The sequence below is a fragment of the Vidua chalybeata genome, chromosome 4 (assembly GCF_026979565.1).
Source record: "Vidua chalybeata isolate OUT-0048 chromosome 4, bVidCha1 merged haplotype, whole genome shotgun sequence".
Taxonomy (NCBI): domain Eukaryota; kingdom Metazoa; phylum Chordata; class Aves; order Passeriformes; family Viduidae; genus Vidua; species Vidua chalybeata.
The window spans coordinates 64,376,344-64,664,701 of NC_071533.1; the positions used below are offsets into that span (position 1 = coordinate 64,376,344).

The 288,358-nt window shown below is 41.5% G+C and overlaps 3 protein-coding genes and 1 long non-coding RNA gene across 16 annotated transcripts; 2 read left to right on the forward strand and 2 right to left on the reverse strand.

The window, feature by feature from the left end:
* Positions 1-6,592: 6,592 nt before the first annotated feature.
* MXD4 (MAX dimerization protein 4) lies at positions 6,593-47,475 on the forward strand. Of its 3 annotated transcripts, none has more exons than XM_053940375.1 (6): positions 6,593-6,734; positions 7,277-7,445; positions 16,702-16,731; positions 37,804-37,918; positions 40,948-41,107; positions 42,083-47,475. In XM_053940375.1, exons 1-6 carry the CDS (start codon positions 6,671-6,673, stop codon positions 42,229-42,231), a joined length of 687 nt encoding a protein of 228 aa, XP_053796350.1. In that variant the 5' UTR covers positions 6,593-6,670; the 3' UTR covers positions 42,232-47,475. The 3 variants fall into 3 exon arrangements, with proteins under 3 accessions (XP_053796350.1, XP_053796351.1, XP_053796352.1); XM_053940376.1 differs by having other exon boundaries at positions 7,346-7,445; XM_053940377.1 differs by having other exon boundaries at positions 7,349-7,445.
* Positions 47,476-47,887: 412 nt separating this feature from the next.
* Positions 47,888-52,534, reverse strand: LOC128786773 (uncharacterized). The gene is made up of 2 exons (XR_008430468.1): positions 52,235-52,534; positions 47,888-48,104 (listed from the first exon to the last, which is right to left on the reverse strand). It is a non-coding gene; the product is annotated as an uncharacterized LOC128786773 (long non-coding RNA).
* A 130-nt stretch (positions 52,535-52,664) lies between these two features.
* On the forward strand, positions 52,665-164,281 carry LOC128787103 (DNA polymerase nu-like). Of its 11 annotated transcripts, XR_008430573.1 has the most exons (31): positions 52,665-52,910; positions 54,021-54,071; positions 54,514-55,546; positions 56,593-57,029; positions 58,640-58,868; positions 60,161-60,297; positions 63,017-63,150; positions 66,176-66,237; positions 68,941-69,423; positions 69,778-69,965; positions 71,745-71,857; positions 73,728-73,885; positions 76,416-76,484; positions 77,838-77,898; positions 78,102-78,166; positions 78,954-79,037; positions 79,437-79,526; positions 81,536-81,592; positions 82,418-82,471; positions 82,699-82,764; positions 97,809-97,866; positions 99,351-99,428; positions 99,855-99,969; positions 116,882-116,964; positions 121,106-121,237; positions 123,732-123,842; positions 127,542-127,620; positions 138,032-138,099; positions 146,876-146,937; positions 160,310-160,419; positions 164,183-164,281. XR_008430573.1 is itself a non-coding variant. In XM_053941001.1 (30 exons), the coding sequence occupies exons 3-30, from the start codon at positions 54,632-54,634 to the stop codon at positions 160,328-160,330; spliced, it is 4,209 nt and encodes a 1,402-aa protein (XP_053796976.1). In that variant the 5' UTR covers positions 52,665-52,910; positions 54,021-54,071; positions 54,514-54,631; the 3' UTR covers positions 160,331-160,775. The 11 variants fall into 11 exon arrangements, 10 of the variants coding, with proteins under 10 accessions (XP_053796976.1, XP_053796975.1, XP_053796977.1 ...); XM_053941001.1 differs by lacking the exon at positions 164,183-164,281 and having other exon boundaries at positions 160,310-160,775; XM_053941000.1 differs by lacking the exons at positions 160,310-160,419; positions 164,183-164,281 and adding an exon at positions 149,858-151,025.
* Positions 164,282-166,853: 2,572 nt separating this feature from the next.
* Positions 166,854-199,611, reverse strand: NAT8L (N-acetyltransferase 8 like). The gene is made up of 3 exons (XM_053941619.1): positions 199,187-199,611; positions 197,784-197,948; positions 166,854-174,184 (listed from the first exon to the last, which is right to left on the reverse strand). Exons 1-3 carry the CDS (start codon positions 199,518-199,520, stop codon positions 173,817-173,819), a joined length of 867 nt encoding a protein of 288 aa, XP_053797594.1. The 5' UTR covers positions 199,521-199,611; the 3' UTR covers positions 166,854-173,816.
* Positions 199,612-288,358: the final 88,747 nt, after the last annotated feature.

Sequence of the window (288,358 nt, forward strand, 5' to 3'; positions counted from 1 at the left end):
TAATTTTAGGTCCTGCAGGCAAGTGTCCAGGTTATTTACCACCTGGGCTGTTTTGATCTTCTCTCAAACGTGTGTATTGATGGACGAGCTCTCTTATCTCCACCACAATAATACTGGCCCAACTATACCAGCAGCATGAGGCCCAGGATCAATACTGATTCCTCCCTCATTCAGCTGAACAGCATTTTATTTGCCTAATTATTAATATCTATTAAATGCCTGAACTGGAAAAATCTTGACTAAGCAGTCTAAAATGAGTGAGTTGGACAGGTTATAGAAATGCAGAGTGTTGCCATTACTGTACAATACGGGATGTGCCTGCGATCTTCCCATCACAGATTCACTTGGTTCCATCACAGCTGATACAAATGATAGGATCCTATGGCTGGCAGCAGATTTGCATCAGCCACATTAGCTATTATTTTTTCCCTACTGGGAACAGAACTCAATAATTTGCATATATAATTTCTGCAGCCCTATTAATATGTTACAGATATCTGTCCTCTGATAAAACCTGTTCTCCCATATGCACGCACTTGGTTCCTGGAGAATGGGTTTATGGAAAGACATCTCAGGTAGAGCTCTAATTGCCTTCTCATTTCATTAACTGATTCACCCAGATTAAAACTCAGTAGATTTTGCATGTCCAAGCACCCAGGTGAGAAATCTCCATGCTTAAATTTATAAATATAACTTTTTCTTTCTTGGTTCCTCCCCTGTAATTAATATACTATAAATTAATGGCTGCTAACTACTTTGTTGGTCTCCACAGGATGCATGAACTCATTCTTCCATATCTGGATGGATTTTCACACCAAAAACCAATACAAATTCATTGGGGCTTCTTCCTATAACTCAGAAGTCACGACTGACAGATACACAGGACACAGGTACCTTGGGTAAGAAAATACTATGTTTTACATTCAGAGGATAGATGTAATTTAGACTGTGTTACCACTGCCTGATTTTATTCATAAAGCTCACAGCTTCCTCCCTCCTTTAGTGAACAACCTATTTGCTACAGGCAGGCTGGTTTCAGCTACGTTTGGTAGCACAAATGCACAACCCTGCTCTGTTTCTCTGTCTGTCCTGGACTGCAGCAGGGTGCTAAGCATCAAGGCAGCTTAGAAGATGATCACAGTGAGGTAGAATATTCTTTTACTTCTATATGATGCGCTTGTGTCAAAGTCACCCAACAAGAAGGCCTGATTTTATCAAAGGAGAAATATTTAATTTGCAAGCTCATTCAAGCAGTGACCTCAGGCAGATGCCCATGCCCCAAAAAGCACTCTAACAAAGTGGGTCTGAGCCATGATTTCTTCAAAGCCTCTTTGCACTGCACCAGTCTCTATATTTTGTGGAAGCTTAATGCAATACAAGTGTACACAAGGCCCCTTGTGGAAGATTAATGCAATACAAAGCCTGTTTCCTACACCAAGGGAATGTAATAAGGCCATGACATCTCTGAGATTCAGATCTGAAATAACATAACAAATCCTTACTCTGCAATATATCATAATGCCATACAAGCCAGACTGGGCACTGGGATGCCCAGCCATCCTTCCAGCCCTTGCCCTGCCTTTGCTCAGTGGTACTGGCCAGTTGTTTTGCCCCATCTCATTTCTTTTTTGTCTTTTAAAATGAAAGCAGCAATACCACTGCCTCCTGTGAAGCACTTCCAGTACAGCAGTGTCAGAGAGAATTTTTGGGATGATGGTATTTAAAATTGCCAGGCATGGTTTAGACGGAGCAGGATGATGGAGTAAACAGTGTCTCTCAAGCTTTTCAATCCATGCTTCACTTAAATCAGTTAAGAATAATTTCATGCCTGCTCACAGGAATGGCTGCAGGGCCTGGCGTCAGGGCACTGCACATCTCACTGGTCGGGGAGCACTGGTGGAGAGGGGCAGCCAAACTCTCAAGGACACTAAGATACAAATGTTGTCTTTCAAAATAACAGCAATTAACATGAAAAGAACGCTACAAGGGACTGGCATTCAGTGTGAAGTGCTTTTTCTGTTGAAATTTGGCTTTCAAGTATGTGTGTACCACAGCAGTACATAAGCCTGTGCTAAATCCCAAGCAAAATCAGGAAAAGTTCAATTATTTTGGGAAAGCTGGTGATTCAAACACTGCAGCAAACAACTGGTCAAGGCCAGGCAGCAAGCTGGACTAGTAAGCTTCACACAGAGGGCCCACCAAATGCATGGAAGCCACTCAGGTCGCCAGGAATCCACAGTATCCATACTATTTGTTGTTGTGATCCTTGGACCAAGGATCCTCTCCAAGTCAATGCCTGGGTGCAGCTGAAGGGGTATGACAGGTCAAGGACCAACCCAGAAAGCTCATGGGGTGAGGTTGCACAGACACGACTCCTTCACAGGACACAGTTCCTCAACACTGCAGCAGCAACTCATTAACACCGACACCCCACATATCTTCATGTCATGTAACCTCAGCTTCAAGGTGTGAAAGTAGCTCTCTGATGGGCTGCCCCCATCTTCAGGCACTTTGAACTTAGAGAAACCACCCCAAACTTAAAGTAAACCACACATAAAATAAAGTGATGACTAAAAGCCATATGTGCACCAGTAGCAGTCTAGATACAGGGCCAAGCAGATGCAGTGCAGTGCACCTGCCATTTGAGATCAGGGTTGGAGAACTGCTTTACTTGGCAGAGTAAATAGAATCAAAGTGTCTCAAACTGGGCTTGGGCACTGACAAAATTGTTACTTTTGAAACTTCCTCCAAAAGTTCCACCTTCAACTTTCAGGTGTTTTTGTTTCTGTATCTAGGAAACAGAGTTCATTATCTGAATCACAGGTAAGATGAGGAATAAATGGAATTTGAGATACTGAGTCAGGGAGATGAAACTTGTCAGTGCCAGCCCTGAGTGCAGATCCCCTCCTATGTGGGCAGACGAGTTAGTCTTTGCTAATTACTTAAACCTTGCAACATCCAAGAAAACAGAGGGATGGAGTCCAAGACAAAGTGAAGGGCTTATCTCTGGACACAGGGATATGTTGTATGGAATTTTAAAAGATAAAAGAAAGAAACATGCAGTAGATACAATGAGCCAAATCTGAAAAGCAGAGTAGGTCTAATTATTTCTTTATGGCCATGTGTGGGAAATAGTGAATGAAGTTTCTTGAATCATTGATCATCAGCTTCAGATCTCTGCCCTCACCACAGCTTGGGGCAGTCAACAACTCTGATGTCACTGATCTTACATGCCAAGTCATGCCACAGGACAGATTTTGGAAAAGAAAGACACTGTAACATTTAAAATTGTAAATATTACCATTCCAATCACCAAGTGCAGGTGGCAAAGAAACTGCAAAACAGCTCAGGTTTTTGGGTGTGGCTGCTGATGGCTCTCCCGTCTGCTTCTAAATACAAAGTTTTTCAAACTTCACCATGAAGTGACAGCTACCCCTTATCACTGAAGGCCAGCTGTTTCTTTAGCACTCAGCTGTTCCTGCTGCTCGCTCGTAGAAATGGAAGAAAGCTATTTAGAGACACAAATCTGCAAAGCCTTCGAGCACACATCTATGTTAGAGCCTGTCCTTCAGTTCTTAAAGTAATTTGGTTGATCTTCTTTCACACCCATTCTACACCTCTGCACCCACGCTGACACCACCAAAACTAGTCCTGGTTCCCTGGCACAAATAAAACCAGATCCAGAACGATTCCTTCTCAGTATTTTAAAAGCTTTTGTGGTGCCTCCTGAGAAGGACTCAGTTGAGTTCACCCCTACGAGAAATAATCTTGATAAAACTTCTCAGCACTAGCATGTTGTTGCTGTGTTGCTTCTTCAATGCAGCTACGGGTAAATGTGTGTCAGTGGTTGTCAGGTATGAGCCAGCCCTGTCCTTCCCAAATGTGTGTGGATTTGCCCTGGATTTCATCAGCAGGGGCTCTGTGAGTATGTGGGGTTACATACACGCTTACAGTTCCAGCAGACTAATACAGTTTATGACTCCTGAGGCTGAGAGACACCATGATCAGAGATCGGGTGCCTTTTGTGATGGCACTGGCCCCTATTTCACACAACACTTTCTCCTGCACATAGTCCAGCTGGTTTCAGTGGTTCCTCACTTACCAAAGCAGCCCTTCCATGCAGGGAAGTGTGGAGGCACAAGGCCCTGGAAAGTGCCAATATCAATGTGAAGTTGTGCTCTATCTCCTTAAAACAACTGTCTTCAAAATACTTCTGTCCACATTTGAAAGCAGAGAGAGCAATGGTTTTTACCTCAGGAGTGGTTAGGGGTGCTGAGTTTGGGGAGTGCAGGGGAGGCTGAGGGTGGCTTCAGCTCAGCAGTCGGATCACTCCAAGCTCCAAGGAGCGTCTGGTGAGGGCAGTGCTTGGCAGGGTGTTCACTCGGGCTGTGTACCCTCCTGAAGCACAGTCTTATGCAGTGTTTGTTATATCCCTGTGTTTCCAGAGGTTTTTTTCCAGGTGAAATTGTGTGCTTACAGTGTGGTGGGGCAGAGCTTTCAGAGCCTCAGTAAATCTGTACCTGAATCCTGGGCTTTCCCACAAGCACCTACATACCTAGCACACTCATCTGCCTTTCTGGATGTATGACTGATTCCACAGCATGTGTACAAGGCACTCGAAGATCATTTAGACCTGTATACTAACACACAAATAAAGGTGTTCTGAAGATCTGAGCTACTAGTGTGGATGCAATAGAGAACAATGATGCCTTATCTGCACATCTTTGCATCTTCCACATGAAGTGCCCATCGCATGTGTCAGGCAAAGGGAACTTTCTTTCCTGTGTGGACAAAGCAGACCTGTGCATACATGGTTTCATGCTGTTTCGTAACAGAAGGCAATGTCAAGTAGTGTCTAAACCTACTTCCAGTTAACAGCAAAACTGCCACAAGGTTCAATGGCTTTACAGTAAAAGCTGTACTGTCTCACCCACTTGCAGCAGGATTTCAACAGTTCAAGCAGCAAGTGGAAAATGTTACAGCAATTTTTTTTTTACCTTTGCAATCTATGCACCAAATTCCGTTCTGCCTTGTAATTCATAGTCACTCAGAATTTTCCTAAACAAATACAAAATTCTCTTAAACTACAATCACAACGCTGCTTTCTTCACTGCCTTGTATTTTCTCTTATCCCTGGTGCCTGGACCAAATGGCAGTAAAATGTGATCTGTGTTTCAGCAATGTTCAAGAGCCACATTACACTTGTGCATCTGGGGCAACAAGATACAGACTAATACAAGATCAGGTGTAATGTATATGTGGCTTTACCACAATGCTGTAGAAACAGTAAACCATAATGTTTGTTTTAATGTGAATTGCTATTATCCTCTTAAAAGGAAATTCTGGCTGACATCTTTTGCCAAGGAACAAACACACAGGACAACACTCCGAATCCACCCTATATGCTGGATAGCTCTTACCTAAACAGTTCAGTTAAAACCGATGGGACCAGTTGTGTGCCCAAGTGCAATCCTGCAGGAGGACTGATTACAGGCTTCAGCACTTTTGGCCTGAAGATGTACCAATGTGTGATCACAGCACAGCTTAAAATATGCCTATTTTAAAACTACACTTGCTCGTGTTAAAACCAACCAGTTTTAGGCAACAGCTGTGCAGCAGCTATCTGAGATAAGGATGCAGAGTTAGCAGCGCAAATAGGATGGTGTGGACAGGAAAGGTGCTGAGCTCTTCCTGCTCAGCCTGAGCGCCGGGAGCCAGGCTATTCTGGTACACGGCTTCTGTGTATCCAGATGACGAAAGGCAGCTGAATATGCTGGCAAGGGCTGGAGGGCTGGCAGGAATTCTGGCTGCATTTCTGAGAGCTTCCCACTGTTTCTCTTTTTCAGCAGGTTAGGCCATTGTGCAGAGTTTAGTAATTCTCTTACTAAACTCTGTGCGTGTGTTTACAGCGCGGCCGTCTTCCTCTCTCGCCTGAGCACCGCAAGGAGTCAAGGATGCGCGTGCCAGGCACATTTTCACAGCCTCTCCGGCGTCCCGTTTGTATCGTCTTTTTCGTTCCCGTTCATTTCCTGCCATACTGTCCCTGACGGGCAGCTCCGCCGCCTCCCTGTCCCTTTTTCCCTTTTTTTTTCCCATTTTCCCTCACGCTTGCCCCGTGCCCGCCCGGCGCGTGCGAGGGGGCGGGGCCTACTGTGGCCCCGCCCTCCGCCTACCTCTTCCTCACGGCAACGCCACGCCCCCTCTCGCCCATTGGCTGCCCGCTCCTCTGTCCCCGCCTCCCGCCGCGCGGCACGCGCCTCCCGCCCCATTGGCCCCCTTCTCCGCCCTCATTTGCATGATGCCCCACGCACCAATGGGCGGCTTCGGCCTTCTTAACATGCAAGGAAGCAGCCAATGAACGGCCGAGGGGGCTGGGCCACCACGTGCTGTTGCTAGGCTTCGGCTTCTAAATTGTTACTACACGGGCAGCCAATGAGCGCGGGCGGCGGGGATCTGTCAACATCCCCTGCCCCGACGGGGGGGGCTCTGGCCTCCGATTGGCCCGGCCGCCTCCTTACGTCCCGCCCCGCGCCCGTGCGCCGCTCGCCATTGGCTGCGCGGGCTGCCCGTCCGCTGTGTGTCAAATGTAGGTTGAGCGAGGTGCCTTAAAACCGGGGGCTCGGGAGTCCCCGCGCGTGAACTCGGCGCGGGGGGCTCGGGACGGGCAGCCATGGAATTGAACTCCCTGTTAATCCTCCTGGAAGCGGCCGAGTACTTGGAGCGAAGAGACCGAGGTACAGGGCGCAGGCGGGCAGTCGGTCAGGCACCCGCAGGCGCTTCCCAGCCGCTCTCGGCCTTTGTTGTGCGGCGGCCGGGCCGGGGCAGCGGCCCCGAGCCCGCACCTGCCCGGGGGGGACCCGGGCTGCGCCAGCGGCACCGCGCTGGGGGAGCATCGCTGCTCGGATCTTGGCTTTTTTTTTTTTAATATAACCCCCCAAGCAAGCCAGAAGGGGGTTGTTTGTGCCGCCCTGGATGGGGACGGTGCGTGTGGCAGCGCTCAGGATCCCTCTCGCCGCTCCGTGTGTGGCAGTCGGTGATTGTATGGCAGCTCCCCTCCCCCAGCGCAGCGTGACAAGGGTTTGCATGATCCGCCTCATTTTTAATGTGCACTCCAATAATCCTCCTAATTTCGACACTTCGGTGTTGTTTTTTTTTTTTCTTTGGTTTACCGAGTTATGTTTTTGTTTGTTTTTTTTTTTTTTGTCTCGCTTCTTTAAGAGATGCCAGAATAAAATCCAAACAAATCAACCGGAAAAAAATCTGTTCTTTACCCTAGCGTTCCTGCAAAGGAGGAAAAAATTGCATGGAAAAAATATATTGCCACTAATGCTGACTTTGTCCCTAGAAGCAGAACATGGCTATGCATCAGTGTTACCCTTCGATAGTGACTATTCCAGAAAGAAAACAAAGGCAGGCACCATGGCCAGAAAATCCCAGAATAACAGGTAATAGACGCACCGCTTTTTCAGAATGAATCGTCAGCTTTTCCAATGTGTCTAGCTTATGTGCAGTGCATACATTTATGAAAAATAATAACTAATCCAGTGTCTCAGTTTTCCCCATCCCGGTAGTCGCCATTTTTCCCCTGGATGGGCTTGGCTCTGTTTTGATCTCTCATATAAACACTGCCACGCGTACACCATCTCCTTAGTACTCACTGCACTTCAGACCCATCCGCCCTCATCGCTCCTTCTGCTCCGCGCTCGCCAACAGCGGCTTTTGCTGCAGACCTAAACACCATAATCGCCACCCAGATTTCTCTTTGCATGGCACCTAATTTCCCCCCCGGCATTCATTTATAAACCACAGGCAGCGAGCCGGCCGCCTCCCCCATGGCAGCCGGAGCAGATGCAGCCTCCGCTTGCGGCGGCGCTGGGCTCCGGGGCGGGAGCGTGTGCGGGGCGGCGGGGGGGGGCACTCCGCCCGCCCTCCGGCCTCTCCGGGACGTACGGGGTGAGAAGGTGCCGGAGCGAGCTTGACCTCCCCGCGGGCCGTGCTGCAGCGCCGGCTCGCCGGCCCTTCCGCCCGGCCGCCGCACGCAGATCCGCCGGGGTGCGCGGCTCGGTCGTTGTTTTTCCCGGTTATCGCCCGTCCGCGCCTCGGTTCTGTTGTTGCCCCGCAGCCGCTACCTGCGCTGCGATGGCACGAGCCGAGCGCAGCTGTGCGCAGGCTCTGCAGCTTTGTTTGCTGCTCGGGCAGCGGCTGTGTACGTGCGGGAGGCTGTCTGTCTTACGGGGACACTGCCGGCCCCTGCCCAGGAGCGAGCCCAGCCCTGGGCTCTGCCTGCTCTGCCTGCTCTGCTCTTCCAGGGCTGCCCCGGAGAGGACCGAGGACCGTGCCCTGCTGGGCCTGCTTCGTCCCGGGGCAGCGATGCTCTCCCCAGCGCAGGCTCCGCTCTGCATGGTCATGCTGGATGGTGGCTCCTGTAGAATAGCCTAAAATGAACTTGCTTTGCACGTGACTTGTTTTCCAAAGGAGCAGTGAGTCTCGGCGGGCCCGCTCTCGCTGCTCCAGCGGGCATCCTGCGGCTGGGTCGGATGGTGCTGGGGAGGTGCCCGGCAGACGGCCAGGAGCTGCTCGTGGGCCACCGGAGGTGCAAACCGAAATCAAAAGCTGACGAACTCCCTCCTTGAGCAGAAACACGAGCTGCTGAGCGCCCTGGTGGTGCCTGCTGCGGCCGAGCAGTGTGTCTCGAAGATTACTGAGGGGGAGCAGATTGTGTCCCCATGCCTCTGCTCCGAGCAAGGCAACCATTTTGGGGGCTGTTAATTGCAGTACTACTTTGGTTTTAGTTTTAGTTGAATTCTTTGTCTCATCATGGAGTATGAGAAGACAGTCAGTTCATTTTAAAAGAGAAAGTCATCAGGAGTGGGAGGAGTGTGTTTTGTCCTGAGACACTTTGCTCCTTAAGATTTTTAATTATTTTCATGTAAAGTATGCTCACTGCCTTTAAAAAAATTCAAAACACATTTCATAAGTTTTCCAGCTGTAAATTGCTCCTTGAGTTGTACAGATTTCTTGTCTGTCTCTTGCATTCAAGAAATCAGTGTTACTTACAGAGCTATTATTCCATCGTTTCCGTTCTTAGGGCTCTTGTCATCCGCTGCAAAATAGTTATTTGTCTGAATTGTAAGCTGCTTTCAGGAGTTTTTAGGAGAGGATTTGTAATCTATCAAATACAGCAGAATTAAAAGATTTCTAGTTACAGATTTGCTAGTGTTACTGAAGTTGAGGCACACACATCCACTTGCAGTACCTTCCTGCTTTGCTTTCTGCCTGCAGATTTGTATTTATTTACCTGTTTAGTGTGTTGTTGTTCTGATTCTCACTCTGTAGTAGTGGCAACCTTCAAAAATGCCATCCTGCAATGTGTACATTTACTCGCACTTTCTTTTCTCCTAGCTGCAGTGATGAGATGAGGGGATGGGTCATGTGTGTTACAGGACAGGACAGTGCTTATCAGAGAATGGTTTCCAGTGCAGACACCGCTGGGACGGTGGCTGGTTTGGTTCAGCACGGGTACCAGGCTTGCTGGCTGGTGTGGGAAGCAGAGGGACATTGCTTTAATGCAGCTCCCTGTTCCTTCAGGGACAGAGGGCCAGCAGCAGGGCCCTGTGGGTACCTCTGCATTGCCCTTATGGGCTTTGTACCCATGTCCAGCCGTCGTTGTTCACGTTTGCCTGTACACTTAGATTTGCAGGGGAGAAAATATCCCCGAATTTAAATATGCAGGGCAAAATACATGATGTACAGCAGCATCACTGTTTTATTATTATTTGGAGCCTAGAGGCTATAGGGGCCGAGCCCCAGACTAGAGTGGATTTTTGGAAACGCAGTTAATTCTTCCTAAGCAACTCAAAGATTAACAGAGGGAGACGACTGGCCAAAGTTCAGAGGATCTGGAGTGGTCGTGGATGATGTGAACCACCGAGCAAAGTGTTTGTCCATATTGTTCCACTTTAACCATTTTCCAGACTCATTGGGTTTGGAGCATTAGATGCAGGGAGGCATCTGATTGCATACAGGGGATTGCATACATGTCTGAAATTCGTGCCTTATTATTTCATTGTTTTTCTGGATTAAAAATACATACTTAAGGTTGGAGGAGTAGGAAAGGACCAGCTAACTGCACATTTCAGATCTGCAGGGGCATTGTTGTTTTCATTATCTATTTTTGTATCCTGCTGCTTGCAGCATCTGATCAAATTAAAAAGTGAGAGATGTATATATGCACATACATTGGCTTTTTTCATGCCTTATGAGGTATACATATAGAAAAGCATGAAAAACATCTCCTTATTCTTGGAAAATCAGAAAAGAAGGAGGAGGAGAAAAACTGTCAGATGTGAGGAAGCCTGGCATGCTGTACTCTTCTTTGTTCTGTGTTTTCCTCCCCGTGTGCCTGCCTTTGGGGGGAAGAGCGTACCCCATGTAGCACAGGTGTGCTGGCCAGGCACCGCAGGCTGGGCGATGAGCAGGGATGGATTCCAGCTGCCCTGGGCTTCAGCAGGGGTGCTGATGGACCCCTCCTTCCTCTGCTGAGGTGCTGGTGATGTTCATGGAAGAAACTGTAGGATGAGACTTCCATCCCTTGTGGATGGCTGGTGAGGCCCAGACCTGCAGGAGAAGGGGCAGGAGGCTGCTGGCCCTTCGGACAGGATGCTCTGCTCTGGGCTAAAAGCTTGCTGGCCTCTTGACTGCAATTGAGTGAGAAGTAATTCTGGCAGGTTTCGATTCGTGCAGGGAAAAATACCAGCAGAATTAAATTTAATTAACTAAAATCTATAAGCTTTCTCTCCACTGTAGGAATTTAACAGTTTTGCTTTGTCCACTGTTAGCTTTGAATCAAAATTGAAAGTGGTTGTTAGCAGTTTGTTGATAAACAATGTTCTCGGTGTTATTGGTAGCAATCAGACACAGTTTTTAGCCATGTCTGTTTCACTTGCACATTAAAATGTCTTGATCTTACATGTTTTCTTCTCAGTTTCCTGTGATGAGCCCTTTCCCATGTCACACAAACCGAACTGCTTTGTTTTCTTTCTGGTTTGCTGTTCGTACCATGTCCTCAGCTGAGATTCAGACTTGTTTCCCCTCAGTAATTTTGACCAAAATCCTCTGGCAAATGAAACTGGATTCTTGTTTTGTGAAGAGGACATAGATTAGAGAAAGCCACAATATTATCTTTTGCAGGGAGGTAAACCTAGGTCACATCTTGTTACAATAATACTTATCAGGTACTTGACTACAGTATAATAAATGTCTCCGCAGAGCAGTGGCTGTATGTAGTTCCTAAAGCAGTGCCATGCAGTCTAATAATTCTTGTTAAGGTGTACTTAGAATTAAAAAAAGGCATAAAACAAAGAGCTGGATTTATTGCTGTTGTACCTTGGAAATGTTAATAGCAAATATTCAAAAGTCAAGCTTGGTTTTTGCTCCAAAGAAACAGATAGGTGACACGTATGCGATGTGCCGAGGAGGAATGCGACACAAATCTGAAATTTGGTGACGTTTGCTCACAAGGCAAAGCACTCTTACAGAGGAACATACAATCCTGCAGATAACTGGGCTTTCTTCTGCCCTGGCTGCAGTGACACTCACCAGGTGTTGGGTACCTTGAGCTGTGTGTGGGTTTGAGGTGTGTGTCTGCCCATGCACCAGGGACCTCAGGCAGCTGCTTCACTGTGAAAGGGTCAGAAATAAGGTAAAATGAAAAGCAAAATCTTAGTGTTAGATGCCAGTCTACTGAGGTCACAGTTAAATTTACTTTCAGAGAAAGGAATTGAATGTTGGTGATGCAGTGTGTTTGGCCTGTTAATTTAGGAGCTGGTTTACTGAAGGAGAGGGAGCAAAATAAATGCCGGTTTATAAATATGTCTTCTGTGTCTATTAATTAATTAATATTTTTGCTCATATGTTATATAAATAGACATGTACTTCGTGCTGTGTTCTGGCAAAGGGTTATATGCAGAAAAAGATGAAAGCGACATTTGGATTTTCAAATAAAAACAGAGCCTAATGTCCAAATTCCTCTGTTGATGTTGGCTCATGGTGAGGGTGAACCTGTGGCCCGCAAAGCGAGCCCCTTGCTCTCTGCAGATGTTTTTCTGTGCCCACACTAAGCAGCTTAGGGATCGGGGCCTGATTTTTGTTTTATTTTTCCTTTTTTTTTTTTTTTTTTTTTTTGTGAGAGGCCAAGAATGAAACACTGCAAAGCAGACTGTGCAGACACAGCTCCTCTGAATTTTCACCTGGATTTTTGAATTCAATAGATCTTTCTCAGTTTGCCTTCCTGAAGCTAGGACAGCAATTGATATTGCCACATTTGGTTTCAAAATAATGCATTTTAGTCCCAATATAACAGATTTCACCCATGGACCTGTCACCCTAAGGAACTGCAGTAGGTCTGCAATGTTTGGGAACTGCACTGCTTGTGCAGTTGAGGAAAACAAATTGCCACCGTATTAGAAGCACGTTCAGACCTGGCCACTGCAAACATGTGGCAGCACCAACTTGAATGTGATCCTGGAGCCAGAATTCTGCATCAGGGCTGTGCCAGTGTGCCTGGTTCCCAGATCCCAGCTGAATCTGCAGAACCGGTTAAATTTTGCTATGAGGAGAATGCAAAATTAATTTTTAGTGGATTAATTTGGTACAGGCTGTTTCTTTGACAGGCTGTAAGCAATGTGTCCAGTTTGAAACAAATGGAAAAAAACCAACAACCCAGAAGCAGTGAATAATAGGCAGAATGCATGCTTATGTTCAGATTTATCTGTGCTTTGTGGAGTGAACTGTAGTATTTTCAGGTGCATTCCACGGCAGGTTAGGTATGTGGACAGGGAATTTCCTGGAAGTGAATCTGGATCCTTTCAATGAAAAGCTGCGCAGCAGTCACATTCACACAAGACTGCAGGTGTAAGCTTTGTACTTTTACACACCTGTACTTCTGGGAGTGGGAACTGGATGCAGACACTTAAGGTCTAGCACCTTGTAAAGCTTCCTGTTCTGTTTGTTCTTACTTTTTTGGCCTGGACAAAAGGTGAAGTGCTGGCAGTGTAGTTCATGTGGCTGCATGACCTGAGGTGAGTTGTACATGGGCTGTATCACACCCTGGCAGTCCTGCCTGCACCAGAAAGTCCTGGCACTGGTAAGGTGCTGCCACTGTTTCAAGCATTTGGTTACCTACCCTGCTTTGCTTCCTATAGTGCTTTAAAGTGCATTGGCAACTGTAAGTGCATTGGTGAGTCATGGTCTAGACCTGCTCCCATTAACACAGGGCAGTAAACGTCAGCAGCATTGCCATACATCCCTGCTTTTATCAGGAGTTGCTGGCTTCCTGCTGAGCAGATGCCCCGTCTGGTGGGGTAGATGGATGGAGGAGTAGGGAAGCTGTCTGAATACTGAAACAGGCAGTGCATCCCGCATATAGAGAAATCTCAATCTAGAGTGCCTGTGACCAGATCCTGCTGGCTCACCCATAAACTGGCAGCAGGTGAGGTGGAGGGGCCCTTGCCTTTTCTGTGTTAGCCTTGCCCTCTCAGTTAGCACCTGTCCAAATTTCTTAGGTGTGTCTGCTGAATGTTGAATCAACCAAAAGCTGAAATCCGATACCTAGAATTCTTGTTTGGGGAAAGGAAGGTGGTGGATGGGGATGGCTCTGGGGGTGTGCTGTGTGAAGTAGCAGACCAATGGCTGCATTTGCTTGGTTCCTCCTTGTTCTTTCAAATCTTCTTTCGACAATTTCGTCACAAATAAAATTTATAGTCAGTGAACTGCTTGGCATTTGCTAAAGGGATATTAGAGCTCTCTCAAATCAACAGTGTAGTCTAAGCATCAGTGTTCGTTATCCCTTCCTTCTGAATATATGATTTTGTAGATTTTTTTGTTGTTGGCTTTTTCCCTTTATTTTTATCTGAACCTTTTAACCTTTTTTTCCCTCACTGCTACCCCCAACTTCCCCAAGCTTTTTGTGGAGATACAAACTCAGTGGAGTGAACCTAAGTTAAACACCAGAAATGTTCCTTCTCTTGAAGCCATTTTTGAAAGGCTCTACAGACCATTCGCCTGTAAACCACAGTCATATAGCTGACTCTCTCTTATAAATACATATATACATATATCTTATTAATTGTGACCTACATCTTATATTTACTGAAGTAATAAAAGACTCCATTTTGAAACAGGGTACTGGGTTGTATGGAGACCAGTTCTTACATTTTTTTCCCTCACTTTAGGTTGCATAAACAGCAGGAGATGGATATTCTTGCAATATACTGTGCTGTAGTCAGTGAAGGAAATAAAAACCAGTATTTCAAGAGAGGTTCATCTATTCTGAAAACAAACCCAATCAAAGAAATCCCTGTCATGCTTTGTAATAGGGTATTTAACGTGCTCTATAGATGGAGCAATTCTCAGGTAAATGGACTCTTGGTTTTGGTTCCTGCCTAGGGTCTGATAGTTGGGGTGTTGGTTGGCCCCTGACACCTCCCAAAATCTGTGGCTGGTGCCCACGTTTGCACACTGCACGCGTCGCTGAGGCTTTTGTGTCCCCAAGAGCTCTGCCAAGAGGCACATGGTCACTGCTGCTCCCTTTGGCAGCTGGCACACCCACGGCTGTGTGCCCCAGAGCTGCTCTGGCAGGACATACCTCAGGAGAACGCCAGGGTCACCCTTCCTGTGCCACAGGTGCCCTGTAGGTGTGCTGTGTGCAGGACTGTCAGCTGCTCGTGGCACCTTCTCTCTGCCCAGCAGAATACTCTGTGCAGGCTGAATTTCTTGGCTGGTGGTTCCTGTGCTGTCCCTGTGTGTGCTCGCCAGAGCTGCTGGGAGCTGGCAGCTCAGAAAGGGCCAGTTGGAGTGATTGCATTCACCTTTGTGTCTAATTGCCAGAAATGTCAAGGAGTTCATGTCATAGGGATGAATCCAGGCTGGCCTGTATTTCCTTTCTGGTTCCAAAGTTCCCTACAAACAGTGCCTGTGACGGGCCTGTTGAGGGTGTTTGGGGACAATGTTTCCCTACTGAACTTCTGTTTTCCATGTATTTTCATAAACACTGGTGGATTTAGCATGGTCTTTGTCAATTTTTGTGAACATTGGTGTGGAGAAATGATCGTGGAGAAAGTCTGATCTCTGTGTGGAGAGTAGAAGTAGAATATAAAACCAAAATTGTCTTAAGATAGTTAAATGACCAAGCCTACCTTGCCCTATTAATGTAGCACAAAAAATGTGTTTAACACTTGTAGTGTTGCTGCATTGGTCAGGAGCACTTAAACGGCATTGTAGAAATACACACATTACTTGACCATGGCTCACTTCATGCAACAAAAATACATAAGAATTCTTAGGCTTTTGAGAAAAAGATGCCAGGTAATGGTTGACATAACTGATGTCTTGATACCAACACTGAGATGCTTTCTGGTGAGAGTGGATTAGCATCAGTGCTGAACCTTGTATGCATTTCAGTTTTACCTGCAGAGGGGCAGTTCACTTGGTTCCTTGCAGGATCAGCAGCTGCACTGGCCTGAGATCAGTTGCTCGTGGGTTTGTTCACTGGATGTTTCTTTTGTGAGCTTTGCTTTCCTTTTCCCTCTCTATGGCCAGAGTGATGTTCTGCCATCAGTCACACCCAGGTACAGCATCCAGCAGCTCGGTGTGTGCAGGGAAAGCAGGACAGCTCAGCATGGTCAGCATTTGTGCAGGAAGGCTCCCTAACCCCCTGGGATGGCTCTGCTCCCTGCAGGGACCGTGCACTTGGCCTGCACAAAGGCACCTCACTCTGCACCCCGTGCCCAGCTGCAGACTGGGGTTGCAGCAGGCTCCAGCAGAGCTGCTCTGACATAATCTGCCAGCCCTAAAAGCTGCCACCGCCTCTGCATCTTTTGATCCTGATGTGCTGGGCATGTTTTCAGTGGGACAAAACTGAAAGTACGGAAAATTGCTGGTTCTGAAGCGGCGAGAGTAGCTTCGTTTTAGGAATGTTTTTAATCTGAGCTGTGTAAATAAATAAAATGAATATTTTTAGCTGAATCGGTTAAAAAAAAATCCTCCAAGAATTTAGGGCTGTCTTCTAATGGCAAAGAAACAGAGGCATCAGTTGGAGAAAAAAAAAATCTTTAATCCAAGTAGATTGGAAAAGGATAACATGCTGCTGTGGTCAGTACAGGGACTATGATTTTTTTGGGTTTTATTTTCTCTTTGTAGACTGAGAAGAATTAAGAGGATTCCTCTTTTGTTGCCATTAAGATATCAACAACAGCAGTGATTAGCTGCTGATTTTTCTTTCTGCTTTTCCATGGGCTTGAAAGCTGGCTTTTTGGGTGCTTTTTGCTCTTACCTGTTACCATTTAGATCTTCGAACACTTTCTGCATCCTCATAATTTTTCTTCACCAATAAAAACCTCGTGGGCTGTTTTTATTACTAACCTGCTCAGTTTTTAATGTTCATTTCTGTCTGTGAATGTATAGAACACTAATAAATGCAAATATATTATAATTCCCCCCAAACCTACAGTTTACTCATGGAAATTAAGTTGATACCCTGAAGAATCTAAAAGTGAACCAATTTAAAAGAAAAGCTGTTTCGTAATCCATGTTAAATACGTATTTTAGAGAACTCTTTTGCAACTTATGCAGGTATTGGCTTTTAAATATTATAAATCTTGATTTTTTATCATTTCTCTAATATTTCTTTTCTCTTTTTAATAGGTCATCACACAACGAACTAGAAAAACATAGGTAAGTCTTGAAAAAAAAGCTAATTAAAAGATACATGACTGACCTTTGAATTACTGTGTTTATTGAAGAACATTTTGTTGAAATTGTTTTGATTCTGCACTGAATAATTTATTTAGTTGGTTTTGGTTTTTTTATCAACTAAAATCTAATAGTTATAGTATTATTTGGCTTTTTTTCCCCCCCATATGGTTTGGCATGCTCTTTTTAAAACATCCCTAATAGTTAGCTTTTGATTAATGCTGTAACTGGTTAACCGAATTGTTACTAACAAAGAATCTGATTGCAGCAACTGTTTGCTAGAGGTGTTAAATGCTGTAAGTACAAAGTATTTTTGCGATTAAGGTGAATGATTTTCGGGAACAATGTGTCACACAGGGTTATTTTATGTTTCTTTTAAAGTATGCCTAAAGTGCAGTTAATTTTCATCTTGCATGTAAGTACCTACAGATCCGCTTTTCCCCTCCGTCCGTTTCCTTGCTGGTGCGTGTCCTGTCCGGAGAGCTGAGTGCGAGCTGGGAGCAGGAACGGGCAGCTCCTGAGCCTCAGCCTGCCCCGGCCGATCCAGCGCCGGGAAAAGCCGGACTTAGCCAGGACAGAGCTTCTTAGAGCCTGCAGCCGCGCGTGGTGCAGAGCTCTGGTTTGCCCCGTTCTGGAGGCACGTTCAGCGTGTGTTGTGCCGTGTCACAGCGTGTGTGCCGCTGGGCCCCCGGGCTGCGCGAGGGCTCCGGGAGCGCTGCTCCGAGGGAGCGCAGAGACACAACGGGGCCGTCTCGGCTCTGCCTTTCGCTTCCCGCTGTGGCACCTCACTGCGGGCCGCCGCCTTTCGCTCACCGTTCAGGCAGCAGGATAAACGCCCGTTCGGGTGGTTTTTGTTCTTTTTTTGTGTAGCTTGTGGTCTTTCGGGTTTCATCCGTCCAGAGAAAGCGAGGGGGGTGTGTGAGGATATGATTTAAACCTGTTTGCGTGTTTCTAAATACGTGAAACGTGGTTGATGGCACAACAAGATTGAACTCGTGGGGTTTTTTTGTGTGTTGCTCTGTGGCTGCAGTTACGTAGCAGCTAGACCATCACTTCCCTTGCATGCTTACATGCTTTCCTGTAGTTTAATTGTAATATGAGTAAACTATAGCTCTGCCTAATAGCCACGTGGTCATCCTAGAGATGAGAGGAACTGGAGAAGGCTCACGCTCACAAACACAGGCCTGGGCTGTAGAATGCAGTGCACTGGCACAGTGACATCGACAGGGCAGAAGTGCTGCTGACAGTCTTCAGGGAAATAACCGCATGTAAAATTCTGTCCTTCAGTCACACTTCTTTAAAAGAAAAATAAAAAAAATTGGCCCCAACTATGATTCTTTCTCATTCTGTTCAGTTTTTTCCTCTCCTCCTCCTTCATAATTAAGAATTTACTTTCATCTGCATATTCCTTTTCTTTTTCTTTCAGTTATTTTCTTCTTCTTCCTTTTGTTCTGCCTTAACATGTTTAAGCAGCACAGTAAATGAGGCACAGCAGCATTTGCAGCAGATGCAGGGCCAGAAGGAGAATCTATTAATTGTTCAATCGCTGATCTCACTTTCAGTTCTGTGTTGTACCTTTGTAGTAGATGGACCATATAGTACTTGCCTTGCTACCTTTTATTTCTTTGCCATCTCAAGGTCAAAGTAGGTAAACTGCACAGTATGTCTTGTGATTATACAACTAATGTTTCTAACTGCTGCTGCTTGCTGTGCCTCCTGCAGTTAAACTATACTTGAAGCCAGATTTTTATTATTCCTGGTGAGAACCTGCAAATGAGTGCAAGATCTTTGTATGTGCAAATGGGTGTTCACAAAAGCAGATGAGGTGTGTACAGTTCTAGCTGCCTGATGTATTGGTGTGAAGGACTCCTGCAATTTCTATTTTCTTCTTTTTAACAGCCCCCTCCTCCAGCACTGTGGGTGTATGAGCAGATAATACAGATCATAGTGTTTTTCACTGTGTTTAACTAAAATTACATTAAGATCTATGAAGTGTCTTGCACGGTTTAATGGAAGATTCACAGCCGTGGTGTGTCCCTGTAGCAGCTGGTCTCTGCAGCAGAGCCTGTCTTCCCCCTCCAGTGCAGCCCTGCCCTGCCAGCTGGGGAGCACTGGATGTTGATTTTGGAGGTGTCTCCTTTCCAGGACCAGCGCCTTTGACTCAGCACTGCCATGATGCTGCTCTGGCAAGGCACACCCGGTTATCTCACAGGAGGAGAGGAATGGCTGCGCGTGTCCTCCTCCGTGCCCAGTCCCTCACGTGGTGTCTGAGGGCTGCACTGCGTGCTGGAGGGCAGGGAAATGGCTTCCTCATTTACACAGCCCTCGTGTCCTGCGTGAGGGTGGCCAGAGATGCCAGTAACTGGAAAGCCGTGGTAGCCATGCGCTGTACATGGTGCTGTTTTGGGTTCTGCACTGCTGTTGCACATCAGAGGTCTTATCTCCGGTTTCAGTGTCGGTGGGACCGGCAGTGGTTGACTTCTGTGTGTGCTGGCTTGGCCATTTGGCACTGTCACTTTGTGTTTTGTACTGCTGGGTCTCTTTTCTGTGTGCTCCTGAGGGGGTGCTCAGAGGAAGATGAAAGCAGAAATGTAATTCCAAGAAAAAAATTCTCATTATATGATAGAATTTAGATTGCATTTATGGTAAAGTGTTTCTCAGTGATTCATACATGAAATTCCTTTTTCTCTGCTTTAAGTCTTCCTAGAATACTCTGCTCAGAACTTTAGTGTGGGTTTGTTACAGGGAAGCTCTGTAAGGACTCATCCCTCTAATGGCAGTCTCATTTTGGTTGTGTGCATTTAAGGTATGCATCTTGGAGCCATGAAACAGGAAAACCCCTAAATAAAAAGCAGGAAGGCAAGAAATCTTCTATCCCAGGGACAGCTGAGGTCCTAGAAGATATTTTAATAATTACAGACAGATTAGTCACAGTGCCACATGGATGTAACTAGTTCCTAATGACAAACGTGTATATTCATGTAGGATATTTTTGTTGTTTCCAGACAGACCATTAGGTCTGTAGGCTTTCACAGAGCAATATAAATAATAAGTAAATTAGTAATCATGACTTTTGGCAAGGAAATTTTTAAATTGACCTGCCAGCTGTATAGAGGAAAGCTTTCATAGTGTAAAAAAACACCCAAGAATTCATGAGAGACATAAGCTTCTTTAAAAAACACAGCATAATCTCATTGATTTGCATCAATTTCTACTAGTTCTACACTAGAAGGTAAAAGCCAAGGTGTATCCCACTGAAGACTGTGCTGAGATCTCGTGACTGCTCTGTGAAGGCAGGGAGAACCTGCCCTTGGCTGTTCACCTGTGGTCTTCTCCCCCAGCTTGTGCAGGGCTGTGCAAGGAAGAGACACCTCCTGTCAAAGCACAGAGCCCTGACAGAGGATACTGGGATCAACCCATCAGGACTTCTTTGGTGTCATTCAGTCCTGCCTGGCCACGAGGAGCTCTGCTGCAGGAGGGGTTCAAGGTCTTGCCCTTTCCCTGGCAAAGTCTTGGAAAACAGCTTGTGAAACTTGATTATTTTAAAGAAGAGCTTTTAAGAATTAATGAGGAAATGAATAAGTGTACCTCAGAATCAGCAAGCCACGTGCTGCTGTCTCCAGGCTGGCACCATGTGAGCTGAAGAAGTGCTGTGTGGCCAAGGGACCCTTGATCTAGGTCCCAGGTCCTCAGGCTTAGATTTGACAAAAGCTGGTGAGCTGAGCCAGATGGAGGTAAAAACCAGGCATTGCTGTTCAAGCTGAGCCTGATGCAGAGTTGGCCTGGATCAATTGAGTGAGACAGCCCTGAACTTTTAGAAGTGCAAGAACAGAATGGGTAGTACATGAGACACAGTGATTTGCAAAACCTTAAAGATGGAAAAAACCCCAAACCTTTCTTTCTTCCCAAAGGAACTTAATGTATGTGTTGTGTAGAGTGCTGACTGGGGGAGACTGAAAGTGTTCCCTTGTGCACAGAAGGTAATACTGATGCAAGTTTTGTGCAGTCCTTAAAGCTAAAATCTTGCCAGAACGAAGTTTCTATATTGCATCATCATGTGCATGAATGGGTGTCTCTACAGAAACACAGACTTTGATGAGCAATATATATTTTCAAGGGAGCATTATTGTGTACAACATTAGCTGATACAAAAAACAGAGCAGGTGCCTCTGAAGTTAAGTCCTGATGGTGGTTTTCTCATGGAGGAATTGCACATTGAAGAGCACAGTTACATTCATTGGTACATCAGTTTCAAACCAGAGTTGCTTGGTGTTTGAAGTTTATATAAGCTGAGAGAATGCCTAGATGGATGTCCTGAAATCTTCTCTGTGGCTCTTCATGTTAGTAAACTGCAGGGTTAATGAAAAGCATGTAATTGCCAGTTGGTGATACACTTGGAAGTTTTGAAACAGAACTGAAAGGTCATTGAAATAATAGCATACCAAAACAATGCTTAATATTTATTTTTATTATGGGCTGCCTTTTCAAAATCACAAATTACCATTGTGGTTAGCAGTGTTATGCAGCATAAAGCTGCAACTGCATTGATCCACGGCGCTGAGTGGCTGTGGTGCCACCACTAACTGAGGAAACCCCTGAACTGGTGCTGGAGGTAAAGTCCTTCCAGGGAAGGATCACCCAGTGTCTCACTGCTGTGCTTCCCTCAGGAATTTAACCCAGCCCTTGCTCACTGGTGCTCCTGGGTCCCGCTTCCTGCCTGCACAGCAGCAGGGGAGAAGCTTCCTCCTTTGGCCAGGTCACCTTCCTGAGCCAGCTCACTGTCACAGGCACACCCTGATGTGTCACAGGGAGAGGGTGGGATGGCTTCTTTGAGTGACAGTGTTAATTTACAGTACAGAGGAGTTCCAGTTCACTTCTCTGTCAGTTTAATGTTTTTCCTAAGCATCCAGTTTTGGCTGCTGTTTCCTGGAAAGTGCTGTGCTGGATGGGTCTTACTGACCTGGGAAAGATCTCATTGTTATAATGGGTCTATAAAAATTGCTGCCATTTCTAGGATCTGTCCAGATTATACATAAGCCATGCAGATCATGTGGCTGTTGGGTTAGTGGTGGGAACCACGTCGTCTTGCTAGCAGAATCTAACCTCTGTACTTGGTCTTTCTTTTGGTTTTTTTGTCAAGAAAATAACTTTTTTTACACCATCTGGTTGGTATGAAGTGGTTTATTACAATCCCAGTGAATTGCAATAAACATACCTTTGCACTCCTTAAGCAAGGTAATGTCTTAGGAGTGTGATTTGACTTTTCTGAGCTGAAAGCCACCATGGTTTGGGCATCTGCTCCCCCTCCCCAGCTATGACTGCTTCTCTGAGGATTCCAGCTGTAGTGAGCAGGTGACCGGTGTTGCCTCAGCCAGTGCAAGTCTGAATGTCAGCTCAAAGCCCCTCTCAGCAGGTGTTAAAAATCTCTGTAATTTTTTTTTTGCACAACTTGTTTAGCAAAGTCTATAAAGAATTGGACCTGCAGAACTGAGATTTAATCCTGTGCTTTTGCTGAGGCGACCCGTGTTTCTGAGTCTGACAGATCTGTGCAATTAAAGAGATTGGAAGATTTTAAATGTTGTACTGACATGCTGTTCTTTCCTCACTGTTGCCCCATCTCTGGGCAGTCAGCAGGTGGCTGGACCTGTGACTTGTCCTGCAGTACCTGCTGCAATAGCTGCTGTGGATACTTATGCACTGAACTGTTGTCTTTTCAGTGCACAGAGCAGCTCACCTGATGATGTACTCCCAACAAATGTGTCTTCCTACCTACACTGCTGGTTTGGAAAGGAGGAGTGTATTAAGCAGATGAAGCTTGAAAACTGATCTGCTCAGGAAGTTATATTACAGGTATCAGAGATGTGCACATACTCATGCTTTGGACAAAGCTGCTATTTTGCAATGAAAGATGGGAGTAAAATACAGTTTGGACTCGATTATTATGTCCTTTTTCCTGCTGAAGTCAGCTTTGGGCTGTGGAGTGTGAGTGGAGTCCTGGGTCTGGGCTCCAGAAAGCTCTGTGCTTCCTGGCCAGCCAAGCAGCTGGCAGGGAGCAGATGGGTGAGAAACTGAGTGCATGCATTTTTCTTCCACTTGAATTTGTTCATCCCTCTCTTCAAACATAAGTCCATTGTGTGTCAGCCTCTAATGGACTATGTAGAAGGTGGTTTATGTTTTCAGCATCTGCTAATTGACCTGGCTAGTTCTCATCCAGCATGGTAGAGAGAGTGGCCTGGACTTGTATAAAGTAGAGATGGATGGGCCAGACTTTCTGGTACTTTCAGGACAGTTAGGTGCTGATGCCCTGCATATAGGGGAAGAGAGGCCTGATGGTGACTGCTCTCCTGATTGGAGGAGAAAAAAAAAAGTTGAATTAGGTATTTTGAAAAAGAGGGTTTTTTTTAAATCTTGCTTAGCTACATCTGGACTAGTGAGCTGGAATTTGATTTTTGTTTTTTTTAAAGGTATTTAGGCAGCTAATGGACTTTAAGAAGCTGGCCTCTGAAATGAGTCTTACATAATGCAATGGGAATCCTTGGCTGAATCCCAGCCAGTCATGTCTGTGGAAGCCCACAGACCAATATACAGAAGTGGTACCTGCTGTGGTTTGAAGAAGTAGCAAATGTGTCTGAAAGTCAGCAGTGCAGCTCCAGCTCTTTAAGGCAAGGTTGGCTCTGCACTCGGGATTCACACCAGATCTGCAGGAGGCTGTCTTACTTTCTCCCAAGTATGTCACCAGCATTCATGTCCCAGTGTCCCTGCTTGGAGTAGACAAAAAGGAATCAACCTCAGCTGGAGGAGGTAGCTGTGTTCTGTGAATTGCTTGTCCTGTCCCTTCCTCTCCCTGCCTCCATGCTGGATTGGCATCTGTAGCTCTATTTTTAGCACTCCTTTCCCTGGAGTGACTACCCCACTTGGGTATTGGATATACCATGGCCTGGTCCCAAATTTAAAATGTCTCTTTCTGAATGGAACGGTGTGTACTTCCCTGGTGTAGCTCATGCTCTTTTTCCCTCGTGGTCTCTGTCAGCAGACACTTGTGCTTAGATTTACTGCACAGAATTCCTTTGCAGGTCAAGTAGTTTTTAATCTGTATTTTTTCCCCTTGGTACAGTTGCATACTGTGGGCCCAACTCTGCCTCATGCCCAGGGAATTTCAGTAGGAGCTGTGCCTGCCTGCAGGCTGAACCCTGCATCGCATCTGGGCAGCTGCAGAGGATGCAGAAGAGGTACAGAAACTGTACTGAGCATGAGCATTTAAACAGCAGGTCATAAATGTGAAAAAGCAGAATGCTGTTCCTTCACAGAAGTCTAATTTGGGCCCTTTTTGGAAAACCAAAACCAACTCCCATCCATCCCCTTCCTTGTGCATGGGATCCGCTTAAAAAAGGACTCCTCTTGTCCTAAAGAACTGTGCAATCCACAAGAATGGATAAGATATTCCTTCTACCCAACCCTCCCTATGTTTGGAAGGAGAGAGTTGTTTTGGGACTTCATAGAGTGCTGTCTTTTGAGAGGGAAATACATAGGCTGAGCAAGTACACATCCTTCTAGGCTAGAGCTGAGTGACAGGACTTGTCAAAGGATGTCAATTGACTAATATTATTGTTTAAAGCTAGTTTATGTTACACAAGTTTTTTTTTCTACACAAATTAGTGTGACTAATTTTGTAGTGCGTGGAGATGGCACAGCCGACACAGAAGAGGTGTGGGCTTGGATGTATGTACATGAGCTCATGTTGCAATGCTTCTAACTTGAAAAACTAATAACTCTGGTTACAGGCTACATGCCCTACATGAAGAAAGCCTTTATTAGGTTCTACCTTATTGCAACAAAGCAGATTTGTGTAACAGTCAGACTACATCTGAAGGTGGTAAAATGCCTGTAAAAGGCTGGAGAAGTAGTGGTGAGTCCTCTTCTCCCAGCTGCCACCTTGGGATTGATGCCTAACAGATTTATCTGCTTTTCTTTCCTTGATGGTTCAATTTGGGTAACTAAATGAAGATACAAGGTGCTAAATAAGGGGCCTGCCTGGCATGTAATTGCTGCCAGGGCTCAGCAGCTCCTATTGAAGTTAGGAATACCATCAGTGTTTGCAAATACCAGCTGCACAGACACTCTGTGTCTTACATAGCACATTAGCTGTATTTACAAAACATAAAGGTAGCAAACCCTGTAATTCCCCAAGAAAGCTGACTTAATCCCGATTGGTAAGTGCTGTTGTGTTGACTGCTGCAATGAACAACATGGGTGGAGCAAATAATTTCTGCTAGGGAAATTTGGGAGCTTGTTGTGTATGTTTGCTAGAAGCAGTTATTGGGTGTAGGTGCTAAGAGGTGTTTTAAATAGACTGTTGGGTGTCTTGGTTCCCACTGCCTGACTTTACATACTCACATGGCAAGTGAGTCCAAACTTCTGGTGCTTCCTCCCATTGCCAGACAACCTCAGGACACTGCACTTAAGAAGTCTGAGCTGAGTTTTGCAGGGAAGTAAGAAGGAGGGAGAGGAGGAGAGTTTTGAAAGATGTTCCATACCTGATCATCCCCAGATGGATTATTTTCAGATTCTGCTCATCTGGCTCAGAGACAACTAGTTTTGTATTGTTCAATGGAAAGGGAAATAGGTTGGAAATTAAATTATAAACAAGGCAGTATTGGTGTTGTGGCAAGCTATATCTAAACTTGGAGGCAGGACTGTCAGATATCTTAAAGTCTCCACTGTCCCACGATGCCAGTTTTTTTTTCCTTTTTTGTTTTGAGGGGGGCATAAATAAATGTTACTCAGCTTTTAATTCACCTAAAAGTAAAAGTACCCATTGCAGCCTTGGAAGTGACCATATTTAATTACAGTCAGTGCATTTAATCCTTCCCCTAAATTTGTTTATTCATACACCTCACTGTCTTCCATTCACCTCTAATTACAAGGTTTAAATGAGGGAGTTGGAGACATACAGCAAGACATTTGGGGACATGTATTCTTAATTACTTCAGTGTGATTTCTTTTCTTCTCTCCTTTGTTGTTCTCACTTGGGGTCTGAACCAGCCTTCAGCTGGCTGGAACAGGCACCCTGCTGTTATCCCAGGGTACCTCAGCTGTCTCACTGGAGCACATCTCAAGTATCTGCACTTGTTGGTAAAAGCAACACCCACGACTTCCTTCCCCAGTAAAGTCAATTCATTTGTGCATGCTCAAGCTGCCATCATTAGCTGCTCCCTCTAAGATGGCCACGAGGCTTTGGTAGGTGCATGTGCCAAGGAAGTAGTAGCAGAAACAAAAATGAAAGTAACACATAGCGCTAAATATCTCTTTCTGATTGTTTCCTGATCAGAGCTTCAAACTTCCTACCACTGTGAAGGAGCAAGTAATTGTTTAGGTGCTGAAATGGAGACAGAGTTGCCTTTACTCTGATGAGGTTTTAAAACTGTGGTGTAAATTGCTGTTGTTTTTTTCGGTGCCTTGTGAACGTGGGAGTGTGGAGTCCCTACAGCATTTGTCAGGCTACTTAAACTGGATACTTGGTATTTGGATATCGAGGTACAGTAGACAATAAAACCACAGTCACAGGTATCCAGTATTGCAGATATTAATACTTCACACTCATTTAAGTTGATGCAGGAAAAGGCTGCTTAATTCTGGCTGTCTGCTATCCCTAGGCCTTGTGCTCAGTGTGTGAAAGCAATGCATGTTTTTAATTTAGCTACAATAATTCAACTTGACTTGCCTCTCTTTTAATTTGGCATGATATGGTGGTATTTAAAAAAAAAAAATCTTGAACACATTTCTCCTCTCATTTGACATATGTACAAAATAACTAGGTCTATAGGGAGGTTTAAAATTAGGCAGAAAAAGCTCACTAGGCCCAGTAGTGTACTCTCTTGGCTTAGTGCTGTGCTGCAGCTCAACTTCTCTAGGCTTATTTAAGCATTGTAGTCTCCCCCACACTTTTTTTTTTTTAAGATCCTTCCTGTTGGCAGCTGTCCTGAGACACGATGTTCTTGCTTAGCATTTTGATGTGGGGAAACAGTCTGATAATTAAAGCCGGTTTCAAGCCATGAGCTGATTTGTAAGCAGTGACTTGCTCTGGGGTGTTGTCAGTCGATAAACGTGTAGCTCGTGTGCACAGAGCTGAGCTCCACCTTGGTCCTGAAGCCCCATGTGAGAGGGACATGCAGCTCCCAGGAGCCACTTCTGGGGGAGACAGACTGCATCCTCTCCGGCCACCTGGTGGTGAATGGTTAATTTCTGAAAAGTTATCACTCATCCTGTTCCCCTCTGTGTGTAAACCCAGTGCAAACCTGTTGTTGTTACACAGTTTTTCCTTGTTTAAATGAGTATAATTCTCTTTAACCCACTCTCTGCAGTCCTTGACAAATTCCTTATAAGAGCACTGTGAAAAGTGGTGAAAGCCAACACACCTGTTGCAGGTCTGCAGACTCACACTGTGGCTTTGGATGTGCTGTGCAAATTTGCTTTGTGGTGCTCCACTGCCAGCAAGGGCCAAAGTTTTACTGCTGCATGTCCTAACCCCCTGCTGGGGTTTCCATGGGCAGCGTGTGAGTACGTGTGTGCCTCCATGTCACGTCAAGTGGGAATTACAACTGCTTGATCCTGTAATGGCACGATCTCGTGGCAGCACTTTCCTTATCTAATTGGGTCTGACACTTTTCTGAGGTAGCAGACAAACTTGAGTCTCCCTGCAGTGTAATCTAAGAAATTTGAGTGCCAGTAAGACAGATGGGTTTGAGAGGTCTAATTTAGGAGGACTACTAAATTGTAATGTGTGCATTTTAATGTGCAAAACTAATGGGTGGCTGGCTGAACAAAGTATTAAATAAGTTTATTAAAAGCATGGCTGACTAGTTTTTTGTGAACTCTGTTTTCAGTATGTATGATGGTATTTCTATCATTCATGTATTTGTCTACAAGGCACCGTTGTTCATCTGCCTGGATTAGGTAGGTACTGGGTGATGCTGAGCTCGTGGTACCAGGTGACACCTCCCTCACTATTGCCTAAAAGTGTTTGAGAGATAAATGTTAAAGACAATCAGTAGATAACGGGGCTAAAAATAGAAGACACCTGAAAAAGAAATTCCTTTTCTATAGCTCTAAGAATTGTTCCTATTTGTCTGACATTGACTTCGAAGGTTTAAAATACAGAAAACTGTTCTTTATAGATGAGCACAACCTAAAGGCTGAAATGCTAAAATATAGGTTGGAATCTCCTTTTTTTCCCCCTCTTTGCAGAAGAAAAGAAATCCATACAAGGGCAAAAACATGCTGCAATGGGTTTCAGCTGTTCGTATAATGTTTGATTTCTGTTGCCTCAGATTCTTGCAAGGTCAGAGATTTATTGCCTATGGTCAAAGGATGTAGAATCTCATACATGTAAATTTATGATGGATACCATCCAGGAAAGACAAATGATATCCAGCTGCCATTACTTTTGCTTGCGATGCTTTTGAGAATCCCTGTATAGCTTGTAAATTCCTGTTGACATTTCACATGAAGTACATCTCAGATTTCTGTGTGTTGCTGTTAGTTGTTGCTGAGACCCAAGAACAATGAAGGGCTTTTAAACCTTTCATGGCTGATCTTCAAATAAGAGCAGCTTAAGACAGTGGGAAGGCTGAAGCATGGGGAAAGCTGTGAGGAAAAGCTTGCCTGCAGGGAGAAGTCTAGAAAAAAACAAGGAGAGGAGATGAAAGTGGTCAGATGATGGTCCTGCAGCTCTTAGTGCTGCAGAGGCTAAGGCTATGGTTCCCCAGCAGGTAAAACAGACACCAGCCAGAGCTGCTGGTGTTCCATCTGCACTAGAGTCCTTGCTGAGGTGGTCCTGCCTGTGCCTTGCCTTGCCCAAGTGCTCCTCTGAGCGCCTCCTGCACTGCTGGCTTGGTCTGCGGGCGGTGTAGGTACGTGGGTGAGCGTGCACCATCGTGTGACACATCTCTGTCACACCTCGCACGCTTCTGACAGCTCGTGCTCACTTTGCAGGCAGGAGAGCTCGAGTGGGAGAAGGTTGAGGAGCAGTACAGCAACAGGCACTAACTGTGCCACAGGGCTTTTGTTTCTTCTGGTGGCCAAAGTCAGATGTCACTCTGGGATGCTGATCAGTCTGTCTGCTTCTGCTGCTGGCTACGTTCCTGAAGGGACAGCACATGGGCAGTCTGGCAAGCCACCAGCTGCTGAGGCTCTGGTCAGGTCTCTTGTGCTGTTGTTGTCCACGTTGCTTTGCAGGGTCATTCCAGCCCAAAGCAATCCTTGGGTGCTGCTGTCATTTGCCCATCTTAGCTGATGTCCCAGGCTTATGGCAGCACATGGGTAACCACAGCTCACCTTCTGGTGGGAGCCAGAGCATAAAGTGCATCAAAGTCTCCTTGTGGGAATTTTGAGAGATGAAGAAATGTTGATGTAGCCCAATGCTTGTAACTTAGGACAGGCAACTCTCACTGCATTCAGCAAGGAGCTACTGGAGGGATGGGTTATGGCAGGAGAGACAAAGGAGGCAACATGGGCAGCAAGGTCTGCCAGGTATTCCCTCTTTTAGGAGTCAGCAGCTTCCCTCTCACAGACCAGCTACAGTCACCTGTTCCCAGTTTGCATCCCAGCTTGCTTTCTGTGCACTGCTGCCAAGAGGCTTAACTGGCCAAAAACATTTGTGGCACTGCAGATGCTTCCGTTAACTTATGTGTACTGAAAGATGTAGGAGTAAGTTCTGGTTCCATGTATATGTTCTAAAATGTGAACAAGTGGCATCTTTTGGAAGGTGAACAGGTAAAGGTCAAGTGTGGAGTCTGGACTCAGCTAGTGGGATGAAGTGGCACTAAGGGAAAGTAAATAAAATGCACTGTAACTGCTGTAGTGTGCATTTAGATATAGTGTAAAAGAACTAAAATATTTTTCAGAGTGATAAAATGCACAAAACATGGAAATCATAGGCTGTGTTAACAGGCAGCAGAGGTTTTCTATTTCCTTAGCATTAGGAACAGCAGCAGACATTGTTGAGCAGTATTCATGTGAAAACTTGCAGAGAAGTCCAGATCAGCACTGACTCTCTGAAAGCTTGTGATGGTAAGAGGCACTTGCAGGAGTTGTTATCCCATGTTTGGACACTTCCAAGGTGGCTGCTTTCAATTCAGCAGAGCAGCTGCACACAAGTATTCAGCATGCTGGAAATGCATATTGAGGATGAAACTCCCAGTTAATACCACAGTAAATAAAGCGGGTGGTTGCACAGATTGCAGGGCTGTTGCATTTAATTCACTAACAATCACTGCAATTAGGCACTCGCCGCTCTTCCTGTTAGTTTCCATGTGGGCTTTATTGCTGAATTTAGTTGCAAAAGCCCTATGAGGTGTTAGACACAGACAAAAAAAGGCCTTGAATGAATCTTCACCAGTGGGCAAATTCAGACATTTGTTTCTAACATGAAAAAGACCCCCAGCTTCCTGGTGTTTGGTTTATCTTTCTTTGGATAATAAAAAGCCAGGAGGTTTGCTGTAAGAGCAAGACTGCATTTTCTGGGTTTGACTCCAAGGCACTCAGCTGTAAGCAAGCTTTTCACACATCTCGGAGCAATCTGCACACTGGGTGCCTTGCTATGGTACAGTGCTTTAATACTAAGAGGTTTTCTTTCCTTTTCACTAAAGCATATTTGTTGTGTAGTTGAAATAGATTGTGCAGCTCAAGTGTGAGCTAGAGCATCCTTCAGAAAAAAAAGAAGTATTTGAGGTATCCTTTGTAGAGGAGAAAGTATTAAAAGTGTTTCTGAGTGAAATAAACCTGAAAGAAACAGGATTTTTTATTGCAGTGAAGGATTGTTATCTTCCATTATGTTTAATATTTTGCTAGAGATATGCTAAATACTGTGTGAATCATTAATAAATAGGTTTCTTTAGAACCATTTATCTGATTGAATTTCTGTGATTTCTTAAGCTGGAAATTTATAAATAATCTCTTTAAATGCCTTTGTAAACAAATGTGTTTTAATTAGTACAGAGTCATCTTTGGTAGCTTACAAAAAGTCTTGTAGAGCTGTAAATACATAATTCCTGACACTTTAATAAAGGTGTTAGCTTAAAGAGGAGTGAGGCAAGTATGCCAACATTGCATATGTAGCCATGATAACCAAAATAAGCAAAATAATATGAACATATTAAATTTTCAGTACCATTAAAACAATTTGCAGCAAAATTCTGTCACCACTTTAGAGTGTGACTGTGGACAGAATAAAAAGAGCTGCGGCCCTTAAAAGATGTTGCCTTGTTGTGTCAAGTTCCAGTAAGAAGGGATTGAAGCTGGTATCAGAAGGCAGGCAGGCAGATTTTCTCACCCTTGTTTTTACCTTGGTGGCAGGTGAACCCTGAAGTCACACTGGGGAAATTTTTGCTGCTTACATTTCTGCATTTTTTAGAAACTTTGAAATAATGACGTTTATGAGTAATGATGCTGTCAGTGTTCATCCTGACCCAGTGCATGTCACAAATTATCCTGAGCTTCTCTTTGCTGATTCTGTGTAAAACTCGAGTGTTCCCTGTACTAAGGTATTTGCATTTCATAAATAAATCTGTGAAGAGTCTTCCTGTAAAACCACGACTGTCTTACATTTGCAGTTAGCTCACTTCTGTATTTTATGCTGAATTTCATGTCTGGCAGGGAGATAAAATCACCTTGCTTTAAGGAGGAAACGCAACCATTAGTTCACTGCTGGTGTCTCTGACCCAAAGTTGTGGGCTTGGGCCAGACTATTTTGGTTCATAGTGTATCTGGATAACATTTGACTCCAGAAGTGAATTTTTGGTGCAGAGATTCTTCTCTGACTTTACCCTATGCACATTATTAAGCCAGATTACACAGTTCTTATGCAACAATGAAAAAATTAGTAACTGCTCTATATTTAAACCTTTGTGTATTAACTTCGTTGCACAGTACCAGGATAGGTTTGAATGTGGAAAAAAAATTTGAAACATTAGCGAAGGAATCTGAAATGCTTAGGTAACTCTGTCCAGTTTGTAATAATATGTCTTCTAGATTAATTTCAAATATGTTTCTATTCTTTGAAGTCGGGGTTTAGTTTTATTAAGTTTGTACTGAATTTGCCTTGTGATAAGGTGTGATGCTGTCTGGTTTTTGGACCAAAATGGTTAATGTACAGAAATTACAAATTTTTGATTTTTACATCTATTTCATATCTATTGGTTATTCTCACAGTAGTGAGAATAGTGTGGCTTGTAGTGATTGCATTGCTTGAGTTTGATCTATAGTGTCCTTTCCAGAAGAGCACCAAACAAATATATCTAGCAGTTGATTCGAGAATATGTCAACCTCCTGTACACAGAGCTAGTTTAGTGGAGTAAAACTGGGACATCTGAAACACAGACACATGTTCAGTCACACAAGTGTTTTTAGCACTAAGGTACCCTACAGAAAGTACAGTTAGGGCCTGCTTGTGAGGCCAGCATTGTTTCATGCCTGCTTCAGTGGTGCACTGTGGTGAGAGGTACGATGGGCTGTGCATGTGGAAGCAACAACATCATGTCTAACCTTGCCAACTGCTGGAGCAGCATGAAGGGAGAGTCAAGGCATGCAGTGTGGGAATACAGACATTTAGTGGCTTTTTGGCCATTTCCTAACCTTCCAGATCCTTCCTCCTTCAGCTGGAGATGCTGCATGTCTAAGATGCCAGTATGGCCAGGACAGCTCCATTGCCAGACTGGGCAGTCTGCTAATAGCAGGGAGCAGGTGTGGACCAGACAGAGCTGTTCTGGATTCCCACAGGATGACAGACTGCTGATAGAGTTGCTCCTTCCTTTCTGCAGCCAGCTCTGGGTCAGCAGAGAATGGGTACATGTGAGAGTCATTCTTGTGCTCCGTGGGGGCACTGGAGTGAGACCTGAAGGATGTGCAAGGTGAGCACTTGTCATGAATTTGACTTCTCTGTAGTGAGATTTAGGCTCTTGCTCACAATGGTTCAGAAACAGATGAGCATGGCCCTTCTGACACTTTCAGCAAGTGACCTCTGGCAGTCAGGAACATGATGCCAGCAGTGGGAACTGTTTGTCTTTGGATGCAGCTTCCAGGAAATGCCCACCCCGTGCTACCTACTATAAACACATGAAGGGCTGTTGGAAGCTTGTCTGCAGGGAGTGCCCAGCTGGGGTGGCAGGATGGACAGGCACACATTTCACAGGAACTCAGTAATGTCACCCTGTATCATGAGTGTCTGTGGCCATTTAATGTCACCAGGGCCTGGCTGAGGCATGCTATGCTGAGGACTGAGCAGCTTATTTGGGATATGCACCTCGCCTTTGCAGCTGGCTTTGTGCAGCCTCTAAATAAAGCTTGTAGATTTATACTTGAATGCTTTAGGAAACACACCTTTGCTGCTGTCAAAAAACTGTGCAACTGCTGCTTGAACAGCTATCTGCTGTCTGACTGGCTGCAGGCCATTTCTCTCTGCTGTGCTGGACCTGACAGAGCCCTGGAGAGCCCCTGTGGAAAGGCTGCAGTGGATCAGGTCACTCCACTGACTACCAGCAGTCTGTCAATCTGAGTGGCACAGGTTTAAGCCACACAGCTGTGGATGTTTTGCTGGTACATGAATGGGAGCAATCTTGTGAGTCAAATGCTGAAGGGTTACAGACAATCTTGGATTTACATGTTCATAGACATGGATGTGTGTCTGTGAATGTTTATGGCTCTGTCTGGGTAGATCTTTAAGAACCTCCAAGGACTGCCTTTCTGGGCAACCTATTCTGGTTGTTCACCACTGCCCCAGTAAAACATTTGTTTCCCAGTGTCCACCCTGAACCTCTGAATTCACAGCCATTGCCTTTTGTTGTATTATTTAGCCCTACAGAGAAGTATTTTGTTCTCATTGCAACCGCTTGTCAAGTAGTTGTAGGAATTTCTTGGAGTTGTTGCAGTTTCCTTGGAATGAAGATTATCCAGGGTGAACAATGGACTTTCTTGTTTCTTTTTTTTTTTTTTTCCCCTGCATCTTAGTATTCCATTTCTTGGTGTGCTGTTTGGATTTCCATCTGGGATTTCATATATGCAGCAAATCTTATTGACTATTATTTAATAGACTTATTTAATACAATTATGAAATTGATTAGGGTCAAAGATCTTAATATACCTTTGTATGGCAACCCTTTCTTTGAGAAGTGGTGAACCTGTCTTTTCATAGCCAAACACTTGAGCAAACTGGAGTCTCCAAGGACTACAGTCAGTGAGTGGTCTTCCTGTGATGGTCTTCTGGTGGATGTCCTTGTTCTATTGGAAAATTCTTAATACCCCCTTTTTGCTGCTTTGTCCCTCCGTGTCGTGGGGCTCCAGGGTTCATTCTGCTATGGGCTCTGAAACCCCTGCCTCTACTGCCCATCATGGCTTACGTGGATTCAGAACCAGTTCAAGGCAGTTTCTGCTGGTAGCCTTTGGGTCAGTTGTCAGCAGGTGGCTTTTTCCTTTATGTGAATGTGAGGAACCACCAGACAGCTGCTAGACAAGGCCCCTGCCCTGGAATGCTGACCAGCCTGGGCTTATCAAGCACTAGAAGAGCTGTAAAGCAGACTCAGAGGGCCGTGCTGTGAACTTGCTTATGGAGAAACACTGGAGTCTTGAACATCTGAAACCCCTTTATCATCTGGCACAAAGGACAATGTGATAAATCAGACTGGACACCCATGCACCTCTCCATATGTGGGGCTACACCCAAAACAGAGAGCTGTAGGCTTGATTTGGATTTTGGATGGCATTTTTTAGATCCCTGCCTTCCCAGATGAAATCAGTATCAGTGATGAGGAGGATATTTCTGTGCATCCACCTGAGGTGAGGAAATTGCCCTTTTCTGTCAGCTCTGATGTCCAGGCCTGATACCACACTGGGGTTGGGAGCCGGAGCAGAGCATAATTACCCAACTTCAACCATGTTTCATGCACAGAGACTGTTACCCCGTTGCTCTGACACCAGGCTGGTTTTTTTTTTTTTTCCCTTTCTTTTTGTTATTTTTTTAGGTGGAATTTAAGGCGTGAGCTGCAAAACACAAAGCAGCTCTGGCTGTGATTACCTCTGTGAGTGCCTTTCCCTCCTCCTGTGGTCACAGGCAGCTGAGGAAAAGCAAAAGCTGTCAGGTCCCTGCAGAAAAAGAGAGAAATTAGTGCTGGCAGAGTCTGTACGAGACAACTTATCTGCTGTGAAGTTTGAGTCCCTTGTTCCTGCTGGTGTGATCTGTTAACGTAACATGCCTGAAATGTTTTCTTACATTCTTACAGTTTTTTCTAAGACATGCAAGATGAAAAATGTGGGGATATTTACTCCAGTACTAGAGGAATTGTGGTGGGCTGGTTTTCTTTTTGTGCATTTACAATCTATGCTGTTGATTAGTCACATAAACATGTCTGCATTTATGTGAAGATCTATGTAAAGCTTCTGCTTTAAAATCTGTAATGGATTCACAGGTGTTGAGTAAATAGATGAAAGAAAAAGTCCTTTTAAGAAAAAAAAGGTGACATTAGAGGAGGTCTTTCAGCAAGTGTGTTTAGTACATTTACTGCTATCAGTGTCAGCTGGTAGTACTGAAAAATTAATATTCAGCTCTTTTAATTCTTCTCACTAGTCATTTAAAAATACTCTTCTTAGATTCAGTCCCATGTTCTTCATGGCACTTCTGTAAAGTCCTGCTCTACTGGGCTGGCAGGTAACATAAAAGAGTTTGTGCTTTAAAAAGGCACACAGCCATGCCCCTGAACCTTGGTGATATTTCTGTGAACTCCCCAGTTGATGGCAAGGAAGTGCACTAAAGCCTTCCTTTCTTCTCCCTGTGGTAAGCAGACTTTCCTCAAATAGCAAGAGGCTGATAAGTTTAGTATGTAGTCTGGTTTCATTAATGTTTTCCAGAATTAATACTAAGTAAATCTCAGATCAACAGTTCTGTATATTCCCTGCCAGACTTCTAATTGCTCCAAGTATATTGCTTATTCCATTTCTAGGTGTTTACCTCTCTATTTACTATCTGGTACCATTCTTCTCTTCTTCCTTCCCTTCATCTTCAGTCCCCACTTTCTTGTCATCAGTCTAAGTGCAGTTGCATCCAGGTTGGGCTGAGTGATGCAGACTCGTGTGTGTGTGTGTGTATGTTCAGAGGTCATTTAGAAAACAAAATTATTATTTGAATTTAGTCCTTGACACAAGGTTTTGTATTTAAAATGCAGCTACCCCAGGTAGTTGTTAGAGATTACAGACACAGAAATAAAAATTTGCCTCATTAAGATTTTCTCTATAAATACCAGTATTCCCTACTTTGGGTATTTCACTATTTTAAAGATTGATATTCCAGTTTAAGGTAGCAGCCTCAGGGGACCCGATGGGCAATTTTTGTGAATACTTCAGCCAGTCTTTGTTGGTGTTGTTTAAATAAAAGCACTTAGATGCTTAAGTTTTAGAGCCTTGTATTTAAAAACAAACCCCACACCGAAAAAAAAGTCTGTCGTCAGTTTTCTCTTGTGAATCACATTTTTACTAAAAGTAAAAACGATTTCACTTTTTTCCCTAAGTGGCTTGAAGAAAAAAATTTAAATTTTATGGAAATGCTTTGTGGTTTCTTAGCTAGTACACTGCTGATTTATAGGCAGACAGAACTAAATGTGTATGTAGTCATTACTGTTCTGTATTAGTTCTGTTTTGCTTTGGGTTTTTTTTCACTATTAATTCTCAGGTTGTTTTCACATTGCACTAATCATTCCAATTACAAACATTTAATTTGTCATTTGCTGCATATTAAATCCTCTTCAGCTGCATTTCAAACACTGATGCTGGACTGTGGTTCTGAACTCATTGTTCAAAAGCAAGTTTGTTCTCGACCAGAAGTGTTGAATTCCCTGCAGTGTTTGTTTCCTTCATGCAGCATCGAGCAAATTTGAAAAAGATCATTATTTATCTCACACTTGGGATCTGCTTCAGTTCCTCCTATGGCTGCGAGGGCGATGTCGGCTCCAGGTCATGGCTTTGCTCAGCCTGTAACAGGCTGGCAGAAAGGAGCATAGTAGTTACTCATGGAAGCACTTCCACATCCATTTCTATCTCATTGCAGAACCGTGTGGATTCCTGTTCCAGGGCTGTCAATTAAAACCAGGAAAGATTTTCTTTAGGATGTAACTGCAGAAACACACTCCCATGCAGTTCCTTGGTTGGCCACTGCCTTGTTTTGGATAGGTCAAGCAACTCTTTCATGGACTGTTGTATTGCCAGCTGCTTTCTAGTTTGGAAAACATTTGTAGAAGTAGTACTTTTTTCATCCTCTTTTTACTGGTAGATATGGCAGTAGTACAGGAGAGATTGTTGAGAGCAGCAGTAGTGATACTTGCAAGGGTGTAAGAGAGAAAGCAGGACCTTGTTGTTGAGGAATATGGCTGGAAGTGTTTCTTCTTGTGTGTTTACAATAAACACAGTGCAGTGTGAGGAAGAATGTCTCCTCCTGGGGGGACTGTGGGAGAGTAGAAGGGAGGAGAAGGGGCATCAGGACCTCCTTGTTAAAATACATTGATAAACCATGGCTGGAAACAGTTCTGAGCTGTGAAGAGCTGCATGGATGCCCTTGGCTTGCATAGCTGGAGTGTGTCCCATTGCAGCAGGCAGGGATAGGAATGGGGAGAAGGGGATCAGAGTCTGCAGCTGCCCACAACTCTGTCTGTGCCTGCAGAAATCACTGCATTGGGAAAAATTCCACGTTTTTTTCCTTACCCAGCCACAGGTTGATTGTGCAGCCTTGCCTGGATGTCTCAGATCTCTGAGCATACTCCTCTTTGGTTAAGATGGGACTGACCAGGCTGAGCAAACTGCTCTGAAATACAGGTATGAGCCTCCTGTCTGAGCGTGCCAAGCAGCGTTACTGCATTTCAAGTGACCTTTCAGTCTGAAACTTTGCCAAAGGGAGGGGAAAGGAAGCCATGGTTGACTCGAGTTCTGCACAGAGATCCTGCAAACAGATGGTGTTTGCATATAGGAGATTCTGCTCGGGTGCAGCTCCACTACAACGCTCTTCGTTTTTAATGATTGCAGGCGGGCTAAACTCCGGCTATATTTGGAACAGCTAAAACAGCTTGTGCCTCTCGGGCCGGACAGCACCAGACACACCACTCTAAGTCTGTTGAAAAGAGCTAAGATGCATATCAAGGTAAAAACATTCATCCATGTTTTTATTTCTTTTAAGGGAGAATCTTCCAGAATGTGTATCCATAGAGAGGAAACAAATTTTCACACAAAATCCATATCCATATGTCCAATCTTCTGGATTTATTGGCCTTTATTACTTGCAGGGATTTCAGTCACAGTGTCAAAGTTTAGTGTTTTGCAATTTAGCATCTCAGATATATAAAACAGTGGTTTTGTGAATTCTGCTTAGTTACTAACTAGTGTATTTAATGATTTACACTATAATTTAAAAATAATCTATCAAAGCTGTTCTTTGATTAATATATTTATTTTTTAAGAACTGAGCAAAGTAGCATTGTACTGCATTTACTAAAATGTTAAAAGCCAGGTCCATTAATGATGAAAAAAATAGAATCAAAAAGATCATATCTATTAGTGAGCCTTACCCCATCAACATTTTGTTGACCAGATTCTCATTTAAATGAAACAAAAAATGAAATGCAATCTCCTGTTAGTTGCTGCTCCCCTTGCTACAAGTTTAAAACAAAAAAAACATCCTCAGATTTCATCTATGATCCAGCAGCAGTGCAGGTTCTACAATTGCACAGGTAATTGAAAGGAAATTATTCCTCAGGCCTTCTCTCTCCAGACACCTTCACTCCCATTTTCACTGTCATTATTTTCAGGGAACAGGGTTCTATGCAGAAATAAGACAAGGAGGTATTCAAATGTAAAAGTTAAAGAACAGGTTTCTGCTGCTGTGTCCAGGACTGTAATTACTCATCTGGCATTTTTTCAGTGTTACAGAGAAACAGGTCAAGAAGAGTGTCAGGCAAACTTGAACACTGCCAGTAATCTTGGAATGTTTTGGAGAACAGCCTGCTGATGCACAGCTTTAAGATTCACTGCTGTTAAAGAAGTGGGTGTGATTCATATGAAGAAATAAAGATTAATTTAAGCAAAACCATTCTTGTGAACAAGTTTACAGAGCTACTTTTTCAGCACTTCTAAGCACATTTACTCCAGCTGGGCAACCCCTGTTTCTACCATTTGAGATTTTGGCCTCTTGTTTATAATTCAGGCTAACATGCATGAAAGGCACTGCATGTGGTTTTTGTCTTGGGCTGCCCCCCTATGATGGGCTTATGCATACAAATTGAAAAAGTGTTTTTACAAGTGGCGAGTGTGTGAGATTAGCCCTGTAGTTACCATTTCAGCTGCTGATAAAAAAGGCTGGGAACAGATTCTTTCCAGATCTGTCTTGCACAGCACCAAGTACTCGTCTTCTGAAAACTAAGACTGAAGTTTAACTTTCTTTTTAAGATTTTAACTGAACCTGCCCTAAGTGGGTTAGCATTTAATTGCTCCCCTTTGTCAGGTCAGCTCCCTCCCCTGCCCTACCAGAGCTTGCCCGTGCCCAGCTGGCATTTTGAACAGAGTCATTAGTTCTCAACTTTTCACACACTCATGTCCCCCATATATTGAGATCTGCTCTGAAAGACTGGACGGTTTTGAGTCTCCTGGATATGAATCACTGAGTTCTTTCCTAAAATAGTTGTTAGAGTTTGGGATTGCAGCCAGGAAAATACAGGAAAAGGAAATCTGATCAATTGGGCACATTTGGTTTGTTGTGTACATGGATGTACCAACCCCTTTCCCTATTATAACATTGTGTATCCACCTATGATGATTATTTACAGAGTGTATTGCCTGGGAGGGGACTTAAAATGTGACGGGAGAAGGTAGATTTCATTGAGCCAGAAACTGCCCCATTCACAGGTGTCAGTTATTTTTTCAAACACTTTTATTTCATGCTTGCATGGGAACAGCAAAGTCTCTGAAAGGGTTTTGCTTGTGATTTGCTGTGCACTGTCCCAGTGTCCTCTCCTCAGAAAACCAAGACTAGCTTCATTCAGACAGCAGGGAGGAAACTTCAGCAGCTGTATTCACTCCCTGCACATCTCCTAAATCTCAGTGATCATGTAAACACAGCTCACAGACAAATCTGCTAACTCTTATGAGTTCTTTTACTCCTACAACCTGTAATTTACTGCATCAGATAGATATTTTTTAATAATAAAAGGTGTTTTGATTTGTGTATCCTTCATGCTTTTAATCCCATCATACTCTTACAAATTTTTCCCTAATTATGCAGTCAATTTTTTCAAATGGCTAGCAGTCATTTGGAGAAGGGCTCAGTTCAAATACAAAAAGGTACTTTATTCCTGTTACTGCATTTGGACCAACAGTGCAGCACATTTCACCGAGTGTGAAGTATTCTTTTTATTTGCAAAATTAATACCTGCTTTTATTCTGTCAGAGGAGAGATTTTAGGTAGATATGTGAAGGATCCTTTCACAGGCTGTTTGCTGAGAAATTCTGAATTAATACCACCGACTTTGTAGGTGATATCACAGAATTATCATACTTGCTCTGCAGAAGTTCAAGGACAAAAAAAGCAAGAATAAAGAGAGTTGTTAGTAAATTCCTCCTTCTATATATAATTAATGCTGCTTATTGTTAACAAAGCTTTTTAAATGCTAAAATTTTCCATGGACTGCAGTAGGAGGGAGAACATTCAGAGGCTCACGATGGTTCCTTTATGGTGATAGGTGTGGTAAGAGACTCATCTAAAGATGCATTATGTTCTCACTGAAACCTGAGCTGTGCTCAAGTTATCAAAGATGACGCTGGTTTTGCCTGATAAAATGATTTAAATATTCCCCACAACCAAGGCAACAATAATTTGATCTTAGCCAAGGAACGTCTGCTAGTGGCAAGAGAGTCTCTGAGGGTTTTTTTTTTTTCAATTATTATTTTTCCCCTGTAACCATATATCTTACTGTGAAACAAATTCAGCCTGCTAAAATTGTACTGACCTCCACAGAATGCTAACTAAACAACTGAAATTTTAAATTTAATTTTATCTTTATATTAATTAATTAAAATACTTAAATTGTTTTCAAATTACTGTTTACGAGAAGACCTTAAGTTACTTATGCTTTGACATGGGTACAAACTGTCAGCTTACTGTGTTTCTCTCCCTTTAAGAAATTGGAAGAACAGGACCGAAAAGCTCTAAATATTAAAGAACAATTACAGCGGGAGCACCGCTACCTCAAGCGCAGATTGGAGCAGCTATCCGTGCAGGGCATGGAGCGAATCCGCACTGACAGCATGGGATCAACAATATCCACTGACTCTGAACAAGGTAACTGAGCCAGGGCTTCCCGAAGGGGCCTGCAGGAGCAGGAAGGAAAAGGGAAGTAGGGAAACAAGGAAATGCCATTTAGAACTAAAATCAAGCTTTCAACAAAACCCAGACAAAATTATAACATAATGCGATTTGAAGAGTGAAAAATTAAGGCATCTTTTTCACATTCTTTGAAAAATGGTCTTCTTCCTAATCTCTTTTGAAGCACTTCATAATGTGTGTATTTTAAAGCTTTTTATCCTGCATGTGTTTTTTGCCAGTTTTTTTTAACAATTACCATTTAGTGTTTTGAATTTTTAGTGTAATTATTGGTAAGGCTGACATAATATTTTCTTGTGGGAAAAAAAATATCTTATTTAGCTTAATTCATTTGTGTGAATAAATTATTTCTACATCATTTATTGTGAAATTTTAAACATTTCACAAACATTTTCTGTGCAATGATCACCAAGAGTTCTCTGCACTTGGTTCTCATTTAAGACAGCTTGTCAAGCTGGCTGTTGCCATTTCTTATTTTCCCATTTGGAAGTTTTTGTGGGTGGAACAGTCGCCCAGGCTGGCTGTTTCAGGGCCCAGGGGGGTTGAGTGGTCGGTCTTGGGCAGTTACCTGGGGACAGGTGGTCACACCATGGGCTGCCAACACCTGCATGGTTGGAATTACCATGGATAGTGCTGCAGTATGGCAGCCTCTGAGGGCCAGCTTTTTTCTAAATCAGTGTCTATGTGCAGGTTGGAACAGTTCTGGGAAAGCATTTGGTATTGATGTCATACAGTATATTTATGTGGCTGAGGACAGAAGGGATTTTAATTCTTAGGTGGACAAGATGATCCTTCCCTCCGGAATTACTGTGCCAGTTCTTATTTTTTTTTTTAAATTATTGCAACTGAAGTGTGATTCAGGTGTTGATTGACACTGGCCCATGACTAGTTGCTACAACTTTCTGAAAATATGCCTTCTTATGTTTTCTCTAGAAGTAGACATTGAAGGAATGGAGTTTACTCCAGGTGAAATGGACAGTATTGGAAGTGCCAGTGATGCTGAAGACCACTACAGTTTGCAGAGCGGTTCGAGTGACGGAGGTTACACACATTCCCGCAGACTGAATGCCAGGCTCTCATAGTGCCTGAGTTACCCGCTCAACTCAGGACCATCTGACTGAAGCACTTATATACGAATATTCCAGAGGTGTCAACTGCCACTCTTCCGGGAAACCCCAACCACAATACTCTGACATGGAGGTTTCTTACCCACGGTTCCCTGCACTGTAACCACAATATTAGATATTGTAAATCATGGGTTTGCTGCAGAGAACTGTGGTTAGGTACAGTTGTGACTTAAAGCTAGCTTGATGTAGCCATCCTGCAAATTAAAGGAAATAAATTATGTCATTCCATTCAAGAAGTATTAAATTCAAACTGTTGGAAGCATGGCGTAAGGGAGTTTGACAGTTTATTTTTGATTTTGCAGAAACCATTTTCAAACATGGAAGAATAAATGAAATCTACAATGTGTTAGTGATTCAGAGATACAAAAACCTAAAACTACTTTTTGTGGTATTTTTTAATGAAAAAAAAAAACCCAAACCCAAAACATTTTGAATGCTGTATAGTGGGCTCCATAGAGTAAATTCTTTCAGCAGTTGTTGTTTGGGTGAAGCAGGCAGAGAAATCTTCAAATCTCAAATGATCTTTAGAAAAGGTCGTATTTACAAGTCACTACTGTACTTCAAAACGGGGGAAAAGCCAGCTCTAATAATGACTTCATGTGGGATGATCTCAACTTTCTTTTGCTTTTTGTATTCAATATCCAACCAGCAGCAAATCATTCTATCCATGTTAACGGGAGCAGTAGAAAGAAACATGGCAGTTTTAACCTGTTACTGTGGAATGGATGACATTTGAAGCATTTCAGTGGTTTTATAGGTTGTTGTTTTCATTTCTTTCTCTGAAGAATACAGAACTCAAGTGATCCAGTTTGTGACAATTAATCTTTCCTTGCAAGGAAATGAAATCTCTGTTTGCTTGTATTTTTTTTTCTTTTCTTCTATTTACACATGTCAATACATTTTTATGGAAGGCATGGCTTAAAATTACAGTATTCAGCTAGAAGATAATTAATTTTTTTTCTTTTGCACACTATAATTGCATTTTCTATTCTTTAAAAAGTGCAAAAAATTTAAAGTGTATGCTGTAAAACAGCAAAGTTTATTTAGTACTCATCAAGCTGTTCAGAACATATTTACCCAAATTGTAGCAATACTATGAAGATGTATTTTAATACAACTTCTGCTTAGTGAAGTCATTAGAGCTTGGCTTGCCGGGTAAGAAAAAAATGGACCAGTCTTTGCATTACCTGTTTAAAGAAGGTCTTTTAAAAAAATAAAAAAAAGAAGAAAAAAAAAGAAAAAAATTGAAAAAAAGAAAGAAAAAAGCTATAAACACTTTTAGGGAAGTGATTTTAGCAAGTGTAGTCTATATTTCCTGTAAGAGATTTTGTATTATATTTTCCTAAATGTTCTCATTTACTTGTATAAGGAGGGGAATGGTACAGACCCAGACCAGAGTCTCAGGGACTCTTCACCTTTGTCATATTGTGCCTTGGTGACCATTTATGTATGCCTCTCCTTCTCATTGTTTAAAGGACAACTAAGCTTTGTTTCAAGACCCTCTGTTCAAATGGTCAGTTGTCCATCTTCTTACGGATGAAGCAGAGAGGTGTATTTATATCTTCACCCTCTCACAACTGATTCAGTGTGGCTTTAAGTAAAATCATGAAATTAGGTTTTGGTGCGAGGGTTAATTGTCTTTGTATGAGCCCTCCCTTGGATTCTTCAGCACCCAAATCTATTTTTTGTTAGCTTATAAAGTCAGGGTCTCTGTGAGACCAGCGCTCAGTGGCTTGGGAAATACAAACATACTGTGTAAGGCTATGGGATGTCCAAGTGTGGTGCCATTTTTAGCATTCAGATACAAGACCTCATGACAGACTGACCATAATGATCAAAAGCAAAGGTTCAGTTGTTCTTTCAACATCTGACATTCGTGTCCTCCCTTTGGCTTTTACAACACGGAGTAGAAATATGAATACATTTTGTGGCAGCTTACAGATCCTTGTTTGCACTCTCGCTTACTGCTTGGAACTTGCCAACAAGGAAACGTATACATTTAATTTACATAACCTAATGGATGGCCACCCCTACTTTGGCTCTGGGGAGGGGCCTAAGGTTATCAACTCTGGCAGCTGAATAAGAAAACAATTAACCTTTTCTGTGATGCAGGTTTTGGTATTACATTCTATACACCTTGCATATTACTAAAATCCTCATTGTTGGGGAAAGCACACAGCAATATACTCATTGTGTGTAGCTGACAAGCAGCAGAAATTACTAGCTCCTTTGGTGCATATGTAACTAATTTCCAAATCATGGAAAAAAAAAAAAAGAGTTTACTTTAACACACGACTGTTAACAGGAAAAAAAAAAAAGAGGCTAGTATATTGTTGCTGTTCATTTATTATATAATGAACACATTCATGGATTGTAAAGTGTTTCCTTTCATGACAAGCAGCTCTTGCACAGAACCTCCTAATGAAAAGAGATTTGAAACTTACAGAAGGAAAAACGAGACTTTAAATTGAACATTATTGTACCTTAGGTCAACCTGAAATTTTCCTTTTAAAGATGAATGTGCTAACTTAATGAGTTCTTCCACGCTGGGTATCCATGGCTTTGTAGATCTTATATTTTCAATAAAAATTACTCGAATAATCTTGAGTGGAAATAAAAAGGGTTTATTTGTTTTTACTTTTTCAGTTGTTACAGCTGGGAGCTATTAACGCTGGTAAAGAAAAATGACACCATACTGCCTGTGTCATTCTCCCTCGAGTACAGCCCAATTTAAGGTGGAATTTTCAGGCACAGCCCCTGGACAGCAGCAGCCCCGTTAGAGGTAATGGCACAGCAGTTCCTAGGGTCAGGTTTGGGGGCTGGCCTGTCCCCCCAGCAGAGCTGCAGTCGGGGAACAGTCAGGGCTCTGATCTTCTTTCAGGTTCTGCTGCTGGGCAGCCAGTGCAGCACTGCCTGTGGCCACAGCACATTGGGATGCAAACAGCGTTATTTTTATTATTTTTTCTCAGCTGGACACTTGTGTGTGTGCCCCATGCGTGTGCACAAGTGTACCTGTGCCCACAGTGGGACTGCAAAAAGCAAACTGTTTGCTGCAAGATAAAATCCTGCCACCACCTTGGCAGCTCTGCCGTGTTGTCATGACCGCGCTTTTAGCAGGCGAGGAGGTGCTGCTGCTCAGTTCATCCATTTCCTCTGCAGTTACCACATCGGAAAAGGAGTAGGGACAAGATTACAGGGCTCCTAGGTCTTTTTTTTCTGTGGAAGGGGCTCTGGAGAGATGAAGTCATCGCAAAATTCTTTTTCTGGAGACATAGAGGTTTGGCCTGTTTCCTGGGGGAGAAGAAAGGAAGGGCCTTCCCTTGCAGCATGCAGGTGTCGGAGGATACACGCCTCTGCATTGCTCCTGGATTATTGCTTCCTCCAGCTCCGTGCCTGCACTCTGGCATCACCGGAGGGAGGCACAAAAAACCCAGCCTAAAATTGTTAGTTCTTTTTGCATATTCTCCACTGCAATTCAGAGGATGAATCCTCCTTCGCATCCATCCTCTCTCTGCTCAGCTTGCACCCTGCCAGGCCCATTGCAGCTGATTTATTTATCTTCTGAAAAGAGCAGGTTTGGCACTAGAAGCTCTGCAACACATTATTAACCAGAGACTGGATCCTGTATTGTCTTCTGCAAAGAACAAACTTGGTTCAGAGTGAGTTTTAGCAGGTTAAAACAGAAATAAAAAAGCGTCCCAAAAATCCATGAGGACAGTTTTCCATGTGGTGTTTATAGATGAGTTTCAATCCTAATTTATTAGTATAAGATTTGGAGTTGAAAAAAACTACTTAAAATCTAACACATCTAACTTGTTCTAACTTTCAGAATTAAGACTGAATTCAATGGAGTTAATTTTTTGACATGGATGAGTATGGGTTCAACTATACCACATGCATATAATTACAGAAGTAAAAAAAAAGTTACTCGTTGATCTACAAATAAATTACAGTGATAAATAGCAGTATTCTGAGCATCTGACTGTACACTTTGCATAACCCATTCCAGTGGATGAACTTGAAATGCCAAAAGAGGAGAACTGGGCAACAGAAAGAGGTGAAGTTACAAGTGTGGGCTCTGCCGGCAGACCTGCTCTGGGCTGGTACTTCTGCTTTTCCTGGAGGCACTTACAGCAGTCTCTGCTCCTGGACAAGTGAATATTTCACCATTTTACTAACTTTTTGGCAGACTGGTAACTAGTGGTGAAATTTTTCATCCTTGCAGATTAGCCATGTGGAAAGAAAGACATTTTTTAAAAGAACCACTTCATCACAGCTTTTAATTAAGTAATATTAATTTTATACATTTTATTTTAGGATGCTGCTGATAAAGGAATGTCTTCAAAACAAATTACTCTTTCATAAATCTGTCAAATTTGTTTTTAAATGGTAGAGGTCATTGGTTGCATGTGGTATGAGCCAGTAACAGTGCTGATACTTAATCCATTAACTTACACTTTCCAAAATTGATGGAAGAATAATTGAGACCCTTTAGGAACCATTTAAGGTAGAGCTGTACTCCCTACAAATACTAATGGGGCAAACACATCAGAAATTAATTTCGCCAGCAATGAAATGAGCCAATTTGCTTAAGTGACTGTCTAAATGCACTGTTTTTAATTGGCAGCTGTAAAGAAAACATCCAAGTGTGTTCTGTAGCTACCCAGAATTAAAATGCAGGGGATATATGAAACAGAAAAGACCATTTGGTCACCTTGGCTGTTCTCTCTGCCTGAAGTATTGCAAATAAGCCCAGGAAAGGATTCCTGGGGAGGCATGCCCAACAAGAGGCTTGCCTGTTGGCGAAGCAGAGTGAAGGTGCCCCAAGTTCAGGATTCCTTTCTTTCATTTTGCACGAGAGGCATAAACTGTGGTTACACAGGATTTATGGCATTGGAAGGGTCTGTGCAGGATGGATGTTTAAGATGAAATTTTGGTGCAGATGAAGCACTGACTGAGAGCCTTCTGCTGCTTACTGGTAAAATTGTTGCCTAAAGGTGTTAGCAAGTGGGTTCTGTGCCAGAGCCTCTGGGTCCCAGAGCCAAAGGAATGGTTCATAGTCTGTGAGATGCATTTTACTGTATTATACAGATTCATTTGTACACACGTACATGGCGCTTGCTACGTTCTGTAGCACACGGAGTATTGTGTTGTATCATTATCTTGTCATAATATAAATACAAATTTTTATACCTTTTTGTTGTGTTACTCAGGTTTTTTTTTAAACTTTCATCACTTGTTTTTTTGTGCGTAGTGTTTCTTCTCTTCGCAGTTCTTTACATATAAATCTTTACATGTCAGCTTATTTCATGTCAGCTAATTCATAAGGAGCTCACTGTGTTTTAGCAATTCAAATTAATAGCATGGTATGAAGACTGGGGTGCTACTTAGAGTTCTTTTACACACAATGGCCCATTGAAACCCCAACAGTCATTAATCTTATTTGTCTCTAACCATGGGTGCTGTATAAATTTCCACTTTACATTTCTGAAGACTAACTAACCTGTTTGCAAAGTGCAAACTGAAATGCATTAATGTCTGTTCTAAGTAATTATACCTGAAATAATTTCAGCTCAGTACAAGACAGGGAAAAAAGCATTAAAAGGCAGCCTACAAGTTCTGCATGTTTATTTTGTCAAATATGAAAGTCACATCACAAATGATGTGTAGCCAGACAAAAACAAGCATTTTAGCTGATGAGAGGTGAGAGGAAGGACGGAGCTGAAATCCTTTTGTAAATTACATTGTTTTCTCTCAGCTGCAGTGTGTGACATCCCCTGGTTTGTGTTTCAGTTTGTCACACATGTTGGTCCTAAATACAGTGATACCTTAAAAATACAGAAATAGTAGTTTTATGTTGAAATCATGACCAGTAGCTAGTTGATGCATTTATATTTGATTTGAATATGCTGAGCTGCTTAATCAGTAAGACACTCATGTGCAAAGCATAGTAAACTAATTTTTTCTATCACAGTTTTCTTTGAAATTAATATTATCACAAAATAAACATAAAATACAATCTAGGACTTAATAACTTTTAATAAATTAATCTACAACAGAAAAAAAAAAACCTGTAATTTTAGCAGTGCTGTACTTTGTGACAGCACCAGTTTTCTCAGCACAAGATCTGCACTGGGTAAAAAAAATTATTATAAATGTGGTGGCACTATTTTTGTAAATCCTGTACAGTTTATGATCTGTACAGCTCTATTTATGACATTTGTCATATCCTACCATTTGTTTAAAAGAAAAATAAGTTTCCTCATTTCACTAATGATGGATGTTTCAAGTTTAATACTAAACATCCAGAAGCTTGCCCTGACTATCAGGATGAAAATTGGAGTTTTCATTCAAAACAGGGTCAGGAGAGTAAACGAACAATTTTTTCTAGGAAAAAGAACATATCCCTTTGTGCATTATATGTTTAAATACATTAGGAGTGGTAGCCTGAACACGTAGGAGCTTGTATATTTACAGTACTGAATCCCACAAAGCTGAAGGAAACTAATCACTCTGACCTGTTCTTCTGGGAATACAAGGTCTCAGAATGAAATCTACCATTCCTCTGGAAAGAAGATCCATGCACTTGGCAAAGAAAGCAAGTTGGTGCCAAATTCTTGTCTTCTGACTTTGTTATAATAAAAGTTCACATGGCACTTTAAAAGTTGTGCTTAATCCAGAACACAATTTTGCTTAAAGCAATGAATTGCTTCTAGGACAGGGTGTTTCCAAAGAATAATTGTTTCTCCAATGATCTGTCCCAGGCACCTTTGCAATCCTGCTGCTGTGAGCAGATGTGCCCTATGATTCAAAATCAAAAAGCTTCTGTACAGTTACAGTTCACCAGCTAAAAGCCTATTTCCTTGCCTCCTCTGTGTTGATTTTCCCCCCCCCCAAAACCAAACCATAACCTAAACAAAACCCTAAAGCCAAAACAAGCAGATGACGTTGAGTTTTTCATCTGACAGATGTATCCCAATGGGAGGATTTAGACGGGGCAGCTGCAATGCCTGTGTGGTGGCACTGCACTCCTTGGCTGTTTGTTACAGCCTCAGACGATGGGCAACCGAGAGCTCCTCTCTGAGGTGTCAGGCACAATGATGTCATATTTTGCAGTGGAACAAACAGAACATGGTATGGATGGAATACTGCAGAGCTTGCAGACATCCCTCCAGAAATGTTTATGCCTTAATCTGCTGGAATTCACCATAAAATATCTTGTAAAGGCAATATGCCATCTAAGCAGCCTCTCCAGTTCTAGGAAACAGATGCAAAACAACTGCTCCTAGAATGGAAAAAAAGGGTAAGGTAAGCCTTAATTATGTTTTGACTGAACACAACCAAAAAAAAAAAAAAAAAAAAAAAAATTTACCCCAAAAAAACAGAGGAAAACAATCTTGACCCAAAAGGAGCTGCAAAAGCAAAAGAAGTTAAAGCACGTGGGTCTGAGGTTGGGTGGGGAAAGGGGCTGTTAGAAATTGTGACGATATGTTTGTAGAAGGCTGTTGTTTAATCTCTGCCCTAAGAGCTGATGGATGGTCTAACAGATGAAAATTTGTTTCTCTTCAGAGGCTTGTTCTTTTGAAATGACAATTTTAAGTGCACAGTGTTCTGACCTAAAATATTTCAATTCTAGCCTGAATTCCTATGCCAGCGGGGATTATGAGATCATGCTGTCTGTCAACTCCTCTTTCGTCCATCTGTTCCTCTCCTTTTCTTGATAACTTCTGAACCTCCTGGCTAATTTTCACCAAATTTGACAAAGCAGAGATAGAATGGAGCCTGCAATTAATAACCCATGATGAAAACTTTCATGGAAATTCCATGTCTGGGTAGAAAGAAAAATAAATTATTTCCTGCATTGAACATGGCGAAATGGAGCTCTTCCCTGTTTTCAAGAGGTGGCCACTGGCCAGCACGGACGTAGCTCCAAACCTGCTACAGAATGAGCATGTAGTGCTGCTTTCCCAGGTGAACAGATGGGGACATAGGTTTTGGGAAAGGCCACAAGGGAGGTGGGACATCATAGCTGTGTGAGTCTGGAAAGAGGGAGAGGAAGCAGTCACACAGGGAACTGAAGGCATGAGTTGCAGCAATCCAGTCAGACAATTTGATAGACAAAAGACAGGCAAACTTTTATCAGATGTATTTGTGGACTTCATTGGCAGAGCTGCCTTTGGACAGCAGAATTTTAGGAATTTTTCTAGGTGTTTAAAATTTGCTTTTACGCAGGCATTTTTTACATAAGTTACGCTGATATTTATAAAAAAAAGCCCCAAAACTCCAAACCTCAACATTGTGAAGCACAAGTCTGCAAAATACCACTGTAGGAGAAGTTCATTTTGGTGCAAGTAACTGACTGAACTGAAACAGCAGGGCATTATGAAATGAGCTGGTGGATGCTTTTGTTCCTTCCCTGTCGGACAGACACAATGCACTCTATCTGCAAGATGATTTGAAAACTTCAGCCAGCCTAAATTGCAGCTGCAGATCAGACTGTAATCTGATGGGGAGGAATTCAACACTACAGCTCTTTTTGCCCATGAGAACTCACTGTCAGGCCAGGGTTTAGTCTAAAAATGTCTTGCACAGACCACATTATACCAGAAACCAATGTTCTGCACTTTGCAAGTGATACAGGGGCTGATTTTGATAATAAAAGCCTAATGTGAGCTTGCCTTAGCTGTGCTAAGCTGCAAGGTTGCTCATTTCCCTGTGTTGGTTCATTTCAACAATTGCATTAAGTGAGATTAGAGAAGCTGCACATTTAGGACAAGTAGTGGGAGGGCTCAACCACCCACATATGGACTGGGTCAATGCTTCATCAGGGTGAAATGTAGAGATAACTTTTCTGGATACAATAAATTATTTCTTTTTAGAATAACTGGCTCTATGAGCCAGAACAAAAAGAAATGCCATTCTGAATTTAGTCTTCAGCAGTGCAGAGGATCTAATTCAAGAGCTATTAGTGGGTGAGCTGCTCAATAGTAGCAAACACAATACAATTAAACTTAACACTAAGATGAATGCAAGACAAATAAAGCAAACAGATACTAAATTTTAAGAAAATGACTTATGCAAAAATGGGCAAAAATGCCAAAAAACCCCTAAATGAGCAGTTCGAAACCAAGAAGCCTGCAAACATCCATAAGGCTTAAAAATACAGCTCTAGAAGCCAAGGTAAAATGTCTGACATAAATAGAAAAACATGGCATAACCCTCCCCACCTTGTATGAGTCAATGAGAAATTTAAGGAGGCTGTTGCAAGGCACACGGGGAAGCCCAGGAAAATGTGGCATGTGAAATGTAAAGAGGAAGTGAAGACAGCTAAACTCGAGAAGTGGCTGATAAGGGTTGCTCAGAGGGTTAGTGACAAGTTTACATGACACTTGTTTGAGAACCAGCCTTTGCAATGCAGAGGTCCCACAATCTGTGGCGAGAGCTTTTTGGTAACTTCACAGGCAGCAGCAGCCAAAAAGCCAAGAAAATGGGGAACATTGTAAGGAAGGCACTGGAAAGGAGGATTCCACAGAAAACCTTGGTACGCCCATGCCCTGAGGACTCTGCAGTCTCGTCTCTGCACCCTGAGCAAGGCACAGCGATGCTGTAAAAGGCTCAGAGGAAGATGTTGGGAACAATGTGGGGAATGGAGCACCAGCTCTACAGAGGCCAAATTTTGGGACTCTCCAAACTGGAGAGGACTAAGCTGAAGGAAAATGCTCTGGGGGTTTGTAAATTGCCATGAATACCACGGGTAAGGTACATGCAGAGGCGGCAGTGACCAAATCCTGAAATGCTAGTACCACGAATCATTTGATGGGTTTTAGAGCAAGCTACAAAACAATTAGGAAAGTGACTTTTCAAGCAGCACTTAATAATTTTCTGGGAATGTTGCCTTGTGAAATTACGTGTCAGCATGTTCAAAAAGGCCACAAAGAACATAAAGCCCATGAATTACCGAAAGGACTAAGCAGGGGTGAAAACCAGCAACACAGCAACAACATTGGGTACGGATGGCGAAGTGCCCGCCGCTAGCCACGTCTGGGCTTCAAGGAAGCTGAAGGGCACAGCGGTCAAAGCTGGACGACATCAATTGCGCTCAGGTCTGTCCCATTCTCCCCTTCCCCTGTGCTGGGCAGGGGGAACGGCGAGCAAGGGCCGCGGAGAGCTGCAGGGACGGGCCTGAGGGGGGCTCAGGGACCGGACCAAGCGGGGCCGGCCCAGGCGCAGCGCCCTGAGGGAAGCGCGGCCCGGCAGCGGCAGCCCCGCCCACATGACGTCACCGGCGAGCGGGCCGGGCGCGAGGCGGAACGCTGCGCGCGTGCGCGGGAGGCCCCGTGGGCGGAGAGGGCGCGCGCGCAAGCGCGGTGGGGGGAGCAGGGCGGGGACACCGCGCGCGCGGCGGGCGGTTCGAGCTGCGGGCGCTTCCCTGAACCTCCCCTCAGCCTTCCCCGAGTCTTCTCTCACCCCTCCCTCGGCCTTCCCGCCGCCGCCCCGTACCCTCCCTCAGCCTCCCCTCCGCCTTCCCTCTCCTTTCCCTCAGCCCTCCTCTGTGGCTCCCTTCAGCCTTCCCGCCATTTCCCGCCTCGCTCCCCTCCCCTCGAGCCGCCGCTGCGGCAGAGCAGAGCGCTGGGGTGAGTATGGAGCTGTGCTGCGGGCTCGGGACTCGCTCCCGGCGGAACGGGATCAGCTGCCGCCACCGCGTCCCCGCTCCCCTCCGACCTCTCGTCCCGGCCGGGGTCCCCGTGTGGCTGGCGGCCGCGGCTGTCCCGAGGGCGGGACGTGGCCCTTGAGGGCCCCGCTTGTGCGGCCCGCGCGGGGACGGACATCGCGAGGGCTCCCTCAGGGCTCCAGAGCTGCTGTTTGTGGTGTTTGAAGGCAGTGGCAGTGCCGTGGTGGCCCGGCGTGCCCGCACACAGGACTGTGTGGGGGCCCATTATTTCACAGAATCACAGAATCAGTAAGGTTGGAAGGGACCTTCGGAGACCATCCAGTCCAACCCTCCTGCAGGGTCACCTGGAGCAGGTTACCCGGGAGCGCGTCCACGTTGTTATGGAATGTCTCCAGAGAGGGAGATTTCACGACCTCTCCGGGCAGCCTGTTCCAGTGCCCTGCCACCCTCAACGTAAAGCTCGAACTCATGTTAAAGTCAAAGTTCCTGTGTTATATTTTATGGCCGTTACTCCTTGTCACTGGGCACCACTGAAAAGAGCATGGCAGCATCCTCTTGGCACCCATATTTATGTATTTTGAGGACAGCCCTTTTAAGCACGGAGGGCTGAGGACGCTTGGAGCGCTGCCCTGTGACACGAAACTCGAGCAGCATTCTGTGTCATCTGCGGTCTCTGAGCTAAGTCAGACACATGGGGAGCCTTAGAGGAATGGCTTTACTTGTTCAGTGCTCCAGGCTGCCACAGTGGGGTTCTCAGGTGAAATGTATGTTTTCGAAACAAAGTGTTAAGTAATATCAAACTAAAAAAGTCTTTTACCAGAGAATTGCAGACTGTTGATAACTTATCCTATATCCTTTGCTATCTGTTACATGTGCTATAGGATCCCAAAGCTGATTATTTGTCTGCTAGGAAACAGAAAAGCAGCAAACTCCCTTTTCTTGTAAATTGTGACCGTTTTCACAAGAGTATTTTTACACTGATTTTAATTTTATTTTTTTATAATCGATCAAAAAATCTGCAGTTATATGTTGAGTTATTTATATGTTAAAGTATTTCTTGTTCCATTTTCAGAGGAAACTTTAAAACAAAGGTTTAGAAGACAAGATTCTCCTTGCTGTTGAGGTAAAAAAACCCTTATAGTCAAGATCTTGAAGTGCAGTGTAACACCACTGTAGATTTGTTTTTAGAACAAACTGAAAACTAATAGTTTTGGAAGATTTAAAATAGTTGTGGGTGTTTTTTTAAATGAATATGCAGAAAACCGTGTAAATAGAATCACCTTTGCAGGCCAATGAATTGCTCAATATTGATGCCTGTTACTTTTAAATGAATGATACTATACTGTTTCCATAATAAGTTTATGTGAATTAAGGAAAAACATAAGTGCTTGCAATGATCTGGGATGTAATTGATACAAAAATATGTCTTGATTTGATCAACAAAATATGTTAAGATATCTGAAATTAAAATTGGTTTCTAGTCTTTGAATAGCCACTTTAATCCAAAACAGCATTCAGGGTTTTTGGGGTTTTTTGTGATCTGACACTTCCTTTTTCCTGTGCAGACTCTTTTTATTAAAATACTGAATATTCATTTTAAATGGCAAAAAAAATAAAGCTGGAATAATACCGTAGACTTTTTCATGTATTTGGATCTTGTCTGCTTACAAAAATATTTTCATCATGAGCTGTGGAAAGGATTTTGTGGAAACTCTTAAAAAAATTGGATATCCAAAGGCTGATGAGCTTAATGGAGAAGATTTTGACTGGATGTTTGAGTCTTCAGAAGACAAATCATTTTTGGAGTGGTTTTGTGGAAACATAAATGGGCAGCATGTGGTATCTGAAGAAGAACTGCAAGACTTTGATAATCTTCTCCAGTGTGGTAAGCCTGTTTTGGAAGGAAACGCACTGGATGAAGTCCTTGAAACCTTGGAGCCCATGGGTTCAACAAACAGTAGCCAAGAGGAAGACAGGGAAGAAGTGGAGAAATTAGAGGATGAGCTTCAAGCTCTTCAAAAGTTAAAAAGCCTTCAAATTCATCGGCATAATAAGCTTCAGCTGTTGGTTACTACAAACAGCCAGTTGTTACAAACATTCCAAAGCAGAGAGGAAGAAGCACGGAAGGATTGGAAAGAAGGACTGGAAGTTTTTACTGCAGCAAATAATAAGCTTGACAATGAACTGCAGTCTCTTATAGCTGCAGTGAAGGAATTTGCCTCTTTCTTCACTGCTTCAGATTCAGCACAGGGGTCAGATGCACATCCAATGTTTTTTTCCCAACTTTCTTTGGACAGATACTTGTCTGTGGAAGAACAAAACACTGCAGCACTTACATCACACATAAAAAAGCTTTTTTATGACGCTGTGTCTAAATGCGCTGAAAATTCACATGAAGGCAGCTTTCAACTTGAAGATTTAATCAAGCAAGTCCCTTTTGATGAGGCTAATGAAGTTTGTGAAGAGAGGCAAGAGATAGCCAGGCTCCAGGCAGCGTATATTTGTGGTCAGAACCAGCTAATTCAGCTGCAAGCTGAAGAGGAGGGCATGAATTCAGCTATCCAGTGTGCAGAGAGCCTGCTGCAGTCCTTGGACAAGGTAAGGCACAAAAAGTGATAGAAGGTACTGGAGTTTTAAACAGACAGGCAAATTCCACTGGATCTAGTGAAAAGAATTGCTGAGTTACTGTTATTTCAATGGTTTCATGTAGTGAAATTTTTATGAAGTTTTAGTCTTGTTCACAAAACTGCTCTTGTGAAATATGTTCAGTTTCCATAGTTAGAAGTTCTTCAGTGCAGTAGAGTACCTTTAATTCTGCTTTCCAGCATTACTACCTTTAAAATCTTAGAATTTATAGCATCTTTCTAGTTTAGTTTAACTTTGAATTTTCAAATTAGAACTGGCTCTTTGTATAGTAAACAGTATCTTAGCTTTGGTTGCAATTTTGTGGTCTCAGGAAGCCAATATGATAAATGTATTCCTGTTTGTATTGCATAGCATAAGCTTAAAAAGTTTTAGTTCACTCACTTGGAAACTCAAGTATTTGTACCAAAGAAATCAATCTGATAGTCATGAAGCCCCAGACAGGGCCCCCAGCCCTGTCTCTCAACAAGTGAGTGACAGGCAGATGTGGTTAGTGGAATTTGTGAAGAAATCATAATGAAAGGAAAGGTATTTGCTTATGCCAGTCGTGGAATAACTTGAGGCATCATGTCAGTTTGTATATTTTCATTTATGGATTACTAGTATACAGGACTTGAGTGATTAGAGTAATTTGAAAAAGATTGATTCTGCCAGCAGTGTTGATATCTTACTGAGTACAAAAAAATATGTTTGCTTGTGAGATTTCAGTTAGGCCTGCTTGAAATAGGTGCTAGGCAAAATGCAGCTCTTTTATTTTTAACCCAATAAAGTGTTTCCTGACCCTGTGATACAAAGAAATTACTTTGTACTGAAATATATTTATTATCTACTTTGTTCATCTGTATTTGCATTATTTTGTGAAATTCTGTAAAACTACTTGTAGAGTTTTCATTTAATTTTGTAGCTAAATGTAACATGAGTCTTACATGAACTGAAGAAATGTTTGGGAGGTGGCTTGGCAGGAACCGTGAAGAAATTCACAAATATTTTGTTTTATGCAGGATATTGGACAACAGGAAAACATTGATGCTAAAATATCTAGTTTAAGTGCTGAAATTTCAGCAATTAAACAAGATATAGCTCAGATAAATAATGAAGAGCTGCTTCCCCTTCTTAAGAAGAAAGCACAACTTTTGACCGCACCAGTGGTGAAAGAATACTTAGATCACCAAATTGCTCGGCAGGACTGTTATGCTGCAATTCAAGATAAAATAGGCAGGCATTTGATAAGACAGAAAACATCATTTGAACTTATTCAGCTGGCCTGTGAAATGGAGATGAAGAAACACCAGGAGATCAGCTGCCAACTTGAGAATTTGGTAGAATCTCTGAAACAAAGCACTGATGAGTTACAGCAGAGACTACAGGTGATAGCTGAACGAACTGAGCAGGCAAAGCCAAGGAGCACTATTGGTTCAGAGGATGGTTTATCTTGCAGGTAAGTATTATAGTCACTATTGGACTTGTACTTTCTTTGAAATAATACTGGGGAGATGAAGCTCAGGCAAGGTAAGCATTGCCTGCTGCCAAGTTCTTACTTACTTGCTGTAGCTAATTAGAATTTTGAATTTTCAAGAACTGAAGCTTTCAAGATGTGAAACTTGTTTCTTCTATGTCCTTTGAACTTCTTTTCAGGTTTGCCTGAGGAAAAACTGTTCAATTATCAGTCTTTTTTAATATTGCTGAAGCATTCCTAATTAATATCCATAATATGAAGAATGTTTAAACCCAAGCCTGTCTTATCTAGCACCTCCTGATACTCTAGAGGTAGAGATGTTAATAGCGGTGAATTACCCAGGCTGTGTGCACGGCCTCACCTGCTGAGCCCACAAAAACCCCCCGTGTGGTAGGAGAGAGGAATGACTCCTTTGGACTATGAAATGTGTTTAGCTCCTTTTTACTGCCTGATTTGCCATCTGGTTTGAGTGTCCTGGCACCCATGTAGGAGTCTGGTTTTTCACCATTAAATAATTAAGTCTCCTTAAAGTTCAGTGATACAGTTAAGGATGTGTGCTGTGCTGCTCTTCCATCAAGACAACCTTTTGAGATAAATTGTATAATTATAGGTGTGTTACCATAAGACTTTTCCTCCTTCTTTAGAATGGTGCTTTAAGTGTTTATTTTTTTTAATAATTGATAAGTGATAGCTGAGTATGGTTAGGCACAGTGAATAACTGGAAGAATTAGGCAGCATTAATTTTACTCCTATTGTGTGTTTGTGTCAGCTTGTTACATTTTTGTTCAGGTTTATTATAAAGTCTCCAAATCACTAAATTTTTCTGGCTACTTTTTTTTTTTTTTTTTTTGGATAAAGGGAAGGCAAGTTGAAAGAATTAAAAACTTTATAGGGTTTGTAAACAGAAGACACTTGAAAGACATTCAGTTACTTCTGAAATATAGCTCCTTCTCTTAATAAAGCCAGTCTGATTTTTTATTAGCTCCTGAAGATTTTTTTAATGCAGAGGTGGTAGTAACATTTGGACTATGTAATGTTGTCTGTAATCATATTAGGCCCATTCCTGATGCAGTGCAAGGGTACACTTTGCTATAGTGTGTAATGCTATCTTTTGCATGATTGTAACTGATTGGAGAACTTCTTAGCAGTCTCTTCATAGAGAGATAGAAAACAGGAAATACTTCAGTAAGCTTGAAAATGTTACAAAGATTGTTCTTATTTCTTATTGGCCATTGAAGTCTGCTTTCATTCAGCAATTAAAAAAAAATCCATCTTACTTTGCAGCTCTTGAAGTATCAGGAAATAGTTGGCAAAACCATACTGTCAACTTCTATTTGCATTCATGATGTACTTACTAACTGTTACTTCAATATTTGATATAAAAATATTTTGGATTCCTGTTAATTACTACTATATATAGATGGAATCCTGCAATCAGTGGGAGATACAGCAGTTTTGTAAAAGTGCCCTCAGCAGAACTTAGCTTACTCATCCTCTGACTTCTCAACACAGACATGTTCTCTTAACTAATGATGATAGAGTGCTTAGGAAAGTTAAAATATTTGTTGTGTGTCTAACTTCACTTGTTACAGGCTGTATCAGCTCCTGGAAGGAGGAAGTAAAAAACAACAATTGTTTAAAACATACAAAAGCCTGGAGCAGATGGCTCAGAAGTTGAAGCAGGACTGTGCTAGAGTAGAAGATCAGCTGGCAGCATCTGCTCAAGAGCAGTCTCTCCTTTTGTCCAGCCTAGAAGGGGATGTGGATGCCCTTCATGATGCTCTCTACTGTGGAACAAATCAGATACAGCTCCGGAGTCCGGTAAGCCCTTCGTGGTCTTTTTCAAATGACTGCATTGCGTGTCATGTTCTTTTACTGATAAAAGTATAGTGTGAAGGCTCTAGACATGCAAACTGTCCCCACTAATTAGCAACAAATTTATTAGCATAATGATGATGGATGCTGAACATGTACATTGTTCTTGGCTAATGCTGGATTTTTTGTAAAAGCTGGCAGGTAATAATTTTTTGGTTTCTGAGCAAACTGTTGCATCTAAATGAATTTCTTTCAAAGGCATGTGCAGTCCTGCATTCCTGTAAGCTTGTGGTGTGGGAGATCCTTTGTCTGGGTAGGGTGTCACTGGAAAATTCTTTTAAGCTGCTTTTCATTTCATCTGGGCTTTCTCCCCTGTTACCTCTAAGACTCCAATAGTATGGTTTGGCCCCTTAAAAGCCTGACCATGGATGGGTCATTTGGACAAAATAAAAATACCACAGTTTTGAAGGACAATCCTGCTACACAGCTCTCAGGTATTATGTTTAGAACATCTTTTAAATGGGAACAGGGTTTGTTAAATGCACCTTGTTATGGTTTTTAAATCTTTGTAGGTACCTCAAAAATGCATCAAGGGAAATCTTCTGTTACATAATACTTTCTTGGTTAATTACATAAAAATATATTTAACAGTCATCTGTCAAATGAATTTACAGCATATAGCACAGTTTTTATTTAAAAATGAAACTGTAATTGGAACAGTATATTTAGAGATTGCATTTTTAAAATCAAATACCTTCCTATTGATTTAAGTTACTTCTTAAAATATATCTCATTCTACTGCTACTGTTTCTTAAGAAAAGTAATTCCTTTAATAATGTGCAAGTAGATGATTAGTCTGCTTATACTGAACTATCACAAGAATGCCAGCTGGGAAAGTTGCAGCTGGTATTTAATGATTTAATTGTAAAACTGATTCGGCTTTTTGTTGTGCTTTTTTTCTGTTTGTTCCCTTTTAAGATTTGACTAGCAATGAAGATTTGTAATCGATAGAAAATGTAATTCACTTATGTCTCTAGGTCAGGTTCAGATTCTTATGGTCTTAACTCATCTGGTCAACAAGTAAATGAAATTACATTTGCATAATACGATATGAGTTCTGTTACATGGAGCTCAAAAATTACATATATTGAATGGAATCCCTTATCTTTGTTTCTGTTTTTTTTGTGATTATTTTTTGATTACAAACAAATGGCTTCCCAAAGCAAAAAAAACCTGTAGTTCGGCTAGTATATTAACAATAGAAAAGTAATAATTTTTTGTCTTTTATTTTTTGTTAGGAACTTAATGAGCAGTTTCACCAACTGAAAGTGGATTTAGATGAGCTAAATCGTCTCCTTAAGGATCTGGTTGCTGATTTGAAGTCGAAGAGAAGCTTTTTAGAGTCCAATAGGCTGCTTCAGATGGAAAGAGACTTGTATGTGTATTTTTTCAAAGATGAAGAGCAGTTGAAAGAGATGGTAGAAAAGCTTGAGCAGCAGTCTCAGGCTAAAGCCAGTGGTCTGGAAGATGAGAATTTCACAACCAGTGCAGTTCTTAATGTCTAAACAGCAATGTACTCTTAAGAAAAGAAAATGTTAATGTAAACTGTTGATGAGTTTATGGAATAATAAGCATTAGCTTGTCAAGGCTGACACTTACCTGTCACTGCAGTGAATCTTAACTGCCACTGTTACCAGCTGAGATTGTGTGCTGCTTTATGGCTTCTTCTGCCTGCTGAATTCAATCCCAGTTTTGTCAGAACTCTTGGATATGAAGTAATTGTTGGTTATTTGAAAGAAGTATGTTCAGGCTGCTCTTCTGCTGGCCTGTGTGTTCATTTCTGCTGCACACAGCATAGCATCAATAGGAATGTGAACCCTTGAGTTAAGTCTTTTTGCATGCTAAGAACTTTTTGGACTGCAAAATGAATGTGGAGAAGGCTTTCCAGATTTTGGAACAAGGATGTAATGTGCTCATAGTGAAGAGGAGAGTTCTCAAAGGCAGCAGATATTCCATGCTTGTTTCCCTTACAGTTCTTCTAAGAAGACTTGGTTTTGTTAGAAATGTGCTGGAATATGTACCAGAATCTGTTTTAACTACCAAGACCATCTGTTTTAAGACCATTTTAATATCTCTTAATTTAACTTATGGCCTGTCTTCTCCATTGAAAACAGTCTATACTTATTGTGGCTTGTCAATGAACAAGAATTTTAAATTTATCTTTTGTACTTCTGAGTTTGCCTTATAATTTATAATGATAGGCATTTCAATTCAGAGTGCTGATGCTTTCATACTTGTGCTTTCATGTGCATTGTTAGCCCATTTATCAAATTTTTATATAGCTTCCTAATATACCAATGGAACTAAATAGGCTTTTATAGTATGATAACTTCCAGTCTTTTATATTTTGATGGGATCAGCTGTGCTTGCTTTCAAGCACTGTACATATTGATAGTGGTTAGTATATTTGTTTAAATTCAGTAACAGTAGTCTTAAAACTATTTTGATGGCACACTTTTAACTTCTATGTGATTATAACTTATTTTTAAATGTGTAATTTTTTTAGCTTACTGGTTGGATGTCTTTGTCTGGATTTCAAGCTGCTCAACTTTATACTTTGTGTATATTATTAAATGCCAATTCTGTCAATTCAGTTCAGTGTGGTTAATATTTATGGTGAATCTGTGTGGGTTTTTCTAGACCTGTTCTCAGGCATGGTGTCTTTATATTTTATATTTTGTATTTTGATCTACCCCTGGGGCTGTGACTGCTGCTTCTCAGCCTGAGAAGTCAGGGAGCTGTTTAACCCTGTGTAGGAAAGAAGTGTTGCTCTTAGGCATAGAAGTGAGGAGGAGTTGAGTGCAGGGAAGGATTGTACTTCTTATTCCTGGAATGTCAGGGAAAAGAAAGCCATTCCACCTCTCACCCTTTCCTTCACATGCTTACTAATTAGAACTAGAGGGATATAGCCAGTGCTAATGCAGCATGATGGATGTTCCTCTTTGAATTGGATGCAAATATTTGGACTTGTAATTATTAAAAGGTGCAATGTACCTGTGGTCTTGAGCCAAGAAAAATATTTCTGTGTAGGCAGAGGAACTGTTTGCTGATGGTTAAGTTTTGACAGTGTGCTCATGCACTGGATCTAGTGGGAGAAGACCAGAGTAACAGGACTCTAGCTACCCACTTGTATAGGAATAGTTGAGTGAACAGCAGGTTTTGGTAGAGTGATTAATTTGTACACCTTGGATCCTTGAAGTATTTTTTAAAATGTTGGATGTTTCTCTTGTGTTTGTGTCAAGTTTTACACATTCTTCTGGTCTAACTGTCGAACAACAAGTCATCAGTGTGGACACCGTTACTTGTGCTTCTCCAGAGCGTGTTGTACCTAAGGATTCTCCAAAGTATTTTGTAGATATTACAAAATATGGACAGGTCAGCTGGAAAACCAGCTCCTTTTCAGAAAAGGATAACATTTACAACAACAGTAGGTTTGGTCAAAGCTTGTAGAAACTATAAATGTTGCTGTGCAGTTTCTTAAATTGACAAGCTATAGTAGCTATTTTAAAGTTACCAATATATAGCAGTGTTTGAATGCATCAATTATACAAAATTTAAGGATGTAGAGGTCTTTTATTATAAATATTTTCTGAAACAGCACATAACTAATGGCTGTATATTGTGATAGTATTGCTTGTTTCTTTAATCTTGTGTTGGCTTAATTTTGGCAATTACTTGAAAGTTAATTATGTCTTTCCTGATAAAATCCAGACACTAGTAACAGTAACTGTAAGCACATGCTAGATACATCCTCGTTTAAAGATGGAGGGAGGGGGAATGTATCTCAGACATAGATACTTCTTGTTTTATTTGTCAGATTTTATTTTCTTTTAGTACAAGTTAGCTGTACTTAGGACTGCTGATTTTTTAATTGGTGTATTAAACCACTGATTCAAAGAGATTTGTTTTTGTAAATTAGTATATTTTTATTTCCAATACAGTACTGATAGGCATGTCTGGGAGCAAATGTAGTTTTCCATTGAGAACGAATGGCTAAACAGGCTCACTATATTTTGTCTTTAATTTCAACAGAATAAAAATGAGAATTACTCATGGCCCTGATAAATTCCTAATTTGTGTGTTCTGTGTTTCAGTTTAACCTTAGAAATGGAGCGGTACATAGGATGTGAGATTTCTAAAGTGCCTTTATCTAATATTGCTCAGAGGATTATGACAGCTTTGCAGTCTATTCCTGTAGAAGCTCAGACTAACAGAGAAAATAACCAGAGTGAGTAAAATTTAGCCTGTGTTTTTCTGTTGAAAAATTGAAACTCAACAGTATCAAACCTCTAGTCCTTGTTTTTAAATAGAGAAAAAGAAAAGGTGAGACTCTAGGTTTACAGGTTTAGAAGAGGAATTAAGCTGTAACTGACATTTGCTGGGACTTTGCTGATTCAATAATGTTATGTGAGTGCAAAGAATGGTACCACAAATTTAATTTTTTTCTCCTTTTCCTGTTGTCTGGTACATAATTATATGGAATTTCAAACTGTTCCTTAAGTACTACAATGTTGTAAATTAGATGCATACATTAACTTGACTCTGGACTGGATATTTAACGATCACTGGAGATAGTAGGAACTTAACAAGAAACCTGTGAGCTCTCCAGACTCCTGTCTGTCCTTAAAATACATATTCATTAGCAGTGTGCTCCTTGTGAAATTGTTGGGGGAAGAGTGAACAAAAGTCCCAGTGAAAGAACAAATGAGGTAATGTTAAAAGTGCCTCAGCAGATGTAGAACATTGTGGACACTAGGGAGGTTTAGCAAGGTGCAGGTTTTATTCTCAGTTCTGTGCAAGTCACAGTCAGTCAAACTGGCTCTGGAAAGAAGTAGAAAGTTAAAGAGTTTTGCTTACTTTCAGTTGTCTGTTTTCTCCTGATCAATAAGCTTTAAATCTAACATTTATTCCTGTGTACACCATGGTTTTTGCAGCTGCTGTTGTATATAATGTTGTATATAATGGTTCAGTAAAGTATTGGATCAGTGGAGCCTGGTGGTGTAGCAGTGACAAACATAGTAGTTCATCACTGTGTAAATCAGTAATACACATTTAAAGAAATGTGGGATGAGTTAATTTAAAAATGTTACATTGTATATGGTACATCTGATTTTATTGTATATGGCACATTGTATACATTGTATATGGTACATCATGATTTTAAAGAACATTCTATTTCTTTTTAGCCCCAGTTTGATATTTTACTTCTCTTGCTACCTTGTCAATGCCTATACACACACGTACATACATACATACACACATATATACATACATATATACATATATACATGTATATCTTTAGTGTGGGTCTGTAAAAAGTTTGCCTCTTAAAAAACCAAAAATGACTGCAAACCTCCGATGTTAGTTGGTCTGTTTCAGACTGCCTTGAACTGTATTTTATAGATTTTAAAATTTTTATTTCTACTTAATGGAAAAAATGTTTGTCTTTAGAAGGTAAATATTGGGCTCAACAAATATCTGCCATGTTGACCTAGTTGGTGAAATTCTGTGGTTATCCTGGCAGTGGAGCTCTAATCTTTCCATCAAGCCTTGAGGAGCTAGAAGGCAGGGACGGGTTTCTGCTGCCATCTGGTGATACTTTGTCATAATTCTGAAACTGGAAGTTGGAGATCTCTTCAATGCCTGTCATACTGATTATTATGTGCTGGAGGAGAGAAATGTAATCCTCATCACCTTCTCTGGGGATTGGATTTGTCAAGGAAAAGTATCTAGCTGTAAAACAATTAAAAGCACTGAAGGTAAACTCTGATACTATCATTCTTAATTTAAAAGTGTTAAAAGTTGTAGAAAGTGTTGAAAAAACAAAGGTAAAAGGTTTGAAGCTACAAACACAGCTGTGCCATATTGCCTGTTCTAACAGCTTAGGTTAGAAATTTGAGCTGGAGCTCAGTGTCTGATTATATACTTACACCAACATGCATAAATAAGCTTATTTTCTTATGTAGACAAAGGTCTTGATTTGCCCAGACAAGTGTTTTTAAAAACAGTTCTAGTAAATTGAAATAGATCACCTTATGCTTTGTTTGACTTTGGTCAACACCATTGTTTTGTTTCAGAAAGTGTCTTGCTGCTGGTAATGCCAATTCATAGCTGACAGCAGCAGTTCACTGTTGTACTCAGTATGGGGAGACAAAATACATACTTCACCTGTGAGGTGCCTTTTGGCTGGGCAATAAGATAATTGAGACATAAAGGAATCCCAACTAGTTACAAACTCTGGAGACACGTGCACTTCAGGGGAGTTCTCTTTTTCCCTGTTCCTCTTTCTGTACCCACTGAGGTAATTACTGCTAGCCTGTTACCCCTGGCTCTTTCACTTGCTTCTCCTCTTCTTGGGACTTGTGGACAGTGTTAAGGCAGAAAAGAAACACATGTCCTCGTGGTTTCACTTGCCATGGTGTGAGTCTGAGGTGCATTTGCAAAATCTTCTCGGAACTGCAGAATCTGTGCTTTCAGAGCCATGGGCTAAAGGTCTCTGGCAGTTCAGTGGGGGCCCAGGCTCCCAGCTGTGCTGTGCTCTGTGTCAGACCCAGCACTGGTGGCGGGCCTGCTTCTCATGGGACTGTCACCTTATCTTCCTGTCAGTTTGTCATGTCTGAGATCTCCTTGCTCTCTCTTACCTGGTCTTAAAATGCCTGTTCTGTTGCAAGATAAGCAATGTGAAAAAATTATCCCCTACAAGTGAAACATGGTCAGTTTGTAAAACATGATATGCTAAACTCAAAATACAAATAATGCTTTATAGAACAAAGGTTTTGTGGAATTCTGCTGCCAAATTCCAAGAAAACAGTTAAGCTATGTAAAGTTTCTAGAGTTTGGATTTTTGTTTTTTTTTTCCTTCGTGCTCATACCCTCAGCTTTACTGTGACCAAAATGAGTTGTATTTTCTTGAAAGAGGCACATAATTACAGAATTATTGTAATGCTTCCTCTGAATTAGATGGAAAATATTTTTCTGCTTTGTAGTGAATTTTAAGTAATTTTTTTCTTAATGGTGACAGAGCAGTCTTTTGCATATGCATATTTTGGAACGTGCAGGGCCCTTTTAAGCATGAATACTAACTTGATAAATGGTTGTTGAGGGAAATTTTTTTACAATTCTTTCAGGTTTGGTAAAAGTGTGAGTAATATAACCCTATATGAAGCCTAAGTTATGGTTGCAGATTTATTTGTATTGTAAATGGGCTGTTTGCAGATTCATTTGTATTATAAATTGTTTCTTCTTTTTTAAAGCTGTAGAGAAGACAAAGGAAAATAAACTAGGTGATAAGGATGCACATCTGAGAAATGAAAAGGCAAGCATTTTTTTAAGATTAAAAACTACTAAAAGCAATCTTCTTGTAGCAGGTTTGAAGTTACAGATTGGTTCTTTCATAAGAAGCTTTATCATGATACATTTTATACAACCATAGTTCAGGTAACTTCCTCTGTCCTATTTTACACTTGACCTATATTTACCTATGAGAGTCTGGGCCCAACTTCTGTTCACTTTTAACAGGAAGTTGGTCTTTTATGATAGATTGATCAGAAATGAGGTTGCCACATTCGGACTGTCACCAGAGTTTAGAAATGTTCTCAGACTCCTGTTACTGAACGATCATAAGTGAGATGATTCATATGAAAAATTACTTTGTATTAGGAAGCTTAATTTTGGGTTTAATAATTTCTCTGAATTTGGTTTGGTGTGTGAGTGCCAGTGCAGTGTGGGAACAGGTAACTGTGGCAGCCCCAGCTCAGGCTTTGCTTGTAAAATCCATTGAGTTGATGGATGAGTTGCAGATGCTGCAACTAATCCCAGCTGTAAATGTCACAGCCTTCTGTACTCTCACTCTGGTGCATGTTGCACACTTCAATTCCATTCAGGTTGCTCAAGATGCAGAAAACTGATGCCTTGTGTGGAATGAGAAAGTTTCCTACAAATTACACTGGCTCACAGGCGCTTCTGCAGCTGTGGGTGCACATAGAAAGGAGTGAACCCCTTTTTGTAATGGTGACACTCTAATTTTGACTTGCTGCATCTAATGAGATCTTCCTACATTGACATAAATTATGAAACTACATCCTGGGAGTAATTTTCTCTACTTCCAGCCATGTCATTATTTCTAATAGAAGGTCAGTTCTTCATGGAAGCTGCTGTTTCTCTCTGTGGTTAATTGTAGTTCCAGCTGTATTATTCTGACTTGATAATTAAATTTCTTTGTTCATATTTTTTGAACCTTTAAAAAAGAATTGCTTATTCCTGGTTCTATAATTACTAGAGTGTCCTAATTTAAATTTTGCTGTGTTAAATGACAAAACTATTTGCAGTTTGTCTGGAGAATACACTTGAGTGAATTAGTTGTCTTTCTATGGCTCTTAAACATTTGGCCCTTGATTTTTTTCCCCTTTTGGTAACTCTATAGTGCCCACCTTTTGATTAGCATTGCAAAAGTCCAATAATTTGTCTTCATTCAGAACAGCCACTATTCATTTTGGTAGTAGCAGAAGCTGAATTAGCTTCCTTTTCCTATTTACTTAGAACCTTGTAATTGTACTTTTGCTGTAGAGTTGATCCTGTAAAGTATCTAAAGCAGTCTTTGTTCTTTTTCATCACTTAACTCTATAGTTCTAAGGTCTGGGAATATGGGAACTGGTTTAAGGAAGCATTGAAAGATAGGCAAGACATTAATGCTTAATTTTCAAAAAGAAAACTATATAAAATCAAAGAAGCTTTTAAAAGAAATTATATGGAATTGTCCTCCAAACCCAGAACATTTGTAGGTAGTATAGGGATTTTTTCAAAGCAGAATATTGATGATTTGAAATGAATACTAAATTGTATCTGGAAAAAGTAGTATGGCTAAGAGACAGTATGAAGGAGACTACTAAAAAATGTCATCATGCAAAAATGTGAGCTTAGCAGAATTTGTATTATTCTATACTGTCCTCATTTGACTAAGTTAAATGAAATATACAATGGTATAGTTCAAAATAACTTTGAGGAAAAGCTTGCAAATGCATCACTAATACATAATTTTTTCAAATGCTTCAGGAGTGGAAAGCTTGCCAGCTCCTCTAAGGCCTATTGGTGATTGAGGCATAAAAAGTATTGAGGGAAGATGTAAATCTGTCTATCTGTAAATAGTTAAACACACATTTACCTTGGGAATCTTGGAAGGGTCACTGATTGCCATTGCAGAGTCATTGTTCATGAAATCAAGGCAGAGGATCTATTTCTGCTGAGGAGTTTGTAGAAGGAACTGGCAAAATAAGTAGTAAGAAAGCACTAGGGCCAGTAGCATAGCAAGGAAATTTCTGGAGGAAATAAGGATGGAGGAGTAGAGTTCAAGCATTACATGCAGCATCTTGCTTAATGCTATTCAGTAGCATTCTGCTGTAGAGGGATCCAGGGACTATCTGGAGTAGGAAAAACTGTTCTGGATATATTGAATTAAACAGAATAGAATGTAATACTTATTCATACAGCTCATAATACCTCAGTGCAACTTTTTAATGTATTTTTTATGTCTTGCAATCCTGTAAGTTGCTTGAAGGGATCCAGTTGATTCACATACTTGAGATTCCAAAGCAGTCATTAAAGTCCCTTGCCAAAAGTTCTGTAACAAACGAAGCTGTCATGAAAAGAGTTCTGAATATTGAAGCTAAAGATGAAGGGTCTCTGCCCTCTTCGGACAATAATAACCGTGTCACTGTGGAAGACAGGCTACTGGACTAGATACCTCTTACAGTTTGCAATTTTTAGTGTTGGATTAATATTACATTAAAAAAGAAGTGGTTGTGGATGTAAATGGTATATGTCAACAAAATCTCTACTGATACATATTTGAATTTTGGTTTATGTAATGTGGTTCCCCTAAACTGGCTCTGTTTTGTTAGTATCAACAGTTTTTCATAGAATTTTGCTTTCTTGAAAGCTTATCTAAATTAACTTAGTGCAATTTTTAGTTTCTCCTTATAAGTCAAATAGTTGGTTTGCTAAAAATTTCTGATTTTCCCAGGAGGATTGTGATTCCAGAATTGCCATATTAAAAACAACTGTCAGCCCTGAAAAAAGAACAGCTGGTCAGATAGTCAGGACAGTGCATATGGATAAAATATTTGGCTGTCAAGATACCAAAATATTGAGCTGTTACCAGGATTCAGGCTTCCCAAAATGGAGATGTCAAGAAAAAAGTCTTTCAGTAGAAGAAAAAAACCTGAAGGATGAGGAAAACAAAATAGCTATTCCTCTTAAAAGAAAGCAAGATGTGTCTATATCTTGTTCAGAGAAAACAAGAAGATTGCATGTAAATACCTACATGTTCTTACATGAAAGAAGCTGTACTCCTGGGCAAAAAAAGTCTTCTGGGAAGTATCCTTGTGATATCAGCAGTTTAGGATGTGAAGAAAAAAGCAAACTCCTTGCAACTATACAACAGGCAGCAGCTTTTATCACTACTATGATATTTCAAGATGGTTCTTCACAACTCAACTCTGAGCAGGTTAGTGAAGGATGGGGTTTCTTTAGAGTCACTTCTGTAGAACCATTTGAATGTGCATGTGACTGATAATCACAAACCCATGTTCATTGGCAGCACTCTTGTGTATGACATACCAAAATGTACAGTTAGATTACATTTTATTTTCAACTACCAAGTAAAACTTAGAGAAAATGAAACCACTAGGATTTTTGTTTCAAGGCTGAAACACTTGCATGCTTCTCTACTGTGTCAATGGTGAATGCAGTGACTGTAGTGTACATAATAGGTTTCATATTGTAAAATTCTTGGGGATTTTTCTTTGTAGGATTGCACAAAATCTGTCAGAGAAAACACTATTGTAATTATGCTTAACAGGCCTCTACCTCATCAGTAAAAGGAGTTGTTGTGCTGGTGAAGAATCAGACTGATCAGCCTTGTCCTCCAGGTCACACTTCAACTGGCTATACTTGGAATGCTGCAAATGAAAATTATAAATTAATTTATTTAAAAACTGAACAGTCGTCTCTCTGGAGCCAAGAACAAGTTCACAAGAAATTTTCTTGGTGAGAGCATGTAGGAAAAATACTCTTTTGGTTTACATATGCTTTCAGCTGTAATGATGTTGGTTACTTAGCCCAGGTCCAATCTCCTTACATGTCAGGCTCATTGAATTTCATTTTGGCTGTGTTAGTTCTGTATCAAGTCTGGGCTAATAAAAGCCAAATAAGAACAGACTTTTCCTTTGGACTCAGCATATCACTGACTGCAGCCCTTGCAGAATTAGGTTGGGATTCTTGTAGGAGCTGTTTACATTCACCTGCAAATCCTTTATGAGCTGTTAAAGCTGGACAGCACCAAAGAATATGTTTTGTCCAGGTTTATCTTTCTTGTATTTTATCTTCCATTTCCTGAACTGCATTTCTTACCTAGTACATTTTTGATGGACATTATTGTGATAAACACCGTTTCTGAGCTTTGTTAATACTTTAAATCTTTTTACCACAGGTTTTTTTTTTAATGACTTGACATTCCAGATGAAGTTTTACTAATATTCAGTAATAATACAATATAATTTTGGAAGTAAAGGCTTTATGTATCTGCTTAATACTTTTATTAAATTTTAATAAAAAGTTTGATTATGTTTTAAATTTCCAGTTATTATAACCAAAGTCCATTTTTATTCCTATTAACTTGAAAATCATATCCCAAAAAGGGGAAATGAGAACTGAATCCAATTCCTAGATGTAATACTCCTGCATGTTAAAACTCCAGAATATTTTATGACTTTCAGTAATTGCTGTCTTACTGTAAACTGCTGAATTTGGATTATTAAATTACAAAACATCAATTTCAAGATGTGAGACTTGGTTCTTAGTTGCATCTCTTCCTCTGCTTGAAATCATGGCTTGAAACAAGTCATGGCTTTGCTTCTCCACTGTAATATTTGGGTTACATGAAAAGCAATTTAATAACATGTCAGCTTGAATATAGGTTGTTGTGAACTGAGAATAACATCAGTAAAGCATGTACATATGAACAGTAAAAATTTGATAAGAGTATTAGCATTTAAGTGAAATCTATGGGTAATTACTTATTGTAAGAATAGTGCAATTGTTTAAGAATGGATCTATAATGCATACCGCAATACCTTGTGATATATGTGATTTCTAATATGTCCAAACCCTGGACGTATTAGGTCTTATACCATTAAAAATGCTTTATAAAAACTATTATTTTTCTATATTGCCCAAATTATAACTTACTAAAAAAAAAGACACACATAGTTGGTAAATCTATATACTAATATATATGTAGTTGTTTATATCTATTTAAAATATCATGAATGAGGGAATTATAGACATTTTCAAGAGGTATGGAAATACATGACAAACATGAAGCATTTTGGATTTAAACAGCATATTAACCCAGGGCAGTTATGGTAATTTAAATTGTCTAGTAACTTTAAAATCAGTGAATCAGTGTTTTATTATGCTACATCAATTTAGCCTCTGTGATCTTATTTGGGTATATTGGAGTATTACAGGGATGCTAGTTGGTGTTTTGGATTAAGGTTGAACTTAAGAGTTAAACAAGGATTTGTTTTCTTTATGTATGTGTGATAAAGCATATCTGCTAGGATGTTTTAATTTCTTATAGAACATCACTTTGAGGATTACTGAATTGAGAATTTAATATTCAAATGCAGTATTCTGTTCTTATAGGAATAAGGAAGTGTCTTGGGTTAACTGTTTAGTATTAGGTGCTAATTAAAAGAACAAAGTAAATAGATTGACTTAATCTAGGAGCAGTATAGTGTGTATTAATGAACTACTTCTGTGCAGGCAAGTGTTGTTTCAAATGCTGCAGTGCAAAGTTCCAATAATTTGCTTCAATGCAAAAGATTTCCTGAGGACTCTACTTCAAATTTATGGTAATGAAATCAGCTGGAAACAAGGCAAGTATTGAATCTGTGATCTCATCCTGTAATCTCTGTGCTATTGGTGTTTCTGTTAAAATCACAGAGTGTAGAAATAACTAAATTGGTGGTTAAGTAATATATTGAAAAACAGAGTTTAGTACCATACAAAAGAACACCTTTCTTGGGGGAGGTTGTGACCAGAGGCTTGGCAGGTCAAGATAATATGTTCTTCTCAGAGTAGGAATTAAATCATTGAGTAATTTAAGGATAGCTTCTAGTGGAAACAAAAGCTCTCAACACAGTCCTGACTATAGCTGAAAAGGCCAAACTACTTCATTTTTCATATTCCCTAGGAAAAAATTTCCTCTGCTTAAAGGAAGGGCTAAAATAAATCCCAGAGATACTCATAGTTGTCAGAATTAAGAATCACTTGAATGGGCCCATGTTCTTTTGATAGAAACAAGTAAAACTCTTCTCTGTGGATTTAAAAGCAATTATTAGCAACGAGCATAAGATGTAAATATAATGTCTTTTTTGTTTTGGGTTTTTTTGGTTCCATATATCAAATTGTTGAGGTGTTGTTTAGGGCATGGATTGGACTCAGTGATCTTTAAGATCTCTTCCAACCTAGTCATTCTGTGAAATAGCTGCTGAGTGAGTTGCAAAAGTGCATGTGACCTTGCAGGAAGGGCTCTCTCTATGAAGATATATCAGCTTGTGTTCAGCATCTGAAAAGTTTCAGTAAATCACAGTGAGGATCTGTACAAAAACCAGCACTGGGAATGGGAAAAGTGGGAAAAGAAATATCATAATGGGACTGGCAATAGTGACAGTTTTATAACTTGTACAAACAGGAAGTACTTGATAGTACCTGATCCATGGGATTTGAATCTGAAGTTTCTAGTAACAAACACAATTCTTGTTTAGGCTTTTAAACTTCGAAATTTAATGCTTTCTCACACATTATTTCTGCTATTAAAAAAACAAGCAAACAAAGGTCCAGCAAAACAAACAAAATCCCTTAAATTCTCTTTAGAGTAGTCCTGTAGCTTTAACTTGCATGATGGACATTAAAATTTGCTTCCAGGTAACTGAGTCTGCAAGGTTGTATAGCATGGAGTTCTCTAGAAATGTACCTGTAAGTCAAACAAATGGTTTGAACTTACTTAGGGGTTACTGAAGAGGATACTTAAGTTTATCTTTGAATCTATCACAAAGCAGTCTAGTTATTAATTTCCCCTGTTCTTTGTAGAACTGCAGGATACATGTTGAGATTGTAGTTCAAAGGAAAGTGAAACAGCACTGGGCTTGGCCCATCCTATCCATCTCTGTGAACATGAGGCTGCAGTGTAAGCACATATGATGCTGAAGGACAAAAGGTTCTGAGTTTTGGCAACAATGCCTTGTGCACCCATATGTGAATTTTTATATACATTAACAATCTTGGTCTGATTGCTAGGAAGTAAATCTCTCCCTGATCCCAAATAGCAATTTTGTGGATATCAGTCAAGTTAGTAACAACATTAAGAAACTGTACCAGAGGGAGACTCTCATCAATAAACCTTCAGCTTGAAGTTTTTCAATTCTAAGAAAGGAAGGTTTTTACAGTAAACCTAAGGAGCCAATAGTTTACTTATATTTGAAAACTTGAAAAAAACAACCAACCAAAAAAATCCACCCCAGCTTCACAAAACAGCACTCTTCGAAACTGTGCAATACTCCACTTCCTCCTGTGTATTCATGATATTGACCATTTGTTACAGCTGCGAATTCAATGTTTGATATTTTTGTAGAGTAAATACTTGTCCTTTTATGATGTGTGTGTGCAGGAAAGATGGGCAAAACTTTAGAGCTATTTTTCAGTATAGGAGGTAATTTAAGTATTTTGAATAACTTGTTTTTGTAGTTGCCAATAGTGTCGTGTTAGATCCAAGGATTGCAGCATGGCTGATAAACCCCAGTGACACAGTTCCTTCCTTTGAGTGTTTAATACAGAAGTATTTTGAAAAGCCTTTTTCAAAGGGAGCAGAAAATACAGATACAGGCACTTTGAGAAATATATCTGTAAGTAGTTTGTTTTCAATTGTTTGTATTAAAAAGGTAAGGAAATGATAATAGAATTGCTTTTGCTTAGAAAATTTTGCAAAAGAAGATAGATAATGGATAGATTTTATAATGGAAAAATTTATTCTATTAATGCGACATGTTGGAAATCGAAAGAAAGGGGAGAAGGGGAGTTTTACTTCCTTTACCAAGATGGGAGCTCATTCTCCAGGAACAGCTGTAAAATTTTCCTTTAAAACTGTAAAGTTCAGTAACAAAAATAATTAATATAGAGCTTTATATTTTTTCTCTTCACCTTCCTGCGAAATGATTTCCAACTCTTCTTTCCAAAATATCTAATGCTATGTTTGTTCTCCAGTTCCTGTGCACTTGTAGCCTGTATTTAGTTGATTGTTATTAACAATTTTGCTAAATTTCACAGCTGGTACACACCACATCATAGGCTGAGAAACAGCAGGTAGTCAAATGTGAACCTTCAAGCATTTGTATGAAAAAAATCTGTGAATTTTAACTCTCAGCGTGAGAGAACTCATGATGAACTTTTTTCCCTGCACTATGGAAAGTTCTTCCTGTATTGTATCAAATATCCTCTGTATTTCTATTGAAACGTATTTCCTGAGTGTTATAAAATATTTGTATCTGTTTTGGGCCATGGGGATCTACTGTGGGCACTTTAGCTTTCAGAGGTTGTTTGAAGAATAAGATGATGTGGTTTTTTCTGCCTTCACTTTTCAGAGGCCTTGCTCATTGAGACCAAGTATTGTACCATGAATATAGGACTTGTAGGATACAAGAGAGCTTGGAGCATAGACAGAGTTTGGTTGTACTGGCACTTACCCATCAGTGTAGACATTTCTGAGAAAAGCAGAGGCAGTTTACTTGAAAGCATTGGCTGTAAACTGCAGTTGTTCAGAAGCTACTTCATGAATTAAGTTATTAGGGTAGGAATAGACAAGCAAACAGACAGAAGTTACCTATGATTCTTTTATGTGCACTGGCCTTGCTGTGAGTCAGCATCCTTAATCTTGTCTCTTCCCTTAGCTTGACTCAGTCTTTTGTTCTTCAGATATCACATCTGTTGTTAGTTATTTTTCAACTTTGTTATCCTGATTCCCAGCTCTGAGTTAAATATTGAAATTTTATTTCCTTCCTGTCTTACTTCAGGTCTAGTTTGTTTCCTTGCCACAGCCATCTCCAGTGTCTTTATGCTGACTTGATCACTCAATTCCCAGTTAATGTCTCCTTGTAATATCCTGTGACTATTCCCTCCCATTCCTTATTCCTTAATTTGTCACCTGTACTCTCACACTTCCTTTTTGGCTTTTCTCTTTGCTCAAAGAATTCCACTTCTTCCTGTGTCTCCTGGTTCTTTGTCAGGTTTATCTCTTCAATCTTCTTGTTCTGTTTTTACTGGTAGATTCCTAACAGTTGTCTATACTGCCAGAGGGATCTGTGGTAAGTGGTAAATCATCTTGTGCCTCACTACTTCAGTGAAGCTCCCTGTCTTGTGCTAGTCTTGTCCACCCACCACAGTACTTGGAATGACTGCTGGTTTATTCTGTAGCCCACAGCTCACCCACACACCTCTAGCACAAGGATGTGCTGCTTGCTGCTTGTCTGTATATTTGGTGCTGTGCCAAAGTGGTCGTGGTCCACACTCCCTGAAACATTTGCTGGAACAGGTGCTAAACATTATGCTGGTCTTGTCATCACTGCATTTACTGATGAGGAATTTTGGTGTCAGTTGAAGCCTGTCACTGGGCTCTCTTCCACCTCCAGAAAGGGATCAAGCAAGCTGTCTGTATTTCAGAGACAGCTCGTTTGTTCCAGAACAAGTTGGTATGGACAAGGTTTCTTGGAGACAAGTTGGTGAGTTTTCACTGCAGTATGGACTAGACTGTTTTAGAACAAGGATCATCACCATGCATCATCATATGCAGTGGATCTGCATATTTCAGCTTTGAAGAGAGCCCTCTGCATCTTACCTTCCAGGCCTGCTGTCTCTCAGTCTTTATTAAGTTTATAATTAATGGTCATGTTATTGGAGCTAGCAATCTTTCTCAATATTTGTATACATTTCAAAATGATACTCTAGCCAATTGAAAGAGGTGACCTGGTGTTGTGTGGAGCACCTCGGAAAAGAAGGGAAGGAAATGAACAGTTCTGGCACAAAAGTGGCAGTACTTATATGAGAAAAAGAATGCAAGGAATTTTTCCTCATTTTACAAGTAGTGAGGGAACTCTGACTTCAGTGTCAAAGACAGTTTATCGATAAACTCTGTACTTGATACAAAAAGTAAATACAGGAACAGGCAAAATCTGAATGTTCGTAATCTAGTGCTGTGTTCATAGTCTAGTGCTGTGATTTGGGTTTGACAGAGATCTAACAATGTTTCTAAAATATTAATAGAAGGTATACAGAAAAGCACATTTTTACAATTTATACCTTTTAAAAAGATATATTGCTAAAAATATTTAGAGTATTGTTAGCAATAAAGTTATTGATTTATTTTTGATTTATTTATATCAGTATCAAAACTTAGGTGTGAACTTGGAGAAGCTTTATAATGTAATGATGGACCTTGCTCGTGGCTTAAAGGTAAGACAAAAAGAATTTGCTCAGGAATGACTATATAAGTATTGAATTAAAGAGAGTTAATGATGTATTTGTCATTCAAATTAGAATAATAGAATGCTTTGGTCCTTAGTTGTTTACATTGGCAGTCAACATTTAAAATAAATTGCCCATTAAATTTGCCATTTTTTCTAGAAGGAGATGGTATCAAGGTTAATCTTTAGGAGAAACTTTTCCTCTGCTACATTTAACTAAATGAAGATTCTGAGAACAGGAAAGGTTCAAAATATTGACTTTTTTTTTAGTTTTTTAAATCTATATATTACTGTCTAAAAAGTGTTAAAAGAGGTAGAACACAGTATAGCTATTTTTTTCTATGTATCCCTTGCTTATGAAAACTCTCAGCATATCTTTTGTTCTAGATCGTGTTAACCAAGCACTGTTCACATGCTGGGACAGGCTGCCCAGAGAGGTGATTGATGGCCCAGGCCTGTCAGTGTTTAGGAGGCAGTTGGACAGTGCCCTTAATCATATACTTTAAATTTTAGTCAGCCCTGAGTTGACCAGGCAGTGGGACTAGATAGTCATTGTAGGTCCCTTCCAAGTGAACTCTTTTATTCTATTTTACCCCTTATTGCACTTCAGAATGCATCTCTTAGAAATCTGTTGGGGTGTGTGTGTTTTCTGCCTGTGATCATGTGCCTGGAAAAGTGCCAGAATTTAGGGATACACCCAGATTCTGGTGGAAGGGGCATCATAGCTTCCCAGGGATTATCTTTGAAGTTGCTGGTAGCAGGTGTAGGGCTTAGACCATGAAGGTGTTGGAGCCATGTTCATGTGGATATCAGCAGTATGGTGAACAATCCATGAAGGGAGGCAGCGGGGAAACACCAAAGGCACAGGAACGCTGAGATTGAGCTTCCAAGGGTTTTTAGACAAGTCAGGTTGCTTCAGTGGTTAGAAAAACAGACTTTCTGTTCTCTGTAAGTAATTTGTAATAAGCCTTTCAACTCTTATTTTCTCCCTAATGAAAACAAAGTTATGAATTATGAATGGTTGCCTAATTGTTCAAGTGAACAAAGGAAAAAGGATAACTGTGTCCTATTATAATGAAGCTTGCTTTAAAAATAAACTGTTTAGAAAAAAGGAGATGTATGTATATTTCTTTATTAGCATTCTTGTACAAAATGGTTACTATTGCAAAATTCCTATTGCCCACAAAAAGAAGCGATAGCATTTAGATACTATAATTTACACTAAGTAGTATTTCATGCCACAAACATGTGTTGTCATGTAAAAAGGGAATATACAGAAAGTGAAATACTGCTCACTGGGAAATACTGGTACTGAAGAATGTATTTATATCTTACTTTACAGGCTCAAGGTTTGTGGAACTTATTTTGCACATTAGAGCTTCCACTTATCAAAATTCTGGCAGGTATGAAAGTTCAGTTCAAAATATGAATCTTCACTATTTTCACACAGCTGCTGACTATGCTCAAGTGGAATGTAATTCCTCTGAATATGAAATGTTGTCTTAGCCTCATAACAGCTCTTTGAGTTTCCATTCTACAGTCTAAGAAAAATGTAAGATTGAAATTGTGAATTATGAATGTTCTTAACCTAAAATTTTATTTACAGTGATGGAAACACACAAAATATACGTGAACAAACAAGAACTGAAAAAAACATCAGAGATTCTAGGGGTAAATTTTGTATTAATTTTTTTTCTTGAAAATTATATAGCATCATCTTCGTGCTTTTACTGAGGATAACTGATTAAAAAGAGAAGGCACTTTTGTCACATTTTATGTAATAGTGTGGTGTTTTTAGTATGTTGTTATAAATAGAAATAATTATATTTACATTTTAGAATATTTCTCTATTTAATTTACACAAGTAAAAAGACACATTTGAGTCATCAGCCTTGCCTCAGAACTGAAATTGCATTGCAAAATGCACAAGTCCTTTTGGGTTATGTGTTGTAGAGTAAAAATGGTAATGACTGTTTCTGAACCTACAGTTTTCAGTAACCATCTTCCTGAGAAGTGATAGACTTCTCTCCCTCTTTTTTGAACAATGCACTCTTTAAACGAGTGTTCTTTGATAAAAATAGCTACAAGAGAATCTCATTTTGTTACATAAAATTTGACTAGATAATCATATTGGTCTGACAGATTACAATTTATCAGAATAATTTGCATAGCTGTGTTTCTCTCAAATCTCTGTAGGCTTCAGTAACCTAAATTCTTTAACCACAAATGTTGGTACTCCTTACTACAATAAATCCTCTTCCCAGATCATAAAGCAGTATAAATTAAGGAGTATATATAAGCAATCTACTCAACCAAATGTTGATAGCCAGCAATGATTACACAATTTCAAGTACTCCATTTTTAAAAAAAGGTCTAATATTCTCATTAACCTTGGAAGTAGCAGATGTTGAAGAAAATAATAGTGTGAGCAGAATAATTTTGATGTTGTAATTTATAGTTGCGGCTCAAAGAGCTTGAACAGGAGGCTCATGAGGTTGCTGGAGAACGATTCCTTTTGACCAGCAGTTGTCAGCTCCGAGAGGTATCATTTGTTCTACTATTTCTACTTAAGGTGTATGTTCTATAGATTTATTGATGCAGAATAACTGTAAAGCATATGTATCCTTACCACTTCTGACTTATTCTTTATTAATTATTTTCTGATTTTAATGAAGGATGTATCAGTTTTTTCATAAATAGGACAATGTTGAATAATCCGTATTTGACTGTATGTACATTAATTATGCATTTTTTTTAGTAAATGTCACTGCTTCAATAGCTCAAAAATAAAGATTTTCAATTCTGTGTTAGTTCTCTTTGCTACAGTAAGCTCTATTTACCTTGTAACCTGTTTTCTGTTTAAGTTCAAGCACCCAGTAATTTTCCTTTCTATTTCAACACTTGAAACACTGAAAGGTTTATTGTCTTTTTCTTACTTTAGGTACTATTTGATAAGTTAAAGCTCCATACGCTGTGTGAGAAACTTCACAGAACTGAAATACAGCAGCTCGTATCCACCTCAGAAGTTGTGGTGAGACAGGGAAGGGTTTTAAAACCAGCTGCATGATTTAGCAAAACTTCTAAGTTATTCCAGTGAAATAGTGATTTTTAAAATTTTTTTCTAATGATTGTACTTTATTTTTGTGTTGTACTATTTGTGCTACGGTTACTTATGCCAGAAAAGAAAATTGCTCTCCATGGTGGGGAAAAACAAACCAGCTACTGAAGTTCTGCCCTGAACCTCTTTTTCTCCAGGCTAAACATCCCCAGCTCCTTCAGTTGTTCCTTATCAGACTTGTGCTCCAGACCCTTTTCCAGCTCTGTTGTCCTTCTCTGGACTTGCTCCAGCACCTCAATGTCCTTTTTGAAATGAAAGGTCCAATACAGAACACGTTAGTCATTGTTGAGTAAAGGGTGACAGTCACTGTCCTGGTCCTGCTGGCCACACCACTGCTGATCCAGGCCAGGTGCCATTGGCCTTCTTGGCCACCTGGGCACACCTGGCTCGTGTTCAGCCACTGTCAACCAGCACGCCCAGGTCCTTTTCCACGGGGCCCTTCCCAGCCACTCTGCCCCAGCCTGTGGCACTGCAGGGGTTATTGTGACCCAGGGGCAGGACCTGGCACTTGGCCTTGTTGAACCTCAGACCCTTGGGCCCACTGATCCAGCCTGTCCAGATTCCTCTATGGAGGCTTCCTGCCCTCCAGCAGCTCAACTCTTCCATCCAATTTGATGTCATCTGCAAACTGACTGAGGGTGCTCTTGATCCCCTTCTGAGATCATTAAAAAATCATTTTGTCAAGATAATAATAGCAATGGAGATTCTTTTTAGAAGAGAAAAAGCCTCTGTGCAGCTGCACCTGATTTGGTGCCATGATTGAATTGCTCTAGTTTATATAGGAGTTAAAGTGCACAACTCATTGCTGAACATGAACATCTTTGGGGAAAGTAGAAGGGTAATATTTATTTCTTAAGAAGGAAATTCTACTTTTCAGTCAAGTGTCTGAGCTACCAAATATGATCTCCAGTAACCTCAACAGTATAAACATAAAACCCACACAGTACTCAAGGAGAAGGAGTTTCATATATCAGACATGTAATCCTGGAGAGTGACAGAGAGGCTTGGGAAATGGGAGGTAACAGTGAAATAGAATTTATGTTTTTGTGGGAACATAAGATTTGTAGCTATAATCAAAGCAATGCTTTTATATAGTCCAGTATTCTCTTTCCAACAACTGCTGGGACTTGGTTATTTAGAGAAAGGTAGGATGAAACCCTCCAGGACATAAATAGTAGGTAATTAATATGAAGATGTTAATTTCTCCCTGGTAGCAAGAAAAAAACCTTATATTTTAAATATAAATTTTAGTACAATTGCATCTGCTTTTCATCCTGGACTATTGTAGTTCCAGGTATTTTTTGTTGTACTTATAAATATCCAATCTCTATTGTAATAATTTAATTGTTTTTCTCAACAGATTTTTGGCAGTTTCCAATCAAAGTAATCAGAAATATGCTTTATTTCATTGGTTTTTAATTTGACAATTTGAATTTCTCTTGAAGTTTTCCTGGAACCTTTATTAAGGCATGAACAGGAGAAATTCTCCTCTTGGATTGTGTGTGTATAAATATATATGTGTGTATATATATGTATTATTTTGTCTACTTCCATAGTGTTCTCTCTTACATTGATGCTATAGAGCACAAAAAACAAACAGAAGGCCATAAATAACACACACACATATCACACCCCAGTGTTATCAAAGTTGCTGTGGAAAAGTTTTTATGTCTATGTGTATTTTTGTCCCTGTCTGGGACAGGAGTGGAAATGAAATGGGAAGGAGTAATCACCAGCCTTCCTAATGAAGGCTTCCTTGGTCCTGGGCTGGGATTGCTTGAAGGACATCATCCTTCAGCCAGTATTTTGTCTATTCAGATTGTCAAGTAAATTTCTTCCTCCAAAATATATTCTGTTAAAGTTTGTTTAATAATATAATTTCAAGAAAAGTATGCCAGTAATTCACATTCTTGATTTTGCAGCTAAATAAATTGCAAGATCTTCATCCTTTGCCTAAGATAATTTTAGAATACCGCCAGGTGAGCTGATATTTTTTCACAGAATGTAGTTACATTGAAGCAAAATTTAGGAAGACAGATAACATATTCATAGATAAATAAATAAGCTGGCTCTAGTGAAAGTTCATTCAAATACCAATTTGAAGTCAGTATTCTTAAGACTTTTTAAATGTTAATGTTTATAGTTGTTTTGGTCTGTGTTAGATTTTAGCTAGCAAACAACTTGTACAACATTGCAAAGACAATTGGAAAACTGCAGTGTTAAAGTTGTGTAGTGTTATAAAGCATACTTAGGGCAAAACATCTATTTTTTGAGTTCTGAAGAAATGCTTTGCATAAAGTGAAGGAGATAACTGTTTATGGAGAATTTTGGGGTGACAAGCCTCCTGAAAATCCTAAACAGTCTAGTTAGTCTGCTCCCACACTTAATCATTAGGTTGTCAGGGAATGAGCTTCTAAGAATTAAAAAAAAAAAAAAAAATTAAATGTTTAAAAGTGTGGGTTTCTGTTTGGTTTTGATTTTTTAAAAATTTGTTTGTGGTTTTTTGTGTGTGTGGTTTTCATGAAATTTATTGACCTGGGGACAGAAGATGTAAAACAATAAATTCCAATAATTCATTTAATAGTATCTGCAAAGCTCTGTCTTTAGGTTATAACCAAGCACTTACCTAACTTACATGAATAGGTTAAACTGTCAGTGAGTATAAATCCATTATTTACTCAGCTAAAACTGTCTTTGAAAAAGAAAAGTCTACAAGCAGGATAGATTTGGAAATTAGGATCTTTAATTTGAAAAATCCCTTATTTTTATAAGTAAGCATTTATCTCCAATTTTATGTATTTTAGGTTCATAAGATGAAATCAACCTATGTGGATGGACTACGAACGTGCATGAAAAAGGTAAAAATATATAAAGTAGCTTGTAAAATTCTAAAAAGATGTGAAATGATTGCAGTGTTTACAGTTTAGGAACTTTTATACATGGAAAATTAAAAGTGTTTCTTTTATATTTTTTTGTTTTGATTACAGTGAATTTTTACTACTGATACTTATATTAAATAAAATATAGCTGTGTGTCTTCATTCTTTTTTTTTTTTTTTTTTGTTTTTTACTTTACTTGATTACAGGGATTCATTTCCTCCACTTGGAATCAAACAGGAACTGTGACTGGCAGACTTTCAGCCAAACATCCTGTAAGTGAGCTTATTGGAAGATTTGCATTTTAATTGAAATGAAAAATTAATATTAGTTGTACAAAACATGTAATATTTTTAACACAGGAAATGTTTGTTTTCATGCAAGTCTAGCAGTTGCTCTATTGTATCTAAATGGTGGACAGAAAAAGCTTATTAAATGGGTATTTTACTGTAGGACATCTCTTCTTAGGCATATTTTGTGGCATATGTGATTAGAATTAACATTGTTACCTGAAGTAGAGGAGTACAATGTAAGCCATGCATGTACCTTGAATACTTGCCATGAATTCTGGTGTTTATGAAGCACTCCTTGTAAAGCATCAGTGAGCCCTGGAAAGTGGGTATTACAGGAAAAAAAAAGGAAGTTCTCCTGGAATTTGGCTTCAGGCCTCATAGCAGTAAAGGGCTCAGCTGGCAGTGCTGGTGCTCTGGAAGTCTTGCTTATATGGCCATGACACTTGGGCTCTTTGTGCTTCCTCTATAGTCTATAATGATCTCCATGTACATGCTTGTGCCTGAAACATGTTTTATTTGACTTTCTGGACTGCTACAGGCTTGGGTTATCTTTTTTTTTCCTTTCCACAAAGTGGCCTTTCTAGGGCTTACTAGAATGTATTCTATGATCCCATTTCTCTTGGTGTTTATGACTCCCACTGACCTTTGGCTGTACAGGCTGGCAAGGCCTTTGTGCTCCCCTGTCACAGCCCATGGCTGTGTGGATGAGAGTGCAGGAGCTGGTGTGGGATGAGGTGGGGCTGCAGAGCTCCAGGGGTTCAAGGCATAGGTGAGAGAATGGCAGAAGAAAAGTAATGACAGTCTGTCTGGGGAAAGTTTCTGTTTAGTTTAACCATGGCCTTTTCTACCAAAGACCTGGCTGCTGGCCCTGTGGGTAACTGGGAACAGATGCAGAGGTGGGACTTGTCTCATAAAGGCTAGAGGGAATCTGTGAGGCCGTTGTCCTTTTAACTTGTGCCCAAAAGTGTTGTCAGTTCCTATCCATGCAGGTTTGGGTACTGCTTATCTCTGTGCAGGACCTAACCTTAAGCTTCAAATGGCATTAAGGTACAAATGGCATTAGGAGCTTTCTGCAGTCTTGGAGAAAGACCATGGTCTTCCACAGCTCTTTGTGGGAACAGAGATTTAACCTTAACAGTTGTGAGCACTTTGCATGGATGGGCTCGTGTGGTTCCTGGCAAGTCCTGCCTGGAATGATAACTTTGGGTTTCTGACAGAAACCTGTTCTGGAGACTTCTTACCCTCACCACACTTGGTGATTCCTTCACTTTTCTTTCACCTGTCTTCACAGTTCATGTTTCATTTGTATCTTCCTACCCTCATGGTACATATGAGGTACAATTTGTCATCAAACAATTTATAGGAAGTGCTTATGCTTTTTGCTGAGTAAAAATCAGTGTTGAGGATTCTGAATTAACAACAGAATGAGGAAGTGTTACTGCTGCTCTTGTTTCTCATGCACCCAGATGGGAAAAAGTGAGAGGAAAAGATGATCATGAAGGTCACAGTTTGCTGAATTCTCTGATGTGATGCACAGGCATTTCCAAGTCAGAGCTGAACAGACAGCTGTCTTGAAAAACCACATAGAACATAAAGTGACCTTTGGCCCATCATAGTAAAAAGGACATGAAATCAATTTTTCTTAAAAGTTGTTTTTCTTCAAAATAATGCTGCTAAAGTTAGCATACAGGGTTGCCCAAGGCTGACTTTTCCTTCTAAGGAAAAACATTGGCAGGGCTTTTTGTGTTTGAAATGTTTATGGAACTTATACCATCTGTTTCTGAATCATTTATTGATATAGAAGATATACTGCAGTGCCCAGTCACTTTGCTAAGTGTTAAAGGATTGGGAAGATTCTTGCCAGAAATCATAAATATTGGAGATATTTTTGTGGTTACTATGATATTATGTCAAATTTTAGCTGAATTTTTTGCTGAGGCAGTTTATTTTAAACTGTTTTAAAATTCTTTAACAAGTGATTAAAGCAAAAGATAAGTGTGGATCAGATTCTGTGACAATACAAATAGAAAAACATCCCATATTCTGCCATGCTTCTGAGAGATGGGATTCCAAACAAAGGTTTCTTTATCTTTCTTTTGTTTTGTAAAGGTAATGGATCCATCTGTCCTCTGTCCTTTAAGGCATTTAATGGAGTCCAGGAGGGATTTACTTATAGGTTTGAGGGGAAATGACTAGACATTGGATACAGAGCAGAATTTCTTTTTCAGATAAACTCTGTCATTTTCTTTCAGACAGTTCCACATTTGATATATGGATGATGTATATTTTTGTCTTTATGTGGGTTTTTCTCAATAGATAAGTTTATTCACATATATTTTTATGACTTTTGTGTTGTAACAGCTTAGAGGGGGTTTCTTAGCAGCACTTCACTGGCTCTCCATGTGCTCATCTATTTTAGTTTAACTGTACACTTCATTTCTTCTCATTTGGTTTCTTCCTCTACAAAATGTGTGCTGTATAAATCATGTGTTTTTCACAAATAACTGTTAATGTATTATTGCTAAACAGGGACACATTTGATCTTGCAATTTCCTGTTACTGCATTGTAGATGTCTATTTGCTACTTTTGGAAAACTTGAGTATCGGAAACCTAAAAGAAAATGTAAACCCTACAAATTATTTTGTAATGTATCCATGTGCTAGTTTTGTTTTTTTTTTCTCTATGATTGCTTATGATTATTAGGGGAATTTAATTAGGTTTATTATTTGAATGTGTTATTTTCAAGTAGTTTTTGTATAAATGTATTAGTCTTGTCTACATCAGGCTGTTTTTTGATTATATTACTTATATATAACTTTTCTATTGTATATATTTATGACATTCATAAAAGCTTGTTTATGTTCTCCAAATCCACCTGGAAGTATCTCTTTTCAGTCTCTCATGTTTTAAAGCGGAAATAAGTCAAGACACAAGTGGAAAAACATAAAACCAATTAAGATCAAGCCCCTTTCAGAATGAAAAGAGAGAAATCCTAACTTGACATATAAAGATTGCATAAAATTAAATGTTTTAATTTGGTTTAAGATGCAAATTTCAGTGCTAGAATCAGATATTCTGTATTAAGGTTTCTTTCCTCCAGGCTTCTGCAGCAGAGAGAACTGCAATGCTGCTAATCAGTTTATGCTTCTCTACTTCAGAAGATGTTCGTATCATTAAATTGAAAATCATAAAGTGGTGGGCTGCAGGGAGCATTTCCTTCCTTTTAGTAACAAAAAGCTATGCTGAAGATAAATAAAACATTTTCACCTTCTTGGAGCAAGTGCAAAAAAAAAGCATTCCTGTTTTTCCTCAGGAAAAGTGCTTTTACAGCTTGTCCAAAAAGGCAAAGAAATAAAATAATATAACCTATCAGTCAAAGAAACATGTTAGCCTATAATTTGGAAATCAGGAATGTAATTTGAAAGGGTAACTAATTAGGGCATACTGAATCCTTCATAAGGATCATGAAGAACCTCAAATATTGCATATATCTTAATCTCTTCAACAGATATAAGATTTTCTGGTGGTGAATGCACAATAGAGAATTGCATGCTTGTTTATTATAAAATGAGTGTTGCAAGTAGTGTTTGGAATATGAATAATGAATTTACCCATCTGGTTTTCATTCTAAGGGGAGAGATAATCCCTTGAAGTAGAGAGCCCTGTGAGCAATTGCCATCCAAAATGAGTCTGTTCTCTCAATTAACTTAGCAAACCAGTATTTCTGATTAGCCATACTCTATCTGTGTTATTTCCCCTCTGGGCTGTTTTTTTTGAGTAAAACATTTTCTAATTTTCCCTGATATAAAATGGAAGTATGGTTTTGGCATAGTTTTGGGATTGTTTCTGGACAGTGTGGATGGGATGCTGCTTGTTTGTCTCCCTTTCAGTGCAGAATCCCAATAGGTTTTGCACCTTGGCATCCCCACATGTGCGCTCCTAGCAGGGTGGTCTGACAGAATTGTGCTACCAAAGCTGTTGTGACAGCTCCAGGTTTCAGGATATTTGTCCAGCCTTATTAAGGCTGCAGGCTGATGTGTGCTACTACAAATATTCTTTCTGGAATTTTGAAGTCTGTGGTCACAATTGGATTCCAGCAGAAACAGGATGTTCTGCAAGGTGTTCCAATAGTGATGAGATTCTGCACTGACTTGTTTTATCCCTGCCCTTTTCTTTCACAGCTTTTAGAAGGTTTGGCAGAGGCTGGTGCAATGTAAGGCATCAGACACCAAGTCTGGGAGCAGGGATATGCTTGCATTTTGCTTTTTTTTTAACCCCCTCCCCAGAAATGAGCCAAGGCCTTGGCAGCTTTTGAAACTGCACTGGTAGGAATAAGATTTTTGTAAACTTGTTTTCATACACTGACAACGGAGAGGATTATTTACTTAAAATGAACAAATTATATGGGCCTTACCTTTTCATTGATCTTGGAGTGTGGGTTTTTTTTGTTGTTTTTTTTTTTTTTTTTTTTTAAAGTATGTTTATTGGAAAGCACTGAGGATAGAGACATGTCAGACACATTACAGGTTCATATAAAGCATCTTGTCTAAAGCTTCTATAATGTCATCTAGGCTAACAAAATAATTTTGGGTAAGGATTCCCTAATGTATGCTTTGCTTATAACAAGGGTAGGTAGCCTTAACAGATATGAGAATGTGCCTGTGCTTTCTTGGGCCTTTGAATTAAAGCAATTTAATGTTGTATTTTCTAGTCAGAACAAACTCCTGTCACTCAGATGAGCTGATGTGCTGTTAGAAAAAGCCAGAGTGTGCTTGCTGATTGTTGTACTTGATTGGTGTTCTCTGAGCATCTTTTGCATTCAGAACATATTTTCATGCCATATTTCTTTTCAGTATGTTTATTCCAATACTCTTGAGTCATATGGTGGTTATTACTGCACTAATAGCACTAAAATAGCATTTCATTTTATGAGTAGAGTTATGATTTTTTATAGTCTCTTTTGTTGTTGCTTCGTTTTTGTTTTGGTTTTTTTTTTTTTTTTGTTTTGTTTTTTTGTTTTTTTTTTAAAGTTATCTTAATGAAGGCTTCAAGAAACTATTATTTACAGTGTTGGAGACAGAAGTTCTCCATTTCTTCTTCCTTCATCACAGCTGAAGTTCTATGACAGGCAAATTGTACTTAAAAATGAGTGAATGGGCATGTTGACAAGACTTTGGTCCAATTACATTTTCAGGATGAAATTTTACACTACCTTAACATTTCAATAGGAAGTTCTTAGCTATTAGTGTGACAACTGTAGTGTGGAAAGTCACTGTTGGTCATATTGTAACACTCATATCTGATGATCCAGAACATCATTGTGTTGGTTTATTATCCAAATGCAGAAACAATTGTTTGTTCTCTCAGCATCTGGACTACAGTGTCCTTTTCTATGATATATGCACATCTTTGGCATTCTCTGTTGCAATGCTCCTGATTTGTGTATATTCATTTATCTCATGGTGAGTGTGTGTATCCAATACATGGACAACATTTTATAGCATGATTTGGCTCAGTAAAGCTTGTAGCATCATCTGGGCTGTAATTCTTTATAACAAACAGTTCAATCTTCTCTTCTGTTTGGGGATATCTTTGCATGTATAATTGTCCTGTGTATTATTTAAAGAAAGGTAATATGCAGCCCATATAAATCTGCTTCCTTGCAGTAGTAGCGTGAAAGATACTTGCTTTTTGCTTATGCAGGATAATGTAGTCTGTCATTATTTCTTCTACAAGCTAAACGTAAGCACAGAAATAAAAAGAGCAATTAAAATTAGCTGCTCAAAAATGAAAGATTCTACACAACTTGGAAAAATATCAGCCAGAGTATTTTTAGCACATTATGAAATATTGACTATGGAGGCTGAAATCTTTCTTCACTGTCCTTTAGTTTCTGGCAAAAGAAATTCTCAGAGAAGCTTAGATTTGTAGAAATGGGGGGAAAAAAGTTCCTCTAAAATCTTTCTATGCTTGAGAGATGACAGCACTGCATACTTCCTCTTGTTTCTTTAAAATTAGAAGATAATACATTTCAATCCAGTATGTATAAATTAAATTGTCAACACTTGAGCATTTACTGCTGTTGAGTGGACATTGTTAAGGTTGTTGATTATATGCTGATTCATTTTAACCTTTAAATGGCATTTGCTGGTGATCTTTTGGGAATGCTCCAGGTAAAAGCCAAAGCTATGATCATGTTTTAGAAATTTATATTGGAATACAACTACTGTCAGGTTATTTTTCTCTATAATATGAATGTGATTGGAGCACAGAGCTAACAAGAATCAAAATTATAATCATCCTTGCTAAAAACCTTGTTTTGATTAATGTAGCTTTCAATACCTTAGAATTTCAAAGGTGTTTCAAAGTAAAGAAATTATAGTAATATCTATTACGGGAAGTATTCTGTTACATGAGTTAATCGATGCACTTTGGGGTGTTTCTTGGAATTTTATTAAGTCTGATTCCATGTAATCTGAGAATAGTTTAAGAGCAATATTAGCATGGAGTTCAGCTTGCAAGAAACAATTAATGTCATTCACTCATAATCTCATAGTTGTTGTTCTGCTGCTGTTTATCGATTCACATTTCAACTCCTGTCTGGGCACTTTTCTTATGCCTGAGGTTGGCATGTGCAGCATCCCCTGATGTCCCCACTGGTCACAGTCACTGTACCTCTGTAAGTTCTGAGGAGTTTCATGGAGCCCATGTCCTGCTGAGGTAATTTTTACTGTCATCATCCATAAGACTGAATATTCAGCAATGTGCACAAATACATATGTGTATTTGTGCACAAATACATATGTGGTCCTGATGTTAAATATCTCTGTGTCTATTTGTTATTATTAAGTTTTCTGTTAGAATCTCTTGTGAATTGATTAAGATTTTAGAAATTCTGCCTGATGTTTTTTTTTTAGTTTTCATATGAAGCACTCCTTTAGAGGGAGTTTTAGATATACACTGTAGGAACTACTCAGAGCTTGGAGACTTACATTCTGACAGGACATTTAAAATAAAAACTTCAGACACACAAATTATGTCTTGTCTTACAAGCTCTCAAAAGGGGGAAGTGTTACTATATTTTTTCTGACAGCTGAATTCCTGTTTGCAAGGACAAAATACAGTTTTAACTCAGTCTCAGCATAGATTTTATTATGTTTTAACATAGGAAAAGTTTTTAAATAGCTTATTTTGCTATGTAGTGTTCTTCTAATATAGAATCATCTTCCACTTTGTGTCTAAGAAAAAATTAAAATATCTGAGAGGTCTAAGAAGAGCAGAAATGAAGAATGATAAAAAAATGGTTTATAGGGGAAGATCAAAAGTTAGGTAGATTGAAAGAGACTTCTTGTCTTGGATGGACCAGTTTTCACACAGTAATGATTTTCCAAAGCTTTGTCATTGACATTCCAAAGAAATTCAGGAAAATTATCTCAGCAGGTCTACATTCCTATTATATTCATCTTTCTCTGCTGACAATTATTTTTATAATAATTGTATCAATTACAATTGGAATTGTATCAATACAATTCTGTATCAATAAGTGAATTTGCCAATTCTTTATTTCCTCAGCAACCTTTCATAAAGCCTTAGGAAACTTTGTGCAGAGTTTTGAATATGGATGTGCCCTCCCAAGCTGGGAACAGCAGTGGGAAAAAACCAGTGGTTTGTATAAGGGTTGCTGAAGATGGACAGAATAGGACAGGGGTCATCTTGCTGTCACCCATGTGGCCTTGCTGTCCATAGTTCTCCTGTCCCAGCATGATCATCCACTGACTCTGACTCTTGGGAACTTACAGTTAAGGACCACTTCTAGAAAGTCAGGAACTGTCCTTTCCTCGTTGGGAACAAAGAAACATTACTTATTTAGGTTTCCTTTAACTCCTTCAACCAGCCTCCTGTTCACAGCCTTTTAAGAGGAATTCCCTGCTAACATATGCTCAGTAAATTCCTCAGTGTGTGGAACAATCTTGTTTGAGATGCTAAATTTTACCCTTTTCATAAAACAACCATTACATCTTTTCTTTTAACACTAAATTCTCCAGACTAGAAATCTTGTAATTTTTTATGCAGTTAGAGGTCTGGTATTTGTACCTTTGGACAATATCCCTTGACACTGTTTGCTTTAAAGCTATAATATGCATCCAATCTAAAACTATCCAATATTTGCTATCTCCAGCTGCCACTCAAGGAGTTATCTCTATGCCTTAGCATTGTTTTTTTTCACCAGAACCAAGTTGTATCTCCTTGGGGTTCATCCCAGAATTTGAGCTTCCCATATTAATGAATATTACTGTAACAGAGCTACTATTCTGTGTATAATTTTCTTTCAGGAAAATGAAATTAAATAAGTAATAAAACGTAGTCAGTTTGTATATGGGAAACAAAAGCAGTCTTTTTCTTTTGGAAGATACAAAGAGCTGTGAATATACAAACTTCCTTGCTTGCTGTGCAAAGGTGAACATTTTTTACAGAACACAGATTTTAATCAGTGAGTAAATTTTTTTTTTCATTTTAAAAATAACTCATCAAAACCTTTTTCATGTGCTGCTAAATCTTTATTACCTGAGATCATTGCCAGGTCTAAATTTCAAGGAATTTGGCAGAAAGATAATTAGTTGTAGGAAATCAAACACACTATTCTTAGAGCCTACTCTCTGAAGTAAGAAGTCACGAATTTTAGTTGCCCTTTTTTCCTTCCTTGTGTTCACATCTTTCAAAGCTGATTAAGCTTGTGGGAATGGGAGGAATAACTTCTAAGTTTCCCACTTGTCTGATGTCTAAAAAACCTTGATAATTCTTTGCTGCTGGTAAGGCAAGAGGATAGTGCCTTATCTTTGATTTATTGTTCTCTGCTGAAAAGTGCAAACTAGTACCAAAAATTAAGGAATTCTTTTCCAGAAGTCTGTATGATTTGGTGGTTTTTGACAAGGGATGTCCTTAATTTTCCACAAGCCACTAGATGGCGATTGCAGACTAGTCAAGATTTGCTAAGGAATGCATGCACACATCCATACCAGGCTGGCATTGCTACGGTGACTTTGTTCATTTTCCTATTTTCTGTGTTTATTGAGATGCATGCCATATTTTAAAAATTAGATTTTCAGACTGTCTTGAAATTGTGTTTCATATAGAAGTCACAGAAAATAGCTGTTTATTCCTTTAGAACTATAAATTAATGCTAGTGTGGGCAATAATTTAATGTGGGAATTTTCCAAAAGGTTTTTTTAAATTATTTTTGCTGTGTAATTTCTTAGGAGTGAGTTGCCTCCAACTTTGGAGTTGCCAGATAAATTGAGTGAGTTTGCAATGCAGAATGAAAAGACTGAGTCCTGAGGGCACTCACAACATCAAAGATGCTCTTCTAGGCAGGGTGCAATTTTCCTTGCTAGTTCTCAAATACCTTTGGCCTTTAACAATGGAGCAAGTGAAGCGTTGATGGTTAAGGAAGCAGCTCACTGAACCTGTGCTTACATTTCTTCTCAAACTGATTGAGATGTGAGAGCACAATTTGTCACCAGGTGTGGTCCCATGTAGAACAGCAAAAGACAAAGAAAAAGGAGTGAGAAATTTTTGAAGAAGCAAATAAACTGGAGGGAACAGTAAAGAATAACAAGAATTTTTTAAAATAACAATTAGAAGTTAAAAAAAATGCAATTAGAAATTTGGAATGTAAAGCTCAAAGGAGCTGTCATCCACCTATCTATTAGCATTGTAATGAAGTCTGGTCTTACAGACCAAAGTCTTACTTCTGCTCTAAAAGTATTACAGTGCTAGTCATCAAACAGATGCCATGGATTTAAAAGCTTACTTTGTGTTTCATTGTGTAGAGCTGAGTTGGTGTTCAAAGAGAATAGTTGTGGCCTAATTATTCTAATAAACTTTCTGGAGAAGAAGTTGGTAAGAGAAACTGCAGAAACTTTTGATTTATAGTGCTTCAGTTTTTGCTGGAGTGCTACACGTCAAGAGAGAAACTAGAATTTTGCTGCTCTGAACTTTTTTCAAATGGAAAAGAAATTCTCTGTATTTCTCAAGTATGAAGAAATAATTGGTTTCCTGAAGCAACATCTATTAGAGTTGTTAAATCTAACAAGATCACAGTCCCAGTAAATTTTGTTGTTTACAAGAAATGCAACTAGCTTTTGCTATTTGTTGGCACTGGTAGCCACTGTAAAACAATAATTAATTTGTTTATTTTGCTCTGGTGTTTGGCACTGTGCCTCACTAACAGCAGGTGGATTGGTCACCACATCAAGGATATGTACACGATAACTTTACCTGGTCTAACTCCTTCTTATCTGTTTGGTCTAACTCCTTGGCTATTTTTTAACTTCCCTCATGACACATCTGTCCTGTATACATTTATGAATGGATACTCTTATTGTCGTAGTAAGTTTTGTCTCTGTTCTTATTTTTAAGTAAGGTCTTAGAACAGGGGGGAATTGGTCAGAATCAAATGCCCACAGAATAGTGAGCAGCCACCTCTGTGCATTCCCATTTATTTCAGTAACTACCTCTTACATTGCTTTGTTCCCCTCCCTGCAGTTTGTAGGCCTTCAGAATGGCATATTCCATAAAGGTTTAGAAATGGAGATATGGGTAGTTATAGATTAACGAGTCATTTTCCTGTAGGGAAAAAAAACCCACTTATAACTTTATAACTATTGATGCCTTTATATACAGACAAAATATGTGTATTCTGAGAGTCACTGGGGTTGACTGAGGTTACTTGTTCAAAATAACAATTTATGCTTGTAATCATGTAAATGGGCAGGAAGAGAGATGTAGGGGTTAGCTGAATTCATATTAAAAAAAACTGAAAAGGGAATCAGAATATAGGAAATATGAACAAAAACCCTACTTGATTTAGAGTAAGAAATAACTGAAATGCACCACCAGCCTCTGTGATTAGGTGAAATCTAACTACACTGACCTCAAAAGTAATTTATCCAATATATGTTTGTATACTCTAATCCTTGGAAAGAACAGAAATAGTATACTGGTTTTAATCTAGGAAGGAATAAAAAGATCAGTGGCAAATGAAGATGTAGAATTTTGGATACCAGAAATAGAAAGCTCAACAGAGTTTGACTGAGAAGAAACTCATAAAACTGGGAAACTGCTTGTTTGATTTTGATTAGGTATTGTTACATTGATAACTCTACTGTCCTTGCATATAGTAACTTTCCTTCTGGATTAGAGCGTCGTTTATCAAGGCTTGAAGCTGTGTTTGTGAGGCTTTAAGAGACACACCTAGAGTCCATCAGTTCTGAGCCTCCTTGCCAGGAGTGCTGGAGATTGACTATTGAGGATTTGAATATCTCTAAGGGTAGAGGTTTCAGAACTTCTCTGGGCAGCCTGTTCCAGTGTTTGACCACTGACACAGCAGAAAAGTTTCTCTTACATTCAAGTGGAATTTCCTGTAATGGTTTCTGATTGTCACCACTTGGCCTGTCATTGGGCATCAGTGAGAAGAGCCGGGCTTCATCTTCTTTATGTGCTCCCATCAGTCATCCTGAGTAGAGGACAAGGATCAGTCTCTTGGCCTGCTGGTGATGTTCTTCCTGATGCAGCCCAGGATGCTGTTGGCCTTCCTGAGTACAAAGGCTCATTGCTGGCTCATGTTCAGCTTGTTCTTCACCATGATCCACAGGTCATGCTCTGCAGAGCTGCTTTCCAGACTGTGAACCCTGGGGGACCCTGACAGCCCATTTCTCCAGATGCCTGAGGCCCCCCTGAATCACTCATCTGACATGTCAAGCACTGCTCAGGGTTTTGGATTGGATTGCCTGCCATCTTGCTGAGGTTGCATCAGTCCTGTTATCCAGGTCACAGATGGGGCTGTTGGGCCTTAGCTGCCCCTGGGCTGCTCCAGTAGTGACTGACCTTGAGCTGGGCTTTGTGCTGCTCACCAAAGCCCTTTGGACCCGCAGTTCAGCTGGGTTTCAGTCCACCTCTCTGTCCACTTATCTAACTTGTACTTCAGCAGCTTCTCTGAGGCTTTTATGAGTGAGTGTTTTGAAAGCCTTACTGGAGTCAAGGTAAACAACATCTGCTGCTTTCCCTGCATCACAGAGCTGGTTACTGCATTGCACAAGGCTGTCATTGGTTAAACGTGATTTTCCCATTCTAAATCCATGGTGACTACCCCAGGTCATCTACTTGACTTTAATGTGTTTGCAGATGTTTTCTAGCTTCTCTGAGGAGAAGCTCATTGGCCTGTAGTTTTCTGCATCTTCCTTCTTGTCCTTGTGGAAGATAAGAGTGACAGCTGCTTTCTTCAGAAACCTCCCCTGACCATGACAGCCTTTCAGACATATTGAAGCTGGGATTTTGGCTTTATCTGTCCTTCTATCAGCTGGAACCCCTGGAAGCTAATTTTGGATTACAGTGTTGTTTTTATATGTTTTTAATTTTTTTAAAAAATAATGCTAGGATTTTCTTGTTAATTATCTACTAGAATAGCTCAACCTTTTTTTTTACCCTCACTCAAACAAAGAGAGGTATTATAATAGTTAATTTCCACAACCAGCTTTTCCATCACACTGTTTCAAGCACTCCTTCTTGTCTGTTGGAACATGATTTTTCAGAGAGGGCAATTTTGTTTCCCTGTAAGTTCTAATAAGATGTGGATACCCTTTTCTAACAATAAGGGTAACATTCACGTCTCAGATTGGATCTCTGAAGGTTTTGCAGAAAGACTTGAAATGTACACATAAAAACAAAAGTACAGGCTATATTATGTAGCCCAAAGTGGTGGTGATCATGTGCCCAAGCCACATTAATTTTTCACTTTTGATACAGTAGAACAGTCACTTGACTCAAGCAGAGGAAAACTTGATCTTTGGAAGACTCTTGTGAGGTTGTCTCCTTATTTCTCTATTCCTTTAAATATCTGGAGTAAATTTATCTCATAAAATTTGATGTAAATCTTAGGATATATCACCTCCAGGGGAGCCTTAGGATAACTTGTCAGTATGTGTCTTATACAGATAGGTTGAACTATCCATTGGAGATTCCTGTCTTTACTGGCTGTAGAGGGATTCTACACAGCTTGTTTAAACCAGCAACTTGCCTAAAATTAATCTAAAATGAGATGAGAGGGATGTGCTAAACTATTCCAATAGCATAAAGATGAACATTACTACTCTCATGTTTCCTGAGTTACCTCTTTTCTGAAGATCTAGTCAAATTATGAGTTGCTAACTAATTTACAAGTGAAAAGATATTTTGCACTTGTAATTACTTACTGGTGTTTTCCAGAATTATTAATAACACTTTTAAAATTGAGTTGAAAGTAGACTTTGTTCATGTACTTTCAATGAAAACAAGATAGCAATGTAGTGATTGATTTTTACATTGCTGATAGATTTTGAAATACTTTTTTTTAAAATTCACTTTGTTCAGGATTTTGAAGCTAATGAGACAAGGAAAAATATCAGTGAGAGTAACGATAAACAATTTCAACCTGTGCTGCAAATTACCTGATTAAGTACATGTCACAATACCAGTGTAGAGTTGAATGAAAAGCCCCTCTCCATCCTCTTTTAGAATGGTTCCATAAGTCAGAATTAAAATGCACTTTTAATGTGTGTAAAATTAGGCTGCCACATTCATTCATGTCCAGGTACCTAATAAAGGACTAAATTTTCTGAATTTCTGAGGATTTACTAGATCCCATGGCCACTTAGATTGCATATTATTCATATTTATGAGCACTAGTTCTCCCCAGATTATTAGTGGAAATCTGTAGTTGCCAATGGGAGCACTAGTTTTGTGTACAGATTAAATAACCACTTCAAAAAATGATTTTAAAATATGCATTACCATAAGCATTGCCGCAACTGTGTTTTTTAAATGTTTCTAGAAGCTAAAGAATAAAATATTCCAGTTGGCAAGTGTTTCTTCTGGGTATTGATGGACTGAGAGCAGTGTAGCTAGTTTTTACCCATGCTGTGAAAATATTCTGTATGTTATGTGGTAGTTTCCTATCTCTCTCTGTAGGGTGCTGTGGCAGGTGTTCAACTTGAAAACATTTAATTGTACATCTTTAAGGGTGGTACTAATACTAGGAATGGTACTGTTGTGGTTTGAGGGTTTTGTTCTTTTGCTTCTGCTTTAGATTTCAATAGCTTTTGCCATCTGATTACATCCCTCTTAAGTTTAAAATAACAATTTTGAGTTGAAAATTGCATAGAAAATGATCCTTCTGATTTGGAAATTATATAGCACTATTCCCACTCTGTGAACTTTCAGTATTGCATAATATTAGTATGTTCCTCTAATTCCTGAACCACTTGCAAATTAATTACATGGAATGACAAAATCAGAGCTTGATACATATTCTCTTGTCGTATGTTGCTTTTCTAGATAAAGAGGCATAATGACACAAAACAACAGAAAGGAGTTGTCATGTGCATCTTTGATGCTTTACTGGAGGTGTATGAACCCAGATCTTGAAAAAAAAATCTGCTGCTGATCCTAGTCCTGCATGTTGGTTGATAAAATTAGCTCTAGTTTTTAACCTGGACTGATGTGCTGTAGACTATAAAAGCTTCCTTATTTATTTTATCATACATTCAAAAAAGTAGGAATAGATACTACAAAAAAATCCAAGAGGCTGAAGAATATTCAGTTTCTTTAGCCTGCAGGTAAGATTCACATGTACTCTTTTCTCAGAAGTAATGCAATATAACTAAAAGACAAAGGTTAAAAAAAAAAGAAAATTATGTTTTATTGGATTACTAATTACCTTCTATGGTGCATCCAGAGATTAGGCTTTAAAATGGCCACAAGTGAGTAATTGTTCTTAAAATTTTCCACTTTTCATTTAAGAGCAAATATTCAAAAGTGTATGCAGATACAGAGTGTGAAGATTCCTTTGGAAAGCAAAGTGGTTAATCTTTCTTATTCTATGGGAAAAACTTGTTGGCACTAGTATCACTAATGCTGGTAATAAACTGTTCCTAAACATATTTTCATGAACTTGCACTTACTAAGCATTTTTTATTCTTCCTGTTTGTAGAACATTCAAGGTATCTCTAAACATCCAGTTACAATTACAAAGAAACAGTACATAAAAGGTAAACTGTGTTTTTATTAAGATGAAAAGGCAGTTTTATCTAATTATTTTAATGTGTGGGATTATATTTTGAAGCAAACTGATAGGTCCAGCATTAAATATCAGATGATCAATGCTTTGTTACACATTAGCATTTAAATCAATTACTTTTTCTGGTTGTTCCTGAAAAAATATTTGGTGTTTCAGCACTGATTTAAATAGTTACAAGCTTTTAGATTGTTTTTGTTTCCCTCACTTTTTCCAAATGAAATTATGCATCTTAAATACCTTAAATATCCTAGGGATGATTTTGTATGCATTCAACTCATAAGGCTTTGCCCGAGTCAATGTTTTAGCTGGGCCATTTTAATCATACTCACAACTAAACACCAGTAGTTAGTCAGATGTGTTATTTTTGATAACAGATGTGTATTTAAAGGCAGATGGTTCAGAGAGAATCAAAGTGAAGTCTAGAAAAGCATGAGCCAAATGATAAAGAGAGAAACCCACAGTAGCAGACTCAAATATTAGAGAGATTTTGGAACACACATTCTCCTCCTCTAATGCCTGCAGCCACAGCTGGGCAGTGCTGCTCAATGTTTCTCTGCTAAGGGCAAGCTTTGCCTTTCCAACTCCCTGTGCTGGAAATAATACAGGTCATTAAACAGGAGGCTAGGGAAGATAATGTGAAATTTTGACAGCAGTTTTATTTTATCTACATGAGTCATTTTTATAAGTATTTTTTGAAAGCTGCTATAAAGAACTGTGTTAGTAGGGGCAGCATAACCGTGAGGTGCTGGGCATAACTGTAGCACATGAAACTCTCTGGAGATTTTCTTAATCATCTTATATGCTTCTCAAAAATGTATTTCTAAGTTTTTCCCATATCAAGACACATTTTTTTCTATTTTCTTCACTTTTATGCTGACCAGATTCTGTTGCATTTCAAACCACCATCCCTCCCTACACTATGTCAAGTGATGTTCCCTGGATGCATTCAGTTTCTAGTACCTTGTGTTAGTGTTTCATTATCTTATTGGGGATTTCTGTCATTAAAATTTGGATGCCTATGACAGCTCTATGTTCTCAATATTATATTCCCCTACCACAAATAACTCAGAATTTGGTTATTAACACATTGCTGCAGCATGTTCAAAGATACAAAAATACCTATTTTTACTTATTTTTATAGACCCTTCTTTATGAATGTACCCTTTATTAAGTGATCTGTGAATAATATTAGTTATTATATTTATTTGATAGCTTGTGTTTAGGAAAGGGTTTGGATTTGAGAAAGGAAGTGAGCAGTACTGCAGAGATGGTGGGGGTAAAGTTGTACATGACTGATATAGTGAAATAATTGTGATGCTGGCAGTTGGTGCTCTACTAGTTTCCTTACACTGCCATTTCTGTGGTAGCTGTGTATTTGGTATAAAACCTTCTATGGTTTGCAGCACAGTATTTTTGAACCTGTGTTTGGGATTTAAATGAGTATCTCCTCTCTAGGAAAAGAAGAGGACATAATAACTATTTCCCCAAGAACATTGTTTGTTTCAAAAAAAGGATGCACATTTTTAGCAGCAGGTAAGAAAGAGAGTGAATTATTATTCTCATGCATATTAATATTCACAGTTCTGTCATGTCTTTTTCCCCTCTCCTTTGGATGACATATTTTACAAGGCTGTCAAATCCCTTAGTAGCAATTAATATTGTTCTATGGTGTGTGTTCCTTATTATGCTTTGGAAGTGAATGATGTTTAAGCCCTGTGAGGAGAAACAGAGTTAATAAGATTAATTGACACATGAAGATAATGAAGGATTGAGACACTTTGTGATCCAGAGCTGGAATATGGCATCTTCAGGATGAGCTTCTTACAGGCATCTGCCTTTTTTGAGCATGAAAAAATGATTGACTACTCCAGGCTTACATTTTAGTTTGTGATAATCTGGTTAAAATGTAGGTGTGTTTTTATTTTAGAGCAATAGATGCATTTTAACACTGTTTTCTAGACTTTTCCCATATTGAGTTAAGGATCCTTGCTGACTTATCATCTGAGCCAGAACTTCTGAAACTGTTTCAAGAACCTGAAATCACTGATATCTTTGCTACACTGGCTTCTCAGTGGTAAGATTGAATGTTGCATATTTTAATAGTAATTAGACAAAATAGTAAGAATCACCTAAGCCATTGTATTACTGCATAATGATAACAAAGGCAGTATTTTGTTTCAATATCTATTGTTCATACTATTTTTACGCTATGAATTCCCTTCTGTCTTTCTGAGCCTTATCTTCTCCACATATCAAAATGCTGCAATCCAACTGGCTAGTATGAGCCTTGTGGCAATGATATATTGTGAACAGTGGTTGCTGATAACTTTCTCCTTGAATTATTTTTAACCAATTCTTTCTAAAAATCCAGAGCAGCAGTTAGAGAAGTTATCCATCTGAAAAAATATAGAACAGATTTTCTCAGTAAAAGTACAAGCATTGTTGAAATTTATTTAGATATCCAATAGAAGTATTGTACTCAAATTACATATAATTAAGAAACAGAGACGAGAGTTGATGGGATTTCTTTTGAACTAATGGGGTTTAATGCTTCCATATTCTGGAATGATTTGGAAAAAGTCCTACCCCAATCATTTAAAAAAAGATAGATTTTTAAATCTCCATATCTATATAATTATTTACTGATCTCTTCAGTATGCCAATTAAAAGACGAACTATCAAAAAAAGAATATTAGTCACTTAGCTGTTGAAGGTATTTTATATTGTTGTTTATATCATGGTGATGCCTAAAAAAGGCACTTGAGACTAGGACTCCATTGTACTCAAAAGTGCACGAGCACTCAATAAGTGACAGGATAGATGTCAAGAAACTTGTGGCTTCAACAGATAGGTCAGAAATAGATTGAATGAAATGCTGTAGCATAAAGCTCTTTGAACAGACTGAGGGTCATGTAAATATTATGCAATTTGCTTATTTTCTCTTTTTCTCCCCCTCTCTTTTATGTTTTCATCTCCATTTTTAGTTGGAAGATTGTTAGCTGAAAATGAAAGCAAAAATACCTATGATTGATTGAGCTCAGTTCTCATCCTACAGTTTCTAAATTTTTGCAGGCATAGTCTTCCCAAATGTGGTATTTCCTACACACTTCCGTAGTTCACACAATCTTAGAATCCTAGAATGGTTTGGGTGGGAAGGGACCTTAAAGACCATCAGGTTCCAGTCCCAAATCTACAGGCAGGGACACCTTCCTCTATCCCAAGTTGCTCCAAGCCGAATCCAACGTGGCCTTGAACACATTCAGGGCTGGGGCATATTTGTTAATATGCTCTGAATTTGTACAAAGAAGCAAAATGGAGCTCACATGATATTTATTCTGCTGCCAACAACTGAATCAGTGCTTGAGACGTGCATTCTGGGAGAACAAAACTCCAGACCACAAACATTCCATCCAATGTATCTATGGAAAGATCACCTTAGAAGCTTCTCTTGATACTGTAATCAATTCTTAGCCCTAACATGATATTGCTAGAACCTCATGATGGAGTTAAATCCTTATTTTAGTTTGATGATTTATTGGAAATGTATGCATGAAGATGAGTCAAATTTTGTCTCAGCTCTGGGCACGGCTCCAGAAATACCATTCTATTCAGCAATCTCACGGCTCTTGGCAGCCATCAACCTCTTGCAGTTGCTACACGGTAACTTTAAATTTAATGAAATATTACAGGCAAATATTTTTATCAGACAGAATTGTCATGGTGTGTCTACAAAATCATTACATAATGATTCTGCTGACTCCACTCTCAAGCTTCAGTAAAGCTAATGCTTGGAAGAAACATTCTATTGAATCTATTAGATGACTTATGAATCACAGAAACACAAAGGGCGTGTTTAATCTCATCTAACCTTGGACATCTGTCACATACTTGGAGAGATTCATTTGGCTGACTGCTGATATGCCCTGTGTAATAAGATCAGTCACACAATAAAAGTGTTGACTTCTCACCATTGAGAACAAAGTAGGTCTGGGGTGGCCAGCTTAAATGTAGACATCTGTATTTGTTCTAAAAAATTGAATTCCTCCTGTTGGGTCAGTTCCTACTGAACTCATCTTGGATTTTTGAATATTGTCCTTAATTTCTTTGGCACCAAAGAGAAGATATAAAATTACAGGCTTCACAAATGCTTTCTGATTCCAGATATTTATTCATCTTTCATATTCTGCTATTGATAAATAAAATTTTAAGGGCCAAAAATTAATCAATTGACTTCATTGTAGTTGATTCTACTGACTGGTATTAGAATCAGTTATGAGAAAAAATAAACAACAAATCTTTTATCTCTTCTTGGTCGTCTGGTTTTCTCTGGATCTTAATCCTTTAAAATCTGTGCAACTGATACATCAATGGGCATAGCAAAAGTTTTGTTCTGTTTGAAGGAATTGCATGTTGTTACTATTTGTAAATCTTTCCTAACATATTTTGTACAATTGGAAAAATCTTTACAAAAAAAAAGTTTTTTTCTCTACAAGATCTATTAAGAATGGATTAGTTTCTGAAGCTCCCTCTCCAAGGACAAAAAATTAAGTTAGTGTTAGTATCTAGTAGCATATCAGCTTCTGAATGCATGTCAGGTGGTATCTTTTAGCAGATTTTCTGTATCTAAAAATTCTTAGACTGATAAATATTAAATCATAAATAGAAAGGAATATATTATTGGATAGAAATCTGAGCCACACTCCAGAGTCCAGCCAAGTTTTGTATCAGTTTATTAACTTATTTTTTCTAAACTCATTGCTTCTTCACTGAAACATAACTCCATTCCTTAGCTGCCCTTCAGACTAAAGCCTTCAATCTGAAATCCAACCTTTTTAAAAACTTTCACGGGCTTTTTATAGCATTTGGCAGGAAAAAAACAGGGGTGGGCAGTTTCTGAGTTCCTGATTAAATTAAGGTCTCATGTATAAAAGCTTGCCTTTCACAATTTGGTTAGGTATTCTGTGCTGTGACTCAGCCTATCTCTGGTGCCTTAGAGAGGCATCTCTCTTGGAGCCCTGGTGGATCCATGTTTCTGCTAAACATAGTTCATATGGAATCTTTACCCTGGTCAGCAGAGCAGGTAGAGGTGTGTAAGTGTGTGTCAGCCCAGACTGTGTCTGTACATGGTAGTAAAGGGCTGAGTGGAGATATTAAAATCCAAGATAAAATTCAGTCATGTGCAACACACTACCCAAACCACCAACCCCAGTGAGAGGCAAGGCTCCTGCCAGGCTGGGCTGGGATCTTGTGCTGCTCTGGTGAGCTTGCAGAGACAACTCATTTCAGGAGTAACTCAGCTCCAGCACTCTGTGCTTCCCTGCACTGTGCTCAGCTGTTTGCTGGAGACACTGCTTGCTATAGAGTGTTTTTGAGGTATTGTGTATTCTCTTTGGCAGAACTGTCTTGAAGTGGCTATTCACCTGAAACTATCAGAAGCTGCAGTTAACTTCCACAGAACCACAGAACGGTTTGTGTTGGATGAGGCCTTTAAAGATTATCTAGTCCATCCCCTTGCTATGGGCGAGGACATCTTCCACTAGACCAGCTTGCTCATCTCTGCCTTGTACAGCCAGTATATTTTCTGGTCATCTAACATAGTTACCCCAGCTAAAACTAAGATGATAGTTAGTGATCTTCCTCCTGTTGTGCTCTGATGATGAACGTACAGTATTACCAAAATTATCTTACAGTGAGTCCTCTGTTATGTCCTACATAGCAGAGCCTTAAATACGGGTCAACACCTGCTATTACAACAACACCAAGAGTGCATTACATTAATGACGCACTGAACACATGACAAACTTTCAAGGCTTGCCTAAACTTTTAAAAATTCATGATATAATGGGTTCTAGCTACCTGCAAGTTCACCTTGTGTTATGTTGCCTTGATGCCCTATGACAGTCATAATCCTTTTAAATCCAAATCATCATCCCAGTGCTGAAGGTGACGAGAACTGTCCTGGCAGCTGTCTGACCAGCCAAGAGACCTAACTGCCATTAGACATCCCAATGACAGCAAACCTCAGTGTGAACTTTCTCTCACTTCTTTAGCTTTTACAAAATAAATGAAAAATAAGTAATTGTGTTTAAAACGCTGTTGATGTGCATATCTTAAAATCACTTTCAAAAATAGATGCTGAAAAATAAGTTTAGACTTTTAGGTAATTGCACTTTGCAAAATTTAGTAATTTGGGCTGTAATGATTACCTGTCTCTTTCAAACTGTTCTTTTGTCACCCTTCTCAGTAGGTTGTTGTTCCTCCATCATAGTGTATATACTCATATTGACAACATTGAGTCAAAAACCAGGAAAAGTATCTTGATTTAGCTAAGCACTTAAACACATCATTGTATGATGTGTTTCATATAGGGGTTTCATCCTGTCTGACTCCTGCCTACTTTCCTGCTTGAGTACATTTTTGAATTGGGATAGTACTGCTTCAGAGTTCCTATGACTGGAGCATTTATCCATACTTAAAATATTTGGGTAAGTCCTTTCCTTTGTTTCTTCTTGTTTTCTCCTTGTCTGTCTCAGGCAACTGGAGATCTCCAGTAGTGACAAGTTCAGCTGCATCCAGCAGAGCACAGTGCTGCCCTCTATTAAGGGTCCTGAGGGCAGCCTGGCCATACAAATGCAACCCTGTTATTTATGGCTCTGAATAAGCTTAGACAATTTGAGCTTGAAGATGTTGTCACTGTGATCCAGTATTTGCTACAGATATTCCTAATATCTGCCAAGTATATTTATATTTATGTTTTATGTTCTCAAGCCTGAAATAGAACACTGATGTGCCTGTCATAAATGGCCTAGGAGATTTATGAGACAATTTTGCTCTTTCTAAATTATAACTAGGAACTAAGATGGTAAAACATGTAGACTCCATATCCTCATAAACCAAGAAGTTCAGAGGAAAAGACCCTGTAAGTAGATTTGTTGCAAATGGATTGAAGTGAAAGTCCAATACTCCAGAAATTTAGGAAAAGGAATACCCAGGTGATTTATAGTCTCTAGGGATAATACTAGCATATGAAACAAAGAACATTCTCTTGACCACATTACTTCTCTGAGATTTAATAAAATTTTTAGATTGTTTGTATTGATTTACAGTTATCTTCTCATGGTAAATATACCTTTTCTTTAGATGGTATTTGCTATTTGAGAATGGGAGAAATTAACAAAGATATTTAATAAGTTGCTTACAGTATGATCTACTTGAAAGCATGAATTTATTACTGCTATGAACAGTGAATTTTTAATTGTGTGAGAGCAGAAAGATAATTGTCCCTGTGCACAAACTTTGCCATGCAGTGATAAATTACCTGGGTATTTTCTGTCATATATTCCGTGCTATAGATTGTCTGTAGATCCAGTGTAATGACACCCAAGTTGGTCTATGCCTCAGAAAAATGCCTTTAATAGATAATATTGTTAAACAGTTGTACTCTAATTCTTTTTCAGTATGGAAATCAGAGAACACACAAAAAGTTTGCCTGTATGCAGTGAGTTTTCCTTAAATTCTAAAAGCTAAAACAATAGGAGAGTAGAGAAATTTAAATAATCTCTATTAAAAATACTTACATCTTACTGTATGGTAGAGGAATAGGTCTCTATACTGTTCAGTATACAGATGTGTTGTGTATTAAAAGGTGTAATAATCTGATAACTGCTGCCATTCCAGTATGAAAATGGGCATCCTCTTTAAAGTATCAATTTCTAGCTCTGAACTGTAATTTAACCTCTACACATTAAGGTACTGATGGTGAATTAAAGTAATAAGGTAGTTAGTGCATACTCTTTAAGGGTGATATTTGCTCTGATTATATCAATGAAAGAATGATTTATGGCAGTTGTGTGCAATGCTTACACTCATGGTAGTGTTTGAAAGAAGCCTGGAGAATTTGATAGTGGTCTAGTTGCTCCTGTTTCACATTGAGATCTGAGTTTTGTAAGATCCAAACCACAAAATATTCCCTTCTATCTCATCTGTCATCTGTTCCCTCATATTCATGCTATTAGTGCTTTCTTTTGTGTGGTGATGGAGAGCAGCATGAATACCTGTGCTTCTTCCAGGTATTGAATTTACTTTCTAGCAAGTACTGAACATAATAATTGTTCACCTGAGACTCTGTGGCTTTCAGAGAGTTTAAAAAAATGGCTCCAGAGAAGAGGACACATCTCGTTATGTCTTTGTAGCCATGGCAGCTTATATCTAAAATAAAGAAGTGTGTAATTATCCTGGAATTCCAAGGGATTTATAAATTCTTTATCACCAATCATTTTGAAAAACATTTCTTTCCATTTTTATAGCGTAGGCTTGGTTGGCTGATGCTTTTGAGATATGGAAGGGTCTTTAGCTTGTACTATCCATGCCACAATCAGAGGAACTTGAACATTCATTCCAAATAAGCTTGGGAGCTGCAGACTGTTTGTAAAATGTTCTGAACATGAAAGTCTATCTCTCCTCAGCTGATATTGCTGTGGTATCATGGTGATATCTGTTCTGAACTGTTTTGTTAGAGACTGACATGCTGGTTTTGGAAATTACTTAAGAAAAAGCCTAGAGAGAAGCAAAGCACAGAACTACTTGGAATTAGCATGTTGAAAGGAGAAAAGGCTTTTTGTTATGTTTTTAGGTTGTCTTTTTTTGTTTTTAAATAAGTTCAGCCATCCTTGAATAAAAAGATCACAGTGCAGAAAGGTTTGGTTTGTTCTTTGCGGAATGTCTTCCTGCAAGAAGTGTGGAATTTTTTTCTTTACCCCCTGTGCACCAGGGGGCTCACAGAGCTGATTATGTCCAGTGATGGCCAGGTGAGCCAAACTGTTGCATATTGGCAGTTGGTCTGGTAGGAACTGTGACAAAATAGGGATTCTTGTTTTTCCAGCCTCTTGGCAATTCAGGATATTTCCTGACAATAGCTTTATCTGCTGATACCCTGCTGAGATCTGAAGAACACAGGAAATAAGCAGAGGTATTTTGGATATTCCTGAAATTAATCAAAATAAGTCCTCATGGGCTGAATCATACGAAAAGATAACTGGGTCTGTTTGAAAAAGATAAGGTCAAGTATGCACAAATGCTTGGTGGTAGGCTGACTAAATATATATACACCTGCCCATATCCATTTCATATGACTTTGTTTTAAATACATTCTTTGTATTAAATAGATTAAAGATTAATCCTCCACAAAATAGTATTTTTTCAGGTTAATTCATATAACTGTATGGTATAGCAGATATGGAATTCAGTTAGGCTGCCTAGTCAAATAGCAAGAGCAAAGGCCAGTTAATCAGGGATAATTTAAATAGATTTCTGGGAAGTGAACACCACATTTGCAGCTGAATGGTTTTTAAACAGATATGAATATTTGTCCTTCTATATTAAATTTATGAAAATATTATCAACAAGCTTGAACAGAGTCATTGTTAATCAAGAGATGTCACCTGTATGTTTGTTAGGTGATTAAGGAATAATTAAATTATCGTGCTTGTCCAGGTGGATTTTTACTAAGGAAACAGGGAGAGCTTTAGCTCTCCTCCTGTCCCCATTAGCAGACACAGAGTTACAAGATGCAGCCACAGGGTTACACAGCTCCCTTTACTCCAAGCAGAGCTCTTTTAGTTTTGTTCTTTATCTAAATAATGAGCTATACCAGTTTAGGGTTCTTAGAGCCCCATATTTGTCTAACGATTTTCTTTATAATCCAGGCTATTTCATACATTTCTAATCTTCTAGGACATGAGGTCTCTTGGGTTCATTCATTTCTCCCCTTTTATGAACTTAATATCAAGTCTGAAATGAATTTGATTTAATTAATTTCACTTCATCCATTTGCAAAATGGCAAAATCTTTGTTTTTGGAGTTGCAATGAAGGGACATTCCATGCCACTGAACACATATAAATATACTGCAAAAAATGCTTCCATTCTGATCAACAGCTAAAATATCTCTCATCTTGTATCTTTATTTAGAGTGACACTGATAAAAAGTGTGGAATCATTAATTTGTTTCTTATATGCTGTTAAGAGAGACACAATTTCAGTTTAAATGGAAAGGCATGCCCTTTCAAATGAAGTGACATATTCAGATACAGGTACTATGTACAGGTACTTCTCATTATGAATCTGGTATTTAATAACTTGTTTGGCAAAAAAGTTGTGAGTGAGGCTGTACCACTTGCAGCTCCTGCAGCTGCTGTATGTGGTAAAAGGGAAAGATGTTCAATTTGCCTTCTCAGAATCAGAGTTTTAAAACGTTTTAAGCTCCGAGTTCAACACCTCATGGGTGTTGGTGTGGAATATTTTAGCAGCATTACTTTTGCAGCAAACAGATTTCTACATGTTTTGAAAGCTCATTTGCAATAGTTGATATTAATTAAATTTAACACTTGTCTTACTTTGCACTCTGACAGTCTATATGACAACCTGTGGAAATTTCACCTTGTACTTTACACTGCCTTGTAGAAGACTGGTAGATAAAGCAGATGGAATAAAATCTTCAGGAAGCATAATGGCTTTTGTTTTTAAAAGCTTTAAATAAATCAGGCAGTTAACTAGAAGTTTAAGCAGACAGCTTAATTTTAGGTCACATTGAGAGCTTATTGTTATTGCACATTAAATGCTTTCTTAGAAAATAAAGTTTTACAATTGCCACCACCACAACTAACACAGAGACTAGAGAGAAAGCAAGGTCTGAGGGGGCTGGATAGTCATGGTTGTTTTGTGGTGTCTGATAACTTTTGGCTTTGCTAATTTCATAGAAAGGTTTTGTTGTGTATGAAACTCTTATCTCCAAACTGTCATGTCCTTCTAGAGTGACTTTGATAAAATGCTCTGTTTTATGAGCACACTCCAGAGCTCAGTAAAATATTTCCGTTTATTTCATTTCACTCAACTTCAACTCTAGTGTCAAGCGAAATTTTGATGAAATCAAGAATGTCATGGCAATTCATTCTTCACTTTTACTTTTGCCTTTAGTTCAGTGTTGACCCAAGGCATAGCAGAAATTTAAGCTGAAAGAAGTGTTTATAGAGAAGATTGAAAAATATAGGATGGGAAGTTTCTTATCCTTCTCTGCAGAATTTGTTCAAGACCCTTATATGTAGCATGACTGATTTCTTCCTTTTTTGATTGCCTGGCCAAGATATTTCAAAGTCTGTCTCTTATATTTTTCTGTTTTGTGTGGATGCAGTTTGATGTAATGTGACATCTCCTCTCTTCCCCTGCCTATTTTTCCTGAGCAAACTGTACATTGTTGGAACAATATGATAGCTCTATGTTTTGTTCTGTGTAATATCTGAGATGGCATTACATCATCTTTTGATTATATGTTAAGAACTCTGTTCTTTCTGTTTTACTTTTCTGGTATTTATCTAAAGGCTGCTCTGAAGGTCTTTCTATTTCTTTATGAGACTTTTGACAGGTCCAAGATGTGTAATTATTTGATGCTCTGCTGCAGCTGCCTCTGTCATCTCCCAAAATGGCTGCTGTTCTGTCTTAACTATTTGAAGCCACTTGAAGAAGAGCTTGAAAAGTGATTTGTGATAAGTAAAGAAATAACTCCAAGGGCATTAATTTGCATTTGTTCCCTGTTGTTTTATACAAATGGCCTCTGAGAAATTTTATGCCATCCCAGTTTGCATAGACTTCTTAATCCATTAACATTTATTTGCTCTTTCAATGATGCCCATCACTGTCAAAGCTCACACCAGCACCTGACGTGGGGAGTTCGCTACCCTGACTTCCTTTTCTTCTGTACTCAAGGACTCAGAAACCCTAAAATAAGACTGCCCTCGTGGCTCAGAAATAAAAAAAATACTAGGGGTATGTTTGGTGAAAGCCCTTTTTCTTTTTTTCCTATCAGGGTGAAAGAGAAGCAAGGTGAAGGTTGCAGGGTAAGGTGTGCTCTTTCAAGTACATCTGTCAGTGTCAGGGACTTTCTGTTCCAGCTGCCATATGTCCAGAATTGTGCATTTTTGCAGAAAAATCTTGTAAGTGGCCTTTTTCTAATGAAGAGCACTGAAAATAAGTGCTATCTAATTTATCTCTTCAGTATCTGATACCTGAAACAGCAACATGCCAGTAAATATCTTAATAAAGATAATGGATCACTTCAGTCCCAAATTAATCTCTCAGCAAGTTGTTACTGATGATCGCTATAATTTATGACATAATCTTGTTGCAACTGCTTTATCTGGTTCCCTGCTACTTTAAAATATAACAACAGAAGACTTTTGACCCTCATAGTAAACTGCAAAGTCATGTCTTTATCTTCTTTAAAATACATGAAAGTTAGATACCATGCTCTTTAAAAGGAGGTCTAATGAAATAAATCTTCATGCAGTGGATTATAGAGGTTACTCAGAAAAAATAAATTATTTTATGATTAAAATACTAACGTGCTTCTGGATTCTTGCAAAAGTTTTTTATAAGGGTTATAAAGATTTTCCTGGTGCTAATAGATATAAAACAAATTTAACCACAGTTTGGTAGGGTGGCATACCCAAAGGGAAAAGAGACAAAATGACCAAAATGTTTTAGACTAGGCTGTAGTCTGGGAAGGATGACTTCAAGCTGACAGTAGTCTTTCATTCAAAGAAGTTGAGCACAAATAAAAAGTTTTAAAAAAAACCTCTTAACTAAATAAAACACAGTGTTAACTCCTGAACTGTGTGTTGTGGCTCTCTCCCCTCTGACCCATGACTACATGACCCCTATATTTACATGAAAGATCCATGCCAGAGGTCCTCCAGCATGCGCAGTGGCTGCTGGAAGACAGCTCTGCCTCTCCTGATGCCAGGGTGGGGATAAATATACATGTATATATATGTAATACATGTATTGCCCTTCAGGTAAGAAGAGATGTGAGGGATCTGGTGTCTATGCTGTGAGGAGTTTGTGTTATTCTGTAACCTTTTATCTCATTTATGCAAACCAGGTAATGATAAAATTGCAAATACAGGCATTTGACATAACCTTTGAATCAGACATGAGAAGTGTTTAGAAGTGACATAGATTAAAAAATCCAACAAAAAAACTGATATATACTTAGGTTACATCAGAAAGTTTAATCTTTCTGTTACTCTTGACCTGCTGTTTCCCTTCTGGCAAGATGTTAGTCTGCATTTTAGTCTTTATATATGCTTTTTTCCATGGAATCCTAGAATCCTACAATGGTTTGTGTTGGGAGGGACCTGGAAGACTGCGTAGTTCCAACCCCCTGGGGACAGGGGACACCTTCACTAGGCAAGGATACTCAGAGCCCATCCAGCCTGGCTGTGAACACCTGCAGAAATAGGGAGACCACAGCTTTCTGTGGAAGGATTTCTTTCCTATTTTTTGAAAAGTATCTTAGCTGTATTTCCACTGTTCTGGGCAGTCTAGAAAAATTTCATTTTTCATCCTACTGTCTCCATGCTCTTATGCCAAGAAAGATAATCTCATTACTTTTTGTTTTGAGCATAGTTGTGTAAATGCCTCATAGTTATACAAAGCATAGAAACCATACATTTTACATTTCTGTATGAAAAAAGATGGGCTAATTGTATGTATCTTATGTCTAGCTCTTGATTGAAGCAAGACAAAAGTAGTGATATATTTTGATATGATGATGTCTTCAGGGAAACTGTTTCCCAACCTCTTCCTTTTCTGTATTTTGTAACAGAGATTAGCCAGGCAAAAGTAATTCCAAGTTCTCTTCTGTATATTACCTTACAAACGTCTGAGACAAAGTATGCCTGAGCCTTGTCAGCATTTTCCATGAGTCATGGAACAGTAGCTTTCAAAAAAATTGTTTATTCTTGCTCATTGCATTAGCAGTGGGTGAACTGGGTTACAGGTAGCAATTTTTTTTCCATATATCTTGGATACTCATATACATTGTTGTATGTATTCTGATTGCCTCAAGTATTAGGTCTGCTAAACTGAAAAAGTGAACTTTCAGAATTTACCTCCTACATCATCTACCCAATGGTGATGCTGCTGTAAAACTGGGCTTTTCTAATTTTACTGATTACATAAAATGTCTGTACCTGTTTCATATCCCAACACAAAGTTCCAGGCACAAACTTACAGAATATAAAACTCTCATCTGCTATTAAACAGCAACAGGTGATGGAAAATGAGACTTATATAGTTCACTGATGAAAACATAAAAAGCGTAAGAGCCATCAGATGAACAAATGTGTACCACTCATACATTGACTCATTTATTGGACATTAATGACCGCATATAGAATGAATTTAATGCCACTCCATCTCATTTCCCACATCAACAATTCACAGCTTGGACTTGGATTAATTGGCAGATGCAAGAGAGCAGCCAAGGGTTTGTGGCTATTATGAGTGAGCGTTGCTTGGCTGGAGTGTAATGCAGATCAAGGCAACACATGCCTGCCAGATATTGTGTTTGAGGAGTTTGTTCTGCCTTTTCCTGTGCATAAACAGTTGGCTTCCGTCACCACACAACGTTTCCCAGAAATTCTGGAAATTCTTATCGCATTCTTTTAAGACTGATTTCCTCCCATTTCTACCTGTTCTCAAGGTTTTATTTTGCCATTGCTCATACATTATGGCCTGTGGCCTCTTTAATGTTTTTTTTATGTGTTTATGTTGTGTGAGCTCATTTCTGAATACTAAAATTCATGTTGGTTTTTTAGTATTCTGTACAGGTAAAAATTAATCCATTGAGATGTCTACTCTGTATTAAATGTGTTATCCCAGTTTACAGTTAAACTTTTTTAAAATTACAGATATGATTGCTGTATTTTTTTTGAGATATAAAGAAACTTGGTGTTCATATGTATTAGAGACTTAAGAGTTAATTCAGTAGAAACCCTTTGAGATGTCCATTAGACCCCATTAATAAATGAAAATGTATAGTGAATTTTAGAGAAATTATGATAATGTTCAAAATATTTTCTTTGAAAAAGTAATAGATTATATATTCCTCCTTTTGTTTCGTATCTTCACTTTGTTTTGTAATCATAATTTCATGTTAGTCTTCACTATTTGCTAGAAAATTGTTTCTCCATGTTTTTTACTGTCAGAATTAGGCAGCTATTCACTTCTAGACAGACATTCCAGTGGATCTTCTTACTAGATCCACCTTTTTAAAGACTTTGTGTATCTCTACTTTCACTGTGTTTGTTAGATATTCTACAAGTTTTGGCTGCAAGTTGTTTGCTGCCCTCACAGACCTTCCCAGATTGTTTAGCTCTGCTAGCTCCTTCCCAGGATACTGAGATTCGCCAACCTGAAGATGTCTTCCAGCACTGAGGGCTGTTCTTTATTCTGCCTAAGAGATGTCAATCAAATAAAGTACTATAAGGCAAAGTACTTGCAAATCAGTGTTAAACAAAGTAAAGGACAAACAAATCAGAGATGTGGAAATAGCCTGAGACAAGTGTGCAGGCAAGGTATGCATGCAGGAATATTGAAGGTGAAATACTGCACATTTGGAGATTTGAGGATGGTGAAAATACTAATTATGAATTTGAATTTTTCCCAGCATATTTGAGAGAGAGTAATGAGAAGGATGTAATAAAATGGAAAAATACATTTCATGCTAGAACTAGTAACTGCATATTTATTTCCTGCAGGCCTTCAGGAATTTTGCTGTTTCTACAACAAAATCTGCAGCAAATTCTTTCTCCTACTAAGCTTTTTTTTTCTGTATCAATTTCTATAACATTGAATTAACAGTCTTCTTCTTACTCCAGCTGTACAGACAGTGCTGGGTGAGCTGGAGTCACAGCCTCAGTGTCACTGCCCAGCAGCTAAGACTACTTTATGTCCATTCACCTCCCTTTATCAGATTCAAATTTATTCAAAAAAACGCATTTCCACTAAAGATCTATGTTACATATACCGCACTTCAGCACTGAGTATTTTCATGCCCTAGATGGCTTGCTAAAAACTTCTTATGCAAGTATGCAGATAACAATGTCTTTTTATCAATATCATGGCTGTTCCATGATGAGTCCAAAGGCAAAATAAAGGTTTTATCTTGAAATAGATTCTCACAGTACCCATTAAAACAAATCAATTATCACAAACCTAAATTAGTTTGTAAAGGAAACAGGATAAAGCAGAAAGCCCACTGGGGATTTCTAACATGGCTGCTGCAGTTCTGAGAAACTGCACACCTCCCCTTTAATTTTATTGTTCAACAGAATAAACAGCCTTCGCCTCAAACTGCAGGAATGCCTCTCTGAATTACAGAAGGAATCAAACACTCTAGTAGAAGCTAATCATTGTCAATACAAACAGAAAAAAAACCCATTTATTAGAAAAAAAATAGTTATGATTAATGACTTCTGTTTGCTCAAGCAGTTTTGATTTATATGGCAATTTCATATCTTATAATTATGTATTCTTTTATGTGGTACATAAATTTGCAAATACTCAGAGTGGTAGATGTATTGCCTCTGTGTCCAGTGCTCACATTTCTCATTGACACGCTCTGAGATGTTGACTGACCGTTTTGGTTGTAACATTATATTGAAGGAGATATTTGAGATAAAACCCTGAATTTTTAATTTTTTCCATTAAAAGTCATGTGTTTCATGACTAACTACAGACGAGGAAATGCTAAGTGACTGTTGGATTGCCATGATTACATGGTGCATGTACATCTGCCCCAATAACTGTGTTAGGCAAGATTTTATTTTGATTGCAGACACTGCCAGTCATCATTACAGCAATAAGACTATTTCTTGTTTTTTTCAGTCAGCCCTCCAAGCTGAAGCTTGGATAATGCAAAATCATAATCAAAGTTCTAGCAGCAGTTCTAATTGTGCACACAATCCAGTTCTAGTGTCTTCTTTCACTGCTAAAACTTCTCTAGAACCACCTGTCCTTCCCAGCAGGTCTCACCTTGTGTCTCCCTCAGTAGCATGGTCTGATGAATATCTGTGTTCCTCTACAAGTCTCCATGGTTCTCACCCACTGTGTCCTTTCTGTTTTAGCCCTTCTTTTCCAGAGAAGTGAGCAGCTGATGTACCCACTGCCTCTCAGTTGTCTCTAGTCTCTGACTTCAGTAAATCTGCAAGTAAATTCTGCTGCTGTCCTCCCATTCCTTGCCTTGTCCAATCCTCTAGTTCAAATTATGAAGTATTAGGAAAGCAGTACTACATTTTCTAGGGTTTCCCCAGTTTCAGCATTCCCCAGCCTTAGTGTTGCACGTCAGAAAGGTCCTCAGGTGATATTTGCTCTCTTACCAGATTCTATTTTCCCTTGGGATCAACACTTTCTCAAGTGTCTGTGTAGTTCTCTGCCAGGTTCTTCAGGAAATTCCTGCAGTCTTTCTGCTGGAGATTTTTTCAGGAAATCCTTTATGATGTCTAGTTTCCTAATTCTCCACTTATTAGCTCCTATTGCCACTTTGTCCTTGTATTCAGGTACAACTGGGAATCTCAACCTACTGTATTCAAAAGATCCATGAACTTTTGACCTGCCACAGCTAAGAAAGTAAATTTTAAGAGTCTCAAACTTGCAGAATGATTAAGTGGGAACAGTCTTCATTACAGGTGGAAACACTATTAAATTACTCTTGTTTCTCAACTAAATGGAACAGTGAAAAGTTTTGTTTCATCTTTAAGCTGTTAGTGCCATTCAAAGGAACAATGTGAGCTCTGCAAAACCAAAGACTTTTTGTGCAATGAAGGCTGGAAATTATATTCAGTTTTATTTTTCCTCTTCAAAAATCTGTACTACTGTAAAGACCTTCTTAAATCTGATTTCATCCAATGTCTGCCTGTTTGTCATTCAGAATGCCTAATTATACCAGCACTGAACATAGGCTTGGCTAAAATCAGTGTATGAGGTATGCAAGCAAAAATCTGTGGCTCTGCTGATTTTCTATAAGTTTGATTATCTTAGTAGTGGTGAAAGACTTACCTTGAAGAAGATTCAGAGAAATACACCATTTTCTTAAAGCTCCTCAGCTAAAACCTTCACAAAAAAAGCATTTTTCATGACAAAAAAGCTTTCATAACAAATCATAGAAAACTTTGGTTTTAAAAATGCAACCAGACTCATGAAAAAAATTGACAGTCTTATGGGGAGGCTTTTTCACAAATGGTGCAGATATCATCAAGTATCTCTGATAGCAATTAATCTCCATATTTCAAATATAATTTTTATAGGTAGTTGTTTTCAGAGAGTGAGTATATGATTTCCCCCAACACCCTTCCATTTAAACCAAATGATCAATATTATTCAGTGCTTTCAGTTGTTAATAATTTCAGTATTCTTTCTGAAGCTGTATTTTGATAAGGAAAACTATAGGTGGCACATACTTGATGCCAAAGTCATAGCTTTTCATTTTTCACATTGCTAAATCTATTAGCATTTTTGTAGGACTGTTTTATGTCAGTTGTGAGAGAAGGGGAACTGGGAAGGAGGACACTTGGCTCTGAGTGATCTGGATGTGCTCTTGAGTCCAGAATCAGCCACTGCTGCTGTTTTATGGAGCCTTGCTATTGTGGAGCTCTGTAAGGCATATGGAGCAGGCAGTGCTTGCTTCTATCAGTCATCTGTTGAAAAAAGGTTGCATATTTCTGTTTTTGAAGCCCTGATAATAGTCTTATTTAAACAAGCTTTAGATCAGACTTATGCTTTGAGTCTCTAGACCCTCACATCTTGAAGAAATGCTGCTGCTAGAAATAATTAATTTTTCTCATGAGCCACTATTAAATTCTCCTTAATCTGAAAAACTAGTAATATAATAGGATTTTTCCCAACCAAGAATTTAATTGAAAAGGAAAGGAGATTAAAATTAAAATAAATAATTTAATTTACTATGGACTATCAGTATGAAAATTTGTAAAGAAGTTGTGCATTCCTTGCTGATAATGAAAGCCCTTAAGTACATCTATTCATATCTTACAATTTTGTAGTTATCAAATGATTATTGACTTTAAATAAGTTTACTGTGGGGATAACAACTTAGTTTAACTGAAAAGGTGTGATTTTTGTTTGTTTGTTTAGGAAAGGGATTCCAAGTGAACAAGTGAAACATGCTGATAGAGAGCAAGCAAAGCGTATCGTTTACTCTGTGGTTTATGGAGCAGGTAGGCATTTTTAGAAAAAACCCAGCTACTGTAAATTTGTACTTTATTCATAATTTATATAAGTAGATTGAATTTCTAAAGGTGAGTAAAAGTTTGTCAGAGTATTGCATTTATATTTTTATCCAGGATTATTAAATTATCTACTCAGTATAAAAATGATGAAATTAATGTTGTTACATTGCCACATACAAAGATTATCTGATTTTGTATTTATTTACTGCTGATATAACTGAAGCATATATCTAATTTTGGGTGGACTTTGGATTCTCTCAGTATATAGACAGAGATGAGAATAACTGCAATGAAATTTTAAAAAACTCCAATATTGTTTTAAATCACATTTATAGAATCAGAGAATGGCAGGGATTGGAAGGGATCTCTGGAGGTCATCAGATCCAGCCCCCTGTTCAAGCAGGGTTGTTTGCCCAGGACTGTGTCCGGATTTTCAATGTGCTCAAGGCTGGAGAAAGAGCTCTTCAAGGCTCCACAGCCTCCCTGGGCAACCTGTGCCAGTGCTTGCTCACCTTCAGTGTAAAAGTGTTCCCTTACTTTGAGTCTTAATGTTTGCTGCCATTTCTTCACAACTGCAGAAAACTTGCAAAAATACATTGTTACCCATTCTGCCTAAGTCCTGACCAGGTCCTAGATAAGTCAAGATGTTCACACTTTCCAAAACTACCTTCTATTTCTAAATGATGCCCAACTCTCCTTATGCTTCATACATGCCTAGAGTTACCTTTTCTGGGGAGATAGATGCATGTATGTCAACAATCTAGAAGCTCTTGTGAATTGGTTTCATTGAGCAGCTGACTAACTTTCTCTGCAGAGCATGAGTTCTTGAAAAAGTCATTTAGGAAATGAGAGCCCTGGGCTACAAGCTTTATGTAACTTGGAAACACTTAATGCTACATCTTGAGTTCCTGGTTGTGAATGCTTTCTAAGCCGTCTTTTGCACTGAGTCCTGGAACCAAAGGCAGAATCAGCCAGGGTATTCCATTTATCATTTATGGTATTCAGCTGGGAAGAAATGCATCAAATTCAGCTCTCTTGAATATCTATTTTATGTTTAGGGGGGTGTGTGTGTGTGTATATATATGCATACACACCTGTGTTTTTATGTTAAGCTGTATTGCATTTGCAACCTCTGTGTTTAAAATCTATATTAAAAAAGCCCAGCACTGGTACCCTACACTGTAAATTTAGATGTGTCTGTGCTGAGACTGGAATCAAATCTTCCATTTCCCACCTGAATGGTTTCATCACTGGGCTATTTTACAAAATGCCAGCATTATGACCCCTGCCCCTTGGTCCATACAAATGCTACACATTTCCAGTCTCTTCCACTGTGGGTGGGACAGGCAGATACCAGATGTAGCCAGATGGATCACCACCACTTGAATGCCCTGTGGTTCTGTATATAGTTAGAAATGCCTCAGTTCCTGGGGCTCAGTGGAGCCTGTGTCTGTCTACTAATCTATAGAGAGCTTGAATGTTTACATTTAAGCACAGTATTGGCACTCCCTCACTTGCTCTGAACCAGGCACTAAAGATTTCAGTGCAGCAGTACTTGATAAATGTCTCCATTTACTTGTTTGCTTTCTGTCCCTCTCTCTCAAACAAGGACAGTTGAAGCGCCTCAAAGATATTAAGAAGTTTCCAGTTCATTAGAAGTGTGATCAGATCCTAATTAAGACATGAAATTATATCATTAAACCACTTAGATGGAAACTGGGCTGACAAAAAGTAATTGTTAGATACCTGAAATTGATGGACTGAATTCCACCCACAGTGTGTCTCCCTTCAAAAGACAGCTCACTTTTCATAAATGAGACATTTTTATACAACTGAAGAGTGTGAATAATACTCCTTTTAGGATTGAAAACTACAAAAATACACCCTGAGGAGCTTGCCTGTATTATGCTTACAGGAGCTAATAAAAACCTTTCATGTAGAAAATAGTAATATTTTTATTTTCCTTTTATTTTCTTAGGTTGTATGTTCTGTTTTCTTAGGTTGCACTTGGTTCATGCTTTCAAGGTCTTTTCTTTAATTCTGAAGGATAATAAAGGAAAAAGAAGATTGGTTATTAGGAAAAGTTTTCACCCAGAGGGGGATGATTTGGCCCTGGAACAGGCTTACTAGGGCAGCGGTCACAGTCCCAAGCCTGACAAGAGTTCCAGAAGCATTTGGACAACACTCTCAGGCACATGGTGTGACTCTTGGGGTGTCCTGTACAGGCCCAGGAATTGATCCTTGTGGGTCCCTTCCAGCTTGGGACATTCTATTAGTATTTTTGGTTGGTTTGGAGCAGTTCAATTCACCTCTTTCTAACTTAGTCATCTTGTAGAACTAAAACACGGGCAACTTAAACTTCTGTAAAATAAGGAATTCCTTCTATTCAATGGCAGTATGTTCAAGCCCTGGACTGACACAGAGGGCTATCAGTGTTTAAATGAAAACTAATACTATTTTCATCTTTGAAAGATGATATTGCAGAATGGGGAACACTGAAACTCATAGGCTGCTGCTGATAATTACCCTGGCACAGATAACTCAAGAAGAGTGCTCAGAGAAGGTTTAGTCCATCCTGGGCTCTGCCTTACATGGCCTGTGCTCCTGCATTGTGGAGCATGATCTGACACAATTACATGGCTGTTCATTCCCCTCTTTTTGCTTCCCAGGAACTGCATTTCCCTGGGACCTTTCAGATGGCCTTGCTAATATTGTGCTTTAATTTTCCTAGTATTTTATGCAATTGTTCTGTATATTAATAGTTCTTTAAATGGATAACATGGACAAACTTAGATGTTACAGTTCTCTAAGGAAGCTACAGTAGTCTCCTAGCTGTTAGCAACGTGTGCTTTATCAAATAGATTTGTCATTTGCTGACCCAGGAAGAAAACCCAAATGAATTAGATGTCAAAAAAAAAAAAAAAAAAAAAAGTACAGATCTATAATAGCTCAGCAAATGTCATCCTGGATGTCTGTGTGAATTTCTTCCTCTAGCACCTTGTCCAGACTGATGTTCTTGCAGCTCAGTGCAGATCCTGGCGTGACTGAGAACAAAATGCTATAATAATTGTTCTGAAATGCACATCAGCCTGACAGTGATGGCATTTAGATGGCTGAAATCCTCTCTCTTTTTAAAGTGCTAGACAATTTTTCTTGACAGTCTTACTGTGACAATGACTATTCCATGCCTTTGGTGCCTTGAGATGTCTCCTCTCAGCTTATGTTCTTTGCAGACAGTGCTGGTTCTGTGTTGCTGTGCAGCTGACATAAATGTATCTGTCTTTCAAACTTCATATGAATGAATGAATGTTGGTGTATGTTTTATTTTTACTGGAACTGTTTGATTTATAAGTGGGTTTAAACTGTAGCTCTTAGTTTATATTTTCACACACTGGAATATCTTCAGGTTTTTTCCCAACTTTTCTTATAAATGCTCTTAGATCAAACATTAACAGATATTGTGCACCTATATCCTGAAGAAAAGCTATTATTCCTTTCTCTCTCTGTTGGAACACTTTTTCTTTTTTTTTTCTTTTTCCATTTTTTTTTTCTTTTTCCAACCCTTTTATCTCAAAACTTGGACCCCAATTTCTACGACATTGAGGAGCCTAAGACTGTTTGAAATCTGTAGGACCCAGACTCCAAACATCCTTTCTAAATTCAGGCTGAACTCTAAAGCTTCTAGCTAAACTCAAACATCTCCATCCTTTTGTAGATCTTCATTATATTTGTATTTGTTTAAAGTTAATTTCAAGTCTTTATCTGCTCTTCAAAGTTTGGAGAGTGTAACACTGAACTAGTAAAATAAAGCAACAGCATTGCTCTGTGAACAAAAGAGATTTCAACTACCTTATAGGTATAAATTATAACTAGAAATTTCTTAATTGCATACTCCTTATATACTTCTTACTAATTATATACTTAATCCAGTAACTTCAGTAAAACATTCAAGCTCAGGGTTAAACATTTATTTTGTTGCAATATGATTTTATTGTATCAGATCCATCCTATTTCATAGAGGTAAGTAAAGTTAACTAATTCCACTAATTGTGCATGAAACAGTGCTATTGCATGTAGTGGTTTTCTGTTCTGCTTTATTGCATAATAGAGATAATTTCTGTACCACCAGGTAAAGAACGTCTCGCTGACTGCTTGGGAATTACTCCTGTTCAAGCCAGTCAATTTATAGAGAGTTTTATGCAAAAATACAAGAAAGTACATGAATTTACAAAGAAAACCATTGAACAGTGCCGGAATAAAGGTAATCCAAAGTCTGTGGCCAGATTTTATTTACTGATCTGCACTGTGTGCCAGTGGTGAAGACAAAGATTCAACTTGACCCAAATTCAAATAGTTAGAGGACAACAAAAAATGATGGAATATCCTTTCTTGGTGAATCAGGTTTGGGTTTTTTTTTTCTTTTTTAGCCCTAAAAGGAGCTGGTTAAGTCTGCCTTTTCTCAGAAAGATACTAACAGAGTAAGACATCTGTTCTCAGAATGAACCCCACTTAATGTCAAGTTACACTGCATCATTTTGACATATAATGTACTCCAACAGAAAAAAAAGCCCAAGGAATCTTCTACCTAATAAATTGGGTACATGGCTGCTGGACCGTGGAAGTTCAGTCAATTTACACAGCCAATTTTTTTAGACTAATTTTTTCTATGCATCAATCAGAATTTCTGTTCTTGAAGTTCAGGTGGTAGCTGTAGTGACAGATGTGTGCAGAGTGCTTCTGGAGCCAGCAGCTGCAAACTCTTCTTGCACCAAATTTGTTTTTAGTCTACATATTCATTTATATTTAGTGAATCCTAGGAGTGCAGTAATTTGAGAAGAGAAAACATAGCTGCCTGAAATAATGTCTTTTAAAAGCTAATTAGCAGAACTGTCAAAATTGAGTTATTTTGTTTCTTAATAGGGCATGCAGTGCTAAGACATTTTTTAGAAATAAATAGTAAATTTGCAATATAATATTACCCATCACTATATGGGTGCCATGACAGAGACATAGAATTCACTTCTAGTTATGAAAATTGATAGTATGCCTTTTTTGTACTTTGTAGGGCCTCAAGGTCTACTGTAAGCATGAACTGTCATTGTGTCACACATTTGCATTTCTTTGTTTATTAAGATCAATATTATTTAATATTTTTCTTGTTAATCCACCTTGGATTCTAACTTCTCAACAAAAGCATTCCAACCTATTGGGCTCATTAAAAAAAGGTAGTTTTTTTCAACTTATCTGAAGTTCAAAGGTGAGCAGCACCCTTCTGACTAATATTTTTTAGGTTTTATGAATGATACTCCATGTAGACATGATAAGCATATAAATACGTCTATTATGAGGAAGATATTTGTTAGTGTATATATTACTATACTGCTGTTGTTTTTTATTAAATTATTGACATATTGAAAAGGCCTCATTCAGGCATGCATTTGCAGATTAATCATTGACACCAGGCACCTTCTCTGCCACTGTTACACAAATGATGGTGTTTGTTTAGGGATGCTGCTCAGTTATGAGGAGTCATACCTCACAGGAATAAGGATATTACAGCAAATCTAATTTTACCTAAGAATACAATTTTTCAGTAATTCCATCTTTAAATACTGTTCTTCATGGAAAATGTTAGTTAAGTTGGGGAGACTGATTTGTCAAAGAATACCCTAACTTCCAGATAGTTCTGTTTCTTGTTTCAAAACTGGTACTTTTGGTATCAGCGCTCCTGGAAATGCACTAATACACAGAAAGCTGAAATAATTCATCCTCTGCACACAAACCTGGGTATATGTTGTCCAGAATAAGGTGATAACTTTTTGTTTGAAAAGGTCTCCTCATCACTTGTGCTTGCACAGCAGAGGACAAGAAACTATGTCAGTCTGAATTTCCATGGTATCTAACAACAATTCATGGGTAGTCAAGGTGATCAGAAATATAAAGAATCATTTTTCAAGATGTATTTTTAACAAGGATGATTTTTCATTTTTTCTTAAAATAAGAGTAGAAGTTTATTTTTGAAGGTAAGCTAAGTTTTGTGTGTGTTATTTTGACAAGAGGAACCTCACATCTCTTTTCCTATCTCAGCTCCTCTCACTTGCCCTCCAAATGGGGTTTTTTTAGGAAAATACGTCATTAGGCCTAACATAAAGCTTTAACTGTGTTTTTATGTTTCTTTTAAACTAAAAAATCCTACCACACTAGAGTTAATGAAGTTTGGCTGTGAAAGGAACACAGAAATACTACAAAAAGAAAATGGAAACAAAAATACAACTTTTTTTTCCCCAAAAAACCCTATTTTATATTTCTGGCAAATATTCATTACTGATTTAATTACTCTACAAATTGATTTTTCTTTACTATTCCCAAGTAAACTATTCACTATGTGGAAAGCTCTAATTATGGCTGCTAATAGATAGCTAATTCTGCTAGGTATTTATAGTTTCATCTCCCTCAGAGAGAGTTTGCTGGTTTATTGGTAGACATTCCTAATAAAAATTTAACAGCCTTAAAGAACTAAAGTTTTCTTTGTATAACATGTACCAATTCTCTGAATTAAATAGTACTTAAACCAAAAATACAATAAGCTTTGAAGGTTTAAATAAACTCTGACTATTTTCAGAGGACAAAATACTAAAATTGACTCAGGCAGCACATAATTACAAATATCTGTATTATCTTCAAGAAGAATTTTTGAAATTTCATTTAAATCACTCTATATCACCTAATAGTAATTTTTATTTAAATCCTGCAAGGTTATGTGGTTTCCATAATGGGACGCAAAAGGCCACTGGCCAATATCAATGCACAGGATTACAAGCTACGCACTCAAGCAGAGAGGCAGGCTGTAAATTTTGTTGTTCAAGGTAAAGATCTGCTTCCTTACCTTCCTGTCTACCCACCTGTCTCTATCCCTGCTTGCCTTTAGTGGGCAACAACTCTGATAATCTCAGAAGAATGAATATTACAGTAGTCTACTAGAGTAGGCGTGAATTTTACTGTGAAAAAGAAGTTAAAATTATATATTCCATCCACCTTGGAAATTGCCAGTAAACAGAATAATATAATAATAATGATAATATTAATAACAGCAACAGTATAAATGTTGTAATACACTAGAATGCTCTGTGATAGTTAAATGTAGGTATACATTTCAACATAGTTGATACAAACTATGTATAGAGAGAATATCTAGAACTCCATTCTTCAGGTGCATTGTTTCTTTAAACACTTTCTGTTCTGGTTTTTATAGTCTGTTACTCCAGAAGGGTTTCTGTGATTCTGTTTCTTACAGATTCCAGCTTTTATTTTGCCAGGTAGCTTTAGTTTCAGAAATACAGAATGTTACAATAATTGTGCATTGTTATTATTTGTTTGGAAATCCAGCTCATTCTTTGCAAAAACTTCAAACTTAATTCTGGAAGGAAAGAAAAAAGGTGTTTTTTTCCACAGAAAAACATTTAACATATAGATTGGAAATGTAAAAGTCAGCATTCTGTGCTCACATGTTAGTTAATCTGATGCAATAACATAGTCTGGTCAAGTCACTTGGGGCTCAGGTGTGTACAGGATTTAGCCACCCAAAGGGAAAAAAAGCCTGAGCTGTCAGCCCAAGACTGAGATGCCTCCTACCTTCATGTCCCTTAGAAGAATTATTTTTTTTTGATTGGATCATGCTGACAGGGTTTTCTTTAAGTTACTCTGGAAGTGTACAATTTACAGGCAAGGAAAAAGTGCTTTCTCGACGTGGTGATGGCATGCTCCTACAAAAGTTATTTGAACTTTCCTTTTGAAAGTATCACTTTCCTCTCCAAATATTATTCATTTAATGTTTCATTTTAAAAATTACTTAAGTATTTATGTCATGTTTGACAGTCTTTAAGTACTGTCTCTGCAAAGGTACCTAGAGATCTAGAATTCTAATTCTCATTCTGTGAGTCCTGTAGAGCACACAGTGCAGCACTGATACAGACACAGCTCTCTGAGCAGCATTTGCTGTGTCCATCTGTCCCAAGAGCTGGAGCAAGGCTGTCACAGGACTGTCTGTGGAGCACTCACTTCTATGTACCTACAATAATAAGATTGTCAGATTTCACTGTCAGTTCAAATGATACTGAAGGACAAATCTGATGAAAAATTGTTACTCAAAATGTAATATTAGAAGGTGTGGTGAAGCAAGGATTAAAAACTCTAAAATATTCATTATTCCCAAATTTTATTTTAAAAATTCATTCTAGGCTACCATGATGTTTTAATTTTAAGATCTCAGCTAAAAGATAATATTTTAAGACCATAAAAACTTTATAAATTATAAAACCTTTTATCACATTTAGTGTACTAAACTGCATTTAATATGTGTTTTGCAGTTATACCTAATAGTCTAATTAAGTAATTTACATTTTGATTATGGCAGCAGCAACTGATAGCAGAACACTTCAGATGCATGGCAATATTGAGAGAAATGTAAAATTGCAGCTTTGAATTATTACAGTTCGGTTTCTTACCCTTCTTTCATAGTATTTTTCTGTTTTTGAATATTTCCCCATTCAATAGTTTTCACCAATGTACATATTATTCTTCAGTTATTATTCAGTTGTACCTAATTCCCATAGAGCAAACAGTTCATTTTATCTTTAATTATTTATATTTATGTTCTTTTTTAAAAGGAATTTTTTTTCTTTTTAAAATAGGATACCTCTAAAAATCATATTTCAGTAAAAAAATATTTGAGAAGCCTTTCAAATTTCATTGCTCTACAATGTTTCAGAAAGAGTGTATCTAGAACATATCTTTTGTGATGGACTAAATGCTCAGTATAGTTTTATCCTCACAATTACTAAGAAGATATTTACCTGACCTTCGCTGAAACATCCTTTCTTACTTTTTATATCAATTGTCCCTTTTTGCAATGTGTTGAATAATTTGACACATCATTTGAACAGGAAAACAAGACAGGTATTTGAGGGCCAAATCCACAGTCAGACATCAGCATCTCCATCATCAGCTGAGGGTCTGCACTGGGTACAGTTAATGAGCAAAACAGAGTCTCAGCATGGGATCCCAGAGGAGGCAGTTTGTCATAGATGACTGTGGAGAAAGAAGAGATGTTAAGCCTTTGTCCTTGTTCTCTTAGATATTCTTCCCTAGCCAAAAGGGCCCACTGTGTCCTGGGGAACATCAGGCACAGCCTCACTGGCCAGTCACTGTCCCACTCTGCTCTGCACTGGTGTGGCCCCTCCTCACGTCCTGTGTGCAGTTTTGGGTGCCTCAGTATAAGAAGGACATCAAACTGTCAGACTGCATCCAGAGGAGAGTCACCAAGATTGTCAAAGGTGTTGAGGACAAGACTTAGAAGGAGCAGCTGAGGTCTCTTGTGCTGTTCAGCCTAGAGAAGAGGCTGTGGGGTGACTTCATCACAGTCTACAGGTTCCTCAAGGGAGGCAGTGGAGGGGGAGGTGCTGAGCTCCTTTCTCCAGTGACAGCTGTAGGACCTGAGGGAATGGCCTGAAGTTGTGTCAGGGAGGTTTAGGTTGGATATTAGGAAAAGGCTCTTCACCCAGAGGGTTGTTGGGCACCGGAACAGGCTCTCCAGGGCAGTGGTCACAGCCCCAAGCCTGACAGAGTTGAAGGAGTGTTTGGACAATGCTCTCAGTTCAGGTTTAGAGTCATGCTAGGAGCAAGGAGTTGGGGTGTTGGACTTGATCTCTATGGGTCCCTTCTGAGATTTCTGCAATTCTCTGATTATCTCTCAGCAGAGTACCCTTGTTACTTGGCTACCTGGCTGTTCTCTGCTCCTATTCTGAAAGTTGAATCATTTGGCAGAAAAAATTCAAAATTCATTAAATTACAGGGTTGTAAAAAATTACCATGAGCTAGGATATTTAGGATGTTTAGTGGGACAAGGAGGATTATGGCTTCCACTCTTTACTCAAAGGATTGTTTCTATATTTTATCAGATAAATCTTTTGTGTAAAATGTTTGGATCGGAACAAAGCCCTTCACCAAACTGCAGGAGTAGAGAATTATTCTGCTGCTTGATGACCAGAAATGTGTCATTTTTCTGTGCCATGACACTGTTTTATGCACCATTGCTCTTAACACTGTAATGTAATGAATATACTTTACATATACATGGAAATATGAAAAAGTGCAAAATTAAGGCTTCAATTTGAAATGCGGCACTGAAACAATGTTCTGACCTTTTGTGACATTAAACTTTAATTGATTAATAGATAAATTTTAATTAAAGTTTAGAGATAGATAATTTCATACCTTTTTTCTATAGAAAGCAATTTTTCAACATATAGTTGTGAATGACAAATTCACCTTTAATTAACACATGATTTGATATTGTTATTTTCTAGTTTAATTAACATATAATTACTTCCTCTGTTATTTATTAGTCTTATAATCTGTTTCACATATTGCATTAATTGGATGTGCTAGTTTTGAAAATTCTTATAATTCAGAATCTTCTGATGTTTTTTGTTCCTATGCCATAGTTCCAAGAAGAACATTTTCCTTTTGCATGCTTTAAATTAAAACCAGATCACTTTCTTTCATAGGCTCTGCAGCTGATCTTTGTAAAATGGCTATGGTGAAGATTTTTGCCTCTATTGCCATTTCTCCAACTTTAACAGCCAGGTTAGTAATGAATGACTGCAAAACTGCTTGGATTCAAAACAAAATTAGTTGAAATGAATGGGTTTCTGGCATTTTAAGCAGCTCTAGAAGTACCATGTGTACCTCTGAATCTTTTAACAAGCAAGGACATGCAGAATGGTTTTATACATTTGAAGTTATATCTTTGTGCTTAAATGTATCTGTAAATGCATCCCAAGATGTTGAAGTGCCCCAGGGTCATTTAAACTTGGTCAGATCTAATTTAGTGGTAGTTCTGCACCTTTGAAATCAAGCACACTGATCATATCCTTCCTGTATTTGAGTGTATTGTACAGTGGGAATTGAACATTCAATGGGCTGAGAAAAAAAACAGGAATCAGGAAACCAGTGCTCAAGCAAAATAAATGAACATTTTTTTATTCTTCTATAGATGGCTTTTCTTTAAAGAAAAACTCAATCATCATGATTCTCTTCTGTTGTGACTGCTCAGAGTTGGGTGTGAGATCACAGAATGTCCTCACAGAGTTTTATGCCAGTAGCAGAAATAATGAAATCTCCTTTTCCTGTGGAGAGGTTGGTCCAGACAGCTAGTGATCATTATTATTTGCTGCAATAGGAAGAGACTTTCAAATCAAACATGTAGAAAAAAACCCAAATAACTGGTTTCTCTCTTTGGTAATGCAAAGACTTTGTAGCAAATCATCCAGTAGAACACGGATTGGTGCAGTAAAGTTCAGACAAAAGCAGAGTAGTGCAAGTAGGGCACAACATCAATGTTTCTGTTATCATCTAGAAAGGATGATAACAATTTAGCTGTAGCAATCATGCATTGAGGGCTTCTGTGGGTGTGTAGCTCAGTACAAAGAAATAGGTTTTATCATGAGTATACTTGGCAATTATGGGTATTATCTAACCCTGTATGTAATTTGTGTGTGTTATTGTGTGTATCGTTTACACACAGCAGTGTTATTTGATCAATGCTTGAAAATACAATTTCTAATTACAAATAAAAGTTCAATTTGTTGAATTCAAAGTAGTTGGACTCATTCCTATGCTAAAAATAAAACAACTTCTGAGTGGCTCTTATGCCACAAATGTTCTTGCAACTTTTTAAGCAAAATACCATTGAACTATTTAAAAAAAATAAAGTAAGTGACCCACTAGTACAAACATGAAAAGGGAAATTGTTCTTTGGTGGAGATCCTGCCTGCACTCAGACAATAATACATTTATGTATTAAAGTTGGATGATGCACTATCACATATTGCATTGTACACTTTCAGGCAGATTGTCTGAACTGATTATAATTCATTTTGCTACCTGAGTTGAATGAAGAGCCCAGAATCTGTCAGCTGTGGCATGGATGAAAATTTCTATAGCAGTAGCAGGCATAACTGAGTTAGATGAGTGATAAAGGAGCAGCCAAGAGCTTTTAGTGGAGGAGGCAAGTGGAGGTGGTGCAAGGGCAAAGAACATACTACATTCTGTAGTTCCTGCCTGCCACACAGATCTTTAGGTTCAGCAACTGCCTGTTGTAATTCTGAGAAAGCCAAAGTTTCTTGCTACTAATATCATGTCTGATTAGACTTGTGAATGTTTTTTTTTTTCTCTCAACTGAAAATTTTACTTGAGTTTTTCTTTCTTAAATTTATTTATTTTAAAGAAGTAATGTCACCAAATGGCTAAGGAGGTAACAGACATGGGGAAGTATTTGAGCTGTACATGTTGAAATTCCTGGTGTTGTGAAAGCATAGGGGAATGGCTACACCAGATAACAGAAATATCACTGCCTATCCTACTTGTTCCTATCATAAATGTCAAAGCTGGGAAAGACCAACACTGCAAGGGCATTTAAAAAGGATAGACTGTTTTAAACAGGGGTTTTGAACTTCCGCCAGCCATTAACAACTGGATGGCTTTGCTAGAGGAGAGTATTTTAGAAGTCAATAATGGCTCCTTGCTGTAATATTTAGTAGGTACTTACAGACCAGGCTTGTCAGAAAATCACAATCAATGCCTTTGTAAGTTCTGTGAACACTTCCCTGCTTGTACAGTGGCATTTGAAAACATCAGAAGGATCTTGCCAGAAAAATATAGGACTGAAACTTGAAATATTGTGTTTCTGATTGTCTGCCAGGTGACATTCAGTTAGTTATTTTTTCAGTGGTCTGTTTCTTGATTTTCTTATCAGTCAGGTCAGGATAATGATTCTAACATCCTTTATAAAGCCTTTTGAAAAATATTGTTGAAAGGAAGTGTGGACATAATTGGTGCTATTATAACAGTGGGAACGTACAGTAGCTCTTCCAAAATGAGAAATATAATCAATCTCCTATTATCACTCCATCAGATCGTATTCATTACAAAGACAGCACGCTACTATCTTTTCCTCTATCTTCATACCCCTGTAAGTATCTTTATTTCCCTGTTAGAATTTCTAATTTTGGAAACAGGGTTTTCACTTTGAACAGCATATCAAAGAGAAATATCATTTTTACATGCTTTAGAAGTGATTATGAACATTTACCCTGGGAGACAGTATCCTATTAAGCATAGCTAAGTTTTGGCTAACACTCAACATTTTATCTTCCTTACCTTAGAAACAGAGAAAAAAAAATCTAAATAAGGTCTTATAGTTTTTAGTGTTAGTTTGCAGGTATGTTTGCAGTCTTTACTCTCAACACTGCATCCATTGTTCCTGTGCTGGAGGCTGTTCAGCAGTGAGCAAGCTCTGACCTAATAGTGTGAAGCTTCATTTTTGTGTGACTAGCAGTCAGTAGATTTTCAGTTATTGTTTGCACATATGATAGTGTATTTGGAAGTCAGGAAAGGTGATCAAGTTACATTTTCATGATGCTTCATCAGAGAGGTGTTGATGGAACAGTGTATTCCATGGTGACTGATCAATTCTGTCAACTAGCAGTCCCATTTTTCTCTTTATGTTTCTTTATCTTCAAACTCAAATACTATCCTAGCAGCTTATGCAGTTGACAATAACAAGTCAATTACTTGGAGGCAATTTTACAGGAATCAGGAAAAATAGTATTAAATATAATATATATGATACAGATCTAATATTAGTATGGGTTGACTACTGGCATGAGTGTTAATATCTCTGCATTTTGTGTGGTGCTGACAAGAAATCAAAATTGTTCAGACTTCTCCTGTATTACCTAGATCTTTCTTAAGATGTTCTGCTGCTGGCCAAGTTGCTCACTGAAAATGTGCTGCTAGCATAAATTATTGAAGGGCCAGCTTTTACCCATCTTATGCAATCCACAGAACCTCCTCACAATGTTTCCTGCAGGCAGATGATAGCAGAGAAACTTTTGAAATGAGATCAAGGCATACAGTAGCAGCTGAAAGTAAAATATATGGAATTGATGAGAGTGCAAAGGTGAACTTGGTGAACTCAGATGGACAGTTGTAGCTCTTTTCTGTGTTTGAAACATCACTGCAGTGAGAGTCATATGGGAACTTGGTGAGAAAGAAGGGTGCTGGCAAATTGTAGAAGAATTGCTCCCTATAGCATTCCTTGATCATTTGTTTTGTAAGCTGAAGAAGCACTGATATTACCCAAATTCTACCTGGTGTTACATGGACTTTTCAGTATTTCAACAACATGCACATGAATTTTAACAAGTCTACAGAACTATTGAGTAATTTGGTGTGACTCCACCAATTCTGCTTTTGCATGAAATTATTGCTCCTTCAGGACTAGACCTGTGCCACAAACACACAGCTTTACTTCTCAGCATGTCTGGAGCCCAGTTAAAGAGACAGGTTCAACCACAGGCCAAATATAAATGAGTAATCTGAAAAGGAGAAACTACCAGCAAATAAAAGCAAAGGGTTTATTTTCTTGGTTGGTCCCAGCTGCTTTTCAGTAGCAGTGGATGTTGGAATTTTGTATGTCTTCCTCAAGGAACACCTTAATCAAACTAATAATTTTCTGTGCTGGTGAGTTGTGAATACAACTCACTTCTACAGATAGCTAAATTAGTTAGAAACAGCTCTTATTATCCCAGCAACAAGTATTGTTTTATGTGACCTGGATTTTTTTCAGATAAGTCATGTGATCAATCACAGATTTTTTGAAAGTGGCTTTCAGTTTTAGTATAACACAAGAATCTAGCAGCATTTTTATAAGGTGTGTAGGGATTCAATAATTATTATTGTATAAATTGCTTATAATCTCTCAGATTCATACAGAAGGGCATGTTAATAAACCCAACTTATTGACTGAATCATAGTTTCATACAAATAAATTAAGTAAAATTCTTAGAGCTGCTGCTATGTGTGTTGATCTTTAATTTGGGGCATAAAACTTACATCCATTTATCTGTTTCTTCAGGAGTTAAAGAACTGTTTTTTCTTATGTCTCTTCTCTAGCAGTTAACCAGGATTTTCAAATAAATGCTTTTTGCTCTGGTATTCTGCCCACAATTCCTATTCAGTATGTGCCCAAACTTCCTTAATGTATTAACTCTAGCAAGGTGGTTAACTTTTATCCTTAGCCTGATACTGGAGAAATTGAACCACAAGGAAAAGATTTGTTTTGGATTCTGCTTGAGAGGAGAATAAGATGGTTGTTTCATAGACAAATGCTTTTGTTTCTGTAGCAGAAGGAAACTTCTGAGGTCACATTGCACTCTCCATAGCTGTTATCTAATATGTAGCTCTTTGCCTCCCAAAGTAGCCAAATAACATTAAATTTCTATGCAAGCTGTAACTTAGAAAAATCATCACTTTCCTCAAGCAACCAGAGCAGTATTTTGCATGTATCCACAAGATGGTGAGCTATTACCTGAACACTTCATGCTCAGTGAGCCAGAGCAAATCAGACTAATTTATTCTTTATAGAAAGAGCCAAGTACATTTAAAATGCTGAAATATCACAGCCAAAAGGGACATGCATGATTTAGCAGGTTTTTCACTATTCCTTTATGTAAGACATTCAACACAAATAAATATATTTCATTTATAAAACCCTTTTGTAGGTCACCTTTTAGATTTGTATGTTTCCAAACATTTTGGATACATGCAAAAATTCTATTATCTTTAATTAGCCATCTGTTCAGTTTCCCACTCTTCATGATGTAGCTGCTGAGAAAACCCATTTCACAGGCTAGCTGAATTTTTATGGTTAAAATGTTAAAATTATTTGGTCTTTATCATGAAAACACTGAAAGAGGTAGCTTAAAGTTAATGCAAGTAACATCTATTCAGGCATGATGTATCCTGAGTTATAACTTTAATATTACAACATTAGGAATCCACATAGTTGCAGCTTCAAAAAAAATTTTTAAAAGGGAAAATTCTACAAAATATTGCAATATGCTAATAATCTTGTTCCTTCCTTACACAACAACAGGAATTCTGTCCACTGGAATCTGTGGGCTTCTGTGGGGAAACTGGGCACAATTAAACAACAGGTAGTGTTAGTAGTATGAGAAAATAAATGAATAGTGTCTCAGTGTTTGGAACGTAGATATTTCTAAGAGGACTTGGATCCAGCTTCCATCTGCTCCATTAGCACTGAGTGTGGCCAGTAGCAGATGCTCCAGGAGGGAGGTGTAAGATTTGTAGAGAGTAGCCTGTCTGTCTGCAGATTTTCATCTTCCTCTGTTTGTGGGGATGAGTCTGAGTTCTGAAACATAAGATTTAAAAATCTTCCCACAAAATCATTGTATGTCATCATTTCTTGAAGTTCTTGAAATCCATGCAAGTGTTTGTTACATGAGCAGCCTTTCTGTTTTTTTCTGGCAAAGTGTTTAATTACGTGCCTTTTAAGTCAATATTTTATTAAATATTAATTTATTAAGTGTGAATGTGTCAATATTTCAAGTGATTAAATTCTTTTTTTCATTTAAAAACATGAAACATATTTCCATTTGTTTTTTGGTTTTGATGGATTGAGTTTTGTTTTTTTTTTTTCCATAGTCCCCCATTTGTCTGATTTAAAAATACCTTATTGTTTTAATCTTTTTTTTTTTTTTCCTAACCACTTAACAGTTTTTATGCTTTTTGGGTTTATTTTTGAATTTTTTACACATAGCTTTTAACTGTGTACTCCCATATCTGGAATTTTGAAGTCTCCCATTAGGCATTTATAGGTTTCAAATTCAAAGCAAAAAATGTGGTGTTACCAGATGTATTATTATTTTATTGACTGATTTGCTTATATCAAAAAAGGGGAAGAACATAGGATGAGAGACAAAGATATTAATATTTGGGATATAAAGATCATACTGTTGTATGATCTTCATTTCACTGATCAGAGACATAGTGCTTTTTTAAATAAGATGAAAACCTTGTGAGAATAGAAAATGAGAAATATTTTGAAAATATTTTAGGGAATATTTTAAGTAAGTATTTCAAAGTATATTATGCTACAAAGTGATCATTACTGCTCTATTTAAAGCAGTTTATTTTTAGTAACTCTTCAATGTTTATATTTTATTGTTCTTATATAAATATTTAACTGCTAACATTGTTTTAAATTCTCAAGATTTATTATAGTTTTTTTCTCTAGAATTTTTTACTCAAACCAGTAAGTTATGATGGATTTCAAATAATTAATCTTCTTTGCTCCTTCTCCAAAAACCTTCTCCAAATCCTTTTGTTTTAGGAAATCTCTTGTTCAAATATGAACATTGAAGATCATTGAATCCTGCTATGTTATGCATGATGATCAAACCCTCTTTTTAAAAGATTTTCCAGTTGCCCAGTTTTTAAACCTTATTTTAATTTATTTTCTATTCAAATTAAAACAGACAGCTCAATGTACTAGAGAATCATAGAATCAGTTAGACTGGAAAATACCTCTAAGGTCATCGAGTCCAACTGTTAACCTGGCACTGCCTAGTCTACCACTAAACTGTTGGTGGTTTATATTTTATATTATCTTTCTACAGACCAATATGGAAAGCTAAACTATGTTATGCTTTGTGTTGTTAACAGCAGTAAAAAATTCCCTGGTGATGCAAAAAGTATATAACAGAAATGTACAGAGGGTTAATCTCTGTCTAACTTCAGGTAGCTGTTTTGGGAGGTGGCACTGCCACAAAGACACCACACAGAGCTGGGGTTTTCCAAGTTTAAGTTCAGAACATCTAGGTCAGAACCAGCCTTAGTCCCTTGTCTGTAGAAGAAACATGAATTTAATTAGTTTGAGCATCTCTTGGCACATGCTAACATCCTGAAGCGCTGCATGCCACTGCTAAAAATCTCCTTCTGATGAAGACTGCTATGACAATCTTGTCTTTCTTTTTTCCCCTACACTGTCCTCTTCTAGTGAACATACCTGCACTGGAGCCTGCAGCATGTCATGCCACAGTCCCTTTCTTTTGAGTTTAGACAGAAAGTTGTTTCCTTTAATGATAAAGAAAAATACCATTGCTCACTAACAAGGTAACAGCTGTTTTGTTGAGGTCAGTTTAATAGTGTAAGTATTTCTAGGTATGTGAAGTAGTCATGGAAAACCTTGCAATTCTGTACTTTAGAACAGAGGAGTTCAGACCTGGAATATATTGATTTCCAGTAACAAACAAAATCCTCATTAGTTCTTTTATTATTTATTATTTATTGGCCTGGTACTATGGAAAGGTATGCTCTAACTATATGGCTTCATAAATAGAATACTATGAAAAAATCTATTGAGAACATTTTAATTAGTTTTGGCATATCTAATTCATTAATATGATTATGATACAGTAGTAATAGCTGGGCTGATCCATTGGAGGCCTGAGAATTTAGTCTCTGCGTTGCTTTGTAGGAAAATGGAAGAATGATCAATGTAGCGTTAAGAAAATGAAAAATATCTTCTTTTTAAAATTCTATAGTGCAGCATAATAGTTTAAGATGGCTATTGTATGCTGGGCACAATAAAGTGGAGTCAAAAACCATGTTCAGACTGGCAGTCACAGAAATATTTTGCATTTGAAGGATCAGGGTGTAGCACTATTTCTAGTTCCACACCACTGGCATGCTCAGATGCAAGCCATGTTTCTCAGCAAAGGAAATCATATGTATACTCATCAAAAGTGATGCCTAATTTTTAGTCCTGCAAGAACATAGTTGATAAAATACTAGTTTCTAAATCAAAGGCATTCTTACCATCTGTAGAATTAAAAATTTACTAGTGTCTGCATGGTTTGCAGTTTCTAATCCAGTTGGCCATACCTTTTAGCACAAGATAATGAGAGGAGCTTGCTATTGCAATACTCCTTCAAAGTGAAGAGGATTCAATTAAGCTATTAAGCAAAAGTATAGGGGCTTTTTCAAACTTCTTTCACTCAGACTATGCCATGGCTAGGTAGGTGCATGCAGGGGAATGATGAAAACTGCAAATTTTGAATGTACAAATTGCTTTGATTTTTTTCTTTCATCTTTATTGATGTCAAATTGAATGCTTCCTTCTGTGGAACAGCATAATGTATGCAAGTGTTATTACTTAAGCAAGCCTGAAAAAATACAGGTGACCTTGTACAGTAAGACCAGAACTCATTATTTGCTGTGAAATATGTAAGAAAAAGAGATAAAACATCATCAAAAATATCTATCTTGTTTGATGAACATTAAGGAGGAAATAGTGTCTACTATTTCATTATTGGCATCAGTCTAGGAAATCATGTTTAGTGTTAATTAAATCTTCTGTAATACCTTTCATTTGAAAATAGAAGTGTATTAGAAATACTCATTTCTTAGATCTCAGAAATATTATTCCCATTTTCTGAAGGCATTGGTTAGGAGAGCAGCAGAGCTAGAGAACCAGCACTGCCAACTTCTAGTTCTGTATTTAGCAGACAGAACATGGTCCTGAACTTCAAATTAATCACAAGATGCATAAGATGGGACAGATGTAACTCTGCAGCTCCATGCAGCTCCTGAGTTAACTGGCAGTGCAGCTGAGCTGAGGGGCTGTGATGTTCAGGATGATGTGACTGAGAAACAGGGTCCTTTAGCCATGATGGAGAGCTAAAGGAGCTGGGCTGCATTCAGTAGGTGAACTGGAGCATGTAGAGTTGTACCAAATCTATTTTGCTGTCCAGAGAGAAAATTTCAGTTAATTTACATTGCTTCCACAGGTTTTTGGACACACATAAGGTAGCACTTAATTCTGGTCCACACCTGCTCCTCCTGTTTTACTTTTAGCATGGAGGTGAGGTAATCAGTTCTTACAGTGCTGAGAAGTCTTGAAAATCCTATTCTTTCATTCCTAAATCCTGATAAATTTATGATGAAGCTTTTATGTATACTGTAAGTTCTTCTAAGAGCTTTTTCCTTACCAAACACTCAGAATATATGGTGCTTTAATCCTGACTGAAGGCATGAGACACTATTCTGCAACAAACAATAATCAGTCTATCATATTTTTATTGCACTGGTTTAATAAATGCAATTATTTTCACTTATTCCATTGATTGACTGTTTATTCATCTTTAATATTCGCTGTTCTGATTTATACCTTTTGCATGTCATTTCAATGGTTATGAGGATACTCTTGCTTTAATTAATTTACTTGAATTAGAAATTTCAGCTTTTCATGTAACTATGTTCTTTTGCTACAAATGATCCTGGTCTTTTCATCTATTTCTTTTTTGTGTCCTGTGTCCTAATTTCCGATTAAAAATATGTTAATCTGTTTAACTCTGCTTCTGACTGTGTTGTAAGTGACTAATAATTTAAGATCTATTATTAGAGCTCACCACATTGTTAGTCAATGTCACACTGTAATTTAAGGCAGTGTGAAACTATCTTAAGAAGCTGTGAAAAGTTATAAGTCATAAACATATTGATGTTTCAGCCATTTGTAAAGAATTATTTACTTGAATAACTGCTATTATTAAGAAAAGGTATTAAGAAAAGTCTACAAGTGACATTTAATTTAAATTATGGAATCACAGCATGGTTTGGGGTGGAAGGGACCACAGAGACCACCTTGTTCAACCCTCTGCCATGGGCAGGGACACCTTCCACTAGAGCTGGTTGCTCCAAGCCTCATCCAACATGGCTTTGAACACTGCCAGGGATGGGCATCCACAACTTCTCTGAGCAACCAGTTCTAGTGCCTCACCACCATCATAAGGAAGAACTTCTTCTTTATATCCAATTCAAAAAACCAAGCTATATTAACAAAACATAGCCTGTCTCCATAATTTCTTGTATTTTTCTGCACATCATGTTGGTTTTAAGTGATACCTTGTCATGTCATCAAATCCTTGAATAACATTTATAAGCTGGCAAGCACAATTTGGGTTAACAACTACGGCCTTCATGTTTCCAGAATATAGGGAGAGGCAATTCTTAAGTCCATTAATGATTTTTAAATTTTCTTTGGATGTTTATTTTCACTTTAACTTATCCATGAATGAAAGCACTGTTAAATTTGTTTTTGCATATATTATCTGATGTCTCTGAATTTTTTCAGGTTAATTGCCCAGATCCATGATGAATTGTTGTTTGAAGTAGAAGATTCTCAAATCCAGGAATTCTCAGGTAAATACAATCTCTCTTTCTCTTTTCCTCCCACCTATTTTTACTCTCTATATCCTGTAATTTCTCAGAGAATAAAGAACTAATGTGATGAGAAGAAGCACATTGATTCTCACAATTAAGAAAATGCATACTAAGCAGATTTTTCTGAATGTTTTCCACCACTGGCTCTTATGTAGATAAAATGTGATACACTCATTTGGAATTCATTACCATGGTTATTTGTATTTAGTTTTTTTATTAAGATTTTATCATCCATTGTGTGAACCCTGTAAGAGTAAATAATATTTCCTCCAAGGTTTTAGAAGGAAATAAACCAGTTTGAAGTACTTTAGATTAGGGGCTGTTACATAAAGAAGTATTCAATTCTTCATGTAAGATTATACTGTAATGTAATTTCTATGTTAGTTTACTGCTTTTTTATATTAAGAAACCTTTATGATGGCACTCTCAAGATTAAGGTTAGTAAAAGTTTGTGCTTATGTTTTGATCCTCTCATCTGGCTTACTTCCAGACATTATTCCCTAAGCCAGAGTTTGTCTCAGCAGCTGGTACAAAGGGCACATAGCAGACTGTTGGGTCTCTTCTCCAGTAAGTTGTGGGTTTATTCCTGTAGGCACCAAGTGCTTATTCACAAACGTTGGTCTAGTTTGAAGCTCAACAATATGTTTGGCTAAACCAATTAACATAATGTCACAAATATTTTAAATGAACCAATACAAGAAATATCTTCCATTATATCACAAGCATTTAATAAAAAAATTATTTCAGCTTCCCATGCTGTATTCATTTGAACAGTACAAACTGCTATATTAGTCTCATTTCATCTCTGCTCCCTCTTGTGAGTATTAGTTCAAAATGAGAGCCTTAAAACTCTATCTAATCTAAACAAACTACCCAGGAAATATTTCAGCTCAATATATTCAGGGCATTGTAATGAATTAAGTTAATATATTAACATTTGACCTCTAAATACAGGAGTTAAGATTTGTTTTAAATTTAAAAAAACATGCTACAATTTATTGGAGATATCTGTTCAGAAAAGGTAATGTCTAAAATTGACATAGTTTCAGAGTTAGGAAGCATAGTGTACTGAAAGACATCTGTAGGACAGTATAGAAGAATTTTTATTATCTTATTTTGCATCAATTTGCATAGAGTGCTAATATTATACCCAAAAGATAAAAATTATTCATGATTGATAATACATATAGAAAATCACAGATTCTGCCCCCATTGGATCAAATTTAGATCTCCATCACTAGTCTGAATTTGTAGCAAATTCAGAAAAATCAATATTTTTCAAAGTATAACAGAAAAAACCTCTATCATATGAATAATAGTAATCATATGAATAATAGAAAAATAGTAATAGTAATGAAAATAGTAATAGTAATAATAGTAATATCCCACTCTGGAAACATAATGACTGGAGGCTTTTTTCTGAAAATGCAAAAAGAGTGCAGTTCAAATACTCAAGTTTAGAGTATGCACTGCACAGTAATTAGTTTGCTGATTTCCAGGTCTAGCTGCAGGGTGCAGAATAAACATACCTATAAATTCCTCTTTGAGCTTCAAAGTTATAATCCTATAATTGAAGTTGCTAAGATGACCTTTAGAAAATGGACCTGGGCAGTCTAGAGGTGTGAGATACCTTGGAAATTGTCATTGCACTTAGTGTAGGCTGCCAAACTTGAGTGTTCAAGATAGAAGCTTGTTTCATTCTGCTGATTGAAGATTGAGTTTTCAATTTGTCTCTATTTTGCCCTAAGAGTCAAAGAAAAAAAGAAAATTCTGCATTACAGGAACTTTCAGATATACTGAAGAGTGATAACTTGTCTTATTCTTTACACAAAAAGACCAACCTGAGACATTGATTTCCTTCCTTTTTATTCATCACTGGGAGAGCCTTACTTGGAAAACTGCATTTGCTTCTGGGCTTCCCAGTACAAGACTGAAGCAAGTACAACAAAGGGTGACAAAGATGATGAAGGGACTGGAGCATCTGTTCTATGAAGGCAGGCTGAGAGACCTGGGACTGTTCAGCCTGGAAAAGAGAGGCTCAGGGGATCCTACTAATGTATATATCCTAAGGGAGTGGGCATAGAGGAAGTAGTGGTGCCCAGTGACAGGACCAGAGGCAATGGGCACAAACCCAAACACAAAAGGTTCCCTCTGAAGATCAGGGAACACTGTTTTACTCCCAGGGTGACTGAGCACTGGCACAAGTTCCCCTGAGAGGTTGTGGTGTCTTCATCCTTGAAGATGTAAAAAAGCCATCTGGACAAGGTCCTGGCAAACAGCTCAAGGTGGCCCCTCTGAGCAGCAGGCTGGACCAGGTAACCTCCAAAGGTTCCTTTCAACCTCCCTGACTGTGTTTTGCAAGTAGTTCTGCTACTGGTAGAAGAACAAATCCAAGGTGTCTTAAAAGGGTCCAAAGCTGGTGATTCTTCAGTCATTAATGAGGATTTTGTTTGATCTGAATAGGCAGAGAAAGTGTGTGTCCACACTGGCATCTCACTTCCAGTCAGCAGGACAGGACGTGCCAAAGCAGATCTCCCTATTGTCCCAGTCCATAGTGTGAACGGTTTCAGTTCACATCACACAGCAGCCTGAGAACAGTTGACCTGGATTCCTTTCAGATGAAAGTAAATAGGAACACTCTTTTCTCCTAATATTTTTCAATTATTTCAGGAGCTGCTAAGTAAGGTAACAGATTAGATATCTGAGTGTTAAACCAAAATAGAGTCAGTAGGTTGTGTTCTCCTAAGTCGCTTAAGCATTGTGAATGTCCAAAGACAGTTTTCATCTCTTTACCTAAAGTTCTTTCACTTGTTTTTAAAATCCTTACTCTTCTTGCTTTTATTTGCCAATATTCTTTAGCTGTCAGCTTTGTCTTTACATATCTAATGAGCTTTTGTCCATTCAGAAACTTTAAATTACAGAATCTGCTGACTTGCAGTTTCCAGCCTGCAGTTTAATGATCCAGAGAGAAATCTCAGTTATGCAGTCACAAAGCTCAGTAAAGGGAAAGACGTGGACTTGAAGCTAAAGAGCAGTGTTTGAGGGTTTTAATGGATTACACTTCAGTGCTGTGTTATTCTCCTGCATTTAATGTGATCCAAGAAGTACTGGCCTACTATTCAGCATGTTTACATTCTGATTCCAGTCATGCTTCTGACCTACTTTTTCAGGAAAGCAACAACAAATATATGTCTCCTTTTTCTTGTTTGTAGAATGAACATTAAACTTAAAATATTTTTAAGATTTATAAATGAAGAACATAAAGGTAAATAGTATTATTTCATTAGATCATAATGAAGGATATAAGCCTTCTCAGCAGCATTTCCCTGATGGAAGAGTCTCTTTTGAATTGCTTCACAACATTAAAATGTTTTTTTGCTTCTAAGACTCTTCTGAATGGCACTGAAAAATGCCACAAGGAATTGTAATATTGGCACTTTTTGTGGGACTTCATATGCTCCAATAAGAATTTTCAGGACTTTACAATATACAGAAATCCCATTTATAATGCATCTAATAATGCACAGATGATTTGGAATCTTTTGCATCTAATAAACAAGAGGACAAGCAAACAAGCAAAGAAGTGTTCTTTTTTTTTTTCTAGATCTACTTCTGCACAAAGTACTGCATAAGGTGGGTCATCTCAAAGTCTCATCTCTATTTTGGAAGAATACTTTCTTCAAAAAGAATCCATTGCCCACAGTTTTATAGTACACATATGGCTCACTCTGAATGACAAGGCAGAACATGATTTATTTATAATAAGGTTTTGACTGCCCAAGCTTTGACACACTTCAAAATACAATGAAGCACATACTACTCTGAATGGTGCAATTTTCATCAAAGATATGGCATATCATTTCCTTCAATTCTATGTTTAGGGCAAGAACATGACAGCAAAAGAGCTTTTTAAAATCCTAATTTCCTATTAGAGGGTGCTTGGGAAGTTCAAATCAAAACATTTGGCAGAAATCCGTTTTGCTTGGGCAGAAGACTCTCAGCTTTACCATCAATAATCTGCCTGGTTTCTGGCCAGCTTGCCTGTCTGCCTTCCTCACATCTTGAGCTCTCCAGCAGCCCAGGAAGCAGAAAGGCAGATGATATTATGGAAATGCCAAAAACTGGGTTCTTGGATCTGAGAAGGCTCAGTGTCTCTGAGTCCTGAAGTCTGTGTAATCAGGTAGACAGTCTGTCCTCAAATCATACTGTGAGTCTGTGTAGAGACTCTGGAAGAGTATTTAGGAATGGCAGAGCCCAATTTTTCATTTTCTGGGGACTGTTTCTGACACTGGTGCTCCATGATAGGTTTGAACTGCTTCTTTGCCATTGGATTATGCTGAATGCATTACAGCTAAAAGGGGGAACACACTTTGTGGTGAAGAAAAGCAATTTTTTTTTTTTTTTACACTACAGGGATACCTGTAGTTATAGCTGTAGAATCTGGCTTCTAATGTGTGTTCCATAAATAGCTGGTGAGTTTGAAAGGTGAACTTTGCCAGTGGCAATTACTGTAGATTCTTCTATGCCTTTCTCTCTGCTTGATTGCATCCATTAGTGATAATTAAATGAAAGATACTTGGTACTTGAAATAACATCTTTTTGTAGAAATAGATGTATTCCAGTGCATTGTGTTCAATATCACAGTGCATTAGAGTAATTTTAAAGGTTTTTTTTTTAGAATTCATTTATAATTAAACAGTATTTATAGAATTAAAGAAATTCTTTATCTGTTTGTGTTTTTGGTACATGTGCAACGTAGAGTTTGAAAGAATTTTTCTAATATTTTACCAGATATAAAATATTTCAGCTGAAGTACTTACCTTGGATTTAAGAACACCGAAACAACCAGTCAAAAAAAAACCAAAATCAAAAACAAAAACAAACACCACCCCTCCTCCCCACCTAAATAATAAAAACACAACCAAAAAAAACCCCACCAAAACAACAATCAATATAAATTAAACCTATTTATGTTGGTATTAAGATCACTTGCTACCTAAAGAATAGTATCTTAGACTTTGTTTTAACATCTGCCAGTACACATTTTTGGCTCACATACAGATTACATGAAATTTCACTTTATTCTGCTACAATTTTATGCTTGCTTGGTACTGAGGCAGCTGCATTAAAATGTGCACAGGTTCAAAAGGGGACTGCAGTAACAGAAAAACAAAAGAATGAACAGGTCATCACAAGTTAGTGACATTTTCTGTCCTCTGAGCTGCCGTTTTCTAACTTGAAAAACACTGGTGCATAAACTAAAGATGCCTCTAGATAGCTTTCAATTTGCAAAAATCCCTATTCCATAGATCATATGTCTGGCCAGCTTTGATATGTTTCTGGAGTCATAATTTCATAGGTGAGTGCACTTGAAAAATGTCTTCAGTTTGATAGGGACAAATAAGCTTTTGTTCCACAGCAGGCATGCGTGTCTTATCTTTGCTCCTATTCACAGCACTTTCAATAAGCATATTTATTCTGGTCAGTATCAAGAAAATCTAATATATGTTAAAACATATGTTAAAATTTCAGTTCCTCTATAATATTTTGCCTTTGCTGTGACCATTTTTTATATACACAATATTTTAGCATGTATACTTAGCAGTTACAAAGCATTTCAGATGAGTAAAATCAACAACTCTCCTAATTGCTGACTATGGGTTTTGAGAGATAACTTGCAAAATCAGGAGAGCAGCATTTTACAGATGCCATTGCAGTACATGGCTGGCTGTAAAGGAACATTTTAAAATTAATAATTTATGTGCCCCAGATATACTAGATTCTTGACTGAATAGAAATAATAATTATCTCCAAAGTCTTCAGTCTAAATCTTAGAAAAGAAACAAAAAAATAAGAATGGTAGAGATAGATTTATTTAGACACTATGGTTCTGTTTTTTAGTGACTACACTCTAAAATGTATATCAGATAAAGAAGACATAGTTGTGTATGTCTGATTATTTATTGTGAGCCTTGAGAAAGAGGGAGATTTTCAAGGAGATTTGAGATAATAGTGAAAGAATCAGATATTATGTATATGGGACTAAAGGGAACCTCTCCTGTGATTACATGCCCCCAATGCCATATGGTCTCTTTTATAAATTATCATCTTCTTATGAAAAATTACTCCCACTAAGGGCTATTCCAGAATTCTGTCTCTCCAAAATCTAGAACTTTAGATTTCCAGCCTAAATCTATTCAGCTACTATAGCTATTTATTTTTGTGCAAAGACTGTAATGTATTTAAATTCTTCCTTCTTCACTGTTTACAGTCTTAGCAGACCACTGAACAGGAATGGCAATCCAGCTGCTTTTTCTTGATATTTGCAAAGGAGTGGTTTCAAAAGGCTGAAATGCAGGCACAACAACTTCAGATTGCTTGAAATGAATGGCTTTCCTAAACTCTGGGTAGAGAAGAAGTCAGTGTGACATGAGAAAGAGAACAGGGAGCTGAACTGACAGAAAAAAAGGAAAGAAGAAAATGAAGTAAATCCATGGAGAGGTTTTTAATGGTTGTCAAAGTGAATGAGGAACCATTGGGATTGTTCACTGATGTGGCCACTTTAATCTGTGCATTTTAAAATTAAGAGTATTTAAGAATGCAGCAGAATTTTGATTGTGCCAGATGCCTTAGAGTGAAAAGTGTGTGAACCAACAGAGAAGGCTGTTGCAGTCATTGCTGCCATCATTAATCCCCTTTTGGGCATAACAGCTAAATGGGACAGGACTAGCCAAATTCAGAGGTCTAGAGAACTTGGGGAAACAGGTCGAACTCAGCACATAGGCAGGCAGCAGCCTTTGTCATATCATTTATTTCAGCCCAGGAAGTGATGCTGCTGACTCATGCTCCATCTTTTACTGTCTGTTGGAACTCATTTTGTCAAGAAGACCTATTCCTCTCAATACCCAAATGCTCTATTGCTGTTTATTTATCCAACAATATAAGAAATGTTAAGCTGCACAGAGTTGAGTGTGCCCTTCGTAAGTGTTTGGTGGAACATACAGAGCTGAGTGATTCTGTGTGAGAAGTGCAGAATTCAGGTGTTATCCTCTCAAAAGTTTTGCGCAGTCATAGCTTGGGGAAAATGTTTACCCAGGACTGACTGCCAACACACTGAGCCTTCTGAAGGCATCCCACCTGGCTGGGGTGCCCCAGCATCTGCTGCATTGCTGACCTCTTGGAGCTGACAGCTTGTTGAAATTCAGAGTGGGCTTCTCAAGACAGAGGCAGTCCAACACTCCTCTATTAAGAGCCATGTTGACTTGGACTGGATTACAAATGAGTAATTATTTAGGCCAGCACTGTTCCTTTCACAATCTGTGGATTGCAGTGTTTGTTTCTGCACTCAGAAAATGTTGCTCTGTCCCACAGTGGACCATGAACTTCCTCAAATCTAACATGAAACAAGTCTACAGGTGTAGCTGTACATAGACGTGTCAACAAATGTCTTGGTTTCCTCAGCTCTGGCTCTTGATCTGCTGATACTTTGAGTTACTGCATAGAACTTCATAGACTTCATGGTGAAGTTTATGACAGCTCATTAGCACACAAATCTGAGTGAGCCAGTGGGGTCTGAGCACTGTTCAGGCAGAAGCTGGTTATCCTCATCATTATTATCAGGCCAGCCTCAGTGTCAGTGACACGACATGAAACATTACAGACTGTTTTTCATTCCTGGCATCATTAGAAAAGGTTTTGGCAGCAGCCACAGCAACAACATCCACAGCTTCTTAGAGTTCTTGTCGCTCCTTTGCCTCTAACCTCAGCTGCCAAAGAGCTGTGATGTGCAGCGAGGGGTAACTTCAAAGGAAGCTGCTCAGTAATCATGTGGGTTTGCTCTGGCAGTTACCAGCTCCTATCACAGACCCTGCTCCTTCTCAGCTCTGTGAGGCACATGACCACATACATTATTTACTCACCCATCCTGTCAGAGCAGTGCAGGTTCTGGAGCCACCTGGTATTCCTGCTTCACTTTCACTAGCCAAAAATATCTTCCATTTTAAAAACTGTTGATCCATCGAATCTCTCTTTGATTTTTATTAGAACAGTGTGTGTTGAAGCAGCAATCTTTGTCAAACAAAACACTAATTAGCAGGACCAGTGATGGCAAATCTGATCCCAAATGATTGTTTTGGAATAATTGTAGATGCATTTGCACAGTAATAGTGAGCATAGTGTTATGGCATGATGAGTTCTTAAGTTACATGAATTATACTGAAGTTTAATTGTTTAGAGTCCTGATAGCTCTACTATCCCACAGGGATGATTTTTTTAAAAATTTGGCTCTGATCTTTTTATTTTGAAGAGTAAAATATTTTTAAAAGTTCAGATTCTTGTGGGCTTTTTTTTCTGGCTTCTTTTTAAAGTGAGTGTTATGGTTGCACAAGAAAATTAAAATATATGAAATGTCATCAAACAGATAGTTATGAGTACTGAAGTTGAAAACTGAGCACTCACACATGCTCTATATACCTTTATATGAAATGTAGTAGTGCTACACTTCTCTATACATGGGATATATAAATTAAATAGTTCTGTACATTTTACCCTAAAATTCAATTTTAAAAAAGAAATTAAACTGTTCACAAGAGATAAAATATCACTTTAAATTAATCTGAAAAAGTTGTAAATGGCAATTTTTTTAATGCAGAAATGCAGGTATTATGTATCAGAATATAAAAAAATGATTTTATATGTACATATAACTGTCCTAACGTGGAAAATAAAGCTGTAGGTTTTCAAATTTACCTTACAGCACTGGTAAAAAGAATAATGGAGTCCCTGCAGCAAACCACAGCCTTGGAAGTACCACTGAAGGTAGGGAAAATTTTGAATTTCCATTTCTTTCTCAGGCATGCTTAGCTTTGTACATCATCATCGTTATTATATTAGGAATCTAGAAACAACAATTTTGTTTTTTACTTCAATTGTTTCATTTTCATATTTGCAGTAATTGCTTTTTCAAATTACTACAAAGGAAAATAACTGAAAGAAGGTATACTCCCTTTTGGAAAGTGAGATTTTTGGAGTAATGCATGTGGTAATTTAAAAATTTATTTCATTCTTTGCCATGAAACCTCTGTTGGGTGTGGTAGAGTGAGAAATATGTCTCTTTAATAAGTCCCTGGCTTTCTAGATTTGCCAGGCATTCATTACTGCTGAAAAAAATATTGCAAAATATCTTTCTTCAGTAATTCTCACTTAGAAAATGGGTGTATTTAACATTTCTCTGTGGATGCCTAATACACAAAGCAAACAAAATCGCTGGTCATTGCTAAAGGTAGAGGACATCATCTACCAGACCAACATCTGTAGAAAGTGAGTAGCTATCTATGTATTGGACCTAATTGTAATTGCATTATAAAATAATTATATTTTTCTCTCTACAAAACTGGTACCTGTCACTGTAGCCTACTGCTCAGCTTTTGTTGCTGGGTAAAAGGCTAAAGCTCTTGGCAATCCCTAGACTTCAGCCCAAGGGTTTCCAGTTCCCTGACAAATGGAGTACTTGGTGTTGCCAGATCACTCACTCAGCAGTAATACACAACAAGGTTCAGGGACAGAAGCAGCTTTATTCTAATTATTTCAGAAATGATTGCAACATACAGACTTGCACTAGTGGAAACAGTTGAAAAAGAAAACTACTTGATAATTTGTCTTGTATTTCTTCCTGCAGATCTTCTGTATCTATTGCAGAATTCCAGCCACTTTGTGGGGCTTTCTCTGGAGGTCTTGCAGTTACAAGACCCTTTATGGGTCCTTAGGGAGCCCATCCTTCCCACAAAAATTGAGAAAGGATAATGAAGGGTATCCAAAATCTAAATTACTCTTTCTGCTTCCCGTACTGATTTCCCCCTCACTGTTCACTTAACCTTTGTAAGATTTTACATTCCTGTTTACTAAATATGGTCCAGTGAGACTTTTTGGCCACACTGGGATTATAAATTTCTTGCACTGATACTCCCAAGCTTTGCAAACTGCATTTCTGTAGGTTGCTTACATTGGACACCTGTGTTAGCCTTTCTTCTTTTGTTACACATTTCTTGGAGGAAAAAAAAAAAAGAAGCCAGACTGTTTTTCAAGGTATATTACATTTAAATATTTTTAATTACTGTATTAGATACCTGGCATTCATGCTGCTATAAGGTTCTTTAAAATAATAAAATATGGTATTTTTGGTGGCATATAAAGTGAATAGCAACACTAGAGTCCTTTCTGGATAGGAAAAATTTAAGAAGACTTTTTGGTGCCTTTTTCAGAGGTAGCAATGTTCATACTTTGTCTGAGGAAGTCATGGTCATGAAATAAATATGAGCACTGTAGTAGGTTTCTAAGAAAGACAAATGTTTACATGGTTGCTGAGAGTGTTCCTAGATGCAGGGGTAGAATATAATTTTAGTGTTACATTTTTCAGACTAACCATTAAGTGCCAGAAGGTTTCAATGTCCTGTGGACAAATGGGACATACCTTGTTATTCACCTCTGTCTAATGTGCTTTACTGTCACACACTAACAAATCCTTCTCAATGCATTAAATAGATGGATTCAAGATGTCACTCCCATGAGAACAGTAATTCTCCATTAAACACCAACTATGCCTTAATAGGTGAAAAGAAACACATTCTTAGACAATAAGTAGTTATCTGGGGCTTTCAAAAATTAGGTCTTTTTAGTAGGCAGTAGAAGTATTTGGAGATACATATTTCATTAGTCAGTAGAAGTATTTTAGTAGGCAGTAGAAGTATTTGGAGATGCACATTTCATTCCCCTTGTTTGGTCTCCTTTTCCTAAGCAAATTACTGTGGGAATCCTGACATACTTCTGCTCGTGCAGCACGTTAGGCTACATCCATCATGAAGATACTTCACCTTCCTCTGAAGCCTCAAAAAGAGATCAATGACAGAGGACAGATAGAAAACATAAAGTTTGATCTCAGAGAAGAAATTGAGAGTGATCTTTAAAAAAAAGTTTGTTTTTTTGTTCATGTTGTTTACCCTTCTATACAGTTAAGAAAATGTCTTTTAGGATTAGAGATGTTGAAGATGAAAAGATTTTTGTGAAATGCTCCTGCTCCCCTTCAGCAGACTTACTTCAGCTAAATATGTATTGTGTGCTCCCTTAATATGAATATTATTTCTTGATATGGAGACAAAATGTCACTAAAGTAGAGCACACATAGAGTCTTAATGGGGAGAGATCTCTTTTTCTTCTTTGAGGTAAAAGATGCTTTATCTTTGAAGTAGTTTTTTTTTCAAAATATAGTCCATGCTAATGAGGCAGCTTTCATGTCAACAAATCTACTGTGTACAACAGCACCAGGAACACAAAACAAACTGAAATTAAACCAAACCAACAATAAAAATACCCCAGAACTTGAAAAGTGGGGCGTAAAAAGCCCTAGTATCTTTATGCATTGCAGACAAAGTTACTGATGATAAACATCAAAATCATCATTTGTAGCTCTTTTAAAAGCATGAGATGAATTTTGCTTTAGTGTATTCCTTGCAATTCAGTAATATGTATTTGCAATTTGAAAACTAAAGGTTAATTTAAATTGTTAAGGAATTTTTATCAGAACTGTGGCAATAATTGAGTATTAATACAAATGAAGAACATTTCACGTTGGATAGGCATGTAATCTGGAGCAGTATCACATCCAAAGGGAAAAGCAAAAATAGTAGTCTTGCTTTATGTGATGTGTTTATTTGTTTAAATTTTTATTTTTTTTCCCTGACAGGTTCCGTTGAAAGTGATTCTTACAACTGGGAAATCATGGGGGTGTATGACAGAATTGCAGGAGATGTAAAGCAGTCATTGGGGATGTTATTCAGTACCCAAACACCTCATTGGCCTGTGCTGATTCCTCGCTGAATCACTAGGCAACAGCGCTGCTGGATCTTTCATAAGCACCTAATACTCTGCATGTGAATTTTTTTACTTCATTTTGTCTGTAGCCCTAGGCAACAGCAGTGAGATAAAACTGGTTTTTACCAGTTCATTGTGTTTCCTTTAGCCAAGGTATCCAGCAGGGAGCTGCTTTTGTTCACAGCTAAATTACTACATGTGAGAAATGAAACAAGACAGTATTAACCCTTTGGGAGCATTACAAATATATTTGAGTTACACAGATGTTCAGACTTTAATGTTAAATATTTTTGTGAAGTGCTTGTGTAAAAATACTTATAAGCTGGCAGTATTTGAACTATGTCAGATGCTTAACTATTGTGTTCAGCTTATTTTGTATTTTGTGAGTAGAATGTAGCTGCTTGGTGTTCATCACATATTAAATGTCCTGTTCTTCAGTCTTAGAAAAAGAGTAAATGAACTTAATTTTTTTCTATAATTTTGGAGCAAAACAGGTAAACAAAACTAGAAGCTTAAATGTATTTATAAAAAGGAGATTGTTTCCATTCAATTAATTTCAAACTGAGTTTGCACCATAGCCTTAGCATACTTTAGATAAAGTATTGCAGTTTTGCCTAATCTATTATTTTTATTACTGATATAATGATAAATATTGTTTAGATAAATTTCAGGATTCATCCTTATCCTTTTTAGGATCCAGGCTTTTACTTCAATGTTTGGATTTTTTATTAATAATTTGGTTTTCTGTAGAGTTTATTCTTCAAATGAGATTTGTTTCATAACATTACTGTTTTACAAATTCTGTCTCTGTGCTTGTGGAATATGAAATTGTCCTTGAAGTCTACTAATTATTCATAAGTTGAAGTCAAGCACAAAACTTTTAAGAGTTGTTCAGTATGTTTCAGCATTAGACATCAAATTATCACAGTAATACAATTTAAATTCTAGAACTGTATGATTGTAAAGATTTTGCAGCATTTTTAATTTGTATAATTAATTAATTTTACTTTGCACTTAAAGCCATTAAACTATTAAACATTGTTTTCTTATGTTGCTTATTAATCATACATAACCTGTCAGCTGATGTGAGTCAGTAGTTTCTAAAAATTGATTCTTATACAACTGGCATTGATCATGTAAGCAAAGATAGAACCTGCTGCACATTAATTGGGGTCAGTTTTGGCAGGAGGATCCAGCCTGCATGGCTGTGACACCATGCCAGGTCCTGTGAGTAGGGGCCCTATCCCACCTGTCCAGCAGAGAGGAGGTTGCACAAGTTTTCTTCTAGTTTTTGCTATTTTCAAGCCCTCTGTGTTTACAGTGGCATTGAATAAGTGTGAAATGTTCTACTGTCTCATCTCTTTCACTCCTCTTTAAGATCTACTGGTTTTGGGAGGCCCCTACTAACCAAGCCCTGTTTCTATAACACTACATTGCTAACCTTCCTACCATATGGAGGAAATAATAATTTTTTGGTACATTCCCAGGTGATTTTCACGTTGTACATTTTCCTTAGGATGCATACTTTACAATTTGATGGATGGTGTATTTTTTCAAACCCCAAACAGCCCCTTCAGCCTAAGAAAACCCAAAAACACTGTTAAGAACAAAAAGAACCTCAATCCACTTGTGTGAATTGACATCTGTTCAAATCTGAAGCTACAGAAATGCAGAGGTCACCATACAAATTTTCAAACACAACCCTTCACAAATGACTGTCAGTCACAGTTCCCCAGACGTGTGCACTTTGTGCGGGTTGTCATACAAGCAGGCAAAGTTAATATTTTATTCTCCTTGTGTCGCAGTTTCTTCAGGGTTTTAAATTCCCAAAGAATCAGCTAACAGAAGGAAGAAGGCCAAGCAATAAATCACCACTTTATCACACGTGTCCAAGGGCTCAGTCTGTATACACTGGTGTGGGGGCAAAAGGCAAACTGGCATAATTTTGGAGGATTGTTGCTGACCAAGTCTTGAGACTTGGTGAAGTTTGTGTCCCCCCCAACTTGCAGGATACATACCATGAACTTGGGATATCATTCCAGTGCTCCAAATTCTCCAGTAAGGAAACTGAGAAGCTTTCTCCACTTGAGAAAGAGTAGTGTTTGTAATTCATTTCTCAATGAGGGACTCTGGACAAGGCATCAGTTTTACCTCACCTGTGTGCTGATCTATGTATAATCATAAAATCTGTGCAGTACAGTTTTTCCAAACCTTAGTTGAGGTCTGAATCTAAAGAGCCATTATAGGAAGCAAGGCCAGTCCTGACCACAGATTTCCTCCCAAATAAATATAGGTGAAAATATTCAGTGTTTGATGACTGCCTCAAATTCCTTTGGGTAGCACAATAATTTCACACCACAGAACTCAAGACCCTTATTATAATAAATAACCACCTTGTCAGGTTATTTTGGTTCTGCATGAAAGGGACTTTAAAACATGGTTAGGCTTGAGCAGGAACAATCATAAGAGCACTTTTGCATCCTTAAAGCTCTCGATTTGGTCTCTAAAATGATTCTGTTTTCCTCACAACCTACAAAGAGGTACTGGGAGAACAAGAAACAAAAACTTCTGTTTGAATTGCAGAACCCTACAAAAGTACTGATCAACGAGCATGGGAAATCACAGAATAAATGGTCTATGGGGAAATAGCTGGTTGTACTTAGTTCCAGATATCCTTTGTGAGCAGGAATTTCATTAAGTGATTCTCTGAACACAGTAATAACTCCCTTTTGAACTGATTTGTGTCTAGGTTTAATTTCAGGCGTGTCTTTGATGGCCTGAATCTTCCTTTAGTTCATCTGTAAATCTCTGTTTGCCATGTGAAGTAGTGGGGAAAGAGCACTATTGGAAAATACTTTAGCTCAGTGTCTGTGGGAAATGGAACAGCTCAGCTGGAATGGCATGACCAGTACTTCTGTGCTTGCAAATCTTATCATGTCTGCATACAACTGTGGAACAGCAGGACTCTGATCTTCAGTGCTGGTCCAACTTGATAATAACCATATCTCAAACACTGACCTTAGATTTTATGTGGGCAAGACATCTTAAACATGGGGAGGGGAAAAAAAAGTGTGAGTTTTTGAAAAGTAAGAGTAGATTAAGAGATTGAATCTACTAGATCACCCAGGACATAGTTTTGTTCATGCTAATAAATAAGAAAAAGCCCTTAAAAAGAAACTAATTTCATTTTGTGGGAGTCAACAAAACCTATTCCTCTCATTTCTTGTTTAATCTGATCTAAAAAGGTATGCCAAAGAACAGGTTCAAGGTTGTATTATAGTTTCTTGATATATTTCCTCAGTGGTCTGAAACATCTTTTCTTGCTTCACCATTAGAAGACCAGACTGGACAAATCCCTGAGTAGCCTCTTTTTGACCTCATAGCTCACCCTTCTTTGAGCAGGAGGTTGGACTGGAGACCTCCTGAGCTCCCATCCAACCTGAATTTTGGTCCTGTGTCATTCCTCATTTAGACAACAGCAATCACCAGGGTGGAAGACAAACCAGAAATTTGCTGCACCACATTAAAGATATACTGCCACCACATTAAGGAAATCTGCTGCACCACATTAAGGATATACTGCCATTCCAGAAGAAGCCCCAGAAATGTTTTGGGATTTGCCTTCCCACCTGTGTTGCCTCATTCTGTGCCAGCATTTACTATATTCCCTGGCTCACAGGCTCACTTTTGGCTGGCATACTTCCTTTTGGTATTAGCACGTTGTCAGAAACATTCAGGGAGTGGAAAGGAATAGTTTTTTCTGCCATTCTGCAATGGTTTTAGTAGAGAGTGCATCTCTGGGTTTAAAATAAGTTTCAATTGTGCCCTGTCTTTGCCTTGCTGGGAAACATCCCCAGCCTAATAATCAGCACATCCCTTCTGGAGACAACAGCCAGACTGTTGTCACTGGTCAGCTGGTTCTCTTGAGACATATTTGAAGTGCACTTCTACCACCTGTTTCTGGAAGTCCCTTTTTTGTTATCAAACATGCTATTATTATCTGCTCTAATTCCAGGCAATTTTTTATGCCGTCTGCTTATGTTTTGAATTGTGGAGGTCCAGCTTCCAGCCAATGTTTGCACATTTTTTGTGCACTTTTCCATGTCACCTTCTCCATTCAAGGTTAATTAGTTGGACAATTTTTAGCTTCTTTCTTCCTCAATTTTTGCTTCTTACACTGACAATTTTCCACTGCTAAACCTTCCTCCCACTCCTCATAGATACAGTTATTATTTCTAGTAAAAATCTCACTATTAGTAATCCACAAGTTAAAAAAAAATTGCTTATATTTTTGCCTCTAATCTTTGTGCCCTCAGTTTATACCTCTGCCATTTGGCATGGCATTTATGGCATTTTGGAGACTGTTCTCTAACTAACTACATTTTTACTGTAGTTGTTCATTTCATGATCAATTTTTCCAGGCTATCAGAAATTGACTGTAGAAATCCTCTCTGGTCTCCCCCTCCCTGCATTTTTTGGCAGCTTCATCTGCTGTGCACACTGAATTTCTCATATCTAATTATTCAAAAGAGTCATGCACCAGATTACAATCCCATTTTCCAATTTGTGTGTTAAGCAGAGTACTGTAGTTACAGGCTCCTGAGAATCAACCTCCATCCTCCCCACAAGTGGCTGCTGCCTGCTACACTGCCTTTCTCTACAGAATTGGCTGAGACAGAATTAAATATCTCCCTGGGTTACTTGGCCTCTTTGCACTGATCCATTAGTCCACATCCAGCTGAGTCCAGAAATTAGTTAATTGCTGATTTATCCTAAATGTTTTATTGGTATCTGCTTGGGTGAAGAAGACAAGTGTCCTCAGGATTTCTGCCAGATATTTTTTTCCCTCTCTTTTTAACTCAAAGCTATGCCCCCGAGCCTGTTCAGGCTGATGATTGACTCCAAACTGCATGTGAAAGACACCTATAAGAACTTCATTTCTTCACAATGAATAAATTCTGCAGCAGTTTGAAAGCTGAGCCACCCTACTTGCCTGCCAGCAATCCCCATCTCTGTTTATCTTCCCATCCATTCACTTGAACCGTGATGTTAAATTAAATAAGCTTCCCAGGGAGGTTTTCCTTTAAATATAATGAGCTTTTGTAACATATGAGCTGGGAGAAGTCAACATCTTCCCTTGGGGCCTCCTGTGGGTCTCAGATGAGGTTAAAAAAGTGTTGTAAATGTTGGGCTGTAGTCAAACTCTCTGGCTGCTTCTGATACTATGGCTTGTGATATATTTGATTTTTCTTCTGGAGCTGATTTGTTTTTAGTCCTTTAACTTCTTCTCATATTTGACCTAAAATTTAACCTTCTCCTGGCATTATCCATATTCTTTAACACCTTCCATTCCCTAGAAATCAGGTTAATAAAAACCTTTTTAGTTCATCCTACACCTCCAGTCTGGGTAGACATTTATCATTGCACAACAAACCAAATATTTTTCTGCAAAGAATCATATATTTCTTTCCTGGGAAGCTCTTGAATCCTGTTTATATTGCTTTTGTACAATTGAAATCTTGCTTGAAATCCTTCTTGCCAACACATTTATAATTCAAAAGGATTTTAACACAATGGAATAGTAGCATAAGATTAATATAAAGAAGTGAGGATAAATGCAAAGCTTCATACAAAAGCAAAACCAGTTAGCTACCCAAATGTAGGCAACATATTTCCTAAAATGTAGGGAACAGCTAGTTAGGTATCAATTCCAGGAAAGGACCTGGGGATCTGAAGGTGTTTGTAGAATGATCAAAAGTGGTATAAGCAATCCCTTCACTCACTTCAGCCCCAGCAAGGTCTCAGTTGAATGCCCTGCCCAATTTTCAGAAGTGCATTTCAGAAAACAGAGAGAGCAACAGGAATCCATAGGAGACCAACAGGAGTGACCAGAGCTATAGACAATATCACCTGTGAGGAAGGGCTGCAAGAATTTAAGTCAATTAACCTTGAGAAGACTGAGGAGAAATCTAAAAGGATTCATCCAGTACGAGACAGGCTGTCATAAAGGTGGCAGTGAACTGCTTCATAGGTCCCCTGGAGATAGAATGAGAAGAGAGGGCCTTAAATTTCAGCAAGGTGTAACTAGGGAAGATGTTAAGTCTTTAAAAAGAATGCTAGCTATAATTGAACATTTGGATGGACTTTAATAGAGCTTTTAGGTATTTATTACTATGCATTTCTAGAACAGGATTGACAAATACATGTCACAATATACTTATGCTCCTTTGATCTTTCTTCAGTCCAGGGGCAGAGGCTGAGCAGCACATTGGGATCCTTTCCAACCCTCCTGCCTTCATAGAATGTACATACAGCAACAGAAAAGGTGCCACTGGCTCTGCAATGACACCAGCAAATCAGACCCTGAGTTTACATCCCAATGCAAAATGAGGGGGCTTCCAGTACAATGTGTGTTACTAGCTCTGAGCAGACTTTGTTCTAAGAGAAAGTAAAGCTCCCTGCCATTCCTCTCTTTGAATCTGGCCCCTGGGGACAGGATTAGAAGGAACCAGCACAGATCCTTACCAACCTCAGCTGTTCTGTGAGTGCATACCAATAGCAGGGGTGCAGCACCCTGCTTTTCTGCTGGGTCATTCCCAGCTAGAATCCCACCTGGTCCAGCTCTGCAGTCTGCCTGGATGACAGTGCCAGGTTCTTACTTGCCTCAGAGAAAGAGTCCATAGTGGTGTTTTTTAATCACTGGAGTTTTACTGGTGTGGAGAAAACTGGGATTTTCTGATGAAGTCTGTTCTCAACTAGTGCAGACAGATTTTTCTTTATACTGAAACAAAATAGTTAAATTTTGACCTGCCCTTGATCTTTAAAGGATCTTGATCTTTTGATCAAAAAATAGTAGTGCTCAAACTCTCTAGACTTTGTTTCGCTATCTCCTCACACATCTTCCTACTTGCCAGTGACTTCATTGCCAGTTCCTTATGGATGACATGTTACAGGAACGACTGCATCAATGTGTTGCTGAGCAAGTTTTATTGGGACCTGGCTGAGGACTGAAGACAGGACTCCTCTCCATAATTTTTAAGGAGGCACTGTCAGCTGGGTGAATTGAAACTTGATACAACTTTTATCTGTATCTTTGTAGGTGACTTGCTGCTCAGCTGGTTGAGGTTTTAATACATTTCCTTACCCAGGGTCATGCCTTTTATATGTAACATATGTATATAACATATACATAACTCTGTGGTTGTTTAAACACAGCAATGTACTAATTAGGGTCTTTTCTCTGAAACAACATACAAGATCAGTAAGTCCTAAGACAGAAAACACTATTCCCAGGTTGATTTGTAGACAGCTCCTTAAGACTGACCAAAGTTTGTATTCATCAGTCTTCCATGAAAAATTACTGGACTTCTTTCAATGTTGGGCAACACCTGAATTTTTAAAAAATATTATTCCCATGTATCCCAATATGTTTAAGGTACACAGTTTTGACTTCAGAGGTGATTTTTCCCTCTGCTTCAATTTTGAGGAAGACATGCCTCTGCAAGCTCAAAGCATAAAGGATCATAGTCCCAAATACTCCTTCTGGTGCATTCAGTAGAGCTCATCACTGTGAAGCATCTACAGGTTGATCTTTTCTGACTGAGCACTCTCTTCAGAGCTACTGCTGTCAGTTCATTTGGGAGCTTGAAAATAGCAAAACCACACATCTGTGACTTAAAGCATAAGCATGTATCATTTGAAAGCCTCAGCACTAGACAGGCACTATCAGGAATGTGTTGGCTTTTGTGTAATAAGTGCACCTTGCCCTTGAGGTTGGCCAAAAGTGTGTTTGTGTATCCCAGCCCACCCCAGCAGCACCCTCCATTTCCTCCTCACATTCTTGGTGTGTCCATCCTTGCCACGCAGGGAGCGGTGACCTGCTGAGCTGGGCACTTTATCTTTGCTTATCTGGAAGTCCAGCTTGGGTCAACTGAACTTCTGACCCTTCTGTTCATCAGCTGCTAGCTTGAGGAGTACTCAGCCTGACAGGAGTAGTGGGAGCTGGCAGACTGTTGGTGTCACGCAGCATTTTTAGGACCAGGTATACACTCAGCTTTCCACAAAATGCCTAAGACCTGCCCTTTGTTTGCCAGTCCTCTGAATAACCAAGTAGCCTGCCCAAAACCTGTGCACAGGGAAGTGATTGATTCTGCCCCTCTGGAGTTTAAGTGCCAGCTTCTAGGATTCACCTCCTTGTGACTGATATCCATGGCTTTTTGTTCTAACACTGAGGAGGCTGTTCCTTCCTTCAAAAGGCAACCAGAGCAATGGATGTTGCTACTGCTCCTGTCCTTTTATCTGCAAAGAGTAGGAAACCTTTCTTCCTGAAATACTTTCAGCATCCACCACCCACAGGAATGCACAAATCACCAGATTACAGGATGTTCTGCTGAGGAGCTTTCTGTGCTCCCTCTTGGGGCTGGCCACTGCATTTGAACAAATCAATATTTGGAAAAAAAAAATAGGCAGAACTGTCCAGCCTCCAAGTTACTGCATCCCACAGCAAGCAAAGCCTGGCCTCTATCTCCAGTCTTCAATCCAGGTAATGCTTCATATTTCTAAATATGTCTTTGCCCAGTGAAATCCCTTCCTTTTGCCCTTGGGCTGGAAGGCTTTCCACTTTTTTCATCACTCCTGCATTATGGATCCTCCATGTCCTTCTTCATGCTCACACTGGTGGTACAGAGCCAGGAATGTGCTTTCTTGTCCCTGCTTCCCTTCCATCATCTTCTGACTCAAGAGTGGGCATTTCAGCTATTTTTATGTGATGTCTTAGCCTTAAAACTCATTTCTAGATTCCTCATATCTCAGTTATTTCAATAGATTATCTTAGCAGCAGGTGTTATTCGCTCCCCATCCCACTCTACCTCCTGCTTTTTTTTGCTCATTGATACTTCTGTACCTAACACTTGCCAATAACATTTTTTTTTTTTTACTCCTTACTCCAAGGACAATCATCCTTGGCAACACCAAAGTCTCTTTTTTCACTTGTGAGTTTGGGTTTTTTATATTTCCAAATCTGCCAGCTTAAAGCATTGTCCTGTTTGTGGTTCCTTTAAACACATTAGTCATAGGGAGGAAACTGTGGAATTGAAATCCTTTTACTGCCTACATGAACCTCACATTGTAGACTAAGTGTTTAATTTTCAGATACTTCCTTTTCCTGCCTGGAAACGGGGAAGTAAGCCATCAAATTGCCTGGTTCATAAAGCCATTGGACAAAAAGTCAGTTTTGAAAACACTTCTTGATATGCAGTAGAAAAAATGTGGGTTTTCTTCCCCAGAAACTAGTGATATGAGAGAATTCAGCAGATAAAACTGAGCCTAAAGGAAACCTGCATGGAAAAGACTCAATTCAGAAAGTATGGAGATGCTCTGAAGAAGTCTCTATCTTTCTCCTTCCCACAATTAAGGAACAGGAAAGTTTTGAAGCCTTTGGTACTGATAACTGAACTTGGACACCACTGCAGGGATTCAACATCTCAAGCCTACTTTGTAATTTTAGCATCTGTGAGAGGTTTAGAGAAGAACCACAACTTAGAGCAGCTCTCCCAGCGTGTATCTTTAAGTGTATCATGGTTTCTTGCCTCAGGTTCTTTGAAATTTCATCTGAGCCATCTGTCCAATGCTACTCTTCCAGACAACTTAGTGCTTACAGGCCAAGGCATTCCTCCTCACAGGCTGTGCTGGGATAGGTCTCAATTTTTGCTTGCAGAGAAATAAGGTTTTCAGATCACTTCCTTTTGGAATGGTCAGTGGTGCTCTTATTCCCTAAGGCTATGGCACAGGACTGTGAAAACACAGCCTCTGGCAGTGCTACCAGTCAGGACACAAGCATGAAACCATTACCAAGACAGGCTGTATCAAACATTTTATGAGAAGTGGTCTTATATGTCTGCTTATTTCTGTTTTCCTTAGACTCTGACATGCCTTGTCTGTAAAGACTGATCTTGAGTTACCTGCACAGAACGTGGCCTTTAACAATGCACCACAAAAGACTCCAGTGCCAGAGCCACACAGATTTTTCATTGTTGTAAACTAAATCAAACCAGCCCCTCTGAAGACCTAATGTAATAATTGGGATGATTTGTGTGTAGAAGTCATAAATAGGTTTTATTAGGCTAAGCAGGATAGACAAAATGTTTGGAATTTACAATTTAAATGTCTAAATTTGGTAACACTCCCAGAAATTATAATTAAGTAGGAACTAAATGGCTTTCTTTAATTAAAACATTTTGCCAGGAAAATAGCACTGATAGGTACTTCACTTCCAAGAATTTCATGTGCCAATAAACTGACCAAGGGTTACTATATTGAATTTCAGCAAATGCCTCCACACCCATGACAGGAACTCACTGTCAGTGCAGTTTGGGTGGCTCAGTGATGGTGGAACAGCAGAGAGCACAGCGTGGGCTGCAGGAGCCACTTGGGAAGGTGAGTGCTCCAGGAAAGGTCCTGTGGGAAGCTCTGCACTGTTACTGCCCTGTTCCAACACCTCCTACACACTCACAGACCCAGAGAAATTCCTTTAAAGTCCCACTCCGTGGGTATTCCTGAAGTAAAGAGGTGAAGAGGGGCAAAGATACTGTGGCCCATCTCCTAAAATGCATGCAATGGGCAGAGGTGACCCCACCATATGTTTGGGAGCTGCCTGCTGAGGATGCTTTGCAGCTGCAGCCACGCTGGTTTAGAGCATCTTGTTCAGAGCAAGAGCCACCAGTGAAAGTGGCTTTAACTTGTCAGCTCTGCAGCATGAGAATCACACAACCTTTATTAAACCCATTAGCTACAGAATGAATGTAAAGATATTTCTGTGACATTCTTTAATTTAGTGAAAAGAAACAAGCTTAAGCATTGTTCCTTACCTCGAGCTGGTGTTTCAGCTAACCCAAGTTTTCCACAATAGCAGACATCACAGCAAGCACAGCTCTCTGGGCAGCCACCTGAGTGCTTGGAGAATGAGCTCTACAGCCTCCAGTTCTGTGTAGCTGCTAACATAGAGGGAGTGTGAGGCTGCTGCACACCCATGGTAAAATAATTCTTCAGTTTAAACACACAACTCTTAAAAATATTTTTCTGAGAATGAGTTTTTGAGTACAGGACACACTGAGATAAATTATTCTATACCTGCATGCTCAAAGTGTATTAAGTTCACAGTTCTTACCCATCTGACACAGCCTTTTGTAGGGCCTGAGCTTCTGTGCTGTTTTCCCTTAAGACTTCGTTACATATGCAAAAAATACTGAAAATCTGAGCGGAAGCTCTGGTGACAAATCCTTTGAGACTCTGACGTGACGAAGGAACAAGCCATCTCAATGAATAATTTTGCAGTTTATTAGCATAGTGAAGTGTTTTGATTACTTTTGCTTAAGTGAATGACAAAGGAACCCTTTTATCACACACCCTGCTCATTTCACTATTATTTGTCCTATTGAAAGCTATCTTTTTTTTTTTTTTTAATTAGGCACAGGCATAGCAAATTCTTAGGACCAGCGGTGTTATGACACTGGTATTAATTAAAAGGCTACTATAGAAATAATAGATAATCATGTGATTAAGCTGTGTGTCTCAGATGTTCAGAGTCTAGGAAAACAAACAATCCCAGAGGGGGCAATGATATTTCTGGTTTAGCCCTCATAACTTGCAAGTGCTGAAGGTATCTGTGTGACTTGTTCACGTTTGCCATGCAAACAGAGCACATAATAAATCTTAATGACTCAGCACGAGAGTAAGGGAGAAGACAACAATATTTCTTACCTCTCCAGCTAGTTAACTCTCCCAAAGCACTGCTCACAGCCTGGCTGGGCTCCCTTCAAACCATCCAAACACAGGCTGTCTCAAATGATAGTAGATCCTCATGTTTAGCCAGCTGAATCATGTCCTTTGTGTTTCTAGAGGGCATTGCTGTCCATATCAAAATCTATTGTGTTTCTGTTAGAAGGAGTGTGAAAAAAACAGCATCTGCCTTCACTAAATGCACTATTTCTGCAAGTCACAGGGATGGAATCTTGCCAGGCTGCCCAAAATCTCAAATGCTGTTTTAAACACTGCACTAGAGCTGAAGCATGCAGGGGAATTGCAGTTCTCTTCCCCACGGCCAGACTGAAGGAGATGGTGTGTGATAATCCTAGGTGTATTAATTGACATTTAGGAGACTAATACTGCAATGATAAAAAGTTCAGATCTAGCACCAGTGCGAAACACCTCAGCCTTGTGAAAATTTAATAAGCTATCATGGATATTTTCTGCAGTTTAATGTACCCAAGTGCCAGCCATACAAATTTTTCCTGTCTGGGAACCAAACTGGAAAGTTTTCACACTATTGTATTTGTAGAAACTACCTACCAGTTTGATTTTTTCTCATTTCCATTTTCCGCCTTCTTTTTAATTTGTTTTTTTTTTTAATTTGCTCACTCTTTTTTTTAGTTCCTCACTTTTCCCAAGACACTGATGTCCCATCTAACATTATCTGAAACATAATCTGATGAACAGAGCTACCTTTTTTCTTCTGTGCATTAACCCCTACAAAACTTAATGGGAATGAAGATAGGGATAGGTCAGTATAATTTTCCCTGTCATTTGAATTCCATTCACCACACTTGGCAATGCAAAAGGAGGATCTCCAGTTGGGTTCTTTCTTACAGTGGACTCAGTGGGAGAGCTGGGTGTATAATATACACTCTTAAGAGAAAAAAAAAGGTATCTTCATTACAGAAATATATATATTTATATGAGTTTTTATATTAATTGACATGCAAGCAGGCTAATAATGATATTTTAGACATCATTCTTGCATTAGAGAGTATTTTGAACACAATGCTAATCTCTGCAATGTGAGGCAGAATCACAGTGTGTTTTTTCCCCTGTGGTTCACCTTGAAGTTATTTTAGGTGGTGTTTTCCTGGGTATGCTGCCCTGAAATGGAAGGAAGAGCTGTTTCTCTGTCGTGCCCTCATGTCTGTGTGTATCCACGAGGGGATGGCAGCTCCAGTGGCAGCTGCAGAGCAGTGCAGAGAGAGCCCTGCTGCCCCTGCACACCCCTGCATTCAGCTTGCAGAGGCATGGCACAAAGTCTCCTGGGCTTGGAGCCTCTCACCCACCTGCTGGGCTGGAGGAAAAATTCAGCTCTTTGAGCTGGTTTGACATTCAGCATGAGGTCATTATTCAAAGCATGGGGTTTTTGTCAGACCAAAGCAATCCAAACCCTACAAACACCTCTTGGATTGCTCAGCTCTTCTATCCATTGGGAAAAAAAAAAAAAAAAAAGTAAATCAGTATGTGAAGAGAGCATCCAATCTTAAATTCATTTCCTGGGGTGATCTTTTTGGGTTTGAAGGCTTGACCTTCCCCTTCTAATGACTCTCTAACAGGTTTGAGTCACCTCGTGCTTTAAGAGCAGAAGTTTGTCACTGTGGGACTGAAGGGTTCTCTACCTTCCACATTTGGCAAAGGCCAAGAACATCATTTGTAACCATTTAGTCATCCCTCCCTCAAACTCTCTTTGATGTCTTCACAATTCCCAAGGTGGGGAAAGATCCATCCTTCCCATTTGGTGGGTCCTGGTCCAGTACTGAATCCTCTTCCCCTTGATGCTCTGCCAAAATACCTTCCTAGTGCACATTACTTGGAGTTTTTTTAAATGATCCACTGATTTCCAGCATTTCCTTCTCTTCCTTAAAGTGCTCCTAAAGAAGTCACAACCTGTAAGACTTAAGCATTTAGTTTTTTGTCTTTTTTTCTTGACATTTCCACAAAGGAAAAAGCACAAAAAATTAATCTTGGAAGCCAATCTCATCATACAGATCAGTCTTTCCTGTTGAGAAACACGGCCTCTTCAGCTGAGAAGGATGTAGGAGCTTCTGTTTTTACAAGTCCAACAGCTCTAAACCCAAATGGCCTCCAAACAATAGAATTGAAAAAACTGATGTTGATTTTTAATGGCTATTATTCAAGGTTGCTGGAAGGTAAAATATGAGTGACAACATAAAACAAATAAAGAGGAGTGAAAGGTAATTCAATTTGCTGTAATGTTCCTTTCTTCCACTGCACTTCTCTCTCTGCAGAGAAACACAAAGCAGCTCTTTATTCTTTTCCTATTCCATCAGTTTTTTCCTTTATAGGTCAAAAAAATGAAGTAATTAGACTCTAATATAAATACTGGTGGTGAGCAATTGATTTTCACACTTCTCTCTTGTAGATGGAACTACAGTGCAGATAACCAGTGCAGCTGGACCACACTAATGACCACCTGAGATTTTACAAGTAATTTGTCTTTACCACAGCATCAAACGTTTGATTTTTTAACAACCAGGAATATATTTCCCTGTTAAGTATTTAATCTTTGGTTACTGAATGCAACCATTTACCTTTAAAGCCCCGATGAATATCTGTTGAAAAAATGATAGTTTGTCCTTCAGCTTCCCTGAGTTCTCAGGTGCAATTAAGCTTCTCTACAGAGGCATCATGTTAGGATTTAACTCACCTTAGGTATTTCTGGGATAGACATTTACTGCTGGGTAGTCTAGACATGTCTTGGACTGGTTATTAATGGAGAGAAATGAGTGCTTTTTGGAGCATGATTCACCTGACCCTGTCTTTGATGTCCAGATGAGAAGATTCATCTTTCTACAATGCTCATTCCTCTTCTGTTATAACAGACATCAGGTGCTGAATTTACTTTATTGACTTTGCAAATGCAATCAAGCACAGAAAAGAATGAAAACCTACCATGGAGAAATTACTAGGCTGATTTCCTGACAAATTTGGCCAGTAGTGTTATAAATAGGTGCAATAAACATAATCTTTGTGACAGGACACCCTCACCTTCACCCTCATGAGGATTTCCTATTTATTAACATGGAAGAGGTGGTAACTGTGGTGCTTCCATTTGTGTAACAGAGGCTGGTGGGGGGTGTTGTGAAGCAGGGAGATGCTTAAGGGAGTCAAGAGAGTAATGTCACAGAAAGCTCTGTGAAAGACTTGGGAGATGAAGGAAACTTCAAGCTGACTCCTGCACACGCTCAGGAGCGCTCCAAGCAGACTCTGGCAACAGCTGAGCAGACGTGTCTCTTGACAAAAGGTGGGGCAGGATGGATGGATGGATGGAGGGAGAGATGTAGATAGTTGGATAGGTAAGTAGACAGATGGAGTATTTTGCAGCTGTTTGGCCAAGATAAAAGCAGTTTTGTGGGCTGGATGTTCTCAGCTGGTAGACCTGGGGTCCTCCCTGCCTGGTTCCAGCCTCAACCTTCTTCCTTTCTTTTGGGGAGTGCCAAACCCCTGATGGGAGGCCATGCTTATGGCAGAGGGGACAGCCTGGAGTGGGCCCGTGCTGCTGCTTTGCTTTGTCTTTCTAGGAGGCCTCAAGGTGTACGTAGATGGTGGCTGTGCTGGGAGCAACAGGGAAAGGGATCACGAGGTCCTGTCTCCTCCAGAGCACGAGATATGTGCCTGGAACACAGGGCATAGAGGCAGAGTCCTTGTCTCCATTAATTCTAATTTTTTTTATCCAAAGCAATTCACCATGAAGGATGAAAGAGGCCAGGACAGGGATATGTGGCTGGTTAGTGGAGAATTTGAACCCACTTAGCAGTCAATTGAGGTGCTTTAAGGCACACAGCACACCCACACTGCAGCAGCTTCTAAAACCAACTCAGCTTGTGTTGCCACTTTTCTGTTATTTCACCAAAGCAGTTTTAAGGGTGGAGGTGTTTTTTTGGTTAGCTCTGATATAAAATAAAGCCTGTGCACATGCATGATTTTACAGCTGTTCTGCCCCCAGGCCAAACCCCAGAACACATTGCTATCAGTCCCAGAAGGTGTTTTGTGTTCACCTCCTCTGAGTGAGATACTGCTATCAGGGTCTGCACCTCTGGAGAGGGCAGGGAAGTGACAGAGGCCAGACCCACAGGGCAAAGGCATTAACTTTATGCTCCACATCACTGCCTGACTGCTCAGCTAGATAACCCTGCACATCCCAAAGCCCCAGCTGCACTGCTGGAGGGGTGATGGCCCTGGGGGTGCTGCCTGCAGGATCCAGAGCCAGGCTGCCAGGGGGGTGTTGCTGGGTAGGTGTCCCTCAGCTGCTGGCTGGCAGGGCACTCCTGCAGCATTTATACCTGCCACCAGGAACTGGTTTTCAGGAACAGACACCCCCAGAGGATGTTTCATCAGCAATCAGTTTATTTCAAGTGTATCTAATTGCGACTGGAGGCTGGAGCCCCATTCCCCACCCCTCAAAGGGAGGTCAGTGATTCTTGGCCTCACAGAGGTGCTCCAGAGGTGGCCAGAAATATCCTTGTGCAGGTTTCACAAACAAACAGTGGGGAACAGCCCTCTGATGCTGGTTTCTACCTGAGGTAATGCACAGGTGTAGGGAAGAAAAAGGGGCCTGTGTGGCTTGGGGAGCCCCCAGGAGGCACCCCCACCATGAAAGTATCCTCCTCAGTAACACTCTCTCCATCACCTTATGGCCTTGGTGGTAGACAATAGACACTGTGTGGGTTTGTTTTGTCCTCTGCTCCAGTGGCACATTCCTCAGGACCACCTCTGATCTCTGGGGGTATTTGGGCTGAGTGCTCAACCAGGCAGCTGGCCAGTGGTAGCCCTAGGCCTGGTGGCCAGGGCCAGGCCAGGTCCCATGGCAGAGCTGTCTCCACTGTGTGCAGCTTCTGGACATGGCAGTATGAGCTGCAATAGCATGGAAATACAACCTAAGGACAAGATGAGGCACAAAGAGATATCCCTGTTATCAACGGAAGCAGGAATGAGTGCTGTCTGCCCATCTGGAGCTGGGGAGCTGGAAAAGATGCAGGCACCATCTACACATCAGTAACTTGACAGCAATACAGTTTAGGAAAAAACTGACATAAGTTTTAGATTTTATTCATTCGTACATTATTTACAGCAGTTGCTTTCATATTACAATTCTCTTTCATCTTTTCAGTTTTCACTTATAAAAAATTAACCAAATAAACCTTATATAACCAAATTTATCACAGCAGGTCTGGTTAATTTTCACAGTTACAGCGGCCATCAGGAACAGAACTTAAGTACCTACAAGTCATTTGTCCAGAGCACCTGGCCTGCCCCTGCCTGGGGACACCCTGCTGTCCCTGGAGAGCTGGCTGGCTCCCGGAGACACCTCGCTGCAGCGGGGTCACGCTGTGGAGGCTGGAGCTCAAAAGCCTGAAGCACACCAGGGGATAACTTGCACACATCATTACACCTGCCACGCCTGGGGAACGGTTTGTGTTGCTGCCTTGATGGTATGCAAACAGCCTTCCAACAGAGCTGACTCCTGCTTCCCTCCACAGAAAATGAGAGTAATTGATTCTCTCTTCTGCCATTGCTGAGCCCAGAAGTGCAGCAGCAGGGCATGCTGGGGTACAAGACTGTGGCAATAAGTGTTTGCCTTCCTCTGTGTGACTCTGACAGCTCTTCCTTATATCTGTCTCTCTCACCAGGAATGGTATTTGCAATAACTCACCCCTAACTGTGGTGAAAAGCCTGCAGTGCATAAGGGCTCACAATGACTCAGCTCTAGGGACCCCACACGGGCAGGTTCTCTGCCAAGGTGACACCCAGTTCCAGAGAGTGGTGGCCTTCCCGAGTACTTAATCCTGCTCCCCAGGTGCAACAGCACCCCTTAGGAACACACTGCTGCCAGTGTGCTCCTAACAGCATCACCTTCATTAACTATCTCCCTGGGCTCTCCCCCACGTGCTCTTTTGCTTTACAGTGGTAATTATTGCTGTTTTAGAATATGTTTGTTTTTCTTTGAGGACTTGTAGCCACTTCCCGTTACAGAGTACAGTACATACTATGCTGAACATAGAAAACACAAGACTCATTTCACATTGGTCTTGTACAACGGTGAGGAGATGCAGAGTAAGAGGCTGTTTGGGGGAATCCAAGTTTCTTATTTAGGCGTGAGCGAGTAAGCCACTGCCTTAAACATGAGCAGTTCTGGGAAGCAATTTAGCCTGTTTGTTTGTTGGGTTTTTTTTTAACTGACATTGGACATTTTCCAAATACATACCACACATCTGCTTAACACTACCAAAATATTATTTTTTTCCTTTACTGCATTTGTCTCAAGAAGACTTTTGCTTTAATAAAATAACACAAGCACACAAACTGCTTAAAGCTAACTGCCCAGCACAATCATAAGTACAACTCACAAAGCAACTGATGCTTTGTTAAACCTAATTACATTTTAAAAAATCAAATATACATATTACGAGGCAAAAGGATTAAGCTTTGGAGGAAAAGAAATCAGAAACAATATTAGCTGTAAGTTCATTGCACTTACATAGGAGTAGCTGCTTCTGCATTCAAATGTGTTACTTGTAAATAAATTTACAGTTGCATTATGTATTTGTTATGCTCTTGGTCTCACTAGGTCTGTCTTCTACTATTTAGATGTTAAAAGCATGTTCTCTCCCACAGGTGATCATTGTGCATTACAAAGACAGCACTGAACAGTGATTTTAACTGTGGTCAAACTCCAAATGCTGACTTGGAGCTTATTATTTTAAACAATACTGTGTTTTGACTAAACTCTCAGTTATTCAAATTAATCTCCTGATTTATTTTCTATGAAACATACACCCAAGCACCATTCAGGTAGCAGGTTAGTGGAATAAGCTCTGTTGCGTAGTCCCTAGGACTGAGGGATGCAAGAGCACACCAATCTTTCCTCAAGATTCTATGTGGATCTATTTTGAGAGAGAAAAAACCAAAATTTTCCTTTTGCATTTTAAAGCTTACTTAAGACTTAGCATTACTTCATTTCCTTTATGTGGTACAGTATATTCCACTGCAAGAGTCCAGTTAGTGTCCAATTAAAATGCCCTTATTAAGCTTTAAGTAGAGTGCATACCTAGAGCATCACACCAGCACCAGTGAAACAGGCCCCAGCACACCCAAAGTGAGATTGTTAATTCAGAGGTAACCAGAGCTGGTTCCTGCCTTGGTGTGTTTGGCAGTTTGGAAGTCCCTGCAGTTTCTATCCATTTACACCTCAGCCAGCAAATCTGGCAAATTAAAAGACAGCAAACCTGCATCACATACAGGTGTGGATCAGTGAGCAACAGCAGCAGCAAGGATTGGGACAAGGTTCTGCAAAGCCACAGTTCCCTTGGGAATTCTGACCGTGGGACTTTCTGTTCTTCCAGTTGGCCACAGCAAGGACAGGGCCCAAGACACCCCTGGCACCAAACACTTTCTGCTCCTGCTGCAGGTGTGCAGAACCAGCACCCCACCAGGCACATCCCAACCCCAACAGCCACTGCTGGCCCTTAGTCCTGCCTCCCCTACCCAGGGACTCTTAAATTCTGACATCACAACGCGAAGAATCATCCTCATTTCCCATGGGGAGGAACACAGAGGCAAAATGACCCTAGGTCCCAGCTCTGGGGACAGATGTCCCCAGGGTCATTTGCCCCCTGCACTTGCTGACAGGCAATTCTGAAATGAGTCCTGCAGGCTGTACCCATGCACAGGCCCAAGAAGCAGGATCACTTCTGGAGAAAGGTAAAGGCTTCTCAGAGATAGCATCCCACATAGAGACAGAGGGATGGGAAAAGAACAGCTTTCCACTGATGGCAGTGCCCTGGACTTTTCTGCATCTCCCAGCAGAGACACAGTTGCCATTCCTAAGAATCTTGCAGGTGCTGTCTGCTTCACCGAGGGAAAACACAGCATGATTTTACAACAAATACAAATTTAAGGGTTTCAAGTTAGACTAGAAACCACTTTCTTTGTTGGTTTGATTGCTTAGCATTATCAGCCTGGATCTGTTTAGGGGCCAAGCTTCCCAGAGAGCTTATTGCCAAATATGACAGGTGCTTGAGATGCCAGTTTGCTTAGGACGTGGAGGGAGCTTCCACTCACTCCACAGGGATTGGCCCAGGCTGTGCTGGAGGGCTGGGGCAATCCCAAGGCTGTGGACCTCAGCCACAGTAATGCAAATTTTCCCTTCTTTCCTGGTTTTTGTTTTTTTTTTAACTTTTGGACATGAGACCTAGTGCTTTCCTCAGGGAGCAAGGGCTCTGTCCCAAGGCCCTCCAAGCAAAGGACACTTGAGCAGTGTCTTGTGCACAGGGATTAGCACAAAAAGCCCCACTCTAAGGAGAGAGCAACCAGGTGAGGAAACTGCATCTCTGCAGGCAGCACGAGGGCAGGGGCTGTGACAGCCCACCTGCACTGCAGAGTAGGAGCTGCTGTGGGAAGTGCCTTCACATGTCTAAAACATCCTCCACCTAAATCTGAACTGGTCTTACTTGATCACCACATTTACCAACCTTGGGCTCAAACTCAAGACATGCTCCACTCTTCCTCACACTCCTGCCAATGTTGTCCTTGGAAAGAGAACCCCCCAAAATAAATCAGGAAAATCCCCTCCCATCTCACACTGATGTGGGTCTCTGTTGGAATCAAGACTCAAGGACTGGCAGTAGGTCCAGACCATCACCTCTTCTGCTTGGGACCAAGCCCACAACCACCTTGTGCTGCTCCTCACCCACCCAGCCACTGATCTGGGATGGGGAGAGTCAGGAGATGATGCTCAGGCCCAGAGAAAGGGCTGTGCTGACCTTTTCCAAGCTGTTTAAACCAGTGCAGAGCAGATGGATGGATCTGCCAAAGGCAGCTCAACCTCAACATGTCACCCTGTGAGCTGCACCACAGTCTGCCCACACACTTCCCTGGCAGCAGGTGAGCCTGGCACGGTCCAGAACCCAGCACTCCTGTCCCCAGAGCCCTGCATGGGAAACTTCCCATAAATGCAGACAGAACAACAGCATCATGTGGTGCTTTTAAGCCCAACCCTGGCAGCTCTGGGTGGGAGAGCAGCAACAACACAGGAGGTTGTGCACCCCTGTCCCAGTGCTTCTACCAGGGATGCAGCTCTGGCAGCCTGCGCCATCTTCCAAGGAGAGCAAATCCCAGCCTATTTGGCAGCCAGCCCTTTCCTTCAGAAACAAGCTGTTCTGGGCAGAGAGCTGGGAGCAACCAGCTGGATTTCTTCCAAAAAGCCTGGTCACAAAGCAACTGGCAGAAGCATTAAGGGAATAAATTTTCTTGGCAGCTACTGGCCAAGTGGCAAAAACTCAATCCTTATCAGTGCATTTCTGTGTGTTGGGGAGGAATGCAGACAGCACCCCCAAAGTCACACCTTCCCAAAGCACCTCTTCCCCAGGAAACTCAACAGGTATTACAATCAGATACTGTAATATCATCAGTCAAAGTTTACACGTTTTAGAAGAAAATACTGGTAAACCTGATGGTACTTCTGTGTCTGTGGGATCTGGTGGGATTTATTCCAGGTTTGGATTTTCTGACAGGATGTGGAGTTTTATTTCAAAGGCACAGGTATCAAATAAAACCAGCAACATTAGTTTAATTAAATAGCCTAATAAAAAAAGTTAATGCTCAATTTAGACTTTACATATTCCTCCCTTATTAAGAGACTAGTTTTTGCTTTTTGTTTTTTTCTTTTACCCTCCTGGAAAGGTTTTAGTGCAGTGATTATATAGCAACAGAAAAATAAACTAAAAAAGGCACAAACTTTTGTGTTTTTTCTTTCAACTTTTGCTAACACTTATTTGTCTGTTTTACTTCGGTTAATAAATCACTGAATGCAGCAAGAAAATATTCTGCCAATTTCTGTACACTATACAAGAACCCATACCAACAGTACATTATTTCAGCTTCAGGAGAAATGTACAGCATAGAAAGACTTTTAAAAATATAGTGCCCCATAGAGAAATTTTGTTTATTAAACTCATGGTCTCTTGCTACAGTGTCCTTCACCATCCTCACCACCCCCTTATTGCTGGAACACATGCTGGGACTCTGCCCCGCCAGCTCCTCACAGGCTGGACTGAGCCCAAGCCAAGCAATGAAAGGGCAACTGGGGCTGTGCCAAGCGGCTCCTCCATCCCCAGCATCAGTGCCTGGCCCATGGCCCTTGCAGGGATGGGCTGAGCCCCCTGCCCTCTGCTCTCCATCAGCTTCGCCAGCCACATCTCAGTGCTGGGAAAGCTTCTGGCTGGAGAGGAAAGGGCAGCTCCTGGTAGGAGTGGGACAGACAGCACCCCATGTCCGAGGTCGGTGCTGTCTGTCCCCCCACGTGCCCCAGGGCCCCCTGTCCTCTCCCCACACCCCAAGGCTCCTTCCTTCCACAGCTCTCCTGCCGACTCTTCCATTGTATTTGCAAGCGTGGTTAACACATGCTCTACCCCTTCACCAACTTCATTGTGATGAGGTGGGAGGGTTTCCCCCCTCACCACACGCATAATACTTCATAAAATAATAATTGTTTTTCCCAGTAAATAAAGGGGTTTCCCCTTTAAATGTACTAGCAGAGCCAAACCCCTCTACCCACCTGAAATTAAGTGCAGCCAGAAATGGTTTTCTGTAATACTTCTGATACCACGCTTTAAAAATTAAAACCTACCAGTCTTCTTTTTCCCCAAGATGTAATTCATGCAAAGTTGCTATTTGTTTAAATAAGTTATAAAAGTTGATATCTCAGGCTAGAAGAAGCTGTAGTCTTGGTTATTCTTTAGTTGGCAGGCACTGTACATACATACCGGGTACAGACACATGCCGAATCTGCTTTGCATTGCTTTTGCATTGTACAATTCACAAATCTGACATCATTAAAGCAGTTAATTACCTTTGATGGAAGGCTGCAGTGAGGCCATCTACATTTATCAAACAAGCAGCTGGTTAAGATAATAAGTACGCTCCCCCCCACCCTGGTGCTCCCCAAAATGCTATTATCTGTCACACGTTGCTTCTCTGAAGTGGTGAGATTTGGTGCGCACATTAATGTGCAAATGTGTTGCCATAGGAACTGCAGCCTCCATTACGCCTCAACGACACCATTCAGCAAAAGCCAAAACTAAAAATAACAACAACAACAAAAAAATAACCCTTAAAAATAAGATGAAAACAAACAAAAAAAACCCAAAAGGCAGCAAAGAGAAAGTCCAACGCACATGCGGAGTCTGGCCCAGGACTGCAGGTTACGCGTGGCTACGGAACAGCGCAGGAGATACTTAGGTTTGATCTTAACATCACACTATGGTACAATGGGGCTCAGTTCAGCCGGTCCGAGTCTGTGCTGGCGTAGGAAGGAGGGGAGGCGGAGCGGAGTCGTGGTTACCGGATGCACCCGGGGTCTCTCAGACATTTGGCAGAATGAGGCACATCCAAAAAAAGTGCAACACCAGTGCCGTGGTGGCAGTGCGATGTGTTTGAGTGCGTGCACGCGCTTTCCTCTTCATGCATTGTAGCAAGCAGGTTGGGGCGGAGGGGTAGGGTGTACCCCCCACCTTTTCTCTGAAAACTATTAACCAGTAGATTACGGTAAGAGGAATGCATATTCTACTTACTGGTGCGAGAAATACTGAAAACTGCATTCAAGTAATATTTCTGCACTATTATGAATGCATCACTATGTTATCTTACACCTGGAAAAGGAGAGGACTATGTACACCAGAGCAGTTGTACTATTTTGCAGTAAGTTTCTGTGCTTTACAGAGGTACCTGGGAAGGAGAGGCCGCTGCTCCGCTCCGCCCCGCTGGGTTGCAGGACTCCCAGCACCACCACCTACAGCATGCGAGGAAGGGGCGCTGCTCGGCCGGCCCATCGAGCTGAACGGAGCAAACCAAAACGTGACGTGAGGGTACAAAAACTCTAACCCAAAATTGGCAAATCAATGGTGATGAGAAATAGAAGGATAATTTATTATTTTTGAATGGGGAGGAAGGGGGAAAAAATACTTTTTTTTTTTTGTTTTGGTTGGTGGGGGAGTTTTTTATTCTTCCCGCAGCTGCAGGCGGTAGCGGTGGTAGCGGACCTGGAAAAACATTCTCTCCAGTAAGGAGCGTGTCATCCCTGGCAGGGCATAATGTTCGACGACACCCACGTGCTTGAACCCCAAGGACTCATAGAGCTTGTGGGCTGCCATCTTCACGGCCGTGGTTCCCAGCACAACAGAGGAGTAGTTGTTGAGCATGGCGAACTCCAGCACTTTGCGGCCCAGGGCCTTGGCGATCCCTTTGCCGCGGTAGTTGGAATCAACAGACATGCGGCGAAGCTCCACGGTGTTGTCTTCCTCGTTGCCCCGTGCTGCCACGATCCCCACCACGTTGCCGTCCAGGACGGCAACCCAGAAGCAGGAGCCTGTGGGACATAAAGCAGCACATGTAGTCACCCCCGATGGACAAGGGCCCATTGCCAAACACATATCTGGGAGCAGGGCCTGGGGTCCAAAACCACGTCACATGTGGGGACTAATGACCTCCATAAACAAGGACCAAACACTCTTTTTCCCTGACAGCGTGAAGGAAATATTGTTTTCCCACGGAAAATGCACAGGGGCTACAACCTCCTGTCAGGCAATTGTAGAAAATAAGAAGGTCTCCCATGAACCTCCTTTTCTCCAGCTTGAACAGCCCCAGCTCCCTCGTATGCTCCTTGCAGAACTTGTGCTCCAGACCGTTCACCAGCCTTGTTGCCCTTCTCTGGACATCTCAGCATCCTTCCTAAGTTGAGGGGCCCAGAACTGGACACAGTACTCAAGATGTGGCCTGACCAGTTGCTTAATTATCACTCAAGAAAGCCACTATTCAATACAGCAGCCAACCATGGGCACTGAGAGGTCTCTTGCCCAGATGAAAAGCACTGACTTTCAGTGCTCTGGAGCAATATGTCTTCATCCAGAGGAAGAAGACCCCATGACGGGAGAAACCCATAGTCCAGACAATGGCCTTCTTCCCAGCTGCTAAGCAGAAGAGAACCTGCCTTGGACAGCAGCTCCATCTTCTGCACCAACCCTACCAACTGTTCTGACCCAAATGCTTGGCACATCTCTGTAAGACCAGAGTTATGCAGCCCGAGGGGGTGCTCAGGGGGGCAAAGGACCACCCCTCCTGAAAAACCAGGGGACACATGAGTAAGACAACTCAGTATACTTTGTCACTGGAGGAGAGCAAAGCACAGTGTGGTGGTGGGAGGTGCCTTTGCAGCTGCTGTAGGAAAAATGCACATTGTGACACCACGAAGCCATCCGAAAGAGATAGCCAAGGTCTTCCCTGCTTCCCTGTGGCACAGGTCAGCTTCCAAGGAAAAGCTGGCTACAAACAAGGGGAAGGGAACTAGCCCAGGTTCACCTCAGCACACTGGGCTCATCCTCGCATTCAGAGGAATGTGCAGCTCCAGCGACACTCTCTCTTGTTCCCACTGTGAGCAAGTCATCATGCTGCTGCTATCTAGGTCAACAGCTAATTTTTAAACCACCAGGGCCCATCTTGACCCATTTATCATGAGCAGTGAAGATGTCTCTGCTCTGCTGCTGCGCTGTCAGCGTGACTTGTTCCCCAGCACTCACTTGGATCTCAGAACGTGATTTATTCAGACACGACCCCAGACGAACACCTACAAGCACTGAAACCAAGCAGCCACCCTCCCTCTGCATACAAATTGCAGGGTAGAGAGCTCACTGCTGGTTTTAAAGTGCTCATCACGTGGTGGCTGAGCCCAGTTCACTCCTCAGCCCATCCATCACACCTCTGGCCGCACGGCGAGCACACTGAACCTAAGAGCCACAGTGATCCTCACCCTACAGGCATGGCAACCACTCCTGTAGTGTAGTTCCAAAAAGGAGGTTCAGGAAGGAACCTCACCAAGTGAGGAAGGCTCCACACTTGGGGAGCAGGGGTGGGAGGCTTCCCTGGGGCTCCACTCCTGGGGCAGCCCCCAAAAGTGCCATGAAGCATTTATCAACTGGTGTCCACTGGGCTGCAGCTGGTGGCACAGTCATCACATCCCCCTCATCCAGCCCCATCCATGGCAACTCCTCCTGGAGCTGCTTCTTCAGCAAGTCTGCCTCATTTCCCCTCAAACCAGAGAAACAACCTAGGTTCCTCTCAACCCGAGGTTACACAATTGCTTCCATGACTGCTTCCCACTTTTATTCCTTATTTTCTCTTCTTAGCAAGCACCTCTTCTCTGTGCCCACCAAACCTGAGAGGCTGCTAAAGCTCGCTCAGCAACACTTCCCACATTTGTAAAATGGCACGTTTCTGGTACTTTGAGTTATTCTGAATATTTAAAACCCAAACCTGGACATACCCACTACCACAGAGCCACCAAACCTTTCACATTCCCAGCCCTTCTAACCACCCTCTCCATATTCCCACACCTGTCCAATCCCAGCAGGGGCTGGACCCAATTGCAAGCAGCATGACAGCAAACCTGCACTCCTTGTTAGTTTTTACTTAAAATTTTAAAGCTTAATTACAATGATTTTGAGTTCAACACAAAAAGAAACAGTATCTGGCACATGTCCCAGTGTGTTTTGTGCACACAACACTTATAATTAGCCATAGACAGGACACATCTGCTCAAACAATGAGAGTTGTATTCAGCTCTCCTTTACACCAGTGCCATCAGTCCCCAAGACTTCTACCCTGCTGTCCTCCTCATGTCTGTGTCTGCTCCAAGGATCACCAGCAGCCAGTTCCTCCAGGCTACTAAAGACACCTCAAGTTCCCAAAGGTGGCTACAAGCCCAGGAACAGCTTTCCCCCATGGGGTTGTCAAATCCCTCCTGCAGGCAGCTATGTTACATTCAGATGGGGACTTGCCACTGAAAGCTGTCTTGGGATCACACCACATGCTGCTGACCCTGGGCTGGGACTTCCTCTCCTCTGGGAAAACCTTCCAGTTTCACAGCAGGAACGCTGAAGGTCCTTAGATTGCTTTTTACCCAGACTCAACTAGATGACCTCTAAAGGTCCTTTCCAACCCAAACTATCATATCCTGTGATTCCACATTTTCCACAATGCCAGCCAGCTGCAGCTCCTCACCATATCCATTCTTCCAGCAGCACTTAACTCTGGAGCAGGGTGGCAGCACCCTAGAAAAACCACCTTGCACTGCAGGGTTGGGAAATGTTTTCCTCCTGACCTTTTCTGGACTGAGGGTATCAATTCAGAGCACAGCTTGTTTTTGCACTTTTTCATACCTAGGATGAAACAAAACTAACTTCATCTCAGCTGTCAGTAATGAGCAACAGCCTTGTTTGCAGCGCTATTATTAGCAGGAGCTGACGTTTTACTCTCTCACATGCTATCTGAAAATAATCACTGCTGCAAAGATAAACACAGACCCTGACAACTACAACTCTCCCTGCCCTTCCAGATACTCATCTAATGGCAGCATCTCTGTCTTTGCCTTCACCCTCACTTGCCTCCACCTTCTGCCAACTCATCACTGTGGTCACCCAAAGCCCTTGCAGCTGACTCCAGGATCTGTTCTTCATGGATGTCTTGCATTTAACCACAGCTGCCCTGGGAACACCACTCTGAAGCACTGGAGGCACTTTCTAGAGGCCCTAGCTGTTCCCAGCCAAACATCAAGCACTCCCTCCTGACTCCTTCTGGGCTGCCAAAAGCAGAAGTGAGAAGCAGCCATGGAAAACTCACTACCACCTTCCTTAGCTCTCTCCACTTTCTCAGCTTGCTGCCTCACCACACAATCTTGACATCAGGAACTCACATCACAGACAAAAGATACAAAAAAGAAAGAATTTTTTTTTTTACCATGAGGGTGGTGAGCTACTGGCACAGGCTGCCCAGAGAAGCTGTGGCTGCCCCACCCCTGGAAGTGTTCAAGGCCAGGTTAGATGGGGTTCTGAGCAACTTGGTCTGGTGGAAGATGTCCCTGCCCACGGCAGAGGGGATGAAATGAGATGGTCTTTAAAGCTCTCTTCCAACCCAAACCATATAATAAAAAAAACACCTTGTGATGCACACACCTATGAAAAAGGCTGAATGGCTATGATGTGCATGCCAAGGAACATGATTTCGGCTTGCCCATGCTTCACAGCAAGGATCCTCAGCTGATGGCACCCAAGGCCTGAAAGCACACAAGATGGCACTGTCATTCTGCTCTAAATTTAAGGATGGTTCCCAGCTTTTGAAGACCAAAGAGGATATTCTTTTAATCCATCCACCCATCTCCCACGGCATGGGGCTGCCCTCAGAGTCCACACACCGCTGCTGACACCACATCCCAAGGATGTCCCCGCAGCGCTGGCACCACGCTGGCCACATAGCCTCCACTCCTGCCAAGGATGCCATGCAATCCTCCGGCTGTGCCTGCAAGCCTCCTCTCCCACCCTCCCCCACTGTCATGAGCTGCACAGCTCTCCCCCACGCAGCCGACGAGGATGGATGGTGGGTGAAAATAAATTCATTTATTTTTGCTGCAAATTCTTCTACACCTTTTGATGAATAAAAGGCCGGTGGGTGGATGGGTGGAAAGACTGGAGCCAAAAGCAATAGCAGAGTACTGCTAGAAGGGAGGGGGGACAGGGACATCAGCCTTCCTCACCAGCATGAGTCCCACATGACTGACTGTTGCAGGATCCAACAGCTTTCTTAAGCCCTCAGCATGCAGGGGCCACTAGCCCAAGCCCCAGAATTGTGTTCCTCTGAAAAGACAAAGCTCTGTCTTCCACATACTTTTCAAATACATTGAAAAACTTCCTGAACTCACACTTGGGTGCTCCCTAGTGCCCAGCACCTGCACACTATGGAGTGAGGGCTGAGGCAGGTAAAACCTATCCCTGTTTTCCTTAGGGCTGGGAGAGGACTGAGCAGCTCCTGCAGCCACCACTGGCTGTTGGTGCTAATTTTGCATGGATGCATCCCTGTGGGAAGGAGTTTTCCTTGGAAGCTCAGCACAGGGCAAGTATGGAAATCTTACCCAGAGGCATGCCAGTCTTCTCTCTTTTTCTTTAGGGGTGGCACTGCTATCTATGTAGCTGAGCTCTCATTAATTCTTAGAGGCTTGGAATGTAATTTCTAGACAGACTTCTAGAAATGCAACTTCTGAAGAAAATATCCCTTCAAGCAGAGATTGTGACTTTCAATTTTGTTCCCCTGCTGGCTCAAAGCTGTCACAGGTGATGTCCCCAGATGAGGGGACTGGCAGTTTTCATCACCACTGCTGGGAACCCACCAGGACAGGACCAGCTCCTCTTCATCCTTACAGCAGAGGCAGGAAAGCATCCTGCACAGGGCAAACCCCTCTCCTCCACTTTTCCCCAGGCTGCTATGAAGGGGCAAAGGGAAGGAAAAAAAATCAAATACCAAAAAGCTCAAAATCATTTCTGTGCTTCCCATAGGACAGGGTCTGCAATTGCCTGTGTTCCATGCTCTTAATACACCTACATAAAGGCTTGCCAAGAGTGACAGGCTTGCTCATCCCCAGAGATCCAAATGCTCCCTGACTCCTCCCTGCAACCCCTGACTGCAGCACAGCCTGGTGTGACACCACCACACAGAAACACCTGCACAGAGGAGGCACAACATGCTGTCACATCTTGGAGCTTCAAGTACTTGCCCTTGCAGTCACTTGTTCAGCCTGCTGTGCCTTCTTTTGGTGTGATTTTAGCCAGAATAGCAGCTCTTTGTGCTAAGCAGGTGTGGTCCAAGCAGGGCAGTACAGAGGGAATCTGGACCAAGTGAGAGCTGTTTTTACCTATGCACCAATAACCTGTTAAAAAAGCCCCAAAGTTCAGTGTCTGGGCTCTCCTCCTGCCAGCACTATTTACATACATCACTTTAAGAGAGACAAGCAGTACATGGCAGCAAGTGGACAGAGTCTCTAGCCCAAAGCTGGCTGTGTATTGCTGATGTCGCTTAAATTCCTGCTCTTTTATCCTGTCTGGGTCTTGAAGAAGGAGAAGAGGAACCATCCAGCACTTGAGGCAACACTCCCTCGTCCTTCCCCTTCATCCTTGGTGAAACACAGGGCAGAACAGCCGAGTTACATCAGCATCAAGGGAGAAAGAAGGCTCTTCTGGGGACAGCTTGGCTGCTGGGATGTGAATGCTGCCAGCGGGAGGGCACAGACATGGCACATCCATCGGCTGCCACCCAGCCAGACACAGCCAGCCTGGGTGCAGGGACCAACCAAGGACAGGCAGCAGCTGTCCCTGTCACTGACTACAGCTGCTCAGCTAGCCAGGATGGGGAGGGATTTATATCTGTGTTTATGAGGCATGCCATTATCCTATGATCCCTCCTTACCTCCATCTTTCCCATGTGTTGAGTTTCTCTCCTTTCCACCTTTCTAGTTTCCCTTGGCTTCAAGTAGGGCTGCATGACAGCTCCCACAAGTTCTGCTAGTAACTCTACACTTGACTTCATTAAAAGGCATTCCTGGAGGGGTCCTACAAAATAACAGCATTTTTGTGTAGTTTGTGGCTATGAAAACTGGGTGAGATGCAAGAGATCCTGACTCCAACACTCCTGACATCCATGAGCATCCCTCTGCACCAGACAAGGCCCAGGTGTGGGGGAGCAAAATATGTCAGGGACACAGGAATGATTCATGCATGAAATGAGAAATGCTGTGGGACACCTTCCTCCCCATAAATTACCCCACAATCTACCACTGTAGGACACATTGCCCTGTCATAAATAATTCCCAGCTGGAAGAGTACAGGGCAGTGCATCTATATGCTGAGGGTGGGTGACATCCCTTGATTCATGGAGCATCTGGGCAGCAGGCAATGAGATCACCTACAAAGCATGAAAAGAGATGGATGGTTTGGTTCTGAGCAGCCAGTTCATCTGCTTCTCCATCTACCTTCTTTTCCATCCTTGCTACCTTTTGCCTGTGTTGTTCCCAAGGGCTGAAGGTACTTGCAACAACCCCAAAGCTCAGCCAAAGCCTCCAGAGTTGCAAGCAGCAGGGAATCAGTGGGATGACAGTGACATCCAGCATTCAGTCTGCAACACACTCACAGGGCAGATCCATGGACATTTGCTACCAGAAACACTGTGACCCCAATCCACCACAGCAGTGGGTCTCAAACTGCCCCAGGAGACAGGAGCTCAGAGTTGGCCTCTGAACTGATAAACCTGAGCATGAAATGACAGACAGGGTGATGGAGTTTTGGACTGCAGACAACTGCTGCCCTAAGCACCAGTGCAAACCCCAAACCGCTTCTGCATTCAGAGTGGTATATGCTGCACCATGCCAGTGCTGATAAACCTGGAGCAGCAGCACCTGCTGCAAAGGTGATGGCCCCACTGCAGCTTTACTTGCACCTGGGGGTGGAAAGGGTGTTGGGGTTGAAATTTAGAGTAACAGTATGAAAACTTCCAGTGCCAGCTCCATGCTTTCTGATGGAGCTGGTGCAGCCTCAAAAGCACCCAGCTACTCCGACACAGGTATTCCATTTTGGGGTGCCAAAGCCCCCAAGAAACCCCTAAGATGCTGATGGCTAGCTATAGTTTACTTTCACTCTAATATTTTGACAGGAAAAAAGAAAAACACATTCTGCAGCAAAGGGACTTCAGAAAGTGGCCAGGTTTGGTCCTAAACGGCATCTCCTGCTGTCACTGTCGGGGACGTAACCCAGCAGGCATTTCTAATCTTCTTAAAACCTTTGCTTTAAACCTCACCCTATTCCTCTGAAGCACCTCTAGGACAGCTCCTGCCCACGCACCTTACTCCCGGCAAAGCTTTGCGAGGAGCCAGCCTGGATCAATGCAAGCTGTTAGTGGCCTTGCCCCACGTCAGCACTTCACTGGTTGATTTTACAGGCTTAAGTCCCCTGGGGCCCAGAGTGTCACCACGTGTGACAGCACCCAAGGGGGTGCTCAGCAAAGCCCCGGGAAGTGCTTGGCACAGCGCAGGAGCTGGCTTTTGATGAGACAGCTAGAAATGCAGGCGATGCCGCAGATGGGATAAAGACAGCCCTTCCAGCACATTTCAGAGGCTGCTATATTAAGAAGTGTAACAGCAGGACTTTAAAATCTTCTATCAGGCTCTTTTTGCTGGCCATGATGCACCTTGAAAAGCAAAGACTGTAACAAAGCCAATGTATAACAACTGTTCAAGCAAAAGCTGCAGAAGCAGTTGTGGGGGATTAGAAGTAGCCTGGTTATCTGGACAGATGTAGCCTGACCCATTGCTCTGCTCTCTGCTGCTGAAAAGGACAACACAACACAGAGAAAGTACAACAAAACCACAGATGCAGCAACCAGGTTCTACCTGCTGCTGGGTCACCAGGGGGAAAGCACAGATTGAGAAATGAGGCAGCATCTGTGGTTTTGGCATGTGAGCAATTGTTATTGATAAGCAAGGAATTAAACAGCTTAAAGGAGCGGATAGAGACTAGGATATGTGATTTTGCCTGGGCATTGTCCTCTGGGCTGACTGGATGATGAGTCCCAGTGCAATGGAGCTGGCTCAGCAGAACAGTCTGGTCTGCACGAATGGACAAAACCAGAAAAAAGTATTTAAACTTTTCAGGCTAGATGCTCCTTATGCATGCAAAATACACACTAAGCCGATCAACAGCAGAGTCAGGCCTTAAATAAGCCTATGTTCTAGAATTTAGACTGGTTTTTAGTTAGAAGTTTTAAGGACAAAAGAAATCAAGCTCTTCTGCCTGTTTTGCTAGCCTGAGCCATGCCAGCTCCAAAAGACTGATGTGACAATTAGCTCCTCATTAGTGAAATTAGTTTACAAGATCAAATGTGCTGCTGGTTGTGTTTTGAGCCAGCTCCTTAAAAGGACATTGTTAAGGCTTGGTCTCTATCTTCTACATCAATCTTTCACTACATGGCTATATTGCTTTCAAAAGGTACTGAATTCGCCTTGCAGCAATTTTCACTTCCAAACATTGAACAAGCTGGGAAATCTACAATTATTGGATGTTCTAGAATTCATTACTTGGTGGCTGACTTTTACTTTATATGCTTTACTGTAAAAAGGGACTGAGCAATAACCATTGAATGGCTTTCTTTAGCTTAGCAGTTGGCCAAGCCATAAATCAAACAGGGAAAATGGACAGAATAAATCTGATTTGTACCATCCATCACTACTTTTCTAGTCTAAATTTAGCCGACTCCCTTTATCCAACAGAAGTGCCTGTATCTACATAAGTATTGCACCAAGTGCTTCACAGCAAAGGGAGAAGCTAAAGTTCATTTACTTAAGGTTAAATAATAAACGTAACTCTGAGCTGTAGAAAGATTTCCAGGGGGTTTTATGCTGCTGTGAGGTCAACAACCTTTGAGATGAGTCACTCTTCAGCAGAGCCCCTCTTCTGCAAATGACCACAGCTAAAGCCTACAGAGCTCACTGCAAACAACTGCTTTCAGTCAGGAGAAACTTAGGTAAGATGAATTGCAGCCAAGATCTAAATTCAAACTTAGGATATGGCATAATGATGCATCAGGACAGAATAACTCATCTGTGCATGCAAACTCTTTAAATCAGAGTCAAAAACAAGGCTGAGAGGTGCCTCTCCTAAAAGGTAAAAAGGGGAGCAACTAAGAATATTTGCATATTTAAAAAGTGACAGACAAAAACCAAACAAAAAAACCCACCCAGGAAAGGAAACCACAATAGATCAAGTCAAGTAAAGGACACCTATTCAACCAAGACACGCTGCACAGCATATTTCAGTGCTTCTGTTGGCTCCACACTCTTGCTGCCCTCTTGAGTCTCTAAATGAGGATATTCCTAGCCCAGCAGCCAAGGAGCAACAATGACAAGGCAATATTTGTGGTGCAAAAACACTGACCAGAAAAGTCTCAGCTCCCAGGGTAGCTCCTCCACTTTTCTTCCCAGGACAAACTGGGAACTGACAGGGACTTGCACTTCACCAAACACTGCACAGCAAAGAAAAGCCACCAGGATACTCTCCCAACACCAACAATAAATATGGCTCTGCTGCACTCATAGCCTTTCCTTCTGCACGTGACAGTGGTTTCACAAGAATCCTACCTTGTTGCTAACACAATGAATCAAACCTCCCCGACCTCTAGCTTTTCATAATCTATGGCAGTGAAACAGCAATCACAAGGAGTTATATTTACTCTGAAACCACAGTGAATAATTCATTACTCAATATTGAGGAAGACATCAGGAAAAAATAAAAGGTTCAGGGTGGAGATTTGGTAAAAAACTACAGGCTGAAGTCAGGTGGTAGATGGCTTGATCACCTTAAGTCTATTGCAAGCAATAAATATTTCCTATTTCTAGCACAACATCTTGAAATGGTGCTGCACACACAACCTTTCCAGAGCACAAGCATCCAATAAGGATACCAGTTATCATCAGCTGGCACAAACCCACCCTGTCACCAGCTGCTACACCCAGACAAGCCCCTAAAATGCAGAACAATGGATTGGGAAAAGACCAAGAGGTGAGGAGTGAGCGTGGCTCATTACCTCTGTCCTGCCCAGCAACTCACCAAGGGCATTCATTTGGGCATTTCTCACTGGACCAATCTTGTCTGACCTGCATGACCCCCCAAACATCTGGGCAAACCTATTCCTCTAACCTCTGGGGAAGGAGTATGTGATTAAACAGGGACACTGGAAAAGATAAACTGGTAAGGAGAACCAGGCTTGGGACAACCAACCCCAGACTTTCTGCCCTGCTCCCATCAAGGCAGCATGTTGTCTCTGCAGAGGTGCTCATCCTATCATGGAAAGTGATGGAAAAAAGCAATTTCTATCTGCAGCATGCCAAGAAACAAGGCCTTTCCCTTGGAATGGGGTCTGATGTACTTCTGATATCCAAAGCTAGAGGAAGTAACAGGACTAATGCTACATTTTGTAGCAAATCCAACTCCTGACCCATATAAATAAATGAATAAATAACTAGCAAACCTCTCTGGAAGGAAACATTCTGAGTATTCTTGAGGTGCTTTTAGCAGCATCACACTTCCAATGCTGGAGGACTTGCTAGAGCAATGACTCTCTCCCTGCTACACACCAATCAGCCCATCCCATTCAGTAAGAGCAGGGAAGGAGGCCCTTTCTCCACCACACCCTAAGGTGTTCCCTAGTCCTGCTAGGGCTGGATCTGAGCTACTGATAGCTGCAGGCACCTCCTGGTATCTGCACCTTCCCACATCTTCAACCCAACCCTCAACCAGGTGGGTGGTGACTTCCATGACCAGGCAGAACCAGCAGACAGGGGTACCACTGTTTTCTCATTCCCCTGGTTTTGTGAGATGCTGAGCCCTCCTGAGATGGTGTCTTAGGGTACTCAGCGCTTCTGAGGCAGCTGGGACAGCCAGGACTGCCAGGGGCACTACTGCCATGAGAGCTCTCCTTGAAAATAAACACAGGCTGGTTTCCAGCAGGAGAAGGCAACCTACCATCCTTCAGGTACCACCTCCCCATGGCCATCCCACCACAGCTCCCACTGTAAATGAACACCTTTCTGGCCTGCAGCCCTCTCACTTCTCCAGCCTCACTGTGAATATGTAATCCCTGGGGGTTGCTATATTTATCCCTAACTTAGCTAAACAAAACCCTGGGGTGAGGTTGCTCCAGTGTGTCCCACCTGTGTATGCCAAGGCAAAGGGCTCCCCACTCCCACTCTGCTGCTGGAGCCTCACACAGCAAGGAGAGCAAACACTGCCTCAGGACTTCACCTCCTTCTGCCACGAGTCATAGAATCCTACAATGATGTGGGTTGGAAGGAACCTTAAAAATCATCTGGCTCCAATCCCCTGCCATAGGAAGGAATGTCTTTCAATAGGGCAGGGTGCAGACCCCAGAAAGACCTCCCAAGCAGCTGGAGCCTTCATCATCACACACTGCTTCAACCTTTAACTCTCAGCAAACCAGTGGCAATGCCCCATGTGAGGCCAGAGCCCTGCCGTGGTGCAGAAAAAGCACACACCTGGATGGCCACTCCTGTGAAAGCCAACATTTTTCTACATCCCTCTCCCATCACATCAAAGCCTATGTGCCTTGGGTATAGTTCTACTGAGCTCCACTAGTCCAGACTCAAACTAGCACATTTATTTAACGTGGCAGTGCAAGAAAATTCCACATCCATAAATACACAAACATCTGTCAGGCTGGGCACAGACAATGGACGTGTTGTGGATGATGCATTAACAGAAAATGAAAATTACATGTGTAACTCTCTACATCTCTAAAACAAAAAGAGAAAAAAAAAAACCCAAAACTTTGCCACGCATTCAGACTACCATGCCACAACAATCAGGTCAAAAAAGTCCCTACAAAAGCCTAATCCAGATCTCCTGTGATCACCACCTAGCAGCTTGTTACACCCCACACTCATGTGAACCCCAGCCTCAATACCAGTCACAAGAGCTGGGGCTTTGAAAGACATCTGTGAAGCAAATCACTGGAGTGAGTAGGTAACAGGCCATGTCTCACTCCATCAGGAAGACACGTGGCAAATGAAGGGCAGGCTGCTCAGGGCTAGTGAAAGCAGACACCTTCATGCCTGCCCCCTCAGACTGAGGCACACTCATTCACAAAGAACCTGTGGAAAAGGGATCAACTTACAAATACACACTGCACTACAGCAACCAGAGCCAGAAGAGATGCAAATCCACATGAGACTGGGTAGAACTGCAGTATTTTGAGGATCTGTTGGATTGTCCCATCTACAAAGACAACACTAAACCTCCACACGCAATGCCCAGGACAGGGCAGAATGAATATATCCAAGAGCAGGTTCACAACTACAACTCCTTTTTCCAATGCATCATTATTCCCTAAAACATCATAAATTCATCTTGCAGGCAGCTGATAGTACATACAGCAAACCCAAGGTTTACCACCAGTTATGCCATAGGTCTCCTGTAACTATCCAAAGAGCACTGGGACCTACACTGCCCCTAAGCATATGCTAAACTCCCAGCAAGAGACAAGGGATTTAAGCCCATGATTAAGTTAAAGCAAATGCTCCACTGAATCTTTAAGCCAAACTGTCCCAAGAGTTCAGTCTCAGTGAATGTGGGGGGTTATATGAAGATTTTTTTTTTTTAGAATTTCACTGAGATCCTCTTTAGCTATTTGAGTTATCCATGAAAAATGTTCCCACTTCTCAAGAATCCTTGCAGATGCTTTGATGTTTTACAGACTACTGATGGCTCAAAAAAAGCCCCATAAAACCCAGTGATGGCTTATTCCCAGACAAAAATCACTGTCCAAGAGGCACAGCTTGATGTTATCCCCTGAACACTGACAGCTTCTGAAACCCCACCAGACATAAATTTTCAGAGACATTAAGTGAATCTAATTGACTTTACAAGCAGCAAAAGCTTGAAAAGGTGTTTTACAAATACCAATTTTAAACAGTTTGGATTTAAAAAAAAAAATCTCTCATTAGCATCCCTATTGTACAGTAACTTCTTCACTGCTTGCTTTCTCTCTTTTTTAACAAATCTCACAATAACAATGTAATTCCACCACGGAGGACTTTATCAGGATGCTCACTGCTGCTCAGCAGCCAGGTATCTGCCTTGCTTTCATTGCTCTGCCTCTCACTAACCATCATCTGAATTAGCACTTGGAAATGGCAGGTGCTCCAAACCAGGCTGTTTTCAAAAGCTTCTCTTCGCAGTTCTACTATTTAACATTATTTTAAATTGGAAGACTACAGATTTAGGTCTTTCCTGGATTCCCACTAGAAGTGTTACACAGTGTTTCTGATGCTGTTATCTAGATCCAGGGAGGATGAACAGATTTGGCACCTCCAAAAAAAGAACAAAAAACCCTGGTCTCAGAAAATGAAGTGGTTGGGCTTGGGGTTTTTTTTCTTGCACACTCTGAATGCAATAAGGATTTTATATACCTGGTTAAAATGGGAAGGATTAAGTTTGTAAAAAAAGTTATAGGGGAAAAGATCGATGGATACATCTGGAAGTGATATGGGTCAGATGCTCTGAAGAAGGTGTAAGAAATGTTGTTGCTGGCAGTTCATTTGCCTTTAGGTAAAATTTTCTCCCCTCACTAGTGACATGTGGGTTTGTGCACTATTTTCAGCTTAGCAGACACAATATCCTTGTGCTGCTGACTTCTATTTATTTTCTCATCTTTGTTATTCTCAGTCTTCTACCAAAAGAAAGATACTTGCAAGTATTTACTTGCACTCACCACACTAAATATCTGGACAAACTAAGAAGAGAAGAAAGTACATATACAATAAAATGAGGTAAAGGCACATAAATTGAAAAGTTGATGGAAGGAAGAGGAAAATCAGAGATACAGAGGGATCCTGGGTAGGGGACCACAACCCATGGGAAATGCCAGAAGTGATGAGTAAAGCAAGAAGTAGATCAGACCAAAAATCACTGGAGAATTCAACACAGGGATGGACAAGAGAGCTGAGCAGAACTCAAAGGAATGAAAGTATTGCAGTTTGACCCAAGACTGGAAATGTGGGATACAGGGCTACTGTGCTAGAGGATGGAAGGGGGAAAAAAAAAAAAAAGGGAAAAAATAACTCAAGGAATCACTAGTGATTATCTGATACCTGTTAAAGTGAGTATTGAATGCAAGGTGCACTAAGGAGCTACTCATGACGAGACAGTTGGTCCCCAATTTCAATTAGCAGCATGAGCACAGAGCACAAGAGCTGCAACTGTAAAAAGCAAACAAACTTGCACTGCTGATGCTGGTTTCCAAGTCAGGATTCCAGCACACTGGCAAGCGAGAGTGGGAGCAGTTGGTATAACAATTACTGGTGATTGAGGGTAAATCTAGGCAAGCAGCTTACTTAAAAATGCATGTTTTGTCAATGCAAAACAATTCACACATTTGTCCTGAATCACCAAAGGTGGAAAATGAAAGGCAGAGGAAAGCCAGGCTGGCGCAAATCCTGCACAGAGCTCAGCCCCCAGCATTGCTGGCTGGGACATGGGCACACAGCTCAGTCCTCCAAGGATCACAGGGGATGGATGCCCCAGCAGCCAGAACTTCAGAAATGGACCCCTCAACAGCACTTCTTCAACTACTGCACCAGTATAAAATACCTAAATGTGTAATTCAAACAGGGCCTGGGATGTCTGAAATCCCAGCACTGACTCAGTATAGATTTAATAGTGCCATGCAAAGTGGGACCTGCCTGAGAGGTAACAAACACTTTACCATATCATGGCTCTACCATGGTCAGTATTTCCTAGGTATACACTTGGCTCTGACCTGTGCTTCTTAAGGAAAGCTCTAACAGCCAACCATTCTGTTTTGGGCTGAACAAAGCATTACATCCCCCACTAAACACAGCTCCTTGCTTCATCATAGTGAAAAAAGAAAGAGGGAGTAGTAAATCAGCTTACTTTGAATGAAAACTACCCTTCCTTTTACTTTCCAGTTCCTGAGCTGAAAAAATAATTTTCTCACAAAACCTCTGTTTTTCAGTTTTGCCACTTGGATAAGTCCTAGAAACAACACATGAATGTTAAGTGACAAATATTACTTGCTAGTTACAATTTCAAGCAGGACACGCTGTAGTGGGATTAATACCTTGTATTATTCCATTAGCATTTACACTGTTGCAAATCCCACTTTAAATAACAATATCTCATGTAGCCACTTAAAAGTACAACTGTGATACATGCTTCCTGCTACTAATTTTGAAATGTCTCCTTTCACTCCCAGAATCCCATTTTAAAGCAGAAGCCCAGCTTGGCACTAAGCCCTGGGAATCACAGGCCTACATTTTAGAACTATCCTGTAAGAAATATAATTTTTTCTTTTTGAAAGAAACTCTTCAAAGAATTATAGAAGATAAAGAATGATACTGTACTGTGCTGTCATAAATTGTTAATTGATTGCTGGGGTCCAACGGGTCCATAGATGACTTAAAAGAAAGCTCAAAGCCATCTGTAACAGATACCACAGCTTGTACCTGGCTCTGACCAGACCACTATGAACTAATTTTTGATGCATCCTTAACAAAGGACATGAGGCTTTTTGGTGATTCCATGTGCCCCCCTTACCAAAACACAAAAACAAAAGCCAAAAAATCCAAAACTAACCAGCCCAAAAAATCCCCTCAACTCTCACCCCCCCTCCAACCCTATTATTTGGTTACAAGGAATAAATTTGTCAATAGAAACTAGGTAAGACATGCTGCTATCTTTGGATTTTCCTTAAGACTCCTTTCATTAGCCACCTGTCAGGATAACAAAACGATGCCTCAGCTTTCTACAGAATGGAAAAAAAAAAAAAAAAGGAAAGAGAAAAAGAAAACCTAAAAATACACTTTGAAGCTCCCTGTTTTGCTGATGCAGAAAGTAACAACAAAAGCTCATACATCCCTCACCTCATCACAGAACCAGATACCAGCAAAACACTCTGGGTCTCTCTTTTTGCTGTGGCCTGGAAGGGAGAAGTTCCAAGTATGTGATTATTTGTAACAGATCCCCAGCAGCGCATTACCAAAATAAAGCCATGCACTCTGCAATACACCAGCTCTGCGAGCTCCCGGAGTCCCTGAGGGGCTCATGGCCACCCCAAAAGTCATTCCCATCCTGAGAAATTAAATATAACCTGCCTGAGTCAAGATCAAAGCCTACAGAAGGAATTTCAGAAATCCACTCTGAAATCCACTCTTCAGGGAGATTTTGAATGGTTTTAAAATCATACATATTCTTAATGTATGATACATAAAAATATTTTTACATAAAACCAGTTTTTTCAACATATTTAGAGGTCTTCAAGTAGAGAACAATCGTCCATGGCAATTTCTAAAGTGTTAAGACCACTGGTGGTACACATTGAGAGACAACAACATGACCACACTCGTGGGTAATCCTAGGAGGCTGAATATAATAAATAAATACAACAATGTAAGAATAAGATTTTTCAGTTCATGTTTCTACATCCAAAATTCAGTGCCAAGAGGGGCTCAAATCTTTGTACCTTTAAAACTCCTGCCACTAGTCAGATATCCAACACAGAGCCTAAATTTAGGCTATTATGAAATCTTAACCTGAATCACTTTTGGGCAATTGTTTTAAATCTTGGCCATTCCTAAGAAAGCAAGAGAAAGAAGAAGAGCTGCTGAAAACCCTTTATAAGAGTAATACATTTGCATTTAAACTTGTGAACAAAATTCTGGAGTCAGAACCCCGTTTTGGTTTATTCACTAAGACAGTCCTGAAAATTGCATGCTACCATGCCAGAAAATATTTAACACTGGAGTGGACATTTTAAAAAATTACTCAAAGCTATGATAAGAACCCAGAACACCTGTTGTCCTTGCCTCCTTCATGTTCCTAAGTCCCAACGTGGCTTGTTAGCTGGTTTTGAGAAGTTAACTGCGCCTAAAAAACTACTGATGTTCAATTTACACAACTGGTTACCTCTTGTACTGAAGATTAATGACGAGCACTGGCATGTACTGAGGATTTTAAACACCTGCAAGTTGAGCTTATGTTCAGCAGTATCATATCCACCCAGTCATGGCTCCAACTCAAACACTGCTGCACTGACTGATGGTCATGTCCATGAGGGACTGGCTACTTTTAGAGAGAATTCTTGAATTCATGGGCAAGGGGGGAAGGTCATATTACTCTGAAAAATTTACTATAAAATCTATTTTCATCTAATTTTGACATGGTACTGTGCCAAACTTGTCGCTCTAAAGGGAGAGCTATTTTTATGTTATGGGTATGCACATTGAGTAATGGGTGTGTTGCATATGTTCCTGCTCCTGTGATAAATGAATAGGAAGGGGGGAAGGCTGCAGCAGCTTGCCCATAAAAATGTTTACTCCACTGGCTGTGGATGACACAGCCCTGAATCCACAGACTGCTCCCCTCATCAGGCAACTCCAGCTTTCCTATGTTGGCCCTTTGCTGAGAGCATTGCACTTCTACTCTACAACCTGAGACCCCCAGAAGTGGGGTGGGGGGGAAGATTTTGTGAGGCAGAAAGACCCTGCAGACTCCAGTGGGTTGAGCAGGGCTGGCCCACGTGGCTCAGCACTGCAAAGTACCCAAGTTGGGTCACCTCCTGATCTACCCTAGCTCTTATCAGCAGGGCTGCAGCACTGGGCTGGGGTTCTGCATCGTGCTTGCTGCTGGGACCAGGACAGCCCTTGGCCAGCTCTGGGAATCTGGGGAGAGGGGAGAGCTGGTGCCAGCAGCACTTTGCCTTGCTCACTGTGCCCATGCCCCATGCCTGCAGGACAGGGCTGCCAGATGGAAAAGCCAAGGCTCCAGCACAGCAAAATGAGGCAGGCACGAGTGATGGAGTGCCAGTGTCAGAGGAGGTGGGTTTTGGGAGGCAACCCTACAGACATTTTACATTACTCAAATAAAACCAAAATATTTCAGCTCATTACAAATGCTGGACAAAGCACATCCCTAACACTTGGAAACATGAGTTGTTTTTCATCTTGCTTCCCAAAAAACTGCACTGAAGATGAGAGATGCCAAACCAGGCAGTTCTGTGCTGCTAAGTTGCAGAAACCCAAAATCAACAGTAGAAATTGCTGAGCTGAAGAATCCCCGATTGTCCCACTTGCAGGAGGTCAGCTTTGGAAATACTTTAACAAAATACTTCCCACTATAAAGTATATGAAAAGTCTGTAATCCTAATCTTATAGGATCTCTCTGCTATGGAGGTCGCATCCCTGGAAGCACTCTCATGGAATTGCAGAGATGCCAGCAGTGATATGCTCACAGGACAGACCAAGGAGACCTAACCTCAGTTCAGCAGTGATAGGAAGCAGAGCTGAGAAACAGCCAGGAGGAGATAAGGACACAGCCTCTCCCGTGGGTTCCCCAGCCCCACACAGAACTCCTCACCACCCTACGTGGCAGTGTGGGAAAGGCAAGCATGAAAAACCCAATACAGGACAGGCAGCTCAGGGGTTTGGCAGATACACGAGGTCAGGGCACTGCATAAGCCAGCAAGAAATGCTGCAGATAGGGATGCTTCAGATTCCAGCTGCCTCTTGGGCACCAGGAGTGGGGCAGGGCTCTCCAAAACCACATTCCTCCACTGGGAAGCAGCAGCCCTGAGCCCTCTCTGGCGTCAGGTAACTGAGCCGCTTCTTTGCAAAGCAAGAGCTCCTCTATTCTTCCCAAACAATGTTATCATTCGGCAGCTTCACTCCTGCTTATCTAGCAGCTTGAGCATTATCCAGAATGTGGAAGAACTGGGCTCTGTGGCTGCCCCTCTGCCTGAGGGCTCAGTGGGGAGAAATACCCCCCCCACCCCCTCTGCCTGTGTCTTTGGAAGGGTTTTAGGCATGGCAGAGCAACAACAGCTCCAGGGCTGAGGATCTCCTCCCAAGGTAGACCCAGTATTTTCCCTGTACCCCAAAAGTCACTGGTGCTCACCTCTGAGTCTCCCCAAGGCTCAGCACTTATGGAGCAGAGGTAGCAGGAGCCACACACTCACAACCAGCTGTTCACTTTGCAAACATCTCGCCAGAGGGAAAAAACCCACTGCCAAACAGCCTGATGAAACACACAAATACTCGCTTGTTACTCAAACACCTCACTGCAGGTGTGGGAAACCTCAGCGTAGAGGCAGCAAACAGCATCTCACCTGCTCACAACCCAGCTCTGGACCCATCTGAACTGCTGTCCTTCTGGCAGAAGGATAAGATCCCAGAACCTCTGCCAAGACAGGCAGGGCATCCCCTGTTTGAGCTCAGCTGAGGAATGTGCCACCCAAGAGCAGCAAAAACTGAACCCTAATGAACCCCATCCCCCTGCACGCCCTCTTCCTTAGGGCCCTGTCCCCCAGGGAGGCCGGGATACCTGTGCAGGCTCTTCCCGTACACGCAGGGGACAAAGGACAACAGGACAGGAAGGCTCTGCTCACCCTGGATGGAGGCAGGAGAGCAAAGCACCCATCCCCTCCCTGCCTGAGGCAACCAGAGGTGCCTACCTGCCCGCAGAGCAGAAGCGGAGCTGTGCAGCTGCCACAGCCCCGAGCACGGGTGGCTGCTGTGACCCCGCCTGCAGCAGCGCTCCAGCTTCAGCTGCTGCATCACCTGGGCAGATGCCCCAGCACCCACCAGGTGCTGCGGCCTCAGCTCCCCAGGCTGCCCATCTGTGCTGTCTGTCCACCCTCCCCTGCAGCACTGGGCACTGCGATGCAGCCTCAAGCTCTTCAGCAGTTCCCAAAACCCTGACACAGGCCAACTGCCGCCACCACCACCAGGTCTTTGCACCACCAGGTATGCACACCCCTCAGCAAACCCTGCCAGGACAGCCAGCAGCAACTCTTGAACACCCACAGAGACATGGAAATTCGTCAGCCAAAGCCCCAGCTCCAGTTGCTTTGGAGAGCAGCAGTTCTGCATGGGACACAAGGAGTCTCGGTTTCCATAAGCCCTCCAGCTGAGACCTCAGCTGCACAAGAGTCTCTCTAACACACCAACCACTGCAAAAAAACACACAACACAACCAACTGGGACAGAAGCTTGAAGAGACACTGTAAAATTGATTAGTCATCAAAATCATCAGACCATAAAAGAAGCTCCAGCTGTGCTCATCTTTTTTGTGTGGATAAATGCAAGAGGCAGGGCTCTATTTAAAATTAAGTCAGTTTTTTTTTTGTTGGGTTTTTTTTGTTGTTTACTAAAGCTTGTTACTCTGGTTGACAATTAAGGCCATTATCCAATTCCTTTCTTTTTCACCATTCCACTAGTCTTTTTTTCATAGTCTTTGAAGAAGGAAAAAAAAGAAAGGTAAATTCCAATAAATGCTATTTTAAAATGAAAAATGAGAGTTTACAAAGAGCTCAGGAAGGTGTTTGAACCATTCAACTTTCTGTTTTAAGACCCCAGCATGCACAACACAAACAATTCCTTTCACATTGACAGCAATTTCAAGTCACACCGCTGTGTACAAGCTCCAAGTTAAGCACTGGCCCAAATGATCTGCCAGATCTTTGGCATAAGTGTAGGAGGGCAATAGAAAACAAAGATTTGAATTTTGGCTAGTGTACTTCTGCAAAATCACTGTCAGCACATATTTTTCAGTTCATACAAAACCCAGCAGAGGAAAATTCAAACAATAACTAACTTGGAGGCAAGAGGTTCAAAAAACCTGCAGAAGCAAAACCCTAATATGGTGCAACTCATGGAACTGTTCAACATTAATCATTAACCTGGGTGCTCATGGTATCCCACTGTAAACTGGGTCCTTTTGGCTTGGTTAGAAAACTGACCCACACATTCTGTGGATGCTTTCACAATACCACCAAGAATGATCCACTTTAATAGTTAAAATATCCCCTCAATGTAGATGCCTGCCCTACCAGAATCTATTTGCTGTAGATACACTCTACAACAGTACCCCAGCCCAGAGCACCACGCAGAGCTGGCTGCCAACAACAGGTTTTTGTGCTTGGGTATCTTGGATTCCAAGGGCAAAAACCTCAGCAAAGCCACAACCAACATCTTTAGCAAGACCTTAAGACCATGTCCCAGTTCTACCTTTGCATTCATCACCCTGAGAAACAGGAATTCATAACCCCACCACAAAAATACTCCCTTCCTCTTTATCCCATGCTGATTAAAAAAAAAAAAAAAATTCAAGGAGGAAAACATGGATTCTTTAAAGAAGGAGCAGCAAGCTGGCTGGTCAAACTCCCAGGCCAAGCTGCAGTTATATCAGGTTGGGTTTAACTTGTCTAGTCAAGCTCTGGCCATCTCCAGCCTCCCTGTGACCCTGTCCCCACACCCCATTACTCTTCTCTTAATACCTCACCGAGAAAGCTCTCACAAATATCTCAGCTGCAGAAATACAACAAGCCCTTCTCATTCCCACTGCAATAATTTCTGCCTGGGTGTTAATTTGTAAACTAGACAAATAAAAGACAAATTTGGGGCTTGAATTTGTTTTATTGCCATTGTTCTGTCCTTTGGGTGGGATGGGCAATGCCAGTGTGGCACATTGCTGCCTTCCTCTGGATGTTCAGCCAGCCAGCCTTCAAAGTGCACAAAACTCTGGCATTTTCTAGGATGGCTATGTTTATACTGCTGTCCTATAGGAAAAAAATCCACCAACTGCATTTTTGGAGGAAACAGGAACAAACCACTGGCTCCATGCCTTGTGGCCAGCTACACAAAATAGCACCACATGGATTCATGGCACACGGATGGTGCTGGTTCCAATGCACAGACACCTTTCTCCAGACCCCAAAGCCTCCCTGGTCCCTTTATATCCAACATCACTATCATCAAGAACCTTTAACAAGCACCAACAATCCCATAAATTTGCTTTTTATGGCATGGCAGAAGCCTAATTACATGATTAAATTCTGTCAAAAATTAAAGCCCACACATTTGCTCTAAAATTGCCATGAGCTCTTTCAGGTACCAAATAAAAGCAACGCTAACATTTCAAAGGCATGTTGGCAACACAGCTGAACCAAATTACATTACTGACCCTAAGTAAATTGAAGGCATTACTTTGAGTCCCTTTCCTTTATTTTCTGTATCTGCTAGTGTTATAAATACAGGCACTGTGATCCCTCTCAATTGTGACCACACAAATCCTGAGCACTAACAAGCTAAGCAGCTCACCTATTAACTCCATATTGCACGTTCTTATTCTACTGGAATCTTCTGCTGTTGTCTCCAGCATAATACTTTGCTGGGCCTCACCACAGAGGTGCAGAAATGTTTTGCTATGAACCCTTCTATTTCTTTGACACCACCTTTAATGAAGATTGAGCTTTTTAAATACAAGTCACACATCACTTAATTTTTTACAAAAACAAGCCTTGTAAATAAAACACACTCTGTGTGTAATGGGACAAGATCTGTATAAGATATGCACTATGATGGGAAGAGAAAGCTAAATTAAGCTAGTTAATGATTGTCATAAGAGAAGCAATATTTTAGAGAAATGTAACATTGCATATTACACATGAGGGAAGGATTGTGGCTATTACACTTCCTATCAGTTCTCTAGAAATGCCCACGGAGAGGTTTGTCACACCTGGGGAACAGGAATGATACAGCAAAAACATGGTCACATGGAAAAACAACACAGTAGGTACCCAAGAAGAAGAACAGGTACCCCAAGAAGATGGAACTCAGGTGGGAGACCATCCTTGCCTTGCTTTTCCAGCTCACCACTAGCACTCTGTGACCACCAAAAGCAAACCTCAAACCCCAGCTGACTGCCCAGGCATCCCCCTGCTCTTGTCCTCAATATGGATGCATGCCTACAAAAAGGGAAATAGCACCTGACAGGTTCTAAAGAGATTTTTTTTTTTTAATGACCTAAGTTATCTTTTACAGCTTAACAAGGTAATACTATCATTAGATGTTGTCTTTTTAATTATGTGCACGTATGGAACAAAGGGATGAACCCATATTAGGGCAAGCTTATGTGGCAGTAGCCCTTTACATACCTGATCCATGCCTCTTCCAAAACACCTGCATTAAGGAATGATCTTGAATGACATGGGAAGACGGGCTCAATAGCTAAAATGGGCTCATCTGAGCATTTGGGCTAAAAGGCCTTTCATCTCCCTCTCCTCCTGCAGTCAGAGCCAATACCAAATGCACAGGGCAAAGAAACACCAAGCTCAACATGTAAGGGCTGGGGTGGACCCAGGCTGCAGGGAACAACCCGTATCCTCCAGCCTCAGTGTCCCCAGGCACCCTCACCCCAGTCCTCGGGGTGGCTGTGGCACCCAGCAGCGCTGTGCTCCAGGGTGGACAGAGGCTGCCTGGGATGACTAGGCACTTGAGGGAGGGGGAGTAATAAAAAAAACATTTAAAAAAAACCAAAATCAGCAAAAAAAAAAACCACCCAAACCAAAACCAGAGATGGCTTTGTGCCTGGTGTGGCTAAAGAGCTGCATTCTGGTGACTTTTGAGCTTGCTCAGTGCTGCTGACAGGAGGAAAAGGCGCCAGCAGCAGGGAGCAGCCATGTTCCCCAGCAGGCTGGGGGGAGGAAGGCTCCCTCAGGGAATTCGTACTCACCTGGCGGTTTCATGTAATATTGCTCAATATCGGACATGTCCGTGTGCAGCGCACAATCGAGATAGTGCAGGATAACTTTTCTACTGAAGTAGTACCTCATGCCCATCAGAAAGACGGGCAAACAGCAGGTCAGCAGGAAGGACTTGGTCACAACAAAGCACATTACTATGGAGATAAGGAAGAGAAATAAACGACACCTGTCAGAAAAGAGAATTTAGTGTTGATTTCGGAATACAAATTCATTATAAAAATAAATCAATAAAACAAGCACAGTCAAAATATACACTTGCAGTACACACGCAGTTCACGCTCTCGAGATTATCGTGTTAAGGGGACGGCGTATCGCGACGAGATAAGCCGGAGAAGTTTATGAGGTCCTGAAGGAGCCGGTGGGGAGGACGCCCCCACGCCACGCCAAGGCCCACCGAGCCCCTGCGGAGCGGGGCCGTGGAGACCCCGAGAGCCCCGCACCCCCCAGGCCCCTTCGCTGTCCCCGGTGAGGCCGGAACGCGGCCGGGTGGAGGAGCCGCGCTGCGGGCACCGCTCCGCAGCCATGTGTTCGCCACTGCGGCAGTGCTATTTCCATCAGCACCGACTCCCAGGGCAGCCACCCTGCCCGTTCCCTTCCTGGGGGGCTTCTGCGGGTGCCTCTGAGCCGGCGGTTCTCTCCGGCACGGCCCAGAGCCACCGGCTGGGTCCCCCAGCTCCCCAACGCCTGCCGGGGGTTCCCCTCCAGCGTGGGATCCCGTCCTCCCCGGTGTCTGGAACATGGGGTGCGACCAGCCTGCAGCCACCGGGGGCAGGAGACCACCCCAAAGCCCACTCGGGGTGAAGGGCACGCATTATTGATTACTGGCATGGAGAGGGGACACCTTGCAAGCGCTATTTTTGGGCATTTAACTCAGGGAGGTGAGATGACCCCGCTGCTCGGTCCGGCTGCAGGGGGTACCCTCTCCCCACGCCGGGGGGGAAATGGGGGCCGCTCACTGGCGGGCCCGGCTGTCTCCAGGCAACGCCGGCACGCCGTGCCCCCCCTCGCCGGGCTGCGCGGGGGCGGCCGGTGCGCGGTGCGCTCCGCTCCCCTCCGCGCACCCCCGAGCCCTGCAATAACCAGAATGACTGATCTACCCTCACCCCCGCCGCGACCTCCCTTTCACGGCTCCCCGCCCTTAAACACCCGCGCAGGGTCGCGCATCCCCGGCGGCAAAAGGCTCCCCCTCCCAGCCCCCTGCCCCCGCCGCAGCGCTGCGGCTCCGCGGCCGCTCCGCACGATGCTGCGGCGCTCCCCCGGCCGCACCGCGCCCGCGGTCCCCGGCGCCTCCCGCCTCTCCGACCATTTTGTGAAGACCCACAGCGGCGAATAAAGCCGGCGCCCCCCTCCCCAAAAGGGAGCGGATACTCACCCGCCAGCAGCCCGTAGAGCAGCTGAGTGAGGGGCTGCTGCTTCAGCCCCCTGAACGCCGTGTTGGGGATTCGCTCCATGATCCCCTCGTAAAAGATGCGGCGCACCACCTCCTGTTCAGAGGGGTGGAATTCGCGGATATAGACATTATCGCGCCTGGGGTCTTCTTTTGGTGGGGTGAGGGGAGGTGGGGGTGAGGGAGGTGAGCCCGCCAAAGAGGGCCACATCTGGGAGGAGGAAACAATGATCGTGTCTTTTTTGGATCCTGGGATTGATTCATGATCTTCCGCCACAATCTTGGTCTCACAAACCATCTTGGGAGACAGACAATGCATGCAAACCGGCCGCGGGGAGGGGGCAAGGAGAAAAACAGGAGGGGAGGTGTCAAAAAATTAACAAAAAATAAAGATTAAAAAAAAAAAAAAAAAAAAAGGAAAAAGGGGAGGGGGAAGGAGCGGGGCGCGGAGCCGGCACGGAGACCCGCGGGCAGCGGGGCGCAGAGCAGCGCGGCCGGGCGGGACGAGAGGAAGGAGCCCCGCTGCATTTTCGAGAGGCATTTATAGGGCGGGGGGGGCCGCGGGTCCCCGGGGTCCTAGAGCCCCCCGCATTGGCTGCGCGGGGTCGCCATGTGATCGGGGGGGCGGGACACCTCCCCCTTGCTCCCCCCATCCCTGCACCGCCCCTTGCAAATTACTACGGCGCGGGGTTGCGCGGAGAGTCGGGGGCCGCGCATCCCTGCCTGCATGCATCGGTGCACGCGGAAGAGGGTTATTAATTTATTTTTTATGTATCTGTTTATCTACTGCGAACGCACTGTGCGCTCAGCAGCTTTCTGGAGTAGTCGCTGCGGGTGCGCGGAGGCGCAGGGAAGGAGGGCCGGCCGGCGAGATCCGCACCGCGTCCCGGCGGGCTGCGGCGGGCTGCTCCGCCGTGAGTCCTTCCCAGCGGCGGCGCGGCCCCGGCGCGGGGCTCCGCGAAGCGCGCCCCCGCTCCGCCATCCCGCGCGGAATGCTCTGCGGGGGCGGAGCGGTCTGGGAGGTGCAGCCACGCGGCCCCGGTTCGTCCCAAACCCAAGTAAATCCCCCTCTCCATCCCTCAGCGCCCCCCGGTCAGTAACTTTTCCTGCCGTGCCCACGCCACTGCGCGGTGCAGAGAGCGCTGCCGGCCCAGACGCCTCCGCGCCCCTCCGCGGGGTGGTGAGAAGAGATGGAGGGGGAGGGGGGATGCGCAGGGAGGAGGACGGGCTCCTCCTCTTCGCAGGACCCGAAAAGCTTCGGCCGCTCCCGGTTGGAACCGGCCGGCATCTGCCCGAGGCATGCGCCGTGCGCGGCCGGTGCAGGGACGGGGTGGGCGGGGGATGCTGGGCGGGGAGACGGGAGGCCCCGGACCCCCCAGTCCCGTGAGGTGCATCCCCCGAGAGCTTCGTCTGTGCCTTCCCCTGCCCGGTGACAGCCCCCAGCCGTAGCAGCTGTGCCTCTCCTCAAACTTCACCTGTGCATCCCCGCGGGACTTGCAGCTCCTGAGAGCCTCAGTGGTGCCTTCACCCGCAGGATGCACCCATACACCCCATGAAAGTTTCATCTGCGCCTCTTGCTCCGGTAAGGTGCTCCTGTGCACCGCCCATGCAGTCATCTCTCGTTAACATCCCTGTATCCCCCTGCCAGGTGCACATGTCCCTGTGAGATGCACCCATGCACCCTCCCTACAAGTTTTATCCCTGCATGTCCTGGGAGATGCACTCTGCGGTCAGGGAGTGTGGTGTGTCTGGAACTCAGTGGGCTTTGCCTTCCCGGAGCTCACAGGCTACGCTTTGGTCCTCAGGAAGATGCAATGACTGGATCTTTGCTTCAAGCTAAAGCTTGATTTCACTGTGATGATTTCATAGTAGTTTCATTGCTTCACTTTTCTATTAAAAATAGTTCAGGAGTATGAGAGAAGGGAGGGGGGAAGGTTTAGATAAGGACTTGGAAGCCTTCCCACCCAGAGGAGCAGTGCCAGCACCCCACAGGCTTGTACTGCATTGGGCGTCCCTGGTGAGAAGCTGCTCCTCGGGTGGCTGTGGGACCTGCCTGTGGCCAGGCACTGCAGCGCTGCCAGGCTGCTGGAGCACCCGCAGAGCTCCCCTTTCTAACGAGCAGCGCCTGCAACTGCAGCTGGAGCGACCCCCAGCTCCCAAAACCTCTGACTGTCTGCACTGGAGATCAAAACACAGGATTATAAAAGGCACTGTGGCACAGGTGCAGTAGTGGATGACTTGGCCAAAAGAGCATCTCCTGCTCAAAAGTGGAACCTCCCGTGGGAGGGAGATCACCCCAATAAGCAGAGGCAAGGCACATGGCACCCCTGCATCCCCCCTAATATCTCATCAAGGAAGGAACAGTTGGACTCCTGCACTTGGGAGATACCTGGCAGACCCAAATTCACCAACACAAAGAGTCAGTGGATGGGGGGAAAAAAAATGAAAAAAATCAGGGCAGTGTTTGCCTTTGAATTCTGAAAGCTTTGGTCCAAAGATAGGAGGTTGCTGTTTCAGAAATATAATTAAGATAATGCTTAGTTCCCACATGCCTGGGTTAAGCAGGCATTTATTTTTGTTTCATCCTTTCTAGTCAGATGTATTCCTTATTTATGAAATTACTACAGTAATAAAAACAACTAATTCCTTAAAAAAAACAAACAAACAAAAAACCCCCAAAAAACCAAAAAACAAACAAACAAACAAACAACCTACTGCAGTTATGTAACAGCCAAGGGAGCTCCCAATTCTGGGCTATGGACTCGAGTGTTTGCAGATGAGTTATCTTTAGACAAGCACTAAATACTTGTTTACTATTTATGCTGCCACATTTGGGCATCTTATGAGCAGTAATGAATATCTCCTGTTCCCCTGAGATAAGGGGGTATCATGCTTGGCCACAGCAAGGGAACTGAGGCACAGAGGGACGCAGTGATTTGTGCACCATCATGCAGTGACTCAAAGAAGGCACAAAGCACTGGACCGAATTTCCCGAATCTTTCCTCACCGTATGGATGCCAAACTTTGCCTTTATTATTCCGAAGCCAGGATTCAGCTTTCTTTGTAAATGGGGGTGGAGGTTCTGGGGGTGCTGCACCATGGGGAGTAGGGGAGGAGGGAAGGGGGAGCTGAAAGCTATGACTGACCAAAGCAAATGCCAGTGAAAATTAAGGGCCTCCGAAATCAATTGCAAAAGCCAGTCAGGTTCACAGACGGCAGATTTGGGTCCCTGGAATGAAAAGGATATTGTTAACAGCAGCTTGCTGGCAAGGCAACTGCTCTGCCAGGAGCTTTTGGTCTTTAAGAAAACAGTTGTCATCCCAAGTCACTGAGGATTTTACTCTTGAGTTTACTTCTGCCACTTCAGGACCTGAGGGTAAATCTCCCACATGCCATGACCGACTGCTGAACCTCACGGATAGAACTAATTTAATTAAGATGGACAGTTTAAAGTTTGAATGTCGTGCCAGTGCTCTCAGCAGCTCTTGCTGCTCAGTGTAAAACAGGAGATTGTACAGATGTTTGATCCATTGGTACGTCGGGGAAAAAAACCTGGGATAATGAGGGCAGGCTGTGTGACTCTGGGGCCTGAGGAGATTTGAGTATTTCAGTAAGAAACATGCTTTGCCTTCAGCAGGTCTGCTTTAGGCTGACTTTGCTTTGGATTAGCACATCAAACCAGTAAGCCTTGGAAATGCCATTATTTATCCTTCCCAAATCAGCAGCTCTCATCTTGGGTCAAGGGAAGTCACTCCCTCCCATGAGCCCTAGGAAACACCCAGCAAATGTAGAACAGAATTACCAATTCCCCTGCTGACAAGATGATGCCCTGTTCTTTTTCTGAAATTTTAGGTTTTCTGTCCAACCCTGGGCTTTGCATGACTTGAAACATCTTCCAGCCAGATTTTACTGTAATTCTCGAAGCAGTGAGATCTGTGCAATTGCAAATCAGGGAAACAATTCAGGAAGAGCAGTTGCTCTCCCAAAGCACCTATACCTAAGGAGTGGGGAACACCAAGGCAAACCTGTGTGACCCACTGCTCAGTGTCTGCTGGACAAGGAGAGGCCCTGCTGCCTCTTCTGCAAGAGCTGCAAGCAGCCACAATCCTTTGCTCATCAGGGGCTGTATCTATCAACCTCTGCAATTAACTGTTTGACAGCAAAAGCTGCCCCAGGTTATATTAATGCAGTGATTCTGGAACAGCTCATCCCAGCAGGATGAGGCTGTCTATTAGGGATGGCTCCCACCCTGTCCTTTGCAATGTCTCCACCGGTGAGCAGGGGAGAAGATATTCAGGTTTAAAGATCTTCTCAACTGCCTCCAGGTTCTCCTTCAACCTGGACCTTGGCAATTTCAGCTGTTTTTTCCACACTTGACCCAAGATGCTCAGAGCAGGCTGAGTACCCCCTGCAACTTTCTGTCAAAGCAACTTCCCACCCTCCTGCTTTGCTGGGCTGGGGGAAAAGTAAAAGCCTCTTTGTTGACTGCAGATGTGCATATGAATGTGAGGCATTTGCCTAATAAATATCTTCCCAAAGGGGGATTAATTAGCATCCCAAGGTTTTCTCATTGCACTCCCTCTGACTGCAGCAGCTCTGCAGCACCTTCTATTAGGGACGCTGGTTTCCTGCTGAGAGCGTGCGCTGTCCCCTTTCCCACTGCACAGACCCCCAGGGCTGAGGATTCACAAATCTCCTGCTCAGGAGCCAACACTGGCAGCAGTTCCCGTGCTGTGCAAGTGTCTGGCAGTAACCACACACACATTCTGGTTTCCCCAGTCCTGCCATTCACTGTGACCCATCCCAGCAGTGATGAAGGCTCCCTCCTTCCCTGCATGTCTGGATGCTGTGAATAAGTCACTATGAAACCTGACATGCCAAATTATTTCCAACTGGTAAAAATCCATGAATTGGTAACCAGGGCCAATGGTGGACCAGGACCAGGTAATCAGGACCAGAGGTGGGATCTGCTGACAGACACAGATCTCTGCTGGTATTGGAGCTGGCTGGCTTTTGCTTTGGGCACAGCAAAGTGGGAAAACAGGCCCCTTTGGAGTCATGGAGCCTCACAACCCAATGTAGATCTCAGATAGAATGAATCATGTGCTAAAAGCAGTTGAGTTTATATATAAAAGGAAGTTAAGGGTGACTAGCTTAGCTGTGTAAGTCTCCCCGGGGGATCTCTGAAGATTAATCTCTTCCTACAACTTTTTTGGGCTGAAAGAATTTTGTGGGTTGTGAATTAAATACGAATGTTTCCCAAACACTGTGCACACCCACGGCTGGCTTTATCCTCTGTCGAATGGGGATTTTGGAACTTGCATGTACATTTAATGTACAATAACATCTATGTTGAAGAAAACCCATTCTAGATCAAAGCAACATTAAAATCTGAGCTATGTAGCAATTACTTGGAGATTTATCTAAAGCATCTCAGTGCAGCCATCAAGAATACTTTCAAACAAAGAAGTGTTCAAGGCCAGAATGGATGGGGCTCTGAGCAACCTGGTCTAGTGGACCTGGATTGGTACTGGATGATCTTTAGAGTCCTTTCCAATCCAAACCATTCCATGATTCTGTAGAGATTTTAAGCATCTTCATTTAAGGAGTAGTATTTTCTGACACTGGATATGAAGTCCTGGGGAGACAACATATCTTTCTTCCTTATTATATTTTTGCTGCAAGCATACATATATATATATTTTTTTTTTTTTGGAATGAAGGTTCAGTTTTCCCCCCAAATGTTACCAGAAATTTTCACTTCAGTTAGCTGTAGGAGACAGAGCTATGCAAGCAGACCAAGCTCTGTGATGAATGGGGGAGGCTGTCCAGGGGCTGTGTTGGGAGCATGAGGCCATGAAGGAGGGGACAGGACTACATGTGTCCTGAGAAAAGCTGAGAGCACAAGAGCTCTTATGCACATGAGAATAACACAGGTGGTGTGAGCCAAGAAATGCTCATTTCTTGGGGTTTTCAGTGCAGGACTTTGCACCTTGTCTGTAAATTAGCAGCACCGCTTTGGAAAATTACCTTCCTCCACAGTCAGTTCCTTCTCTTGCTGTAAATAACCTCCAGCCACCTGAATTTTGGCTACCTGCTTGGGTCAGCAGGGTAGCACTATTACAAAATCTGCTGTATCATGAACTACTCTGTCAATGTGTATCCATCTTTGCTAAGGAAGAAGGGGAGAATATGAGGTTATTGACTGTACTTTTGACCAACAGTTATTTTGCTGGTGTTTTAAACAAGGATTGTTTTAACTAATGATCACCAAAGTACAACTGTAGCTTTATGATTGGACTTGGATGAGGAGCATCCTATTTACTCTCCACATGGCAGACACTGCAGCCTGACAGCAGGCAGGGGGGAAGGAGTTTGAAAAGGATCAAGGGGAGGTTAAAAGGAAAACAGGAAGAAAATTGGAGCAGAGAAGGTATGAGGATATTCTGTAGCAAGGACAGGAAAATTAGATTTTGAAACTAACTATGGGTAGAAAAACCTCAAAATACTACTACTAAATGCCCTGGTTCAAGATGAGTTCTGCAATGATAGGGCAGGAAAAGATGTGGCAAGGTTACTTGAAGTTTTTCTGGCAACATTTAAGAGTCAGTTCTGCTGCTGAGCAAAGGAGAATCACATTTTCAGCTTGGCCTGCAAGGCTGCCCTGTAACTGCTTGCAAGGTCCAGCAAATGCCCCAACTCCTCCAACAGCAGTGTGTGTGTAGCCTCGGGGGAGGCAATATAGATCATCCCCTATATGCATTGGGCTCATGTCAGAGCTGACTTTACACTGTTTTTTCCAGCACTTGATCCAGCCTGGGATTTTTCTTTGCTTTCATAATGCCTTTCAGCAAGGAACTGAGGCAAATTTTCAGGTATTTCCAGTTTTCCTGCTTAGTGATGGCCCCAGGCCACACACTGCTGCAAGACACAGACCACAGATCCCCTTCTCTCTGTACACGGGTTGGGGGAACACTCACTCCAGATGACACAGAGACCCTGGAGAAGCAACACCTATCACAGAGAGAAGAATCTGACCGATCCTCCCTTCTCTGTCTGGGGGACCTCAAGTTCTTAAAATCACACTTCCCACAGCTGCCTGACGCTTTGTCCTCTTCTCTACAGAGATCCAGGAATCCAGCATCCTCCTCCAGGACAGTTTGGGTGTGGGGACAGGTGTTGGACATCATCAGTCAGAGTCCACAAAGAGGTTTTGGGGGAGCCCTGGGCAAACTCTGAGCTGGCCACAGACAGCAGTGCTCACATGTGTCCCCTGCAAAGGGCATTCTGGATATCTGCTCAAGGAAGGTTCCACCCCAAAGTTCACTGGTGGGACAGGAGGATAGACCTGCTGCAGCAGGACACAGCCGCACATCTGTTTCACACACTGTTTTCTGGTGTTAGATGCAGACCTGCCTGGAGAACCAGGAGTCCCCATTTTCCTTGTGTAGATGAAGCTAGAGCAGCTTCAGCCTAGGCTCTCCTGAGAAGTCCAGTTTGGTTTTCTCTGGGTACTGCTCTGATTTTGCTGCAGTGGGGATGTTTTGATCCTTGTGTGCCCTATTTCCTTTAAAACTGAAGTCCTAAAAGCTTGTGAAGTTTGAAAGATCCGGTGGCATTTTCATAGTGATGAGGTTGCTATGTTGAATGCACTGGGCAAATTCAAAAAACACAGTGCCTTCCTATGGCATCACAGTCCAGAGCAATGAGCACAGCCTGGCATCCTGCAGAGGCCAGGGCAGGGAAGATGCCATCCCGCCATTGTGGGTGAATAAAATTGATCAGCCAAAGTTAGCCAGCCTTGAGTCACCTGTGATCCTGCATCCTCAATGCTGGTGCTGAGCTGCTCCCTCTGCGTCAGACAGCTGCTGCTCCTGTCTGTTTGTCCAGCTGGGAAAGTGGGTGAGCACCTTCCTAGAATTAAACCACTGTGCAAACACACACTCATGCCACTATCCTGCAGCTCACAAATGAATTTGAACTTGATTAAAAACAAAATCAGGGCAACTGATGCAGCAGGGGCCAGGGAAGCAATGATGGATACAGGCAAGAGGTGCAGGGCTGGAGCTGCAGTGGCTGGATGACAGCAGCTGTCTTCAGAAAATAGCAACCTGTGACCCTGGAAAAAAAAAGGAGCGTTGCTATGAGAATACCAACATCACCCAGTCAATGGTGCCAGCCAGCCAGGGAAAGGAAGGAGGCTTTCACGCCCTGAAGATAGACAGCTTCATGCTGGTCTGGCCCAAGGATGAATTAATTCCGACCTTGGGAAAGGTGCAAGTAGTTCCTTGGGAAACAGAGAGCCGGTGCAGCTTCAGCTGCCCAATGTGCTTCCTGCGTGGAGAGCAGCCAGACGAGCGAATCTGCCCACGTTCGAGTTTTGCTCTTGGGTTTTTGCCCCACCATGGAGCCAGAGGGAGCCCAAGGCTGCTCTGGGATGCTTGGAGGGGAGCGCAGCTGCCCCGGGGGACAGGGCTGGCCTGGGGAGCTGCGTGCGCTGTCCGGGCCGCGCTAAGGGAGGACGAGCGGGGCTCATCCCGCGCTGCGCGGCGCCGCGCAGGGAGCAGGAGAAAGCGAATGCACGCAGACCTCCAGCGGCCCTCCCGAGTACTGCACGGCACTGTCACTGTCACTGTCACTGCCACCCCAGGGACGGGGACCTCGCCTGAGGCGCCTCTTCTTCCCCTGCCCCTGCAGGTGAGTGAAGAAAAGCTCATGTGCGCACTGAGCGGTCCTGTAGGCAAGCAAAGGGATATGGAAGAGGTACTCCTCTCCCCTCTGCTTCAGTGGATGTAACAACCTTACGGTCTCACCCTTCCATGAGTCTGATTTTGCAATAAACCATCTTTAATTGCCTCATCAGTCAACCCTGTCTACTCCGCATCCCGAGCAAGTGGCCAGTGCCTTAAGGTTGAATAAATAAGGTTGGCTGAGGCTGCAGGCCGTGCCTCAGGTCTCAGGGAGAAGACAAGACAGTGCCTGTGCAGCAAAGCACTGTGTGACACTGCCCCGTGGCAGCCCTGGCTCCATCTCATTTTGAGGCCAGAGCCTGCAGCTTCTCTAGGAGAGTGCTCCCAGGGACAGGCCCCTGGAAATGCAGATAAACCTGCCCAGTCCTAATGTGGGTCAGGGACCTGGCGTGAGCTCAGCTGCTTACAGCCTTGGAAACACAGAACCTGAGAGCAGCTGAGACAGTCGGGGGTTTCATTTCCCGCACTTGACCCTATGCTTTCTTTACAACGAGGGACCAGTGCTCAGGAATGCTCAGTGGGAAACACAGAAAATGTCTGCCCTAAGGATTTTTACAGTGCATCACTGGGACAGGCATCACACATAACCTCCCACACACAGGAATGGGTACAGTACAGAAACCCTGTGCCTCCCTCCCCCCCCCCCCCGTTACTCCCTCCTTCTTTGAGGTGCAGAGGGGCTTTCCCATGGATATCCTCCCTCCTGGTGTTCTCATCCAGACAGGCACAAGGCTTGAACTCATCAGCTTCATGTGATTTCATCAAAACCCTTCTAACAACCACCAGTTAGTTCTTCAGGTGCCTCTATTGTAAACACCTCCATAAGGAATGGTTACTCATTTACAAGGTAATGCTCTACGTGCTGGTCTGCTGCTCCTGTGAGAAAAAAAAGTATCACTTTGAGAAAAAAAAGTAGCAGTACAAACCCCTAGGGTTTGGTGATGGTTTCCTGGGTTTAACAATGACCAAGGAATTAGCTTCGAGGCTTTTTTCTTCTGTGATCCCTTTGCACCACATGGCTCGTTTTACTTAGCCTAATTTCTTAGCCCCAGTCTCCTCCATGGCTTTTTCTGATTTTCCTGATGACCATCACCATCATGCCTTCTGCAAGAGGCAGAATCATCTCAAAATTCAGGACAAATTATTTAGATACAAATGAGGTATCTTGAGTGGCTACAATAAACAGGTTTTATAAGGGGAAAATCAAGACCTGTGCTAGACACAAAATGGAAGATCAGAGGATTTGAATTCAAGGCTTAGTGTCTAATTTCAGCATATCCAAGCAAGGATTGAAGCTTGGTAAGAAAAACCTCCTTCCTTGCTTTCCCTCGTCCACCTGCTGGTGCTCCCTGGGGAGTGCTGCTGACTGCTTCAACATTCAATTTCTGCACTGGCAGTGGCATGTTGGGCCTGGCAGTATTTGCTTTGCTCTGCTCAACACTGCCTGCATGCTGGGGGGCCAGAGCAGCTGGGATGTGGTGCTGGGATAGTGCCATAAGTCACAGGGCTGCGAGAAGCCCCAGGCTTTTGGGTCAGCATGCTCAGCCATGCACTCACTCCATGCGTGGCACACCAAGGCTTGGGGCTCAGTGCCTTGTGGTTGCTGAGGATTGGAGCCTTGAATCAGCAGCACTGAGCCAACAGCCTTCCCCATCCCATCCCATCCCATCCCATCCCATCCCATCCCATCCCATCCCATCCCATCCCATCCCATCCCATCCCATCCCATCCCATCCCACATCCACCTCATCCCTGCTGTATCCTTTCACTGTACTCTGGGGTGCCCCTACCTAGTGGGAAAACTTTTGAGGGTCCACAGGTTCCCTTGCTGCTGCTCACCCTCTGCTGTTCCCTGACTACCCCGTGCTATTTCCAGTACATCTCCAGAAAATAGCTCACTCCCCCCGACACCACTGTCTCTCTACAGCAGGGAGCAAACTCAGCAATTTACCAGAGGGATTCTGATTCTTATTTTAGACTCCTATTTTAGCCTTCCTTTTCTTTCTAAATTTGTTAACTTAATCCTTTTTACAGCTCTGGGAGCAAGGTGCAGCATCACAGGGACCCCAGAAAGACTTACTGGCTTCTCAGCCTCACTCCCTGCAACCTGCTTTCCCCACCTTGCTCCCATGAGCCCCCTTTAATTTGGACAATAAAAGATGCTCTGAGCTAAGCAGCTGCTTTTTATTACTATTATTATTTTTTAAAGCCGCAGACATCACCATCTCTTCAACTATAGCAGAGAAGGTGAAATGGAAAATGTGGGGTTTGGGTATGTGTGATCCAGGATGGTAGCAATGTTGCTTGGGACTGAAAACTTCAGAGTCCTAATATAAGTCAAAACTGCAGGTGGTATCTATTACCTTGCAATCTGCTCCATCTCTGTATCCCTCATTGCAAATAGCCCTTCTCAAGACCATGCTTTGCCACGGGATCTGCCTTGTATCTGCCATGTGCAAAAACCTGGTCTCCAGAAAATCTATGTCATCTCAGTTTCAGTGGCTGGGAAGAGGGTGATTTGCTGTGGTTATGTGAGTCTCTTTTCAGTTGTTTTAACACATCAACATGCTGGTACAACTGGCCCAGATGACATCTGTTATTCCTGCAATGCCAGCTATGTATCATCTTGACTCATTTTCTATTAGATCCAGCTGTTCTGGCTGATATGCTATTGACCTTTTCAGCTGGTTCAGCACTTGGCTACCAGGAGGTCACTGGATGCCACCTTGAAACAGGCTCAGTGCTTACAGCTATTCTGCTGGGGTGAGGATGGATTTCATCCACCTGTTTGGAGTGTGAGCACCTTGAAAGATCAGCTGGCCGTTGCTACCAGCACAAGGTCACTGCCATACCTGCAGGCTTCAGGAAGCATCCATAAATCAGTCTAGCCCTGAAGTTTCAGTAAATTGTGTCATTTGGAATGTGCAGCTCAGCAGCTCATGCCCCCACTCTTGGGAGCTACAGGTTAACATCACAGCATGACCAGGTACTGACTCCAGCTTCGTTAGGTGGGAAGAGATGCCATAGTGATGCATGTACTCAAAATACCTATTAAATATGTAGCAGCCCTGGGGGAAAGCAGGGCCAGGGCTTGGGAAAGGGGGGAGGATAGAAAGACAGGGTCAGTGACTGACCAATACACATAACTGCAATACAGGAGACAAGAAGTAAGCAAAGAAAAAAATGTTGAGGTGTCATATTTCATAGAGTGACTTGCTCTTGTGGGCAGTGATTTCTCCAAGTAGCTTTACTTTTTATTTTTGTTCATATGTTTGCCCATGTTCAGCCTCTAAAACAACATTTCTGGTTGAGATGAGGCCAGAGTTTATGAAGATTTCCTTCATCAAGTACAGCGTGTTTCTGTACTATTCTAGGGCAAAGTTAGTCTGATCTGTCATTAGAAACCTTTATAGATGGGGAGTCTGAAGATTTTTTCAGTAACTTCATCTCTGTTTTTATTGTCTGGTGTTTAAATCTCCTTTTAGTTACTTGTCTAACTGGAGCCACTTTTGCTGGATATTACTCCAGTTATCTGTTGCTCTCCTGGGAGGAGCTGAGGGACAATGTCTGACCATCTCCAACTCTACAGCGACCTTTTCCATGTTGGATGATTGTCCTCTTTTGTCATTTTAGCTTCCTTTTCTAGACTAAACAAACCAAGGCCCATCTGAAACCCAGAGATTTATCTCCTTGTTGCAGCCATTGTGATTTGCAGTGTGTGTCTGCCTCGGTTTCCAGTGGCATTGCCACGGCCCAAATTCTTCAGGAGACTTCTCAGGAAAGAACACAACCTGTATCTTTGGTTTTGAGCTTCCTGGTGGTTTTGGCTGCTTCTGGTGCTGTGGACAGGGAAGGAAATGGAGCAGAATCTGTCCTTCAAGGCTTTTGCTTTGTCTTTGCTCAGTACAAAAGCCTGTGCAACATTCCTGGAGCAAGGCAGCCTGGGCTGGTAGTACCCTCTTTCTGAGGAAACATGCCTGGATACACTTTTCATCCCCTTCCTGTAGGGAGAAGGTAGAAATCTGCTCTCCTTGGGCTTTTCCCACAGGTTTCCTTTCCTCTCTGTAGGTGGGAGCTTATGTAACTGGTGTGCTGCCACAGAAGGCCATCTGGGCCAGATGTCCTGCACCTTCTGGGAAAAGGAGAACAGAAGAAGAACAAAGGGCAAGTCAGCCCCCAGACACCACATCCATACCATGGTGAGGTTTGGGTTCCTTATGGTTGGATCTACATTGAAGCCCCCCTGGGTCCCCAGTGCTGAGGACAAATTTTTAAAAGTTTCACTTCATTTCTGCTTTCAATAATTCCCTGCATGTCTCAGAGGCCCCAGGGGGAATTCACATCCTGCTCAGGGACTTCCCTCCATCACTGGTGGCAGGCATGAGGCTGTTTGTAGGCTGGAGGGACACTGGGAACAGCACGTTTAGCTCATTTTGCTATCTCAGAGGGCCTGATTGTAGGGAACAGCTGGTCTGGCCAGGAGAGAAGTGTGATAGTGAGATGCCAGATGAAGAAGACTGAGCAGAGCTTGTCCCAGCTTGCCTGTCCCCTCCAGCAGATCAAACCAAAACTGAGCCACCCCAGCAAGTCATTCAGATGACAGCAAATGCAAGTCAATGCCTTAATTTTTAAAACCAATTTTCCTCACAGAAAAGGACCTGTTTGGAGGACCCAGAACCCTGCCTCCCTTGTGCCCTGCTCTGATCCTCAGAGACTCCCAGGATATTTTACTGTACTGCTAATAATGCTCAGTTTTTTCTACCCGAGGCAATTTCTGTTGTAAATTCTGGTTGTAAATCCTTGTAAATATCATGCTGGGTATTGCTTCCTCCAGGGACATCCACCTCCTCAGCCCAGGGGCAGTGGCCATTGCAGGAGACGTTCCAAGACTGCTGGTGCTTCTCACCCCAAGGCACTTTGCAAATCTTTGCCTCTCCTCCTGAACCAGCCTTGGCTCATTGTGTGGGGGAGATCAAGTTGTCAGCCACTGAATTCTGCTGCTAGAATGTTGAGGTGCTGGGACCCTGCAAGAACTTTGGTCTGAATTTAGAGGTCTTACATAAAGTGTTCAGTTTAATCATGATGCTTAATGTCAGGAAAAGGCTGGGATCCACCCACCAGACCTGACTGCCTCAGAAATGGGGAGAAGCTCTACAAGCAGGAGTATGAACACAGCCATAATCTCATTCTCCCAATAACATTTGGGTAGAGAATATTTTCTCTTTAAGCAGATGAGGACAGTAGAGTGTTCTTGCCTAAACAGAGGAAGGTCATGCCATTTCACAGCCTACCTGGTTTCCAGCTGCTCTGTACAGGGAGGAACCTGCCCCAGGCCCCCTGTCACAGCCACTCCCCTACAGATGGTCCAGTGCCTGCAGAGCACCCTCAATGGTGCTCTGTGCCTCTGCACGGGCAGCTGAATGGGGCCCATGCTGGCTCTGCTTTGCAAAAACAGACCCTGGTGCAGGTAGGCAGTGCCTGGTGGGGCCACTTGTACCCAGACTCCAAGATGTCATTGTTTGAGACTGGAGCAGCTCCAGTTGATCTGATTATTGACTGTAATTGTGACTGTTTGGGTTAAACAGGCAGCTGCACAACTGGGTTTTGGGTAGCCCTTGTTTTAGCTGCACACACTACAGCCTTCCCTGCAGAACAATGCCTGGCCTCCAAGTGTGTGTAGCCAGAGCTCAGTAGAGTGTGGTTTTCTCTCTCTGTGAAGTTTGTTAGGACATCAAAGAAAAGAATAATAAATCTGTTATGAGTTGCCATGAAAAGCCACAATCACCAAAGTGTTTTCCAGCTATAAACCTGAAGAAAGATTCCAGTGTGTGCAACTGAAATGTTTCACTTCCATTTCAAGAATGCAGCAATTGCCTGTCACCCCACTCCAGCTGCAAAACAATATGTGTCCAGCAATGTCAAGTGTGGTTCAAAAAATACTTTTCCAACTTGCAAAATTACTCAAAGCCAACTTTTTTTTTTTCCAGCAGAACACAATGTCTTTAGCTCATCTGATCAATTTTTAATTTCCCCATGAATCTTGTTAGCCCAGCAGCAATCCAATAAACTCCAAAGGGTAGTTAGGCTCTGCCATTTCTGTGAGCACTACAGGAATAAATATGGCGTGTGGAGTGATTTATGCAAGTTCACTTGTGTTTCCCAGTTGTGGTTGCAGTTCCCCTGCAGTTTCAACACTCTTCAGGAATATTCTTGCTTCTTGCCCTACTGCTGTGCTCCTGAATGGGCTGTCTGGGTCTCCCATCTGTGCTGCTGTCTCCCAGCCCACCCACACCAGATCAACCTGTCACTGTGATGAGCGTGGAAAAGGGAGCCAGGAGTGGGGCTAAGCAGTGTCTGTGTCAGCCCACCTGCCTGCCCAGCAGAGTGGGTCAACGCCTCCACCTGCTCTGCCTGAGGCAGCAAAAGGAGGAGACATCAGAGGAGGACAGCAAGGCTGGAGGAACCAGAAGCACAGAGGAATTAGGAGCTAGTGGCACTTGGAAGTTTATTACATAAAGATGTATTTCAGAGGGAGCATTTAACTTTGGTGCATGAGGAAAATGTCTGGCCAGGGAACAAGACAGAGGCAGTCATTTTTGTTATTAGGTATCTGAAAGGATCATGGATTTCTGATGAGCTTTGAGACCTGCAGAGCTTCTCCTGGGTCTGAGATGTGAAGTCAAGCATGGAATGAAATCAGTTCCTGGGATGAGTTAATATTTAGCATTATTGAATGGTGACCAGGAGACAAAGCAGGGAGGAAGTCTGTGCATGCAGTCAGGTCTTGTGTCCTGCCAGGCACAAGAGTCATGGAGAGAGTCCCAGCTGGGGACAGGAACAGTGACTGACTGAGCCAAGGCAGTTGGAGAGCAGAGATCCCAACCATATCCCTGCAAGGGGAGAAACAAAGGTATTCCCACTGCTCCTTCAGTCTCTAGCTGCTGTTGAGGATGTACTCAATGACTCAAGTTATGCTGCTTGTGGAGAATCCTCATCCTTAAAAAAGGGAATCAAGTGAAGCTGAGATCCCAGCAGTACTTATAAATTCCTCTTGAATGCTAAAGTCTTTGGGATGACACATTCCCTGGACTGCATCACTAAAGCACATAGCACAGACCTGCTTCTCCTCTGGGGTGTCTCTGACTGCAGGAATGTGTAGTTCTCGTGTGGCCTCCTGGGACCTGGCAGGTCTTTGGGCTCCTCTCTCACACAGCTGCTGGCTGTTCCACAGGGCTCCTTGGGCAAGTTTGGCTTTCACTGAGGACATGGAATTGTAGAATATTAAGAGGTTTCTTCCTAATGTCTAACCTAACTTTTCCCTCTTTCAATTCTTATCCATTACTCCTTGTCCTATCACTACAGTTTCTGACCTAAAGTCCTTCTCTGGCTTCCCTGTAGGCCTTGTTCAGATACTAGAAGGTTCCTATGAGATCTCCATGCAACCCTCTCTTCTCCAAGCTGAACAGCCCCATCTTTCTCAGGCTGTCTTTGCAGGGGAGCTGCTCCAGTCCTCTTATCAACTTTGAATTCCCATGACCCAGGTGCAAGACCTTGCACTTTGCTTTGTTGAACTTGAGGAGGTTTACACTGGCCCACCTCTCAAGCCAAAGCCCCCCATCACTTCCCATGCTGGTGGGGGGATTGGGGGATGGCCTCAAGGGTTAACAGCCACTGCCAGCTGTGGCTCTCCAGCAGGGACAGAGAGGGCCCAGGCACCCTGCCAGGAGGTAATGCTGCTTGAGCACTGCTGGCAAAGACTTCAAACCCCTCAGCTAATTTCGGATCTTCTGCTTGTGACACATAAAGTTGCTTTCCCATCTAGGAAAGAGCTCTTCCTTGGGACTAGGAAGGGAAAGGACTATTTATTAATATGACATTGTCAAGAGTGGCATATCTATCTTTCTGAAAGCTCTGTCTGAGGTTGTTTCCTTCATGTGACACTTTTCCTCCAAGGAGCCCCACCGTCACAAAACACTGGAGACACGATGCAGGACAACCACTCCCTCTTCTTCCAAGAGTCTGAGAGAATAAAAAATGCTGAATATTAAAAGCAGAGAGAAAAAATTGGGCAAAGTCATGTTTACTTTTCCACATTGGCAAAGTCACATAAAACCTTTCATCTACAATAAAATTGCTATATCTATAATAAATACAGCCTTTTCTTTAAGCCAGTTAAAAGCAAGTTTTAGCTGGATCAGACTTGGACCCTACATGTCAGTAGCAGAGGATCCTGCCTGTCTGTGAGGCCCAGGTAAGAAAACAGAAGTGCTTGTCTCCAACTGGAGATGCCATTTTTTTTTAGCTCTCCCTGGTTTAGGAGTTGCTGGGGAGCTCCTCAACCTAAGGAGAGCCACCCAGGCTCCCTTCGGTGCTCCCTTGTGGAGGCAAAGCCTCTTCTACTGCAGTAGAAGACTAAACAAGGAAACCAGTCTGGGGAGGCTGGATTCCTGGTGTCTGGCCTGGGAAGGATGATGGGAGTGGAGACCTTTAATCAGTGAGGGACTTCCCGGAGTATGGTGTTAAGAGATGCCAGTAATGACATCATGGAAGGGCCATTAGCATCAGATGACCTGATCAGTCTCTCTTTGTCCTGAGCATGTGTGTAACGCAGAGCCTCTACCTTGTAATGCACTGGATTTGTGTTGACAGCACGAGATACACATGGCCTGTGACAACACTTGGCAAGGCTAAAAAGGTGTCCCCTAGCCCTTGCCATGGTCTGTCTCCCACCTTCTCCAGTGACAGCTATTGTGATGATCAAAGCTGCTGGATTTGGGAAGTTTGGGATGGGGATTGCTCCCTGTGTGTTGTCAGCTATATGGTGAAGTTTTACTCCTAGCTTCCTGGTTCCCCAGGGAAACAGATATATGCGATTGTAAGGATGTCACCATTATTATAATGACTCTTCTCAGGAAGCCACAGGGTAACAATGCATTCATTCCCCTGCTTTGCTGTCCCTATTGGGTAAATATATCACAGTGCCTTGCAGACTGGTCCTGCCTTAGATCCTGTAAATGTAGTGTCAGTGTCAGTACTGGGATTTTCATATCCTAATCCCCACATCCGAAAGTTTCAGTCAAAACTGAGAACAGGATGGGGATGAGGACTCCTTTCTGACCTTCTGGTTTTAGAGATGGGAGAGTGCTTTGTGCAGGGACTGAGAGGACAGTGAGGATCCTGCTGTACAGGAACTGCTGGTGCCAGGACACCAGAGCAGGAAGAGTGAGTGCCACTGACTCCAAGAGCAATCCTGAGGCTTTAGTATTGCGTTGTCTCTGTTCAGTGTCAATTACTTGGAACTTCGTGAAATTTAGGCTCAGGACATGTTTCTTCCTCCACAATGGTTAAAAAAGCCTCAGATCTATATGAATAAACCTGCTTATTTTCAGTACAGAAAAAAATAAGGAATGTCATGTACTTCTGTACTGTGCTGCAGGTTTCCCTCATCACTCAGGGGATGTGCAATTGAAGATTGTGTCTCTGCTGGGCTAAGGGACATCAAGAAATTCCCAGCATCACTGCTGATCATCTGACTAGAGAAGCAGAAAGGGAACACAATCTCCCTGCTGAAAGTAGCAAATCCAGGCACGAAAAATGCAGTGACAACCACAGCAACAAGACAAGCCTCTGGCACAGACAAAATCTCCTTAGTCTCCTATTTTGCCTGGCACTGTCTGCTTGTTATAGCTGCAAAAGGCTGTAGGAGCACTGGGATGTGCCCTCCAGACCCTCCATGCTGGGGTCACGCCGTAGCTGATGTTACTGACACAGCCCAGGGTCCCACGTGGCTTCCCAGAGTCTCCATTTGAGTGCTCTGACCCTACAGCACAGATGTTCCCATGCTCCATGGGTATGTCAGGATTTCTGGACATCTGCTTGCCTGGTAAGATTGGCTGCCCCAGTCAGGCTGCCTGACATGTGTAAATTATGGACAAATGTGCTGCAATCTACAAATACCACCATGGCCGAGACAGAGAGCACGTCCCCAGGAACACAGAGAGCTGGCTGCCCTCCCCTTGCTGTGATGTTTTGTGCACATGTAGCAAGTGCTTTCTGTCATTAGCTCTCAAAGACCTTCCTTATAAATCCATCTCAGCTTGGCAGGCTTGCTGCAGAGAGTGGGAGTTTTTCCTTTGGTTCACAAGTGTAGTTGGGATGTGAAGCTGCACGAGTTCACACGCTGGGCTCAAATGTTGGCACCAAGACTTAATGCACAGCTGTGGAGGAAGGGAGCAGAGAGGATGGGGAAAGGAACCAAGAATGGAAAAAGAGGTGCTTGTTTGTAAAAGAGGAGCATAGAGCCAGGAAAAAAAAGAAAAAAAGAAATGCAGAAAAATTAGTGAGGAAAGAGGAAAGAGCAGGGAATGAAAGAGGGAGTTTTAGAAAATCAGGGGATGCAATTATTGTGCTGCAGGTGCCTGCCTACACCAGACTAATGTTCAGCTGGTTCTCTTAGTCCTCTCAGAGAAAGAGAGCTGGCATCCCTCTAACTACAAACCACGTATGTGCAAATAAAACCCACAGCAGCTGAAACACCCTGAGATGAAACACAGGAGCTTAAATTACAAGCTAATTGGGCTGAGATGTTTTCAGAGAAATTAAAGTTTTGGCAGGAGGCAATTTCTCCTGAGGAGATGGCCTTGTCAAACCCTCCTCTTTCCCTTCTCTATTAAGCAACCTCATTCCTGCTCTGCAGAAGAGGCTGTGCAATTTTTTTTTTTTTTTTTTTCTGTTGGAGGTTTTCATCCTGGACAAGTCTCCAAAGGACTATGGGACCTTCTTCTGCCCATGCATTAAACCAGTATTGCCTGCTGCATTCCAAATGGGAACTTCTTTAGGTCCCCCATGTCATAACACATTTCTAGTAACATGGTTGGGGACCTCCTGCCCTTGTGGACTCATTTAGTCTGGAAAAAGAGAGTGAAAGGAGAAATTCAGCAGCTGTCCACTCTCCTTGATAGACAATGATAAAAATGATGGAAACAAAATATTCTCAGGAGCACAGGGCAGTAAGAGAGGGGAATGGGCAGTCTGCAGCTTTGGAAGGACAATAGGAAAAACATAATTTCATGAGGAATGTAGAGGCTTCCAGAACTCCCAGCCACTGTGTCCACAGTTCTAGGGTTATTTCCACTCAGGTTCAGCATTTAATTATTTTAGCTTCTGAAACTCTCTTGCTATTATTATTTTCCTTTTAAAAAGACATCCTTAGATTGTAGCAGGTGATTGAATCTGATCCATCTTTGGTATGTTACTAGAAAACCTTTTTAGTTGTTAAGACTACCCAATTTGTGTATTGGATTTGAGGTTGAGAATTATGCAGTTGGGCTTTTGGGTAGAGTATTTTAATTTAAGGGTGGTTTTCCTTTTGTTAATAAAATATTCAGCCTTTAATGTCACATAGTCAAACAACAGTTGGAGAACCAATAGATTAGTGGTTCCAACTCTGCAAGTTCATTAGGAAACCCATAACATTTATCAGGTGCTGAAAGCTAACACATGATGTGTTAAATCTGTGATTTGAAATGAGATTGATATATAATCCCTGAGACACCAGAGCATCAAGGTTAAATAAGGTTTCTCTGTGCTACACTTAAGAAAGCCAAATGAAAACAGTTGAGGTGAGTGAGATTAACAAAAATTATTTCATATGATAGCAATTTACTTCTGACTCATACAATCTTCCCCTTTTGTTAGTTCCAAAATTAAATAGAAGAAAAGCTGTGTTTTTATGGAAAAGAAAGCTGCATATTTTTTCTTTGGAAGCTCTGCAGCTGAGCTGAGCAAAATCTGATTTACTCAGATTTAACTCTAAATCATATGGTTCCTGCAGGAATACCACAGCAGTATTCTATTTTTTCAGGTGCAGAAGAGTTTGGGGTTTTTTAGTTCTATTTTGTGTGATTGTTCACCCTGCTGACATTTAAGGAAATGATGGTTGGTTTCCCCATTGTGTATAAAACCTTTCCCCTTCCAGGAAATGTTATCTACTTTTTTCCTAATCCTTCACTGGCCAGGATAAGTACAGCATTATAGGTTTCATACCTTGTTTAATTCTTTCTTGGCTTCAAGAAGCTGTGGTATGTTTTCCAGTCTTCCAAATTTCCCGTCTTCCAAATCTTCTCCTTTAGAATAATCCTTTTGATTCTGTTAGAAAAGTTAAAACAGAATTAATCAGAACAATTTGTTTTTACAACTGTCAGAAAACTTTCTGTACAAAAATCCTACCAAAAATACAGGAATTTTACAAAATCAATGACCTGCTGTACCCCTGGTCAGCAGCAGTGTTTCAGAAAGGCAAGGCAGCTGTAATATGAAAATAGCTAAGTGCCAAAATTTAATAAAAAGCTGTCAAACTCTGACAAAAGGTGAAGGAACAAGGAGTTCACGTTGTAGAGGGCACTTCCCTGTGCTCTGGTGATAATAGATTTGCTCTTCTTCAGGGAATCAACCTGAAATGAGCAGTGACATCACTGATTTGAACATCTTGCCTCCTTTCAAACAGGAGGGCTTACATTGCATTTATATTATATTATTGCTATTATATTGCACTGATATTATATTATTGTTATTGTATTATACAATTGCATTTATATTATATTATACTATGTTGTCTGCTGTCAGGGTTTTTGCTGTGGCAACTTTAAATGGTGTTTACACAACATGAGTGTTTCTTTGAGTCCTGAACAAGAGCTTTGAGGTCAAATCATTGTCCTCAGCAAGTCCTTGGCTCCCTCCCAAGAAACATGCTTATGGTGTTTGCTTTCTAAGCAGGCAAAATGGTTAACAAAAACATGTCCAAAGACTGGCTGGGTTTTCTGATCACTGCCTGAAGGGTTAAGGCTTTCATAATGCAGCTGCCTCAGGAGAGGTAGCTGTCTTTGTAGGACTGTCATATATCCCTGTTGAAAATGTTCCTTTGTAAACTTTTATCTGCTTGTTTATGAGCTGGGAATTGATTTCTTGATGACAGTATTTCTTCAGAGTCTTCAGTATATATAGCAGATCCCTCTAGAGTCTTTTGATGCCCCTAAGGATTACAGGTAGTGACTGAAAAATGTTATTGTATTTCTCCTTTTTTAAAAACTTTTTTACTTCTGGGAATTGTGGGATGCCTCGCAAAAGTCAGAGATTTCAGTACATGCTCTGCAACTCCTGCTATATTCATTGTAAGGTGACAGTACTACAGAAAGCAAAACTGTATATTTATTTATAGTCAAAGTACTTTTTGTACTATTATTATATGTATATATTATAGGCAGGAGTAGATATAAAAAATAAATCAGGTAAAAAACCAAGGAAGCAAATGGTGACATTTCCATTGTCTGCCCCAAGGACCCAGCAAGCTGCTGTCTAGATGCACTTACAATTTTGGTATTTTTTTTACAAAAGGAATCGTTCTGGAGCATGTGTGACTGAAGTCCCAGGAGCATGGATGCAGGAAGCAAGTGCAGAAGAATCACAGCTGCAGGGGAAAAAGGAAATGGTCATGGTTCTCACAAGCAAAACGAGACCTACCAAGAGTCTCTTACTGCTTATATTCTCTTCTGTCTGATAGTTTCATGGTGATAACAATATCAAGTGAAAACAGAAGTCCAGCTGTGATGATGTTAATCCAGACAAAATGGCAGGTGCTGTAGATTTGAGGGCTTTCAGCTTTTTTTTTAATAGACATCTTGCCAGATGAAGCTTCAAAAGGCCCAAACAGAGGCAGTACAAACACGCAGGAAGGGTAGCTTGTTCAGGGCTGGCTGAGGACTGGACACTAATGTGACCAGGATTAGTTCATGTGGGGTTGGGGACATTTCACCAGGGACCTGCTTCAGTGGAAGCAGAGAAATTACAACAACAGTAAATGTGACATTATCAGTGGAATGTTTACATGGTGACAGTAAAAGACACACACTGCAGTAGTGAAATAGGGTACAGGAGGGGCTTGGTAAGATGATGCAAAATGGCAAGTCACTGCAAACAGAAACTTCTGAACAGAGAAAAGGGCCTGGTTTCTGCCAGTGCCACCAGTCACCTGCTGAGGCTGCACAATGGGAAGTGCCCTGCAGGCCTGGGAGCTGCTGTTCCACTCTGCAGAAGAGTTTGGAGGGAAGGCAAGGAGCCAGGGAGTGCCAAGCATTGCTAAGACTGTATTGGAGCATATGCAAGAAAATGGAGTAGTAAGGGACCTCTGGAGGCCTCTTGCCCAACCTTAAGCTGCAAATTGTGTACTCTGGCTCTGCAGAAATGCCCACTTCCAGCTGCCTGTCCACCACTGCCCAGATGTCCCACGGTGCCCATTTGGTACCTACCTACATAGCTATTCCATGATGCACACAAGCACTTAGTCATGGCCATCTTAAATGGTGCTGGGTCACATTCAAGCAGCCAAATTGTGCCTTTAGACTGGATACACAGGTGGCATGACAGAATACATACAAGTCTGTTTCCAAGACTGAGGATCTGGAACAATCAATCCAGTTTGACATGAACACCTAGAGACCAAAATAAGTCCATGATATAAAATAAACTCTTGAATGGCCTTCCCTTGCTCCTTCCCAAAATGCGATGAAGGAACAAACAGCCAGACTGTCTCCAAGAAAAGCAGGTTCACATCCCTCCTGCAACTGGAATCCATTTGGCCAAGAAAACAAAAATGATGTTAGATGTGCTAACCAGCAAACTGCCTGTGAGCCATAATCTTCCTTCTCTCATGTTCTTGTTTTACAATATGCATCCCTTGAAAGGGTTAACAAAGCTGCAGAACAGGGAGGACTCAGAGGGCTCTCAAAAGGCTTTTGATAAAGTCCGGCACAAGAGCTTATTGAGAAACTTGGCCAGGGGTGAAAGGTAAAGTCTTGTCATGGATTAAAAACTGGAGAAGAGATAAGGAGCAAAGAGTAGGAACAAATGGCCAATTCTTAGTGTGGAAAGAGATTAATCATGGATAGCTGCAAGGACAGTATTGCAGACTGGTGCTGTGTTTACTTACCACTGCCCAGCCAGGAGCTAAAATGCACTGTTGGCTCAAAATGCTCAGGATAGCCAAGTCTGGAAGATTTAATACAAACCCATGGAAAAATTAACTTAAGAGTCCAGTTCTGCTGGGAGTTATTATCACTCTGCTTGTCTTAAGAGGTATGACAAGAGTAAAAAGGCAAATTGGTGCGAGAGGCAAAGAGGTGGCAGAGACAGAAAAATACAGGCTAATGCTGAGAAGACAAAACAAACACTTATTAAGCCATTCTCATGGACAGCAAAATTAGTGCACCAGAATTAAAATGCTAAAAAAGTGAAAATAGGAAAGGGAAGTTCTGAGAGCACTACATGGCATTGTATTTGGATTAACTACACTGCCACCCACATCACCTGATGCACAGCAATGGATGGGAGCAAGGCAAGACTGAGACCTTTAAGTGAATATGAACAGCCTACACAGGTGTGCATAAATGACAAGAGCTCTCCATCCTCCTGCTCCCTGCTTAAATGAATAATCACTATCTGGACTCAGAAGAGGTACTTGTAGTTTTCTTCTGGAAATCTCTCATTGGAGAAAAGTTTTGCACAGGTTGTTCCTTTTTTTTTTTTTTAATTGGGTAGAAATGGCAATAAATTCAATTCAGCTTCCTGAACAGGGTTTTAAAAATATATGACATAAATTAGCAGCTAAAATTTCATTATTGCCTTCATATCATACCTAATAAACCTTATTGTCTCCATTTCACATAGAATATCACTGCAGTACAGAGGCACTACTGCAGTCAGTATTTACCTTGAAGGTGAGCTACTTTACTTAGCCTAAACATGTTTATTTGGTGTGGAATGATACATCCACAAGTGTATTTCTCTTCCTTCTCTCAGCAGAGGAGGTCTAGGTGAAAACTTGAATTTAACTTTCTATTTTAAAAGGTCACAGCCTTTTGTTGAGTCCCTCCTCTAGTGTTTAGTGCCAGAGAAAGAAATAGTTCCCAAAACTCCTGACTCCCAATGTTATACTCAAGTACAAGAGTCCTTAAGTGTCCTGAAAGATGTCAAGTGGAGTTTGTTCTTGAAATGTTTTGGCCAGGCAAGAAAACATCATCTCAAGAACCACTCTTTGAAGGATGGAAAAGGGATGTGAAAATTCATATGCCCTGGTCAAATCCATCAGATGTAAAGGGAAGCTAAATAATTGAAAGCTGTTTGCTGCAATGAAAGGTGAAGGGAATTTAACCTACATTTCATGTACATATGATCTCTTTAGGATTCAGTGTTACACAATGCTGTCTCAGGAGTACATGACATTTCTTCTGCCCTTCATTCAATTTCATTTATCCTCAATTCTGATTCTTTTGAAAGGGAATAGAGAAGGGGAATAGAGGAAAATGGACACTGCAATTAAAAAGCAGATTGCGTGTTTTCTACAGAGGCTCTGTGGCTGCCACAAAATTGTTTGGAAATATCATGGATTCATGGAAAAGTTGTTTGGAAATATCATGGATGACAGCATTGCAAGTTAGTTAGGTGCACAAAATCAGGTAATTAGGTGAATGCAAAGAAGCAAAAGTTGAGAGCTTCCCTGCTATTAGAAATCTCAGACAAATTGCTTGCCCATAGGATCAGATGGGTTTCCTCACATATTAAAGTCTTCCAGCAATTTGTGTTATGCAGGCTGCAGAAATTTGATAAATAGCAATGTCACTTATTCAGGTAGCATCAATATAGAGTTCTGAAGATTGATCAAGTATTGTCAGAGGAGCTGGATTTGCTTTCTGACACATACAACAGGAACCTTTCTGTCATTTCTGTGTCCTAAGGGAATGGTGAAAATGGCCTCTGCAAACAGCTGAGATTTGCTCTGAAGTGGAGAGATGAATTACTTAGGTTGGGTACAACCAACCATCAGAGGTTCCACTTTCTCATAAACATCAGCTAGAGGACTTTTTCTTAAACATGGTCTCTAGCTGTTCTCTCCGATATGAATTGGAAAACTATGGAATTAGCAGAGAATGAAGTTAAAACAGAACCTAAGGCTGATGATCATGTCCTCCTCCTCTCCTGCTTTCACCTATTCTCCAATATATTCATATAATAGAGCTGAATAATTACAGCCTGGGGTCCATGTAGGCATCCCAATGAGCAGGATTGACATCCATAAAGCAGGCTGGTGAACTGGATCATCCAGAGGTGCAGCCAGAAAAGTTCAAACATGAGCTGAATATGAATGGCCATCACCAGACACTGTCTCTCTTGTTCCTACCAGAAATTATTCAAGTGGCAGATTTAGTAACTCACTAACTAACAAGCTCAGGATGAGCAGCTAAAATCTGAGCTCACCCTATCTAGCTCCAGACACTGGACTGTGGTCCCAAGTTTGGAATCTCACTCCTTGTCTCTGTTTATAGTCAAATAAGAGGTAGACACTGCCTCATAGTGACTGAATAACCGAAAGGAAATGTACCAGAAGGGTTCATCCCCTCATCCAAAGCTAGGACAAAAGCAACTTAATGCATTCCTGACAGCTGGCTGTCAAACCTACTCCTAAAACCCTTTGGTGATGGAGATTTCATCCTCAGATCTAATTTTTTTAGAAAACAAAGTGTTTTTGAAACATCCAGTCTGTCTTTTTGAGTTCAATCTCGGATTTCTTGCTCAACAGCTAGAAACAAAATCTTCAAGCCATGTCATTTGCTCAGCGTGGGGCCAGTCAGGTTGGCTTCACTAGATACAAACAGGTGATTTTTAAAAAAAATGTGATGCTTGCATATGAAAATCAGACTTTTTCATTTCAGATTGTTTTAGGCAGCAGCAAGAGTGGGGCTTCTGCAAGGGGCAGTGAGCAACCACTCACCAAGACAAGGCTGGTGAGAGAGAGAGACAGAGAGAGAGGTTCTGTTAGCAGCTCAGTGACCATCAGACATGGCACAAGGCAATGAGCTAGGTCTGAGGTCCTTCCAGGAATAATTGCTGTTGTAGTTACTACACGTTATTCAAGGATGAAAAAATTGTATGCTTAGGAAAAGCACTTATATATTTCAAACTCTAGAAGTCATACTTTGCTTCCAAACTACAGTCAATTAGTTTTAAAATGTCAGTTATGACTTTCAATATTTCTGTATTTGACAAATAGGTTCAGATTTTTGAAAATGTTGGTTTTGTTCAGTGTTTGCACGTCAGCCTATTATGAGTCTCTGACAGAGAGCACCTTATTATTTCTTAGCCAACAAAACAATTAATAGTAATGTGCAAACAGAAAAAAAAATACTGAATATCTGAAAGTCTTCCTTATGTATTACATTTACTTGTTCTCCTTATGCTCTGTGTACATTTCAAAGCAGCTTTCAGCCTCATAGCTAGCTCTGCTTTGAGCAGAAGGTTGGACTAGAGACCTCTGTGGTCCCTTTCAGACTGAATTATCTTCAATCTTGAGTGCATTCAACTCATCTCACTGAGACAACCCCTCTTCAAGCAGCTCTATGTGATGGGCTCACCCTGTGAAGACCAGCAGGGTTTTTGGCCTTCTCCAGACTCTCCAGGACCTCCTTGAGAAATGATAGCCAGAAGATATGGCACTAGAAACTTTTAACAGCACTTTGCTGGGAATCTGCAGTTCCAATCCACCTTGGTACATCCACAGAGAAGCACTTTCAAAGCTGCTGATTTTCATGACATATCTAGGAAGATGTGTATGTCTAATATACGTGGGCTGAATTATGTTCTGGAGGTGCCTAGTTTCCTATGAATAAATGCAAAAAGGTAAAATACTATTTTAGGGAAAACCAGCCTCCCCTCACAGGTTATCTGAAGCACCAAACTCAACTGATTGCAAAGGGAAATTCAGTATTAGGTGTACTGGATTTGAGCTCCCAGGCTGTGATGTAGGCAGTGCCTACATCAGGCTGAGATGGACTGCTGCCATTCCAGGCAGGAGGATAATGTGAGAAGCAGTGAAGTACACAAACACAGGGTTGATGACCCTAGAAGGATGCTTCACAGACTTGCTTTGGTGCAGGAAACATCCAAGGAAATGGTTCCAACAAGAATTATGCAGAAACCATTCTGAATCTCTACCAACACCACAAATAGTGGTTGTAGAAATCTGTTGCTGAAGAAACAGGGACAAATGAGCCTCCTGTTCTTTCTCAATAAACCCAGATCTCAGTAGGGCCATTTTGCATAGTGAACCAATTAATCAGCCCAGGCACTAGATCAGACAAATAATTTCACTCCTGTGAGGAGCTGTCAGCACACTAGAATGATGAAACCAGCTAAGTATGTGTGGAACTAACTGGAAAAGAAAGTGATACATGACCAGAATATATTTTCCACTCAATAATGCCTGCCTGAATTTAGCCTCTCCAGTCATGCTAAACTTCAAGTCTGGAAAATACTTTGGGAGGAAGAGTGGACTGTCCAGTGCAAATTGAAATAGTCAGCACTCCTCTATGTGTGGCACCAAAACACCAAAACATCCAGTCATCCTTCATGCCAGTCCCTCAGCTTTTCAGGAATGATTGCTGACAACCTCACCAATTATTGTGCCATCTCAATTTTTCATTCTTGGGCACAATAACAGAGAATGACACAGTCGCCAGGCTTGCAAAACAAACCACCAGCAATTCTGGTGCAATTGTCAGAAAAGGTGTAGACCACGACACAGCAGAGAGACTCCTGTGCTTGTACTGTAGGACAGCCTCACTACAAATGGATGGATGATGATTATCCATAATTTAATCACCCAAATGGCTTGAAAAGTCTGTCACTGGCCACTTGAACTGACTCTTTCCAAGGGGGAATTGCTCCATTAGAATATTTTCAGAGAGGGACATTTTGAGGTACTTGTTTAACATCTTGAAAGCTTGATGCAACATTGTGACATTTGAACAATTTGTATGGATGAAAGCACCCATAATTGCCATTTTGCACGACAAAGTTGTTTCTTTGACTTTCTAACATCACTCAATTTGTTCTCACAGGCCCTATAGTAAGACCCTGTGATTACATTTTTTATTCTTTGATTTAGTGACTCCAATTTTTTTTATTCTTTGATTTAGTGACTTAGGAGCTTATCAGAAGCTTCATAGAATTCAGCATTTATCTTAAAGATCTAGCTTCCAGGGCAACTGATTACATAAGAAAGTCATATTTTATTCAAAAGAATAAGTTTCTAGTCCTCTGGGTTACAAGCAAATTTAAAACTCAGATCTGAAATATCCCAATGGCTTGTGAACGGTAAGATAAATTGGAAGAATGCTTCTTTCTGTATCTCATAATTTTGAGGTCAGTCTTAAAATGAAAGACTCTTGTAAATCTTGTAAAATGGCAATTATAGGTGATTTCCTCCACAGAAACTGCTCAGTGTCACACTGAGACAAGCTTTAGAGAAGTCTGATTTATGATTTTGGAATATTTTAATTTGGTGCACCATAATTTGAAATCTATAACCATGAACATTTTGGTGCTTCTGTCTCCCATATCAGATACCAAACATTTTATGTGAGAGTATGAAACCTTTAGCCTGTGTTTATATTTATACTCCCCCCAGCCAGCTTCCTAAAGAGTAGACACAGATATTGCATAGACAATATAATTCCACCAGATTAAAAAAACCCATCATATTGACTACCTCTTTCAGTCAAAGGCATTACATGGCATCCTGCTTTGCATTGGATTTTGGTATTCTGCATTGGATCACAAGCATTTCTACTATTTTATGTTTTGTAGCTTTGTTAGTTTTCTCTCTGTGGAGTCTCCACAAAATCTCATATCTGTACACACAATGACTATTCTGTAAATGTGTGGGTTTGGTTGAGGGTACACTTAATATTCAAAGTGCAATATATTTTTATCCAACAGCTACACAACAGATATTAATAGAAGACAGAGATAACTTCTGTGAAGTGCATGGACCTTAGTTCCTGCTTTTCTTTGCAGACCAAAACCACAGTCTCTCAAACAGCATTTGTCTAAATGTGCTCTTTGTTGTCTGTGTGGAGCTATGCTGCAAGTCCCAGAGTTTCCCAAGGAAGTGCCACTGCTGGAAAACAGAGCACTCTGGCAGAATGAAGACTTTTTTCAGGTCTGCACTGGTCTTAATTCATGAAGCAGCTCCTGAGGAGTGCTCAGAGCCAGGTGAAGAGCCAATGCAAGGGAAGGCCAGGATGGGGACTCTGTTTCAGCCAGTCCTCATGCCCCACAGGAGGGGTGTGGTTACCAACCCTAGACCAACAGTGGCTCGGCAGCACGGGAGGTGAACAATAGGACAAAAATGTTAGGCAAGAGGTGTACGTATGAAAAGGTAATTCTAAAATACAAGAGCTGAGTGCTCAGCACCTTCATAAGGTGGTGTTCAGTTCTCTCTGCAGGGCACAGAATGAGAGTCTGGCAGGCAAAGGCCACTGTCCTGCCAGAGCCTTGGGTGACCCCATCCAGTGGCACAGGGTATGGGTATTCACCTCCTAAAGAAGAAGAGCAATGCTGGTGAAGACTGCCCAGTTAATTCCACCTCAGGTCTCCCCCAAATATGATCCCAAAAGCTAAACTTAGCTGTAGAAGGTGTAAAAGATGCCTAGTCCCACACTGGGTGTCTCTTTGACCCTAACAGAGACCTTGGGCTACTCCTGGAATAACAGACCATATGTGAAAGCAGAATTTATAGCATATGATAAATGGCCTCAATGTTCTCACTGGAAATTTCTTTGTGTTTTGAAGTGTTCTGAACCTACAGCTGTCTGAAGCTTCTAACAAACAAAATTCTTGGAAAATGGCAGTTCAGAAACAATGCAAAGTGGTGCTTGAAAATGAAATGTTCTCCTTATAGAAGATTAATTTCTAACATGCATACCTAGTTGCTTTTCACAAAAACCTGCATGCAATCACAATTCTCTTTTCTTCTAAAGGTTATACAGAGTAGATGCAATGGAGAGCAGTATTTTTAATGTATATGCTAATTTAAGTTGTGACTTAAATAATGCTATGTCGAGCACCATAGAGTGAAAAAGTGGTAAGTATTTAAAAATGAAAGTCCCAATTCATCAGGTGCACTCATTAGTGGGATTATTTCCATACATGAAGTTTGGTATTCACTTAAGTACCTTTTTGGACCTGAGCCAGGGAATAATATTGATTTTGATGAGCTTTCCATTAATGACTCTAGAAGATTAAACACTTGGTTTTGGGAGTAATCACAGAAGTAAACAAATTGTTTTGATTTTCTCTAAAATATCCCATTGGTCCCAAAGGCCAGCTGGTTCAAATTTACTCTTGGAGTAAATGCTTAGTTGCCATTAGATGTCTGTGAGGCAGGAGATGGCATTCTATAAATACTGTATGACCATGACCACAGCGGGGTGATGCTCGTTCCTAAATTGGATCAAGTGAATGCTGATATGTGAAATATGTTCCCTGCTCTTTCCTGGCCTCTTCTCCCACTACCCTGGTTCTGCTCCCTCTGATTGCATCTTACCGTGCCTTATACCCCTTAATGCCTGGCTAATTTTAGAATCAACATCATGCCAAAGGCATGGTGATAATCATATATGCATAGACAAAATATGTGAAGCCCTGTAGGTTGATAGTGTGCCATCTTCTATGGACATTTATAACCCCCTTGGAAAGGCTCACTAAGGAAATGACATATGTTACTAATTAGTCGTGTTGCTAATAATAGTCATCTTTGGTTTACAGTGTTGGTTTCTTTAATCTGGAGCAGGTGAGAATCACGCAGGGTCCATGACCTGCACAGGGTTTATGAAGCAGTTTGAAATGCAAAGTAAAAACAGAAGTTGGAACGTGAGTCACCTACAGACCCAAACAAATGCTGACTTTGGGTTACTTTTCTGTGAAAGCAGTATGCACACAGCCAGTCATTGCTGTACCTTACTCTGAAACCTGGGAGCAGAGAATGCCTGGGAAGAGTTGGGGCAGCATTGTCTGGAAAGCTTCCAATACTCTTCCAACACTCATGGGAATTATTCACCATGATGCTGGAGTAATTTGGGTTGAAAAACAGCAACTGTCTAACCACAACTGAAATTATGTAGGATTAGAGGGAAAAAATAATTATCCAGGCAAAATTATGTGTAATATTTTAAAGTATGTTCTTCCTTGAATATGACTCTGTTGATGCAAGGAGATACTTTATAAATGGGATTCTAAGTGGTGTTCTCCATGGGGTAACATAGACCTTCTTTGGAATAATCTTGTTAATGCACATGAACACACAAAATATCCTGGACATACACCAGCTGCCAGTATTCCAAGCTATGATTTTAAATCTGCCACTAACATCTCTTAGATTTCCTTCTAAAGCTTCTCTGACTGTTCTTTTTAAAATAACTAGTTTTTCTGCCTTTTCTATCAGCTTCTGTGACTTACATCTCTAGTTGTCTTCCTCATTCACTCAAATATCTGAAAAATGCCAAACTCCCTGCATTTAGATTCAATCTGGAGTCAATGGCTTGTAGCCATACAACACAATGTTATCTGATGACAGATTACTTTAGCTGTGGGGGTTGACTACCAAAAGGCTGTATTAATTTGTTCTTTTTAAACAGAGCTTGACCACTTCTTCCACCTGGCTTGAACAAATACAATATTCCTCATCTACAATAAAGCTTCATTCAACCATCACCAAAATAATAGGTTATTATAGCCTTAACCAACCTAGTCATCTCACCTTGCTAATTGTAAGGTTTTTCTACTAGTTTCTATATTAAGTATGCAGAAGAAGAAAAAAGAAATAGGACAAATATAATTTTATAATGAGATAGATAAAAATCAGAATGCCCTTGGCAGTGACTGCTCTAAGTTATATCCCTATGAAATAACAGGAAGACGGAATAAGGAGAAGAGAGGTCGTAATAGATACTAAAGACATGGCAGTCGACAAAGATGGGTGAAGTAGGCATGGATCATGGCTGTGTGGAAGCAGCTTGGAAAATTCAGAGAAATCAAAATTATATCTTCAGAACTATACCTGGCTACTCTGGTAAAGGCATTTGAACTCTCTCATTTGATGCCTGTAAATCATGCAAAATCTGCCTTGTGGGACTTTTCCTAGTTACAAAACTATAATTTTTGCACTGTGAATGAAAAGACTGAAGAGACAAAGAACAAAGCCCTTGGTTTGGTGCTAAGCTAATACCAATGAATGGGTGTGCTGCCAAGGGAATGTCATAGATGTGAGGGCACTTCTGATGGCAGGAAAATGTAGAAATGAATTTGTTTCTCTGTGATGTGGTTAAAAGGACAGGCCTCTTGTGGTAGATCATACACATTTCCCACCTGTGTTTTGGACTCCCTCTAGCCTGCAGAAAGGAGGCAGCAGTGGGATTTAAAAACTCCCCCAAATTGCCAGATCCTCAGAATGGAACAGGGAGAAAAATTTCTCAATACTTCAGGGAACTTGAAAGGGTCTTAATGGACAGGAACACCTGGACATGTCATAAAGCCTCTCTCCCCTGTAAACAAGGCAAGATGGAGAAGAACTGGCAGTGAGTCAGTGGCCAAGCCAGTGTTAGAAATCCAAGGGCCATGACTATAGCAGCAAATCCTTTGTCCAAAGAACAGACTGAAGGAAGAAGACAAGCAGTTTTCCAAGAACTGGTCTGACTGCATTAACTGTAAAACTCGTACCCAAAAGCAGAGGGTGAAATGAGGAAACAGTCAGCAATCATTTAATAGAAAATCAAAATATGGAGAATTGAATCAGTCAAATGATCGGAGATATAAAGGGAATAATTATATTGAGAAAGGATTAAGTGGTCAGAAGAAGGAGAGGCAATGACACGATCAGAACTGCTGGGATCTTTCTGACAGCTCAGAAACAAGTCCTTGACAATCAGTGATTTGTGTCCTAACCAGCAAAGAGGATAACAGTTCGTGTCTTCTACACACCAGCTATTCACACTTTAGTTATTTGCTTGTAGATACACAATTCACAAGTATAAAATGTAACTGGAGGGAAAGAGAGGGGATCCTTATTCTAATACATGCTGGAGGCATTTTTCTGCCAAAACTAAACAGCCTTAGAAATTCTAAAAATTGCAAAGTTAATCTACTTACTCAAACTGTTACGTCTATTCCAGGAAATTCAGTATTAAACCTCATCTTGACAGTCTAAGAAGAACTGACCACAGAATTAATTTTAGTGATGGCTTTGATACAAATGGTTATACTTAATTGGATTTCTTGTATACAGGCAAAATGAAGCTCAGATGATTATTGTAGTGAACTGATACATATATTCAATCCCTTAGAGAAGTGTTTTACAAATAGAAACAGTGATAATCCAAATAACTTGGAAAGAAGCATGTGAAAATATGATTGTTAGCTCAAGCTTTTTAAAGATTTGTCTTAAAATGGTCAAAACACATTCATAACCCTGCAGTCAAGAATCAGAACTTCTGAAAACCTTACTCAGAGGCAAAATCAAGTAATTAGTTAATTTTTGAATAAACACAATTTCAATTGACAATAGAAACAGAGGATTGTTTTAAAAGTTTTGAGGAAAATATTTTTAAAATCCACTAAAAGGGAGGCAAACTGGCTAAACTAGACAATCTCAGAATTACAAGAACCATAATTAATGAAGTAAACTTCTACCAAGGCTGCACAGGGCTTGTCCCCATGCTATTATGTATTTCTATTGCTCATTGGGTGGTGAGGTGCTGGCACAGGTTGCCCAGAGAAGCACCTCCACAGAGTGAAGGTATTGAGCAAACATGAAATTGGGTGGACAAGATGATTTTTACCATGACTGAATGGAAATACTGTATTTAGAGTAAGAGATTCTAAGAAATTTTCACAGCCCAAGACACAGTTCTCTGGAAAACTGACTTGGGAAAGCATTAAAAAGCAGCAGTAGCTGTTTAGGCAGCCGTAGCCTACGGGTTAATGTAGTGATTAGAAAGGCAATTGGGACTGAATGTCCACACTGGATTGTCTCTAGCTTTAGTGTCCTCCTTTTTGGGGTCCAGAACCTAAGAAAGTGTCAATAAATTTGGGCAGGAATAGTTGACTCAGGATGTGGCTTGGAAAAACAATCACAAGAAGAACCATCTCTGTCATCTCTGTGACTTATGAAAAAAATGGAAGGTGACTGAGTTTTTTGATCACTGTCTAGCAGAAATCTGACAACAAAGGACTTCATTTTTATGGACAAAGGTGCAGGAGTCCAACTATGAGGAGCTGAGGCCAGGCAACTTCAGAACAGAGGTTTCTACCTGTGATGGAAACTGGCAACTAGAACAGTTTACAAAAAAATATGTTCCATATTTCACTGCTTCTTGTCTTTAAAATCTTTGGATCAAGAGAAAGGCTTTTTTTTTTTTTTTTTCAGGAAGATAGTCTTGCTGAAACAGAACTCTGAGAAGGCTCACATCTCACCTTTGGGAAGGTGTTGGACTAGAAGACTGTGGTAAGTACATCTGACATCTACAACAGAAGACTAGGGCACAAAGTTCTGGCCTCATGAGAAACAAATTTGGAGGCTGGATTTTAATCAAACATGTCTTTCTATGCCCCTGTCTTGGAACCATCTTCATATTATTCCCTCAAATGTTCCCTGTAAAGAAATGTCTAAGAAGGAAAATTAATTGCAAGTAAGCAGATATTGGTTTTGCTATGCTTAATCTAAATCCCAAATACATTCTTACTGGCTTTCCTGGGGTTTGGGAGATGTCAAGTGACCTCGTTTCATTGAGTCAGTTGCTCAGATTTAAACCAGGATTGCAAAATTAGTGATCAGCCTGTGCTGCGCTGTGCTGCCGAGTGTCTGGTTGCAGTTTGTGCCATATGTGCATTCCATTTGAAGGGGGCCTGTGAGAATTTTGAGGACATCTGTTAGCAGCACTGTCCCACAGGAATGCTCACAAGTCACTTGTGAAACAGCCCATTTTAATTTTGAAAATCCTCTGCTTTTTCTATGTGATAGGGGATTTTCTTTACAATTTGTCAGGGTTGACTTTGCTGAATCCAACTGCACCAGCTTTGGCACTCAATTCAAAACCCAGTGTTTGGAGGAAAATAGTGCATCTTTACTAGTCAAGATGTCCAATTTGCATTTCACTCATTCATTTTTCATTTGTGCTGCCAGGTGTTCTAAGGCCTTATGATATCTCTAGTTTCCCAAGCAGAATATTTTTTAAAACAGGAAGTATTTGAAATTCATCATTAAAAGAGCTTGTCCACTTTTCACAAATCCCCTCTCATCTTGAGAGACCAAATATTTCATAGGCTCAAGTTTCAGAACAGGATCTTGAAAGGCTCAGGGAACTTCAGCTTCCCTGTATTTTGAAGACATTTTGAAATCACACCATTTCAGATCTCAGTGGAAATATTTGATGATTTCATACTTGACAATTACCTCTCACTACAACCCTGGTCTCACAGAATGTTGCTATTGATAGCTCTTTAGTGCCCTCTCATGATGATTTGTGTTTGACAGCATAAGAGAGAACATGCTCTTTTGGCTAACTCAAGAGTGATGGTTGATGTGCAAACCTCACTCACTCCTGCACCTTAAGTGATCCTTTGTAATGAGATAAATACATTTAAAAATTACAGTCCCACCATTCATCTCCACCCCTCTTATGGGACCAGAGCACAAGACTCCTGTACAATCCTGCTATTGCAAAAGAGAACTGAAAACCCAACTGGGTAGGGTTCTGTGTCTGTAGTGAGTATCATCTCCATTGCCCAAAACTGTCTAGGTTTTTGCAGGAGGCACAGAAATATAGGAGTGGTGCCCTAAGTCTATGAATGCAGATAACAATACTTCTCTTGAGTTCATCAAGTTTAGTATTTTATCAATGACTCAGTCTTAAAAAAAAGAAGGTACCTTGTAAACTGACGAAGAGTAGGGAATTAATGGGGGAGGACTACAATAGAAATTGATCTGGCCTTACTCAATTTAACTATATGAGCCTAGGTCTTGTAGATATGTGTGTGTGTGTGTGTGTGTGTGTGTGTGTGTGATTGAGCATTAGGCAAAATAAAACCAAATCTCTTCTTTAATCTACTTAATTTAAATATTTGTGAGAAGTCAGCTGGTGAGTGGTACATATCAGAGCTCACTGAAGATCTCCAGGGAAAACAAAAGTATCTTAAATATATTAAGGTCCTTTTCTGGCTTGTCACAGTGCTGGTGCTGGTGAGGTGCTGAGAATGCATCCATGGGTCCATTTAAAAACATTCATCAGAGGCATTTTATATTGAAAAATCAGACAGAGCTCTCAGCAAGCTCATCTAGTGGAAGATATCCTTGCTTATTGCAAGGGAGTTGGATTACATGATCCTTAAAGGTCACTTCCAACCCAAAATATTTTATGATTCTATGATCTCTCTTTATATACTATTGATCAGTAAAGTTGTATTTTAGACATTAAATGGGTTGTTTGGCCTAAAGAACTTGGGTGGTTACAAGGTTGGGTTTTTTTCAGTGAGAATACAAATTGACCTGTCAAAGCTCATAAATAAAAAGCTTGGTGGAATTTGGCTACTTTTTCACAAAGATACAATTTACTCTTCTGCTTGCTTAATGGCTCAGGAAGCTTAGATTTCCTTCACAGGAAAAGTTTCCAGAGCAGTTTAGCTGCTAAAATAATGTATTTTTAACCATGGTAAAAGTAGTCATCTGTTTCATTACTGGTACTTCTCTGCCATTTTTTATTTACCGGTATCTCTGGATGAGAAGGAGATACCACGAAAGGAATAATAAAGTATGTCTGAACAGTAGAAGACTGTAAGAACTGGCAAAGTTAGCTGATAACAGAATCAGTACCTGAAAAACCCTTATTGTGGCTGTTTATCTATAAACAAGATACTTTCTGGAAAAAGGCCTTTAGACAACACAGTCTAGAGAAAAGTGTCTGGGAACAGGAGATATGACATCTGCAAAGTCCTTATCAAGAAATTGAACCTGAAACACAACTCAAAGATGACTTAGTGGGAAAATAAACAATCTTGAATAAGGAGATACACATTTTGGAGGTTTTCCTGTCCTTTTAAATTATGGGTCCTCTTCTTAAACAGCAGCTCTGTTAATGCTTGGTTCTCAAGATCTTTCAGATGGAAGAAATACAAAAAACTTCAGATGAAGGACCACTTTGTTGCTGATGGGGAATCATGCAATGTCCAGCACCACACAGTGAGCTGGAGGAATTGTAATGTTAACTATGCTGCACAGCAGCTCAGAAGGGGTAAGAGCTGAATCACAGCTTGATCCTGCTATCCCACTGGGCTGCAACCCTTTATGGAATAATTGCATGTATGTCAATGGGTTTGCAAGGAAGGTGATTTCTGCGTGGAGATTTTAACAAAGCAGTGGTTTTGAGAAAGGGCTTCAAGATGTATTTATTCCTAGAAGAGACAAAAACTAATTTAAATCCATTTCAGTTACAAAGCAACTGAAAACAAGGATTCAAAAACTGCTGTGCTGCCATTTTGTCTCTGCAACAAAGGTGTCACATAAACCTGCAAGTAGCTGCTTAGTGGCACTGTTCTGTGTGGAGCATTTCCAAACCCCACTAAGCAGGAGACAGAGCACACCCCAATGGTGGGACCCTCCTCACAGCCTTCAGCACATTCAACACGTCTCACAGTTCTCTCAGTTCTTTAATTCCTTATTAAAAATACTAAGCATCAGTCCTATTAAGAATGTTGTAGGGGAAGGTTCATGTACATTCTTTGGCCTGTTGTAACTGATCTTTTTTTTCCTCTTAGGCAATTTCTAGTCCGTGACAATATTTGGTCTCATATACCAGGGTATTTGTTTCCCAGATTGCCTCCTGTGGAGGACTTTGTCCTATGTCTCTTGGAAGTCTAAGAAAGTCACATCCATTCTTCTGGCAATGTACTAAAAAAACTAGTAGATTAGGGACAATTTCCCTTCAGTGAATCCAGACTGAGTCGTCCCCATTCTGTCATGTTCATCCAACTAACTTCTGGTTTTGATTAGTTACAGCCAATGCAGCTGGCACTGGAGAAAGGCTCGCTGGTCTTCCATCCTAGGATCAGCTCTTTCTAAAACACAGATATGACATAAATGAGAGGCAGCATATTTTTGTTAGCAGCTCAGCTCCTCTTCCCTTAAATTCCTCCGGTTCTCCTGGGGTATATACCTTTCATTCCTAGCAGCTTGTGGCTCTTTCGCTTGTTCAACACCTCATGTTTTAACATCTCACTGTCTACAATTTGAGCCTGAAAAAATACATCTGGGGCCAATATTTCCCAGCATTCTCTGTGGTGCAGACTGATATTAATAAATCCTTTAACTCTGCTGTAAAGGTCTTTATGCTCCTAAATACTTCGTTGTTACCTTGCCACTCTGGGGAGTCTCTCAGTGGCTTCTTGTTTCTGCTGTGGTGAAGCTTGACATTGTGGACTATCTGCCCCTCTGAAAGCACTGTTCCACAAGGCACATGCCTTTGGATACGTGCCTCCATAGGACTGCATTTCCATTTGCTGATCTTTGACACTGAGGCACACTGCTGTCCTCACAGCATGCAGCTGAAATAGATACTCCTAAAATGCACAGTGCACGTGCAGAACTGGAGCTCCTTAGAAGCCTGAATATGGCCAGGTTCTGCTCTAAAATGAATAAAGAAACCATTCAGATCCCCAGTCATGGCTTCTTTTGAGTGTTCAGTTACCACAAAATGAAGCATCAGTCTCATGGTGGTCATGTGCCAAGATGCCTGGTTTGAGGAAGTGCATTCTCTGGAGAAGATATTTCCTTTGAGCAGATAACACTGAGCCAAAAATTCCTTTCAAAATTGATCTTGAAATAAATGGTGCATTATTTCACAGGCTTCTGTCAGTTACAGCTGACAGTGAAGCATACCCAAAGGAAACAGCACCACCAGACTGAGCAAGTTTGATGGTACCACTAAGCTCTGGAGCAGAGCTAGAGGGGTATTTGCCCACCTTTGCTAAAGGAAAGTGGATACAAACAATTCTTGCCAGCTTGCAAATAATTTCTGTTCTAGCTCCCTTCTTTATAGGTGCATATTTTCCTGTCTGAAGCAGCAAACACTGATTTCAGCAGAGGTTATGCAAAATGGAGAGGATGCAAAGTGTGGGTGTTTGTTCAGAAGAGACAGTGTGTATCCCTCTCGGATGCTGAAGGTTTTAGCCAGAGCAGCTGGCCTGGCCTCCCTCGGTGAGTGAGACAATAGATGTCTTGTTCTTGTAACTCTGTCTCTCAGATAGGAATTTCTTTGCCCTATGAATATCTTCAGAGTAGCTCTCCATGGCATGGCTCTCCCTGAGCTATCACAATTTCAGGGAGCTTCAGGAGAAGCTCAGGCCATGAACCATGCGCTCAGGAGAGATTAGATAACAATTAACAGTGGAATTTATGAGGCCAAAACTGTGTAGAATTGGAAGCAGAAGACCATAACAGAAGTGGAGAAAATGTCTTTGGCTGCAGCCCAGGCCATAGGTATTTTCCTGACCCAGCTTTCCCTTTCTAATTATTATAATTTTTTGTGTTTATATTGTTGGACCAACATGCCATTAAGCTAAACCCTTCCTTCAGCGTGTTGTTAGCCACTGGACAGGAATTGCTAATGAAGAGCTGCATCCTTGCTTGGACAGAGCAGGAAGCCATCACGGGGGACAATAATTTCAGGCTGATGTTTGAAGTTGCGTTCACACACTGTGCTGGGCTGATGGGCCAATGCTCAGTGTTGTCTCAGGCATTCAGCTGCCCCAATACCAAGGTTGGAGTTGCCATATCCTTGCTTCAAAAACCATTCTCAGTGGGATAAATTGGCAGATTCTGGCATTTTCTCACCAAGGCTTTTCCCACAATCTAGTTACACAGTACTGAGATCCCCCAGCCTGGACCTTAGCACCCAGGGTCCTGCACTTCTCCATAACCTCTGGATTTTTTCTAAGAAAAGAACTTGCTCTTGGTCTTACTCTTTTCTGTGATTTTCTGCCCCTATTCAATCTGCAGAAGATGGGGCATGTGAGTCTGCTGCAATTTCAATACTAGCCATAAAAAGGTCACAGACGTACTGTGTCAGCCCGTGTCACGCTTCTATTGCTCTGCTTCATTTTCTGTGCCTTCAAATCCCTCATCTTCACACTTGTCACTTGAGACAGCAGGTAGGAGCATGCACAAATGTTTTTGTAAGCAAACACAGATCAGATTGAAATGTAATTGTGCAACCACTGTGACTTGCCTCTCTATTTTTCAGTGTCTGTACTTAGATGTGATTTGTGACACTTGGTTTAGGTATACTCTTTTACATTGATTTAGCATGTCAGCTTTGTATTGATCCCATACTTGGGTCTTGTCATTTGTAGACGGTGCAGACTGTAAATTTCTCTATTTGAGGGCTGACATCCAAATGCTCCATACATGTCAACATCCTCTCCCTGTCATGCTCTTGTAATAATTTTCCTGGCTTATATCCTGTCCCAAAATGCGATTGACTGAAAATCAAGTTCTATTGATTGTCTGTGTTTCCAGGTTTTCTTTTCTTGTGTCTTAAATGCCTTTACTGATCTCATCCCTCCAGCTTGTATTGGCATATGAGGAAATCTGGAGGATTGGAAAATAAGCTGAAATACATCTTCCATTAATCTCCTTGGGCTTGTCCAAGCAATGCTGCACCATGGCAAAATTCTTATTTGTGTTTCAGATGATGACAAACGTAACAACTAGTAGATAACGTTTGTTGCCATCATGAAACATGATGCTGCCACCATGCTACATCCTTGAAAATAACCTGGGCACACCAGCACTCCTGAGTCAGTGTGGATGGGTTTTGAGCCCAGTGTGTCAGACTGGAGCATTGTAGGGATACATGCTGGGAAGAGGGCCCCTTGCTGTGTAGGATCAGAGTCACAGAGTCAAGCAATGGTTGGGCTTGGAATGGACCACTGAAGGTCCTCTAGTCCAACCTGCCTCCTCAAGCAGGGGAAAAGATCACTCACAATTTTGTCCAGGCAGGTTTAGAAGATCTCCAGAAATGGAAACTCCACAGCATCTCTGGGCAGCCTGTTCTACTACTTAGTCACCTTCACAGTAAAGAAGTTCTTCCTCATGTTCTGGAGGAACTTCCTGTGTTCCAGTTTCTACCCATTGCCTTTCATCCTGTTGTTTGGAACCACCAAGAAGAACCTGGCTCCATCTTCTTGACACCCTTCTTTCAGATGCTTATGGACATGGATAGGATCATCTCTCAGTCATCTCAAGGCTGAACAGGATTCCAGGATGAGCCATTCCATCACATCTTCAGAGACTGAGGTGAGGTATTTAGGCCATTGGAATGAAATTAAATGAAACAGCATGTTGCTAATGCCATTTGGCTTTACACTGGATTTAAATAATCTTTCTAGGGGAAAAACCACATTTTTTACTTTAAGTGAACCAAGAAGCAAACTAATTCTTTACATTTCAAGGCACCTTTCTGATCCATTCTATTCTGATCCATTGTTCTATTCAAATTTAGCTTTCAAATCTCATTACTTCTCTAGCTTCTCTGACTGTTAAACTTTCCCTTTGCTTGTCATGTTTTTGTGCAATACAGTGGAGCTCAAAAAACCGGATTTAATTACATTTTAGAAGACCCAGTTTGCAACCACAGAGTTTCCACCCTCACATAGCCCCTAGTCAACTCCCAGGCTGGGAATATTACCTTTTATATCTACAATGTAGCTCCCTGCAGGAAAAAAAGAAGCAGAAACCCCTCTCTGCTAATGTAACAGTGTACATTGGTTGCTGCAGTAATGATGAAGTTGTATTTTTATCTAATTAGCACATTTATCCTCAGAACTGACCTTCAAAGATATACAAACTCCCTTGCCCAGATACTGAGTTGAAGAAAAATAACACAAACTAAACATCTATAAATCACTTATTTCTTTACTCACCAAACTCCTTTACCTAATCTGTGAGGTGAGTGGGTACAAGCATCTTTCACTTGACAAATGCAAGTAGTTTCATAGCAGAGATGGTGCATTTGCTATAACAGTTATCATCAGAGATAAGCTGAGATGTGATCACTACCAGGGAGCTATGAGAGAGCTGGACAAGAACTTTTCAGAAGGGCATGTAGTGATAGGACAAGGGGGAATGGCTTTAACCTGAAAGAAGGAATGTTTAGATTGGGTATTAGGAAGAAATACTTTACTGTGAGGGTGGTGAGACACTGGAACAGGTTGCCCAAAGAAGCTGCAGATACCCCATCCCTTAAAGTGTTCAAGGCCAGGTTGGATAGGGCTCTGAGAACCTGGTCTAGTGGAAGGTGTCCCTACCCATGGCAGAGGAGTTGGAACAAGGTGATCTTTAAGATGCCTTCCAACCATAACAATTCTGTGATTCTATGATTCTCTGTGGGAAATGGCACAGGACCTTACATACTCCTTTTTCATCCTTGGATCTAGCTCAGTTTTGTTCCACTCCAGAGACAATGGTACAAAAGTACTTAAAATGCAATGATGATGCAGATATCAGGCATTTGACTGAATTTTCTGTGTTCTTTGCTTCTGTACTGGAAAATTCATATCTCTTCTTAAATAAACATTTTCCTGTTCTCCTTCCAGTGTCTCCTTCATTTTGCTACTCAGTATATAATGGTATTTATCCATATAGCCCCTGGTCACCCTGTCATGGCAGTGACACTTGCCTAGCAGTGTGACTTAGCAGGTGACTTATTCCTGCAGCTTCCAGTCTCAGCCTCCCATAGTCCTGTCCAAGTGGAATTGGCCAGCATTCAGGGAATTTCATTATTTTTCTTGGGGAAATAAAAGAGTTATAAAAAAAATAAAGAGCTACTATGATTATTTTCCTTTTTGCAGAAAAATATGTTTATTTAGCCACAAATTTGTCTATTAACACAGTGAGCATTTAGTAAATCAGACTTTGCAGTAATGTTTTTGTTAAAAGTATCCACAAAAGTAGTTCAAGGTTCTTGCAAACCTTGGTATGTTTCATATCTTCCCAAAAGGAAGAAAAATATGAAAATTTTCTCCTCTCTGAAATATTAATTTTTCCAGCATGTCTGCTCTGCTGACAGGACAACTCCTTTGCTCCTGTTCAGTCCTACTTTCTCTGTGGCCAATGCAAAGATCTTCCCTTCCTCTCCTATTGAGAGAGATCACAGTTGATTTGTGTTTAATCCAACAACTAATTACCTCAAAAATGAGGCTGTGTAAGCACAGTTAATGGCACCATGAGGCATTTATATGTCTAAATAATGAGCTAAACAGCAATGCCCATGCTGTTTCCACTCCTCATCATGTCCTTAGCAGGGATTTTATTAAGAGCTTGCAGACATTGTATATCAAGACATTTACAATATGCCAGGATTTTGCCCCCCCAGTTCATTCTTTGTAACTTCAGCCTGACTGAAACATTGAAACATTTGCAGCTTGTCTGAAAGTCTAGCCAAGCACTCACTGCCAGTGTGACTGGCCTTCAGCCACTGTCTTTTCTGAAATCCTGGGTGCACAGCCCCTCTTCACCTGTGTGCCACCAGCACTGTGGCCCTACAGCCAAAGCTGGCTGCAACACCACAGGTTCACACGATGTTTTGTGAGAATAATAAGAGCTGGTGAGACCTTGTTTGTTCCTGTTCCTGCTCTGCCCAGCATCCCTGCCTGTCAAGGGGAGGATTGCGATACCTCTGCCAGCCCCAGTGTGCTGCCAGTGGTGCCATGAGCAGATGCTGTGGAACCCTTCCCACTTCCAGCTTGACCCACTTGAGCCTTGGGTCAAGCTCAGACCTGGCTGCAGTCCGTGCTACCTAAGCCTCAATCTGTTTGCAGGATCTGTGCCTCCTTCATGTCCAGTTGGTCTTTTGGAGGGCCTTCTGCACTGCCAAGCCTCCCTCAGTGCCCACAGGGCCAGCTCTGAGCAAGACTCCCCTTGTTCTGTGCTTGACCTTCAGTGCTGGCTGTCTGCAGATGTGTTTAAGGTTTTCTTATGTGTAAACTGCAGATGCATTTAGAACTTTTGCCTGACCCTCAGCTGTCCTGGATGAGAAGAGTGGGGACAGCACCACATCCCTGGGCACAAGGTCAAGGGAGAAGCTCTGCAGATTCCTGATAAAACTTCCTTGCTCTGACTACACAATTCTGCCTTGGGATAATTGCTCTGCCCACAGACCATATTATAATTTCTAACACTAAGAAACTCTGCCCCTCAGGGTACAGGAGGATTGAAAAACAGTGGCTGTGAAATTAGGCAGCCTCTGCTTATGCAGGGCCTGTGCAGGGCCCAAAAGTTCCTCAGGAGCTGCAGCATCCTGTGAATATCCTCACCTGGGAGCTGGTATCAGTTCCCTATGGCTGAAATTAGTAAATAAATATTTTCCCCATGGTTACGACACCTCTTAGGTAATTTCAAGCTAAGAAATGTTTGTGCAGACCTTCACCTTAGCTCAGACATGAAAACCATGAGACTTCAGTTACAAGGTCTGACCACAGTTAAGAGGGGAGCAGAAAGGTGCTGCTGACATCCAGGCAGAGATTTAGGTCCTGGGGTTTTGTGCACATTGCAAAACCTCAGACACTGAGTGACAGTCTCACTGCTTAGTAGGGGAAAGAAGAAAATCCCACTTAATAAATGACACACAAGTGTGATGATTCAGAAGGGCTAGTTCCTCCAGACTAAGAAAATTAAAAACAAATTATAAGCAAAGAGGAGGAAAGGCAAAGACAGAAGGCTAATGGAAAGCAACAATTTTTCACATCAAAATAATCACATTCCCACAATCAATAAAGAAGACAACATTGGCTAAAATTCCTTCCAGTTTCTGTGGCAAAGTGAAGGCTCCAATTAGAAATAGAAAAGTACCATATGACAGAGAAAGAGAGGGGAAGCAGATCAGAGCTGATAAAAATGCAAAGTTCTGAAGCCTAAAAAATTGGTAATGTGTGATAAAAATATCTGGGCAAATAAGGACTTTTCAATAATATACCAAGAACGAAGACCTTCTTCCATTGGACCAGAGAATACAAATCCCATAATGCAGAAGGATACAATGTCAGGAAGGTGATGCCTCCAGTCCCTTTTTCCAATCAATTTCCAGGGGAGCTGTAAGGGAAGATGTGCTAGACTACCTCCACTTCTGTCATGCTGCAACACCATGTAGAAGAGTTTCCATCCTCTGGCTTTGCTGTACACATGAACCATGGAGGCTTCCTTTGCTCCCTGCTGAACTTTTGCTGCTTTCACCTGGGCCAGCAGTGAATAAGAGATTTCCACACAGAGGGGCACACATGGTTCCCTTGAGGGATGGGAGCTTGCCATTTACATCCTCTACAAGAGATCTGTTCTTCTTTGAACACAGACAAGCTGAGGACTGTGTTTTTACAACATGGCATTTCTCTTGTTAGTGTGCCAAGCCCTTTTTCTATCAGCCACATTCCAACAGGCAGTGGGCAGTAGCTGTAAGACATGAGCAGTATCGACACTCTCATCTGGTTGCCTTTACATTATGTCCCACTCAACCTCTCATTCACTTCCTGAAGGAGGCACTGCCCACTAACAAGCTCTCCACAGCTCTTCCCCAAGGCTCTGCAGACAGTCAGTGACAGTTCTGCAAAAATCCCCTCCCTAGGTGACGGATACAGCAGCCACATGGAATTTCTTATTTACCAGTTAGATGCATGAATTTCCATGATAGTGACATTCTCTGGTGGCCTTCAGCTGAGGGCTAAAGTCACCAGCCAGGTTTCCAGTGCCCATTTGCAGCCATTGCATCTCCCTCTTCCCTGGAGGCTGAATCCTGTGCTGGTCAGGGTGGCCTCACACCTCCTCCTGCCCAGCAGGATCCTGGTGCCCAAAGCCAGGCAGGTGGCCTGGCAGGTCCCTGCAGGGTATATGACACAGACATCCCCGAAGCACCCAGCTCTGTCAGCACCCACACTTCCAACCAACCACATCTTCCAACCGTCACAGACATGATTCAAAAGTCTGTTGCTGGTTTTGCTGGAAGTTTGATTTAACTTTGTGCCGTGTTCCTCCCTGCGACACACCAAATATCTCCTCTGTGAACAGTCAAGCTTGGCTCTATCTTATTTTTTTCCCTCTTTGGAAAGAGAGAAAGGGCATCAGAAGCAGAGCATTTCTCACTAGATCCATTGCTTATCTGCTCTGTGTAACAGACTGTTGGATATGGGATCAGCGTCTGATAATCCATGAATAGATTTCCCACCCCACATCTGAAAGGTTCTTGGGATGACTCATCTGACTCCTTCTCAGATGCTGTGAGTACAGCTATAATATAAACCAGCTGTGTCCTAGTTTGGAAAAATATCCATCCATGCTGTTGAGGAATAACTGCAACTGGAAATACCTTAAAATAACTGAAGTAATCCATTTTATTTGTAGGCTGCAGCAAACTGCTGTTCCAGAATGGTCTGCACTAAGCAGGCACCACATTATCCTGTGAACAGGATTTATTGCTACAGATATAAAAAACAGGGAAGCTGTTCTTAAAACATCTTCCTCCAAGGCATGTCTCTGCCTAAAACTATAGAAAATGCAAGATGTGTTGGGCAGCACATTGGAAAGCTCTGAGGAAGGGAAACCAAGGAAGGCTGAATCCAAACTGCCATTAATGGTTGTTGGAAGTAAATCCCAGAAAAGGCAACTTTCTGTCTCTTTTCAGATGCATCAAAGAAAGCTGGAGATATGAACAAGGCTTTGTGTTATCTTCCCTGCATTTTGGAAAGCAGGAACTCCTCCACCTGTCAACAGACTGAACTGTATTAGGAGGTGCATCCATCCTGTGCCTCCTCCTGCCTGGTAACACAAACTGAACAGAACTGAAACAAAGCTGCTGGCCAGAGCTTCTCAGGGACATAGAGCCACTCAAATGTCTGCAAGGTCAGAAAGTTGCTTGTTCACCTGCTGGTTGCTCCTGAAGACTTTAGAATCCTTTCAATGGGAGCTAAGCCTGTGATGCTTGATGGAAGAGCTGTCCCACATGCAGGATCACAGGTAACCGACCAGCCTCCCTCTTAAGCCAACAAAAAGACTTCCAGTGATTTCAACACTTAACAATTTCCAAGTATCTTGATGAATGAAACGTTTATCACACGGTCTTAAAAATCTGAAAAGGGTACTTGAAGTGAAAGGTCAGGCAACATTATGGACCCTGACAAGATATCATGAGTGCTGCTTTTTTTTCCTGGTAGCAGAAGTCATGTAAAGAGGAATATTTGCACTCTACATTCACAGGGCTCCTCCCATGTTTGCTGAAGAGAAACTGATGTAAGCTTATTCCATCCCCACTCCTGAGACAGGAAGCATCCAGAGGCAGAGATAGGAACTTAAATAACCTTTGCTGTACATGTCCATGATGACATCCTCTGGGGTTACTTGTAGGAGAAACTTCAACAAAGCCTGGTCCAAAGAGTCTGCCCATGGCCAAGCTACTGAGGACTTTGTACAGCTCCCTGCAGTTTTTGAGCAGACAGGTGAAAAATTGCTGGAAATTCTGAGCGCAGAGACTCTCTTTTCCTTCTCCCCCTCACATAAAATAAGTATAAATAATTGTTTCTGTATAAATTAATGAAGGCAGTATGGTAAGTTAAGTATTTTGCAAAAGAGATAAAAGTGAGTCAACAGCAAAGCAGTGGTTTTAATGTAATCCTCTTTCATTGACAGATGCTGCATCCATCCTACTGAGAGAGGCTTGAACCTCATGGACATGGAAACCTTTAGCACTGCTGCTCACCACTGACTGCTGGCAAAATTCACCACAGCACTTTCCTGTCAAGGACAGATGCCTGACCCCACTACCAAGTCTGGGTCAAAAGAAAGACCAAAGCTGAAAACAGACCTTGCTTTTGCTCTTTGTGTAATTTAGGACTGGTGTAAAAGAAACCCAGGTATTCAAGCTCCATCCAGGACTCCCCACATCATTCAGCCCCACTCACACTGCAGCAGACCAGCAGGCCTTGCAGGGCACAAGAAATACAATTGGCATTACAGCATCTCCTTCTAACCAGTATCATCGGAAACAAGATTTACTGTTCCTTTTCTTCCTTTGTCCTACCATGAATTTTAAAAAGCTAAGTTTTATTTGCCATAGGAGTCTAGAGGACAAAGATTTTTCCTTTACATGAACATTTGGAGAGCTTTCAGAGCAAACACAAAATCCAATTTACTTCCAGTTTTTCAGCTACAAAAAAAAAAAAGCCCCCAAACCAAAATGAGATATACCAAGGGCTGGCATCTGATGAAAGGAATTACAGCAGTCTACAGTATAAGCAAAACAAGAGGCACTGCTCACCTTATGGATACAGAAATGACAGGCCAGACCAAGGCTTGCAGTCAGACTTGCATCATACCCATTGTGTAGGGATAAGGGCTTGTGCTCTGCTGTATTTTAGGAGGTTAAAAATGCTCCTGGGCATCCTGCATCAGGCTGGGCAGTGGCTGCTGCACAAATCTTGTCTTCCTGGTAAGTGAGTTGCATGCACCAAAACAAAGGCATTTTCAGAGGGATTTGATCTCATCAGTTTTCCTACTTGGTTCTATTTTAGATGATCTTGTGGCTTTGTCTACTCCTTTCTCTATTCAATTTTTGGGTACATATGTTTTTTTTTTTTTTAATAATCTGTTGTCTGGTGCATTATTCTGAACTGTAGCCATCTACAGATCACATTTCCTTTATCTAAACCTCCTGGCACTGCTGACTGCTGCTGTTTATGACTAATTCTGTAATTACATCAGAAATGTGTTGGTTCCTTGAACACACATGAAAACCATGTCCTTCTCTGAGTGCCACTCACATAGAAATTAAAATTTTGCATTTTCCCCCAACCAGATTATGGCTGTCACTTCCTTAAGCATAAAGCACCTTTTTTATTGCTGCTGTTTCTGTAGGTGCCCCTTGCATATTAGGATCATTTTTTAATAACTGAATGAGAAAATTGCCAACCACCACAAAGATAGGAAAAGGTAGACAGAAAACTTGCAGAGATTAGGGGAGTTTTGGAAGGTTTCCAGAGCAAAGCTGGGAATTTGATCACTTGCAGAAGAGGTGACAAAGGTGAATGGTGAAGAGGAAGGTTGTTTTTCCCTTAGGGCTGCCTTCCTGTGTTGACTTTGACATGCACACATGGGATGACTGAGCCCTGGCTGCTCCCTGTGCCTCTCTGAAATGCAGCAGCTTGGCAGCAGCTGCCCTGCTGCTCTGCCTGACTGCCTGTAGGGCAGATCCTGGCTGTGACTCCAGGTCTGAGTACACTGGAGAGCTGGATACGTGGCCATGAGTAAAGACACCTCAGAGGTGTGAGTGCTAGGAAATGACAGTGGCCCTACAGTGTCCCCTGTTGCATTGCAGACACCTGTAGCACTGCAAAGGGGCCTGGTTTCCCCAGGTAGCCCCCAAGAGGGTGACTTGCAGAGGGAGTGCCTGGGGAACCCCACTGCAGGTGGAGGAAAGCTTCTCAGCTTGCAAACAATCCATGTGCCCTTTGCAGGGAGTAAACCATGATGCTAAAATACTGCCCAGCACAAGCACTGAGCAGTAGGAAGGGAAACTAAAGCACCTTCAGAGAGAACCCAGCCAGATGGTGGCCATGGATATGCCCTGTATCAGAAAATAAGTCACTGTAATCCTGACTTTCCTTCTTGACTCAAATTGTTTTTAATACACTGTTTGCAGAGTAACAACAACAACAACAACAAAATTAAGAGACATTAACTGACTGATGGCTGTTGCTTATCCTGCAATATCCTGAGGACCAGACCCACAGGACTGGGAGCCAGCACCTGGGAGTCCAGTAGCCAAGAGATGCACTGGAAGTCACACAGGTTTGCACCATCTCCTAGTTACATGCCAGACAGTGCAAATGCCAGAAACCCAGCACAGCTCCTGAGAGGGAAATAATCACTGCTCTCCCCAGGGAAGGGAGAAACAGCAACTGTAATTTGTGTAGAACAAATTCACCTTATCATCAGTTGTCACAGGAGAGTCCCTAGGCACTGCTGAAGAAAATGTAGCTGGAGAGAGGCAGCTTATGTCAAAAAGTCCAGTAAGAGCAATCAAATGAGCTGAGAAGGGCATGCCTGTGATGCGGTGGGCAGAGGATTGAAGGCTTTGCTTATTTGAGCTGACGAGCTCAGCTGGTGGCTCACAGGGCCACCTCAAAAGGCACCTCTGCCTCTGCTGGGATGAGTGTTTGACAGGTTTGTAGCACAAGGACTCGAGTAACAAGCTAGATGTTAATTGAATTTATTCACTGGTGATGGGTGCATGGGTTTCTTGTGCTTTTACTTGGGTTTGCACGCAGTCATAAGATTTACAAGCTGTGAACATCTGCAGTTTGGAATTACTTTTACAGCTACAGGAGGCTTTTCAGATTAACTTGTAAGATTAAGAATTTTCTGCTCACTTATCTTCCTGGCGTTTAAGTGGGCATCAGGATGGAAGAAGTGCTCCTTTCCTGCACTGTTCACATTCCCACACATACAACTCTCCACCAATGTTGGAGAACCCTTTTTGTCACCCCAGAAGCTGAGGGATCTCCAAAGCTCACTGAAGTCCAGATGTCTCAAAAAACTTTGTGACTTATGTTGTCTTAGTGATCTGACAGATTCACCTCAAACTAAGTCCACCCACCTGCTCCTGGAGTGGATGAGGTTGATTTTCCCTGGCTTCTATAACCACATGGGGAAATATCCACAGGCCTACTGTGGATGGGGAGATGGTGGCTAAGTTTGCCTCGGAATAAAGTGGTAAATTTGGCCTGTTTCTGGAGGCCAGGAGCAGAAAGGCAGCCCCACAGGTTGAGATATTTTTTCTTTCTTTGTAACGGCTTTTGGTCTGATAACATGAGCTAGCTCTGAGACATTGTTCTGGGAAAATTGATAACAATATCCTCTCTTCTTCTGAGCTGCTGCTGGAATTGTTCAGTGGTTGAAATAAGAAGTCCTTTGATTATTGTTTCCTATTGCTTGACTAGTTTGATAAGGTATTTTGAAGTCAGTGGAGTAAACCAACTCATACCAAGTAATGGTGAGGCTTGCTATTGTTCTGGGATGATTTGCACCACGATAATTTCTGAGGCATTTGGATGCAATGTTTAATTAATTCTGGTGAATGAGTTAAACGTCAGTCAACTGCTGCTAACCTGAGATAAGGCTATTTGTATCATTTCAGTATAATCATCTTCTCCCCTGCATTAATTAACACATGACAGCATTACACTGACAGCTTCTTAACACTTCTCTAACATTTCTTCCAAATATCTCTCTCCCACTTCCCTGTGGACAATATGTCAATAAAACCCCCAAGTATTCTTTCTGAAAGCCCTTCATGTTTTAGTGTTGTGTTTTGCTGGGTGCAATGACACAGGCTCATACCAGTGAAAGGCCAGTTGGTCCCTGTCTGGCTGAAAGACTGATGAAGAAGCCATGGGGTCTCACTAGCGTTCAAATTCATCCTGAGATCCAGAAGCCACACATACTGCTAATAATGACAGGACTTGGGAGATGTGAAGAACCTAGGGCAAGGCCCCCACTGGGATGAGGAATTGCACAGGACAATTAAGCAATTGACTTTCTTGGGTACTATTGAAGTGGTCCATGCTCTGCTGCTGAAAGGACACCATGTGCTTCATAGTGCTGAAAAACATTTTTCAGCCTGTGGGTTTGTTTCTCATCATCTTTGTCCCTGCCTCTATATTTTAGCAATAGCCTTTTCATGAATTATTGAAAGTATTACTGCACTTCCCAAACATCTCTGCAGTTGTTCATCTGAATTCCTCAAGATTTTCTCTGACATTTTCTGCAAAGGCTTCTGTGTTCTGTAACAACACAGAGACCCACCTTCACCTCATCAGGGAATGACACCTGGATCCTCTTGACCTCACATTCTCCATCTCATGGCATCATACCAAACCTCAGATGTCCAAGTTAGGTACCCTGGCTATGTTCCCTCTATGGTCTTGGAGACTCCCCATGTGTAGCTATTTCACCAGACCTGTCTCCTGCTACCTTAGGTGGTTGTAACCAGTGTTAATTCAGGAAGAATCTGGGGTCCAAAATACATTCACAGGTTTAACTATTTGGTTTTTTAGCTTGCTCTCCTCCATCTAATCATTAATTCACTGCTGCAGCTTACACAAACAACTCTCCAGAAATGACCCTTATTATCCGCTACCACAAAAACAGAACCTGTCTTTAAATCACAACTCTGGCACCACAAAAATCTCTGCAATGTGATTTCAAAGAGGTGGACGCAAGCTTTGGAAGGAATAAGTTGTTCACAATTCACTGCTCAGAAATATCTCACAATTGGCTGATGTAGCTTTGAACTGAGTCACCACAGCACGCTTGTGCCTGAAAGGAACAGCAGCTTCCCGAGCCTGGGCTGTGCAGAGGTTGTTCCTCCACCAGCCCTTCACCCTGCAGTCCTCCCTCTGGCTGGCACACAATTTTCTGAGCCACTGGTGCTTGTGCATCTTGCCCTTGCACAGTGATTATCATTTCTCAAATCATCAGTAGTCCTTCCTCTCCTGCTGCCTCTGTGTCTTAAAATAGCCAATAGAGCTCTGCACCCTATGGAGAGGATGACTTTGCTCTTAAACTATCTCCGTGGCATGCAGGTAAAGAACCACAGTAACGAGCATCTAAACAGGGCTTCTTTGATATATATCAAGCTTTGACTAACTTAGTTAAGAACCACCACAGTGCTCTGGCCTTACCATCTCCTGGACAATGGCTTGGACCGATCTTTTCACTGACCTCACCCCCTGAGTCATCAGGTATCCAGAGTTTCTGCAAAAATTAAGTACCAAAAATTAAGTCGAAATTAGCTGCTTAAGTCTTGTCTAACTTGCACAGAAGAATACTAACAAGAAGATTTAAAAGACTAAAAAGTTTCAAAGGGATAAGTTTTTTGCCTGGAAGTATTAATTCCACAAAGCAGGAAGGTTTGACTATCTATTCCCTAAGCATCACTTCACAGAACAGCATTTCTGTTTACCCCAACTCATTCATATTTTTGAATGCAACACACTATAGCATTTTTCCCCTTGGATTGTGGTTCCTAAAATGCTAATACCTTTTAGCTGCAGGTCCCTCTACATTGCATCTCACTGGTGAATCAAATTCTCACTGCTTGATGTTCTTGCAGGCTAGCAAATGTATTTGGAGCGCTTGAATGTTAATAGTCAAAAATATTTTCACAGGGCTCTACAAACTAAATTCATTAGAATACTGTCAGTATTCAGTGTGAAAAAATGGTCTGTAACAGAGATTCACTCTTGTAAAGCTGCTGTGGAAAAAAAAAATAGACACGTATAAAGAATGTTTCTGATAGAGGAAAAAATAACAAAGTAGGTGAGTATCTGGGAAGTACAGCTTTGTTATTAAAACACTGGGCTGGGAGATGGATGTTTGCATCATATTTCCAGCCTGGCATAGATTTTCCATGTGACTGCGGACAAATTGCTTGCAGATTATTTCTGAAACTGGCCTGCAGTTTTTGGGTGACACTTTCTGAAGACTGACACTTCCTCTTGGCTCCAGCAGCACCAATGCTGCCTTTAATCCTGAAAACCTGAGGCCAAGGCTGTATTAGCTTTGCCTGCACTGCTCTGAAAGATCAGCCCCCAGAGCGGGCTCGGCACCGTGTGTCCGGTCTCCTGCCCACCACAGAGCTCGTGTCCGAGCCCTGGCTGCTGGCTCACAGCCTGCCCAGGCAGCTCTGCCAGCAGGGTTTAGACATTCTCCTGCTCTGTCTGACTGGACCTGCCAGAGCAGATCTGTTTGGTTTCCTCCATGTTTATCTAGCCTGGTCTACCTGTCACTGCTGAGTGCCAAGGCTCAGAGCTCCAGCACAGCATCGCCCCAGCTCATACACAAGAAACAGCAGGGAGGCCTACATGGCTGTTTTGTAGGGAAAGACCTGAACAGTGGTAATCCTAAACTGAAGTCATTCTGCCATAAGCTTGGATCAAGCAGTTAGAAACAAAGAAAACAGTCATTGGTATCATAGAATAATTAAGGTTTGAAAAGCCCCCCAATATCATCAAATCCAACCACTAACCCAGCATTGCGAAGTCCACCATTAAACCATGTCCTTAAACACCACATCTACACTTATTTTGAATGCTTCTACGGATGGTGATTATACTACCTCCCTGAGAGTCTGTTCCAATGCTTGACCACTCTTTGAGCGAGGAATTTTTCCCTAATATCCCATCTTAACCACTCCTGGTGCAAATTAGGGCCTTTTCCTCTTGTCCTATTATTTGTTGCCTGGGAGAATAGGCTGACCCCCACCTGCCTACAGCCTCCTTTCAGGTAGTTATAGAAAGTGATAAGGTCTCCCCTGAGCCTCCTTTTCTTCAGATAAAACACCTCCAAGCTCCCTCAGGTGCTCCTCATCAGACTTGTGCTCCAGACCCTCCCCCAGCTCTGTTGTTCCCTTGATATATTCCAACATCTCAGTGTCTTTACTGAACATTCCAATTTAAAAATGGTTTCCAACCTCAGTCTGTGCCTTGGTTCCCTCCCTGGTACAAGGGGTTTGGTCTCACTAATAACTTGCAGGCTATGATTACAAGTACTTGTATTTTTGAAGTACCCAAACAACAAAGAGTTCCAGAGACATGCCCAGGAGAAAGTGAGTAATGCTGTATTCAGAGCAGGATTTAAGGATGGGTATTGAATAAGACACAGGATCCTTCCACAACAGTAAGGATAGAAGAGATTATTGACTAACTGCTCACTAATTGAGCATCATCCTTTCTGGGTACTAAATGAAGTGAGGGACTAGAGGAAACGATGTGTGCAACTATAATCTGTCTTCAAATGCATGTGCATGGAGGGGCCTGAATTAACATTGCACAAACACTGTTAGTGCCGACATTTCCTTAGTTGAATGCTAAGTTTTGACTGCTTTTATAACATACTTTTCCCTCTTCCAGTCTTGTACTTCACAGCACTATTTGGGCCAAAGGAAATGGAAATAGAGCAGAGATAGCAAATGCTTCCTCCTATTCTCAAACACCAATTTTCTTCTGCATTGGTGGGGAACACAGATCTCACAACACAAGAGAATGGGGCCCTTGGTATCAACACTGGGAAGCCAAGAACTGGAGTGTCCCAGAATCACAGTTCATAATTTGTGTTGGGACTTGACTATGCCTTTGTTTTCCTATTTACACAATAACAATGCAGATTCAATTTTCCTGAGGGATTTTCAAGGCCTCACTAATATTTGGTGGCACTATTCATAAAGAACCTGGGAAGAGCAGGTTTGCAGTTTGCAGCAGAGTATCTGATGTCTTAGTCCTCAGGCAGTAGTAATGTCCATTGATTGCCTGGTCACATTACCTGCCAGAATATGAAAGAGCAGAACAAACTGTAGTGAGAGGATCTGGTTTTGCTACAAGTAGCAGAATCCCTCTTAGACAACACTCGTACATGCTGCCATTGACCACAGCCAAGGAAAAAAATATTGCACTCATGTCAAATATTTATATATTACAGCTCAAAAATACCCTCCAGGAAGAGCAGGAGAGAAAAGAAGTGAGAAGGCAACAACCTAAGACAGGAGGAGATCATTTATAAGAGATGGGCAGTTCATATATCTGTAGGAATGAATAGAGCCAGTGGAATGGTCCCTGTGACACAGCACAATAGTCTATTGTCTCGGTGTCGATAAATCAGCCTCAGCCTGTGCTTTGAGAGCCATATGTTCATTATTAAACACTGTTCTGTGCTCCCTCTTGCGTTTCCTCACCAGCCGTGTCCACGCTGTGCACAGGAGAACGCTGCCCCTCCTACCTGGACGAAGCTGTGATGGTGACTGGTCCTGAAGGGCACTTTGGTTGCCACTGTCCCACAGGGGTTGTTTCAGCTCCACACAGCACCACATTGCTCTGCATTAAAGTCTGGCTCCCAGCAGTGCCCATCAGAGTGTACCAAACCCCCTCAGTGCCCACATATGCTGCCAGGACAGAGCTCTGCTTCCCCCATTTGCCTGGTGGAGTAGGTTTATGTGCAAGGTGTTCATAGTGGGGATGCTACAGGGGTGGCTTCTGTGAGAAGCTGCCAGAAGCTTCTCCCATATCTGACAGAGCCAATGCCAGCCAGCCTTAAGGTGGATGGAGGAGATAGGGAAAATCAGGAGTGCAGTTAAACACAGCAAAAAGGGTGACATGGGAGGAAGGTGTCTTAAGATTTAGTTTTTGTTTCTTATTATGCTACTATGATCTAATTGATAGTATAAGAATTCTTCCCAAGCTGAGTCTGTTATTCCCATGACACCAATGGGTGAGTGATCCTTCCTGTCCTTATGTCAACCCATGAACCTTTTTTTAGGATTTCTCTCCCCCATCCAGTTGAGGAGGGGGAGTGCTAAAGTGGCTTTGGTGGGAACTTGGCATCCAATGAGGGTCAACCCACAATGTCTTACCAGACAAGTCTGCACACCAAGGAGACCTCATTTCTTGCCTCAGTCAACAGGATCTCCTCCTTCTAGATAGCAGCAAGATCACCTTGGCTTGCAGGTTCCTCTTTAGGGGAACCTTTTGTTGAGAGCCATACTCTGATGAGCACGTGAAGGTTATAAATTCCTTTACTACAAGTTTTATAATTTTAAGCATTTTCCTGTCATAAAGACATAAACAGCCTTATGTACTACCAAACTTGCAAAATGACTTAGAGCCATCAAGAGCTTTTCCCCAAATGCAGGCTTTGCTCTCCACTACCTTCCTGCGAAACAGCTGCAGAATATAAGATGGGTAAAGGTAGCTTTATCTGCACCTGGGCCCAGCAAGCAGCGATTGGATCTGAACTCCCCAGAGGCCACTGTTGGCTGAAGCAGATGCAGTGCTGTGTGAGAAGCTGGGCTGTTGATCATGGGCAGCTTTTCAGATTGCCCTTCCCCTGGGAAGGGTGTTAGGCACCATGATCCTTCTCCCTTTAAGGCTGCCAAGGTTAAAAATGTCCCTAAGAATCCTTCACTGAACCAAGCTAACCTGGGATATAAAAACAGTAAATTCAAGCAGTTTTAAGCACACATTTGTTTATTTTCAGTGCTTTACTCAGCTTGGGCAATGAGCAGAGAACATTTCATTTGTCTTGGCTCCAAGTCAGCTTCTTCCTCGATTGGCAGAGAGAAGGTGGTGTGTGTATTACAAGATACAATGTAAAACTCTGGTTAGAGGAGCCAGGGCTGATAACCAAGAGGACAGCAATAATTTTTTGAGTAAGTACCAGACTCAAATACTGGCCACCTGCCCTTATAAAGGGTAAACATTTTCTCAGTGCTCTCTGTGGGAAAGAGCTGGAGGGTGACAAGACAATACAAGAAAGCCCTCAAAAGATCCTGCAGTCATTCCTGTGCACAGCTACTGTACGGCAGTAGTTTCAACTGCTCCTAATGGATGGCTTTTGCTCAAAATATCCTGTGCTGGGGAGGAGGCAGCCTCCCCAGGCAATCTGCTGCAGTGTTCCTGTAGCCTTGTGTTGAAAAGTCAGGTGAGGATGTCAGACGTGCATTATGCCATCCCCAGAGACTGACTTTCCCTCTTCCCTTTTGCATCTCACTCTCTGGCATAGTTCAAGTTTGCTCAAATTGCTAGAGCTTGCTAGATTTGAAAGTTTATTGTTCAGTGATCTATCTCTTGCTAAGAAAGAAATTACTGTTTTCCTCTGACCCCTTGATTCTTCCTTCCCTCTGTCTTGGGCAGCAGGGCTGGATTCTGGTGGGATCACTTGTCTGGAAAAAGTTCTGTCTGTGCTCCCAGGTACTCAGGCACATTGCAGACCTGCCAGGCCCTTACTAAATGATGCTTTACAAAAAAAAAAAAAAAAAAAAAAAAAAAAAAAAAAAAAAAAAAAAAAAAAGACTTCACAGAGGAAATATTAAAGCTTCAAAAGAAGGGGCATGAGCTAGTGGCAGGCATATGCCTCTCCTTGGTAAGTCCCCATACTAAATAAGAGCCAAAATTCTCATGCAAGCAGTGCATGGCTGAAGGTGAAAAATTAAGAGAATGAAGTCTGGCCATGCAGAGCATCTGTGGCAGCATATGAAAAAATGTGATTTACCAAGCAGGAGAAATAGAAGACAAATTTCATGCTACAGATAATGACAGACTGAAACAAAATACTGTCTGGGTGCAGAGATTAGAAGCTCTGAAAATCTGATATTATTAAAGGAAGATGTTGCATTTGGGAGTAACGATCTCATTGAAACATTAATAATGAAAAAACATTGGTTATATTATATGGCAGGGAATACATCCATCCTCCTAATGATAACAAGACAGATGATTTTCCCAAAACTCATGCCACTTTTGGCTGTAACAGAGGAGGAACTGGGGATTGCTCCAGAGCATATGGAGCAAGGATTTGCTCCAATGCACATCCTCTTGTGAACATGCCACAGGCTATGATTAAGTGTCTAAAAGCATTTGTGAACAGAAAAATTATATGTGTCTGATGTGGCTGTGTCCTACTGCTTCTGCTTTGAAAAAGGATTTGCAAAGTAATCCCAGTGTTTCTAATGCTTTCCACTGTCTGCATGCAATACATCACTTACATTTCTATTTCTCTGGAGTCCTTGTTTGCTCAAAGGCAAATGTGTGGGTCTGTGGGGATTTCCTTCCTTGTTGAATGGCATTTTTCATGGTACAGCATAACACCTGGATTAATTTGAAAGCAATCACAGAGAGACATTCTAGGGATCCCAAGCAGAAAGGTCTCTATACCTAGATTAAACTGGAAGGTGCTGTCCCTGCTCTGAGCTCACATCCCACCTGACAGGTCTTCTGCCTCGCATACAGTCCTAAATGTGAGAGCAAAGCCTAGCCACTACTACAGGGCTGGGAAGGAAAAGAGAGGAAAAACAACAAATCAGCCAAATGAAACAGGAAAGCATTTTTTAATGCTTTTAGGAGCAGCACCACAGAGGAAATATCAGTTCTGAACTAAACCTCTCTTTCCTTCTGGAACTCAGAGCAGAACAGTGTGTCTGCCAAGCTACCAGGCCTCTCTCCAAGGCACTGCCAGGCTTTGGACACCTCAAGCCCTCTCAGCAGCTCAATTTTCCCTGGGCAGGCTGATCCTCCAGCTGCCCTAGTGCTGTGCTCCAAGCTCACTTCCATATTGTACAGGCTAAGCTTATCTCTAATTCTTCTTTGGAAGCTGCTCTGCATATTTCCACTGTCCTCTCAAGTGTGAAACCTCTCCAAATCCTACACCTGGCAAGGTATTGCTGCCCCTCCCACCAAAGCTCATGAACTGTGCTTCATACACTCCAGCCTTTTGGCATTTCCTATAGAAATTGGTTCCTCTGGGCCTGTTCTTGTCAGCATTTGCCTCTGTGCTTCTCACCTGCTGCTGAGCAGACACACACTCTTCAGGTTTAACAAGCCCTGAGAAAGCAAGGACTGACCATGTCCCCAGCTGTGCTGCTGAACATGGAATGGTTTGGGTTGAAAAGCACCTTACAGATCATCCAGTTACAGCCCTTCTGCCATGGACAGGGACGACACCCACTAGATCAGGTTGTTCAGGGTTCCATCCAACCTGGCCTTGAAGAAGATTTTCAGGGATGGGGCATGCTAGAAAGAAGCAGGAAGGTGGCTTCTCAGCTTGCTGAGGTTTGCCATGGCAAGGGAAATCCCTTGCTGCTGTCGTATCCAGCCCTGTGCTCTTCCTTAGGGTTTGCCACAAGTATAGGCCTGGGACAGCTGATGGGTTTCAGCCCTGGATGTATGAGGTTTTGCAGGTGGAGGGACTGAGAGAGGAGAGGCCACTCCTGGCTGGCCCAGGTTGGGGTAGTAATTGGCAAAGGCTGTAGCAGGTGAAGTGTGGCACCTGGGAAACGTGCCTGAGTATGAGGAGGTGTTTTTCCTCGACAGTGTGCCTCATAGCAAAGCCTGCGATGGTCTATGCTATAGACTCTGCTTTGCAGCACACAGGGAAAAACAGCAGAAGCTTGTGGTGAATCCATTAAGAGCTGGGAAACACTGGTCTGTTTGCATTCAGTTAGCAAATGGTCAAAAAAAATTCTCTGAGGAAAGCAATTTTTTCCTGCTTTTTTCTTTCACTCTCCTGACTGCCTTTGCCTGTGTCCTGGGGACTGAGAAGCCCATTGGATGTTGTTCAGGAGTATAAACTACTCTTATCCTCAAAAAGTGACTTTTCACGACTATCTTTAGACCTGTACCTGCAACAAACCCAGAGACATCTCTCAGCACTGGTAAAAAAGTCCCTTTCACATCTCTAAGGCAGTGTGGATCCAGAAAATACTGCTTCAATAATGTAGAAAAATTGGATCTCCAGAGACTGGCACATGCTAAAACAAACTATATATGTGCAAATAATCACAGACACAACCCACAGGCATAATGATGGAAGGGAAACACCACTAAATATCTAAGCACAGGTTTTTGGGATTTCCCTCTCAGGCAATGAAAAGATAGTGAGAATTTTCCATCAGGCAGCCCAGAGGTTTTTTTCTCTTTGGAACTCCTTGCAGGATGTTACAAGAGGAAACACTTTATTGGAACAAAGTATGACAGAGATATTTCACATGAAAAGGTCCATTGTAAAACTAACATTCCCCAGTTTGGAACTAATAAGGAACTTTTTGAGAGTCCTCACAAATGCGCTTCTGCATTCCAGCTATCTTAAAAATACTGGTGTTGCACTACAGGCAGACTAAGATGAATTCAGAACCTAAGGCTCAGGGGAGAAATTTGGATGTTTTGTAATGACACTTCTTTATTGAACTGTACTGATAACAGTATGGACAATCTATACCATAGCCCACGTCCATGGCTGGCTGCTGGAGCACTGACAGGAGCTGTTCTTGTAGCCTGAGACCATCTGAGAAGATGACTATGCAAAGGAAGCACAGGTCCAAGGGCAGAGCCCTGAGGGCCCAGAGCCTCCAGGCACAGTTCCAGGTGCTGGCACAGAGCAGTTACCTGGGACAAATCAGGCTCTGCCATCTGCCACAGAGAGCTGCAGAGCTGAGCTGGAGGGCAAGGAAGGAAGAGACCAGAAGGACTTTCTTCTGCAAGCCCCAGGGAGCTCACATAAGCTGCAGAAACCATTAGAAGCCTTTTTTTTTTTTTTTTTCAGGTATTTGAAAAGCAGACAAAGTATTTTTGAGGGTCACAGGAAAACCAGGAAAAAACACTGGGAGAAGCCCCTTGGAGCTACACTCCTCAGAAACAGCTCATCAAGGGGATGATACATTCATTAGGGTCCTTGCCCCCTAGAAAGAGGATGACAGCACCCACTTGTCTCAGAACAACCATTTCAGGGCAGCTGAAGATTTAGGCTTGTGCTCTGTTGCAAAGATGTACTTGCTGCTCTCACAGCCATCCTTTATAGGGGAAACTCGGTTTCTACAGATATAATGATCCTTCTTTTGCTGAAAGGTCAGAACAGTTCCCAAGCACAGTGAGCTCTGCCAGCAAGATGAGTTGTCTGCTACCCGAGGTATGCCTGCGTGCAGGCTTCTGTTATTAGAAAGGAAAAGTAAAGCCCTACAATGCTGTGGTATGGTCAGACATTTCTGGAACTGATCCCTTCTGATATGAGCACAGCAGCCTTGTTCAGAGCAAAGTTACAGCTGGGTTTTGGGTTGGTGTAATTGCTGTGCAAGAGGAGGCTCTGTATGAACCAAGGGCTGAGTGGCTGTGGCATCCCTGCGTCAGGTGCAGAAGCTGCATCACTTGTGCTAAACTAGGCTGTTCCTGATTGCCAGCATGGGCCAAAATGCCTCCTCTAGTATGCTTGGTCCTCTGTTGGGATAGAAGTGTCTGAGAGCTGTGCCCATATGATTCCCTGCCATATGGGATTAGCTACACTGGTATAAAATAGCTTTATACCAGGCTAATGTCTTCCATTCTGCCTTTTAAAGTTGTTAAAGCAATCAACCTCCATGCACAGGCAAGACTTGACTTTCTTTCCATGCTTGGAAGGTTTTATTCACAGCTATGAAGGCCAGACATTTTATCTTTCTTTTTTCCTTTGTTTAGTGAAAGTCTGAATCTCAGAGAAGAACCTCAGCTGCTATAGAACTGTTCTGTGCATGGAGACCCGAGAAACAGAAATATTTCATGTTATGGATTAGCAAGGAATTACATGAAAGGAATCCTCTCCTCATTAAAACTGGTTTGTCTTGTCCCCACAGCTCCCAGTGGCTGGCAGTTGACTGTGCATGGTATTTTTTTATTCATGAGCTAATACCAGAAACTGCCTCTGAGCAAGATCTAACATTGGGCACAACCTCAAGACACATGACAGTGTTCTTCCACCCACTCCAATTTTCCCAGTGTAGCCATCACTCATCCATCCAGATTTGCAGCCAGAACTAAGACAGACACAAATCTGGTTAGAATGAACGCAGCTGAGGGCTAGACCTAGTGGAGGGCATGAGGCTGGCCAGCTGCAGCTGGTGAGGTTGTGATATTTCTTGTCACTAACAATTGTTATGCCCATCAGTTTGGATCAATTCCCTCCCCTTCCCTTTTGATTTTTGAGAATCTGCAGTGTCTACATTGGATGCCACATCTTTGCTCAGAAACCTCATCAGGCTGAAAGAATGAGGCAAGAAGCAGTTTTTTTTGACTGACTAGACTTCAACTACATTTCTGCTTTTTTGGGGACAATAAAAATGAATTTTCTTCTGCTGGCCTTTCAGAGAGCTGGGCTGCCTGAAACCAGAGGGACATCTTGGATGAGGAAGTTTGGAAAGAGCACCACTGGAGCTGCCAGCACAGGTGAGCGTGGCAGAGGGTCATGGTCCTGTGTGGTGGATGGTGGAATTGAAATCACTAAATCACAGACTCACAGAATGGGAAAAGTTGGAAGGGAACATGGATGGATCATCTGGTCCAACTGCCCTGCTCAGGCAAGGTCATCCCAGGGCACATGGCACAGGATTGTGTCCAGATGGTTCTTGAATATTTCCAGTGAGGGAGACCCCACACCCTCTGTGCAATCTGTTCCAGTGCTCAGAACAGTGAAGAAGTTCTTCCTCATATTCATGTGAAATTTCCTGTGTATCAGTTTCTGCCCATTGCCTCTTGTCCTGTTGCTCCTAGAAGAGCCTGGCTCCACCCTCTTGGCATCCTCCCTTCGGATGCTTACATATAAATAATGACAAGTAGGAGCAGCCAGCAGTGGAAAGGGAAGGTCAGAGGAAGCAGCAAGAAGAAAATGTCCAGCAGAGTTGGCTAGGGAAGGAGTGACCCCTGAGTGGGTGGCGCTGGGAAAAGCCAGTGGGATTGGTGAGGCATGTCTGTCCCACAGCCAGCCCTGGGATGGGTGGGGAAGCCTGGAAAGCCTCAGTTCTTTTAGTCAATTCACTGCTTGTCCTCTCCAGTGAGGGGCTGCTGTGTTGGAGCCAAATCTTTGTCTATGTGAAGGAGCCTTAGGAGCAGGACTGGGGAACATGCAGGCTGAAGGCAGCTCAGGTATTTTTGATCTGGTAACTTCCAAAGGCACCATCCCTGTTGATTAGCTCCTTATTTGGTGAGAGGTTACACGGTGAGCCCAGGATACTGTGATGTGTGAATGCGTTCACAAGTTTGTGCCTTTTGAATGATTGTGGTTGCTTCCTGAAACAAAGTAGAATTAAGTGACAAATACAGAAGATCAGCTCTTTCAGACACTGTTAAAACTTGCTCCGTATTTATGTGTGGAGTCAATGGAGTTGTTTGTACTCAGGCCAGATTTGAAATGACCTACCAAGTCTAAACTGGCCAGTATAAGTAGAAATTCTTACAACTCCTTAAGGAAATTTAACCACATAATGATACCACAAAATCATAGAAGTCTATTCAAAAGGGATGACTGCTGAAGACCAGCAACAGGAACAGCACAGCACTTACAAAATGTGCTGTCAGTCTCTCACAGAACTAGCCAGCAAAACTTTATAAAAGCCTGCTAATGTTTACGATGAAAGGAGACACAGAAGAAAGTTCAGACTACAGTGGACATGGTAAGTATAGAGGGGGAAATAAAGAGATATTCCTAGATCACACTAGGTAGCTAAGCAACTAACCTACAGAATGCCAAGCTCAATTCCCCCTAAATTCTTCCAAGAACTGAAATGAACTCTTATAGCAGATACAAATCCTCAGTCATTGAGCAAAATCTCTGATAAAAAGAAGAGATGGAAGAGAAAACAGCCATTAGCAAATCTTGCTTAAGGAACCCAAACCCATACCTTATAATGAATCAAGGAAGGAGGAAAATCCATTCAAGGATACAGAGATGAACTCTAAAACAAATTGTGTCAAAGCCAAGGTGAATAAACTTTCAATTCATATAACCATGCTCCAGAGAATACAGGAAAAGGACTATAAAGGACCTTTTGGAAATGCAGATCATTACCTCAGGAGATTACTTAAAACAGTCTGTTTGTTTTGTTGTAGAAAGAGAGAAAAACAGTTATGAGAAATAATTGCATGTTTTCTTTATTTCTTCAGACTCTGAGGTATCTTCTTCAAATGGCAGGTTTTAGCACATTTTTAGCATATTTTTCCCTGCCAGAGCTCCTCTTCCTCAGAGCAAGCACTGACTGCAGTTCACCATTTCTCAGCATGTCCCGGCACACGCAGGTTGTGTATGAATCCAGCTGTTTGCCCCAAGGAGTGGCAAGAGCAGGACACAAGAGGAAGGCTGACTTACCATTTTCAAGGCTAAAATTTGGCAGTCTCAGCTAGAGCACTGACAGCATCTCCTGTGCTGACTAAATGTGACACTGGCTGGAAATTTTTTCTTAAAAGATGCTGCTCTAGGCAGGTTTAAGTTATTACTTGCCATGCCATTGCACAGCTCTGCAGGAGGGTTTTGCAGGCAAACCAAGCTCATTTAAGGAGATGTGTGCATTGCACTACCAAGCCAGAGGAAAATTCTTGCCTCAATTTGAAGCAAGCATAGTATTACATTCCTTGAGACGAGCAAATGTTCTGTTACATCCAAAGAGATACCTAAAATGTGGCATTTTACTCAAAAGTACAGACACAGTGAAGGTGAATTTTCAAAAGCAAAGCCCTGTAATTTCTCATGTATGTGATGACAACTTTGCGTTTACTTAACATTTTATGAAGAAGCCAAATTCCAGATGTATGAATGCTTTGGCCAAACCACAAAAGCACAAAGAGGTCAAAGATGCGTCATTAACTGCATTAAATATTCCAGGCATAAGCCCCTGAATTTAATATTTCATGAACAGTTAGCAATCTATTTTATGAGGATCTGTAAAATACCTTCATTTCTATCCTGCTGGCAGTAGTGAATTCGTTAGCAAACTGTGTCTGCTAACTTTGGTTAATGTAAATAAGGACATAGATATGCTGGAAGCCAGGAAAATAATAGGCTCAGATTTTTAGCTCCTGCCAACTGGTGTAGCTCTGATGGCTTTGCTTCCACTGTTGACATTCAGCTCACAGAATGACACCCACATTTAGGCATCTACAGGTGGGCATCAAAGTCCCCATTTCAACCTGTGGAGATGTAATTTCCCTCTCAGCTGACAGATGGCTTGAATGGTGCTTTGAACTCCACTCACCAATGGAGCAGAGTTCCACTCCTGTACCCCTGGATGCCAGATCAAGTTATCTTCACAGCCCCCACCTTAAGGTCTGATGCACAGTATGAGGAACACAAGAGCAATCCTGGTGGGACAGATCTGTGCCTGCTGCCCTCTCATTATCATGGCCGGTGCCTCACTTTGAAAAGAAATGGGCATAACTCCTCCAAGTACAGGAAGGTGTTGTCCCTCTCTCTGGATCACAAATTTCCATCTCCCATCCTGCTCTCTTTCTCCAGATACTTCCTGTCAATTACTTGAACAGCCTCTCCTGCCAACTGTCACAGTCTTCTGGGTTTAGCATTATTTTTAACTCTTGTTTGCAGAGTTTACTGAATGCCGAGTGCCTGGGAAGATGCTTTTTCTAAAAATGACTCAGTGACCAAGGTAAATCAGACCCTTTGCTGGAGCTAGTAAAGTATTAAACAAACACTCCCATGTGATTTGCAATCTCACGTTCAGTGATTACAATCAACTGCTAGACATGACAGTACCAAAGTGCTGCCAGAATGACTTTCTGCCTCTTTGTGGAAACCTGAAGAGAAATATTTTCCTCTTCCACAGAAATGCAGCACTTACTAAAGGTTTATACTGCTCTGAGTTTCATTTTTCTCACTTTGCTTATTTATCTTCTTGCCCTCAACTGGCCTGATACTTCTTGAAAGTATCTGTTAGATTCATCACTTCCTTTCACAGGTTATGCCCCTTCTAAGTGGTTTTTGAAGATGGGCCTTTTCCTCTAAAGGAGTGGGGTTTGTGGCACTTTTTTCTCTTTTGATGGCACAATGACACCTTTGCTCCCAGGTTCCTGGTCTGTTCTCACTCCCTGCGTGCTCAGTGGCAGCAGTGAGCAGGATTACTGCTACTTCTTATCACCATCAAAGCTGCTTTTCTAGCTGTGATGCAACAGAGGAGACAGGCAAGCAGAAGTAGTTACCAGTGGGGCACCTGCTCTTTCAATTAAAGTCACCTTTCCTTCAGACTTCTGGGTTGGCTAGAGCAAAGAAGGGGAAGAACCTGTGCAATGAAGCTCTATGTTTAATCTCAAGCACAGGGTAGTTCAACAACAAAATATGTGAGGATAGATTTTTGAAAAAAAAATACATAAGATCCACACATTTTTCCATTTCTATTTTTTTTTTTTCCATTTCTACCCTTATGCCTGTAAACAGAAATAAGGTACAGGTCCTCAGATAACTGCTGAATCCTCTGCTACTGCTGATGCACAAACCCTCATCTAAGGAAGCATCCAGATACTTGCTCAGACTGTACAGTTGCTGGAGAAGCAGATTTTTCAAAACTTGTCATGTGAAATATGTCAGACTGTTGGCAATATTAAGACACTTTGCATTTTACCTAAGGTATGTGAATCTGCACAAGCTGGACCTGAGACCAAAATATTTTGATTCAAGCAGAAAACAATCCCAGTATTAGGTGGCAGGGGTTGCTTTTGTAACACATTCATTTAAAGGGAGAAAGTGGGAGGAACTACTAAACTAGTAGTACTAGTGAACAAGGAAGTCCCTGAATAAATCTTTTAAGGCATGGGGCTTTAGGCTGACAAAAGTTCAGCTGCAAACATGATATCTCATTTCCCCTAAAGTATTCTGCATTTAAGACTTTTGGCTCATCCAAGGTCCACTGAAGCCAGCAAAAACACTCCCATCTTTTTCCATGTGTTTTAGGTCAGGAACTTTCTGAGGAAGATGTGTAACAAATCCAGCACATTGAAAGCAACAGACACATTTCCAGCTTTGCAGAAAATCTAGCTAGGGAGGGAAAACAGGCAAGAAAATAGACTATTTTTGTGATTTTTTTTTGCAACAGTATCTGACTGTGGATAAATTCTTTTTCCCACTTAATAGTATTAATATATATTAATATATTAATAGTATATCCCTTATCTTGCCACTGTGTGTAATAGTCATTTGTTGTCTCTTGTCTCACTGTGAGCTCCTTTGGAGCAAGGACTGTGTTTCTATTCTGATTTTGTATGGCCCCTGGCCTAAGGGTTACTGTCCCAAGATGCTACTGCAACACACACACACAAAAAATATCAATAAATAATGACAATATCTTTTGTAAAGACAGTAAGCAAAAGTGACAGACTTTGCACAGGTTTTGGCTGTGTTGAACAGTCCCCATAGTCCTCTTCTGTGCCCTTGTGGGCTGCACAGTGCCAAAGGACTCCATGGCTTTGTCCCAGCCCTTGCTAAAATGCCGGTTGGGAAATGCTGAGCCTTTTTGTCTACTCTTAGCGACAAGGGTAGAGCCAAAGGCACTCAGCATGTTTCAGAAAATACCCAGTCCATTGCAGGATGTGGCCCTGATGCATTGCATCTCTATCATAATCAAGAAGATGAAATCTCTTACCAAGTCATGGGTACTAAATCATCCCTATAGTAAGAAAAATGGGAAATTATACATACCACTCCATGAAGCTGTTCATTTTGGGGGGGCTTATTCTGACAGCTTGCAGTTCTCCTGAATGCTTTGCACAGATTCTGCGGACAGTGAAAACAACTGTCCTTCTGGCATGATCTGGAGCTAATTCATCAAAAAGTAACAAGTTTTCCATTACTGGCTCCCTGTCCTCTTTCTTTAGGCATTCTGCCATTCTAGTTAGGTATCCTGGCATCTTGTGCTGGAGCATCCAGCGAGTCTCTTCCCAAGAGCTGTCCGTGGAGCCCACTCCTCTGGCCAGTTCACTGTTGCCTGGACAACAGTGACTCAGGCCGTGCTCCAGCCCTCTGCCCAGGCATCAGCATCCACACACACAGCCTGATGAGACTGTGCCACCGAGATCACCTTCCTGCCTGCAACAGCAAAGGCCCCAGACTGCTAATTAAAAATAGATCAGAAGAGAGAGAAGCCAGCAGGCTTCGAGCCTCATCTGAAATGAATGAAGTGAAGACTTTGGATGACATCAGGAAGCGCTGACTAAGTGATCCAGTCCCCAGGACTCTCACTAATAGGACAAGCACAGCCTAGAGATGAGACTGTTAGGACTAATTAAGCTGACACGCCACAAAACGGCCACGAGATCAAAAATTCCATGTAAGGTCGATAATTGACGCCCGGCAAGCCTTTGTGGAGGGGATGCCCTTGCAGAGGGCAATTAAGGGCCGCGTTGAAAGCGAAACGCTGCCTAGGAGCAGGAAGAAATGCCCTCGGAAGCGTGAGGGGAGGCTGGGTAACCACGCGCGGGGCGCCGCAGTACCGCGCGCTGCCAGCAGGCGGCGGGGCGGCCCCCGGCCGGAGACGGGCGAGAGCCGCTGATCCACGGGATCCCGGAATCCCGGAATGACAGAGTGACAGAGTGACAGAGTGACAGAATCCGGGAATCACAGAATCCCGGAATCACAGCCACAGAGTGACAAAGTGACAGAGTGACAGAGAGTGACAGAATCCGGGAATCACAGAATCCCGGAATCACAGCCACAGAGTGACAGAGTGACAGAATCCCGGAATCACCATCACAGAGTGACAGAGTGACAGAGTGACAGAGTGACAGAGTGACAGAGTGACAGAATCCGGGAATCACAGAATCCCGGAATCACAGCCACAGAGTGACAGAGTGACAGAGTGACAGAATCCGGGAATCACAGTCACAGAGTGACAGAATCACAGTCACAGAATCCCAGAGTCACAGAATCACAGGATCCCAGAGTCACAGAATCACAGAATCCCGTAATCACAGAGTGACAGAGTGACAGAATCACAGATTCACAGAGTGGCAGAATCCTGGAATCCTGGAGTCACAGTCACAAAATCACAGAGTCACAGAATCCCAGAATCCCAAAATCACAGAATCCCAGAATCCCAGAATCCCAGAATCCCAGGATCCCAGAGTCACAGAATCTCAGAATTCCAGAATCACAGGATCTCAGAATCACAGAATCTCTAGGTTGGAAGAGATCTTCAAGATCATCAAGTCCAACCCAGCCCTAACACCTCAATTAGACCACAGTCTGAGGAAATCCAGGATAGCAATAGGGAGTGAGAGTGACAGGGACTCCTGGCCGTGCAGGGACCCCGGCTTGCCCCTTAATCCATACCTATGGCCACCAAAAGCACTTCCCAGCCTGGTTTTCTATAGCTCCTTTTAAATATCCAAACACGTAATGAAGGCAGATGTTTCCATTCGAGTTTGATTTTCTTTTTATTTGCAGAATAAAAGTCAATGAGTCAGGTCCATTTTTGATTTCCACTCATCTCACTTTCAGGCCCTCAACACTGCATCCCAGTAGCAGGGCACTGATTTGAAAACAAGTATTTCCCTGCTTTACTGTTAGCTGTAGAATCATTGTGGTTATGAAATACTTTTCAATGTGAGCAACACTGTCCTTTTAGAGGCAAGCAGCAGTGCTGAAACACTGAAAATAGTTTTCCCTTATCAAAGGTGGCAACGAGGAGAGGGAAGCGACAAGCAAAGATTGCAGGCTGACTGCGCTGAGTACAAAATGTGTCAAAAGAGAAGGCAGTTCAAAATGGATATTGATGCATAAACTACAAGGTGTCATTGAAACTCAGGGCTAGAAGTGGCCGTGGAAAGGGCAAAACCCCACTCAGCAAATGCTTGGATTTAGTTGTCTTTGTATTAGTGGTGTAGTTGTTCTGGGAGCTTCAGAGACACAATGATACTTTCTCAGGGATGAGAAAGGAATAGGAACCCTCATGTCTAGGGAAGAGGGATGCTCAGAGGAGAAAGTGCTGCTCTCACTGTTGCTCCATGTACAGAATATTTCTTTCATAACTATAGGTAAAGCACTCAGAGCTCCAGCCACAATAAAAAAAAAAAAAAAAAACCAAAAAAACCAACAACCAAAAAAAAAAAACCAGACCTCTCAGTGACTTTGCAGATTTAAACTCTGAGGTCTTTGTGCTTTGATTTTCTAACTGCAAAAAGAGACAAACAATGCAATTTGCCTGCTGGAAGCAGAAAAATGTTGACAGATAACACAGGTGCAGGGGACATACCTGCAAAGGAAGTCCACAAAGTAGGTTTATCACCAGGGGGTTGATTTATCTGTCATCAGTCAGATAAGTAAAAATGTTCTCAGTCTGACAAAATCTATCTTGTTCAGCAGGTGAGTGCTAACAGACAGATAGTTTTCCTGGATGGCATCAAAATATCATGTTTTCCTTACTGAAAAGACTGAATTTCACTCCAGAAGCTGCTTGTCACCTGTGACCAGCTGTGTCCACCACAGCACTCTCAGCAGTGAAAATTACAAATACCCTGACACAAAGAAAGAAATCCACTCAGACCTAAGTATCTCTTTCTTCCTGTAATCAGAGCAGCTCTTTTTCTCAGGACAGTGGCAGCTGGATCAGGTCTTACCATGAAGTTTCTATTGCTTCTACAAAATAGCCAGAGAATATTTTGGATGGAGTTGTCAGCAATAACCCTGGGAACAATCTCTCATATTTACAAGTCAGAAGCAAATGTCCTATGTAAAAACCCTGTGGGGTCAAAGGATGCCAACCTTTGCCATATGAGTGGGACAGCAAGTTTTATCCAGTATGAAACACTGGAAATACGTTTTTCTCCCACACCACAGCTTCACTTACTTGCTGCAGCTCACTCCTTCCTATGTCTCAGCAGGCTGTAATGTAAAAACCAAACCAACCCTGATTAAATTTTGCACTGACAAGCATCTGAGTATCTTTGTGAGGGGAAAGGCCCTAAGCATCAACTGAGAAGTTCAACATCATTAACTGTCTCAGTTTACCCTCATATGCACAGAGCAGGAGAGAAAGGAAAACCACCTCTGCTACATCCTTCCCATGAGAATGGAGAGTCTCAGTGGATGCAGGGATATAAAGAGGGGTTTGAGTACAAGCAACTGGCAGCACACACAAGTCAAGTTGTTTAAGAAAATAAAAAAAAGAGGGATGTGCTAAAAGCCAACCATTGTCTCCTCCTGGAGAGTCGCCCACTCTGCAGGCACTTACTGCTTCTGTCAGCTCTTAGGCTGAATTTAATATTTACACAGCTCTGGAGATGACCCTATCTGGATTTGTGTGACAAACAGCATGAATATAAAATCCTCCTTCTCCAGAGGCACCTGGTTGGAGCTCTATTTTTCTTGCCAAAACATTTTCTGCCTAATCTAAAGGAACTTGGCCCATAAATGCAGCCCGACATTCTTTGGAGCATCATCAGAGATTCCGAGACCTACATTAGCTGAGTATCCGGCAAGCCTCCAGTCCCCCTAAATATTGTCTAAGCACTCAGCTCCCTGAGGGAAGAGATTTGAGAAGAAATTGGCATGCAGTAAAACTACTTGTATTTGTTCTGCCACTGTCAGAGAAATGGCTGTGGGCATCTTTTGGAAAGCTGCAGGTTTCCACTAACATTTTGACATTTGTGCTGTTTTGTTTGCAGCTGACAGGGCCCAAAATGATGAAAAATCAATTCACCTGGTCCCCAACTGGGTGCTGAAGAGAGTAAATGTCTCTGTACACCATTATTTTACCCTTGCTTGATGGAAGTCTGCCCTTGGGAACTGAAATCCCTACCCAATCCCTCTCTTCTTTTCTGCAGTATGTTCTATAGTGCACAACTCATCCCCACTGCCATGAAAATGAGATCTTCTGGCATCCTCCCTTTTGGTATAATAGGCTGGGAATTTGCAGAAGATTCCTTAGTTGAACTTACAACACTGGTAAAACTGCCTGGTTCTGCAGCAGATATCCAGGTGGGGTCATGGAGACTGTGGTGAAAATCCCATGGAGAGGAAAGATGGCCAGAAGGGCAAGTGCCTCCAGGGTAAGCAGACCCAGGAGAGGTAAGAGATTTGTTGGTTCCATTTTCCTGCCATCTCTTTTGATCCATGCCTACCTCAACTTCTGCCATGGAGGATGAAGCACTGCTGGAGATGCTGTGGTTCAGTGTCCTGTCCTGCACATGGCATGTCCAGGTGAAAGGCAGAAAGTGCAGGTTCTCCTATGTTGGATTTGCAGTTATGGAATTCCCCTACATTTATTGGAGCAGATGAAGTTCAGCAACATCACAGTACAAGCCCAGTGCAAACAGCCTGACCCAGACTTGTCCCTGCATCTGCCAATTCCCCTCTCACTGATGCTTCTCCCAGTTTTGGCAGTGCTGTTGTAGGACATAAATCCATAGGACTCACCCCAACTGCCCCAGTCTCTCTATGGGGGAAGATTTTAGCCCAGTGGTTACAGGCAGAACACCCAGCCCCACAAAAGTGCAGGTACACTTTAGAGAATTCACCAGTGGAGAAAAAATTGTGGATTTAGATGCTGGCATCATTGGGAATTCTTGACACACATTGAGCAGGCAAACAGAAGTAAAACAAATATAGACTGAATATCTGTGAGACTGTCTTGAAAACAACTCCTATGACTCAACATGACATCCTATCAGGCCATGTTTGCTCTGAGGTTACCAGCACAAAGCCAAAAACTGACACATTACTGCGGCTGGATGATAAAACACAGAACAGCTCAAAAAACCCCAGATGTTTTAATTTCCACCCAAGTTTTCTAACATCTGTAGAGGGATTCCTGCTGAGGCAGATGTGAGTATCTCCTGCTGCACAGATGTAACGCAGAGAAGGACTGGATTTTCCAAGGCTGTGCAAAAGTGCTGTCCAAGTGCCATGGTTAACAGTCCTTACAGGCTTGTATCTCACTATAAAATGTGGCACCCTTGTCAAGTATCTTAGCATAGGCTTTTCCCATAGGATCTTGCTCTAAGCATTTGGGATTGATTCTCTAACACCTAAAGAACAAAGATTGACCCTACTCTTCAGGCTGCAAAACGTGTTCTGGGGCTATTTAAGTGTTGGGATTTAGTGTTGGGGAAATTCTTACAGATATTTCTCCAACCCCCCACTTCCTGTACAGGGCATGACTGGAGAGAGCATATTCTGGTTTCTCAATGTGGGTTTTAGGTTTAACACTGAATTACAAGAAGGTAAAATTGCCAACAGCCCACACTTCTGTTCATTGACTGATAATAGAAACAAAGAAAAAGAATTATAAGCAAACCTTTTTCATGAAGTGCTTGTGTAACTTGTTTTGCAAAACTGTTTTCTATGTTTCCATGCATGTTCAAGATTTACACTGCCACAGTTTGGCTGTGTTAATCTTTAACTAGCCTACACAGCACATGGGCTGATCAGACAGCCAGCTCTTGGAGGGAAGAGGACAGAAAATACAGCCATAAGGAAGGAAAAATGTGTAGGAGTTCAGTTTACAAACCAGTGAAACCAACCCATGGGCTATAAATCAGGATGAAGTTAATGTGTCTTACTTCAAGAAGACCCCATGCATTGAAAAAATGAAGTCTAACTGAACTAATGAGACTGATTCAAACACAATGGAAAAGATATTTGGTGCTGGTGTGACAGCAGAGCATCGCCAGGAGCAGTCTTTGTTGGATCTGTTTTATTGCAGACATGCTCTTTTGATTCTTGGCATCACTGAGCCAGGGATGTTCACACTACGAAGCTGAACCCAAATCATCTTACATTTCTGGAGCTGTCTAAAGCTAGATACTTGGAGCCACCTCTGAAGCAAAGCAGCTGGTTTTTGTTTTTGCTTTAAATTATGGAAAGAAGAGAGAGTGTCTGTACTGCACTGAGCCCTGTGCTTGGGTGTGCTGGCTCAGCATTCATGGCAATTTTCAGCCATCAGGAGAAAGTGATACCTAATATTGTGTGGGCATGGCAGCTCAGAAGGGTCCTGGTGATCACAGGTTCCCTGTGGCATTCTGGTTGTGATCCTATGCTTTCAAGGAGGATGGCATGAAAATACATGTAACACTCAGACTGCTCAGATATCACTCTATTGTAGGAAGGATTCTGCCATACCATCAGAAGATTGTCAAGATTCAGTGACTGCCAAATGCTGGCACTGTGTCATGCCCTCTGGACACTATTTTGTCCTATAAAGAGATGCAAAGAGACAGAAAAGTAAGATCTGCCCTACATTCAAAAGAGAGTTTGTAATTCAAGCAGCATACAGCAAGTCCTCAATATCAAACAGAATTTGTGAGTTGTATGGACAGATTTCCCAGACACTACCAGGCTGGTTTATTCGTGTGCCACAGCTGTCAATAATGATGCTGCAGAACAGCACACACAGTGTAGGGTAAGTTCCAGAACTGTGGGGCAGGAGCTGTGAGCTGAGATGTTTTCAGAGCTCTCTACCATTACAAGTGAGAATCATTTTAAGGCTCCCCTGAACACAAAGGCTTGGCAGACATAAGGCTTTGCTACTAGGTCATCATATGTGAAATAGCAGGGTGAAGTTTATTGAAACGAATACAGATGCAGCATTTGGATGCTGCTGATTTTTTTTCTAAAAAAATTTTCCTCTTTTATTTTACACTATTATTAGGTACTGCCTCTGTCGATTTTATCTTACTGTGATCCTTTGTCCCTAAGGCAGATCAATTTTCATTCTATTGAATACCTGGGGAAAGGGGGAAAGGTTTTATACAATGTCCTTTGTTCCTTTTATTCTCTTTCTTAGTTTTATGGAATTTCTCCACATCAAAAATGCAGTGGTATTTTGTCTGTCTTTGTGATTGAAATTATACAATGCTAAGAATTGTATATTCACTTAGGTTTTAATTTTCAAATAAGCAGTTTCTTCAAGTGACAGGAGTTTAGATGTAACTTTGTCCTTACTGTATATCTGATGTTCCAGTCCACAAAAGATGTTGAATTAATAGGCTTTGTTCTTTATATAATGAAAGTCAGAAGAAAATAATTACATGTAAAGATGTTTACAATTTGATATTCGGAGCTTTCTGAAGCTCTAAGTTTTTAAAATTCCCAGTGAATTCAGTGGAAATTGCAAATGTAAAAAACCAGATCACTAATGTCTAGGGATGAGTTTACGGCTATTAAATAAATTTGCTTCTGGCTGATGATAAAATTAATGGGGTTTTGGATGTATTAATAAAGAGACGAAAAACTTACTTGGAAAGATGATTTCTAATGCTTTGATATTCTGTTTCTATCTTATTCCTAAAATGTCTTTGGCCCATGAGCACTAGAGACAAGTAAATATTGTACAATTGTATTTACATTCCAGATTAATTTTAAAGGTCTACAAGGATGAACTTGATGATGAAGACAGAAAGTTGGGACTATGATCATTTTTCGATCATTTTTCAGTTCTCCTGTCAAACACTTATTCAGAACAAATAAGTACCAGCACTTCCCTCTCTGTCCATGTTTTAGGAGGAAAATCAGCAGGTGGCTCAGAGAGCTGAGTGAGGGGGATGACAAGGGCCATGTAGCTCTTGGTACATATTGAAAACCCTTAGGTTCATATTGAAAATCATCAGCTGATCACCTTAATCCACCCCCGAGACGTCACTTTGTCCAAATGACACATGAAGGTGCAGGGGGTCACATTTTCTGCTTCTCAGGGGGGCACTGCTGCCTTTCCTTGTCCTGGCTGTCCCTGACACGTGTGGGGACAGTCACTCATTCTGGTGACAGTGCAGAGAAGGGACAGCCCCGCTAACCCTTGCGGGCTGCTGGCTGCAGGGGGGAGCTGCCTGGCTGGACACAACTCGCTCCGTGTTTCCCAGCTCCTCTGATGCACTGCACTTCTCCTGAGGGCTGAGGCACAGGTCTGAGGAGCCATGCAGAGAGTGGTAATGAATCAGTTTGGATGATAATGAAGCATGGGGTGGATCTGACACTGCAAGGTAGAGACAGTTAAAACCCTGAGGTAGTACAATTTTACTTCTCTCCCCTAACATCAGCACATCTCACACGAGCAAGGAGCAAAGCCACTGAATAAGAAAATGCCATTCTAACATCCCTTTTTCAGGGTAAAACTGCCCTTTATCTCACCCAAACAGAAGTGTGTGTAGTGTTTTTCACAGTCCTCAAATGAGCATAATAGCTGCTGGCAGTGAATCTACTTTCATCATTATCAAGGGCTTTGTGATTACGTGTGTTATTGCTTCCTGTTGAGATTGTTACAGTGAAAGCCATTTGTGGAAAATTAAAATGAATAAAAGCTTTAAAATCTAGTATCATGTTTCACTGTTGTCTTCTAAGGAGTGAAATTTAACTACCTATGTAGGAGAGAAAGCCAAGAGCCCTTGTAAGCAGGAACATCTATTTGCATGGAGTGTTTACATCTAACAAATGTGCTTTATCCTTGATAATTTACCCTGTTTGGGTGCAGGAGAGCTCAGACATTATTTAAGCATGGAGTGAGGAACAAACACTTCCACTGGAAGTGCTGGATTGAAGTGTGTGCACAGGTAGAAGCCTGCCTGCAGAGCGTACTCAGCCTTTGGCAGGCTTTGGCACAGATTAGAAAAGTGACAGCTGAACTAGGAAAAAAATCATAGGAGTGTCATTAGATGGGGATTAGTTGTCTGGACCATCTTTCCTGACTTTGGCCTTAACAAGTGTGAGCTGGTATGGAGATAAGTGAGATGAAGACCAGCCTTGATCAGAGCAGATGCAACATGCATGGTGGAGCCTGGAAAAGGCTCATGTCCTTGGAAGATGCAATGCCACTGAAATTATTGTCAGTGCTAAAATTCCACAAGGGAGCACTGAAATCAAGGAGGTCTTTACTTTTACTTCTTATTCATGATAAATCATAAAATGGCTTATAGGATAACAGGAAATTTAAAGAGGGTCTTTCTAAAAGCAAACTAATGGAGGCCAAAAAGGTAGATAGACATTATTTTTATTTTTTCTAATTTTGCCATCACTTGTCTCATGGAGGATGATGCCAGTTACATGTTCTTTTTCCTTGAACCCTTGCATTACTGGTTCTAGCAGTGTTAGAAGGTTCTCCTGTGCTAAGCACACCCCTGAGGTATTTTTGAGGAGCCCTTTCCCACAGTGTCCACAGTCTCCACCTCTCCTGACCTTCCTGGCTTGGTTCATTGGGTTACTCAGGACAGCAGAGCTTGATCAAAGAAGGCAAGGTGGCTGAGATGGCACCTAATAAGACTGGAGTGGTGCTGACTGGCTAGGAAAAGCATCCAGAAGATGCATTTGGGGTGATTTTTAGCTCAGCCTTTTGTTGATGGAGTTTACTGCCTGAGAGCACAGTTCCACAGCTCTGGCAGTGCCAGCAGGAAGTCTGAGGCCCTGCTCTGAGTGCAGGATGTGCACAGGGAGGTTCCATACCACCACAAGCCTATCTAGTCTGTGCCTAACCTCTCCAGAAGGAGTTTAGCAGCTGGCTTGTTCTGTAATGTGTGTCAACTTCAGTTATGCATCACAAGGTGTGCAATGGTCATCACACCTTCTTCTGCTCTGTAGCTTCTATTCCTCTCTCCACATCCTGATATTGGGAAGAATTTGTTTTATCTGCCTTGTTGGAATTTTGGCAATCTTGGTATATGATGACTGACACATCAGTTTATTTAGGCATGATTAAATAAAAGACATCATGGTCATAATGTAAAAAATACAAGGCCAGCTGCATGAGAGGGATTATTTCCTAGTAAATCCAGCCCTCATTTGTGCTTATAGTTCAAAGACTTCTTCAGGCAAGTCTCAAGACAGAAGCTATCAGTAGATAAAAGAAAGCTTATCTGCAGATCTAATTGCACATAACGAAGTATGGGTAAAGTGAGTATTTTGCTACACAAAAACCAGTTAATATCTAGGAGGGATACCTCCAGTAGGACATGGCAAAACAGTATGAAGAATTGTGAAACTTCTGCTTTACTGGAACTGTCAACAGTGGCCAAAATGAAGAAAAAGTAAGAAAGGAAAAAAAAAAAAAAGGCACAGTTAAGTCACGTGACAGAGAGATGACTCTACAGAACTACAAATCAAAAGAAGACAACATAAATATGTAACATTAAGATCCACTTCCTAGAGCAGGCAGGATGGTGTAGGGCTCTGCTGGCAGCTGTGAAAGCTGCTGGTAGCCCTTGTACTCTGCTCTGCTGGGTGTGAGCACTTCTCCTGGCATTTAGACAGAGCAAACTGGTCTATACCAGGGTTTGCAGCAGAGTGATTTTTAGTACTATTACTGAAAACTAGAAGTTTTGACTACCACCTGAAATCTGGTGCTCTCCTCCTACAGGTCACTGCAAATTGATAGGACAGCTATTAACCCAAATTGCTTCCAAGAGAAACTGGGCAGGCATTAGAAAAATGGGTTCTGAGTTTCAGTCAACTGTTTGGGAAGTGGGGCACATGGGGATTACAGGTGTTGCCGAGACTGCTCTGGAGGCTGAGTTGGCTTCTAATAAGCCCAGAAGATGTATCTGTGAGCCCTACATAAGTGAAGAACACCACATTGTGTTCCCCAGTGAACTATAATGGTGTTTTTAATGTAGAGAGAAAATTCCTCTTTCCTGACAATTACTACAGAAGAATGGGTATTTTTTTGGCATTTTTCTCTCCGCTGCTTTTATGCAAGAACTAGCTTTTTCTAATTTTTCCTTGAATAGATTTTGTGAGGCTGCAGGCTGACCCAAAAGCCCTCAGCAAGCAGAAGAAAAATGCTAGTGCCAACAGCTCTGCAATAGCCTGCGGCAGCCCAGCAGTGCACCAAGCAGCCAGAGTGTCAGAAGGGCAGTTTGGGAGCCCATTGCTGCTCATCTCCACTGCCTAATTGGCAGAAAACTCTGTAATTGCTACAGGTCAACAACACCAAGAGTTCAATGCAGGAATCAAACAGGGGGGCAAGTGAAATGACTGTACATAGCAGGTACATGCTTCTAGGAGAGCCAGAGGCCGTGCATCTCACAGCAAGCGAGCTGCAAAGCAAGTTCCTATCAACATGCACAGAACCTCCAGCAGGAAATGGGCTGACCTCAGTGAAAATGCTGATGAGCAGGGAGTTTGGCAGGTGTTGAACTCATGGCACAGAAAGCAAGCCTTATATATAGTTGGGTTAAGAAGTAAGAAGCCTTTGCCTTCTTGTGCAAAGAATTTATGGACACACGAATCCCGTGAGACCAGGCATAGCTCCTTCCTGCTTAAAGGCAAATGTGCCTTTCCAACTCCAACTCCATGTGCAGGGACCAGATTTTTAACTAACCTCAGGCAGACCTTGAGAAATGGCACTCGGTGAAATGCACAGGAAACATCCAGGGTTTATTCCCTTTGATTCTTGTAACCCATCTAAATGGCCTTCAGCCCAGACTCTCACATGTCCCCTCTGCTGCATCATCTTGTCTCCCACTTCTCTGCAGACTTACAGAAGAGCAGCCAAAACATGAGGGCAGAGTGATTTCAAAGCAGCAGTGCCAGCCTGCCCTATAAATAATGCATACAGATCTTTTGTAGTGGTGAATTTTGCTTCTGAATCATCAACTGTGTTATCTTTCCCATTCCTGTCTTCTGCAGCAGCCTTCCTGTAACCCTCCTAGAATTAAAGTAATGTAAACAGCAGATTTGAAGTGTGGTTTTTACTATGGGTTCAGAAACCCATCAAATGGATCTTTTACTCACTGACTTCACAGATGAGCAGAGCTCCTTATCTAGGGAACAGGAAGATGTGGAGCTGGTGCTCAAAGATGGCAGTAGACAAAAGGCCTTGAAATATAACAGCGCTGCAGTGCTCAGTGAGAAAGGACATTAAAAACAGATTATGAGAAAGGACATTAAATACAGTTTTCATAAAGCAAACAGGACTGTATCCAAGACAAACGTGACCTTGACTATTCATTTTACCACTTCAGGGGGAAAAACTCCAAAAGTTTCAGATACTGGTGAACCAGAAGTAGAAATCCAAAGACCAAATCAGATGTTCTACTGTAAGCCAAAATCTACTTACAACTGATGGCTGACTTCAAGATAGTACTCTATATCAGTACAGTGGTGTGTAAGCAATTGGCTGAGATACATGTTTGTGCAGCTTTCTTCCTTAAAACAAATGCAAAAGTTTGAAATTTGCAAACTGAAGAGCTATTGACCCAATAATCTGTTTGTTTTGCTTGAAGAGACAGAGATCCTGCTGAAAGTGTCATTCCAGCCAGGAAAAAAAAAAAAAAAGTGATCACTCCAGGAGTTCAGATGTGGGCTTGAATATTGTACTTCCATGTCTGAAAGGTTGCCAAAGTGAAAGAAATAAACGTCATAAGGTCTGAACTGTGGCTCAGTGCATTTATAATTATACCAAGTGTGCCGATGGCTCTGAAGTGGGGACTAAGTGCATGACACAGCCCCCCATGTCTTCTGCAGGAAATCAAGCAGATCCTAAAAGCAAAGGAGATAATACCAACAAAAATAATGCCCTGCAAGCCTCCACCAGCTGAATTATATTTATATAAAGATGCTTGCAGATCCAAAAGCACACAGATGTACTTACTGTCATTCCCTCCTATCCTTCAGTTTGGTCTTGCTGGCTCTGTGAGGCTGAGCATTGAGGCCAAACAATGCACTTGGCTTCCCAAATGTCCACAGAGGTCACTGCTGGCCAAAGGGATACACTTTTTTCTCTTCCTACCACTTATTCTTCTTTGAGAGGCTGAACCTGATTGTTGACCACACTTGCCTTAGAGGAACTGACACACCAAGTTCTGAACTGAGCCCTGCAGTTGTGCCTTAGGTGTCTGTAAGGCCCCATATTTTTGGATGCCAGTGTCATAAAATTAGTTCAATTCTCAGACAGCAATAGATGGAGTAGGTCTTAAAAGATGTGCACTTTCTGCAATGGTAATAAGTAGTGGGGAAGCACTGTAACAACCCAACTTACTAGCACATAAAATGCTGTCCCTCCCCACCATCAAGGGGGACAACTCCCTCTGCTAAAACTATAGAAGGTGGTACCTTCGTTTTCTCAAGATACTGCAAAGCTCAGGGACAGAGATGCACGGGATTGCTGAGCTCTTCCTTTTCCTTTCTCCAGCTTTTGTACAGTCAGTGTTGGCCGTTCAGGGGACAGGATGGAGAGCCCAGAATGGTACTGACTGGCTGCTGTAGAAGCCTGACAGAATTTGGAGTGCTCCTTTGCCTCCCTGACCCTCCAGTGGTGGGAGCACTGGCAGTGTGGGAACACTGCACTGGTGATTTCCATATCCTTTCTTTTCTACCTCCATGCCCCTGGATTTTAATATGTTCCAGGCTGCCCCTCTTGTGTGGGTGTCCCAGTTTAGCTGAAGCCTCTAAGATAGCACCATTCATACACAAACAATGTGGTTGATGAGTCATGTCCACTTAAAGTCTTGAAGGACTGGACTCCACTTGTCCTACTGCTGCTGTTCTGTTCCCCAGCAACAGCACAGGTTCTCAGGAATTTCAATCACTTCCACTGCCTCCTGGCATTTCATTCCCTGAACACTGAGTTCTCTCCCCATCTATTTCAGGAGCAGGTGGGCACCTGGGTTACTTGGATGCAATTGCTTGCAGGACATTCCTCCACTGGCATTTCTATTCCTCCTCAACCACAACGGATCATTAATGATCTGTAACTTGGATCATTAACTATTATTTATGCAGAAACTCAATAGAACATTGTCAACTTGAAAAATCATGTTCCTCAATGAAAACATAAGTTTTTGCTAAGGCTGAAAACATTGACCAAATTTTCTTTTTCAGCTTCTTCATGCCCTTGCCAGCAAGCTGAGCAAACCTATGCCATTTTCTTTCTGCACTTCCATTTGTGTTTTCCAGTTCAGTCCTTACCACCACTGTTAGACTCTTCTTGGGCAGAAACAACAAAACCCAATGAAACCTAATTATTAGAGCACTGTTTGAGATAAGCTTCCCTTTCTAATGTCATAAATCTTCCTTATCACATATAGCTGTGCTTTCCTCAGGCATTTTCTAGCAGTGACTCTTTCAGCAGAAAAGAATAAAGCTCCAAAGCACTGTGATTGAAAGCATGCCAACCTTTATTGACAAGGAAGAGCCAAGGCTTTGGAGAACTGTGAAACAGAAGCCTACAGAGAAAGAGATACATTATGTATAAGAAGATATTCTAGAAAATAGCCAAAGGCAAAAACGAGCCAGCCTTGAACAACTGTGACAGACTTCCAGCCTCAGCACTTACATTTCTGTTGAAATCTGATGAGAGCTGATCAAGACACTGAAATCAATGAAAGTCAAAGATTCACAGGTTCCACACAGTGATGAGCCTCTGCATAAAGTTAGATGACTCGGAAAAGGAAAGACAGGTGAAAGATTTGGGTCCCTATTTTCCATTAGAAATTTGTAAGAATGGGGTTTTCAAACCCCAAGAGAGCTAAATTCTAACTTATATGTAGTAAAAACTCAGGGGGCAATGTGAAATTGCATCAAGCTAACAAATGCATGGAAACAAAATAATTGTCAGTAAGTGTTTCAGCCTGGTTGTCTACACAAATGTGGCAGCCAAAGAGACAGCAGGCACAGGAAGGACTCAGAGGTCCAAATGTACTCAAGACATTGACAAAACAAATCACTCTAAAACAAAAAGAAACCAGACTATGACTGACAACCAGATTTATACACTGACAGCCTCAAGTCCCTCTCACACAGTTCAAATTCTTGAGTGATCTTGCATGTGCTTTATTGTGGGACAGTCACTGGTATCTGTGCTTTGTCTGGAAGCTCCTAATATTTCAGTATCTGGTTCCACTAAGGAGCTTATTCCTTTACAGTTACCTTAAAATCATGGTGAAGGAATAGATTAATAGTACAGGTTAATCCATTTCACAAGACCACTCCCATCATCCCAAATTTCAGGCTCCCAGAGCCTAAAATGGCAATAGCCTAGTCATGCTTTTCCAGACAATAACGAAAATAAATGGTTTATATTCCAGCTAAGCTGTGCAAATGCCAACATTTTAACTTACAATGATACAAAGAACACTTGTTTTCCAAGAAAAAGTATCAGCTTAACACAGCTTAAATTCCACTATGATCTGCCTAGACCCTTTTTGTCTTGTCCAAAATATTTTCAGTCCCTAGAAGAAGATTCTTTTAAGGATACCCTAAGGAATGCCCTCTCTGTCTATGAAATCTGCAGGCTGAGGAAGCTGTTGGTTTGTTCAGCCCCTCTCCACAACTTTTCCAGCCCCAGTTTCCAGCACTTCATGACAGCAGACAGCCTGAACCTTGCCCCTTCCCACTTCTCAGAGATTCCTGGTGTATAGATCTGGGCTGCCAGGTATAGCAGCACCTGCTTATCTCTTCATTTATTAAAATTCAGCTAGAAATGTTTCACCCCCAAAGTTATTCAAGTTAAACCCCCAACTTGATTTTTAAAATATATTTTTGAAATAATGGTCCTCAAAGAATGGGCTGGAGCCCTTCTGTTTCTTTCAACCTTTCCCAGCCAGAGAGTCACTTTTTCAGCAGGGCCTGTTGTAAAGTCCCAAACAATTGTTCTGCAAATGCTGTTTCCAAAAATAGCTTTTGGGTAGTTTGCTCACTACATTTCCATCTGGAGGAGATCTTTTCTCAGTGGCTCCAAACACATGGATACATAATGGAAAATACTGTCATGGCTTGAATAATGGCTCCATTGAACAGAGAGCAAAACTCACTAAGCAATGAATCCCAAAGCATGCTGAGCCCTCAAGGTCCAATTCTCCAAAGCTGTTCAGCATGGATGTATGTTGTTTTAAGCAAGCTGCTGTTGTAGCACCTTGCAAGATTTATTGTTTGTACTCCGGCGGCGCATATTGATTCCTGGGATGTGCAGAGCTGAAACAGTTGTTACGGGAAGAACCTCTAGAGCATTAGATCTGGAGCACTGTATCTTGGCTCATTGCTCCAGCCTCTCTCCCTCTGTGCACTTGTAGGTATCCTTGCACATCTCTCCTGCCTTGCTTTCCAAGCAAAACTTCGCAAAACATCTCGAAATTGACTTGATTCTGAGATCACACCTAGGGCCCTTGAGCTCCACAGTCACTTCCTCAGGAAGCGTTTGAGAAGCCATCTGTGTGTGTGAGCCCAGTATATGATTTGCTTAATGAGGCACATCAAACTCACCCAAATCTACATCAAAATGTAATGAATGGTGTGATGTAGAAGCAACCTTTGATTCACCACAGTAAATTAATCAGTAGCTGATCTCTGAGGAAGTTGGTGGAGTTCTTTGACTACAGGCTGCTGGGGTCTTTGACGTAGGGCTCTTCATGTTTTATCTACTGAAACAATGAAAGGCAACTCATTAAAAACCTCAGCTCTCTAGAGTTAGATTTTCAGATTTAATACAATTACTGCACTATTTCCTGCTGTAATTTCCAGCTAGCATGACTCGAAGCATGCAAATTGGCTCAAAATTAAGAGAACCAATTTTGATGTATTAATTTCATTTTATGCTTTTTGTGCAAATCCCATGATTTCTTCTTCTGGACTGCTGGATTTGTCAGCCCAAATAGCCTGGAAGATTCTGTGACTGACCTTGAGGCTTTCATTCAATGGTTCCCATGTAATTTCATCACAGTGGTGGTGTTGAGGTAACACAGTAGCAAACTGCATTTTAGATCTGCTCCTTCTTTGCAAACAAACAATACAGCAGGATTATGCTGGGATCATCCCAAATCCTACAGTATGGCTGTCTCAAGGTGGAGGGGTGGCTGTGAGCAATGAATGTCAGAAAGTACAAGGCTGAGGTTTTGTCAAAGGCTGCTGGGAGCCAGGGCAGGGCAGGGGAACACCCCTCCTAAGGGGCCAAATGCCTCAGGCAAAACTAAATTCAGGGTCTCTGCTCCTACAGAATATGAACCTTTTTCCCCATTAACACTTGGCTCACAGACCCAGCAGAAAGGCAGAGGTGTTTCTGTACCCTTCTCTTTAGGAAGGATGGGCCCAAGGGCAGTTCTAGTGCCCAGGCACAGCCTGCTGAACACCCTGGGGAAGTGACAAGTCCAGGGAAATGGCTCAGCCTCCAGGCTCCACGTGCCAGAACACTTTGCCTGGAGGACTGTTCCCCACAGAGCCAGCCAGTGACCCAGGCAGAAGGACCTGGATGCTTTCTCCAGGCTGTCAGTGACTGGCAGGAGTATATGGGCATCCAAACGACCAACTGTGGGCCAGTCTCAGACAGAAAACCTCCCACTGGCTAACTGCAGACTGAATTTGATTATAAAGTTCCTGTCCTGATGTACATGAGCCATCAGGTGACCTTAAATTAATAAACTGTGACTCTAAATGGCAACTGATTATAGCAGGTTGCTTTGACTACATGGGGTTAAAACAGCTGGAATTTTATCCTACTTGCAGAAGTTATCAGTGGTGGATAGAGAATGAAAGGACATTGAACTGCTTTTGGTATTGAAGAATGCCAAGACCAGCCTGACTCATCAATCCCAAAGTCAGACATTCTGAGGATGTGGAGAACAAGGTTTCCTGACAGAAACTGCCACCACTGAGGATGTAGCAGGCAAATTACTGATAAAGGAACCAACTGATAGTACTGATAATTTATCTAAAGCTGCTGAGCTAAAGGCTGCTGAGCTGACAGAGCTGGCACACAAACATCTGACTAAGAGTCAATAATTTTATACTATCAAATGCCACATTTTAATGGCAGGGACTTCTAACAAATCTTTTCTAAGAGTATTTGTGACATTCTCCCATGAGTGGGGAGATGCTTCTCAAGGCCAAGTGAAAGAGATTTACCCACAGCTGTTGGTATGGGAGAGTAACATCCAGTCTCTACTTAATAATTATTTTACTGTCTTTAATATCATTGCTTCAATATTATTTCAGAAAATAGTGCACTGCTGGTAACTACATGCTGGTAACTATAACTGTCTATACTGTGCAAATAATTCTGATTAGAGTACTTTATTCTAATGATTATTATTAGAATCATCACTAAAATAAAGAATTAATATTATTAATATATCTGGGTTGCCATCCTTAATCCCATGGAACAAAGTAGTACAAAGATTCAGTTGCCTCTATAGAACCCTTAGACCAAGTCTGGGACTAGGATTGGACCCAGCCACATCCATACTCCTCTCTGAGGAGTTTAGAAGGACAGGGAGTCCTTTCTGCACCTTGTGACTCAACAGGAAAGCTTCTCTAATAAACCTAGTCCAAAGCTTCTTTCTGCTCACAGCACTGATCTTGAGGAGACAATACAAAAAATCTTGCTCACATGCCATGTGCAATTGAAGTTTTAACGGACATGGTGTAAATCAGACCTCATGTCAAATGGAAAGTGGTTAAATGCATTTCCCCAGTTTATCATATTTGTCTTCCCAAACTTTTGCTATGACTTTATTTAGGTTTTTTTCCCCTCAAGTGTTGCATCTTTGCACTTGCAGTTAGAGAACTGACCAAGGTCCAACACTTATTAAATCAAATGAATTCATTTACATTCAGATCCAACTCAAACTACATCACAATAAAGTTGTTTGCTTCTGTTATATAACTGTATGTATGGAAAATAGTTGATTATTTGCAATGAAGAAGGTTTTAAATTTTGCCACTTTTCCTTGGCTTTTGTTGTGTGGGGCTTTTTTTGGCACAACAATGAAGTATTCTGCAGTCCTTACAATCCATTCTTCAGAATTGCTTTACGAATTCAAAATCACAATTATTCAATGCATTATTTGGCACAGACTATTTTTCTTTTGCAGGCAATATACAGCAGTCTATTGAGAGAGAGGAGGTCATGTTATGATGGGCCTTGCACATCACATCTTACCTTGAGTCTCTGAACAGAAATTTATAACCTTCTCCTTTATCCTCCTTTGTGAATGCTCACAAAATAACCTTGTTATTTCCTTTCTCTTGTACATCTTGGTATTGAAACTTAGTGATGTGATTGTTTGGGGAAGGAAATATAAAAAGCACAGATCAGGAAGAGTCATTAGAAATGTGCACCAGAGTTTGAAAGTTTTTCATTAGTTTCCAAGTAGGAAAAGCAGTGATTTGATAAATGGCTTAAATGTATAACACTTATGTCCTTATTGCCTGCATATATTACCCAAGTGTTAGCTAAACAGCCAATAGTTAGACAGACAATATTTTTTTTGCATCTTTAATGGCAGAAATCAGACAGAGTTATGATGTCTATTGATTTCACCTTAAAAAAATTGTAACTTGAAGAATTTGCTATTTTCATACATAATAATGTTTGTCTTCAATACCTCCACAATTGAGGCATAGTGGCTTGCATTCTTCTTAGGGAAAGAATATTTCTCCTTTGATGCATTTGGAGGCCAGAGATGACAAAAGAAACATAGGCAGTACCTGAAAGCACTCAAGTGGCAAAGCTATATCACAGCTTAAAAATTCCTGGCTTCCAAATTCCTCTTCAGTCTTGTGCCAAACTGCTACTGATGAGCTTTACATGCTTTTCAGTCTGCTATACACTCACCTCCCACACACACCTTGAATAGCGAGGTACAGGCACACTTTCTTAAGCAATTAAAAAGAAAAGGAATTAAACATCAGGGAAGATGTTTTGTTATCATTATTGTGTTGCTGTGGGGGAAAAAAATGTACATCCATAGTTTTACCTCTTCTTTTTCATTTATTTATATAGAATGAAATCTGATGTAAAGAGAATCTGTCCCCTTGAGATATGTCAGATTGGTGTACCAACAGTTAGAAAAAACAGATATATCCAGGAATCCGTGCTGCAGGCACCATCTATCTTTAGTATCTTAATGCTTTCAAGTGATGAAATACCTTCTGCACCACTATAAAAAGGCTGGGCTTCTGTTTGATATTTCACATGGTCAGTACGAACTATGGATAGTATTTAACCTTGAGCTCGTGATCAGCTTGAGAAACACAATTTATAGGATCAAATTCCTTTAGCCCTCAGTCCCGTGTTCTGTATTTCTAGGGATGGGGCACAGGAGTTTTGCTCTGTCCAAGAAAACCTTTTACAGCACTGTAAGGGAACAGTATGAGATTCAAAAGGCAGCTGTTTTACACACAGAGAGGAAACAAAACACTGTGTTCTGTGAAACAGGCCTGGGTTGCCTGATGTGGTTT

What these genes read in the sequence shown, in the direction of transcription:
- MXD4 (XM_053940375.1), top strand. Translation starts at nt 6,671, where the DNA reads ATGGAATTGAACTCCCTGTTAATCCTCCTGGAAGCGGCCGAGTACTTG. An exon ending in CTTGGAGCGAAGAGACCGAG is followed by an intron (nt 6,735 to 7,276) that starts GTACAGGGCGCA and finishes TCTTTACCCTAG; the next exon opens with CGTTCCTGCAAAGGAGGAAA. An exon ending in GAGCTAAGATGCATATCAAG is followed by an intron (nt 37,919 to 40,947) that starts GTAAAAACATTC and finishes TCTCCCTTTAAG; the next exon opens with AAATTGGAAGAACAGGACCG.
- LOC128787103 (XM_053941000.1), top strand. Translation starts at nt 54,632, where the DNA reads ATGAGCTGTGGAAAGGATTTTGTGGAAACTCTTAAAAAAATTGGATAT. An exon ending in TAACAGAGAAAATAACCAGA is followed by an intron (nt 63,151 to 66,175) that starts GTGAGTAAAATT and finishes TCTTTTTTAAAG; the next exon opens with CTGTAGAGAAGACAAAGGAA. An exon ending in AAACATCAGAGATTCTAGGG is followed by an intron (nt 78,167 to 78,953) that starts GTAAATTTTGTA and finishes TGTAATTTATAG; the next exon opens with TTGCGGCTCAAAGAGCTTGA.
- NAT8L (XM_053941619.1), bottom strand. Translation starts at nt 199,520, where the DNA reads ATGCATTGTCTGTCTCCCAAGATGGTTTGTGAGACCAAGATTGTGGCG. An exon ending in GCTCTACGGGCTGCTGGCGG is followed by an intron (nt 197,949 to 199,186) that starts GTGAGTATCCGC and finishes TTATCTCCATAG; the next exon opens with TAATGTGCTTTGTTGTGACC. An exon ending in ATATTACATGAAACCGCCAG is followed by an intron (nt 174,185 to 197,783) that starts GTGAGTACGAAT and finishes TATGTCCCACAG; the next exon opens with GCTCCTGCTTCTGGGTTGCC.